We start from the raw sequence: 229,767 nt of genomic DNA, 5'->3' as shown, positions 1-229,767 counted from the left end.
GCCAGTGAAGACGTGCCCTAATTTTTAGGTTGGTGCTGCTTATGAAGAGACCACTATGAAGAATTATTTCCAGAAAAGGAACTCACAAGGCAGCAAGACTGCAGAGCAGGCTGAGCTGGAGAAATCAAAGATAGTGATTGCTGGACCCAAGCCCAGGCCCATATCCCACAGAGGAGGAAGGGAGCAGGAGGGAGGAATCCCTGTCACTAAAGAAGGTTTTGGTGAGCTCACTTCTGAGTTTGGATCCCTAAAATCCTCCATAGATACCAAAGTGGATGTAATCAAGGCTGATCAGAGTGAAATGGGGGGAGGAAACAGGTCTGGGGGAAGAGAGTGGAGACCAAGTCTCACTTGTGGAACAGAATTCAAATCCTACAAAAGAAAGAGATCAACAAAGCAGAGAAGGTGGAAGACATGGAGAACTGTGAGTGGAGAAATAATCTAAGGATCAGGGGTCTCCCTGAAGGAGTACAGAAAGGGTATCTAGTGTAATTTCTAAAGCAGGCTCTAAGTACCATCTTAGACCCAAGAGAAGACAGAGATCAAGACAGACAGAGCTCAGAATCCTGTATGTCCCCCAACCCTTAAATCCCAATAGACTGAGGCATGATTTTGTGACTTTGCTATTTTGTGCAAAAAGAGCAAACTTTAAGAAGAGCCAGAGAGCTATCAGTAGTGATGCTAGGGAAATAAAGTACTACCACTCATTACTAAAAAAAAAAAAAAAAAAAAGATTGCAAGCTGAAGCTCACATAAGACAGAGATGGGCTTTCCCTTTTCAGCTCCTCTTCACCCACAAGGAACAAACACAAAATATAAAAGAGAAAGGATTAGGTCCCTTGAAAGATTAACACTAATAGAAGGCAGTTCAGACTCCTATGACGATACAGGCATTGAATTAGCAAGCCAAAGTAAAGATTGGCAATCAGTCAAACCTAGAAGAAAGTGATCACCAAAAACCTGCAACAGTTAAGTCAAGAAAAAGATTCACAAGGACATGGGCATCTCTTTATGATTCTCAAAAAGATGAATCTGAGGAAGAGGAAGGAAAGTAATAAAAGAATGAAAAACAGAGTGGCCACTTTATTTATTAACTATTCTGAAGCACTCTGCAAGGGTATTATTTAAATACAGGAACATAATAGATCCCAGATACTTGGCAAGAAACACAAATTGTGGTTGTGCCAAAACCCGTTAAGGACTCATCCTGCTGTGTATCAGGCCTTATTAAATCAAGATGCAAAAAAAATTATGTTTCAAACCTAGCAAACAGTGTGGAAAAATTACCACCTACGTATATTAACAGGGACCAGACTGGATTTGTATTAAACAGGTAACTAGCTGATAATGTTCACAGAATTTTAGACCTGATCATCTGTACAGACTCTACCAATGAATCTCATCTATTTTAATCACTAGATGCAGAAAAAGCTTTTGACAGAGTAAACTGGCAGTTCTTCAAAGATACTCTATATACCATTGGTTTAGGCCCTAAATTTCAAAATTGGATTCCCATCTTATATTCCAACCCCTATGCTATTATAAGAGTAAATGTATATCTATTAGAGAAATTTCTCCTTTTCACATGCACATGTCAAGGATGCCCATTATCACCTCTTTTCTTCCCTGGGGTAATGGAGTCATTTGCCCAATTGATCAGAGATTATCCTAATATAAATGGGAAACAGGAAACACAAATGACCCTTATATTCAGATGTTATCATGGCATTTGTTGTTAATCTAGTTCAGACACTACTAGAACTGCAAGAGTAAATCTTACAATTTGTCTGTGTCAGGATTTAAAATAAACTATGACAAGTCAGAACTTCTGGGTGTAGGTTTGGGGTCTGACCTACAGAAACATATAAAAGTTAAATACAAATATAAATGTGTAACTACTTCAGTAAAAGACCAGGGAATACACATTTTTAAAAGATGGCAAGACTTCTATAATATTAATTATATGCCTTTGATTATGAAAATCAAAACTGATCTGGAAAATTGGTCAAAATATGAAATGTCGTGGTTAGGCAAAACTGCAGCAGTTAAATAAATATCTTATCTCAATTTAACTTCTTTTTCCAAACCCTCCCAGTGTTAGTCCCAGGAAGTCTCTTAGATCAATGGCAATCCATGATAAACAAATTCCTTTTGGGGAAATAAGAAGCCCAGGATTAAGCAATCTATTTTACAAATGCCAGGGCAAAAGGGAGTATTAGCTTTACCAAACATTAATCACTATTATCAAGCTAGTCTGATCAGAGACCTAATGTAGTAGATAACACCAACCCTAATAAGCATTGGGCAGAGACAGAACAAGCTCATTGTGGTATAATCAAACACCACATGATCCCCTGGCTAAGGAAATCCTATAGGGTAAAAATCAATATATAACCACCCTTCTATGAAAGCAACAATAGAAACTTGGGATAGTTTATGTAGAAAACTAAGCCGAAACCCATCACCTCTAATTCCCATTGTAGATAATATAGACTTTAACCCCAATAAAAAAAGCCTAGAAAGTTCTGACTTTTGGAAAGATATAGATATATCAAAATTTGGCCAACTGTTTAGAGACAATACATTTGGACACTTCAATCACTTGATGAAATACAACAATTCGCAAAAGACACCAAAATTCCAGTACTGTATTTCAATATCTACAACTGAGACATTTTTCAATCCACCCGCACAAAAAGGCAAACCCAAGTAGAAAACTGACAACTTAAAAACCAACTCACTACATCAATGAAACACAAAGGCTTACTTTCTATTTAATTCAAAATAATCTCTGTTATTAGATAAAATAATGATGTTCATGAAAAGACGGAAAGTTGACATAGGCATAGGGCAGGTCTACACTAGCGGGGGGGATTGATCTAAGATATGCAACTTCAGCTACATGAATAGCATAGCTGAAGTCGAAGTACCTTAGATCGAATTACTTACCGTCCTCACAGCGCGGGATCGACGTCCGTGGCTCCCTCCCCATGTCGACTCCGCTACCGCCGTTCGCGTTGGTGGAGTTCCGGAGTCGACAGGAGCACGTTCGCCGATCGATATATCGCATCTAGATGAGACGCGATATATCGATCCCCGAGAAATCGATTGCTACCCGCCGATCCGGCCGGTAGTGAAGTCGTACCCAAAGACACCAAAAACTGAGGAATGGGATAACATATGGTGCAATGGTCCAAATACCTCAGTAAACACAAAGAATTTTAACATTTTTCTTTTATCAGTCAATGGTACCCAGCTCCCCTTAATATTAAATAATTACTTATGATATAAGGATGGCAACTGTTGGAGAGAATATAATTAAATGAGAGGATTACTCCATATTTATGGTTGACGTGCCCCAAAATTAAGACATTTTTGAAAGCTGTTACAGACTCCATAAGGAAGATAATAGAGTGTCAGCTGTCCAATAAACCCTTAATATTTTTATGAAATTGTCCTGAAAAGTCTATGTTTAATAAAAGCCATAAAGAATTGACCACTTATCGCCTAGCTGAGACACACAGGACCTGTCCACACTGCCCTGCAGCTCAGACTAAGGAGGTATGAATAGCAGCACACACTAAAGTGCTGCGCTGTAACTCCCCTGTGTGGATGCTGTGAAGAGGACTACATTAGTGCAAAACCAGGCCCTTTAAGTTTGAGCCTGCAGTGTCCACAATGCCCTAGTCCAGGGATCTCAAACTCAAATCACCACGAGGGCCGCGTGAGGACTAGTACATTGGCCCAAGGGCTGCATCACTGACACCTTTTAATACAAAGATACAAAAGCCTCCCCCCTGCTCTACCCCTTCCATGAGGCCTTGCTCCACCACTTCCCACCCCTTCCCCATCCCCATTCCAACCCCTTCCCCAAAATCCCTGCCTCACCTCCGCCCCTATTCTAACCCCTTTCCCAAATTCCCGCCCCAGCCCCGCCTCTTCTCCACCACCTCCCCTGAGCGTTCTGCATCCCCACTCCTCCCCCTCCCTCCTGGACAGTCCTAAGCGCTGCCAAACAGCTGTTTGGTGGCGGGAAGTGCTGGGAGGTAGGCAGAGGAGTGGGGACACAGTGCGCTCAGGAGGGCGGAAGGGGGGGTGAGGGGAGCTATGGCAGGCCGCATGCGGCCCTCAGGCTGCATCTTTGAGACCCCTGCCCTAGTCCAAACTGTGGGGCAGTGTGGACATGCCCCTAGGATCTGATTTTTCAGAATATTTAGCATGTACAGCACTTCAAAGCACAGCTCCCCTTGACCTCAGCTGCAGTGACGAGTGCTCAGCACTTCTACAAATCAGACCCAAGGGTCTCAGGTGCAGCACCCAGAAGATGAGAAATAGTTAGTGACCACCTGTGCTGAGTGACTTGCCCAGCATCACACAGGAACTCTGGTAGAAGTAGGGATAGAATCCAACTCTACAGGGACGTATGCAACTGCCTTCCCCAGGAGACTGTCCTTTCTCTTCCTGCGATCTTAATTTAGGCAACCTTAATTCTGGCAATTTCTAAATTTTGCATGCTTGATTTTGCCATCTCAATAATGTTCTTTTCATGTAGTGTGGTGTTTGCTTTTTTAAGCACCAAGACAATTACACAACCAAACAGAAATTCCTCATGTGGCATGATGTTGACACCCACATGGTTCAGCAGCAGGTTTGGAGCCATTAGATCCACAGAACAGACTTCTGACACTTGAGCTACAGAATAACTGCTCGCCATAGTAGCTTGTCATCCTCTATGTAGATCAATACTAAAGTGGGATGAGATACACAGTTTGCGAGTGTTTCACAGCTACACCTCTACCCCGATATAACGCTGTCCTCGGGAGCCAAAAATCCCTACCGCGTTATAGGTGAAACCCCGTTATATCAGGGTAGCAGTGGCAGGGCTCCAGCGGTGATTTAAAGAGGTCCAGGCTCTGGCCGCTGTGGGGCACCCGGGCCCTTTAAATCACTGGCTGAGCCAGCTCTGGGGTTACCGCGCTGTATGCGAATCCGTGGTATATCGGGTCTCATTATATCGGAGTAGAGGTGTATTTGCTGACAGCAGGGGAATGGTGAGACTCAGGAATCTTGGGTTCTATTCCCGGCTCCAGATAGGAGTGTGCACCAATATGCACAGACTTTTCTGCCTGTCCCCCTCCCCACCCCCTGCAAGCTTGAACCCTTCAACCTGTCCCTGTTCCAGTCCCATCTCTTCCTATTCCTCACTCCTTGCCTCAGTCCCATTCTCCTTGCCTACCCAGTCACAGCCTCAACTCCTTAGAGGCATATCTCAGTCATCAATGTGGTTTGCTGCAGAACTAAAAGAGAACTCAAAACATAATGTCACCTCTGCGTTTAAGAAAACAATATATCTCTAATCCCCAAATAAAACTTTTCACTTGAATAAACAGTTTACTATAGCAGACTTAGAACTATTAGCCTATAAATATTTACATTTAATAATTGGGCCACACCATTTGCAGCGCATACACTCAACTTAATTCTTTTCTCCTGTTTTTGTTTTTTAAAACTTTTCAAATACTTCCTTGTGTTCTGAAATAGATTTTCATTTTCTTCCCATTTTAGTGTGTCAAATCTGCTAACAGCTTGAAATGTGCATGCATCTCTGTTTGTTTATTGTGTGTGTCTTCTAGATTAATAAATACATAGCCTTACTGCAACAGCTTTGCACATACACACAGACTAATGTATTATTGTAATACATATATCTGATGCAATATATTGTATTTTCCTAATAAAATAAGTTTTTAATATATTTGAATGATACAAAAGTAGGGTGAAAAATCAGGGGAAAAAATTAATAATACTTTTTGTAAAACCCAGGACATTTTTGGTAAAAATCTGTTTAAACTGAAAACAAAGGGGATTAGAGATGATATGTATTTAATCAAACAAATGTCCTAAAATCTGCAGACAATACTGCTATCAACCAAAGCAACATGAATAAATTTCAGAATTTATTATTTTTCTGCTCATACTAAAACTGTACTTACTAGATGCCCATGATAGCATTCTCCACCAATACACTGGCTTGAAACACACAATCTCCTGGTTCTCTTAACCTTCACTCAGGTTCATCGCATTTACACCAAAAGAAGCATATTAATTTTACACCAAAACAAACAATCCTTATAATCATCTTTCATTATGCAAAATTGCCACTGAGCCTTCCCTCACTGTCTCTTCTAGCTCCTATACAAAAAACATCTATGGTTTTAATTTTAGCCTCTTTAGAGAATATTAATTCTTGGTTAAAGGTTCCTATAATCTAATATAATTAGATTATGAGAAAAGAAGATTCCATGTCTTCTTAGAAGCAAATTCTGAAACAATACAAAATCCATGATTTGCCACTCAATAAATAGTTCAGACTTAGATGACTCATTATTGAAATTGGTTCTGAGACTACAAAAGAGGCTTAAAGCAAACATGTATTCACTATTACATCTGTGAATACATTCGATGGGGGAGGGACAGCTCAGTGGTTTGAGTATTGGCCTGCTAAATGGGGGGTGTGGTGAGTTCAATCCTTGAGGGGGCCACTTAGGGATCTGGGGCAAAATCAGAACTTGGTCCTGCTAGTGAAGGCAGGGGGCTGGACTCGATGACCTTTCAAGGTCCCTTCCAGTTCTAGGAGATTGGTATATCTCCATATTTTAGGGGGGGAAGGATAGCTCAGTGGCTTGAGCATTGGCCTGCTAAACCCAGGGCCATTTGGGGCAAAAATCTGTCTGGGGATTGGTCCTGCTTTGAACAGGGAGTTGGACTAGATGACCTCCTGAGGGCCCTTCCAACCCTGATACTCTATGCTTACATGCTAACTTTCCTAAAATAGGAGAGACCTTTATTTATAGTTGGCAGAATATATACAATTTTTTATTGGAACCTAAAGGTGAATAGCTCTGTATCTGTAAGCAATGCTTTTTGTTTTTAATAGTAAAAGTGATGGTCACAGACTTATATTATTATTAATAATATTATTATTATATTAACAACCATGCTAGCACATAGATGGTTATATATGCAGTTTACCCAAAATGCATGAATTGTAACAAATACATATTCCTTTAAAAAAATGTAAAATGGAAAGGTGCTCTAGGGAAAACACGTTTGCAGTTCTTCAACATTGTACACTATAGAACTGGTTATTTAGGCTTATAAATATTTTTGCTATTTTCTCAGAAAAGACAAAAGCACAACATGGTTCTAGAATGATCATTTATCTCCCTACCATGTGGAAACGATGCACAAATCCTTCAGGTATTCTTAAACCGCATCTGTCATAGCTTCTTGGTGCAAAATATATTCATTTTACAATCCTGGAAGTGGCCCAAACCCGGCTGTCTTTGCTCACCCAGTGATAATCCCACTGACATTACTTTTGAGTAAAAAGTGCCTGTGCAGTACCTATGCACTATTTAAGTCCCAGTGAAGCTCTCAAAATAGGTAAGTAAGATGTTTCTTACAGCTATTGGGACAAAGGAGTGCATACTAACAGTAGCATGAGAAATTCGGTCTCCCAAAGTTCCTTTATTTCAGAGTATTTTCCTTTCAGCACAAAGTATTGTGGCCCAGGATCATTCTTTTTTATACATCTTGGGTACTCCCACCCAGTTAAAAAAAAAAAGACTAAACAGGAGCCTCTCCCTCAAATTCAGAGTGAGCTGGGTGTTTACCAAATCCTATTGCGTAACATTTTCCTTTATCCAATCACAAAAACAAACGCTATGTTCCAGGATGTCAGAATAAGTTCTATTCCTAACATGATATGGGGCTTCTTGACAGACCTCACCTCATGTCAGTTGCATAGATGGTGGTGGAGCTGCCTCAAAGTTTACCACCAAGCTTGGTTGCTGAGAGCCTGCACTGTGCTGGTTATATATGCTGTATGATGGTGAAAACTATTCCATACTTCCAGACCCACTGCAGTGGTAAAGTTGCTAGCATGCGTAGAGCCATACCACCTCGTTCTAACAAGTCTTCCATGCCACCAGACGTAGTGCTGATAATTCAGTAAGTAGGATTCTTCTCTCCACACGTTGATATGGAACTAATGCACTAGTCCGATATTAAGGGGCATTGTGCTTTTACAGGGCTGAGATGTAAAACAGAGGACCTGACTGCTTGCTGTCATCAAGGATCCCAAGGTAGTTTTTGTAAAAGTAGGTTTGTTAACAGTGTTTTATGTAAAACTTGAGAAATGACATTCTGCCTCCTGCAATTTCAGTTGGATACAGGATTCCTCTGCATCCTGTTCTAAACTGTTGTTTAGTGTTGCTATGCTCTGGTAAACAGCTGCTGTTTTCCACCCCAGAGAAAGATGCACTTCTGCCTAGCTGGTAAAGTGCTAGGCTCTGGGGATGAGTGAGGTACAGCTGTTTCTGGCTTTCAATCAACAGAGAGCTTGAGGACTGCAGCAAAGAATGAGGAAACATTCAGCTGTTCTTTACTCCTGTGCAGTTATTTTAAGAAAAGAACTTCTGTTTTTATGTTTAAATGCAGATTCTCCAACCTTCTCTGTACATTGAATTAATAATTTCCTGATGGACTATTCTATGATGCTCTCATTTTGGTACCATAATTCTTTATAACCATTAATGAATTTATTTTCACAACACCCCTGGGAAGGGAGGTAGGGTTATGATCCCCATGTTAAACATGGGGAACTGACTCACAGAGATTAAAGCCAAAATTGTCGAACAGTTTTGAGTGCCCAATTTGAGCAGCTGAGGGCTTCATTTTTCAGAGTATTTAACATTTTATAGCACTTCAGATGTGCAAAGCCCAGCTCCGCTTGACTTCAATTGCAGTTATGAGAGCTCAGCAATTCTGTAAATCAGACCCCAGGGTTAGGTGCCCAGAAAATGAAAAACACACACTGACCATCTGTGAGGAGTTTGGTTTAAATGATTTTTATTGCATGCTCTGCAGCAGAGGCAACGATGGAATTCATTTCTCCAAGGCAGCATTCAACTGCCTCAGTCAAAAGACCCTCCTTTCTCTTCCTATCCATGGATGGGTCTTACCATTGCTGCGGGAGGCAGAGGCTGGAGCCCTCCCCCATGGTCCATCCACTCCCCTACCAACAGTGAAGACCACCTGTAGACTGCCTCTACTTGCTTGCCTCCACCCAGCCACCCTTGGAGTGCAGCAGCAGCAGACTGTAATTGCAAGCACATGTGAGAGCATATGTTCCCCCCCCCTTGGACTTTCCTTATCTGCTCCCCTCAGTTTGCAGTGGGCTGCCACCACTCACTGCCCACTAGTCCCCCCCAGCCCCTTGTGGCTTGTTCCCTTTGCTACTTGTCCTGCTCAGTCCCACACTTTGCTACTTGCTGCCTGTCCTGCACTACCCATCCTGCCCAGGTAGGGTGACCAGATGTCCCGATTTTATAGGGACAGTCCCGATTTTTGGGTCTTTTTCTTATATAGGCTCCTATTACCCTCCACCACTGTCCCAATTTTTCACATTTTCTGTCTGGTTACCCTATGCCCAGGCCCCTTTCATTGCTTGAAACCTGCCCAGCCCCCTCCCACTTCGTGTTTGTTACCTGCCTCCCTTATACCCATCAACCCCCCTGTTGTTTGTTTGCTTGCCTCTCCTGCCCCACCCAGTCCTCCTCACTTCACTGGTCCCCACACCGCCCAGGGCCACCTTGCAGTTTTTCTGTGCCCCACATGCCCCATATACCTGTGCTTTCCCAGCACTTGCGACTGCATCTCACCATTTTCTTTTACCCCCTGCTTACTGCACCACCTCACACCTACTGCTGACCCTCATCCAGTGCAGCTGGAAGAGCTAGTGACCTCACATCCTTCCCTAATGTTATTACTCCCCTCATGCTATAGTTTGCACTCTCCTCCTCCACACATAGCTTAGTGGGGAGGAGGGATTAACCTCCATTTTTCCCTGCTCCCACCCTTCCCTTTCTTATTTCTATCCCCACACCTGTCCGGTGACTCTTCTCATCCTCTGCCCTCAATGGTGGACCCCTGACTTGGCCACACAAAAGGCTTCAGCTGCAGGAGCTTTGCCTATGAGGGAACTGAAGGAGGAGGAGGATGCTGGCCACCATTGTTGCCCAGCCTTTATTCTCGCCCCCATCCATCCCAGTGGCAACCACCACCAACAGCACTGCCAATACCATCAGTGCCTCCTCCGGGGCCGTGGCAGCAGGCACAGGCTGGGACCTTGTTGCCAAACCTCCTGACACCACCAAGGGAGCCCCACTGATCGGCAGAAAGGGCCAGGGGAAGAAAAAAGCTAAGACCTGCCCAAAAGTCATCTTCTGCAGCAGCTGTTACTACTGCCATGGCCCCAGCATGGGCCACCACTCCCCCTCCCCTGCCATCCTTCCACCAGCTCTGGGGGCGCTCGCTTCTCAGCGCCCACAGTGTTCACCCAGGGGGCCATGGCTCCTCCACCCACCTCTGCCTCCTGGCAAGGCTCCTTCCCCCACCCCGACCAGAGGGCTCGGTGTCTGTCTGTAAGGGGGCTGTTCTCTCCTTACTGAAACTTGGTGGGTTTTTTGGTTAGTCCTCTCCCGAGAAAGGGGAAGGGCTAAAAAGAAATCAGGATCCCGAGACTGACAGTCCCCCAGGCCAATGGGGAGATGGTAATGCTCCAAATCTGCCAGATTGACAGGGCAGGCAGGCCAGTGAGGGCATCAAGAGCCCAAGGCCCATCCTCCATGTGAACTTGAGCAGGGCAGACCAGCTGTGCTGAAGGGAAGCTGGGGCTGAGCTACAGTGGGGAGCTGCGGGGCCAGAGCCTGCATGGCAGATGTGGCCGTGCCACACGTAACCCCGAGGCCGGGATGGCAGATTCCCACTGTGCCACAAGTAACCCTGAGGCCAGGATGGCAGATTCCCACTGTGCCACAATTAACCCCAAGGCCGGGATGGCAGATTCCCACTGTGCCACATGTAACACTGGGACCAGGATGGTGGATGCCTGCTGTGCCATGAGTAACACTGGAGCCAAGCATGGCAAGTGGCTGGGAAAAGTGAGGTGTGATCCTGGCAGTGAGGACCTGGCATACAGAGACATTACCAGACAATAGGGCCTTGAAGGCCAGACTTAGGGGGGAACACGACTCAGATGGAAGGGTCGATATTGGGGAGAACAGTTCCACCACCTAGAGCCTACATTTTTTAAAACTAAAAATACAAAAAGTTCATCTTGTCTAAACATATTGCCCCCACCCTCACCCCATTGGTCAGCAGTAGAGATGAGATCTTTAGATCCACCGCACGGTTCTGTACCAGTTGAGCTAACAGAGTAACTGGTAGCAAAAGGTTGCTGTTATCTTCCACGTAGACCTGCCAATCCAGGAGGATGAAAGCACATTTTGTTAGGAGGCATCACACCTAGCAGCAGAAAACAAAGGAATGTTGAAACTCAGGAACAATGGGTTCAATTTCAGATTCTGAAGGAAGTGCGCTCCAGTGCAGTGCATCTCAACAAGTAGGCTGAAAGGCAATTGGACACAGGGCATTTAAAATTTTATTATAGTCTGAAGTAAGGAAAATCTTGCTCTCTCTCTCTCCCCCCCCACACACACACCCCTTCCTGCAAAGAGAAGTATTCTCTGTCAGTCTCTCAACACACACACACACAATTTTTGTAGGCTTTTATTGTGAACTAAATGCATTTTTCCTCTTATTTTTATAATAAAGGTGAGGGGGATCACACATTTTTTTTTATTTTTCTGCCTTCCCTGTCCCTTCCCCTCCCTCTCCTTCCAGTTTCTGCCCCAACCCCATTTTCTTTTCCCTGCTCATGATCGCTCCCTCCGCAGTTCCTGCCCTCCCGTTCCCACTGGTTCTATCTTTTCCTTCCCCACTCATGTCTGCTGCCCACTCTGCTCCTGGCCCTAACCCACCCCCGGCTCCTGCTCCTGTCCCCTACCACGTTGCTTCTCATCCTTCTGCATACAAGTGAAGCTGCCTTCTCCTTCTCCTCCAGGAGTCAGCAGGGGGAAGCATGAATTTGAGCACACAGGAAAGCCAGTCTCCCTACTCTCAGTGCCTGTGCCCCTCCCTGCAGCAGCGGCTGCATGCCAGGAGGAGCAACTGTAGGAAAAGTCCTGCGCAAGCCCTGCAGCCCCAGGCTGGGACGCACTCAATGCAGAAAGAACTTTTGAAGAATTTAGCTGCCAAACTCTAATGAGCAAGTTGGAGATTTTTCAGAGGCTTATAAATTGGTCAGACTGGGTGAATTTTCACAGTCATGGCAAAAGGCACATCTCTGACAGTAGAGCAACCACACTGCCAAATGTCAAGTTCCTACTCCAAAGCATGGAAGCATCAAGTTTCTCAAAGTTTATAAGAATTTTTAACATGAGCAAAATCAATGTATTCTCCCCTAACCTTGTTCTTGGAAATAGCGGAACCATTTTTAGCTAAAACTTCCCCTCCCAAAAATAACCCTGAAGCAGACCTCAGGCTTTGAAAATTTCAGCCCAAGTGGTGTAAGTTTGGCAAACTTATACACAGCTGAAAACGGGGTCTTACAATGGACATGGAATCTTACCTATAAGTAAGGTTTCTGCTGGGGAGTATTAATTTCATTTTTCTGGTTTTATTTTTAGAAATGTTTGAGTTTTATGTAGATGTCCAAAACCTGGTGTGGTTTGGGGCTTTCTCTGTGTATATACTGTAATGAATAATACCTATGATATACATTAGTCATTATGGTAGTATATACAGTAATGAGTAGCTCTTTATAATGTTCCCTAGTGCACTTTAATGTAGTACTGTTTCAAAGAGGACTACATCAAAGCTCACTAGGGAATCTTTAGTGCACACCAGCAGGGTCTACACAGACCAATTAATGCATAACACATTAGTATGCTTTAGAAATCACACACCCATCATCCCCCTTACTGTTTCAGGCATACAAGTTACAATGTCTGGTGTGTTTGAGGGATAAACACAGATTTCATTGTTATTTATTCATTTTATTTTATATTGGGAGAGGTGTCGTTTTTGAGTTTACTGGTTAAACCCTAACTATAGGCTATATATAATATGTTTAACATGATGGGGTCCTTTTTAAACATCAGCTCAGCAATGCCCCCAACATGAACCAACTTTGCATACATGGGCCTCAAAATACAAGCCATGGAGATGTTAATAATTTCCAAACATTTACTTAAGATGCCATAAACTTATGTATTTTATAGTTAATCATCTGATGTTCTTAATAGGTTGATTGATAGTGGATGTAGATAGGCTCCTTCATAGTTTGCTTTTGGGACATGACTGCAGTCTCTGTATTATACCGCGATAGGTTTGGCAGATATGTGATTATAGGTAATGGCTAGTGAATTTAGGACTCGCGCTGGGAAGAGGATAAGAGAGACAATGAACCACACTTTATAGGTGTTTGTCACATTGCTTAAAGCACTATTGGAAAGTGCTCAGATATTATGATTAGGGTGGCATTACAATCTATGTAGAATAAAACTAGATGATGTTTAAACGAGCCTCCCTTCCAATAAAAAAATGCTGGGTTTTTTCGTTTCACTCTTTGTGACTTTATAGGCACAACTAAGCTTATGTGCGTTTCGTTTGTGCCCCAGAGGATGTAAAACACCCTGGATTTTAGCGGCCGAGCCTGTTAGGGACTAGCTCCCACTTACTGCTTGTGTTGCTATTCCCCAGGAGCGGAGTTATTACTTGGGCTATATGCTGAGAGCGTGTATTTTAAAAATATTCAGTGATGCTGGGGGAATGGGTAGGGAAGTCAAACGACGCTGTGCGGGAAACCCATTGTTTATTAAAGTGAACTCAAACTAGAGGGGCTTCTGGAAGCTGGACAGTAATCGCCAAGGGGAGGTTTATGCTCAGTGACCCTTGTGGGAAAGATGGGGCGGGAGGGAGTCGTTGGTTATTGTGCTCGAGTCCAGAACAATTTGCTGGGCGATTCTGCAGGAGAACAAGCTCCTGGAGAAAAAGCCCCGCTAGGGTCCATGACGGAGCAATCGGCGGGCGGAGCAGGAAGGCGAGTGTGCCCGGCCGCCTGGAGCTGGCTGGGTTTGACAAAGGGAAGCGCAGGAAGGAAGCCCGCTCGCCCGCCCCGGCAGAAGGCTGAGCCACAAACCAGGGGCGTTTTCACGCCGCTTTCTCACTGATCGGTTTCACCGACCCCGGCCTTGCCCAGGCAGCGGTGGAAAGCACCGGCAGGGCAGGGCGGGCGGACACCGGGCAGCCGGCAGCTTTCCCCGTGTCCGCTCTCCTGGTGCCGGAAGGAGGGGTCCCGGCGGCGCCTGGCTGCGCTGCAGCTCCGTGCAGCCTGCATCTCACAAGGGACCAACACACGGTCCCAGCAAACGCCGCGGCTTGGCGCGCCTGCGACCCAAACCGGCCATATGAGTCCGCCTTTTGCGAGCAGGGGAAGTGTCGCAGCGGGCCCTAGAGTCTGACTCCTGTTCCCATTGAAGCCGCAGAGACACCAGGACCGGACCCTTAACGGGTAACGGAGGATGCTGGGGCGGGGGAGGGGAGGCTCGGACTCTGGATTTGTCCGCGAAGGAGAGTCCCAGAGCCCCGTCCGCCCGCACCCCCATCGGGAACATCTACATCGGGGCGGGGCAATTAACCAGCCCCGCCCCGCCCCCCAGCTCGGTGTAGACACACCCCGAGTCAGGAGAGAAAAAAAATGCAGCAGCAGGTTAAGTATCGTATTAAAGGAAACGTCCCCGGCAGCGCCGGGTGCCTCACAGGCTGTCGGCCACCCACTGGGGGATGTAACTAGCTGCTGCTCATCCCCGCCCCCCGCCGCGGAGCTGGCAGAGAGGGAACCCCACGCGTGGGCGCCCTCCCAGCAGGCCTGGTCTGTGCGGGGAATCGGGGCTGCCGGCGGCTGGGGCCGTTTACAGCGGTCACCGGGCTGAGTTCGGAGTGAGTCCCAGTCCCGCGGCCACGGGGCTTGGCCCCCGCGGCTGTGCCTGCCCGGCGGCGCTCCGCTCCCTGCTCACAAAGCGCCCCGCCGAGGAGGGGGGACCGGAGGCCGCCAGCGCTCAGCTGCAAACCCGCGGGCCCGCTCGTGGGCGGCTCGGGCTGGGGGAGCGACCCGCCGGCGGCCGGCTCTCCTGGGCAGCCCGCGGTGCCATGCGGCTGGCGGCGGCGGGGGATTGTTCTGGGCAGGCTCCGCCCCGGTCCTGCCCCGCTGCCCCCGCGGGGCCGGGCCCAGCGCAGAGCTGCCTCCAGCGCCGCGGCTCCCCCGGGACACGCCCGCCCCGCGCGGCTCGCAGCTGTGCCAAGGAGGCGCCTCCCTCCCGGCTCCAAACTCCTGAGACCCGCGGAGCCAGGGATCGTCCTTGCAAATGACATTCTTACTGGAGGCTTTTGGCCAACCGCTCACTTCCCGAGATGCCCTGCGGGCGGTGGTGGTGTAATCTGCTAAATTTTCGTTGTCTCCGACTTTTCTGGTGAAAGCACAAGGCTGATAACAGTTACCCCCCGTCCTGGACCTCGAAGCGGCTCTGCGCTCCAGCCAACAGAGGGTGATTTACATCAACTAGTCAGTCTCTAGACGATTCCCGGGGAATCTACAGCTGAGCCAAAGTGAGCAAATGCTCCCAACCCTTCCCCGCACCTCCCTCTCCCATTCCCAGTGTATCTCCCTCCCTGCCCGCAGCACGCACCTGTATGTAGCAGGAGCAGAGCTCCCCTATCTTGGTGTCGGAGTTTGAGGCAGAGTAACACCGCCTATTGCACTGTTGAGTGCAAGGAATGACATGCAGTCAAGGGATTTGCCTGACATCAACACCTAATTACAATAATTTAGAGGTGTGTGAATGACAGCAAGCTCCATTTTTGGTTGCATTGCAATTAAGGGGAGATAATTATGCCCTGCGCAGTACAATGTATTAATATTTATGGCGTGGCGAAGACCTGGAGGCTTCTTTCAATGGGAGGACGGAGCATGCCAGAGGTTTTCAGCGCAATGTTATGTGGGACGGGAAAGTTTGCAGTACGCATAAAGCAGAAAGATCGCGGCTGGGTTTGATACAGTTGAGGGAATCCAGATCAACCAGCTGGGGTGGGAAAGGGTTATAGAGAGAGCGAGCCAGATGTCTGAATTTTTCTTTATAAACATTTTATCCCTCATCAACCACCTCCCTCACCACAAGCCGGGCTCCCCTTTATTTGTCTTTTCCTCTCGGATCACTGGGGGTTTCCACGCCTCGTTAATAGATTGAAGTCTAAATGGGTAGAATTAATGTCTAAACGCCATTAATTTACTTTAACTACACACATGCGCGCTTGCCGAGCGTTTGTGTCCAGCTGTTCCCTAGGCACACGATATGTTAGGAAGTGGTTATTCACCTCAAGGAGGGAGGAGGCCACGAAGTGACTTGTGCTTCCAATTTTATACCTTCCAAATTCTCTTTTCTGTTTTGCGTTCCCATTCTGGCCAGAATCTCCAATCAGCTGCTCACCCATGCATGGGCGGTCAGCTGCCAACGCCTTTTAAAGGCAATTTACTAACCATTTGCAAAGCCTGCCCAACGCTGATCTAAATAACACACAGAGGGAGAAACCTGGCGCTGTGGGAAGCTGGAATTTCACAACAACTTGGAGCACTTTTTTCAAGAAGAGAGGAGAAAGCTAAAAGAACAAAATCAAACCACGTAAATCCCAACTCCCTCCGCGAAAAACAATCCCAAATCATTACAAATCCCGCTTTGACGCAACGCCTTGAAACGCAAATCTCCCCCCGCAGCTGCTGCCGCTACATGGGCTGGTTTTTACTGCTGCCCCGCGTGTCCCTTCCCACGCTCAGAGCAGCAGCAGCAGCGCCTGGTGCTGATCAATTCTGATGTAATAAAATAAACCAGTGAGTCCTCTGGGACCCTCGGAACGCGGCTCCCATGGCAACAGGGACTATATAACCTGTGTCTAGCTGCTGCAGGCTTTAGCTGGAGCTGCTGCGATCCATCGGTCTCCAGGGAGCTGTGATCTCCGCACACCAAGCACAGGGAGAAGCCATCCAGCACCGCGTTGTTATACCAGAGAGATCTAGGGCCGGATTAACCAAAACCCATAAAGGAATCACTCAGGAAGGAACCTAGCTAATACAGAAGCTCATTGGTAAATTATCCCAGGCTCTGAAAGGTTGAAGGGCACTATACACCACTTGTCTCTTGAGTTAGTGCTTAAATACAGGACTTGATCTCCTGGCTCTTTCTAGATATACACACTAGTAAAAGCAGTGGCCCTGCATAGATTTATTTTATATTATTGGAATATAAAAATATCATACTCTAGATGGATATTTATAGGCATATACACAGAGGCAACCTTAGCTAAACTCTTTATGGCAGGGACTATGGCTTTCTGTGTGTTTTGACAACACCCGCTGACATATTCAGTGTCCTGAAAAGCACTTCCACTTGCATTTGTATAAGTATATTATATATATTTAGATACCTGAAAAATATATTTATATAAACATAATAAGATATATCATTACTTCATAAAGTAATCTCATACAGTCATTTTGATGTATAGTATTTATGTGATCATAGAGCAAGGTACATATGTCCTCTAAGGCAGCTTCTGATTATTGAAATAGGGAATTTTAGTGGGTTTTTTTCCCTTGGCCTTCCACTCACTTGGTATGTAATCTTTATGCAGTCATTTAACTCTCTGTGTCTCAATTTACCCAGCTCTAAAATGGGTAAAACCATATTTATTTATCTACAGTGCTAACAAAGATGCTGTGAGACTTGATTAATTTATGTTTGCAATAGGCTCTGTAAGTACAAAGTGTTATTATTTATTGTAAGCAGAGAAAAAAATCTGTAACCACAATGTGAAATGCAATATACATTTTATTTTTGTGAGTTAGGGATGACTAATAAGGTGTAGAGAGAAGTAAAGTTATGAGTGGGCTGTGCTTTATCATTTATAATGAATGAAAATCAAAAGTGTGTTACGCTGTCCACTTATTCTCTTCCTATAGTCTGGCTCCTTTTCTTTGCCTTATCATTTATTTCATTAGTTAATGTGGTCCAGTTAAGAATAAAAACAACATGCAGAACAGTTTAACTTTGGACTGGAAGGAGAATATCTATGCTGAGTAAATGTGCAAACACATTGTATTGTTAGTAGAAATGGCTATGCCATTGGAATGGTTTGTACCAATGGAATGATTTATTAATGGAGTTTGTATGACATTTCCCTGCACAGCCTGCAGGCTGTCATCAAGACATCTTTGTAATATCATCAGTGCTGCATGGGAAACACAGGATCCTGAAATAAGAACTCAGCAGAAAACGGAGGACCTCCCTTGGAAATATTTGATTTAAAATGGATTAATACTGAGACAATTCCTGCTCCCCTTACATATATGGGGTGAATTTCACCTCCTATAGAGGGCTAGCAAGAGGCCTATGGACCACTTAAGCCTTAATTTGAGAATTTAAGTGGGGCTTAAGTGACACATATGCCTTGTGCTGGTCCCTCTACACAGAGATTGGGTGAATTTCACCCATGACTAATCCTATTGACTTCAAAGGGGCTACTTGCCTGAGTAAATAGTCTGAGGCTACGTCTACACTACCCGCCGTACCGGCGGGTAGCGATCGATTTTTCAGGGATCGATATATCGCGTCTCATCTAGACGCGATATATCGATCCCCGAACGCGCTTATATCGATTCCGGAACTCCACCACCGCGAACGGCGGTGGCGGCGTCGATATGGAGAGCCCCGGAGATCGATCCCGCGCCGTGAGGACGGGTAAGTTATCGATATAAGATACTTCGACTTCAGCTACGTTATTCACGTAGCTGAAGTTGCATATCTTATATCGATTTTTCCCCTTAGTGTAGACCAGCCCTGATACTTAAGGGAGATCTTAAATAGGTGTTTTTAAAATTTGCAGTTTACTGTTTAGGCTTTAAACTGCTTTGATTCTATTCCTCAGAAAGTAAAATATTGAATCTCTCCATAATCTGAAGTAACTATCTTTATGCAGAGGTTCTATTTCTTGGGTAATGGTTAAGCATAAATACTTTATGCAGTTGAGGGCCCACTTAAAGGTGAAATATGGCACAATCTGGTATAGAAGAAATCTGAGAGACCTATAGACAAAGTATATGATTTTGTTGAAAGTTCTCTTAGAAGTGGAGATAGCTGTATACTGAATTATTTAATCAGCGTGATGTTTGAAATTTATTGGAATACATAACAAAATAAAACTCAGGAAGAGAAATATTAACTCTTTGTAACCCTCTTCCTCTTTCTTTTTTTTGAATGTTGTTTTAAAGAAAATCTCTAACCGTCGCTCTTTTCTTTGCACTTCATGCTGCTTCTAATGATTTGGGGCCTAATCCAAGTTCCATTAAAGTAATAGAAAGTCTCACATTGATATCAGTAGAAGTTAGATCAGGCCTTTGATGTCTGTTATCTTCTTGTAAATTCAATATTTTGGTCTCAAGCAGGATCATCAGATGTTGATTTTTGTTATTATTATCACTTCATTGCAATATCATTCTGTTACTCTGACCCAGCTTTTTGGATCAAATATGCTATGTAAGGGCCAGGTGCTGCCACCTTATTCACGTTGAGTAGTAACTTGCTCTGTGAATTTACAGGCCTACTCACTGAGTAAGATATTCCTCAATGTGAGTAAGAGTGGCAGAAGTGGACCATCAAAAATATAAAGTAATGATATAATATCCTGTTAGTATTACATCCCATAAATGTGAGCTATCCCTTAGGGATGGAGTCAACAGCTTTGCCACCATTGTAAAAGGCAGGCATGATGTGTGGAACTGCAAATAAAAATACTTTCTCCTTCAAGGGAAACATCTTTCATTGTCTATGGATAGTAGAAGGTATTTTTTTAAGGCAACTGGACAAGAAGGTAAATTAACCTCCAGACTTTATCTGATGAATGCTGCGTTCATATGAATCCTGTTTGGTCTTTATCTGTCAAGCAGAGATTGACTTCAATTGCATATAAATATAAAGATTTATTGGCCTGAGAAGTAAATATTGACCAAGGTAAAGCCAAGGTCACTGTTTACCTAAAGGGATAATAAGTCTTCATAGTCACCTAAATATGAAGTCAGTGAGCCAGATTTTGCTCTCTCTTCAGTATAAATGCAAAGTAACAGCAGTGAGGTGAATAGATTTACACTGGTAAGTACAGAATTTGTCCCATATAATGTATGTATCAATAGTATCACCATTGTGGACATAAGCTTCCAAAATGTAACTGATTTTGCTTAGAAACTAAACTTCTAAAGCAGAGATAAAACTAGAGGGTTAGAAAATTATTGCCTGAAAGCGAAGAATAGTTTCACTGCATACTGCTGCTGTCGTTGATGTTTTTTTCATTTACAACCTGATTGGTACATGTTGCTCCAGACTTTAATACTATAAACTACTAAGGATATTAAAACAGAAACTTACTGATTGGAAATATCTATATTCAAAGGTTTATGAGCCTGGATTGTTTTTCTTCCATGTAGTACAACGTAATTGCAAGCACCTTAGTCAGAATGCTTGGACTGTGTCTGATAGACATTCATTTATTTGTGTGGTTTATGTAAAACAGCTCTAACAGTATCATTCATTGAATCTGATAGCTTTCATTTCTATAGTGCCTCTTTAAATAATCTTGACACTATAAAGGCTAAGTGTTCATGTCTTTATAAAAATTAGATGTGAATCCATATGGCTGTTGTATTTTATTGGTCCTTATAGATTTAGCTGCCTACCTTATTTCATAAGGTGTTATTGGGGCCTTTAACTTATCAGAGAATGCCCAGAAATACCGGTCTCTTGGACTACTCTTCAATATTCTCCTATATTCTGTTCTCTACATGACTGAGAAGAATATAGCTTTTATAAACCTCTCCGGATGCTTCATGAATTTTGTCAGAATTGGTATAAATGCCTTTCTCCTTTGTTATCTCCTTAATAGATTTTTTTCCTGGGCTCCCTATCTCAGTTGTCTGGTGGAAATGCTGCTTTCTCTGTTCTCAGGAACAAAGAAATGGCTCCTGTTTAACTTAATCAAATACTCTGGTCTCTTTCTGATAGAAAGAATAGTGGCCAATTTACCTCTACCACTATTAAGTCCCCAACAGTTTTCCTGTGTGTGGGTTTCTATATGTTCCTTCAGTGAAACCTTTATTTTTTTCCCAGGCTATTTCTGTCTGCCACATTCTCTTTAAGACGGCTGACACAAAAAAGTATCTGACCATTCATGTATTTTTGTTGAAGACCATGGTGTTGTTTCATTAAATTATTTCCTGTCATTCATTTGCAATTAAATGATTTTTACTCACTGCACATACCAGGGCTTCTGTAGGGGAAAATTATTAGTGCTCTTACAGCCAAACCCTGCAGGCTTTATTGAGCCCCTTCTGCAGCCAGAATTCTCAGTGCCATTAATGAAAGAGCAAAGTATTACTGACTTTAAGAGGAGTTTTGCCTGAGTAAGAAATGACTGTCTCCTGGATCATATTTCACAATCGGACTTTCATATGGTTTCTGCTAACATTAGGTTTCCATCCTCAAATTTTAGCTACATTTTCCATCCATCACACAAAGTAATTGACCCTAGAATATGAACTTATGCTGGATGAAACAGTAAAACTAGCATTCAGTCTCTTTTTCTCACTTTACTCATGTAACAGGACCCATTGAGTCAATGGGATCACTCTCAGGAGAGAATGGCAAGCAGGATATGTCTTGGAGCAGCTACCCCACGCTGTACACAAACAGAATAGCTGTGTCTTGCTGTCTCTATTAAAATGATGTGGCTAAGACTGAAATCCAAATTACAAAAGAAAACTAACTTTAAAAAATAAGTTTCTGATTTTATTTAAATAAAAATCTGACCTTTTAAACTCTAGCCCTTCACTGATAAGTGTGGTTAGGGGCTGGCTTTTGCATACAGGCAAATTAGACAGTTGTCTGGGATAGCAAAATATCAAGGGTAGTAAATGTTAAGTGGCTGGCTATTGTGTGAGTCTGCATCTGTGGGAGACAACTGAACATTTTCAAATTTTCTCAGGCTAGCAAATGAACTGGGGAGCAAGCATGTTCCGCTGTAATAAAACAGATGAAAGTAAAAAATGCTGCAGCGGATGGAACAGTACTGGAGAGATAGGTGACCACTGCAAAAACATTTCCAGGCATATTTGTTAAAACATTTAAATGAATTTGTTTTTACTCTGTCTGTGTCCCTTTTGTGTTTACTATCTGCAGGTATTCTAGCAAGTTAGTTTTTTGTCAGGGACATTCACTGAAACAGCTAATTTTAATTGGCTGTAGGAGAACATTCACAGCATGTGTATTTGGAATTGACAGTTGTGAGTATTTGCACCTTAACTCTGATTCTAAGACTTCAGTTCTGGGCACAGAAACATACCATGGGACTGATGGGTCCAATCAAAACAGCTCAAATTTCAAATATTCATAGTGCACTTTTTGTGAACAAACTACAGAACAAGAGTTACTTGCAGAAAATTATTTAGCTAGTACTGTAATTCTGAACAACGAATAAATCACAATCTTCTCAAGTCTATTCGCAGGCAATTTACAAATAAAAAAGAGGTGAATTTTGTTAATTATTTGCCCTCTCTGTTGTAACGAAAGGCATGGCTACAGTGACAATTGTTAGCTGGAGGTCCTGCAAAGGCTTCCTTTTGAGTTTCACTTTAACCATGGATTACTCACAGGGGCAACGTTCATCAAATGTAAGTAAGACTCTATAGAATTGCAATGTTGATCACACTGATGTGACTATGTATGTAATACCTCTATTTACTGTGTCATTATGGTTAAATACTTTTGGTGAACTAAACAGTGTGGGTGAAGCGTCAATGAAAATCTTAGCTGTGCCAATGCCAATGAGTTGCCCTCAACGTACTCAGTACTTGGTGGAATTGTGGTTGACTCTGAAGCTGTTTGTGGTTGGGCTCTGAAGCAGATGTTTTACATTTTATTTTTGAGTTTTGAAAATTCCTTTTCAATAGTAATTCAACTGTATGAATGGTGAGGGGAAAGTATCTTATTGACATAAGTGGGAGTTTAGGTGCACTAGGGATGCAGATCTAAGTCTCTAAAGATTAAATATAATCATACTATACATTTAGTGGTGGCATACAGCTACACAATCACTGTTGTGTTATGAAGAGAGGAGAAACCCTAGACGATACTGGCTGGTTCAGAAGAACATTAGGTATACTTTTAACGGGAGAGGGAAATGACAGATGATTTGAGAAAGGGAGTCAGTAACTTTCTCCTGAGTGGCTACCTTTCTGGAATTTGGGGAAAGAGTTCATTCAAATGTAACTAGGAATAGAATAAATGTAATTTGTTTTTCTTCATGTCTGAGTAAATTACAAATTCTCATTGTTTGCTATAGAGAGATGGTGCCCTTTTAAAAGCACACTGCATGTGATGTATTTGTTGGCTCTTTCTTTCTTCCTGTCATCACTCAATTTGTAATCAAAATTTAAGCAACAATTCTCCCTTATTTTGTATCTTTGTCTGTGTTGCTTGCAAAATATAAAATACATTTTAAAAAAATTGTTAATGCCAAAATGCAACCCTGACTAAGCACTCCCAAAGGGAAATAATTAAACACTCCGTTATTTGCAGGTGAAACCTGATCATTTAAATCACTTCTTTATTTCCCTTATTGTGCCCCTATTTAGGATAAAAAATCTGAACGAATTAATTTAATCTGCATTGAAAAGTAATGATAAGTTATTGCTCGGGAGGTAATATTCACAACATTTACCAGTCAGAAATGCTATTCGTGGTTAGCCGGTAGCTGTTTGGCTTGAAGTAGTTTGTGGTGTTGATAAAGGATTGACTTTAAATGATACAGCAACAGCATGCTATTAATGGAATATCTGCTTCTACTCAATACAAACTTCTCTGTCAAATCTCAATCTGAGAGAGAAAAAAGTGAAATATTCACAGCTAGAAACACTCATAGGTTTTAGGCTAAAACTCAACGATTTCAGCAGTAGGGAACATCCTTCCTGTTTTTGCAATAAAGTACATGCCGAATACCGTTACTTTCATTATCTAAGCAAAAATATGAGCAGAGCTTCTGTGGCTAAAGAGGTCCAGCAAAGTGACTAGGCATTTTAGTACATCTCGTTATTTCAGTACACAACACAGGATACATCCCTTTGTTTCCCCTCTGTGAAACCATGTTCATGTAAATACAATAAATGCAGAGTTAATGGAAAAACACAGACAACCTCATATTCCTCATTTACACACAATGAATGTAGTAGTTTCCATAGATTTCTATAATAAAGTGCCTTCTTTTTATTAAAATCAAGTCGGTTCTAACACTTTGTTTGACCGTGTTATCAGTACAGGTGGGAGGATGATGCATATCACAATTTGCACAGCCCATGATAGTGCTTATGCGCCAAACCTTCCAAACTGCACAAAAATGAGTACTTGTAACATAGTTACAAATGTCCCAGTGCATGTGCAAGTCTGGCTTTGCACAAACCTATGTGCACATGCAAACCTGCTTTGTGAACACACATTGGACTATGGCAAACTCCTGTTATTCGTGCACATTTTTGTACATTTGGCCTACAATGTCAACAGCAATGTCAGCATAACACGGACCAGTTGTCATCACCTGTTGTTATCATAGGTCTTTCTTGGGCTCTTTTTCTCTTCTATCTTGTTTACAATGTCGAACAAATTAATTGTTAACATTCACTACTCCGGGACTGAATTATCCAATACCTGTCTAAAGTGAATTACATAAAGTGTGGAACTTGCATTATTTTTAGTACAAATGATTTGACCCAGGAGATTTGATCACATTAACCAGGTACCAGAATTGAAAAATATTTGAATATAAGTTCACTAATGTTGTAACTCCTATACTCCCAGGTCCCCATTTTTCCCCCCATACCCTTCATTTCAGCCATCTTCACTTGTTCTGATATGTCCAATCTTAAACTGGGGCAGAGACCATGTTGTTTGGTTTAATGCACATCTAAATATTTAAGAAGAGTAGAGAGCCTTATACGTAAAGCAACATGTTGGAAACAAATATAGATCTTTTAGATCTTATTTTCTCTTCAGAGTGTTAATTCCCCTTCATCTTATTTTGCTGATAACACATCTAAATAATGGAATCCTGAAAACTGATGGAGAATAACCACAACAACATTTGACATTTCCATAGCATCTGCTATCTGAGCCTCTCTGATGTTAATTACCACTCACAATAACCTTGCGAGGCAGGAATTATTATTTTCATTTTATGGATGGGGAAATCGAGGCACAAAGAGGGTAGATGATTTGCTCAGAATTGCACAAAGAGCCCTGACTCAGGAAAGCATCCCTATTCAGGATAGCACTTAAGCAGTATACTTTAGTTATATGCAAAAAAGAGCCCTTTTTTGGCAAAGACAGCAGAAAATTTATATAGCTTTGAGGTTGTATCGTGCTGCTACTGAGTAGCTGTCACCAGTTTTCCACAGGCCAAATGGAAAGGCATAATACTTTACAAACCATGTGAAGTTATCATCCCATCCCAGAAGAGTTCACAGCCTAATTCAGCAGAACAGTGACCTGACGCTGTCCTCAACTGTGCTGAAGATGAACCAAACAGCTGTGAAATTATAATGCCGTTTAGCTACTCTAACTTGGGCTAGATTTAAATCAGTGACCTCAAAGGGAAGGGCTCTGTATCCTTCTACCACATCCCTATGCAGTATAGTTCCACTGGCAGAATGTTTTAATCCAGACAACCTCCTGGACCGTTGCAGGGGCTGTGTGCCTGTGGATATGCTATCAGACTTGAGGTCTTGTCTAGTCATCAGGCCCTTCCAGACTGAAAACCATTCACACATTACATGTCTTAATTCCAAGGGGAATGCTAACTCCTTCCCTTTTTCAGTTGGGATTCCTGGAAGGATCATCCCAAACCACCAGCCTGGCCTTTAATTATTTTTCTTTATTAGGAACTGCACTGGAAAGCCATTTCTGCCTGAACACGTTCAGGGCAGCAGGTGTGGGAGGCAGACACTTGGTCTCCAAGGGAGTTACCTGAAGCATAAGGTAAACTACTTAAGCCACATTTGGGACCCATTTTTCAATTACTATATTCACAGCCTTAGACCTGACCTACACCCTGGGAGACAGAAGCTTGTTTAATTGGTTGTTGTTGACATTCCTTCAGGGATGTCAGAAGAAGTAGCTCAGAGAGAGAATATTATATGTTAGTCCAGCTTTGTGCATGGATCTGACTGACACTTTCCTTATTCCTTCTTATGTACCATTACTACTCTGTCTTACAATGTGTTTTACGGTCTACTGTATTTCCCTTGCCTTAATAAATACAAAGAGAAATGAGGGATGGTAGGAAGATCTCATAAAAATAGTGGTTCAATCACCCTGGTAAGGATATCAGATTTTTTTAAAAGAAAGAAATGCTGTTGCTGCAGCAGCCAATGTCACAGCATTTTAATTATGATTCTAATATATTTGTAGCACAAAACCTGGCAATTTTAATGACAAAGTACTGTGATTGCACAAAGCATTTTTAGAACTAATAAATCTCTACAGAATACTTGCATGAAACATATTAAGATTCAATTCCTGCATTCACTAGTAAAATCAAATAGCATGTGGTGGAGATGGTTATTTGAAAAATGCAGTCAGTGTAAATTGATTTTGTATTATCAGGAATAATATTGAGAGTGACTCTCCAGTACCTTAACACTTCAGCTGTTACACTGCCAGCTGCACTTTATGCCTGTAGTTGTGGGAGATTTATGGAGCATTTTAATTTTCACTCATAGTGGTGTTAACCAGTGGAGAGGTACTTAGTGTACTTGACATTAATCCCAAATTCATGCACTAACAGTAGCAAAAATAAGGTGCTAATAAAAGCCAGAAGTCAACCTTGGCTCAGTTAAAATATTTGTGTCAATATTAACCATGTACTTTCTTATATTGGGGTGCCCATCACCATCGTGGCATCTGAGCACCACCCCAAGAGCAAGAGGGACAACAACAATGAACTTTCTCTCTCTTTCTTCCTTCCCTCCCTCCCAGCAAGAGGCAGGCTTAGGGTTTTGCTTTTCGGGTTATTGCTGAGTATATGAGAGTAAGGAAGGGTGATATTACAAGAAAGCTTGGCTGAAGGGGCAGTGTGCGTACTGAGTTCTGAATGCTGTGACGTTACCAGTCCTGTGTCATTAACCCACAGAGGTAAGACAATGCATTTCCTATCATTAAAATTAGACAGCTCTGTCCATACAGGACATCCAGTGTCTGAATTGTTTTGTACGTCTGCTTTGACTGTAAGCGCCTCGCACCAAGGGCTCAATTTCCTCCGATTTGTATAGGGCTGAGCTGACAGAGCTGAACTATTAATAATAATGATATTAATATTTAATCAGCATAAAAATAGGGCAGGGGACTAAGATAGACACCATGAAGAGCAACATGGTCAAGTAATAAATATCTGTCCGGGGGGGGGAATAAAACCAAAACCACATATATTGGGCAAACTGAGCCAAAAAGCTAAATGGGATGTGAGCATGAGCAGAGGGCTGTTGGCACTATTTCTAGGTGTCAAGATCAGCAACTCCACCCCAGGGTTAATCAGAGACTAGCATTCACTAATGCAGCGTGAGCAAAGAGGAAATTAAGGAACACTACTTATCCAAATAGCAGCGGGGTTAATTTCATTATTCAGTTTCTTAATGAGGCAATGTTCCTTGAGTGTAGTGCATTGGTGAACCAGAAGGGGTCAGCTGCTTCATATGGAAATAGAAGGGTATAGAGAAGGGCCTTTAAGGAAGAGAACTTCTATAGAGCTTGTTCTATGTTGAGTCACCTGAGACCAGATCCACAAAGGGATTTATGCACCTAACTGCCACTTTAGGCACCTAAATGCAAAATTAAGATCCCCCAAAATCCTGCTCAGCTGCTGACTAAACCTGTCGGTGGCTAAATTCCCTAGGCACCTCTGTTTCCATGGATAAAGTCCCCCAGGCACCTAAAAATCTGCCAATGAGCATGCGGCCTTACCCTGGCCTTAACTTGGTGGTGGTGGGGATTGAAGGTTGGGGGTGGAGTGCTTGGTGGATAGTACTTGAACTGCATTCTGCCGCATTCTGACTCCACTCCAACACTGCGGTGGGTCAGTCTCAATCTCTCCTGTTGAAGCCGTTCTACTCTGTATCAGTTCTTCATTTAAATAAATATTTACATGAATAAATATTCACTGGGACAGGGGAAGACTGAGAGTGATGCCCTAAGTGAGTGGTCAAACCACTCATGTGGGAGACTCAAGTTCAATTCCCTGTTCTAATGACTATTTGGAATCCTGAATGTGGGGAAGCAGATCCCTCTGGCCTGGGTATAAGTATCTAATTCCAACAGGTGTGTGTGGAACTTAGCCCACACTCCTATCCTGGGCATTTTCTATTGGCTAGCTGAAGTGGCTCCTCACTCAGCTTGCTGGCCTTTGTGGATCCCATTCTTGGGTGCTAACTTTCCCAGTGTATTGTATAGAGCACCTGGGTGGCTAATTCAGGGCTATAGATTGCACTAGGTAGCAGGGCGTGCAAACATTAGGCATTGCAACACAGGGTATGTCTATACTATCAGCTGGATCGGCGGGTAGCATTCGATGTATCACGTCTAGACGCGATAAATCGATCCCCGAATCGACGCCCATACTCCACCTCGGCAGGAGGAGTATGCAGAGTCAACGGGGGCGCCGTGGCGATTGACTCGCTGCCGTGAGGACGGCCAGGTAAGTCGAACTAAGATACTTCAACTTCAGCTACACGAATAGCGTACTGAAGTTAAAAGAACAGGAGTACTTGTGGCACCTTAGAGACTAACAAATTTATTTGAGCATAAGCTTTTTTTTTTTAGCTGAAGTTGCATATCTTAGTTCAACGCCCCCCCCCCAACCCCCGCTAGTGTAGCCCAGGCCACAGAGTCTAATTCCCCTTTTTTGATCTAGCCCCTGGGATTCTTGATCCTCATGTATCTATGAGGCACCCCTTTGCCAATGCTGGTAAGTTGGGAAAACTAGATATTAAGCTTTGGGATATTACCAACATGTGCTGCAACAATGAACGAACTGGCATCATTGATATGTGCAGTCAGGGCCGGCTCCAGGGGTTTTGCCGCCCCAAGCAGCCAAAAAAAAAAAAGCGATCACGATCTGCGGCAATTCAGTCAGAGGTCCTTCGCGCCGACTGGGAGTGAGGGATCCTCCACTGAATTGCCGCCGAATAGCTGGACATGCCGCCCCTCTCTGAAGTGGCCGCCCCAAGCCACTTCAAGTGGCCGCACCTTGCTAAGCTGGTGCCTGGAACCGGCCCTGTGTGCAGATAAACCCCAAATCTATTAATTAGAGGTCTTGGGCAGGCATATGAGTGGTATCTGCTTCAAAGGCTGAGTTTACAGCGGAGTAGCTAGGTCTGTTTCTCCAGTGTCTTGTATCACAGTCATTTACACCTGTGCAAGTGGGGTGTAAAATGCTACTGTGTCAGAATGGCTGCCGTTCTACACCCACAAAGTGCCAGGCAGTGGAGAACCAGGCCCAGCATTTTACCAACCTGCATCTCCCTGGAGAGAGACTTGACAGGGCCCCACCAATTCTGAAGTCTTGTTTGAGTATGATCTAAGGATTGTAGTTTGAAATTTTAAATGAAATAATCACCCCTAAGTTTATAAACATTTCTTGGTGTCTTAAATGAAAAAGTTAGGGTCTGGTCTATCTTGTTTCCACAGGCAATTTATTTAGCCATCTGAGACCGTGCAAGTATGGAGTGTAATGGGGCTTTAGAGCAGTCTCTAGATTCGATAGCTAAAACAAGGCTGTCTGAACTGAAGGAGATTTTATTGTCTCCTTTTTTTTATCCTGCTGTCTTTCTCAGATCTGTCCTATGCATATCTGCATTCGCCCATGAACAAATAGTGCTGAGGGGCCAGTCATCAGAAGCCAGGGCAATTTGGCCTTGGTTCACAGAGAAGCAATAAAAAAAATCAAACAATTGGTAATCATCATGGTAAGTAGTAAGGCCTATAATAAACATACATATTTGATAAATTTCATCTCAGCCTCCATTGAAGTTCTCAGAGACAACACATGTGAACTCCCACTCCATTTGATCAAAAGCATTTTTGGTAGCCAGTGAGCAAAAGAAAGAGTTTTCGAGAACCACTTGCTAATTACACAAGATTAATCAATCATCTGAAACTGATAAAAGACTTTACCCCTGTAATGAAACACATCTGCCTGGGCCTTGACTAATTTATGACTGTTTGCAGATCGTTACGATGTTGAACCAAGTTTTGGGAGTGAGATTTGGTAAGTGAAATTGGCCCATTTACAAACAAAGCTCAGCTCTTTTTAGCTTGGGGCCAACATGTTATTTTTTTGCGTCATTGTCAGATGGCACCTGACGGGTGCCTCCAAATGCCCTAACATTTGCAGTAGATGACAGGAGAGCAAAAGAGATAATTTCACTAAAATATGCAGTGAGCCAGTCAGGGTCTAAAGGCTTCATAATACAGTTTGGCTAGTCACTCCCTTTGCTTATTGCTGAACTACAACCCTACTTCAACAAAGCAGCAAAAGCAGGTGACAATTCAGGCAGCTTAAATAAACACTAAAAGAAGCAGTTCTTCTGTTCCATCCCCTTGTTGCAAAACTATTTGTAACCTGATTTGGGGGCCTTTCCAATTTCCCTGATTTGTAGTGACTCTAGACACTTTGTAGTTTATCTGCCCCTCTGCTATGCCACCCCATGAAACCAGATGCTGCTAGGAGAGGCCCAGCAGGAAAAGATTAATAAGATCATTATTTGGCATGTAGCCAGGATACCTTGCAGTTGGGATATCTTACCTCCTAGCATTCAGAATAGTCTCATTTCGTTGGCACTAGCCCAGGTTTAGTACAGCTTTAAGTAGGCAACAGCAAAACTTTGCTTCAGTTCTTCTTTTACACAAAATCCTAGAGAAAGAAGAAGAAAAAGGAAAACCACACTGAGCTAGTGTGAAAGCAGGTACAAACAAGAAATTAACTTAATGTGTGATTTCAGAAAGAATGGACTGATTTGATTTAGGCATAGTTCCATCTTGACTGAAGCTTTTGGAGATCAAGCAATAAAAAAAAATTCTCTGATTCTATCTGAATATTAAAGCTCGCATACACCTTTCATGAGTGCAAGGATTTGCTTGAGTCCTGGCCAATGCCCTCCATGCCATCCCACTGTAGTATGAGGTAAACCAGTCCTGTTCTTCCACCTGAGGATGGCTGTATTTCACTGATGGCATGTGCATGGGAGTGCAAATGGCCTGACTCTGAGAAATGCTAAGCACCTCTGAGTATCAGTTCCAAAGAACCTTGGGATCAGAGGCACTATAACCAAGTAAATTAGCATTATAAGCATAGTCAGTAGATTTTCCCAATCATGTGAAAATGGAAAGCTCATTTAATGACATTCCAATTTTAGCTCCAGATAATGAAACCGACTATACATTTCTTAATGTGGCTGTGTGTGAGCAGTATGTTATTAATTAATAGTACTTGTTAACAGTATCTTTAATTTGTTGTGCATTTTTATCCGGGGGCCCTTTCCATGTATGCCGTTGTCAGTGATATTTAGGGACTAGTGGAGCCATCTAGTGGTAATGTCCTACACTGCTATGTGGGATAACCAGATTGAGCCTGGTTCTCTTACGCCCCACATAGGTAGGGGTTGGGAGTGCCACACAGAAAGCATGTCCAGCCATGGGAAGCTGGCATTACTCAATAGCTGCAGACCAATTTAAGGATCAGCCTTCATAGGCTCACACAGCAGATTTTAAGGTGGCCATCCTGCAGCAAAAAAACTTCAGGACCAGACTTCAAAGAGAAACTGCTGAGCTTCAGTTCATCTGCAAATTTGACACCATCAGCTCAGGATTAAACAAAGACTATGAATGGCTTGCCAACTACAGAACCAGTTTCTCCTCTCTTGGTTTTCACACCTCAACTGCTAGAAGAGGGCCTCATCCTCCCTGATTGAACTAACCTCGTTATCTCTAGCTTGCTTCTTGCTTGCATATATATACCTGCCCCTGGAAATTTCCACTACTTGCATCCGACGAAGTGGGTATTCACCCACGAAAGCTCATGCTGCAAAACGTCTGTTAGTCTATAAGGTGCCACCGGATTCTTTGCTGCCTTTACAGCAACATAGTGAGGCGAGGCAAATGATGGGGGTGCTAATGGAAGAAGGGGTCCTCAGGGACCGATAGCTCAGTGGTTTGAGCATTGGCCTGCTAAACCCAGAGTTGTGAGTTCAATCCTTCAGGGGCCCATTTAGGGAACTGGGGTAAAAATCTGTCTGAGGATTGGTCCTGCTTTGAGCAGGGGAGGGTTGGACTAGATGACCTTGTGAGATCCCTTCCAACCCTGATATTCTATGATTCACTCCAACTGTACTAGGGATGGTTGTCACTCACTACCAAATGACAGTTCCATTTAGGAGGTGTCAGCCAATGCTGATGTCTCTAGGATGGCTGCTCTCAGCCCTCTCTCTATTTCTTCAGCTATCAGTCAGCTGAAGAGACTCCAGTACCCACATAAGAAGATTGGAGGAGATATCCCTGATGTCATTCCCCTGTATCCCTGATGTCAGGAAAGAAGAGGTCAGCGTCTCAGACTCTGCCTCTGGGCAGGGGGCTGAGGCTGAATGGTCCTGTAACAATTCTGCCAGGGGTGCTCCTCCCAACCCCTCCCCCACCCCACCCCACCTCTTCCCCACCCTGTTCCACCCTCTCCTCAGGTTTGCAGCCATGCTCCATAGATATGAGGGCTGGCTGGTCTGTAGAGCTCTGACCAGCTCCACATCTATGGAGCAGCAGAGCCAGGTTTTGACTAATAGTTTGTATATCGAACTAAGCACTTTGGGATCCATAAGGATGACCAGTGCTATATAAAATGTCATTATCACTAGTGATGGTAGAAAAAATAGGGAGAGTAATGAAAAATACTCAAAATTCCTCAAACGTGTGGTTTTCTGGGCAGGGGGTAATTCAAAACGTTGACCAAAAAAAATCAAAATTTCAATATTTTGATCAGCCCTAAGTACAGTATCACTATCTGAAAGTTGTAATATGTTTAAATGGCCTCTGAAGATTGCCTTTAAGGAATCTAGAAACTGAAATGGAGCAAGAATTGTGAGACAGGAGTAGCCAACTGTTCATTAGGTAATAACAATGTACTTGATAGGGAGATAGCTCTTTAATGATTTTGTCCAGTTAAACCTCAGCAGAGGTACTTCTGCCCTGCACTGCTTATTTACCACATCAACAATCTGGATATTTAAATGCTAATGAATGTTTTTTTCTGTTGATTCTGTAATAAAAACAAAGTGCTAAGTATGTTGCTGAATCATTTCTGATAATCAGTCATTTATATTAGGCAGATAAGAATGTGACCACCAGAGACAGAGAACAGGAGGAATGCCTCACAGCTAGAAATATACACTCATTAGCAGGTTCTCAGCATGGAAATTGCAGAAAAGATCTCTGACAATCCAGGTGGTTGAATGGAGCAGAAAGCTGGATGGGACATACCTGAGTATGGTTGCACAGCTCAACCTGCACGATTCTCAAGCGTGCCCACAAAGATCTCCAACCATCCAAAAGAGAGAGAAGATCCTTATTAGAGACTGTATGCTAAGAAGAATGTATAAGCAAGGTCTGAATGAGCTCTCCCTGGACATCTAGTGATGAACGAGGGGCGAAGACTACAGGAACCAACCTTCTTTGCATAGACTTGCCCACTCTGCCTAGGTGCACAGCATGATGGAGCTGCTTTGCCCAAATTATCACTTTTGGCTGGTGTTGGATTGAAAGTCACTTTGCTATTGGGTACAGTGGTAATAAAGCATCATCCTTGTTTTATGAATAAAAGTCAGCCGAACTGTGCTTGGCATGCCCTGAGTGAGGGTTTCACACTCTACAGAACTGCACTCACTAAGCAGAGGGTAGGTGTGCCAAAGCTCAGTGGAGATGGGGGTGGGGAAATAGGTGTTTGTGCCTGGTGGTGTGGGCTCTGCCCAAGGGGTCCTGCAGGAATCACTTTTTTGGTCCTATGCTATTTAAGAAAGAAAACATAAAATCTCATTATTTATAAATGTTCCAGATGACACAAAGACTGAAAGCGTAGTAACTAATGAAGCGAACTTGTCATTGATACAGAGTGATCTGGATCACTTGGTAATCTGGGCACACTTGAACAATCTGAGTTTCAATATGGCCAAATGTAAGGTCATCCATCTAGGAACAAAGAACATAGGACATAGTTACAAGCTGGGGGATGCTATCCTAGGAAACAGTGACTTTGAAAAAGAGTTGGGGGTCATGGTAGATAATCAACTGAACATGAGCGCTCAGTGCGATGCTGTTGCTAAAGGGGCATGAATATATGAAAAGGGAAGTAGGGAGGTTATACTAACTCAATTTTTGGCACTGGTGCCAAAGAAATCTATATAACACTTTCAAAAGATGAGCCTGAGCGTTTAAATTCGTTACTCTGCTAGACAGCAAAAATCATGGACTGAACAGAGACATTGGATTTATGGCTTATTACAACAATCTGAACCCACTAACCCCCTCTTTTTGTCCTATGACTGCAGAGCTGTTAATGGGTTACTCTATCTCATAGGTGCCGAGTTTCTAATCTCCCAGGGGTGCTCCCCTCCGGCTCCTCCCAGGACCTGCCCCCACCTCTTTCCCACCTCTTCTCATCCCCGCCCCGCCTCTTCTCCGCCCTGTTCCACCCCCTCCCCCAAGCGTGCTGTGCCCTCGCTCCTCCCCGCTCCTCTCCAGCACCTCCAGATGCCGCGAAACAGTTGATCCATGGTAGGCGGTAGGTGCTGGGAGGGAGGGGGAGGTGCTCATTGGTGGGGCCTATGCTCTATCTTGAATGGTCCCTTACAATATGTGCTAACTACAAACGCTAAACAATCTGTTCCACCTTGTATTTTGCTGTGACGCTTGGAGTCACTTTCCCAGACTGGAGGAAGAGCTCCATGTGGCTTGAAAACTTCTCTCTCTCTCTCTCACCAACAGAAGTTGTTCCAATAAAATATATCACCTCACCCATGTTCTCTCTCTAATATCCTGGGACCGACATGGCTCCAACTAAGCAGCAAAACTGTGTCCAGTTCTGGTGTCCTCACTTTAGAAGGACATTGAAAATTTGGGGGTTCCAGAATAGAACCATGAGGATGATAAAGGACTGGAAAAACATGCCTTCTAAGGAGACTCAAAGAGCTCAATCTATTTAGTTTATCAAAGGGAAGGTTAGGGAGTGACTTGTTCACAATCTGTAAGTACCTACCTGGAGAACAGAAATTTCATACTAGAGGGCTCTTCAATCTACCAGACAAAGTTACCTACAAGTTGCTTACTTTACCTCCCAATTGTCAGTAAAGCAAAAACACGCTGCTTCACAGCAAGCGTTACATCACTGATGTAGCTACAATTGCACTTTTACAAACAGATGGGGAAAAAATGCATCATCCTCAAATCAAATTAAGCTTGACATATTAGCCAAAAGCAGATTTAACACATATATATGGAGTCATTTGCAGGAGGGTTTTTTACCTTTTGTTTTTAGCTGAGAAATTGTATTTAGAAGTTTCTCAAAATTTGAAGAAATATAAAACTTTCTTCATATTCTTGGATGATAATCACTGTTAGATGCTGGATACATTCCAGATTTTCTTGATGCAAGAGACCCATGTCAGGGTTGCCACACCTTGTTTAACCTTAAAGCTAATAATCTCGCTGGTGAAAACCTATTGTTTGACTTGTAGACCTTTGTCTGTGCAGAAGTACAGGACAAAGTTAGAAAATGTTCTTTTACCATTTTGAAAAGAATTGTACATAATGTACAGAATAATGCTATATTTAACTTCTGTTTAGTCTGGAAATATATTGTGACAAAGAATAAACCACTGCATCTTGGTCTGTGAATAGACCAAGATGCAGTGGTTAATTTTTCCCCCAGCCAGAACTATGTCAGTTAAGGGTGGGATTTTTTAAAATCAGTATAGTTATACTGGTACAATTTCTATATCAGTATTAATACTGGTATAGCTGTAAAGAAATAAGCTATACCAGTATAAGCACAGTTATCCCAGTATAACACTGGGGAGTTGTATTGCTTTAGCTATCCCAACATTGCTAAACAATACTAGTGTGTGTGCAGACAAGGCTTTTGGAGGTTATGCAGTGATGATGTTCTGAAGATATTAACTCAATGTTGCAAATATTTTTAGGAGCTAATTGCATTAAGAAAAAATAGTTTAAAAGGCTGGGAATTAGTAGGATGTGGGAACAGGAATGGATGAGAGTTGGATAAGGGAAAATCTGAGGTTAAAAAATAAGCTGAAAGTTCTTCCTGAGCAACTTAAAATGCCAAGGGGCATCGAAAAGTACAACAAACAGGTGCCTGTTTTACAGCAGTATTAACCGAATGAGTCCTTTTCTCAACAAAATTACATTTGAACTCCTTTGGAACCACTTTGGGCTCTCAAATAGTACTTTGTGTTACCAAAGTTTATAATTTAAGTTATTTATTTTATATGGAGCCAGCCAACCTCAGTAGAACATTAAGTGTTTTTTTTTAAATTTTTTTAAATGAATGTTTCAAGGAAGATAGACAACCCCACCAGTGTAATTAGCACGACATTTTTAAAGTTTGAAGTATCAGCATTAAAACCTGCTGTCTGGCATTGGAATGAAGGAAAGATCTTGACAGGAAAATGGCAGACAAAAGAGCAGTGGAAAATATCATGGAGATATGCTAACATTCATAAAGAAGTCTGTTGAACATTCCTCGAAGCCATAGCTTTCTGATCACACATTGCCTGAGCAATCAGAGGTCTTCAGGAGGCCAGACACTGAGGTGATGGAAAATACAAGAATAATGGTGTGAGAACATGGCTGATTCTCTATGTCAAACAGAACAGGTGTCAGTCACTGCCCAAAGGGAAATTTATATGTGATTCTTGAACGCCAGTAATGAAAAAGAATAATATTTAGTGCTTAAATACAGCTTTTCATCTTCATAGTCTTTTACAAACATTAGGCTTGATTCAGCCCTGTGTTATACTAGCTTCCACTAACAAAACAAAGATGAGGGGCTTGGCCCCTTACAAGATACCCATAACCCTCCCTCCGCTGGGAAGCTTACAAAGTTGTCATTGCTGGCTAGGGATAGACATAGGGCATGCACTGATTCAACATATCTCTCAGACAACTTGTGCTGGCAGGACTCCCTGTGGTGCCTTGATATAAATTTATAGCCGCCCTCCCCCAGCAGAACGCCTTAGGGAGGGTGGAGATGCACACACTGTGCGTTTTCCCTTGTAGATAAATCCCTCCTGAGCTCAGCAACCCCCCTGAGTACACACATGGGCATGCACACAGACAATTTGCACCTGTCTGCTAAAAAAGTAGAATGTTGATATAACAAAGGCCCTATTTTTTTTTCGTGAAGGTCAGTCACTATTTTAAAATGATACAGCCCGTGATCAAATTCAATCAACAATTCACCAAAAGCCTGGTGGCCTCTTCACTGATTCTAGCAAGGTACCTAGCTTTATCTTAATGAACTCATGATTTCATTTGAGATGGCAATATGGGTGTAATCCCTATCACTCTAACGAACGCTAACATGAACATGACTTCATTCACTTTATCCTATCTGTATTGCTCTCAAGATCTCTCCTTCATCCCAGTGCCAAATAGCAGGTTGCTGCCTGATCAAGTGGACTGTATGAAATATTCACCCAGTTTCTGGAACATGTTTCACAATTCATATTCTGAAGCCTTTGTCAGATTGGTAGATGCCTTTTTGCTTTTAGAAGCTCAGGGTCAAACCCTGCAAACTGTTATCTTCATGTAGAAGCAGTTCATGGGCTAATATAGCTAAGTAAAGGTCCAATCCTTATTCATTGGAGTTGTCCTTATTCATGTTGTAAGGGTTATAGAATCAGGCCCTTACTTAGCTATATTAGTAAATGAGCCGCTGCTTCTAAACAAAGACAATAAGTAAGATTTTAACTTTCATTTACTCTAGAATTTGGCCATGCTACAGGAAAAGAAAAGAAACATTTAAGGATGAAAAATGACAATGGAATATAAAATCCCTAAATTGCAAAACTCCATTATTTGTACAGGTTTCCTAGTCATTAGTGCACATTTGTAAGGTTCTAACTGTGTTGGTTCAGAATAGGTCAATTTAGATCAGAAATAATAATTGGAGACTGTGGACTATGTATCTGTAATTCTGTTTTCTGGTACTGACATTTTAAATGCTAGAAGTCTGCCTGCCTGTCTGCTGTGAGAAGACTGAAGATAGAGGATCCTATACCAGGAGAGAGACAGTTTTCTGCCATGGAGATTTTCTATATTTTTCTTTCCTTGTTGTTTTCCTGTACAGAAGGAAAGTGCACATTTTGCTCTTTGTGTATAGAAAATATAAAGAAAACTGGCAACCAGGATGAGATTGTAAAAAAAACATAACAAAGAAAAGAACAAATATAAGAGAGAAAACAGAGCATGTCTCTCTTCCATCTTGAATTCTCACAACCCTAGCAGACAGACATGATGCTACTTACATTTAAAGGCTCAGTACACAGAATCATAGCTACACCACAGAGAAAATAAGTCTCTGTGCAGTGCAAAGAAGGTGGTTCTGGAAGTGAAAATCCAAGAGCACCAACTTATATCTCCCATAACACTGTGTCTAAGGTTTTATCTGCATTTTTATTAATCATCACTAATACAGAACATAATGTCACAAACTGACAAACTGTAGCATGATACTGATTCTCAAACTGTGATTCAAAAACCTTTGCACTTTAGTATAGAAATTAGCTTGGAGAACTAATATATTGCGCTGATGGAGCTGAATTAAGAGGCTTTTGCTCATGTTCATTAAATCTTTTGCTTCAGCAACCTGAAACCTAGTTTGCTGCTTGTGCTCATAGGAACTGGGAAAGATTTAATAATGTCAGTCTGTTGCAGAGTTGATGACTGGTTTCAGCTACAGACTTTCAGCTCCAGAGGATATAAGGAAACTATACTAGCCAGCAAAGTGACTATGGGTCAAAGAGGCAGCAGTATGTTGCTTTGCTAAAAATATTTTAATTCCTAGATTTTTCACCTTTTCTGAACTCTCCCCTTAGAATGTCAGTGCAAGTGCCAATTCTGCAGTGGCATGTTATGGTCTTAATTTTCCTCTTAGTCAGAGGTGGATGCCATGCCATTTTGTTGACTTTGGGGGAAAGGGAGTACTTTTCTCTCCTCTGGAACAGTTTAATCTCAGGTGTATTATAAAGTTCAAAAAAATGTTTCAATTGTGCATTTGATGACAAGTTACATGCTTGGCTTCTCATATAGGTCACATCAGCTTACTCAAAATATGCTCAACATACTCCACCAGAATATTCTGCCCTTTGGACTAAGCATGCTCAGCCGTCTGTGGCTTTATCATCAGTAATGCTAGGTGTGGCTAAGCTCATCAGCTGGTCATGTACTTTACAATATAGTTACTCTTTTCTTGACAAAATCCTTTACCCAATCTAATTTGTTAATATTACCTAATATTCCTCCATCACATGATCTTCCCAAGAAGATTTTGGTTACTTTCACAGGTGAAAGGTGACACATGCAAGTCACCCATCATATTGACATTTGAGTTCCATTCCTATTGCATTGTTTGTTGATTATTGTTCAGACTGAGGTAAGCCGTTTAAAGAATTTTAGGGGCATGTTAGTACTTTACCCATGTGAAATTATTTTAAACATAACTTTGCGAATATGCTGTAACCGTGCCACAGTGGGTCACAACTGAGGATGCCAAATTCAGGATGAACTGCAGAGAAATAGGGGAAACACAACCCAAAACTAGTGGTTATTCTTTCATAAGATATACCAAACCAGCCACAAAAGTAAATTCCTGTTTGACCACACTGGCTAACAAGAAGTTATAAAAGCACTTTCCTTGGGCATTTCAGGTCTTATATCACCACCAAAAACACTGGATTCAGAGATGAGTCATTCTTTACAATCAGTCTCATCAAATGAAAAGTTATTCTGATCCCAAAGGACTGGCCACACACCCAGGTCACTATATACCTTAGATCTTACCTAAAAATCACACTGGTGCCAATCTTTTAGTATCTAAAATCTAAGGGTTTATTCATAAAAAGAAAGAAAGAGAGGCGAGAGTTAAAATTGATTAAAGGAATCAAATACATACAGTAATTGCAAAATTCTTGGTTCAGGCTTGTAGCAGTGATGGACTAAACTGCTGGCTTAATAAGTCTCTGGTTACTTCCAAATCATTGGAAGGACCTCAGTCCCTTGGTTAGAATGCTTCCATTAGTATAAGTTCACAGCCCAGAGATTTGAGCAGGACAGAGGTAAAAGGGAAGGGTTTCCAGGGCCATTTATATCCTCTGCCATGTGGAGGGAAACCTATTATTTCAAACAAAAACCTCAGCACAGGAAGTGGAGAATCACAGGTGACCAGATAATGTTTGGGCAAGTCACATGTTCATGCCCAATTTCGCTCAGTCATTGCAGAAAGCCATTACCTATATTCCAGACAGCACGTTTATAGGACAGTCCACTCAGTGTAGATAGGCATCTCCCATGGTCCATTGTGAATTAAGTGTCCTTTTGATGGGACACTCAATTTGAATAGTCCCTCCAAGATGTGCTGGCTAACTACCTCGTGGGCGTTACCCCAGGAGCAAACATTTGAAATCCAGGTATAGAACCAATATTCATAATGTCAAATACAAAAATGCTACATGCATACACTAGCATAGTCATAACCAGCAAATCATAACCTTTTCATAGATATTTTACATGCCACATTTTGTACAAGATTCGTTGCAGATATATAATAGTGGTTGCAACAATGATCTATATAATCATACTTTAATCAGATAATGTCACATATGTGTAGCATGAAACTAAGCTTTAGTCTGCCAGTTTAATTTTTACATTATTATAAATGTATGCATATAAAAGTCAATCTTAAGCTGAATGTTCCTCCATAGCAGTAAGCTGGGAGGTGCTCAGGGAGGTACATCTTTGGATATTATTTTTACACAGTCAACATCTCATTAGAAAATAGATTTAAATAGCTTTTCTGAATCACATGCCAAAGAACTCAAAATGCAAAGCATTTGGAAGCCTTTATTGATGATTGCAGATATCGTCTCAGAATATTTTAAATCAAATCCTTACCTTGAGCTGCAGTTTCAGGAAATCTGTTTCGCCCTAAAATCTTGTAACAATTGTTGAACTTGCTACACCATTGTCTTTGTGTTTTTAGACACACTTCTGCATTAGACTGGAAAATAAACATGTACTGCCATTTGAAGCAGTACAGAACATTTGGGATGGGGAATGTAGTTATGAAAATTAGCCATCTTAAAAATAAGTGTACTTAGCTGGTATGCTCTCACTCTATTCATTCTCCATTGTACACTGTAGAAAGCTGGGCTACAGCAAGAAAGATGATGCAAAAATCAGTGAGTAGCTCAATACAACAGGGACAGTAATATGCTTTTAATTATATAAATTGAAAGACAAGTGGAGAAAAGCATGTTAAAAATGGTCATATCCCTGAGAAGAGTAAAGACATGAAACAGCAATGAATTTGGAAGAAAGGACACTAGACTAAACATCAAATGGAGACCTCAAGGTGGGAACCATACAGAAAAAGAGGAAGCAATGGAAAAATGTGCTAAATAAATTCTGTGATGGAAACAGCTGGATTATATTCTCTTGGGACTGAGAAAAAGAGAAACAGAATGGAGAGATCATCTTCATCTGTCAGTGCTCATAATGATGACAGATATAACATCCAAGCATTCTCATCATTCTGTAGTACTTCATCTCGTTCCATAACAAAGGTATCTCTGTAGTCACTTTTAATCTATTGAAAGACTAGCCTCCTTTTACAGTTACTCGCTGCATTTTTATTTGTTGTCCATTGTTAGTTTATGTTTCTATCTTTTAATGTTCTTTGTCAGCTTGCTTAGGAAGAGGAGTCAGCCTGATCTAGAAAAAAAAAAAGCCTTGCTGTAAACTAGGTGGCCTTTGTGAAAAGTTTGGTGGTTTCTAGCCCCTTTACAGTCATGAAGTTTTCATGCAGTTCAAGAATCTATTCAGTGGGTCTCCTGTTTAGCAGTATTCTTCACTCAGCAGAAATCCTGCATGAGAACAGTAGCCTGTGATTTAGATCTATTTAACAGATGATTCTGAAACTTTTCATTCTCATTCTCCAGTCACAGAAGTCTATTTGGGGTTGTGTTTGTTCTCTTAATGTCTAATATATAATATTTTATTTTTGTTTTCTTTTCATATTGCACTTGGCTGCTTGATAAATGCTGTTCTTACAGAGTCCACTACCCCTCCAGTTCATTGAGGCTGAGGGAGCTGGGCTTATTTAGCCTGCAGAAGAGAAGAGTGAGGGGGGATTTGATAGCAGCCTTCAACTATCTGAAGGGGGGTTCCAAAGAGGATGGAGCTAGGCTGTTCTCAGTGGTGGCAGATGACAGAACAAGGCGCAATGGTCTCAAGTTGCAGTCGGGGAGGTCGAGGTTGGATATTAGGAAAAATGATTTCACTAGGAGGATAGTGAAGCACAGGAATGGGTTACATAGGGAGGTGGTAGAATCTTCATCCTTAGAGGTTTTTAAGGCCCGTCTTGACAAAGCCCTGGCTGGGATGATTTAGTTGGGGTTGGTCCTGCTTTGAGCAAGGGGTTAGACTAGATGACCTCCTGAGGTCTCTTCCAACCCTAATTTTCTATGTTTCTATGATTATTCTGGTTTGTCTCTCTCTTCTTTTACTGATTGCAGCTACCAACATAAATATTCCAGTTGTACTGTAGGAATCAGCTCACCAACTTTCAATTATGTACTCATCAGAAATAACAACAATTAGTAATATACATTATTTGTGATAATATCTCTATGCATCTTCTCTGCAGTGTTTCAAAAGATTTCAGGATGAACCACCTAAACACGTGAAATGCCCTGTCCCTATGGAGGGAATGAGAGAGGAGGGAGGAATATGTGAGTACCAGAACACACATCTGAGAAGCTGAACTGAATTGTATTGCTATAAGAAACAATCACAGTCACTTCTCCTGGTGGTTCCTTCCTTTCCCTGTGCAGGGCTCTCCTTTATGCACAGAGGATTTACCAATCTCTATTTGCACTTTAACCCCCTTTGAACTGGGTTTCTCTGACCAGCCAACAGTTTACTCAATAAAAGAGGAACATCTCCCAGTCATGCTGAGGGGCCCAGTCTCCCAGCCCAGGAGCTGAGGGGCCCATCTCCCAGTCATGCTGAGGGGCCCAGTCAGCCCCTCACACTCTGACCAGCCCCTGCCTCTAAATCCCTCCATTTTCTTCTGAGGTTAGCTTTCCTGCCTCCACCTAATCTTGGCTTTTCTGGAGTGCCACTGCTGGCCTTTCAGACAGGAGCCGCACTGAACAGCTCCCGCAATGGTCCAGTCTGGAAGTCAACTCCCATCTGAACTTCCTCCCCTTTGGACAAACTAGACAATTGAACAATGCATTAAATATGCCTCTGGGATATGAATCTCACTCGGTACTACACCAGTACTGAAATATTGCGGTTACAGTGCTGGCTGAGTCCCCGCTAGTGGACAGACACCAGCCTGTTGTATTGGGTTCAGCCTTTGTATCCCATGCACTGCTTTGCCAGCTGGGGCTGAGCAGTGACCAGACACCCATATTTTCAACTCTTATGATTTTTGGATGAGTGACAGGATCTCAGCTGGAGCTGGAGCCCCTCTTGCAATGACATGAGAAGCCCCAACTCAACCCTCTCACAAATTTGAGCACGGCCTGGGGAGAAAACCCCCTCTGACTGGCTGCCTTCTCCACTTGCCCACCTCCTGGCACTGAGCAACCAATCAGAGCTGCTACAGGAAGAGTTCTCTCCCCCATCCCCTCAGAATCTCCCAGCCATTCTCACAGGAGGGGATCAGGAGGTTAAAGAGTCCAGCAGCTTAGGGAGGCTTCACTCTTGTCTCCCTTCCTGTGAGCAACTAGACAGCTCCTCTGCAACACCCTGGCTGAGAAACAGGAGGGAACGTCTAGAGTGCTCTCCCCACCATGGAAGGTGGAGAGGGACCCCACTGTAGGCCCCCCCAGGCCTGGGGGTGTGAAGAACCCCAGGAGGAGCAGAGGTGAGGTAGAGCGATAAACTTGGGGGGAGGCAGAATTGATGCAGGAGCTGGGGGACAGGATTGATTAGGATATTGTGGGGAGCAGAATTAATTGCTGGGCAAAGGATGGGAAGATGAGGGAGTGACAGCTGCTGCAGCAGGAGCCAAAAATACCTCTCCCGATCAATGTTGGAGTGTGGGTAGCACTAATTGTCACACACACCGGGGGTGGGCAGGGGGAATCCAGCAATCCTAAAACAGACCAAACGCACAATATAGGTTTTTTTAAATCTCAAGATTTTTTCAGGCCAATCCTACCATTTTTGGGGATGTGGCTCATGATTTTTGATCTCTTGAGGTTGGCAATACTGAGACACAGGCCTGGTCTACACTACGCGTTTAAACCGATTTTAGGAGCGTTAAACCAATTTAACGGCGCACCCGTCCACACTACGAGGCCCTTTATATCGATATAAAGGGCTCTTTAAACCGGTTTCTGTACTCCTCCCCGACGAGAGGAGTAGCGCTGAAATCGGTATTACCATATTGGATTAGGGTTAGTGTGGCCGCAAAACAACAGTATTGGCCTCCGGGCGGTATCCCACAGTGCACCACTGTGACCGCTCTGGACAGCAATCTGAACTCGGATGCAGTGGCCAGGTAGACAGGAAAAGCCCCGCGAACTTTTGAATTTAATTTCCTGTTTGCCCAGCGTGGAGCTCCGATCAGCACGGGTGGCGATGCAGTCCCAAATCCAAAAAGACCTCCAGCATGGACCGTATGGATGTGATCGCTGTATGGGCAGACAAATCTGTTCTATCAGAGCTCTGTTACAGAAGACAAAATGCCAAAGCATTTAAAAAAAATCTCCAGACAGAGGCCACAGCAGGGACTCAGCACACTGCTGCGTGACAAGCGTAACGGAAAGCCAAAGAATCAAATGGACGCTCATGGAGGGAGGGAGGGGGGACTGAGGACTCAAGCTATCCCACAGTTCTTGCAGTCTCCGAAAAGCATTTGCATTCTTGGCTGAGCTCCCAATGCCTGTAGGGTCAAACACATTGTCCGGGGTGGTTCAGGGCATAGCTTGTCAATTTACCCCCCGCCACCTACCCCAGAAGGAAAAGGGAAAAAAATCGTCTCTTGACTTTTTTAAATGTCACCCTATGTCTACTGAATGCTGCTGGTAGATGCAATGCTGTGGCAGTGAACTGCAGCATCCTCTCCCCCCCTCCCTGGTGGCAGATGGTACAATATGACTGCTATCCATCGTCATCATCAGCCTGTGAGTGCTCCTGGCTGGCCTCAGGTGAGGTCAGCCGGGGGTGCCTGGTGGCAGACGGTACAGTGCAGTAGGACTGGTATCCGTCCTCGTCATCAGCCCGTGAGTGCTCCTGGCTGGCCTGAGGTGAGGTTGGCCGGGGGCGCCTGGGTAAAAATCGGAATGACTCCCGGTCATTCCCAGTAGATGGTACAGAATGGCTGGTAACCGTCTTCATCATAGCAACTGGGGGCTGAGCTCCATCAGCCCCCACCCTTCATGTGTAAAGAAAAGATTCTGTACTGCCTGGACTATCATAGCAGTGGGATGCTGGGCTCCTCTCCCCCACACTGCTTAATGTCCTGCCTGGACTATCATAGCAGCTGGAGACTGCCTTCCCCTTATTTTATCTCACTAACAAGTCACTTTTTCTTATTCCTGCATTCTTTATTACTTCATCACACAAATGGGGAGACACTGCAACGGTAGCCCAGGAAGGCTGGGGGAGGAGGGAAGCAACAGGTGGGGTTGTTGCAGGGGCACCCCCTGTGAATGGCATACAGCTCATCATTTCTGTGGGATCTGACACGGAGCGGCTGTGCTCTCTGGTTCTCTGATACACTGGTTCTCTAGTACACTTGCCCCATATTCTAGGCAGGACTGATTCTATTTTTAGATACCATAAAGGAGGGATTGACTCGGGGAGTCATTCCCATTTTTGTCTTTGCGCCCCCGGCCGACCTCAGCCAGGGGCACCCATGACAGCAGCAGACGGTACAGAATGCAAAAGCAAATGAATGCTGCTGTGTAGCGCTTCTGTATCGCCTCTGTCAGCAGCATCCAGTACACATACGGTGACAGTGACAAAAGGCAAAACAGGCTCCATGGTTGCCATGCTATGGCATCTGCCAGGGCAATCCAGGGAAAAAGGGCGCGAAATGATTGTCTGCCATTGATTTCCCAGAGGAAGGAATGACTGACGACATTTACCCAGAACCACCCGCGACAATGATTTTTGCCCCATCAGGCACTGGGATCTCAACCCAGAATTCCAAGGGGCGGGGGAGACTGCGGGAACTATGGGATAGCTACGGAATAGCTACCCACAGTGCAACGCTCCAGAAATCGATGCTAGCCTCGGACCGTGGACGCACACCGCCGAATTAATGTGCTTAGTGTGGCCGCATGCACTCGACTTTATACAATCTGTTTTACTAAACCGGTTTATGTAAAATTGGAATAATCCTGTAGTGTAGACGTACCCACAGTCTCTTGTTCTGACCCCTTCTTGGAATGCAGGACCCCGCGGTCAGGCTGCCCTAGGTTCCAAGACCAGTGCTGAACTCCCAAGTCTCCCCAGTAGACTATGCAAGCTCCCTTAGATCACCACCCTCATGGGCACTTCAATTTACAGTTTAACTCTTTGGGGACCATGTGACAGTTAAAGGAAGAAACACCAAGTTCCTTTGCAAAGGAACATGAAATTCAGTGTTGCTAAATTCAAAGTGTTACACATTGGAAAACATAATCCCAACTATACATACAAAATGATGGGGTTGAAATTAGCTGTTACCACTCAAGAAGAGATCTTGGAGTTATCGTGGATAGCTCTCTGAAAACATCTGCTCAGTATGCAGCAGCAGTCAAAAAAGCTAACAGAATGTTAGGAACTATTAGAAAAGGGACAGACAGTAAGACAGAAAATATCATAGTGCCACTGTAAATCCAAGGCGTGCCCACACCTTGAATACTACATGCCCCATCTCAAAAAAGATATATTAGAATTGCAAAAAGTACAGAGGAAGGCAACAGAAATTATTAGGGGTATGGAACAGTTTCCATAAGAGGAGAAATTTAAAAGACTGTGACTTTTAAGGTAAGACAAGAGAAGACCAAGGGGGGATATGATAGAGGTCTATAAAATCATGAATGGTATGGAGAAAGTGCATAGGGAAGAGTTATTTTCCACTTCACGCAACACAAGAACCAGGGTTCAGCCAATGAAATTAATAGGCAGCAGGTTTAAACAAACACAATAAATTTCTTCTTCACACAACACACAGTCACCCTGTGGAACTGGTTGCCAGGGGACGTTGTGAAGGCCAAAAGCATAACGGAGTTGAAAATAGAATTAGATATGTTCATGGAGGATAGATCATCCATGGCTGTTAGCAACCACATCCTCTGGGTGTCCCTAAACTTCTGACTGCCAGATGGGGGCTAGGACTGGACAACAGGGGATGGATCATGGTAAATTTCCCTATTCTGTTCATTCCCGCTGAAACACCTGGCACTGGCCACTACTGGAAGACAGGATAGTGGGCTAGATCAACCATTGGTCTGACCCAGTATTGCCATACTCACATTCTTATGTTCAAGAAACAGAGAAGCTCCTTTGCAATGGACCTTACTAAACACACACACTTTACTCATAGAAAGCAGAAGAGATTTACAGATCTATGGAAAACAACAAGCAGGTGAATATAATTCTCTCCTTCAGATCCGTCACCACTCTTTGGAATCCTTTGGGGTTTGGTCAATGTTCTTGAGGGGGGACAGGTCCATTCTGGCCTCCATCCTTCTGCTCAGTCTTCTGGCTCTAGCAATGGTCTACTACCCTGTGACAGAGTGCTGGGCGCTAACAGGTGACTCTGCACTCTGATACCAAATAGTTCCCCCAGGAGAAGGCTGACTGGGGTAACTGAAGTTAATTATCTAATCAGCTGAGGGTGGGGGGGACTGGCTGAGCTAACGAGCCAATTAGCCCATCAGCTCAAGACTGATAAGGACACAGGAAGGAAGTCAAGGAGAAAGGAACATGGCTAGCTGAGCCCAGTCTGACAGTGATCTCAGAAAAGGGAGACCTCTGGTCCTCTCAGGCCATGGGGAAGGGGCTGAAAGCACAGAGAGCAATCTAGGTGTAGGTGGAAGGAACATAAGTAAATAGCACGGTGTGGATACCCAGCCAGCAGAGCTGCCGTGGTTTCTGTGGTTCTAAAAGGCAGGAGCAGAGCATATCCTGCTACACCCCCTCTTGCTACACAGCTAGTTCCTTTTAAAAGCAAGGTCTGATGACACCTCTTCCTGCTTCTCTTCTCACACTGGGATTGTCCGTTCTCCCTGCCTGTGAGTGGGGTTGCTGGCTGAGGGTCATTCAGAGTCACTGGCTCAGCTGTCTGTCTTCTGTCATAAAATGGAAGTTTTAATCAGCACTGAAAGTCATAGTCACACATAGAGTTCATGAAATCAAATGGAATTCATAAGCTTAAGGACAGATCGCCCACACTGTCACAATCACTTTGTTCTTTCACAGCCCTACAAAGACAAGGCCCCTGGCTCCAAGCGCTTGCACGCTGACTATACAGAATAGACAGGAAGAAAGGGGGGAGAGGGTGCAACAAAAAAGCAGCTGGTCTTGTGTATGGTGGCATCTTGTTAGTTCCGTGTTGTTAAGTCTCGGTGTTACTAGGTAAGGGGGTAAATTCCTTGCTTCTTCCTTTTTGTTTGATTTGTATCATTAACGCCTCTCTGCCTGCACTCCCCTTTGCTAATGCCCAGGTGCACTTTCTGTCAGACTCCACTACAGGCTCATTTTGTCAGAGGCAAACCTGATGAGCCAAGACCAGAGACAACCCCCTGTAACCACTTTAAAGAGAAGCAGCCCATTTACTCTTCCCCCCACCTTCAGCAATCCTGCAGTACCATCTACGTAGCATCTGGAAGCAACATGTAATTGGGAAGGAAAGTCTCCGCCATTTGTAGGTCCATCTCTACAAGGAAACGTTGGTGAGTGTGATGGTCACCAGCAGCTACAGCCTTTATTCTACCGATGCTTCCGCTCAGCAATAAGCCAAGAACTAATGGGGAAAAGATGGTGAGATAGAGATGGAGGGAGGCTGAGACCGAGACTTTAAGGCCAGAAGGGAACACCAGATTATGTAGTCCAGTGGTTTTCAAAAAAAAATTTTTGGTGACCTAGTTGAAGAAAATTGTTGATGCCTGTGACCCAACAGAGCTGGGGATGAGGGATTTGGTGTGTGGGAGAGGCTCTGGGCTGGGACAGGGGGTTGGGGTAAGGGAGGGGGTCAGGGCTCTGGGCTGCAGGTGCAGGATCTGGGGTAGAGCCAGGGATGAGGGGTTTGGGGTGCAGGAAGGGGCTCTGAGTTTGGGGGGGGCTCAGGGCTGGGGCAGGGGATTGGGGCACGGTCTTACCTTGGGTGGCTCCCAGTCAGTGGTTCAGCAGGGGTGCAGAGGCAGGCTTCCTGCCTGTCATGGCACTGTGGACCACGCTGCACCCCGGAAGCGGCCAGCAGCAGGTCCAGCTTCTAGACAGAGGTGCACAAGCAGCTCCGCGTGGCTTTCACCCACAGGCACCGCCCTCCCAGCTCCCATTGGCTGGTTACCAGGCTGGTTACCAGAGCTGCTGCTGGCCACTTCTAGGGTGCAGCGCAGTGTCAGAACACGTAGGGACTAGCCTACCTTAGCAGGGCAGCACCACTGACGGGACTTTTAATGGCCCAGTCGGCAGTGCTGACCAGAGCCACTGTGACCCAGTACTGGGTCGCTACCCGCAGTTTGAAAACCACTAACGTAGTCTGACAGCCTGTATATCACAGGCCATCGATACCACCCAGCACCCGCACACCAAACCCCCTAACCAAAACTGAGGGAGGAGAAAGAGAGAGAGAAGTTGCCTAATACTCTGAGCAACTCTAAAGCAAACAAGCCCTTATGGAATTAAGGAATGTGTACAGGATCTGGGGTTTGGTTTGATGTTGTTATGATGAGTCTGTTTATTTGAAGCAATGACTGTGCTCTGCACTTTAATAAGGCCAGCAAGGAAAGTGCAGCTGCATTTTGTCCATGTACTGTCTACTGGGACATAAAATAATTCAAGCATTGGAGGTCCGCTCCATTCCTCACTCTGCACTTGCACTGCTTCATATGCACATATCATCCTGTGCATCAGACAGTCTTCAGCTCCTCTTGTTGCCCCTCATTGCAGGAGGTTGTCTATTAGCCATTAACACAAGAGCTCATTAAAAAAGATTGTGTGGCTCATCAAGCGTTCTGCACAGTACCTTAGGGATGTTGTATTTGCAATAAATTGCTTCATTTCTTAGTAATGTTTCATGCATACCTTAATTTACAGAAAACATTGTGAGAAACTGGTTTTGCATATGTTCACCTTTGCCTTCACCAACCCTGTAGTACAAAGAAATGCTTCAATTTACACTGTTCAGCTGGTCACTAAAATTACTGTATCATATGCAGTCATAATTAATTCCAGTACGCTTGTTTCTAAGGAAGACATCCGACCATTTTCATGGCATACACTGGCTATTTTTGTGATAATATATCAATTCTGCCAAGAAAATGTAACTATTACCCCAGAAAGTAGTCAGTTGAAAGGAGAATAAACTATGACAGGCAATATGTAAAATGGAAACTAGGAGGGTTAAGAGGAGATATGAAGTGCAAATAGCCAAAGATACAGAAACAACAAAACAATAATTACTTAAGTACATAAGAAGCAGGAAGCCTGCAAGAGAATCAGTGGGCCTCTGGGCTCATGGGGTGCAAGGGGGCAATTAAGGAGAATAAGGACATTGCAAAGGAGCTAAATGAGATCTTTTGCATCAGTCTCCTGCACCGAGGATGTTGAGGAGATAGTTAACCTCAACCTAAAGATGAGGGACTGTCAGAGACTAAAGTGTCAAAGAAAAAGTATTGGAAAAAATTAAAAAGCAACATGTCACCCAGACCGGATGATATAACCATTCAAGAATTTTGAAAGAACGTAACGCTTTGGGTTGGCTGAAGCAGCGTTGAGGCTGATGGGTGTGGCCACTCCCCTTCATTTTAAATAGTCATGCAAGATGGTTAAGAAGCCCTGCACCTAAAACAAAGGCATATATGAGTAGGCCCAGGAATCTGAACCATGTGAGCACATTGTTCTGGGTAAGGGTGCATGCGTACAAAAAAGAGAAGCAGGAGACAGCACAGACAGAGAGCTACACAGCTTGGACACATACGATGTGTAACCCTGGGAGAAGCCTCATGAGAGGGCTTTTGAGTCTGGTGCTTGCTAAAGAGGCTTGGGCTTGAAGCAAATAAAGTAGCTCCTGTTGTTTGGTTCCTCCTGTGTTTGGAGAAACAAGACTTTGTACATTCCTTGTAAATAAACAAGATTGTTACAAAGAAAATACCTGACTGTATCATCAATCTCCCTCATAACTGAAACAACCCACAATACGTTGAATTTGGCTAACTGATGAGGTTAAAGGGATAACGGTAAGAATGAAGTGACTGAGCCACCATTTAATTAAAATCCTGTTTATAATGGAGGGGGAACAAATCTTGAACCTGTCTTTTAAACAGGCAGGAGTGGCAATTTTGGGAAATGTAGACCAGTAAACCTAACGTCAGTATCAGGTAAACTGGCTGAAATAATAGAATGACAAAAACCCTACAGGAATATGATATGACAGGGACAAACACCTTTCTGTAAAGGAAAACCATTCTTGTCTAATCTTCCAAAATTCATTGAGCATGTCAGCAAAATAATAGTAAAAGGGAACTAGCTGAGATAATTTATCTGGATTTTCAAAACGCCTTTCACAAGGTTCCTCACAAGAGGCTAATAAGAATACTAAGTAACTATGGAGTGTGGTGTAAAATAATGTCTTGGATTAGAAACTGGCTAAGAGATAGAAAGCAAAAACTAGGAATAAGTGGCCAACTTTCATCACGGCAAAATGTTACCATGAGGTGTCCAAAGAATCTGTATCTGGACTAGTGTTTAACATATCAATTAATTGATCTGCAAAAGGGAGTGGACAGCACGGTGTCAAAACTGGTAGGTGACACAAAAGATTTTAAACTAGTCAAGTTGAGAGAAGACTGTGAAGCACTTCAGAGAGACCTAATAAAGCCAGGTGAATGATACAGATTAAATTAAATGTTGACAAATGCAAGGTAATGCCCATTGAAAGGATTAATTTGAACTGCTCACACATTGCACGGGTCTAAATTAACTGTAGCTACTCATGAAAAGTCCTAGGCTACGTCTACACTACCCGCCGTATCGGCGGGTAGCGATCGATTTTTCAGGGATCAATATATCGCGTCTCATCTAGACGCGATATATCGATCCCCGAACGCGCTTATATCAATTCCGGAACTCCACCACCGCGAACGGCGGTGGCGTCGTCGATATGGAGAGCCCCGGAGATCGATCCCGCGCCGTGAGGACGGGTAAGTTATCGATATAAGATACTTCGACTTCAGCTACGTTATTCACGTAGCTGAAGTTGCGTATCTTATATCGATTTTTCCCCTTAGTGTAGACCAGCCCTTAGATACTGTGGACGGCTCAACTAAAACTTCTGCTTAACGTAAAGTGGTGAGCAAAAAGCAAACAAAATGATGAGCTATATAAAGCAGAGAGAGAAAATAATATATAAATCAACAAAACACCCTCAAAGTCAGCTCTGATTGCCCTATCTCAAAAAAAAAGATACAGCAGAATTAGAAGTGGATTAGAGATGAACAATTTGAAGCATGCATCTGGTATAGTAATTCCTATGTAGTTATATTCTATTGCCTGACCTACTTTATCCAGGAAGGTGGGCCATGTGCATTCAGTCCTCATCCTCAGCTTGTTCAGGGATCATAAGAGTCATGTGCACTAATAGTTAGAGCCTCTCTTAAAACCTCATGTAGTAATTATTACCTGGATTGATAAGTGATCCTGCTAGGGATTCCATGTCCTATTTGGGCATCAGCTGTAGAGAGTTAGCTCTTCCACCAACCTCTCTAATCTTTCACCTCCATTTGCAACTCATTCTTCCTGGGAGCCATTATGTAATGGGGAAATATTTCTCTACTGTGAGTTTCCTTGTCATTCACTACAGAAGCTCTCTCAGCATCAGTGGCTGTGAACTTTCCTCACCCATGCACTCCATCATGCTTTCTGGTGGTCTAATTTATTTGTGTAAGTGGGGAAACCCCATGTCTATTTCCCCACCTCTCACCTCTTTGGCCATTGCAGAAGGATGGAGACTTCTTTCCATATGGGGCATTAGAAACCAACCCTACTGTATCAGCATTAACTGTCAAGGTGTCTCCCTGGCAGCCACAGTTTCTCATTGTGACTCTGCTTTCCCATGGGGCTGGTATACTATCCCATACTTGCAGAAGTGGTTCAGCAGCTCCTATTGATTTTCAAGTCCCTCCCACCCCAGCGATCTTCCTCAGAAAGGGAAGCCTTCTGCTTGCTCCTCTTATTAGGTGCAGGGACATATTCAGACTTCTGATGAGTGGTCGAGTCACCTAGGAATTCTCTCCCCTGCGGCCTACTGGTATTCAGATAGGGGCTAGATCCAGCTCTCCTACTCTCTGCAGCAAAGCCTTGATGGCAGAGATGAGAACTTTTTCAACTGTTTGAGAAACAGCTACTGCCCAAGTTTCTTGTCCATGGTAGTTATAATCATAGAAACATAGAACTGGAAGGGACCATGAGAGGTCATCTAGTCCAGTCCCCTGCACTCAAGGCAGGACTACTTATTATCTAGACCACCTCTGACAGGTGTTTGTCCAACTTGCTCTTAAAAATCCCCAATGATGGAGATTCCACAACCTCCCTAGGCAATTTATTCCAGTGTTTAACCATTCTGACAGTTAGGAAGTTTTTCCTAATGTCCAACCTAAACCACCTTTGCTACAATTTAAGCCCATTGCTTCTTGTCCTATCCTCAGAGGTTAAGAACAATTTTTCTCCATCCTCCTTGTAACAACCTTTTATGTATTTGAAAACTGTTATCATGTCCCCTCTCAGTCTTCTCTTCTTTAGACTAAACAACCCCAATTTTTTCAATCTTCTCTCATAGGTCATGTTTTCTACACCTTTAATCATTTTTGTTGCTCTTCTTTGGACGTTCTCCAGTTTGTCCACATCTTTCCTGAAATGTGACACCCAGAACTGGACACAATACTACAGTTGAGGCCAAATCAGCATGGAGTAGAGCAGAAGAATTACTTCTTGTGTCTTGCTTACAATACTCTTGCTAATACATCCCAGAACGATGTTTGCTTTTTTTGCAACAGCATTACACTGTTGACTCATATTTAGCTTCTGATCCACTATGACCCCCAGATCCCTTTCCGCAGTACTCCTTCCTAGGCAGTCATTTCCCATTTTGTATGTGTGCAACCTATTTGTTCCTTCCTAAGTGTAGTACTTTGCATTTGTCCTTATTCAATTTCATCCTATTTACTTCAGACCATTTCTCCAGTTTGTCCAGATCATTTTGAATTTTAATCCTATCCTCCAAAGCACTTGCAACCTCTCCCAGCTTGGTATCATCTGCAAACTTTATAAGTGTACTCTCTATGTCATTATCTAAATCACTGATGAAGATATTGAACAGAACCAGATCCAGAACCGATCCCTGCAGGATCCCACGCGTTATGCCCTTCCAGCATGACTGTGAACCACTGATAACTATTCTCTGGGAACAGTTTTCCAACCAGTTATGCACTCACCTTATAGTAGCTCCATCTAGGTTGTATTTCCCTAGTTTGTTTATGAGAAGGTCATGCGAGACAGTATCAAAAGCCTTACTAAAGTCAAGATATACCACATCTACCGCTCCCCCCACATCCACAAGTCTTGTTACTCTGTCAAAGAAAGCTATCAGGTTGGTTTGACATGATTTGTTCTTGACAAATCCATGCTGACTGTTATTTATCACCTTATTATCTTCTAGGTGTTTTCAAATAGATTGCTTAATTATTTGCTCCATTATCTTTCTGGGTACGGATGTTCAGCTGACTGGTCTGTAATTACCCGGGTTGTCCTTATTTCCCTTTGTACGGATGGGCACTATATTTGTCCTTTTCCAGTCTTCTGGAATGTCTCCCATCTTCCATGACTTTTCAAAGATAATTGCTAATGGCTCAGATAGTCTGGCATAGAACTACTTTGCATTATGGTGGGTTCAGGCTCCATCGCCTCTGGCATTGGAGCCTGCGCAGTAGCATTTTTCAGCTGAGGAGGAGGAAGAAAATCTAGCTCTTGCATTTCCAGGGAGTGTAATATAGCCAGACCTGTGGGATTCATGGAGAGACATGGTGGTCATTGTGCATACCGGTGTTAAAGGGCCACCTGCAATGTTACTGCTGTGCTTTTGGGGACAAAGATGAATTTACAATAAAGAGCCTTTGTGTCATGTCATAAAATTAAATCAAATTTTTCAATTGTCTGATGGTTTCTTCCTTCACCTAGCTGAATCTGAAGTAGTAAAACAGACCATTCTGAAACACCAGAATTTACACCAGGCTTAAAATGTTTACTTGCTACATATCTCCTCGCCCAGGCATGATGGTTTTAAATTCTATCAGAGCATTGTTAAAATGCCTTGCCTTGGCCATGTAACTATTTCAGAAATTCAGATGTGTTGCATTTTTGTAACTTTTGCAATGTGCACAAACCTACAAAGCCTTCATAATGTGTGTATTCCTACTAAAACAGTGGGGCTGCTCAGCTGGATAAGGGTTTGCAGGATCAGGTCTATTCAGTAATGTTATGGGTCATTTACAGGGTTGCACAGTGTCTAATATAGTACATCTGATAGTTATCTTTTATGTACTTTAATGCATCTACCACCATCATACTGAAGTACTGTACTATCCAGGTTACATTTGCATGCAACAGATTGTGTTGAAGTTAAATTAGTCTGTTTATAAATAAAATAATTTTACTTCTGTATGTCCCTCAAGTCACTGTCTACTGATTTCGACATCCATCCTGTGAAAATGGGACACTACTGCTAGTGTTTTTCACATTGAGATCGTCAGATTGCTTGGAGGTAGGTGCAAGGATCACAGCTTTCCCAGAAGGTGTGTAAACACTACTCAGATCTAAGAGCCCTATTCCCCGTCTCCCCCCACCCCCAGGATACAAAATAATTTTCACTGCAGTCATTGGGAGTTACTTGTATCCTGCAGGAGAAGGGGAATGTTGGGGGTAAGGGGTAATCTAATTTAGATTTTGAGTTGCTGCTATAGCTCTGTGTGCTCCTCTTTAGAGTGGTAATATGCATCTCTGTTTAATTTCACATGGAAGGAATTTAGTTTATCACAAATCCAAACTATAGCCAAGAGGAGGAAAGAATCTCATTTTCTTCGTGCATGGGCAGTGAACAAGTACCAATAAAACCAGAATGTAAATTATGCACAGGAACTCAAACTGTTTATAAAGCAGTTTCAAAGGCAGTTTAAAAAAATAAACAATGAAGGGTGACTAGATGAGAAGAAAATCCTTGACCTTTGTCACCTTTTAAATCAGTTTCTAATCTCCTAACAAGAGGTAATTAAGTTCACATTAGTTCAAATTGTTATTGGGGCATTCTAACCTTTATTCCTAATGATACCCAGATTTACAAAACACCCCATTCGGTGGCACACACTTGCATTACCAATGTATAGGACTTTTTAAAACTTTTCGGGTAGTTGGCAGGGTGGGTTGTTTGTTTCTTTTATCAGAAGTAGAGAGGGCGTGAGTCTGCTCTCATTGAAGTCAATGGCAAAACTCCCATTGGAGGTTGCTGCAGGGTCATGCCCTAAATAAATTATATTGGTAGGCAGATAAATAAATATAGCAAAAAAAAAATCCCTCCACCACTGCACCAAATGAAAGTTCGGTTTTATGGCCCTGTTGTCATAACATGCCTATAAATCATGTGTGAGGCTGTAAGTGTGAGGAAAGAACATTTTTGCAAACCGTGGAGAAAATGAACAATTTTGATGGCCTTTTAACTAACAGAATTGCCACCTGAAAACAGATTAACAGTCAGCTGTGCATTGATCAGTTCAGTAAATAGCAATAATGCTTAGTACTCATATGGCAGTTTTCATCTTCAAAGCACTAATGAATCCTCACACAAAACCCATGGGAAATGCTTAGGAGTAAATCCTCTTCTGTATGCCAAGCCAAGTACATGAGGTTGCTGTGTGGGGACAGTGTGGGTGGGGAGGGTTAAGGGAATCCTATAGTAGCCCCCATATGTACTCCCCTCTAGGGCAGGAATGGGTGTTGGAGCCCTGAAGTTAGGATGGGGCAGGACCTGTGGCTCCTTAACTCCATCACCTCTTATACAGAAATACAGAAGGAGCCCTCATTGGAGCAGAGTTCCTCAGCACAAGGGGGCTGAAAGGACAAGGATTAGCCATTGCTGTGGATGTATTTATAGAATAGTTGAAGGAAACCTTTAATTTCCCCAAAAATAATAATAAAAATATTCACTCCTAATAATTCCCACATTAGCTTGAGCTAAGGAACAAGTGCCCAGCTTAATTTAAGTGTTTTGGTATTTTATTTGCTTGTGTCACCAAAATTTTTTTTTTTAAATCCCAATGCTTTTGTTCTAACTAAAACCAAAGTTCTCATTAACCTCCCGTCAAAGTCAGTGACAAAACTCTGAGAGAGCTCTTGGGTCCCTTTAGCAATAAAAGGGAAGCTTTCATTCTTTATGACAGACCAACAATCTTTCAAATTTTTGCCAAATATTTTTAAATTTCAGACTGAGATTGTGTGCTTTTATATGCACGTGCATTTTAAATCAGATGTGAGTTTTAAGGCCAATATAAACCTGAAAAACATGTTTGGGATTCCTACCAACAGCTCACCTCCTGTGGTACAATGCTACTCTAATTATCGGTTACAGCCTCTTATTAAAGAATGGTAAAATAATAATCCACAACATGGATGTCTGATGAAATTGCAGTAACCAGAAGAATGCAGCTCTCTGCTGGTGTGAGCTGGTGCTAGACCCCGAGATGGGTTTGTAGCCTTGTTCGGTTTTGCTGTATTATTTTGCATACAGTATTGGTCGCACCCAATTTAACAGGAAAAACACTTGATGAAAATAAAGTACTGTTACTACAGTAACCCTGCGCAGATGTGCAGCAGATCTCAGATTCACCAATCCCAAAGGTATGGGCCCTAACAGTGAAAATCTGGGAAGGAGAGCAAGCTACAAATGTATGAGAGTTAATCTGTGCGAAGAAGGAATGCACCAGGCTCAGGGAAGTTAAATTTATAGAACTAGAGGAATACAGAACCTTTGTTTTGAAAACATCACTCCTGGCTGTTGGCTGTGTCGCCATACTAAGTCCTTTAGCACTCTCATTCTCTCTCTCACAAGTGTGCACACACAGCTCTATCAGGCAAGAAATGGCTGTAATGCTTTTCCTCTTTGCATTCACAAGCTTCTCATCCCCACAATATCCTTAACTCATGATGGTGAGAGGAGAGCTGGTTTTCATGGTCCTGATTCTCTGCCCAGTTATACTAGTGCGTCGTCACTGAAGTCAGTGGAATTGTGTGCAAGGTGAATCAGGCCACGTATCTCCATTTCCTGTGCCCTTTGTACCATCAGCCAGCAACTTCACTTCATTCAGGAAATAAAGCTGTGTTTGTGAGGTTATCCTAACTTCCTATGCCCAGCAATGTTTATAAAGGGGGAAGGGGCAGAGTAACACCCACTAAAGTCTTAGGAATTCGATCACAATCTAAATGCATGATAGCCTGCACAGGTGAGTAACGTCTGATATACAAACATGGAGATGATGCTGGATAGGGGCCAGAACCAGGAAAACATATGAACCAAAGCATGAGGTTGCTGCATAATGAAGCATAACTGGGACTGAGTGTATATGGAACACATAGAGTTAAAGCGTATGCTCGACTGAGCAGCACCGGTATTTCTTCTGTCCTTATGTTTGGCTTTTTGTTATCTCCCATTTTTGGTTTGTGGCTGGTCTTTGCTTCTCCCTCTGTTTTCATGCACATACGCTAGGCTCTTGGTATGATCTAGTACAGTGGTTCTCAACCTTTTTTTCCTTTGTGGGCCCCTAAAAAAATTTCAAATGGAGGGGCAGACTCCTTTGGAAATCTCAGACAGTCTGCAGACCCCCAGACGTCCATGGATCACAGGTTGAAAATCACTGATCTATGGTAACTACAACCTTTCGTGGACCCCTTAGACATAGTCTCCAAATCCCCAAGAGTCTACAGACCACAGGTTGAGAACCACTGATCTATCACACAGCTTAGGATATGCTCATGGTGGAAGTGTTTGCTTCTGATTACTGAATAAAAAGGTTTTGGGGAAAATGAACAATCCCTCTTGAGATACAACAACAATATCAAATTGTCCCCGCTAACTCCTCGCTGATGCAAGATGCCAGGCACTGTTAATTCCCATTGAAGGCAGTGTCAGCTGAGGACCGTCCGCACTTCACTGAGCCAGTCAGATATTCCCAGGAGCAGGCCTTTGGTGTCAGAGAACAGTAATTGACTAATACATTTAACTCATGGGAAAGGAGATGCTTGTGATATGCAGCACAGTATAATGGTAGTTTTCTGCTGTAAGCATATAAGGCAATAATTTTAGCCACCAAAACATGCTTTGCTAATGTACAGTTCCTAATTTGATTTTTTTCTGCAGTACATATAACTACAGTACAGTAGTGATAGTATAATTAGTATTCACACTAACTCAAATTATAGGGTTGATTGCAGAATGTGGTTTCTTCTAGTAACACCAGTAAAAACACTTCAGTATTAGAAAAAAAGATGACACCATGACATTTAATACAGCCGTGAGAAAGGGATTGTTGTCACTGGAATTAGTTCTGGATATTTTTCTCTTTCTTTTAAGAAAATTCCTTCAAATTGTGTAAGAAAGAATTGAGAAAAATGCACAGAATCCATAAGTATTTAGTGCAACTAAAACTCTAAAAGAATAATCTTCCTTTCCTAATCAGAATTTTAGTTATATTACTCAGGATTTCAATCCATAATTCTTTACAGACATCTGTGAATTAGGATTCCTGCAATGGAGTGAAGTATTATAACCACATTTTTACAGATGAGGCATAGAGTAATGGACTTACCCAAGGTCACAGATGAAATCTATGGCAGAGCAAGGAACAGAACCTAGAGTTCCTGATTTACATGCTGGTGCTTTAACCAGGCCATCCTCTCTTCCTTCCACTCTGCCTCTCCCAATGGTCAGGTCCGTTGGTTTAACAAAACAGGATATTGGCTTCCAAGCAGCCACAGAAGACAATATACGGTCAGACATACTTTCAGACAGATATGCAACCATCTCATCTTCGTTTTGGACAGCAATTCACTGAATCATAGTCAACTGCTTCTATGTGCTAGAATCCCATTTACTATTCCATGGTGCTCAGAGCTCCAGTTGGCCAACTTGATCCACAAATCTAGTAAACCAATTGCAAATAGATGCTGAGGATTTAAACCCAGTTTTTTTCTGTCACTACTGTAACACGTCTTACTCCAGAAAAAATAGAGAAATGGTCCTTGAATCTCCCAGTGGCCTGTTAGATTCAGGGCTCTGCAGCTAAACACCTGAAAAAATAGGACTTAATTTCTCCCAGAACAGAAGATAGTAACATAGAACCATAGGGTTAGAGAGGACCGCAAGGGTCAACTAGTATAACCCCCTGCCAAGATGCAGGATTTGTTGTGTCTAAACCATCCAAGACAGATGGCTGTCCATCCTCCTTTTGAAAACCTCCAGTGAAGGAGTTTCCACAACCTCCTCAGGCAGTTTGTTCCACTGTCCTACTCTTCTTACAGTTAGGAAGCTTTCCTGAGATTAATCTAAATCTGCTGTGCCATAGAATCATAGAATCATATGGTTGGAAGGGACCACAAAGGTCATCTAGTCTAACCCCCTGCCAAGATGGATGGTTTAGACACAACTCCTCCTACAAGACAGATGGCTATCCAGACTCCTTTTGAAAACCTCCAGTGAAGAAGTGTCCACAATCTCCTGAGGCAGTCTGTTTCATTGTCCTACAGTCCTTACAGGTAAGAACTTTTTTCTAAGATTTAATTGAAATCTGCCATGCTATAATTTGAACCCATTGCGTCTTCTCCTGCCCTCTGTGGCAAAAGAGAACAACTTTTCTCCATCTTTTTTATGGCAGCCTGTGATGGGGTGGCTGCCCCTCGCTGGCAGAAAAGGAGTTAAAAGCAGCCCTAGGGAGGCTGCACCAGAGGCAGCCAATTACAAAGGAGCTGAGAATAGAAGCTAATCATGGCCCGGCAGGCTCATCTAAAAAGGGCTGCAGGGCAGAGCAGAGTTCAGTAGCTGACGGGAGCTTGATGGGGGAAGACCAGACTCCTAATAGGAGGAAGGAGTCCATGCACCTGGGATATTTCAGTGCTGCAAGTGGGGACCAGGGGAACTAGACAGCTACTGGTGGGCTGCTAGGGCCAGCAGGTTGAGGCCCTGATGTAAGGACAGAAAAGGGTGCTGGAGCCACATGGGAAGTGGCCCTGGGACAAAGGACTGTAATTACCACTGAGGGAGTGGCTGGATGGAGATTGCAGGTCCCCCAGAAGGGGAGAACATAGAGTCCAGCACAGCTAGAGGGGAGTGTCATTGAAGAAGATGCTTCAGTCCTGGAAGTGACATAGGTCTTGGAACGAAAATGACGTTGGCGAGGCACCACCAGAGGAGGGCATCCTGGCGAACAGAGTTAACTCTCATGACCGCCAGAAGGAGGTGCCAGAGTGATGAGTTCCACACCATCACACAATTTTTCAAGTGTCTGAAGACCACTGTCATGTCCCCCACTCACTCTCCTCTTTTCCAAACTAAACATAACAAGTTCCTTCAGTCTTTGCTCATATGGCTGCATTCCATCCCTTTGATCATCTTTGTCACTTGCCTCTGGATCCTTTCCAGTTTCTCTGCATCCTTTCTATATATTGGTGACCAAAATTGGACACAGTACTCCAGGTGAGGCCTAACCAGAGTAGTACTATCACTTCCTGTGATTTGCATGCTATGCCTCCGTAATGCAATCTAAAATTGCATTTGCTTTTTTAGCAACAGCATTGCATTGCTGACTCATGTTGAAGTTGTGATCCACCACAACTTCCAGATCATTCTCAGCAGTGCGGCTGCTAAGCCAGTTTCCCCCCCATTCTGTATTTGTGCATTTGGTTTTCTTCCCTAAATGTAGCACCTTATAATTGTCTTGGTTGAATTTTGCTTTGTCTATAGCCCAGTTCTCCAATTTATCAAGATCCCTCTGATTTTAGCTCCATCCTCTAAAGTGCTGGCAACATCTCCCCTAGCTTTGTGTCATCTGCAGACTTGATCAGTATGATCTTTATTCCTACATCCTGGTCATTAATAAAGATATGAAACAACACCAGATCCAGAACAGATCCCTGTGGAAGTCTGAGACCTCTCTCTAATCTGACATCATTCCATTAATAGTTACTCTTTGTTTGCGGTTGTTTAACCAATTATGCATCCACTTCATGGTAGTTCTGCGGAGCCCACATTTCTCCAGCTTATCAGAATGTTATGTGCGACTATGTCACAAATCTTGCTGAAGTGCAGGTATATTATGTCCAACGCATTCCCCCTACCCACCAAATAAATTACCCTATCAAAGAAGGAAATCAAGCGGGTTTGTCATGATTTGTTCTTGGTAAATCCATGCTGGCTGCTAGTGATCACCCCTTCATCCTCCAGGTAGTCACAAATTGAATGTTTTATACATTGCTCTAGTACCTTCCCAGGTATCAAAGTCAGGCTGACTAGTCTATAGTTCCCAGGCTCCTCCTAGCCCCTTTTTAAAGATGGACACTACATTAGCCCATCTCCAGTCTTCCAGGATCTCTCCTGTCCTCCATGAGTTTGTAAATATTATTGCCAGTGGCTCTGAGATCTATTCAGCTAATTCCTTCAGTACCCATGAATAGCATTAGACCCCGGTGATTTGAATTCATTAAAATTAGTTGGAAGATCTCTGATGTGTTCTTTACTTATCCCGATCTGCATCCCTTCCCCTTTGTCGTCTATGGTAACTTCGCTAGTCCTCTGGTCACATTTTTTCTGAGAAGACTGAAGCAAAGTAGGCATTGAACAGCTCTGTCTTCCTATCATCTTCTGTTACCAGCTCACCTTCACCATTGAGCAGCGGGACCCACACCATTCTTGATCTTTTTTGCCTGACATATTTGAAGAACCCCATCTTGTTGTCTCGAACATTTCTTGCCTACTGTAACTCATTCATTGCCTTGGCTTTCCTGATTTTGTCCCTAAACGCTCATGATATTCCCATGTATGCTTCCTTGGTGACATGCCCCTTCTTCCATTTCCTGTATGTATCCCTTTTGGTTTTTAGATAGTTAAAAAGCAGCTTGTGCAGCCACATTGCCCTCCTATAGCTCCTATCTTTCCTCTGTGTCAGAATAGCTTGATTTTGAGCCTCTGTTACTACATCTTTTAAGAACTACCAGCTCCCTTCAACTCCTGTTCTTCCTAATTGGTCTTTCCATTGGACCTTGTCTACTATTTCTCTGAGATAGTTGAAATCTGCCTTGAATCATGTGTGTGAGAGTAGAGTTTATCTGTGTAAACTCCCCTTTGCAGATCCTATTGATCCCAGAGTGGCTAGATGAAAAAGGTAGTTTTTGTGGACCAGCCAATCCTGCTGCTAAAAGGATTAAAGTTCTGAACACCCCTGCACTGTTTCAAGGCCTTAGCCTGTGCTGAGTCACATGACAACTCCAGAAGCAGTGCTTCCAGTAAACAGAAGCCTGCTCAAGTGGAAAGGTGAGCGCCAGTCTGGGTTCTTTGTACCAGACCATCCTGCAAGGCTCTCCTGTGGTAAAGCCAGGATTGTGGGAGCCTGAGGGAAGCCTGCCAGGATTCAATTGCAGCCCCTAGAAGGAGAGCTGTGAAGAATCTTCAACTAAGAGCCACAAGGACTTGAACTGCGAAGCCCTGATAGTAGGGCAAAGAATTACTTGAGCCCAAAGAAAGGCTAAAGGAGCTGTGAGTTTAAAGGAATGTAAGTACTTGTACCTGGAAGGGTAAAAGGGACAACTTGTGTTTATTTTGTGTTATGGGTTAATAAACCAGTCTCCACAAGTTGGAATTATATTTGAAATATGTAGGTGCATGAGATTTCAGAGGGAGATATAGAAGCACTGCTCCAGAGGTAAACTGAGGCAGCAGCTGACCCTTGCACAATCGGCCTGTTCATCAAGCCAACTTCCATGAGTTTGTGTGCGACATGATGCCATTAAATCAGTACAAAAACAGGATTTCTACAGTGAATTAAAATGCAAACAACTAGATTTTATTACATGGAACTGAGACAAAAGATACCACTTGACAGTTGCCACAGTAGTGGCTATAAACATTAACACAGGTATAGATATTATTTAAACCAAGAGAGAGAGGGCTGAAGTGCTGTAAAACATAGCTATTGAAGCACTGCAAAAAATAGTAGTCATTGAGCTAGTGAATTTGAAAATGCAAATAAGTCACAGTGCTGTTTAAGACCTAAATCCTGCCCTGTGCAGCATCAGTGTCCATGGGGAGTCCTCCAGCCACAGGAGGAGGGGTTGCAACCCTGTGAAGGAGCCTGTTCAACTGCAGGCAACCAGCACAAGATTCTACATCATCTCCACTCCCCTGACTGCAGCAACGTGGCAGGATCTGGCAGGATCCTTGGATTATTACAACAACAGTTAGAGGCCAAATGATTTTATTTGCCTAGGATAAAATGTATAATTGTCTTAAATAATAATTCCCCAATATTGGGCCAGCTTCTGCCAGGCACCAAGCACCCTCCTTTCACACTGTTTTGTCCACACAGGTGGAGTTCATCCCTTTGGACAATCTGGTCTACTGTGAGAAATAGAAAAAGATTTAGAGGTCGGGGTATGATATGGTGTTTACTTTCCGTTACGGAAGACAGATATTTTGGTTGATAACGAAGGAACCCACCTGGTATGGTCTATGAATATCTCAGTATCAGAATTCATGAAGCCTCTCAGCTTCCAATTCAATTAGGGCTAGATACTGCAAGGTGCTGTGCACCCTCTACTCCCTCTGAAAAACGTGGAAGCTGATAGCACTCACACCTCGCAGCAGGGACTCAGCCCTTTGTAGAATTAGTCCTTTAGTCAAGATAACCCATCAATATTTTTGTAAACTGCTGAAAATGATGCTGACAAGAATAAAAGAAAATAGAAATTTAGAATTTGGCCAAGGTACCCACTCTAAATCATTTCCAATTACATTGAAGCATTGCTCCTGTTATACACAGTTAATAGAGGAGACTATTCCTGTTTTATAAACTTACATTTTTTTACAAAAGTAGAAAAATTAATTTGACACATTTTATTGTATGTCAAAAGTGTTCTCTTTAATGTGGGGTTTTCAAACATCTCTCCCTACACTGAGTAGTTCAACGCTCCATTGCAGAAACAAAATTTTTATTATTCTTTGAAAGAAAATGCTACATACTAGAGGGAGAAAAATGGTCAGTAGTTCAAAGGGAATGACAAATGACTATGCCAGGTAAGCTAGTGACAACTCAGGACTACATCCTGTCCTGTGCTGCACTGGTACCCAAGAGGGATAAGAGGAAGTTAAGAGTCTTATTACATCATGTAAGAGGGAAAAATCTCGCCATAGTGCTCCAGCAAGCCAACAGCTAATATCTGCAACATACCTGTGTGGGCGTGATCTATGGATGAGGGACTCTCTTTAGGCTCCCGACCTGTTTAGACCCAATTCTGCAGAGTGCCAATTGTCTCCTGACAAATGCTGAGCAACCTCAAGTTCCATTCAAGTGACTGGGAGTAAAGTGCCCTCAATTCACTGAAGATGCTCAGTACTTTGCAGGCATTGTTCTGAGGGCCCATTATATGAGCTGTTGAGTACTTCCTGCCAGATGCTGCGTACTTACAACCAGAGTTGACTGTGCTCTGAATCTGACTGGACCTTACAGGATCTGGCCCCTATGCACATACAGAAAGCTCAGTTTGGGTGCTCACACTCTGTTCCTGATCAGAGGGGCAGAGAAGTGTGCTGCCCCTTCCCATCATGAGAAATCTTGCCTTGAGCAGCAGGACTCCTGCAGAGGATGCACTGGCCAGGATTCCTGGTCCACCATACTGCACCAGCCAAGGTAGGATTTGGTCCTCATATCACTGTCAGACCCTGACAGCTTGTCTATTTTATACCTACTTTGGCCCCTATAGACCAAAATCGTACCTAATAAGTCAGTCTCTTGTTTTCCATCAAGGAGGGGTTGGAAATGTTTCAGAGGAAAACTGATTGCATAATAACAAAAGTGTTAGGATTCTCTCAGACCTGGGGAGCTCTAACCTATATATAAAGGTACAAACAGGGAAATAGTTACAATACTGGGAAAGCCAAAGCCTGGGCCCCGGTCAGATAACCACTAGCTTTCCATGAGGAAATAAAGAATAAGGACTGATTCGACAAAGAGTTTCTCCATCACAAATCCTTGCTCTCACATGGAGTTTTAGTGAAACATGAGGTAATAACTAGTTGTAGGATCAGGCAGAACAAAATCAGAAAAGGAGGAGCAAAACTTCAGAAACTAATTATATACAGAACAAAATATCACTTGCTGGAGACACTGAGCTCCTTCAACTTCCATTGAGTGCAGTGGGAGTTGAAGAGGGCTCCCAAGTACATCCAGGCAGTGCTCAGCACTCTGCAGCATGAGTGACTTTTGAGAAACATGAATTCCTGACATTTGAGAATCCTTGTTCTCAATGTGAGCTTGCACAAACACTACAGCACAAAAAAAAATCAAGGTTATTTCTTCAAACTGACAAAGGATTAATAATGGTGATTAATAGTTCAGAGAATAGGAGAAAGATAAATATTTCAGAATTCAGCAAGAGTTTCTGGCTATACTGTACTGTATTTTCATGCTCATCAGAAAAGCACATATGAGAAATAGACTATTTTAACAGAAAAATCCAAGCATTTATAAAACTGGTTGATAATTTTCCACTCTTTCCAGAAGTGCATCAGAATATCCAGGAGAATAATACCTGAAAAAGAAACATTTTGTCTGTGTATTAGACAAGGGAATATATATGATGCTAAATATTTAAATTATATTAATATCTAGTGTATTTATTAGAAAATTGCTAGACTCAAACTCTGGTTATAGCTCAAGAAGATCTGTAATTATCCACCTGTAATCCTTTAAGAGACTGTTTCTGTACTACCATGCATTTTGTGCTGTCATTTACCCCTGAGCAAAATGACTGTAAAATGCCAGCATTCAGACCTATAGGACCAGATTTTCAGAACTGCTCAGTATTCAACTAGAGTCAGATTTTCAAAAAGAGCTCAGCTCCCAATTAGGCACTTACAGGGAGTGGCCAGTTTTCAGGAGAGTTCAGCATCCAACAGCACTCTTCTCAATGGGAGCTGCTGGGTGCTGAGCTCATGAGAAACTCTGACCCTTAATGCAAAGCATGAGTTTCCACAGAATGTCTGTCACAGCGTAATGGTTTGCGGCTGCCAGAGAAATGCAAGTGTACATGTCAAAAACTAATGCAAAGGCAAACAGTTGATTAATGTACAATGTTAGTAACAGTGATCTTGTAACAATGTTTTATGGCAATGATCTTATTTCTGTAATACCAAATGACTGATGGAGATTACATTATTCAAGAGATTTTTATTAGAGTAGAAATTCACTGTGACTTTACTGACCTACTGCATTCTGACTGGCTTTGAGAACAGACCAGTTGTGTCCCTCAAGTAATCAGAGGCCAGCATTTGTTTATTGTTATTTTTTTAAGTAAACTGCCCTTTTCTGAATAAGCTTGCTGCTGACTGGTTGAAGGCTTTTTGGTTTTGCTTTTTTAACTGAACTATACCATTTACCTAAAGGTTCACTGGTGAAAATTCACAAAATCCTTCCAACCCTGCAGATCTCAAGCATATTACACTGTAGTTCATGGTTTGATATAGATGCTAGAATTTTGTCTGCACTTGGATTTCCTATAAATACGCTTAGTTTAAACTTCATAGAAGTTAATTTTAAAATCCGGGTTCATTTTTATGTACACCTGGAACTGATGTAAATCCACACATGCCCCAGTGTGTGTGCAAGTCAGTGCTTATGCCCATACACAGCTATGTATGCAAAATCTCACCCATGTGCATCAGGATATTTCCATGTCTAAGTCAGATGTGCACTTTTATGTTCACTTGTTTGTAAATTAAGCCGTAATTTTATGACCTACAAAAACTGTAAACTACAAAGGATCATTGACTTGGTAAATCATTCATGGAATTTTAAAAAACCTATATCTGTGGGGTGAAATCTCCTAAAGACACCTAAAGTAATTATTCATTCTGTTAACCTATGGGGTCCAGGGGAGAATTTTATCCTTTATTTACCCACAAATAAAGTCCTAACAAAGGCTTTTGAAAGTCCATTGCATACTGATGTCTTTATGCTGGAATAGTTTGTTTCTATTCCAATGTGGCAAGATAAGACCAAGAAAAATGACATTAAATTTTTCCAATGCTTTGCTTAGAAACAACCATGGTCAAAGTCTCTCTCCCTTGAGAAATTTCTGGAGAATTTCCTTTGTCAGTGTGATTCTTTGAAGACTTTGCATTGAGGAATTTACAACAGTCAAGTTGCTCCCTTTTTTACAAGCCAATAAAGCTTACAAAAACTCCATCCTGCGTTCTTGATGTTACATGAATATCAGACTTAAGAGAGGTGGATGAAGTTTCAAAATCAACACACAGACAAGGAAAGGAATGAGGAATAGAAATAGCTGTACATACCTCAATACTTCCAAATCATATTATCCGAGAACAACAAATAAGGTTTGAATACAGACATTATCAATTTATGCCCAATAGGCTAGCTGTATTTATTCTTAATTCTAAAAGTTATTAAGAGTGGAGGCATGCACCCTAGTTGTATAAGCAAAATCACTCCAGTGCTATACCAGAAAGAACCTTCAATCTACATAGTACTGAAGTCTTGCACTGCTAGCTGTCTAGGTTTTTATACCATACCCATCAGCATAATATCTGAGACTTGTATTACTTGTATTATTGTGTATGTTCCTAAGAAAACACAGTAATACTGTATGTCTAAAGAGCCGTACAGAGCCATTGCTGCACATCTCTGAACACTGAAAGCCTTAACTACAAGGAGATAGGAGTAAGGTTTGTTATAACTGAAATGTGTTCAATGAGAAATTCCAAATGCTAGCACAGAGGGGGTTAATAATGCATGGAATTTGTCTTTGCTTCATTCTCCTCACTGATTTTCTATAGAATTTAAAACTTTATATAGTTGTTTGTAAATCTATTATTAGCTTTTGTGAAAATAACTTTCCAAATGCAAAGTAATGCAGTTGTCTTCCTGAATCTGCAGACAGCCTGAAAAAGCAGCTTTATAGGACAAATCCAGCCCTGACCTCTGAAGCAGCAGAAGTGCCCCCGGCAGTGGAACCAACATGGTTCTACTGCACAAAGAGGCAGGAGGAGGAGCTTAAAGGGCACATTTTCTTCATTACACCAATGGCATGTTTCTTTGCTTCCCCTAACAAAAAAAGTAGTTTGTAGCAAAAGGAAACATGAAGTACAGCCAAAAAATGTAAACAAATGTTTTTTTTATTCTGTATAGTTACTCTTCATAGCTTGAAAATGTCTTGATGATTCTTTACCCTTTTGACAGTCACTGAGTTTTCCCTTGCAGAAGCAAACAGGATTCCATTTCTGTGCAACTTCTAATTTGCAGCAACTATTAGCCAGTGCTTAACTTGTGCCAGAGCTTTCCAGGACTGAGCCCTGGCACCTCTAGACTTGGCAGCTCATAGCCCCAGCACCTTTGGGCTTGCCGTGTCAGTTATGAAAGTTAAAAAAAAAATTGCTTGAGTCCTGGCATCTAATTGCTTGAACCCCATCACCTCTTTCACTACAAATTAAGCACTGCTATTAGCTAACAAATGCTGTTTACTATAGTTAAAATTGATGACGCTGATGCAAAGAACCAGTACAGGGAGTGCAACAGTACAACATCCCCGTGAGTGTATTGCTGAAGTGAAGAACTGGTAAATGGATATCTAGAATTCAGGAGGAGATTTCCCTCCTTATTATAAGTTAAGGTTGGTGACGTTTTGAGTGCCAACTATTTAACAGTAATTCTGTATTCATCAAGAGCAAAACTCGCCTTGGTGCAGACAGCTAGTGCATGGTCCTTTATATAACACTTGAACCTCCTCATGAGGCTTAGGGAAGGAGCAGCTGTGGTTGGAGCAACAGATCAGGAGGCTCTCTCCATCCTGGTACTCTGAAGGAAGTTTCAGTGAAGCCTCGGAACAAGTTAGCTCAGAGAACGGTGTTGGGGAAGCCAAGGGGAAGTCAGAGGAGGCACCAAAAGATACATTACCTGTATTCCATGTATGGGGCAGAAACTGCTACTGCTGCTTACTGATTGGCATGGCATCCAGAAGGGTGGTGTTGCAGCCCCAGAGCCTGCCTGGTGGATGTGGGAGTTAATTCTATTCCCCAACTCCCACTTAGTTCCCTGCAAAAGGGCAATCTTGGGCTTTGTTTAGGAAGAGGTAAATTTGAACCTGAGAAGCAATTTTAAAAAGATGATAATAAAGCGTTCAGAAAGACAAGAAAGTATCTGTCTAATTTTGTGTTCATCCAACTACTCTTTCGGGCTGATAACCAAAGATGATCATTAATTTTAAAAGAGCATTCACACAGACCTTAAATTATATTTCAAATCTCTCATTTTGTGCTTTGAAGACAATCTAACAATGTAACAACTATGAATTGCTAGGACTTCAATTTCCTCACCTTACTATTTCCTCTGGGTAACAGTTGTTAATAGTGTTGATGTACTCTTGAAGAAGTGAACCCGGCTCTGCTTTTATCTCTTGAACTTTTTTAAGTCCACCACTTGTTACAAAGAGACGTCGTGCTTTGCTATCATGCGGCAGCACCTACAAAAAATGAAGTACATAATGAGTGTTAAACTTCCCTTTAAAAGAGCCTTCTACATTGGTAAGCTTTAATATTAAAAAAAAAATCAGAGAACATACACAGAGAATAAGATAAAACAGAATTGCAAGCAATATTCAGAGACGTAGCACCTCCTGTAATAAAGGTTTTATTTTAACTTGTTGGTTAACTAGGAACAATTAAATCTTGAGCCACCTTCACTAGGCTGCAACATAATTTGACCTGTTAATTTAATATACATCGCTGTAAATCATAAAAATGCTTATGACAGCTTTATGCAATTAATATTTTAATTGTTTCTACAAAACAACATGCCTGCGAAGTTTAAACAAACAGAAAACTAACATGGAATGATAATTGCACCTGTCCCATTACCACTGACTTAGTTAAGTCTTTTATATTGATTCACTCAGTTTATTTGTACAGTAGATTTTCCTATCATTCTTATGATCTAATATGGATTGTTACTATCAACTCAAGTTCCTGGATATTAAAAACCATGGATCAAATCCCACAGTCCATCTGTGTAGCCATGGATGGTCCCTACAGATAGCAAAAATGCACTGTTTGCTGCACAAAGGAGATGGAAAGCAGAAGTGGTAAGTCAAGGGATTTGGCAGCCCCCCGAATCATGCTGATATGCAGCTCTCTCCAGAGGAGGAGGAGGGTTGTGGGCAGGCAAAGAAGAATGGCAGTAGTTGGCCAGTGGATCTACTAGGCCAGAATGGTATGTCGAGTGAAACAATGAGCTGTCAGCTACATCTACATCACAAAAATAGCCAAGATTGATTAAACATGGTTGTACCCAACCCTATAGGTTAAACCCTACATGGGCAAAAGCACTTTATAACTTGATCTGGCCCCATTCATATTAGCTGGGCAAACCAAGTTTTAAATTTGGTTGTGTTTCAGTTGTTAACTAGCACCTTGGAAAAAAAGAGCAACTATGCTAAAAGAGTGGGGAAAGGAAATGAGACACGTTCCCCATCAGGCAGATGAGCTAACAATTTAAACAGACAAACTTCATTTCTCTAGTTCCTTTTGTACCATATAAAACACCCCCAGAAGGATTAAACAACAGAGTCTCCTGGCCCTCAGGTAGAGAGGGCAAAGGGAGGAAGCAAGGAGCTTGACCCCATTATCACTTCATGCAAGGGCCAGAAACAATTACAATCCTTTCACTGTGGAACTGCTGCATCCAGGGGCACAAACTACCTAAAAGAGGATAACAAGGGGGTAAGCCACATCCCTTCCTCCCTCCATACTGGCTCGCAAAGCTGGCTGCAGGGAGCAGGATGCACCCTCCCCTTGAGTAAGAGAGATCTTAGGGAGGGACTGTGTCTCTCAGAGAGGCACAGTCCCTCCCTCAACCCCCACTGAGACAGTGTGGTGATGCACAGACCTGTACTTAGGGCATTGCTCAAATGGCCATAGCTTCCCCACAGTGAAGTGCACTTTAGACAATAAAACTTTTACTTGGCTACAAGTGAGCTGATGGAAGCAATCTCCCTAATGTCCAAGGACAGAGAATTTCAGAGTTATGGTGCAAGAGAAACACTTTTACTGTAAAGAACGTCATATAAATGTATACATTATACATAAACCATCCAAACATAGTTTATTTAATGCAATGGGTGAGGAGAAGCATAAAGAACCAACATGTCATTCAATATAAACTGTGTTCGTCCAAGCCATTTACAACATAAGAAACAGCAAGAATCCATACAATGGGCAGCTAGCTACCAAGAGCTCCCTTTATTACTCACTGTGGTCAGCAGAGCTGGTTGGGAATTTTCTGACAAAATATTTTTTCATCAGAAAATGCTTATTTGTTGAAACCATTCATGGAGAAGAGTCAGTTTCAACAATTTTTTTCAACTTGAAAAACTATGTTTCAAAATTGTCAAAACGTTTTAACTTTTTTTTAAATGAAAAAAATCCATTTTTCCAGGTTAAAACTGCTTTTCCTTTTGAAATGTTAGTTATAGTAAGAAAGAAAAAAAAAGAAAGAGAGAGTTACTCACCTTGTGCAGTAACTGAAGTTCTTTGAGATGTGTGTCCCTGTGGGTGCTCCACTTCAAGTGCTGGTATGTCCGAGCACCATAGATTGGAGATTTTCAGTAGCAGAGTTCGGTCGGGACACATGTGCACAGTAGCTGTCTCACTGCACTGTTGGAGTCTCATCTAGTGCGCACACAGCCTGACCCCTTTAGTTCCTTCTCTACTATAGAGTCCTTGTATCGAACTCCAAAGTAGAGGAGAGGAGGGTGGGTAGTGAAGCACCCACAGGGACACACATCTCGAAGAACCTCTGTTACTGCACTAGGTGAGTAACCCTCTCTTCTTCTTTGAGTGCTGTCCTTGTGGGTGCTCCACTTCAAGTGAATATAGAACAGTGTCCACTATGGTTGGGGGGACTTTGGAGTTACATGCATAGTGGAGGAGAGGACTGTTAGGCCCAGCATGGCATCAGCTCGTGAGTCCTGTGTAATTGTTTACTTGTTAATGAATGTATGTTCTGAGGCCCATGTAGCAGCTCTGCAGATCTCTGAGATATGTGACGGGTTGGACCCCCTTTTTGGGGTGTCACTGGATGTGCTGAGGTCCCACCTAGCCCACCTGTCCCGACAGCCTGGGCTCCCCCTATTCTGTGCTGTTGTGACAGGTCCTCAAGCTCCTTTCCAGCACACACACAAGTAGGGACACACCCAACTCTAAAATCACACCCCCAGAGTCTGCAATCAGCTCTGTGTGAGAGGACTCAGCTAAGGGATTGCCCAGCACTCCTGTGCACACACCCTCTGGTGTGTAAACCCAAAATTATATTGTATTGCGCTTTATAGAGCTCTATATAGCAAAAGCTCATGGAAATTGCCCCCTCCTTCATTGTGGCGGAAGATATACACAGTTCTTTGCCATCTCCCCCGCCCCCATAGTTATGATTTGCACAAACTGGGTTTTAGAAAACAAAACCAGTTTATTAACTACAAAGGATGAATTTTAAGTGATTATAAGGGATAGCAAACAGAAAAAGCAGATCACTGAGCAAAATAAACAAACACACATCCTAAGCTTAATTCACTAAAGAAACTGGTTACAAATAGTAATTTCTCACCCTAAATGTTGTTTTAGGCTATAAGTGAGCTGATGAAAGCAATCTCCCTAATGTCCAAGGACAGAGAATTTCAGAGTTATGGTGCAAGAGATACACTTTTACTGCAAAGAACTTCATGCAGAGTTTCTGCAGCTTCGAGTTTCAGGTATTTCTCTTCATAGGCTAGACCCCTGTTTCAGCCTGGGTCCCAGTCCTTTCTCCCCAGATCAGTCTTAGGTGTTTACAGAAGTCATCCTGGATGAGGATTCAGTGAAGAACCAGCGACGACCTTGATTAACTCACTCTCCAGCCTTAAACAGGATTTACATATGGTGTGAATCTTTTGTTTCCTTGTTTGTGCCTCCCCCCCTTCAGTGGAAAAATACCAGCTCAAGATGGTGTCCTGTACCAGGTGACATGATCACATGACCTTGCAGTGTCAAAGCAACCATGAGACAAGGTTTATTTTTAATATCCACAGGAAGGAACTCCAGGAAGATGGGAAGTCAGCATCTTCAAAGACCCATTGTCTTTCCTAATGGCCCATTCAGGCTGATTGCATTCTGTCTGGTGGGTGTTCCCCAAGTACACACACAGTTGTAATTGTTACATAGTCAATATTCCTAACTTCAGATACATAAATGATACATGCATACAAATTGGATAATCAGATTTAGTAAATTTTCCAATGATATTTCACAAGACCCATCTTGCATCAAATAAATCTTAGTTATGCCATATTCATATCATAAGCATGTTTCTATAAAGAATATGGGGTGTAATGTCCCAGTACATTGTTCAGAAATGGTATAGATGCTGCCATGGAACACATAGAAAGGCACCTGATCCCCATTGGTGGCTCAGTCTTATCTGTTTGATAACATAATTGGATGCAGCTCGAGATCCACTTAGATAGTCTCTGAGAGGATATAGCGGAGCCCTTGGATTGTTCTGTTGTTGAGATGAAGAGTCTTGGGACTTTGCAGAAAGATTTTGTTCTATTCAAGTAAAAGGTTTTTGCTGGTCGAACATCTAGAGTGTGTAACATGGCCTCCTGTGTGTTTCTGTGCAGTTTGGGGTACAATGTGGGTAGATGAATAGGTTGGGTGATATGGAAAGTTGAAGCTATTTTGGGGAGGAACTTTGGGTGAGGTTGCAATATGATCTTGTCTTTAAAGAAGACAGTCTATGGTGGATTAGCCATTAATGCAACAATCTCACTCACTCATCTGGTGGAGGTGATAGCCACCAAGAATGTCACCTTCATCAAGAAGTGTTGCAAGGAACAAGTGGCCAGCTGCTCAAAGGATGGTCTAGTAAGGCCTTTGAGAACTAGGTTTAGGTCCCAAGTGGTGTGGGGTGGTATACGTCTGGGTAGAGATTCTGTATGCCAGTGAGAAACTGCTTGGTGGTCAGGTGTGCAAATACTGAGAATCCATAGATTTTATGATGAAAAGTGGTGATCACTGTGAGATGTGCTTTACTAGAACTTGTGGACAGTCCTGAGTTCTTCAGTTCTAAGAGAAATTCTAGTACTAGCGACAGTGGTGTAGTATTGTTTGTTCTGACGCCATGCGGAGAATCTTTTCAATTGATGCAGGTATGTGCTGCATGTGGATATACATCTGCTGTTCAATAACATGTTTGACTTGTTCCAAACAGGCTAATTCGTGCTGCTGGAACCATGAAGGGGCCATGCTTTCAGATGGAGTTTCTCTAGGTTCAGATGGAGGATCTGACCATTGGCTTGAGAGAGAAGATTTGGTCTCAGTGGGAGAGTTCATGGGGCGCAAACAGTCATGTGCATCAGGTAAGGATAGCAGGTCTGCCTGGGCCATGCTAGGGCTATCAATATGATTTTGGCATTGTTGTCCTGTATCTTATGTAGGACCCAGGGGATTGGGGGACTGGCAGGAGTGCATATTGGAGTGCTGTGTCCCATGTGAGGAGGAAAGCATCCCCTACAGATCGAGGTCCTAATCCCGCTCTCGAACAGACTAGCAGACATTTGTGATTCTGAGATGTAGCAAATAGGTCAATGGTGGGTAACCCCCATCGTTGGAATATATGTTGTAAGTAGAGCCCTGCATGGATACAAATTTATATCCACGGATTCAGATATCCACGGATATAAATCGGTATCCATGGAACTTCAGGGACCTCCCAGGAACCGCAGTGGTGGAAAGAAGAGAATGTTGGGCCGCCATTCCTAGGAGCCAGCACTCCATGCAGGCAGCTTCTCCAGTGCAGCTGTACCATCCACAGGCCTGCCCCCGTCCCTTCCACACAGCTGTCTGCTTCTCCTGTCTGAGGGTGTGCGCACTGCTTGAACACAAGAGCGTGACCAGGGACAGCTGCCAGTGAGCCTGCCCGCCCCAGTGGGCAAGGCTGTGGGCAGTACAGCCATGCCAGAGGAGCTGTTGGCGTTGGATGCTGGCTCCTGGGAGCAGCGGCCCCACATTCTGCTCCTTTTGCTGCTATGGTTCCCGGGAGAGCCCTGCAGTTCTGCGGATGCTGATTTAGATCCACAAATATCCGCATGGATATAAATTTGTATCCACATAGGGCTCTAGTTGTAAGACTGAGGGATTCATTTCCCATCTGTGTTCCTGTGAGAACCATCTGCTTAGAGTGTCCGCTGTGGTATTTTGACATCCAGGGAGGTAGGAGGCTGAGATGTCAATGTGGTGATGAATACACCAGTTCCAGAGTTTTATGACTTAAGTACATAGGGAGTGGGATCGTGCACCCCCTTGTCGGTTGATGTAGAACATGCATGCAATATTGTCTGTCATCACCCATACCGTCTCATTCCTTATGAGCGGAAGGAAATGGAGGCAAGCATTCCGTCCCGCTATTAGTTCCAGTATGCTGATATGGAGATGTGTTTCCACTGGTGACTACCTGCCGTGGATTGTATGATGATCCAGGTGTGCATCCCAACCTATCAAGGAGGCATCTGTTGTGATCATAATTGAGGGTGGTTCCTGATAAAAGGGAATCCCTGAGCAGAGATTTTCCTGTTTTGTCCAACACTGAAGGGATTCTAGTACTCTAGGAGGTGGTGTTACGATCTTGTTCAAACTGTGTTTGATGGGTTTGTATACGGAACTCAGCCAACCTTGTAGGCAGCACATGTGTAGTCTCACATGTTTTACCATGAATGTGGTGGCTGCATGTGTCCTAGCAGTTGCAGACAGGTTTTTGCTGTGATTCGTGGACTGATGAAAACTGTCTCTATGAGCTTTTTTATCATCAGAAATCTGGTTTGCGGTAGAGATGCTCTGGCTTGAACCGAATCGAGGTGTGCTCCAATGAAGTCTAGTTGTTGTGTGGGTAATCAGTGCTAACTTTTGTATGTTCAGTTGCAGCCCAAGTGTTTGGAAGAGGGTAGTAGTTGGTTGGGTGATTTCTGTCATTGCTATCCAATTGGGGTCTTTCAGGAAGTAGTCATCTAGATACGGGAAAAACACGATTCCCTGCTTGCACAGGTGCGCAGCGACAACCGCAAGGGTTTTGGAGAAGACCCTTGGTGCAGTGGACAGTCTGAATGGAAGCACTATGTACTGGTAGTGCTCATGTCCTAATAATGTGAATCGGAGGAATTGCCTGTGAGCTGGGTGAATGGTAATGTGGAAATACGTCTTGTAGGTCAAGGGCTGAAAACCAGTCCCACTGTTCCAGCGCTGGGATCACAGTGCCTAATGTGACCATTTTGAATTTCTGGGAGCGGACAAACGTTATGTTTTTGTAGATCCAATATGGGTCGCCATCCTCCATTTTTCTTCTGGGTCAGAAATAATGGGAATAGAAGCCCTTCCCTTTGTTTTGCACACGTATTAGCTCCACAGCACCTAGTTGCAGTAGGTGATGTAGTTCCTGCCTTAAGAGGTGCTTGTGAGAAGGGTCCCTGAAGAGGGACGGGGAAGGAGGTAGGGTAGGTGGGCAAAAAATAAAGTGGATGGCATAAGCTGATCGTATGATCTCTAGAACCAGTGGTCCTTGTTGCGAATTCCCATGTTTGATAAAGGTCTCAATATATGGCCAAATGAGCAAAGTGGCGCTGTCTTGAGTGGGAGGTCATTCAGACCCTTGACCAACAGTTCAAAATTGTTGCTTAGTAGATGACGGATGTGACACCGCTGATTGGGGTTAAGATGGTTGATGTCTTTGTGGTTGGTGTCTTTGTGGTTGGTTTCTCTGCCTGTTGGTGTTTTAAGGTCTGGTATTCTGGCAACTACATCGTGTGTCTTTAGAATGATGGTAAGATTGGTAAGGCTTTCTTTTAGCTAGTGATGTGTAAATGCCCAGCGTGCGGAGTGTTGCACCAGGAGGGCGACCCTACATTGCAAAGTGGACGAGGTGTATACCTTCCTTCCTAGGAGGTCCAGCCTTTTGTAGTCCTTATCATGAGGTGTGGATTTAAAATGTTTAGATCGATGGTTTGCCACCTCGACAACCAGTGAGTTTGGTGTTGGATAAGAAAAGAGGAAGTCCATGCCTTTGGCCAGCACATAATATTTTCTATCGGCCTTTTTGCATGTAGATGGAATGGCGGCTGGTTGCTGCCACACCGTTTCAGCAGGTTCCAGAATGGCGTTGTTTATTGGTAGTACAATTTTTGAGAAGGACGAGGTTTGCAAAATTTGGAGCAATTTATACTGATTTTCTTGGACTTCTTCCAAAGGTGTGTCCTGGCTCAGTGCAATTCTCAAAGAGTTCTTGAAACTGTTTAAAATCATCTGCCATTGTAGGTGGAGGTGACATAATGGCCTCGTGAGGAGAGGAAGAATTGTTAGGTGGTGACATGTTTTCCTAACCTGTTTCTTCTTCGAGCTTCTCTGTTATATCCTCTGGGACTATGGATGTCATCGCCACTGGGGACAATGGAGGAGACCTAAGTTCACCTCTGGGTGGTGATGAGGTTTTGGCACAGTGGGCTCTATATGCTGCCCACAGGTCCCATGTTGGCCACTGCATGAGAAACGTCATGGGAGGACACATCCATGGTTGTCCATACCATGGGTGCGTGGGCTGTTTATGATGATTTTTCGCCCTCAGACTTTTCCTCCAAGTGGTCTGTGTTGAGGAGGCGAGGAGTGTTGTGGGGAGAAGACCCCCTCATCCTGTTCCTCATTCTCGCTGTCGCTTGGTACCGATGATGTCATGGGAGAAGTGGGTGCATAATGATGCTTCTTGGAGGAGATCCGTCAGTGCCAAGAAGTGGTGATTGGGGCACCAAAGATATCTATATATCGCTCTGCGTTAGGAATTGCTGTGGAACCGATGGAGGCGGTGCCAAGGATTTTGTAGGAGCTGAATGGTGTGCAGCTGTCTTGTGGCTTGTCTTTGTCGGTGCCAGTGGACCCATCATGGCGATATCAGTCAGGGCCGATGGAGGCATCAGTGCCGAGGTCATTGTCAGTGCTGGAGGTGGCAGCAGGCTTGGTGCCATAGCCACTTCCCGTACCAATGTGGTCAGTGCCATGGCGGAGGCATGGCTATGCCTATATCTCGATGCCATTACTACTTTGGGCATGGGTGGCGGCTGACTTGCTGGCTTAGGGAGGCTGTGCACACACACCCAAGCTCTGGGTGGGTGGTGCACGGCCCCTCACCAGCATGGGGCAGGCAGCCCTTTCTCCCCCTCCACCCTGGGGACCTCCCCACTGCAGTCTGCTTGGCAGCCCCAGCCACCCCAAGGCCCAACCACAGCCACCCTAGCCCTCGTCCCAGCTCCAGCATGCTTCCCGGAAGAGGAGCAGCCAGCCTGCCTGGGGCCAACGGAGAAGGGCAAGCAGGAGGGGGCATTCCAGGTGGACTGTGGGTGGGCCGCACTGGGCTGTTTGGGGAGGCATAGCCTCTCTCAGCCTACAATATGCACCACCCATGGCTTTGGGCTCAACGGTACGGCCTGTGCTGGAGGTGCCGGGTGAGTCATAGGCACTGACTTGAGAGGCGGTCAGCACTGAAGGTAATGACCTCACAGGGGAACATTTCTTTTTGTGTGGTCTCCTCTGGGGAGAGGTCGACTCTCACTTCCTCTTTTCTTTAGAGGACAGAGCTGTGCTCTTCCTTGGTTGGTCAGAGAGCCCTTAGCGACATGTTTTGGGAGGTCTATTTTTGGGCTCACCTGCAGCAATTTCTCCATTAGGATCATCTTGAGGCAGAGGTCCCAGTCGCGCTGGGCTCTTGCCTTCAAGTTGTTACAATGAACGCACTTTTGGGGTATGTGCGATTCACTGCGACATCTCACACAGACAGAGTGTTTGTCAGATATCGGCATCGCTTCCCAGCAGGAGCCGCATCTTTTAAAGCCTGGGGAACCAGGCATGTTCCAGAGAGTGCTCCGAAAGGAACATGGAATGGCACAATAAACTTTTCTTTTTAAACAAACTACTAGCTAAGCTAACAATGAATTAGAACTAACTTATCTAAGGTATCTAGCTAATATTTTTCTTTTTTCTCTATATACAGAGGAAGAAGCTGACACACTGCCCCAAGTTCCATCTTCAGCCGAGGACAGTTGAGAAGGAACTGAAGGGGTCAGGTCGTGCGCACGCTAGATGAGACTCCAACAGTGCAGCGAGACAGCTACTGCACACGCGCATCCCATACAAACACTGCTATAGAAAATCTCTGATCAACAGCACCAGGATGCACCAACACCTGAAGTGGAGCACCAATAGGGACAGCACTCGAAGAAGAATATAAAAATTTCAAATGGTCAAAATCAAAATGTAATGTTTCAAATGAGCTGAACCAAGAATTTTTTCAGATTTTCAGTTCACAAACATTTTTGAGATTGACTTTTCATCCCAATGTTGAATGGGGGAAACTTTTCAATACCTCAAAATTTTTTGCAGAATAGGAAAATAGTTTCCTGGCCAGCTCCAGAGGTCAACACACAAGCACCATGGCACTGGTATTTTGAACAAATGTGCAATCCTTACTGATTTAGCCGGATGTATAAACAGCAGCATTTCCAAGCCTGTGGAATGTAGTACTAGATAATATCAGAGAATTTTATTTGGGCATTTCCAGCAAAGAACACCAGAGCAGGACAATCTGGCAGTCTCTACTAAAGGATTATGTAGTATTGTATTTGAAAGAAGAAAGGGCTATAGTGGAGTGGGATTCCCTAACAGCTGGTCACCACGGCAGAAACTCAAAATACCTAAAATCCATGACAGTTATTCACAGTTTAAATAAAATATTTTAATTACATTAATTTTTACCTCTATATTTTGCTTAAATCTGTTACTTAAATAACTGACATAATTGCACATTTTAAAGAGTTTGGAAGAAGATTTAGGATTTTTCCACCTAGTCCAGGACTGGAGTCAAAAGATAAAACACAGAACTGGAGAAGCTTTTACTTTTAAAACAATTTTTCTAATAATTGATTTAATTCGCCCCTGTGCAGAGAGCTTGCACTAGACCTAAAACATGGCTTCAGTGGGACTTAAGCGATGCACTGACCTAGTTGGGTTCTCTGCATAAGGGCTAATTTTCTACTTTGGCAGAGGAGGAAGACAGTGTCTTGCTTATGAGTAAGGCTAAGATTTTCTGACCGTTATTTTTAGTAGTCACAGACAGGTCACCAGCAACAAACAAAAATTCACAAACCCATGACTTTTACTAAAAATAACCGTACAAGCCGCAGCAGAGGTGCACAGCCCCAGCTGCAGCCCTCACCGCAGGGCAGAGGCGCACAGCCCCCGCAGCGGCCACTGGTGGAAGCCACAGGGCTATGCGGGGAGCATAGCCCTGGCTCCAGCCCCAGCCACAGCTCCAGCCATGGCTTCAGCTGGTGATAGATAATATATTTGATTGGACCAACATCCATTAGTGAAAGAGACAGAGCTCTGTGTAGTTCAAAAGCTTGTCTCTTTCTCCAAGAGAAGGTGGTAGTAAAAGATATTACCACACCCACCCCCCTTGTCTCTCTAATATCCTGGGACCAACAAAGCTACAACAACACTGCAAACATGCTGTTTAGGTAACAGATGGTTAATCTATCATTCACCAAGAAGAGCCTTTTCTTACCTTACTGAACTGCCCAACTACGTGTTTCAGAATATTGGGAGGTGCATCATGCAGCAAGGGTTCAAGTGCTGGCAGATATGTGCATTTCTGCAAGATGTTCTTTAAGGCCTTTTTAGTCTATTGAAATGCAAAACAAAATGTCTATAGTAAGACATCAATGAAACAACAATGTGAATTTATGTCCACATTCCTGGTGTTTGAAGTCTGATCAATTTGCTTTTTTGGTCAGAATTATTTCAAAAGGGCAATTTTCTGAATCAAAACTACACAATCCATCAATTAATTTAATAAAGAATCAATTTTCAGCTCATCTTATCAAGCTGCAAAACAAATCTTCAGTGCATCGTATTCCTATTAAGTTATCTAGTCAAAGTCATGGCAATTTTCCTCTGAGTGCAATCGGAAAGGGAGCAGGCCCCCTAAATATAAATTAAAGTACTGTAATACAATAAAAAAGTTAAATTAAAAACATGTTTTTAAAAGATTGTATTTGAGTAGTAGTTTATTAGGAGACCCTGCCAGTCTGGAGCTGCACCTTACACTGCCACCTCTGCAAAGGGAAGTGAGTGTGCATCAGTGTTTGGGTCCTAAACCAGAGAAAGTAATGACCCAATTGTGTAGGACTGCAGGTTCAGAGAACGTTGGCTTTTTCTTTTTTGTGTGTGTGTGTGTGTGTGTGTGTGTGTGTGTGTGTGTGTGTGTGTGACCATTGGCCTTAAAACTCTGAAAATGGCTATATAAAAGTGGGGTCTTACTCAACAAATTTGGGGCTGATCATTCTCTAGTTGCCTTCAAAATGGAATGACATGATATGATAAGAAATATATCATATATTATACGATCACATCATTTCCTGTAATGTCACACAAAAATCTATTTCAACAAAAGGCTAATAGGCAGACAGTAACTTGCCCCATTTTAAATGTGTAATGATAACCCTAAATATGGACTATCCTTTACCCAAGAGTGTTTTTTTAAGCCAGCAAAAAACACATTTCATACTGACAGCACTTATAAAATTGTAAGAAAGGCTTATGTGTACAAAAAATAAAAATACACCATTAGACATCACTCACTGACTGGTGGCATGATAATATTGAATAACAATTAACACACTAATTTTGAAGGACTTAAATCTGATGATTAACAGCAATGCATAGTATTTCAGACACTGTACCTACTTTTACTTGAAGATCTTCTGAGCTTTCTGTTTCCATATACAGGGAAAGCAGCAGTGGTAACACATTTGTTACAGCAACAGCACGTGCATGCTCTGGAGTATGTCTTCCAATCTGTCCCAAGGCCCAAGCAGCCGCTGCCTTAATATGATCTTCTCGTTCCTCTGACAAGCAGATAGACAGCTGTGGCACCCCCTGTAGTATTCATTAAAAACACAAACATTCTGAATCTAGGGCAGGACTAGACACTGGAACAGATTATTAGAAAAAGCTTGTTTCTTCTATTTCTATTTTTCTGGCTTGAATACATTGTAGATGAACATAGGATGGAGCTGTCATTTTTCAAGTCAACTATGTGGCCAGAAAGAATTAAAAAAAAATAATCTATACAAGTCTAACTGGAGAGAGAATATTAAATATGCCAGTTTCTCTGAGTTTGAGGGCAGTTTTAGCGAACACGTCAGCTACTCCAAAGGTTTCAAAGAGCAGATGCCACAATTCAGGCAGCTGAAAGCAACACCACCATTTTTGACAGATATTGATATCCCAAGGTCGTTAGTATTTCTTTATTCACTTTATACTTTTTTTATGAATAGGAATCTTTCATATTATAATTTTTTCCTTTTTCATTGGACACAATTAATCTAAGAATGACTAATATGTTATTACATAGGGAGATGCTGACCCATACTCACATGAGCTGGGACCTTCGTCAGTTAGATTGCTCCCTTAGTCATGCCTAGTTTATAATTAGAATTCTGTATTTTTATAATGCATAGTATTTATTCAACTATCCACTGGCCTTAACACACATCAAAATGTTGTGTTAGATACAATTATATTTAACAAATATTAAACCCTCTTATTGCGTATTGCATGTACGGTAATTCACCTCCCCTCTATATTACTATCAAACATATTCATTTAAAACTGAAAAATCTACAAAACATCAAACTTATTAAATGCAAAATATCATATGCATAGCTGAATCAAACTATATAATGCATTTCAGGGACCAAGATTGTGTGTAAGCATGATGATTGTTTTTGTAAATTTATTATAGTAGTAGCAATGCAGTTATAGTGGTTTAGTAAATTATATGCCATCACAAATTATTGTTTCAAAAAGGATTATAACGTGGCCACAAATATTTGTTTTAACAGGAAACAGGCTATAGAAAGTCACACCTTTTCTTTTCTTTGTGTGTGCAAATGCAACTCAGCATAATTTTACATTTCAACAGACGCTTTTTCTAGTAAACCAATCCATACCAACACAGCAAAAAAGCAGCAACTCATTAAGGACCTTACTTTTCCAGACTGTCCCATCATTTTGAACTTTGAGTAATATTACAGAAGATGCACTCATATCACTAGGTATGTCATCTTGTATCAAAACTATACATGTTGTTAAAAATTGTAATATGGTTAAGTTGTTTATTTAATAAAGGCACACATAAATTATAATTCTTATACTGGATAATTTAACCTAAAAATTATATACAACTGCCTAGTCGCATTATTGAAAAAAAGGGATGTGTTTTATCAGCAGTTTAAGTGCACTGTTACTGCCAAGTGTGAAATGTAATACTGGTGTAGTTTTACTCTTTCCTTAATAGTTATCTGTAAGTACATGACTGAAAACCAGGGCCCTGATCCTACACTTCCTTATACATGTACTTAACTTTAAGCGCTTGAGTAATTTCACTGATTTCAATGGAGCTACTCAAGTGCTGAAAGTTAAACATGTGATTAAGTGTTTGCAGGATCAGAACCTAAGGGACATACAAAACAGAAAAATATGCTGGTACTTCTTCTATGATGTGCGTTACTAAACAAATCAGTAAATCACTCCACCAAATCATCTGTGGGACTATATTCTTCTACGTCATCTACTCAGAAACTCACTGTAATGGCTGTAGGAAGACAATGAAGCAGGAGCTAACCTTGGAGATGATCACTGCCATTGCCAGGTTCTCAGAATGAGCTGCTACGTAGCCAAGCATCATGATGCCAGGCAGCCTGACATTTCCTTTGCAGTTGCCAATACAATCAATCACAGCAGCAACTCCTCCTGCATTGACTATAAGTTGTGAAAGCTGTAAGAAGATAGAGAAATTAGATACTGTAGCGTATCTATCACCATAAAGCACTATACTCAGATGATCCTTAACTATTTCACTCCTGTTTTTTAAAAAGTGTAACTCTATTGTTGACAATCAAATAACACTGGAGTAAAACTGGAGTAATGGAGTGATGAATCAGATTCATTCTTTGGACTTATGAGTGCTCATAATGTAGCAAAACATTTATATTGTGATGAACCTCTCTATTTTCCATTAACTTTACTGCAAGGTAAGCTGGACATTGAATGCTATGGACTTGCCTAATCCAAAAATCTATTTAGTAAGTATTTGCTGATTAATTACGCAGACGAAAATTCAACATGCTAATGACTTGTAGAAATATACATATTGAGCCAGATGCTCATTTACACTAAGGCCCAATTACACCACTCTGAGTGTGTGAAGGGTCCTTAAAGCAAGTGCATGTGTAATTTGTTCTAAGCAGCCTTGGTACAAAGAATAATCAGGACTGGGGTCTTTAATGCCTACTAAACTGTGGCTTATATTTTTCCAAGTGATGTCACCTCTAACATCACTTAGACAGCAGCATTTGAGTGGTTTAGGACATCACCAACATTTAGAGATTATATTAATTTCATATTATGATGGAGGATTTTTCCCACCTATACTGATGGGTATTTTCAGTTTTATCTAAAATTCCCAAAGCATTTTAGGAACAGGACCATTTTATTAATGCAACAGCTTGGTTAGAAGATATTTAACTTTTAAAGCAGTCACTTTAAAAATGTAAATACTCTTTACATGGCTGTTGACTGCAATCACTTAGGGTCAAATCTTGTATCTGTGCACAGCCCCAAAAAACAGAAGGGAAATCCAAGAGACAGGGGAAGGAATCCTCCCCCTCAGGCTGTAGAACAGCTGCAAAGCCATTCCATGACTACTACTGCAGCCTCCAGACCTACCAGCCCCACGCCTCCATCCACTGTCCCCTCAAATATGCATAGGGAAGTCCAGTAGAGATGTGCTCCAAAGCACAGAGGGGGTGTGGACCACTGCACGAGCTCTCCAAATCCTGCTGCTGTACAAGCTCCCTTGTGTTTGCAGAAGGAGGCCAAGGGGACAATTTCCAGAATGTTCATTTAACTGATATAGCTGACTAGTTTAGAAAAATCCTGGGGCCAGAGTCAGCGCTAGTGTAGCACAAATTCCTTCAGTTGATTTACAGCAGGGATGATTTTGGTCCAATAGCTATCAGTCTAAAGTCAAGTTTGTGGATTAGAACTTTCCAGTGTCAATGAGAGTCATTAGGCTTCTATCTAAAGCCTGGTTAGGGCACAAGTATTGCAAATATTCACAGACCATCGTTGCCAACTCTTGTGATTTTATCTTGAGTCTTATGATATTTAGTCTTTAGCTTCAAGCCTCCACTTCCTGTAGTTCAGCAGCCCAGCTTTCATTTCTTTTTAAAAGCAAGTTTTTATGGCTGTGGAAAAAAACCTGAAAATGTGACTCAAGCATCACCTAAAGGCTCAACAACCAGAAGGAAGAGAAAAAAATCCCAGCATTTTAAAATATCTCATGATGTTTAAGCCAATCTCATGATTGGAGGGATAAGGGGGTATCTTGACTCAGAATTTTTTAATGTTTGTGGCTGGCAATATTATTAGTGCACTCCCCATTCCCTGCACTGACACCTACTGGTAAGGAAAAGCTAATTATATATATTATTCCTAGTTTCCTAATTCAATTCATATTCAGTCCACATCTCAGAACACCAACAAAAACATTTCCATATTTTTCTGGTGGAAATTACATAGAGCCTTTTGCCCTCTCTTTTTAAAAGCAAATGACCGAATAATACGGCATTGTATTTAAAATGTAAAATCTAATGATGCGACCTTGTATTTGCATTTTCAAGGTGTTACCTCAGGCGTGTGCTTTGCTATCTCTCTAATTAAAGTTGCAGCATTTTTCTTGACATATTCATCTGAGTCCTTCAGGCATGTGAGTACAACTGGGAAAATTTCTGCTTCAACCCCCATTTCTGCAAGATCCACAGAATGCTTTGCTATTTGGCTGAGAGCTGAAAGCACCTGACGCTGGTAAACAGAAATTGTTTTATAAATTATTATTATACAAACACCCCACAACACACAGAGTGTCATCATACACACAATCTGCTCCATCAAAAAACAAAGCAGCACAGAGCAAACAACCACAGCTATTATATAATTAATTGAGTCAATTCATATGCCAGTCTAATAGCTGAGAGTATTTATTAGTATCTAATAAAAGTTTCTCCTTAGATTTACCTCTTAAAATATGCTATATAACAGAAACACAAATACAATAAGTCACAATTTAACACTATATCTTAAAAGAAAATATAGAAACCTATAGTAATTGTTTTTGCTTGCAAAGCATAAGATTGAGCCCACAGATCTTATATTTAAAATATTCCACTTAAGTGTTTAGCTATATTCTTTTTAATAATGATAATTTATTATTTATTTATAGCTGTAAGAATAAGACAGTAAAACTGTACACAGGAATGGAACTATATTTTCCATAAACTAAACTATAAATATGACAACTTAAGAGCTATTGAAACAAATATTCAATGTATTCCAAAAACAAATACATTATTGTATTTAAATTTTAAACTAAAATGTTTTTATAACACAACTGGAAATGTGCAACTCTGCTTGCCTGTAGCTGTGTTGTACACATAATACCTATTAAATCCATCTAACAGGTTTTAAAGTTTAGGGCTTGGATTTTACATTTAACACCAAATTTGTTTCTTAGATGTTACTATGTTAATCTCTCTGTGCACTGCTGGCCTAGAACACAAACACTATTCACTTGAAAGACTAGTTTCACTGTTCCTTGTTGAAGAGCTATTGAACACACAAAAATAATCAGAACTCTTTATCACCAACTGTGTAGTTATGCTTTTTTGTTAGACATTTCAATAAGAGCTTGCTAAATAAACATGGATATCAATGTCCTCAGTTTAGTAACAAATAATGCCTGGTGTAATTTAGAAAAAAATTTTAAAGTACCTTCAGTTTGGCATCAGGGTTCAGGATCATCTGAGCTAAGTGAGCAATAGCCCCCGCATCCACTACTGTCTGGGCTAACTCTGGAGAATGCTTTGAAATATCACTGAGGGCTGAGGCAGCAATCCTTTTCAAAGCAATTTCTGGCTCCTGGATACAGAGTACTAAAAGAGGAACAGCTCCTGCATCCACCACAGCTTGTGACAGTTCTGTAGGTCCAAGAAAAGTAATTAAGTGAGTATGGGTGACTGACCCTTGTGCAAGCCATTTTTCACCCTGACAGATAGAGCAAAGAAAAAAAGGGAGGGTGTACTTCACTGTCTCGACATCTGCATTTCAAATCAGCCCTCCTGGTTTCATAAACCATGTGGACCAATCCACAACTGAAAAGAATACAGGTCAATAGATGGACCCCCATTTACATGCACACATTTGAGGTAGATTAAGCTGAAATGGTTTGTTATTCTGTGTTTAAAAAAAAAAAAAAAAAGAGTAAGCAGATGTCAGCTGTTTAAGCCCTGGCTATTCTGCACTGATCAATAGGCAAGCATTTTATGCATGGCTAACAACAGAGAAAGCTACCAAAATTTTACCAACCACCCTAATTAGACAACATTTTGTCCATTTAAATTATAAGCAGATATTAATATGGATCATGTGCGAAATACAGCAATACTATTTTTAAAAAAAAACTATATTTTACACTGTTCATTGGGGGAAAAAATGCACCTTGTTTTGTAACACAACCCAACTAGGAGTTGCCACCGTCCATTTAAAAGACATTTTGATGGCACTAAAATATAAATTCTACCACATATATTTAGCTAAAGGAGATGTATGGTCATTGTGAGATTATGCATTTGGGTTTAGCACAACATCCTTAGCTAACTTCATCCTAATTTTAAAAAAACACATAAGTAGCTGACTTATTCAAGAACTGCAGTATTAGAAATTCATTAGCTCTTTCTCTATATTTGGCATTAATCACAGTACTGAAATAAGAAATTATTAGATAACGAGGTGCAAAAACTACATGATAGCCATTTTAAGATGTTGAGGAATGAATACAAAACACATTAGTTTCAAATAACCTGTTAGCGTCTTAAATAAGGTTTTGCTACGTTCTATCCTTGTTATGCACATCTATTCTTATCTTTAACATTTAACTTGGCTTACAGTACCATGGCAACATATGGCTATTGTATTTCAAGGACCTAGCTTAGCTTTTCATTTACATTCCATCAATCAAGGCTTTCCATATTAAGAAACATGTGTGTGTATATATATATATATATATATATATACACACACACTATCTTTCATTAAGTATGTATAGTTATGCAGTCATTATGTTGCTTGTATTTTGTTAGTACCCAAATCATCTTTATGACTATAGGTGTTTTTTGAATTAGTAGACCACAGATGCCCATCCTGACATGCACTGAACACACAAGTTTTTACACTATACTTAGGATTTTCCATGGTTAAAATAATTGTTTTTATGAAGCAATATTTATATTATACATACAGGAATTTTTAAAAGATTATTACAATTAATCTTCCAGGGTTCACTTTCAAAAAATTTTATTTTATTGAAACTTAGGGGTTTGAATATATACGCAAGGCATATGAGTCTAATACATGCTCACACAGCAGATCTCTCTCTCTAGAAGGTAAAGAGATACATATATATATATAAGCCCAGAATTTCAACAAAACCCTGTGTTAGAGTGTGCATCTATGATTCACTACTTAAAAACTAAATTTAGTAAAGAAGGTTATTTGAGCACAAAGATATTGAATGCACATGACAAACTGTTGCATTTTATGTATTTTTAATGAAAAATGTGCAAAGTAATCCCTGCTTCCCACCAAAAATATGTTTTGGTATTGTATACTAATTGATATAGACACATGATTTACTTCTAATCAAAAGGTCAGTTAAAGAAAGAGAATAACCAGAAAAATAAAAACAGATAGTCCAGCTGAGCAGCCTACTAATGTAACAGCCTCTTTAGAGGCAACTTCAAAGACACCATCTCAATTGCCTGAAAACTGCCAAGGAGATGATGCCAAGGAAATCACATCAAGGAGATAGGTGATGATGCTGGAAAAATATATTTTGTGGCTTACTGTCAGGATATTGTCATCACCTTTCATAAAGAGAGAGGAGAAAGAGGAGAAGTTGTATAATGTCTTAAGGTCACTGCTAAGCCCTAACACTTTTTTTTTTAATTAACGATCCACAAAATTTAAAAAGGAACACAAACTAAGTGTGATTTAGTATAAGTCTTTTCTGAAGGTCTAGGAGTCTGATGACATTTAAATACTTATTTAAACATGACCAATATGAACCATGAGTATCTGCTCTTCTGATATTTGTAAGATGTATCTGTTTGCAAAGGGTAGGGGGCAGGTGGGCTGGCAGAAGAGCGAGCAGCTTGAGATAGGGCTGCAGGGAAACACATATCATTCCCATCCCCCCCCACTAGTGCCTAGCATAGCCCAAGACAGAAATGTAACATGGCCTGGGGCATAACACTGATGGGAAAATCTCCATATAAAGGGTGCCTTCTTGGCATGGCTTTGTTGAAGCTATGCTGCCACAGAGTAGGGTCAGAGATAGAGAGCCAATGATGAATTCAGTGTCCCTGGCTTATCTCTGATTCCCCAAGATTCATAAGCTTTGTGTGCGGTCCCTGTGGCCTGTTCTTTAGGGGGGATGGGACAAATTCTTCCCCCAACAGAAAAATTGCAGAGAAATCTCTGTAATGTTCACCTTGTGGAGATTTTAATTCCTTTAGCCCTCTCCTATAAGCTTTCCTATAGCATGAGGGAAGGGGATCAGGCCCCATATTTGCTCAGGTCAGCGTTTAAGGAGATACGCAAGATTCCAACTGTTCATTTCCCCTCTGCCCCCAATCTTGCTACCTATTCTCACAGCCATACCCCACCTCATCATTTCCCTTGCTCTCCGTGTCCACAATCCCAAATGCACTTCCCATATGAGGTCTGTGTTCTCTCTTCTCCAATAGTGGCCAAATGATTTTTTCCATCCATACATTCTTTGAGTCGATGCAGCCCAATTTGAGCCCTGCCAACATGCAGCAAGAAAGAGCAGTGGTCAAAGAAACACTCATCATCTGTTTTCAGAAACCTTCTCATTTGTTTCTGTTTATTTGCAAAGTGCACGTGTAAAACCAAATTTATTTTTTCTCAAAAAGTGATTTAATATAGCTTCACTTTCTATGGTGATTTTGATTCACACTATACCCTCCAAGACACTTTAGAGAGTTAAATTATACAATTGCAAAGTTTCTCTCTCTCTCTCTCATGCACCCGCGCACACAGAGGGAGAGAAAGGGTGGAAAAACAGATAAGGAAAGGGAGAAAAAATATTTTTTCAGATGAAGTTTGAAAGCAAATGGAGAGACCAAGAAAGATAGTGAAGTTGATCCGGATGGAAGGAGATGCAATAAAAGCATCTTCATCACAAAAAGTGTAAAGATTATGTGGAGAGTCTGAGAGGAGGCCAGTGCCTAACCAACAGAGGGAGGAGAAGCAGAGAGTTGAGAGGTTCCTGAGGCAGTCTGGAGCTGGTCCTTGAAAGATTTTAGAAAACAAGAAGGGTAGTTTTGAAATGGAACCTGAAATGGGGAACCAGGGGAATTGTCTGGTCACATGGATGATGTGGCAGTTCTTCTCTGTCCACAAGAGAAAACAGTGTATTTTTCACCCCATGCATCTGATGAAGTGGGTTATAGCCCACAAAAGCTTATGTCCAAACAAATTTGTTAGTTTCTAAGGTGCCACAAGGACTTCTTGTTGTTTCAACCAAAATGGTAAAGGCTACACTGAAGACACAAAAGGAGCTTTCATCAGCAGAAAGTTGGAGGTCATTAAATACATGGAGGAGAGTGGCTTCTAAGTGGCTGGAGTGAAAACTAGTTTGAATCATTCAAAGTTATGCTGTGTAAGAGAGTGGGAAAAATGAGAGACAAATACTTTCTCAGTTAGGTGCTTGAGTGTAAGTAGCTAGTGTTCTTATTTTCACCTTCCTGACCACTTGCATTATGCAGTGGTTATTTGTAGAACACAGGTTTTAGATTTTGTGCTGATAAAGCAAATGGAAACAAAATTATTTTCATGCATCTCTCAAATGCAAGGTTTTTTGCTTTTTAAAAACCTCACTTAATATGGCATATGAGCAAAATTTCAAGGAATGTTTCACAGATTCCGCAATACTCAATGGTGTTTCAAAAAAGAACTAGGTAAGTTCATGGAGACAGGGAGGCAAAACCATGCTCTGAAGTGTCCCTAGCCTCTGTTTGCCAGATGCTGGGAATGACTGACAGGGGGTGGATCACTTGATGATTGCCTGTGCTGTTCATTCCCTCTGAAGCACCTGACATTGCCCACTATCGAAAGACAGGATACCAGACTAGATGGACCATTGGTCTGACCCAGTATGGCAGTTCTTATTTAGACACTCTGTATGTCCTCAAAAACAAGTGATGGAAATGGTAAAGAAGAGCCAAGACGACATCATTCAGCTCTGCATCTGGGTTGGGTTAGTGCCTGGGGTTCCTCTTCAAGGGTCAAGCTAGGAAAGTCTAAGTTTAGATATGTGAGCACCAAATTTTGGGAGCTATTCTTGAGAGATTCTGGCATCAACTGGCATAAATCTTGCAAAGTCAGCTAATCGTATGACATTTCTGCCTTCTTGAATGGTGGAAATTTTTGCAAGATCACTATTGCCAGGAATTTTTTGACATCTTGACCCAAAAACTCCCAAGAATCCCACAATAGCATTTTTAGAGACTTTTTCGGAGAAGAACTGCCTTCTAAGCGTTTATGGGCTTTTTGCTGGTGATTGGCAGTTGATGTATTCAATGAGAGAGCATAGTAATTCCTACACCATAACATAATTAACTAGGTCTAATCCATTATCTTGTCTCAACAGTAGCCAACACCTGATACTTCAGAGGAAAATGTAAAAACCCTGTCATGCCACTCGTTGGGCAACAATATAACTATGGAAGCAACATTTCTTACTAACCTCAGCTAATGATCAATTTATGTCCTAGAGCACATGGCTTGGTCAGTCTTCCAATTTCAACCTAACTGAGACTGTTATTCTTATTAACAGCATAAACTTCTGTTAGATTCACCCATCCAATGCCAGCAGGGATGCATTTCACAATTGTGCGGAAACAAATGATGCAAATCATTTGTTAGCTTAAACAACTATGCATCGTCTCCATTGTACAGAAGGCCCCCCATAAAGAGACTTGGTTCACCCAACCTTTAGGAAATTAGCCTGAAGGGCAGTTGGGACAAGTCAATATTCACACACACATACACATGCGAACATGCACATACTCTTATTTTGCTCATCTTCTTAGGAAGTAACCTCTTCAGGACAAGACCTATCTGTTGTATAGGGCCTAGTGCAATGGGTTCAAATCCTGATCAGCACCTCTAGATGTTACTGTAATAATGAACAGAAACCTCCTCTTGGTGTTGCAAGACACTCTCTAGGGAATTCACACTCTTCCATTCTCTTAAGGGGTCTCATGAAGAATTGCCATTAGTCTATTCAGGATTCCATAGCTTAACTCTGTCATGCATTTCACCATCTCAACAAGTCAAAGCAGCCAGACACCTTTTCAACATGGTTTCTAGTTCCAAACTGAAAACTGGGGTAGTTGATCTCTGAATAAGCAATGCATGCAATGAACATGTACATGTTGTTATGTAGCAACTCTTAAGGCTCTGCAGATCCTGGATGGAACTCTTAAATCACATACACAAACAACAAACAAAACTTTTTTAAGCGGCCAGGACAGTGGCTTGCTTCCCCTGGCAAGGTTCTTTAGGCCAGATGCAGTCAGCAACTTGGATCCAAGATCTCAACTCAGAGAGAGAGATTCTATGGCTTTAACCTCATAGCTTCATATGACATGACAGATTTCCCCTCTCTCCTTTATGGTCTCTCCTGTCAAACAGCATAAGGGACTCAATCCAACTTCCTTCGAAATCAGTGTGTAACCCACTAGTGAGTACAAACAACAAGGAGTCCTTGTGGCACCATAAATGTCTCTAAGGTGCCACAAGGACTCCTCGTTGTTTTTGCTGATACAGACTAACACAGCTACCTCTCTGAAACCTGCCACTAGTGAATGTGTCACAGGTCCTTCCTCTGTGCCACTCTGCAAAGGATAGGAGTTGTTATGTTACACAGCTACAGAGCCTTGGCTCTTGATGTTTGGTGGCCCCTGTATGACCTGTAGCAGCTCTGGGTTCAATCTTTCTCGAATGTTGACCAAGATGGCAGCTATCACAAATGCAAAACTCCCATTTACCTCAGGGGGAGTTGGACTGGGCCCTGTGTCCTTTGTCACCTCTAGAACATTGTATCCCACCCAAATCAGTCAGTTGAAGCTGGCACAGGATTGACACAATACTCAGACATCTTCATGAAGAACTGAGATAAGTATTCCAACTATTGTTCTCTCTATGAAGCCATGAGATGATAGTGCTAAGCCACCAACCAGGCCTTATTTCTATTAATTTATAAACTAAAATCATAGCCACCAAATTTTGTGCAACAACTAGGATCCAAGTCCTAGACTCAGAGAGAGGGGGATTCCAGGGCTTTAGCTTCATGGTATGAAAGAGTCCCCTTCATGTGTAACATTTTATGTACATTTTAATGAACTAATTTGCATATAACAATAACATTAGTATTAAATAAATTGTATGAATGTATTGCTGATGAGAGGAATTTGCTTGATGGCTCTGATGAAGGCTCACACACTGCCAACACGCATCAACCCTGAACAGGGTGCAGGAGTGAGGAGAACAACTTCCCTTAGGGAAAACAGGGGTATTTCAGTCTCCATGATTCATCCAGTTGTTCATCTCTCTCTCTCTCAAGTCTGCCAATTCATGCAAAGCATAGCTTATGATGCAGGTGCTGGAACTGATATCTGTCAAACTTCTCTCATACAGGGGCCACCAAACATCCATTTGATGGGAATTTTTAATCCCTACTGAATTGGACTGGATTCAAACTGGTGACAAATAGGTGCAAAGCTCTCTCTCATACCAATGCCCTGAGACATGCTAGTGTTACACCTTCAAGAATGTGGCTTGTTTTCATATAATCATAGAAATGTAGGGCTGGAAAGTTCCTTGAGAGGTCATCAAGTATAGCCCCCTGTGCTGAGGCAGGACCAAGTAAACCTAGACTATCCTTGACAGGTGTTTGTCCAACCTGTTCTTAAAAGCCTCCAGTGATGGGGATTCCACAACGCCCCTGGGAAGCCTATTCCAAAACTTAACTACCTTTATCATTAGAAAGTTTTTCCCTAATATCGAACCTAAATCTCCCTGAAATTAAGCCCATTACTTCTTGTCCTGCCTTCAGTGGACATGGAGAACAACTGATAACCTCCTCTTTGTAACAGCCCTTAACGTATCTCTTATCAGGTCCTCCCCTCTTGTCTTCTTTTCTCAAGAATAAACATGCCTAGTTATTTTAATCTTTCCTCATAGGGCAGGTTTACTAAACTTGCCAGCATTTTTGTTGCACTCCTCTGGACTGTTTCCAATTTATCCACATCTTTCCTAAAGCATGGAGCCCAGAATTGCAGACAGTGCTACAGCTGAGGTCTCACCAGTGCAGAGTGGAATGGGACAATCACCTCCCATGTCTTATATACGACGTTCTTGATAAAATACCCGAGAATTACATTAGACTTTTTCGCACCTGCATCACATTGTTGACTCATATTCAATTTGTGATTCACTATAACCCCCCAGATCCTTTTCATCAGAACTATCACCTAGCCAATTATCTAAGTGGACCTGATGGGACAAGATCACACATTCACTGAAGCGGTCTGAAATTGGGGCCAATTACTCAGACAATACTTGAAATCACCTGAAAAAGAACTGCAATTCTAGGACTTACAAGTTTGGGGGTGATGTTGGGAATCAGAACCAGCAGAAACTATTTCCTATTAATTACACTTGAATCTTTTTATATGTGTGCTTAGGAAATTAAAGTATTTTCTTTCCCACCTTTCTTCCCATATTTCTTTCTCCAGCTTGTGGACCATGCCTGACCCTTTGTAATGAGACAGTTACACCTATGGCTCAAATAATCTCACCACGTGGTATCATAATGTTCAAAGTAGCAGCGTTGGACTGGAGGAGCTGGCATAGTGATTCACTAAAAGAAAACGGGATGGGAAGAGGGCTGGACAGGAACGAAAAGTCAGATTTTGTAAAAAGTTTAGCTGCTCAATCAAGAAGAGGTAGGAGCTTGGTCTACATGGATAGAAGTTCTGGAAAGATGACTTTATTAAGTCAAGTGCTGACCTTTTGGGAGCTTACACAAGCAAAGTCTCCTACTCTCTGGACATATAAAAGACGGTTACTCACCGTAGTAACTGTTGTTCTTCGAGATGTGTTGCTCCTATCCATTCCAGTCAGGTGTGCGCGCCGCGCGTGCACGGCTCTTCGGAAGATTTTTACCCTAGCAACTCCGGCGGGCCGGCTGGGCGCCCCCTGGAGTGGCGCCGCTATAGCGCAGGATATATACCCCAGCCGGCCCGTCCGCTCCTCAGTTCCTTCTTGCCGGCTACTCCGACAGTGGGGAAGGAGGGCGGGTCTGGAATGGATAGGAGCAACACATCTCGAAGAACAACAGTTACTACGGTGAGTAACCGTCTTTTCTTCTTCGAGTGATTGCTCCTATGCATTCCAGTCAGGTGATTCCCAAGCCTTACGTAGGCGGTGGGGTCGGAGTTAGATGTTGCAGAACGCAACCGCTAAGCCAGAGGCTGCAACAGCTCTGGACTCCCGGACCAATGAGGCAAAGGTGTGGACCGAGGACCAGGTAGGTGTACAACACATCCCCCGAAAGGGAATGCGAGCCAGGAAGGCAGCTGAGAAGCGTGAGCCCTGGCGGAATGTGCAGCAAGGTGGCTCTATGGCACATGGGCCGAAACAGAAGAGGTGCAGATGCACAACGTCATTGAAGATGAAATCCTCTAGGAGGAGACAGGTATGCCCTTCGTCCGGTATGCCGGTACGATGAAGGTTGTGGGGGCGTTACGAGAGGGATCTGTCCGCTAGATATAGATTGCGGACGCCCTGCAGATGTCGAAGGAGGGCAACCGTTGCTCTCCTTGCACAGAGAGTGGCTTCGGAAATAAGACCGGAAGGAAGATATCCTGGTGGATATAAAAGGCTGACACCTCCTTGGGGAGGCAGGTCGGACGTGGTAATAACTGCCCTTGTCCTTGAGGAACACAGTATCCCTTGGGCCTATTGTGAGAGTCTGAAGCTCGGAGACTCGTGTGGCCGCAGGAAAGACTACAGGAAACTGCCTTGCAGGACAGTTATATCAATGAGCATGTTGACATTGGCTCGAATAGGGCAGTCATAAAACTGGGTAGAACCAGATTGAAGAGCCAGGTTTATGGCGGGGCCCCACTTGGGGGGGGGGGTGCATAAACGCTCCAAGCCCTGAGGAACCAGATGGAACGGAGCGGGATCTCGGCGGGAGAAACCTTGCGCGTTTCGGAGCAGCATGAGAAACGCTTCCACTCGGCCAGATACTTTAATCGAATGGATGATTTTCTACCACCCCGGAGAATCCCGTAGAACCGAGGCCGAACAACGTAACTCGGATCGGTTTAGCCACGCAGGAGTCCTGCTGTGAGGTGCAGGGATTACAAGACCGGGTGGTGAAGGTTGTCGTGATTCCGTGTTATGGGGTCTGTGCCAAGAGGGTTGCTACCGAGAGGTGTAGCAACATGGTGTGCCAGTGCTGCCCAGGTTACACTGGAGCGAACCCGATCAGGGGCGCTCTGTCCCTGCGGAGTTTGAGCAGGACCTTGTGAACCAGCAGGGACAGTGGACAGCGTACGGCAGATGGCTGATCCATGGCCTCAGGAAAATCCTCCAAGACCGAGCCTGGGGAGAGGCCTTGGAACGAGGAGAATTTCTCTCCCTCTTTCCGTTCTCGCGAATCTTCGAATGAGCCACTCATCTAGACACGGAGAACGTGTATCAGACGGTGGCGAAGAAAGGCGGCGATTACAGCCATGCACCTTGAATACCCCTGGGCTGTATAGAGGCCAACCGGGAGGGCCGTATACTGGGAATAACGATGGTAGGCCCCAAACCGAGGGTACCTTCTGTGTGGAAGAGAAATGGCAACGTGAAAAACACGCGCCCTTCATATCGAGCGAGCACTACTGGTACCAACAGGGAGAATGGCGCCGAGACCTAGATCGGTGACGGGACCGAGAACATCTGTGGAACCGCGACCCTGAACGGTGCTGCTGTGCGGTGCCGAGGTAGGGTGGTCTGATCAAGGCAGGCTTGCCCATCGACTATGTAACCCCCACCGGCGGTGCCGGGGGTTGAAGCAGCGGAGATGCTGTCGTTGCAATCAGCCCCCTCGCCGTGGACACTGTCTCCGGCGTGGAGGGAATAGTGAGCTCGACCATAGCTGGCACCCCGGATGCAGCTTCATAGTGAGCTCGACCACGGTCCATACCGGGGAGTGTTCCAGCACCGGACTCGACGGCTTTTGCCTGGCCGGAGTTAATGGTGCGGGCATTGTCGGTGCCGTGGTAGACATCGGTGCCGGGCGATCCGACGGAGCATAGCGCTCGGCTGCGGAGCAGGCGGCTTGGACGCAGCTTCAGGGCGAGCTCGACCACGGTCCGTACCGGGGAGCTTTCCGGCACCGGACTTGACGGCTCTTGCCTGGCCGGAGTTAATGGTGCGGACATTGACGGTGCCGCGGTAGACATCGGTGCCGGGCGGTCCCACTGAACATAGCGCTCGGCTGCGGAGCAGGCGGCTCGGACGCAGCTTCCTAGCGAGCTCGACCATGGTCCGTACCGGGGAGCTTACCAGCACCGGACTCGACGGCTCTTGCCTGGCCGGAGCTAACGGTGTGGATACTGTCGGTGCAGTGGCAGACATCGGTGCCGGGCGATCCGACTGAACATCGCGCTCAACTGCGGAGCAGGCGGCTCGGACGCAGCTTCCTAGCGAGCTCGACCACGGTGCGTACCGGGGAGCTTTCCGGCACCTGACTTGACGGCTCTTGCCTGGCCGGAGTTAACGGTGCGGATATTGTCGGTGCCGCGGCCGACATCGGTTCCGGGCGATCCGACGGAGCATAGCGCTTGGCTGCGGAGCAGGCGGCTCGGACGCAGCTTCATAGCGAGCTCGACCACGGTCCATACCGGGAAGCTTTCCAGCACCGGACTCGACGGCTCTTGCCTGGCCGGAGTGAAAGGTGCGGATATTGTCGGTGCCATGGCAGACATCGGTGCCGGGCAATCCGACGGAGCATAGCGCTCAGCTGCGGAGCAGGCGGCTCGGACGCAGCTTCAGAGCGAGCTCGACCACGGTCCGTACCGGGGAGCTTTCCAGCACCGGACTCGACGGCTCTTGCCTGGCCGGAGTGAAAGGTGCGGATATTGTCGGTGCCGCGGCAGACATCGGTGCCGGGCGATCCGACTGAGCATAGCGCTCGGCTGCGGAGCAGGCGGCTCGGACGCAGCTTCCGGGCGAGCTCGACCACGGTGCGTACCGGGGAGCTTTCCGGCACCTGACTTGACGGCTCTTGCCTGGCCGGAGTTAACGGTGCGGATATTGTCGGTGCCGCGGCCGACATCGGTTCCGGGCGATCCGACGGAGCATAGCGCTTGGCTGCGGAGCAGGCGGCTCGGACGCAGCTTCATAGCGAGCTCGACCACGGTCCATACCGGGAAGCTTTCCAGCACCGGACTCGACGGCTCTTGCCTGGCCGGAGTGAAAGGTGCGGATATTGTCGGTGCCATGGCAGACATCGGTGCCGGGCAATCCGACGGAGCATAGCGCTCAGCTGCGGAGCAGGCGGCTCGGACGCAGCTTCAGAGCGAGCTCGACCACGGTCCGTACCGGGGAGCTTTCCAGCACCGGACTCGACGGCTCTTGCCTGGCCGGAGTGAAAGGTGCGGATATTGTCGGTGCCGCGGCAGACATCGGTGCCGGGCGATCCGACTGAGCATAGCGCTCGGCTGCGGAGCAGGCGGCTCGGACGCAGCTTCCGGGCGAGCTCGACCACGGTGCGTACCAGGGAGCATTCCAGCACCGGACTCGACGGCTCTTGCCTGGCCGGAGTAACTCTTCATCCTCCAGGAGAGAGGTCCATGCCGAGGGTACGTCGGAGTCAGCGACGGTGGTGCCAGGAGGCCTTGGCAGCACCGGCGGTCCGGTGCCGAGGGAGCGCGCCGTGAAAACTAACTAGCACTCGGCGCCGAGAGCGGAGGAGCAAGAGCTGCCTCCCTCAGGAGCTGTTTAAAACGAAAGCCCAGCTCCCCTTTGTTCACTGATTAAGGGCCTCACAAATGCGGCACTTATCTGTGAGGTAAGATCCCTCGAGGCACTTAGGAGAAGATCTCTTGTCGGCAGCGGCTTGTGGCCGGCCGAGCATTAGAAAACCCTGTGGACCGGGCATCAGACCCGGCCCCGGGTGAGGGGAAGGGGATAAACCCCAACCCCTGTAAAATAAATACACTATACTATTCTACAAACAAACAGAGTTAACTACAACTATAAACAGAACGAGAGAAAACTACGAGTAGCTAGGGAAGTGGAGGTCAGCTGAGCTGTGCTCCACTGTTCCAACGGCCGTCACGGGCGGAAAGAAGGAACTGAGGAGCGGACGGGCCGGCTGGGGTATATATCCTGCGCTATAGCGGCGCCACTCCAGGGGGCGCCCAGCCGGCCCGCCGGAGTTGCTAGGGTAAAAATCTTCCGAAGAGCCGTGCATGCGCGGCGCGCACACCTGACTGGAATGCATAGGAGCAATCACTCGAAGAAGAAGCAAGATCTCCCACAATCTATAATTAAGTGCCCATCCACATAAAACAAAAGACAACATTCAAATTCATACTAAATACAATGTTTTAGAATATAAAATCATTTCAACAGCTACAATTATTCCAGGGTCAACACACTAAGCTCTTTCATCCAAATAAACACCAGCTATTTCCCCCCCAAATACAAGTGGTCAGGGGAGTTTGACCTCAGAACCCTTAACTCCACAGCACAACCCTCTACCACTTGAACTAAATGAACAGCTGGTAGAAGTAAGCTATTACCCTGGATCAGCCCTTAAATAGGAACATGATATACACATTACAAGTAGCATTACACAACTATATGTGAAAGAGTAGTGGACTGTTGGGTACCAGATTCCTGGGATCTGTTCCTGGCTCTGGGAGACGAGTGTGGTCTAGAGGTTAAGAACAATGATTACAAACAGCATAGTCAAGCCAATAGATTTGGCACGTTTGTTCTGAAAGGCAGTGCAGCCAAGCAGATGAGATTTGGTTCTGTGATGTTGGGTGACATCAGTTCTATTCCGAGTTTTCCCAGAAGTGATGTTGCACAACCTCTCAGTTATGCTATTTGTTAAATTAAGGGAATGAATGCTGGAGGAGTTAGGAGTCCTTGTTCAGTAATAAGGGCTGTGAAGTGCACAGAAATATTAAAACCACTCAGTAAAAGACATGAAGTCAGAATCTGTGGTTTGCTGGCCCCCACCACAATGCATCTCCTCCTAAGTCAAAGGGCATTTTATGGGAGAATGCCTCTCTCTCATGTTGTCAGGCATTAAGGGCTGCCAAATATGCAGGTGTTACACAAGATCTGAACTTGATGGATTGGTAAAACAGAGTAGAATTCAGTTCCAAATGCAAGATTTAATGTCGGGGGGAATCATTTTCTGAGTTATAAATTACAATAAATCAACATATCACAACGTATAATCACTTTTAAACAAACAATATTATGGTGTAACAAAGCACACACAAAACCTATTACCTGCATTATGTCTGGCAATATACCCAAGTGCCCAGGCTGCAGCTTCCTTTACTCCAGGGTCAAAATCTTCCAAGCAAATCACAAGTGTATCCAGTGCTCCACAATCAACTATCGCTTGAGCTAGCTGAGGAGAATGTTTACCAACCGCTCTTAACACAAATGCAGCTGCTTTTTTGTAGAAACGCTACACAAATTGGAAACAAAACATACATTTTTACTAATATCATTACTTCAAAAATCAAAAAGATCAGAACAAATACTAAAAGAAGTATTTTATTATTACTATTGATTAATTCCTATTGCAGTAGCACATAAGTACCCAAATTAAGGATGAGGGCTCCATTGTACAAGACACTGGACAAACAATTAACACATACAGACCCTGCCCTAGTCAGCTCACAATCTAAGATGCTGACAGTATGCAATAGGTAAACACATAGACAAAATGGGAGGGTTGAGGAGGTGTGACTAAAAGATAACAGGAAAGATCATTCATTTATGCAAATATATGTCTCACAAGAGCTAGACAAATACAATAATTCTGACCTGTTGGATCCAACCGTGTATGATATGCACCAATCTGCCCTCAGCGCAGGGCAAGCTCCAGGACAGATTCTGTCTATGGCATTTATATGGCCTCCACTATTGTAGAATGTATTTATCCTCACAAGCCCAATAATATTACTTCCATCTTACAGATGGGGAACACACAGACTAATGACCAGATTTTCAAAAGTATTTAGGCACCTAATGATGCAGATAGATGCCTAATAAGATTTTCAAAAGCTCTTAAGTGAGTTGGGTGCCTAAGTTTCAATGAAGTCAATGAGAATTAGTCACCTAGCCTGCTTTATGTGCTGTTATAAATCCCACTGGCTGCCTATGTGCATCATTAAGTACCTACATACCATTAAAACGCTGGCCCTAAATGACCTGCTCAATGTCTCTCAAGTCCCAAGCTAGTATCCTAAACACTGGATCACCCTTCCTCTCTAACTGTCTTAGGACAGCATAGCATGCTCCCCATTGTGCACCTGGCCATCTCTCTTCCCTACCCCCTTTGGGTTCCTTGTGCCCCTGTGCAAGGCCGGCTTTAGGCCTATTCCACCAATTCCCCTGAATCGGGCCCCACACCCAGTGAGAATCCCTTCCCTGCCTAGAGGTGCCTTTTTCATTTTTACTCACCTGGCGGCACTTCGGGTCTTCAGCGGCAGGTCATTCAGTGCCACTGAAGACCTGGAGTGAGTGAAGGACCCGCCGCCGAAGTGCCGCCGAAGACTCAGAGCATTGCCCGGTGAGTACAAGCCCCACGTGTTTTTGTACGTGTTTTTTTTTTTTTGTCATCCCTGCCGGGGTCCCGTCGAAACTGTTCGAATCGGGCCCCGCACTTCCTAAAGCCGGCCCTGCCCCTGTGGGCACTAGAAGGGAGCAGTCCTTGTGCTTTCTCTGAGCAAATACGCAGATTGTGCCTTGGCTTTGTGTGGCGACTGCACAGGTGACTGTGAAGCATCCATGGGCCAACACCTCCTACATGCCTATTGTGAGGGGGTTGATGGACCCTCACTAAGACTAAAGGAGCAAGACCAAGCCAAGAGGGCCCCGCTCCTCAGCAGCTGCAGAATATGCTCCAAATGGAGGACCTGCTTAAAATGGGACTCTGGCAATCAAGCTGTGGAAAGAGTGAAGGAAAGGCTGTCTGCAAGAAGGAAGCCAGTATGGAGAAGGACCTGGACCGTGGGTAAGGCCTTACTGGGCAGCCAGAGGCCTGACCACTTTTTCTTTCCCCTTCTGTCTGACAAGGGGGAAATCGTTGGACATCGCAATTTGGAAACCCCAGCTGACTACCTGAATCACTGAGACTGCTTGAACAACCTTCTGTGAGGAGGGAACCAGAGGGCTGTGACTATGCCCCAAACTGAAGAGAGCACTGGGAAGGTAGGAAGTGGCCCAAGGGTGGCTGATCTGGAGTATCAGTTAGTGGGGATGGAAGCATCCCCGCCCGCATCCTCCCTTTGGATCCAGGATCCAGTCGAGAAGGAGGGCCCAGCTCTCCCTACCCTTCCCTCTACCCCATCCCAACTGAGGGTAACCCAGAGAAGGACAGACTGTAACTTGGCTATCATGCCCCCAGACTGCCTGACAAGGCCCCCTCCCTCAAGACATTGGAAATTGATGAGCTGTGGCCTACCTACTAGGCAATTTCCTAACTGAACCGTGCTACACCTCTAAAAATGGGCCAGGCAAAATCTAGTCTTCGTGTAGTTAATGTACAAATTGACAGAGGTTAGCCTAAGGGCTGATCCCAATGAAGTTAAAATGGCAGAACTCCCCAGGACTTCAGTGGCAGAAGGACCTGGTTCTAAAATAGAAAAATAGGTTGCCTTTAATGTAAAAGACATTTTGAATAAGAATAATAACCCTAAAAAAAATGTCTCTCTGCCCAAAGCATAATTTAATAGGAATAATATATCCATGATAGGGCAGATCCTCAGCTGATGTAAACTGGCATAGCTCCACTGAAGTCAATGGAGCTATGCCAATTTACACCAGCTGAGAATCTGCCCCAATATACACCCTCCTATGTGTGCATGTGCATTATTCCTTTTATACTGTGGGAAAGGCTCTTTTTAGGGTTTATTCTTATTCACAATATGTTGTTCTTGAAATAAAACACATTCACAAAAACATTTAGAATGTGCTATAAAACCTTTTTTATTTTCACTCAGTGTATATGAGAAAACACTGATCAGATGCTTGATCCTGTAAGTCCTGCACATGTACAAGTCAATGAAAGTTCCACTATGGAGTGCTCACAGGATCTGATCCTTTTTGATACTGATGCATAAAATGAATGGAATAGGAATGCATAGGGAATTGCCCATAGGAACTAACAAATTACTTGCATGTCTTGCTAAACTCTGTATGAACTGGATAATTAGTTTCCTTCACTTGCCCTCAGTCACTAAAGCACGGTAGGCCTTCTGTGACCTCACACTAATCTTGCTGATGCCCCAAGTGATTCTGAATCACAGCTGTCTCCTGGATGCATTGACAGTATAGACACTAAAATGGAAAAGATAAGTCAAGGCATCTATGCTAACTTTGTATAGTTTCTCCTATCAAATAAATGGCGTAACATCAAACAAACAACAAAGACCATAATTTTCTCTCTTTAAAATTGTTAAATAACCAAATTGTTTATAACTTTATCTAAGTCCTACTTTGTTCCATACTATATACATATTTTAGAATGAATGGGTGATTCCCTTCAATAATAATATGGAATTTTTATTATGACTGTAGAAGTATTAATCACATATGCAACAATGAAAATATTATTTCATTAGTGATTACTTCTGAATTCTCAAAAGATGAAAAACTATGTAATTTCATTTCAGTGATAAGCATTGATATTTGAATTCTTCTAAATCTAAAACAACAAAACTACAATCTAAATTCAGTTAAATAAATTGGAATTGTAGCCATATTATAACTCTCAAATTTCTATATTTTCCAATCACTAGGAACCACGTTTGAAAACATTGCTGTTAACCTAAGTTAGGATCCTAAAATTGGAATCCATCCAAAAACTGTAGGAAAAGTGGGGGACAGCCTGTGAGATATATTTGTGCTATATCATATCACATTTTATTTGACAAACAAGCAGATTAAATCCTTTTAATGTGTTGTACTGTGTCTGTGCCAATAATTAGATTTTATATTCCTCATGCTATACAAGTTTCCAAATGTTCAAGTTTGGAGATGTTAACTACAGGATAACTGCAGTTCAATTTATGTGCATTTTATAAGCATTTAGAATTAAAGACAAGTTCTAACCAATTATCTGTACAGCATTTCTAATTATTTGAAGAAAAAAAAAACAGCCTTCTACAAATCCTTTCATTAACACTTAAGAAAAATAAAGCTCCCATGAATATATTACAGATAATACAGAATAAGAATTTTTAAATGTCTCATTGAGTTACAATTCTGACTACAGTATATTTTGACTTACCAGGAGACGAATGCACATGCTGTATGTAACTTCAGTACATGTATTACTGCACTGAGAGTCAAGACAGTTCATTAAGTTTTTTTTTAATTGGCAGTTAAATTGTTTAAGAAAATAAAAATTCCTTACATTCTGTTCAGCCAATGAATATACAAGCTGTGGAAGAATGTCTCCCTTAACAACCGCCTCTGCCAGGTCATCGTTATAATTGGCAAGTCTCCCAAGAGCCAAAGCAGCAGTCTGTTGAATAGTTGGGACCACATCCAACAGAAGAGGCCTCAGCAAAGACATTACACCTGAGTTGCATTAGGAAGAAGCAGAAGAAAGAGGCAATACTATAAGCAAAGATTTATCTAAACAGACTTTTTTTTCATAAAAACAAATTAAATAGACTCTTACAAGTAGCAGAAACTTGTGATAAATTCACAAATGTTCCACTGAAAATTAATCAAATATTTGCCTGTTCCTGCTAATGTCTATAACATTCCCACCTGCTTTCCAGGAAGTAAAGATGTGTCTGCAACACGTGGGTGGGCGATGTATTATATCTAAGTCCTGATTTGCCCCTCCTCTCCTCCCAGCATTTGAATTAATGTTTGTAAAGTTCTCGGATACTTATTTATCACCACAACATCCCTGTGTAGTAGGGAAGTATTGTTATCCCTGTTATTCATATGAAGAAGCAAGTCTCATTCCCAATCCAGCACAATAATCACAAAACCATCTTTCCACTCCTCTCCTGATAGACCATCTGGCATAAACCAATATACATAAGCAGGTGAGTATTTTGGGGCAAATCTTGAGAAAACAAGCACACTCTTTTTATTTCAGCTTTGCTCTACATGAAGTCATCCTGGCCCCCCAACAGGCCAGGACATCTGGACAGAGGCTATAGTTCCTATAGCAGATTATGGGAAGAGTAGCAGGTCTGCTTTGCCAGACACAGATTTTTTCACCCACAACATTTATAGATCTACCAGCTATGCCCTTGTCCCTCTTATGGCTAGTCTACATTCTCTTCCTCCACAGTGAGCTGCAAAGACCCGCTGGGCATACGGGAATGTGGAATCTTCTTTTGCAACATCTCTGCTGATTTTACTCCCTTGTAGTCCCCACAATCAGTTTTTAAAGTGCTTCTGGGACTTAGGCCTGGTCTACACTAGGACTTTAAATCGAATTTAGCAGAGTTAATTCGAACTAACCGCTCAACCGTCCACACCAGGAAGCCATTTAATTTGAACTAGAGGGCTCTTTAGTTCGAATTCGGTACTCCACCCCGACAGGTGGAGTAACGCTAAATTCGACATGGCTAGCTCGAATTAGGCTAGGTGTGGATGCAAATCGAACTTAGTAGCTCCGGGAGCTATCCCACAGTGCACCACTCTGTTGACGCTCTGGACAGCAGTCGGAGCTTGGATTCTCTGACCAGCCACACAGGAAATGACCCGGGAAAATTTGAATTCCTTTTCCTGTCTGGGCACTTTGAATCTGACGTCCTGGCTGGACATCGGGAGGAGCTCCGCAGCACCTGCAACGATGCAGAGCTCTCCAGCAGAGGAGTCTGGCCAATCCAAGAATAGAAAGAGGTCCCCAGCATGGACAGACCGGGAAGTCCTGGATCTGATCGGTGTGTGGGGTGAGGAGTCTGTGCTGTCGGAGCTGCGCTCCAACAAGCGGAATGCAAAGACCTTCGAGAAGGTCTCCAAAGCAATGATAGAGAAAGGATACAGCCGGGATGCAATGCAGTGCCGCGTGAAAATCAAGGACCTGAGACAAGGCTACCAAAAAGTCAGAGCGGCAAACTGACGCTCCGGAGCCCAGCCCCAGACATGCCGCTTCTACGAGGCACTGCATGCCATTCTAGGTGGGTCTGCCACCACTGCCCCACCAGTGACCGTGGACTCAGTGGATGGCATAGTGAACCTGGACAGTTCCTCCTCGATGTTCGCCGATGTGGAAGATGAGGAAGGGTCTGTGGAGGACGGCGCAGGCGACAGCGAACACAATACCGCTTTCCCTGACAGCCAGGATCTCTTCATCACCCTCACAGAGATCCCCTACCAACCCTCCACGGCCATTAACCCGGACTCTGAATCAGGGGAAGGATCAGGCGGTAAGTGCTATAAACATGTAAACATTTATTTTTTATAAAACAGGTATAAAAAAATAGAAACACTATATATAAAATTTTCAATGAAAAACTATATGAAAAGTAGGTCCACACATATAGGGATTGAACAATAATCCTCCAGGGACAATTCACGAAAGGTCTCATTTAGGTCCTCGAAAAGCCTCCGCAGGAGGTTCCTGGGGAGAGGTGCCTTGTTGGGTGCTCCGTGGAAGCACACTCTTCCGCGCCAGGACATCCTTATGTAGATGGGAATCATCGCCTCCACAAGCATGGCCGCATATGGTCCTGGTCTCTGCAGGGCTTCCCTTAGCATCCGCTCTTTGTGACTCCGAGGGACCCGCATCAGGGTGATCTCGTTCATGAAATGCTGCATCTAATTAGGGCAATTAGTGTATTGTTACTGTTGTGAATGGTTGACTTTTACTTTGCATAACAATGACCCTCGCTTAACAGCCACGTGTTGTAGGCCACATAGGAAAAGCATACATTGATCTTTCCCGTGCACTGGCGGGAGTGGCTGGAAAAGGGTCAGAGTATATGATTTCCAGATTGCCTTTAGCGGGAGGGCACAGCTATCCATTAACTGATAAGCAGAATGTACTGTAAGGCTTACCAGGACTGTCTGCTAGACGGATTCAGCTGTCTCTCCCCACTTGTCCGCTCTCCTGTGCAATGCCGCAGCCAATGAGAGCGTATTCCGAAATCTCGAACTTGTCCTGAGATCTCGTGAGACTTGTTGCCCTGTATGGTCTTGTTCAGAGAAACTGACTAGACTGTGTTCACTGTTCGCAAACATGTATCTGTTCAAGGAAATCAGTTACTTTTCCCATCACACAGCTTCGGCTCTTTCCCGGACTGCCCCGGCATCCCCCTCGCAGAGGCTGGCGCAGATTAGGCGGCGAAAGAAAAAGACTAGGGACGAGATGTTCGCGGAACTGATGGCCTGCTCCAGAGCCGAGGCGGCAGAGCAGAGACAGTGGAGGGAGACCCTATGTCAACAGCATTGCACACACATCGAACGGGAGGATAGGTGGCGGCAGGAAGACCAGCAGGCGACTCAAACGCTGCTTGGGCTAATGAGGGAGCAAACGGACACGCTCCGGCGCCTTGTTGATGTTCTGCAGGACCACAGGCAGGAGGACAGAGCCCCCCTGCAGTGTATCTGCAACCGCCCTCCCCCGCCAAGAAGTCCTGCCCCCCCCTCACCCAAAAGTACAAGACGGAGGGGCGGTAGGGACCGTGAGAACTGTCACTGCACCACTGCATAGCGCTAATGTACCACACACCTCTCACGCTATAAATTTGTAGAAGTGCTTCCCTTACAGGCTCACCCAGTCCCAAATCCAAGTTTCATCCCCCCACTGTATATTAGATTATTAAAAGCTGTTTGCTGTTATTCACTGTTTCGGTCACGTCTTTCGTGTCAGAGGATTTTTTTGTGTATGGGGGGGGGAGGGGATTTATAATTGCACGGTATAGCCTACATTACCAGGGTACAGACTTGGGGGCATGATCAACTGCAGGGCACACACACACTGCAGTCAGTAGGCACCAGAGTCACTCTGTGTGGTGTATGCTGCCCCGGGTCATTCTGTGATGTGTATGCTTGTCCAGGGTCCTAGCGCCTGCCACCCCCTTAATGTTAAGGCACGCTGCCCTTACCATGCACTTCCACCGTAGCAACGAGCCTCTCCGCTGCCCTGAGCCCCAACAAGAGCCCTCATCCACGGACAGATACTCACCCTTCCCCCACACCCCTCACCCCTTCCTACGCCCAAACCCGCAGCCCACTGCCATCATCCAAACCCCTATCCAAAGAAGGCACCACTCGCCCCTTCCTGCAAACCCACCCCTTCCTGCAATCCCTCCCCTTCATGCACAACCACTTGCAACCGTCCCCCACCCCAGAGACCTATGTAGGAGCAGGAGGATGTCATTCCTCTATGGAACAAGCGGTCTGTACATCAGTGCACACCGTGCCCAGCACAGTATGCGTCCATGTTTCAACACCTGAACAGAAATGCAAAGTAAAACAAAGATTTATTAATAATGAGTGTAACAATTAATTTGCTTTAAAACGTGCTTTGGAAGTGGGGGAAACTTGGAGAACGGGGTATGTAACCGCAGATCGAAATCGACACATACAGACACAGGCCCAGGGTCAGTTTCTCTTGAAAGCAAGTGGAGAGTCATAGGTTACCCTGCTCTCCGAGGAAACTTGCTTTCAAAGCCTCCCGGATACACAGCGCTTCCCACTGGGATATTCTCTCGGCACGGGTGTCTGGCTGAGCGTAAACTGCAGCCAGGCGATTTGCCTCAACCTCCCATCCGGACAAAAAGGTCTCGCCCTTGCTCTCACAGAGATTGGGTAGCACACAGCAAGCAGCAATAACTACGGGGATATTCTTTTCGCTGATGTCCGAGCGAGTCAGTAAGCTCCGCCATCTCCCCTTGAGACGTCCGAAAGCACACTCCACCACCATTCTGCACTTGCTCAGCCGGTAGTTGAAGAGTTCCTTCTCTCTGTCCCAGGCGCCTGTATAGGGCTTCATGAGCCAGGGCATTAGCGGGTAGGCTGGGTCCCCGAGGATCACTGTAGGCATCTGCACATCCCCAACCGTTATTTTGTGGTCCGGGAAGAAAGTACCTGCCTGGAGGCGTTTAAACAGACCAGAGTTCCTGAACACACGCGCGTCATGAACCTTGCCCGCCCACCCAACGAAGATGTTGGTAAAACGTCCCCTATGGTCTACCAGTGCTTGCAGCACCATTGAAAAGTAGCCCTTTCGGTTAATGTACTCGCTGGCCTGGTGGGCTGGTGCCAGGATAGGGATGTGAGTCCCATCTATAGCCCCACCGCAGTTTGGGAATCCCATCGCAGCGAAGCCATCTATGATGTCCTGGACGTTTCCGACAGTCACTACCTTTGAGAGAAGTTGCTCAACGATTGCGTGGGCTACTTCAATCACAGCAACCCCCACGGTAGATTTGCCCACGCCAAAGTGGTTCGCTACTGACCGGTAGCTGTCTGGCGTTGCAAGTTTCCAGAGGGCTATGGCCACTCGCTTCTGCACACTCAGGGCTGCTCGCATCCGGGTGTCCTGGCGCTTCAGGGCAGGGGACAGCAAGTCACAGAGTTCAAGGAAAGTGCCCTTACACATCCTGAAGTTTCGCAGCCACTGTGATTCATCCCAGACCTGCAGCACTATGCGGTCCCACCAGTCCGTGCTTGTTTCCCGGGCCCAGAATCGCCGTTCCACACCATGAACTTGACCCATTGCCACCATGATCTCCACGGCGCGGCGTACCCTGCTTTGTGAGAGGTCTGCGCCACTCTGTGAATTCCTGTCCTCACCGCGCTGCCGGAGCCTCCTCGCCTGATTTCTCAGCAGCTGACTGTGGAAGAGGTGGACGATAAGGTGCGAGGAGTTGACAACGGCCATAAGTGCAGCGATGATCGCAGCGGGCTCCATGCTCGCAGTGCTGTGGCGTCCGAGCTGTAACCGACCAGAGAAGGGCGCGAACAGATTTCCCGCCGGAGCTTTCAGGGAGGGAGGGCGTGATTGACGGTTCAATGACAACAGTTACCCAAAAGCACCCTCGACACATTTTTCCCCCAGGAGGCATTGGGAGCTCTACCCAGCATTCCAATGGGCAGCGGGGACTGCGGGAACTGTGGGATAGCTTCCCACAGTGCACTGCTTCCAAAGTTGACGCCAGCCCCGTTACTGTGGACTCAGAAATTCGAATTAGTGTATTTACTGTGGATACACAAATTCGACTTCATAAGGTCGAATCCACAAATTCGACTTAAGTAGATTCGAAATAGTCTTGTAGTGTAGACAAGGCCTTGGATGCCCATAGGGCACTCCAGGATTTGGTTCTCTCTTAGAAACACAGTTTAGAGATAATTAGCATCCTCCAGTCTCACTTTTGAAAATTCTAAGAGCAAACAAAAATTAAAATACTCATAGGACATCACAATAGTATTAATCATTTTTTCAAATATAAAACTATAAACAGAAACCTTTACAATTGGAAGCAGTTTCAACTCTGATTTTAAAAAAACAACAAATATGCTACCAAGGAAATGCAAATATGCACAAGAAATTCCATCTTGGGCTTCTGGTGATGAAATATTAGGATGTTCCTCTTGATTTATGCTGCCACCACAACCTATTGATGGAATTACACCAGATTACATTACATACATTATAGCGACTAATTTGGGGAGCAAGAGCTGTAATATATTGCTCTCCAGATAGAAGAGTTATTGATATTTCATTATTATTATTGTAATAATTATTTATTATGTATTTATGGTAGTGCCCACAACATGCTAGCCAAACACAAAAAAAGAAAACTCCCTAACCTAAGAAGCTTACATCATGGATGTACCCTGCTGAATTGAGAGTTTGGGTACATTGTTCCTCACATAATTAAACTATGCAGAGAGATAAAACAATTTAATCAAGAGCAGTTTTGAAACACATTTTATTTTTGACATAAAATACCCTATAAAGCAGAGCCAAATCTAATATAACCTAAAGAACAAACACAAAACAAAAGTTAGGAGATACGTGCATGTCTGCATAAAGAACACAATTTGTAGAGGAGGGAAGGTTACTTATTATACTAACTGTGGCTCTTTGAAAGTGTTGCCTCCATATGCTAAGACCTGGTGGATGCGCTACCTCAGCTGTAAAGCAGTGGTTGCAATGGGCACAAGAGCCCTGCATCACAGCCTCGAATGTTCAGAGCTATGGTAATTATACTCCATCTGTCTCTGTTTTTTCAACTACACCAGTTTGCCTCAGCTGATCTAGCCCACTGTCTGGAGTGACAAATGGAACAGAGGGGGTTCTCCCAAGGGGTCAGTGAGACCATCAACTTTGCCAGCACCAGGTTAAGGGCCCATGATGGAACAAGTTATTTTTATGAGTCTTGTGATGATGAGTGACTGAAAAAATTTAGAACTGTCCACTGACAAATTATACATTGGCGTTTCAGACAGACTCACCTGAATAGAAGACAAGGAGAGGATGAGAGACCAAGTACAAGAAATAATCCAGAATAGATTATGGGGATACATAATGTGGAGATGAATTATTACCAACTTTGTGCCAAGTTACTTAGCCCATCACCAATGAAAGACTTGCACATAGGGGCTCTGTAGGAGGCAAAATTAGGCTTGGCATCAGTGAAGTTCTGGCACAGAACACTGCTGAGGTTCTCATTGCCAATGAGGCAATTGGTTCTCATTGCCAATGAGGCCAAAGGGTTTTAGGCACTACAGCCACAGATCTCAATCTGTCTGGTACTAATTTCTTTGTGCCTGTGTCATCTGATTTGGCTGGTTTGAAGCTGAAAGTGGCAGATTCTGTCCAATCACAGGAGTAGATCCATGGCCAGGCTTGTAAATTGTCCTCAGTGAGGGAGGCACAGGGCCTTGCCTGCCTAATTGTGCATACTCAAGGTGGAAAGGCCCTACATACAAAGCAACAAATCAGGAAATAAGCTTCCCCCAAACAGAACAGCCAGACAAGAATGCTGGTCCTCCTCTGGGAACATGAAAGAATACAAAATACACCACTTGATTCCACCCTCATTATTTAGTTCTCAGAGACCTGATCGGTCATGACCAAAATACCTAAGGGCCTAAGTCCATTATAAAATTTAATGTACACAGCTACCTGATACTTACGAGCTAGCTGACTAAATTAACAACACAGTGGGGGAGGGATAGCTCAGTGGTTTGAGCATTGGCCTACTAAACCTAAGGCTGTAAATTCAGCCCTTGAGGGGGCCATTTAGGGATTTAGTTGGGGATTGGTCCTGCTTTGATCAGGGGGTTAGAGTAGATGACCTCCTGAGGTCCCTTCCAACCCTGATATTCTAGTCTATGAAATGAAGAGCTTTCTGATCACAAGAAAAAAACACTGCTTCTGGCCAGGAGAGAATAAGCCTACATCTGTAGCTGGCTGTGAAAAGAAAGTAACGGAACCATCTAGGCCCACACAGACCCTTTAAAAATCTCATCTCAGAACACCAAGTGCTGCGAGAGGAAGCTTGTGCAACCCCAGTGGGCACTACTTCCCAGAAAATTCCTAAAGCCCTGTGCTACAAATCAGAATATGCAGAGGCCCTCCTCAATGAGGGAAAGCCAAAATTAAACTCTAAATACATGCTCAGCATTATGAAGGCACTTTTAATGGTAACTTTGCAATCTTCTAGTTATTTATCGTTGGACCAAAGAAAGGCAAAACTGGGCTCTATATAAATATTTCTTTGGTCATGGAGGTACATTTGGGGCATATTCTGCTCAAGCCAATGAGACTAAGAGGTGGTCTTTAGAGGCTCGACAGTGATCAAGGGCCTGATCCTCCCATACACCTTCCGATATGATATCAATGGGAGTTCATGCAACACTTTGCAGGAGACACTTATTATCCCAGAGGATTGGCCACTAAATTATTATCCACCCACGCTCTGAGATGAAAGGAGTTTATCATTATTAATAAATTATTTATACATCACTTTGAAATATGCTAGGTACTTTACAGAGTATATAAAAAGATAAGACCTGGTGCCAACTCCAAAAATCTTGTTATCAATTTTCATAATCTCATCCTTTGATAAACCATCAACCTCCCCCCTTCATGAGATGTTACTGCTTTTGCAGCCAATAATTTCTTATCTTTCCTTTTAAAATGACAGGTTGCATGCTCAATCCCCCATTCCTGACACAATACAAAATGCCCACTGAAGATCCGGTTGAGCACAGAGCGATCAGGCACTCTCTGCATCTCCATACCACATAGAATTCAGTAGACAAGAACAGTGCTACTTTTACACTGACTATGATGGGATTTCTGCTTTTAATGTATGTTAAATTTGTGCCACTCAACTTTCCTTGTCAGAGCAGGAAGCACAGGTCCCCCTTTTTAAGGTCATTTTATAAAATGCTCTAAGTTGCCAACAGAGCAGAAGGAAATAAACATTCTACATTTTTTTTTCCAAGCCTTATCCAAACCTGCATTTCTATGAACATCTGTGGGTGGGCTTGAGAGTCAACAAACCTTTTTAACATTTTGAGTGGCTCAAACTTTGAATGCAACAGAGACTGAAGCCGTCTAGATCTGAGGGGTCCAAGTGCCAGATCCACACTAGATGACATTTTTGGCCTGCATGACCTATCTAGATTCTGCAAAATTTAAGCTTTCATTTCTCAGAAATATACTTCTAGCTGATGGGGGAACTCTCCTGCTGGCTAATAATTTCATTTGAGTATTAAAGCTGAATTACAAGGTATGTCTACACTTTGAGGTGGGGGTATGATTCCCAGCTCAAGGAGACCTATTCATGCAGCTCTCACTGAGGTAGCACACTAAAAAGAGAATATAGCTACAACAGTGTCAGCGGCAGGATGGGCTAGCCATCCCAAGTACAGGCACAGGGTCTTGGATGGACACGTACTGGGGGTGGCTAGCCTGTTCCAGTGCTCACACTACCACAGCTACAATCTATTTTTAGTCTGCTAGCTCAATGAGACTAGCACTTGTATGTCTCCTTGAGATGGGAATCACACCCCCACTTCGAAGTGTAGATATACCCCTAGTGACACCACTTTGAATGTTAGCATTAAATATTTCACTGATGATCATTTGAGCTGATGCGATAGGGAGGGGATTTAGTGTGAAGACCGTTGACTGCAGCGGGGAGGAAATATGCAATGGGAAGAAAGGAGAAGGATGGGAAAGGTTGAGAAACAGAGTAGTAATAGTGGTGATCATAGAGGAGAACATATTTTCCCAGAGTGATACCTCAATGAGACAAAAGGTATTGAACAAAAGTTTTGTTGTTGTTCGAACTAAAAGCAGCCATATTCTATTCTTGATCTTCGTGTAAACCTTGTAATGCCATCAGTGGGAGATTCACTAAGGACGGTATATAGTTCTAAAGCTATACTATACCCACAGGCTATGGTTAAAAGAAAAAGCTGGACCCTTCCACACAATGAGTTTGATTCTCCGGGTCTAGATCCTATCAGTGATCTTAGCCCCCTCTTAAAAATCCAATCCTCAAAAAAAAGTCCTCCCACATCCCATGATTTCTTATTTACTGTGTGCCAGAGCATTTCTCTGACTAGCACTTGTGAAATAGTTTTATACTTTCCATATATATGATTCAACTTGCTTACTTAGAGGTTGTAAATTCTCCTCTGAAGTGCAAGTTTTAACCTCAATCTTGGCTGTAAGAAGAGCAAAGGCATCCACCTCCCTTTCCACAGCTTTTGCTGATGACAGCTCTGTCTGCAAAGGGCAGATGAGCCTGCCACAAAGGGAGACTTTCCTTTTGGGGGGTTGGCTCAACCCTGTTCCCACTGAAGTCGATGGGAGTTTTTCCAATGACTTCAATGGGAGCAGTAACAGGTCCTTGGAGACCAATTCTGCAACCGTTATTCACTCAAGCAATCCTTACTCATGCAAGCAACCCCACTAAAATCAAAAGATCCATTGTACATGCTCCTTCCCTTAACATGCCAGTACTTAGCAGCAACGACGACTCCAACAGTCTCCTGATTTCCCCCCTTCCAACAGCTCCTGTTTCCCTTGGCATCCACATCTACAGCAAAGTCCACACCCTCTATCTCCCAAAAATGTTCCAACCAGCACTCCATGGGAATTTATAGAATTTGAATCAAAATACTTGTAACATTAACTTTAAAAAGCAAAGCAGAAAATTAGAACAGCAGTACAACATTTAGAGCAAGTTGTCACCACCACTCCTGCCCCTCCTCATCCAGGTTTGTACACCAGATACATACTTTCACACAAGCCAGTTTCCATTCCCTCCCTTCCCACATTGAAACCAATAGCTACCAAAAGGGGAAGGGAAAAAATCATTTAAAAAAAAAGTTTAGCTACAATATCCGAGCAACTGGGATCGGACATTGCTCCAGTAATCACCCCAGCACAGCAGAGAGAAGTAGAAAGAGACCATGTACTGGAGTTATAGTATCAGTTCTGCTGCAGTTTTAGCTAGGTCCTGTCCAACAAACAACAAAACAAAGATTTGTGCTTATCTGCTAAGGGAACCTATCATAAGATTTAAAATGTTTTATATAACATAAGATACTACACAGTTTTACAAGTCTGTGCCTTTAAGAGAAGAAAGGCTACTAATTCTACCCCAACACAACTCACATTGCCCATGTTTGTTAATCCCAGTACATCCACCACTGCTTTTCTGCACGCTCTCCCTTTTTGTTACGCCATCTACGACATTACTACTGCCCACTTAGGAACTATCCCACAGCATGCTCAGCAGGCCTTGATGATTACACAATCTATTTACCTCTTCAAAGCAAGTGCATCGGGTAATTTTTAGCACAAACGTTGCTAACAGGGATGTTAATCAACAATGCTCATCACATTCGAGTCAAAATGCAAAACTTTCTTCTTCACCTTTACTTTCCTTCTAAGCAACACATAGCACACAACAGATACTAGTCTTCTTTCTTCTGGAAGGTACTCAGATACCATGATGATGGGCTCAACATAAGAACCTGAATAGAACAGAAGCAAAACCAAATCCTTCTCAGAGAAGATTCAATCTATTTCAAATTGCTCTAGTTTGACTCCCTGGGATGGGGAAGGTTCTTTCCTAGATGATTACTGAGGGAACAAGTATAAAAGGCCCATATCACCTTTTCCTGACTTAGCTCCAAAACAGAACTCAGCCATGGAAAGGAAGTAGCCTGAAGAACATTACCTCCTTGCCCCACAAATACAGATGACCAGATATGGAAAGGAAGCCATCTTATAGGGGACTGCCGTCACTACACCCAAGTATGTGGAACTGAACAAGAAAAATTTACTGGATAGAGATGAGCCATAATATTTCAGCACACAGCCAAATAAGCATAGGGAGCTCTTTGTTTCACCACTACCACCCATTTAGGGGATAGCTGAACTAATTCCTATGGAGAAACAGAAGGAGCAGACTGAGAACTGGGAGTAGCAGTGCCCTACTATAGAGCTTTGATGCGGGGGTTGCTTTTTGGTCTTGCTGTAGAGAAGTCTCTTGTTACAGAGGCAGGAAAACTTTATTGACGAATTCCCTAATTTTGTTTGCATGCAACAATGTAGAAAGTAAAGAATAACAACAAAGTACAGTGAAACCCCGATATAACGCGATGTTTGGAGTCCAAAAAATTCCATCACGATAAATCCGGGGTCGCGGTATAGCAGGGTTTCAAGCCGGTCAGTTTAAGTCAGTGGTCCCCAACACGGTGCATTGATGTGCGCCGCCTAGTGCCTAGCAAGGGAGAGGAGCCACGGCCCCCCGCCTGCCGGGGACGGAGAACTCCGAGGCTGCGGGCACCGGTGCTCTCTGTCCCTGGCAGGTGTGGGGCCGCGGCTTCTTTCTGGCCTGCCAGAGACAGAGAGCACCGGCACCTGCAGCCCCAGAGAAGCCAGAGAGAAGCCGTGGCCCTGCATCTGCCGGGGACAGAGAGCACTGGCGCCCGCAGCCTTGAAGTTCTCTGTCCCTGGCAGGCGTGGGGCTGCAGCTTCTCTCCCCTGCCATGGTGCTGGGAACCACTGGTATTATGCCTTAAAAGGGAGCCAACCTATGATCACGTTATATGTGATTTCGCGTTATGGCGGGGCACGTTATTGCGAGGTTTGACTGTACGCTACTTATACCAACAGACTAGATTTGTCTTTGAAGAGATCCTATTAGCTATTCAGAGATGGAGTAAAAAAGAGCAGTATCCAAATATTCTCCCTTACATAACCTCCCAGTGACTGACCTTGGACAGGGAATGATTCCCCTTTCTATTCACAGTTTCTAATTCATCATTTTTGTTTCAAAGAAACCTTACAGCCTTTATAAGCTGGATCACTTTTAACTCACACATTTCAAGTAGTGGTTTGTGCAAAAGCCTGATTTGTCTCACTTCAGCAGACAAGTGTTGGCTGCTGCCTAGCTTTATCAGGGAAAAACGTTCAGGGTAGCTACAGGTTCCAGGTTTTTCTTTCCAAGACCTTGTAGCCAAACAAAGAGTAATCTGCCACAGACAGCAGCCTTTGTTTGGTTCCTTCTACTGCTTGGGGGAGAACACCTGAAACTAAAAAAGAAAAAAATAATGTAACTGGATACAAAGAGAAGATTCTTCTGTGTCACCCATTATGCTTTGAAATCCCTCAGTCTGCACCTGATAATCACCTTATTTTCATTCAAAGCCCTCCTTAAAAACAGACTTCTTCCACAAAAACTTTTAAAAACCCTCTACACCACTTTGTGACCCACCAGTGTATTTTGTATCTGAATTGTTCTGTCCATCTAGTGTAGACGATCAGCTCTTTGGAGCAGCAGCTAGATTGTACTCTGTGTTTTGTACAGTGCCCAGCGCATGTGGAGGACATTCAGTAAGGTAATCATGATAATATTCAAGCAATTGTCATGTAACCTTGAGTTTTCAGGAATCTTGATTCCCAAATCCAGACCCAAGACCAATTAAAAGAGGAAACCTTAGGGAGTCTGGAGAAAGTGGAAATAGAATAGTATCCTAGATTATCTAAAATCCTCCCCCCTAGAAACAGTGTAGCAGCAAGACTTTTAACTAGAGGTGGTTAGAAGTTTCCCTGAAGCTTAATGAGAAAGGGATCCTTCACCCCCTTGTTTCAAGACATTCCCTCTCAGAGAACCCCTTAAATAGCAATCCTCAGCCACACATTCATTTCTGTGAGAGAGCATTCCTACCACCACCAATCCTCTGCTTGAGTATAGCTAGGATTCTCCAGATATTAATGGGGATACCGAATATGTTTCAATAACTGATGTTTTGGATAACTGGGCAATTTTCAATGTAATTAACAGATGATGGAGAACATGACAAACACTCACTTTGTCAGCAGAGGATCCAGAAGCAGCCAGGAGTAGCAAACCACTTCCTTTTAAGACCTTCCCAGCTATTTCATAGGCCTCTTCCATATGGGCTGGAGGCAGAAGGGATCCAGAAGAATTGGCTCTCCTAAAATGCCCTTCTTGTGGCTAATCAGCAACCTCCAGCGGGATCTCCCACCCAAATCCCATACAGGCTTCCTCCACATAGGCATGGAGCAACAAAAATCAAGGAAGCCAAAAGGAGTTGCTCCCTTTTACTGGCCACTTCAGAAGCCAACCAGCAGCTGCCAACAGGATCTCTACCACCCTACACTACCTGTGGGCTTCATCCACAGAGGCTGGACACAAAAGAGACAGAGGATCCAGGAGCAACAAATCCCTTTCAAAGCCTACTTTCTGAGCCCTGGTGATGATTCCTCTTTCCCCCTCATGATATCTCTGGTATTTGCATTAACACATTTCCTTCTTTCCTTCAATGGACAGCTCCAAATCACAAAACCCCAAGAAAGCAACTTCCCTACTTTATTTTCCCACCATGACTCCAGTGATTATCTCTTGGCTTTGATCTCCATTCTCCCCTTCACATGCTTCTTGCCCAGCTTTTACCATATCAGTTATTCCCCTTCCCCACTCACTTCTCTTCTCACAAACTCCTAGTCACCTCAACAGCATTCTTTACCTTCTGTCGTTCCACTGAAGTTGGTCAATTGGAGTTGAGGAAATTCAGCACCTCATAGGATTGGGCTCATACATCTAGATCCTATAACTGGATCCATATGAGCACAGGAGTGTGTCCGTGCAGAATCAATTGCAGGATCCAGCTCTTAGAATGTAGATTCCCTGGAGGAGGTTACATGTCTTATTCTATGCATCTGATCCTCAAGCCCTTACTATTGCGAATTCAGTGGCATCAACACGATGTTTGCAAAGCACTTTGTAAGTTTATGCAATAAAGAAGAGTAGATTTTTTTACATTTTGTTAAATGTGGGGCAAAACCCTGAAGTCCTTAGTCAGAGCCTGATCCTGTAGGCCCTACTCAGGCAATGCTCCCAGTTGAGTCAGAGTTTTTCCTTAATAAGGTCTAAGGGTCAGACTTTTAAAGACATTGGTAGGTGCCTGGTAGGATTTTCAAAAGTCCCTATCTGTACCTTTTGCCACCTAAATACCTTTAAAAATCTGGCCCTAAGTACTAAATCATCCATCCAAATGTGTCCTAGAAGAGGAGGAAACTGTGAAAATACAGGCTAGTCCATGCACATGTGGAGCAAAATGAACCTGAGCACCATCTCCTCAAAGTAAAAGCATGCTGAAGCACCTCTGCAAATTTGGGACTGCAAGTTTTGAAAGGTTGTGGACCTCAGGGTAGAGCTGGAGCCAGCAGTGCATATTCTGCATTACATTATCCCATCTCCTAAACAGAATGTACCATGTCAGATTAAAATTTCTGGCAGAAAATTTCAGTAGATCCCACTCCATGTCCTACTCTTTAACAGCTCCACTTACTCCACTCCAATATCCTACCTGTCTCAGCTTTCAAGAATCTCCATTTTCACTAGCACCCATTTGCTACATCATTCCACAGGATCATGGTTTTGGTCTTTCGGAAGCTTAACTATTATTAATAATTATTATTAATAAGTGTTGTCATTATGCTTATCATCCTTGTACCTGAGCCTCACAGACAGACATGGATCTACCCTTACAACATTGTTTTGAGGTAGAAGTAGTAGTATTATTCCTATTTTACATGAACTAAAGTACACGGGAAGCTTGAATGGTTTACTCAAAGCCACATAGGAAGCTCATAGCAGACCTGAGAGAGAGTCAAGATCTCCTGAGTTCCAGTCCACTATCTTAACAACAAGGTCATCCTCCTTTCTATGCACTCTATGTCCACACTACCCTTTTATGGCCATGCACTCAGCCCTCTCTAGAAAAACCACCCTACAAATAGAGAGCTGGAAATGTTTCATATTTATACTACAATAGTGCCTAGAAGCCTCAACTGACATCAAGCTCCTCCCCCTCCCCCCACAATCACACTCAGCACTGTACAAACAGATAAGACACAGCCCCTGTCCTGAAGAGCTTACACTCTGAATAAACATGACAGAGGCACAAAGAGGTAAAGTGACTTGCACAGGTCACCCACCAGGTCACCAGCAGGTCTCCCAATTCCTTATCCGGTTCTCTAGCCACTGGACTACACTGCCTCTCAAATTCCATTTTTCAAATTCTCAAATTCCATCCTCAGTTTTCTACCCAACTCCTAGCCACCCCATTCAGAAGGGCATGATCCAGCCATGGGAAAGAATGGCAAGAGTTGTTCCTTAGTCTGTTGGCTTTGAGGCCATTTCAATCAGAGAAATAAAACTGATTCTTAATTCCAACTGGATGTCTAACTTCATAATTTAAAGCAACAATCCTCATCAGTGCAAGCTCCACTGAAAGAAAACGTATAACTTAAATTCTCACTCAAGCTGAAGGTAAGAGTACAGAACTGGTTTCCAGAAACTAAGAAACCGCTAAACTCACAGAACCTGATTCCACTGTACTTATTCTTATTAAATAGCAAATTGCCCAGCAAGTAATCCCATTCATTCCAGTGGCACTACTTGCAGAATATTCTACTTCTAAGGATGAATGAAGATGGCAGAATTAGACTCACAGTGAATAAGATTTTCACTAATAGAAATGGGCCTGTGCCAAAAGTTCAGACTTGATTCTAAACTATCCCAAAGTTCAAGGCAGGTGGAAGTTTTGATCACACAGGGAGGAGGGGTTGATTCAAGTCCATCTTTAATTATAGTTGAAAATATGCCATTTCTAATACTTTAAATTATTGTTTTTCTTTTAATAATTAATTCTGATACCAACATTCACAGGCTGTGCCTGCCAACAGAACAGATTTATTTTTAAAAGAAATGTGTAAAACTACTAACATCAAAATAGATTTCTTCCATAAATCCCAGCCCACTAGAATGAAATTTGTTAAGTGAATTGTTTTTTTAGTGTCTCAGTTACACATTTACCAGTTGACGCAGGTTTTCTGGGGGAGGATTTTCCCCCCTTCCAGATATGTGCATTAATTATGAATTAAGAGGCCCAATTCTTCAACATTTACTCATCTTTGAGTAACGAGTAGCACTTACTCATGTGAGTAGACTCATTCACAAAAACATCCAAGGCAGGAACAATGGCCAGCAAGAAAGCACACATACAGGAAGGAGCTCTAGGGGAGGAAATCTCTGAGAAGGTTCTCTCACAATGATCTCTCATTGTCCCATGCGGGGAATAGCTTCACCATGGAAGAAGCCATAGAGTAGGCTCCAAACTTGCACACACTGCACCAAATGTGAGTATCAGAGGAAAGCCAGAGCCACCTGCATCAAGCATTATCTGCAATGGCCCCTAGCTCCCAGGTCAGTTGTAGCTACAGGATTGGGGGCAGGGGCTCTGCAAACAGAATAATGCAGCCTGGGGCTATATTATCTTTATGAGGATTCGCCACAAAGTCCAGGAGGTGTGTGTGTATTTGGAGTGGGAAGATGTGTATCCTCCCTTCAGCCCTCCCTGGGAATGCATAGGCTGCAGCTGACAGCAAACTTCCCAGTGCGGATAGACAGAGGGGCTCAAGCTAGTGTGCTAAAAATAGGATGGTGCCACTTGGGCTCTCAAGCCCACCTGACCCCATACATCTGATCTTGGGTGACTAGCCAGAGTCTCCACCAGAGCCACAACATCCACACTGCTATTATTAACGCACTAGGCTGAGCCCTGCTATCACGAGTCTGTCCACCCAGGCTGAGAGGTTCACTCCAAGTTGCAGCATAGACAGATCCCCAGTCTCCACTAGCACGGAGCCCAGACCATGCCGAAAGGCCTCCATGGGGTCTGAAAGGGGAAAATGGTGCTTCTAAGGGAGTTGAACAGTGTTTAATTTATGCCAGTGCTCAGCCCTGGCACCTCCTAGGTTTGGTGTGTCAGTAATGAAAGTAAACGAATTGATTGAGTCCCAACACCTCTTTCATTACAAAGTAAGCACTGACACTGACCCTGTTTTGGTGCAAAAGGTGGTGGAGATCTGTGTGAGCAGATCTAGGAGTGCAATCTGAGCCATTATATTTTAAATTCAATTACACTATTAGTATTATTATCTATCTACTACCACAATACAGTTGCCACTGATATTGCATATGTTGTTACTCACTATTGGTTCACATGCCTCCTCAAGTGGCATCTATTATGATACTAGATAAGTGGTGCTTAAAGTGTAATCAATTTTTTTAAAAACAACATCTCCAGCTTGGATGCTTTTGATCAAGGACACTGTTTAACAAATAGCAAGAGCCCTCTCAAATTCTATTTCATTTCTGAAATGACATTAGGAATCTTCATGTATTTATTGCTAAGGATTTCTACACGGACTGATGTAAAGTAAGTTATTTAAAGGCCCAATGCTGCTCAAATTTAATTCAATGGCAAAATTGCCATTTATTTCACTGGGAGCAGGATCAGGCCTGACAGTCCTTTAAATGCACAATAGGGGCCCTCTCCTGTAAGGCGATAAGCACCCTCAACTCCTGTTACAGTCAATGGAAATTTAGGCAGTAAGCATCTTTCAGGATCAAGTGCTATATCTTCTTAAAACAGATCTCTGCTTAATAAATAATGAGCTTTCGTTATAAGGATAAGCAAAGAGACAACCTGTAAGTGTATATAGAATGGTTTCATTCTTATGTAATAAAGGACACCCCTCCACCCCGTTGTTTCATTAGAAACAGTTTTATATAGCAAGACCACCATAAAAGACAGGACAGTTGTCTGGTAGACAATAATGCCTCAAAATATGGTTCTTGGTTCTTTTCTTTTTTAAGCAATTAACCACATTCAGTTTTAGAAATTGTACATTTGACACATCTGCTGAAGCATTTCGATACCAACATCTGCTGTTACAATCACATGATTATGAATTGGTTTTCAAGGAGGGATTCAGGTTTCATTTTTAATGTCTGTGAACGTCAAAAGTTAAAAAATTATACAAAAACTATCATTGCAAATATTTTTCTTATCTAAAAATTTGAGAGAAAATTTAAAAAACTTATGAAACAGGAGTAACAGGACTAAACTGAAACGTGTCTGGCAGAAAATATTGTGCATTGCTGTTCCAATACACCAGTAGGCTGGGGCCTGATTCTGCATTCTTTGTCCATCCAAAACGCAGTAGGAATTCTGGCTGCCCAACAAATACAGTATCAGGTCCCTCATAGGTTCCGTGGCCAGAAAAGACCATTGTGATCATCTAGTCTGATGTCCTGTATAACACAGGCCATAGGACTTCCTCAAAATAATTCCTAGAACACATATTTTAGAAAAACAGACCTGGAATACTGAACTGGAATATCCCAGTCCTGGGCCTCTTTTGAACAGAAACTGTCAACAGGCTGAATCATGCCACTTTGCTTGATGGTTTTATGATGCACACAAGTGGAAACTAGGATAAAACTATCAAACTCAGCCCCTAGTCCTGCTTCCACTGATGTCAGTGGATGCAGTATCGAGCCCTTGTTCTCACTTGTAAGCTAGTACAGACTCTCTCAAATGCGGCCACTGTGGTCAAATGCGGCCACCAGGGGCTTTTCTTGCAGCCACAGCCTCCTGGGTGGTGACTTGAGGGGCAAAGCAATGGCCCCTACTCCAGGGTCTGCAGCAGGGGTTAGACCCTGCCACCTTCTGGAGCCACAAACACTGTAGGAGCAGGCAACCAGTGTGAGTTCCCCACTTTCCTGGGGGGCAGTGGGGCTTGGGCTTTGGCTTCAGCCCTGAGGTGATAGGCAGCAGGCTCTGTCCCCCAGCCACAGGGCTTCAGGCTCTGGCCACGGGCTCACCCTCCTCACTTTGCCACTGGCACCCGCTGCCTCCAGCCCCCACCCGTGCAGCGGGACCCAAGCCTCCAGCCCTGGACTCACACACCCCCATCGCCCTGACCCTGCTGCCTCCTCCATCCTCCCATCCAGTCTCCCATCACCCCTGGCCCTCCTGCCTCCTTACCCACCTCCCCATCCAGGGTTTAATTTGTCCCCCAGCTTGCCAAGGATGAGTAAGTCTGCTGTGCAAAGTGATATTAACAAATATACAAATATCACTTTTCACAATAGCAGACATACTAGCTATCAAGTCTAAAAAAAAATCAACCAAAAAAAGCAAAACATGCAAAGCATCTTATTTGTGTTTCTATTCTATTTAGGTCCAGTAAGGAATAGGGACAACTGTACATTATTTTTATTATTGAGTCTGCAAAAAAAACCCTACATAAATAAATTACAATGATTTGGACATGTGTATGTGCATATTTATTTGTTTTTCATAAAGTTAATTAAGTATTTTAAGAAAAAATGTCATGGCAGCCACCAGCAAGAGTTGGTGGCCGCTCTTTGAGGCCACCAAAAAATTTGTTGTGAGAACCCCTGAGCTAGTCTACTATTTGACCTCAGGGCATTGGGGTGAAATGCTAGTTAGTGCATTAAACACATTTCCTATTTTTAAAATTAGTTATTGTTCATCTAAACCACATCATTGTTTTCATTTTACTTAAGTTCAAAAAGGCGATTTTTATATTTTATTTTTCTAATTGTTAGGTAGTTGTAGAGACATTGCACTTCTTCCTTCAGGTTTGTAAAGTGATCAGAATTTCAACTAACCAAATAGCTTTATACTAAGTTAATCAACCACAAATGTTTTTAAAAAATAATAATGTAAAGTAGAACTGTGCTTGGAGGTTAGGGGTGTTTTGTTTGGTTGGTGGGTTTGATTTGGTTGATTAGTTGGGTTTTTTTATTCACTCTCTGTAAACAATAACTTTCTTTAGTCATTTTTTTTAAATAGCAAATATAAGGCCTGATCCTGACTTGAATCGTTTGCAGAACTGTTTCCAAAAGAAATGCAATTTGTTAAAATATTCGGCCCCATCCCAAATCCCTTAATCACGAGTAGTTCATACTCAAGCAAACAATCCTGTTTCACAAACGAGGACAAATTGCATCAGTAAGGACACCAAGATCAGGTTGTGTATACTCTGGTTTTGTGGAAGACAAAATCAAGAAGTATGGACAGGCATATAATACTATAAGGCTTACTTAATGGGTGTTCCATTCATGGATCATTTGCACAATCAAGCTCAACATTTCTTTAACAAGAACTTACGGATAGTGACATGGTTTGGTTCAAAATTTATTAATAGAGTTGTACATGTTTTCTTTGTGCCTATCGCATTTCAGGAAAACTACCAGTTTAACAGACTTGGAAAACAAGTATTTAAAACAAAATGCTTACAGTATTCTAATTAGTTTATCAATACCATAAAATAAGTAAAATTGGGTTGTACTGTTCATCAGTTCACATGCCTGACAATTCTTATTTTGGTTTATTAAATTCCATAACAACAATAAGTCTGAATTTCTAGGTGGTTGCAGAACACATCAGATGGCTGAAAGCATTCAACAATTTATAAACAACTATCACAATATATACATACTTACCTTTTGAGTAGGATTTTGCTTTACAATATTACAACTAGCCTCATTTAAAAGTCCATTTATTAATGATTCCTCATGCTTCCAAATACAATTTTATTTACAAAATAAAAAATGTTCATTTATACTGCCAAATTTTCCTTTAAATACAAATAAATTGGAATTTGTAGGAGAGTGTATCAAAGGTATCCATAGTCTTAAAAAAATTAGAAATAAAATTGCGGTCAAGCAAGAAAATGTGTGTGTGCGCAATCCGAGGGTATTGTTAAACTTCCAAATTTCACCCAGGAAGATACGACAGGGTGCCCAAACAGGATTGCAAAGAGAACTATACAGTACCTACATACTGACTAGTTGAAAGCCTAAGCAACAGGTAAAACAAAACAGAAAGTCTTGAGGCGTCTCTAGAAGAATTCCACAGATAAATGCTGAATATTAAAAAATTGCAGATATTTTATTTTCTCATTCAGCACACTGTGCCTAAAATACTTTTAGCTTTTGTGAACAGGAACCATTTATATTTTAGAGTCTTTCTGTAAAGCTGTAAAGAGTTTTTCTCTTCACCTCCATCAGTGAGATCAATATTTCTACTCCAGCATTGTCAGACACCATTATAATGGCAAAGTAAAATGCTGTCCTTCTACCATCCATAGTTCAAACACCCAAATTAGATAGTAGCAGACTGTAAACCCTAGTATTTGTTCTTTAAATGTAACACCTGCGTTATTTTTCTCCTTCATAAAACTGCAGTGGGGGGGGAGTAAAAAAGGTTAACTACTGACTCGTTCCTGGGTGGGGGGATATGATCCTCCCTTCCTCTCTTTTGCTGGCATAGCGACTGTGAAACGAATCGTGCAACTACATCGCTTGGCGTTCCTTTGCTGTGAACATGTCAGTTCGATAAGCAAATGCAGACGGGACTTAAGGTGCAAATACTTTCAGGACAGGCTAGTAACAGTCACCCTGGGCATGCGTTGCGGTCTGGTGCCCGCACACCAGGGCTGCGGCCCCGATCGGCGGAAGAAGGGAAGCGCTTTACCTGCATTCTGGAGCGTCTCGATATTCTGTGGCCTAGTAGCAAGTTCAGCAACCGTTTGAACAAACTGCGTTCGGGCTTTTTGATACTGCTCGAAAACTGCAAGTGGGAGAGGGGGGCAGAGTTAGCACTGGGAAGCGATCCCGGGCCGGGCCGAGCCGAGCCGAGCCGGGCCAGTCCCTCCCGCGCCGCCCGCCCGCCCGCGGCTGGAGCCAGGGGCTCGCTGCGCCTGGCCCCCAGGGTGGCAATTCCGATCGGTAAATACCTTGTAAGACCTGCCTCTGGCTCATGGCTCCGGGTGGTGGGGAGTCAATGAGAGGGGCGGGGGGGGGCACCTGGCGCTCTCTACGTGGGCTACCGGCGCGGCGCGCGGATCCCCTCACGCGGACTCCCGGGCCGGGCCGAACAGGGCCGCGCCGCGCCGCAGTGTGTATCTTCTCCTAGGTAACCAAACGGAAGCCGGGCGCCGGCGGGGGGGGGGGAGGGGCAGGGAGCCGCCCCCGCCGGATTGTGACATCAGGTGGCTGACCCCGCAGCCGAGCGCGCGGAGCTGCTCCCCCCGGGGCACGTCGCGCACGCGGGCGGGGGCAGCCCCGGCCCTGGACACAGAGCGTGCGGGTGTTGGGGTGCTCAGACCTGCTACGCAGAGCCGCTGGGGGCTGGTAGCAGCGTAGCTACATAGTGGGGAAAGTGCAATGAACCTGCTGGCTGCTTAGTCTGTTACGAGCTACGGACGGTATTTACACTGCGCTGTGCAGAAAGTTAAACAAGTGCGTAAGTGCAGGATCCGGCTGTCCTAGCGGACATATTACAGAGCCACATAAAATGTATGGCATGTCTTTATACCATATAGAATGACATATACACCATCTCATGCCTTTTATCACATTGTTATATCATGCTTTTATTTATGTCATTGCCTTTTCTCTCCCTAGAAGAAAAGCTATCTCCCCATTACCTGTTTGCCTTGGTGTGTTTTGTGGAACATACACATTAATTAACATAAGAAGGCCATACTAAGTCAGCTCAATGGTCCATCAAGCCCAGTATACTGTCTTTTGACAGTGGCCAGTCCCAGATGCTTCAGAGCAAATAAACAGAACAGGGAACTTAATCCAGTGATTGATTCCAGGATCCTCTGGTTCCGGCTTCTAGCAGTCAGAGGTTTTGGGACACCCAGAGCATGGGGTTGTGTCCCTGACCATCTTAGCTAATAGCCATTGATGGATCTATCCTTCATGAGCCTATTTAATTCTATTTTGAACCTTTATATTTTTGGCCTTCACAATATCCCCTGGCAAGAGTTCCACGGGTTGACTGTCTTGTGTGAAAAAGCACTTTATGTTTGTTTTAAACCGGCTGCCTATTGATTTCATTGGGTGACCCCGATACTTGTGTTATATGAAGGGATAAAGAACACTTCCCTATTCACTTTATCCACACCATACATGATTTTATAGACCTCTGTCATATCTCGCTCAGTTGTCTCTTTTCTAAAATGAACTGTCCCAGTCTTTTTAATCTCTCCTCACATGGAGCTGTTCCATACCCCTAATTATTTTTGTTGCCCTTCCCTGTACTTTTTTTCAATTCTTATATATCTTTTTTTAGATTGGGAAACCAGAATTGCATGCAGTATTCAAGGTGTGGTCATACCATGGATTTATATAGTGGCATAATTATATTTATTGTTTTATTATTTATCCCTTTCCTAATGGTATCTAATTCTCTGTTAGCTTTTTTGACTGCTACTGCACATTGAGCAGATGTTTTCAGGGAACTTATCCATGATGACTCCAAGATCTCTTTCTTGATTGTTAACAGCTAATTTAGACCCCTCCATTTTTGCATGTATAATTGGGATTATGCTTTCCAATGTGCATTACTGTGCATTTATCAACACTGAATTTCATCTGCCATTTTCTTGCCCAGGCACTCAGTTTTTGTGAGATCCCTTTATACCTCTTTGCAGTCAGCTTTGGGCTTAACTAACCTATCTTGAGTAATTGTGTATGGCCTGCAAACTTTTCCACTTCACTGTTTACTCCCTTTCCCAGATCATTTATGAATATGTTGAAAAGCACAGGTCCCAGTACAGATCCTTGGGGGACCTCACTATTTACTTCCCTTTACTGTGAAAACTGACCATTTTTTATTCCTTCCCTTTGTTTCCTATCTTTTAACCAGTTATTGATCAGTGAGAGGACCTTCCTTCTTATCCCATGACTGCCTACTCTGCTTAAGAACTTTTGGTGAAGGATCTTGTCAAAGTCTTTCTGAAAGTCCAAGTGCACTATATCCACTGGATCACACTTGTCCACATGTTTGTTGACACCCTCAAAGAATTCTAAGATTGGTGAGGCATGATTTCCCTTTACAAAAGCAATGTGACTCTTCCCCAATAAATCATGTTCATTTAGGTGTCTGATAATTCTGTTCTTTACAATAGTTTCAACCAGTTTACCTGGTACTGGCCTGTAATGACCAGGACACCTTTTTTTAAAATTGGTGTCACATTATAGTTATCCACCAGTCATCTGGTACATAGGCTGATTTAAGATAAATTACATACCACAGTTAGTAGTTCTGCAATTTAATATTTGAGTTCCTTCAGAACACCTGGGTGAATACTATCTGATCCTGGTGATTTATTACTGTTTATTTTATCGGTTTGTTCCAAAATCTCCTCGAACAACACCTCAATCTGGGACAATTCCACAGATATGCCACCTAAAATGTATATATATAAAATCACCTATATTTCAACTATATATTTAAGAGGCAAGTTTTAGGTTATATATATATATATATATATATATATATATATATATATATATATATATATATTCAGAGAGAGTCATTCTAAATCGTAGTATATGTAAAATAATACAGACATTTCTGTCTTACTTACACACACACACACACACACACACTCCGATTTTAAGAGGCGCTTAAGACCCTAAGCGTCATTTGAAATTTACTATGTTCACGACCTATAAGGAAAACATCTCCACTGTTTCTGCTTGTGCTAGGCTCCAGAGAAGAATGATTTCATGAAGTTATGAGATTTTAAGTGCTTCTGTGAAAGCCACCGCAAACAGCCACAGCAATCCTTCCTCCCTCGAGGGAAAGCCTTTAAATGCTGCTTTAAAATTAATCTCAAATGAAGGAATCTCTCACTCCCTCAACTGAGTGAGATTTAGCAGATCTACTTCTGAGTTTTAATTTAAAACCCTGTTTGCTTTCATTACTTCTGGGTTTTCCCTCAGCTTTATTAATTGGAGGGGATGAAAACGTAATGTGTTTAGTGAAAATCAATATCTCACAAGAACTCAAATGGCATTTTAACAAAGCCCAGCTGGGTCTCCTGCAACTGTTTAAGGTCTTCACAAAAAAAGATTTAAGCATCGGAAACAATTTGTCTTTGCCCCTCCTTTCTCTGTAACTGGATTAAAGCATTAATCCAGTTTTAAAACATTTACTTTTTAAAAAGGAAATCGGCAGCCTGTGCGTTTGCACACTGCTGTCCGCCAAGCAGCCGGGAATTGAAGCCATAGCCCCAAGCCGGGGGAGAGAAGTCCCCTTGGACAAGCAGGGAGGAACTGAACTGAGCTGTTCGAGGCGCCAGGCGGGCGCAGCTACCCACCCCCACGCATCGCCTCCCCCCAGAGTTCGAGGCTTTCTGGAGCCCTGGTAAAGCGGCGGAGTTTGGGGAGGACGGAAAGGCGGGGGCGGCTCTGCAGTAGGCAGCGTATAGACCTGGCTCTTGTTGCAAACAAGAGCTGCACCCCACGGGCCCGATCCTGCGGACGTTCCCTGGAGACTCTCCCCTGCCTAAGGTCTATAGCTCTGGGTACCCTCGGGGATTTCCGCGGCACTGCGCGCAGCAGCAAGCACCGCACTACGCGGGGGCAGTGAATGTTTCAAGGCTCGGTCTCTCCTCCTCTCACTTCGCTGCCGGAGCAATGTCTGTATTACGAGGAGCGTCCTATCTGGTGGTGATTCCCTATGGAGACAAACAAACTGCCGGCAGCGCCTACTGAATCCTCAGCTCAGCGGCAACCTGGGCCCCGGGGTGGTGTGGCCGGGGGGTGACTTCGGCATGTCGACGCTGCTGCTTCTGCCGAGGACTCTGCTGCAGGCAGCGACCCAGCCGGTACGCGGCTGCTGCTAGTTTGGGTGACCTCGCTAATCCCACGTTGGGGTTGGCAGGAGACCTGCTGCCAACCACTTGGCTGGAAAAGCAGCCGCTGCTCCATTGAGTGTCTTGTATAGAAAATAAATCTCCATCGTGGCGACTCTTGGCTGACTGCTCAGCAAGGAACAACTTCGGGTGGCTTCCAAGTGCTGCTGCTGGGGAAACGCCTTTTCTGTTTGTTGGGAAAGCGGGGGGATGATTATCGTTATAGTGAAACCGCTTGTTGTGTGTGTCACCCGCTGGCGGAGGGGGAAAGCCGGGGATTTTTTATTTTTGTTTTTTTTTTTGCATCCCTAAACTTGTACTTCAAAGTTCAAACAGATCAGCCCTAGTCATAACGCTCGCCCTTTACGGGCACCGGGACTCCCCCGCCCCGCGCTCTCGGGCACGTCACTGGAAACATAGGGCATTTGCTCCATTTGCGCAGGCTAAGCAGCGCCGACCAACCCTCAGGGGCGGGGGAAGGAGCCGGAGCCTCTCCACGGCACCGAGCCCTTTTCGTCAACTTGCGGGTGCTCGGCAGCACGCGCAGCTTGTCCCCGCGCGCCGCGGGCAGGCAGCTCCTCGCCCCAGATCGGCTCCCCCAGCCCCGGCACAGGAAGGAACGGAGCGTGAGCAGCCGCCCCTGAGCTCAGCCGACAGGCGCACACCGCGCGGCTTGCTCCGGAGCCGTTTCTCCCCTCCCCTCGTCGCCAGATCGATGAGCTAGACAGGGCCCTTCGCCCTCAGGCCACAGCGCCCGCGGGCACTTTGTTCTGTTTCCTTTACAAGGAGCGCAGTGAGATTAAAATCACCCAAATCCCCGCAGCAGCAGCAGCGCGCAGCTGGCTTATGAGACGGGGGCAAGTGTCGACGCTGAGCCGGCAATGGGACTGCGCCGCGCATAGCGCATGTGCAGCCGAGAAATAAATTTTGTTTTTTGACTCGCTTCCTTATGACAATGCGATATGTGTACACAGCGCACACACAGCTGTCTGGGCACACGTACACACGTACCCAGACTTGAGGGCTGATGTCTTAATTAATAAAGAATAATCGATTGTAATTTCGAATAAAAGCTATTGCCTTTTTCAGGAGCAAATTAAGTAAGGGTGGCACCCACGTGGCTTCTGCCTTTCAAAAATGGGGTTATGAGAAAATTCCATTTCTTCCCCTCTACTGTATTCGTCTGGAGAAAGTTCGTTCCAAGCATAAAGTTGTCAGTGTGAGAGCTTAATGCGGTGCATATTGTAGGCGATAGACTTGTCTCTCTGATAGCTTTTGTTAATTTCTAATGCAGTATCCAGCACTAAAACCAATAAGAAAGGTTGTATTTGTTCGTGACAACGGAGTAATGTACAGATGCCAGTGGGATGTAAACAACAACTTTCTGTCTTCATCAGATATGCTGCTTATCTTTGCGTTTTACAACATTCATATTTTTTTTCAAAAAAGACTCCTTACCTGAGGAGGTTGTGAAGGCTAGGACTACAACAGCGTTTGAAAGAGAACTGGATAAATTCATGGAGGTTAAGTCCCTTAATGGATATTAGCCAGGATGGGTACAGAATGGTGTCCCTAGCTTCTGTTTGTCAGAAGGTGGAGATGGCTGGCAGGAGAGAGATCACTTGATCATTGCCTATTTGGGTTCACTCCCTCTGGGGCACCTGGCATTGGCGACTGTCAGTAGACAAGATACTGGGCTAGATGGACCTTTGGTCTGACCCAGTACCACCGTTCTTATGTTCTTATGACTCCAGATATTAAATTATTAGATAACCTAGTCACTGCATTGGACTCTTAGGGTATTAAAACTCCAGTACTAGAAGGATACGGTGTTTGTGAATTACTATCTTTAATGAGCTCCCTGCCAAGTATCATAATTACTTTACAAATTTAGAGTCTGGCTTTATAATTGATCTTGCAGAACTAAGATTATATTTATAAATAAATATAACCCCAGAGGTCATCATTATAGCATCTAAAGTAAACAGTAGAGTTGAAATGTGAAATTAAGATTGACAGAGTTTGAACATACCGAGGTTGCACACCCTGCTCCAGATTCCTTTGATGGTGATTCTAAATAAGTTGAATATCTGTGAACAAAACTTCTTACTTATATAGTATTTAACCCAAATATTGGCCAAGTTACTCTATGTCCGATGTATTTCAAATTCTAACGGATAGTATAAAGCTATATAGCTCAAAATGTAAAACAAAATCTCATAATGATTTTGGAAACTGTTTCTGTTTATTTGTTTGTTTGTTATTCTTTAAAGCTTTAAATGTAACAACTACAATGAAAAATATTACTTATGACACGAACGTGTTATCTGATAAGTAATAAGAAAGGTTTTTAAATACCTTGCAGTTGAAAGAAGTTATTCTTTCCGCCTCATATAAAAGTTTAGCAAAGTTTACCCAGGTTTTAAGAAAGTTATATTACGTTAATAAATAATCCGTGAAATCTGTTCAGTTGCAAATAAAATGGACTGAAACTAACAGCATTATCCACCACAATCAACTGTTTCAATGTATATTTAGTTCAAAACCTTCTACTTAAAAAAAACTGGCTGTATGTTTCGCTCCAAAAACAAATAGGACTCGTCAAATGAGACTGTCAAAGAGGTCATTTGCAACAGAAAATATTTTGGGAAATTGTCACCACGTGCATTTGACAAAGGCAGCAGCTGTTCAACACATTTCTGTCATTCTAATTTCGGGTTCTTAACTTAGATTACAAAAATAAACAAACACTAATGATTTACGTTCAACGTTTTTTAAAGAAGTAAAGATGTTAATTACAGATATAATTGATTTGGCTGGCTAAACAAGTCAAGTGTTCAGAGATATTAAGAAGTCAAAATTATAATATTAAACATATCCATATATTCCTGCTTTATTTCGTTCCTGTACGTTGTGATGGTTTACTTACACAGATAGTAATAAACTATGAAAAATCGTATAGAAACTCAGTCTACAGAGACATCATTGATTCTTGCAAAAGTGCTCAAGACAGAAAGTCATTTATGGAAATGACGTGGTTGTCAAACCTAATTGCGTGGCTTGTGAGTGCTTATAATGGAAAACCTGTAGCCTTAGGCATGTTAACTGATAGCTGATGCATTACTGGTTTCAAGTTTAAAATAAAACAAGAAACCCAACCATTATTCAAGTGAATCGCGCTAATTCACATTAATATGGATGGTCTTTAATCTTGTCCCTTGATTCATTAGAAGATGCAGTTCTCATGAGAAAATGAGATAATATTCACTTCAACTCAGTGCACAGCACAGCTGTTGTTGGCCTGTGCTTTTTGAAACACTGAAGAAAAAAACTTTTCACAGGCTTTACTTTCTTATTTGTGTCAGTGAGGATGCATTGCAACAGGTTGTTCAGTTCCCTGTATGAGATCAGGTAAGTATTTCTTATGTACTCTTATCGCTTAAATTGTGTTTATAATTACATTGTGCGAAGTTTGGAGGTAACTTTTTTTTCCCAGAAGGAGTCTAAAATCATCACAGATATATGGTTCATTTAAATGGCATAATTGCTTTGGACTATATAGGTAATTTACAAAGAATCAAGACTGCTTGAAATCGAGTTACATTTAGTTGATGGGTTTATGTATTGTATTGTCCTGGATTTGCATTATCATCTGAATGCAACAGTCTTAAGGATTCCTGTTTACGACTTCAAGCCAACCCGTTAATGCTTTCAGTGTCTGAGAAGGATTTAAAAGTTGATGGCAGAACTTGCAGCTCCTAAATCACATTTTCAATGTTCCTTAGAATTATGTAAAGTTACAATAATATAGCAGAACTCCTGCTACTCTTTAGTCTTGTGTAGTATTTATTTGCTTGCATTATACTTACAACTTATCTTGGCAACCAGACTTGCTTAATTTTGTTAATAACTGCTTTGAGTATTCAAGTATCAGAGAGGTAGCCGTGTTAATCTGGTTCTGTAAAAGCAGCAAAGAATCCTGTGGCACCTTATAGACTAACAGACGTTTTGCAGCATGAGCTTTCGTGGGTGAATGCCACGAAATCGCTTGCATCCGACGAAGTGGGCATTCACCCACGAAAGCTCATGCTGCAAAACGTCTGTTAGTCTATAAGGTGCCACAGGATTCTTTGCTGCTTTGAGTATTCAGATAGGTCCGCAAAATGACTTTTTAGTTGCCTAGTGTCGCCATCACTTAGCAGGTCTGAGGCTTTAGTGGAAAGAGTGATGCAGAGAGCTTACTGGATTTCCTCTGTGGCTTAGAGGTTAACGCTGTTAACTTCAGCTGATAACTTTTCCCCAGCGAAGTGAATTATTATTGGTATTTAGGGTGTCCGGAAAACTAAATGCTTTCTTAGAGAAGAATATATTGGTCTTGGGGATCATGGCATAGTGTTTCCTATATTAAAATGTAGTCAACGAGTCATTTTAGTTCATTAATTACTTTAACATGGGCTTGGCCCCCGAGTTAATTTTACAAAGACTCAATAAGAGAAGTACAATTAAAACCATATAATATTTCATTTTTCCCTAAATGTTGAGCTATACCTAAATAGAATAACTTTGTAGGTCCTCGTCTCAGATTTTTGTCGATATGTTTAATTTACAATATCTTTTAAAATACATATATTTTTTTAAATAATTTTGTTGACTGATGCCAGAAACCTAAAGAAATGTCAAACACGTTAGAAATTAGTCATTCCTGTCTCATGACTTGAAAAAGCAACATTGGCATTTTAACAGAGATTTGTAAATGGTATTGAATCGTGTACATTTGCTTTGTGGAAGTTAGTACTCGGTCACAGTACAAATTCAGAGAAAGGATAAGAATAACGACGTAACAAAATAAATATAACTAAATTAAAAGGAAGGTAAAACAATACAAGTCAGTTTACATAAATGAAACCAGCAAATATAACCTCGTAGTCCTGAATACTTTATTCAGACAGAGGCAGACACGTGTGTGTAGTTACATCACTGGTTTCCTGTAGAACCTTCAGAGCTTGAGCAGACACCGAGAAGAAGAACGCGTTGTGTTCCAAAACTGAAAGAATCCTTAAATCACTTTAAGGATCTGAAACCAATTAGGTCTTTGTGTGTGTGTGTCTATTAATATGTGTGAGTGTGTATTTTGAGTTACGGCTGAAGACTGTTCCTGTCTATCTAGATAGAGACGCAGAACATGCACAGAGAGAGCTGAGATATACCCGCACGTTGGTAATGTAAAACAATGCTCCCAGACAATGCGAAGTAAACAGAGTCTGTGCTAATAAGGCACAGAGGTTGGCACGCCAATCTTGAAATCTTGACCGCGAAGATCAGCTTTGTGTGTTACCTAGCGAAGACACAAAAGCACACACTCGTTATTCCTTCAATTGCTGCGAGTAAGGGTGGGAGCAAATAAATGCCGCGCCGACAGGATACGATACCCCGGTCTGCGAGAGAAAAAGGAGGTGTAACAAGAGGCACCGGCAGCAGAGCGGGCTGGAAATCGCTGTCGTGTGGTTGCTATTAGCAACAAATCAGCTGAACAGCTTGCGAGCTCTAAGCACCTAGCAGGGAGGTGGCAAGGAAAGCGCCGGGAATAGAGAGGCCACGGCTTGTGGGGCTCACTGGAGTCACCTAGAGAGCACGGAGAACCCCGCGAGGCAGCTGCCAAGGGAGGGGAGGAAGGTGCTCCCACGACAGGCCCCGTGTCACTGGGTGCACACACCTCCAAGAAAGGAAAAGCCAATCCACTTACAGAAGGACAAGATGGCAGATCCTAGCGGGTACGCTATATACACCCCCTCCCTGCATAAGTGGACCTTCCTGCATGGAGATCAGTCAACGCAAAGGAGATACGATTTCAGTGCTTACAATGTGAGGTTATCTATCCGCCCTTCAGGGCACAGAAGGCAAAGTTATATACACCCCGCCCCGAGGATAAAGAGAGAAGTTATATACACCCCTCTCTACCCATGCCAGGAGGGTGAGGTATTATACACTCCTCTCCGAGCATGGAAGGCGGGTTGCATACACGCCTCTCCATTTGTAGAGGATAACTTGTACACACCTTTCAGAGCACAGAGTGGGAGGTTATCTATTCCCCTTCCAGTGCCCGTAGGGGATGACATACTTAAGCCTGTTAGAATCGGGTTATAGACACCCTTCTCCGTACGTATGTGATTAGGTTATATGCAGCCCTCTTCATACTCGTTTGTCATCGCATTTCCGTGTCCTTCCAACCACCTCTCCTCCCCCACACACTCAGGGTGACCCACTGCGAAAATGCAACTCTGTATTTCCGCGCCCGGCGATTGAGGCCCCAAGGCTCAGCCACAAACTGGGTCTCCTGGGAATTTCCCAAACTGCCACCTATGTGCACTCAAAACCCCTAATGACTTAATTCCAGCACGAGCTGCGGCCTCACTAGCACCAAAAACACCCCTTGCTAGAAAGCAGACGTCCTCCTCACGCAGTCGCATGTACAGTCTAAGAGCAGCAGAAATAATGTTCCCAATATAATTATTTTATTTTAAGAAGAAATACATCTGAGCCGAGGGAGTTGTTTTATGATTGCTTGCTGAGGCTACACGAGAGGCAGAGATTGTATTGCATAGGTTTCACCAGGCGCCCTGATGACATTTTTCTCTGATAATTCGAACATCTCCACCTGAAAGCAAGTCCTACGGTCTGTCAGTCTCTGGGGCCTCCACTGCAGCAGCAGCTTCAGAGATTGTGTATTCTCTTTTCTAGTCGATCAAAAGTGCCTGGGCAGAGAAGGTTCCTGGCGATCATTTTCACCGATTCAGAATTGAAGAGTTAAAAATGTCAGTGCTGAGGGAAATGTCAATGATCGTTATTCTCAGCAAAGGTCAGAACAAGACAGAAAGAGCATTTCCAACTAATCTGGGATTTGAGTCACTCTGTAGTTTCACCACTGTCGCTGGGAAATAGCACCAGAGGAAACTTTTTAGGGGGTAGTTTTTTATTTTCTTGTATTATTAGCTGTGCGATTTTAAATGCTTCTGTATCATAAAGGAGATTTCACTGAGCTTCTTTGTGTGAAATAGTCGCTACAGGGGAAGCCACACTGCAGTGGAAAATGTAAATAGCATCGAGATGGTCAGAGGGGAAAACAATTTGCATTTTTTTACAGCGATCAAAAATACAGCCCTTTGTCTCCGTATCTGAGGTGCGATATTCAGCAACGTGCCATTAAAATACAAGCACCAAATGGCATCTACAGTCACCTTCGTTTATTCGGGGGGAGGCCTGGATTTCTTCAAATGGCCCCTGCCTTACCTTTGGTCTGCTGGAGCTTTGTTTCCTATTTTTGCTGCTGGATGCAGGCAGAATTTGGAGGGACCTCTCTGGAAGCCAAATATTTCGCGTTTGAAGCAAGTCCCATGGAGAACTGAGACTGCTGGAGCTGCGGGGGTTGCTCTAAACCAGCCAATGAGCATTGCCCCACCCCCCATTCACGTTGTGGTCAGGAGTTCACTTCCCCTCAAAACAGGATCCTCTTTAGGGCTCTCAGTAGCATCGTAAGGAAACACGTGTGAGTGTGTGTGGGGACTTCGTGATTCACAAACTCTGGGACTTGCGTGTCAGTGGCTCACGGCTTCTCAAGGGACATTCTTCCTTATTACACGGATCAGTGCGCTCTGGTTATTAAATAAGCCCGTCTGTCTGTGACTTGGTTGCATTGCACTCGTGTCCCGGCTTGGAGTTATGTGTGTGTGTGTGGACGGCGATCGGTGCCTGAGGGATTCGTGTCCTCCACACAGTGTCACCACAGGAGCGGAGCAGCTTTTTCTTCTTTCCCTTCTCCAGCAATGCCCAGAGAAATGTGGGGTTCCTTGATCTGCATAGCCTTGGTTGGAAAGAATGCTTCTTTCGCAGAATGAGCAGGGACCTGCAGCTGGGAATGGCTCTCCTTCTGGAAGTGGTTATAGTTGGCCAACAGTGTTTATTTGCTAACGGTGGCCGCTGGGAATGATTGCTTGTATGGCAAATATCGCTGCTTTGGCAATGGCTGTTCATTTGCCCAGCATCGCTACTGCAATGGGTGCTTGCTTTGGGCACGGTTACCGGGGAGAAAGATGGCAACTGGCAATGGTTGAGTCTTTGTTAAGGGGTGAATTTGGCTGTGGCTGTTCGTTGGACAAAGGATTACAGGGGGCGGTGGTTGCTACGTGGCGACCGCTCATGATCGCAACTGGCAATGATGATTTTCAAGCTACTTGTAAAAAGGGTGGGTGCTTTTCTCTTGCTCTCGTTTCCCCGTTAGCTCTCCGGCTTGCGATGGCTGAGCAAGGAGCATGTGTCTTTCTGTGGCCTGGCGGCTGATCAGAAGAAACGTCAGGGCTCCCCGCAGCGTCTCCGCTTCCCGATTGCTCCGTCGCTCTCTGCCTTGTGCGCGGCCTGAAAATTCCCATTTGAATTTGGCGGTAGAGAAGTGGGAAGTTCACCCGGCGAGCGGAGCTGCGCAGGCGCAAGATGGCCTCTTCCCCGGGCATGAGCCGCCGCAGCGAGGAGCCTTGTACGCTTCAGTGGCGGCATTGAGCAAACCCGCAGCGGACGGAGTGGGTGGGGGGAATTTGCAGATGCACGTATTTTCTTTGACGCTCACTGCTCCAGATGAAGAAGCCATGGGGGTTATTTTAACATAACCGCGCGTTAACGCGGGGAAATAATACCCCCCAGTAAGGGCAGGGCTGCTTTTCACCTCCCAAAAAGCACAACACAATTCATTTTCGGCGCTTTACACCGTTGGTTTCGCTTCCTCCAAATTCGAGAAGGAAAATATGTGCCAGTCAGTCACCACATGGAGGTACGGGCATCAGTTTCAGTGCGATGTGCCGCTGAGATAGAGAGAACTAAAATTAACATCTGTAGCGAGGCACACAGGAACTGAAAGGAGAACGTCGTATCCCTAATTCGGTATCCAGGCTCAAGCACCAAAATCGCCTCCGTGGCTCTCTTCATGGTTTCAAGACATTTGCATGCTGCAGCCCAGCTTCAAAGCGACAGCACAGAATGCAAGTTTTCTTTCGTCTCTTCGAGAAACGAGACCCAAATGTATTCGTGGGTCCTTTTTTAGCCACGCGTTTGACATTTTTAAATGCATACAATTAATCGGTGCGTTAAATAAAGATAGGTGTACAAATCCAGTAAGCACTGAGATGACACCCGGGACTCTGGAAGGTGTTAGGGTTTGATCTTTTGTCTTTCTGTGACTCTTCTGGTTGATTGCAGAAAAGGGAATGCAAGAAGCAAATCTGGACAACTACGATATCAGAATTTGAATTCATACGGCACTAAAACAGCTGTCCCGTTGGGGTTTCCTTACATGCTAACGATTTTAAGATCGGAACACTTAATGTCTTCAGCCCCTTAGATACGCCTATACATAATTGCAAAGGCATTCCTTGTACAGGACCTATTAAGAAAAGGCGAAGAAAAAGAAACTGTCTATAAAGTACTAAAATAAAGGAAATCCGTTTCAAGTACCCAGAGTAGAAGCAAGGACATTAAAATTAACAGCGGAAACAGGAAACACTTATCTACGTAAACATTGTCTCAGAATTTGACAATATCAAAATTAGGAGGGCAGAAGGTGCTTGCACGGAGGAAAACTATCAGAGTCCTGCCCAGGTAACTCACAGTGTAGGTTGCCTTTGCTTTTCTCTGTCTAGCTAGAAAACGGGAGCTCGTTGTACATGTGCATCTAGAAGCACCCGATCTTTGTGAATCTGTTTGGTGGTAAAGGTCGGAACTGCAAGAGCTCACTTGTGATGTTTTGAAAGGTAATAACCAGCAATATATTAGGAGAGGCTACGTACCATAGATTCAGGGCTAGGGTCAATATGAAGGATCGCTTGCAAGTCATAGAGCTGCAACAAACAAGAGTGTTACCGCTTCCCCCCCAGTATTAATCCGTGAGAGCCTTGCAACGAGTCGTTGTGGCTTCTCACTGGAAATTCCTAACGAAACAAGTCGATTCTTTGGCAGCAGTGAGGGTGGGGAACGGAGTGACATGCTTGATAGTGTTGGAGAATGAAAGGAAGAAATTTACCTGCACTTTACATACGTGTTTATCTAACGCTTAAATTTTCTCTGCCTTTGAATTTGAAACATCAGAGTCTCAATGCCCCCATTCATTTCCAAAGAATTGAAGAAAAGCTTCTTTGAACCGAGTTATCTAAAAAGATGCCTTTTTTCTCAGGCACCTTGGCATGTGAATGAAAGAAGCTTCTTGCTCTCCTGTCTAATTACGTGACGCTAAAGGCTCCTTGGAGTTCACCTTGGAACTGCAATAGCTACACGCTGATACTGGCCTATGAAAGACAATGAAATGGGTTGTTTTAAGCACTACTTCGTAACTCGGGACACAATTCTGCTTGTGGAAAAAAAGTTCTGAAGTACTTTTCAAAAGAGGGGATCGAGTGGGCCATTAAATTCGCATGCACCATTCTGGGTGGACACAAGTTATGCGTGGAGCAGTTGGCAGCTGAACCGGAACTGAATTTTGGAGCAACGAGCAATGAAAAACGTAGTATTCCTATGCATACAAAATAAACCTGCCTTAAACTTTATCCATGTATAGGATGGATTTGATTGATGAACATGTTTTTACAGAAAATGCAATTGGACATCGCACACTTTGGCTTATTTTCCCGATAAAAATAATCTTTAAGATGAATCCGAGTATGAGGAATTTCTTGTATTGTCACATTAAATGTCCATTTCATCTTCACGGGCTATAAAGAATCATTTAAAGACTTACCCATTTTTCCCCTGACAACAGTGCATTTTACTTGCTAAGACAATCTTGTGAAACCAGGAGAATGACTGAACTGCTTTGATGTAAACCTCAGGATGCTATCTTATTTTTTTTCCAAATAAATTTAGCAATATATGTGCATCACAGTAACAAAACAGCACGTAGCAAAACATTTTCTAGGGAAGAACAGACGTACTACAGCTCCGTTAGATCGTTAGGCGTATCATTTTTAGAAGGACTGGATGAAGTGAAGTCCAGTGTATTATAGAAATTTTATAAGTTCTGAAGGGAACTATCCAACTCACATTTCATTGTGCTTATTCTTCACGGAAAGGTTGGATGTACCAATATCAACTCAGTTTTTATTGCGACATTTATAATTATTGAACTGGTTCCAAAATAAAGAAGCTTAGTTTGATTTATGTGCAATCCAGTGTTTTGGGCTCAATGCTGGCCTTTGTTGTGAATTCATTCATACTTTATATAGGACAGGGAGCCGGGCCAAAACAATTCTCCGTGCGATTGAACCATCTTTACTTTTAAAAAAATATTTTGTTCCATTGAAGTTTTTAAAAAGTAATCTAGAGATGGAGAGAGACAAATCTCTACTCCCCATAGCCCCACCATTCCTACAGTGTGGGTAGGACGGATATGAAGAAAAATAAATCTCCTTTGTCAACATTTGAGAATTAACCACTTAGTCCCATTCAGGTGAAATAAAGAACTCTGCTTGTTTACTATGCATGCATCTGAAATAAATCAGCACTCTTAAGATGATTGTGTTATTTTCATTCTATGGTGACCTGTTCTATTTACCGAAACCTGTCATACACACACAGAGTATTTCAGTAACAGCACTCTATTTGTCTTTGATATCACATGATTAACAAAGCTTATTTACTATTTATTCAATGAAGTATCCCTTTTATTTATTTCTTTGATCAACTATAAATGAAAGATATTCCTGTATATAAAACTGAACGTTTTAACTGCTGAAATGGAACTGTACATGTTTACTACAGGAAAGAATATCAACTCTCGTTTAACAAGACATTATACATCAATAATCCCTATGGAGGATTTGCAGTCACCTGATCTATAAAAACAAGCAGGACAAGTAACAGCAATTTATATGCAAAAGTAATGATTTAATGACTATAAGCAAGACAAAGCAATAGAATTGTGCTTCTGTTGCAGACTGGAGACAATGAAATGTTTAACTACAATTTTCCCGTACAAACATGAAACAATATCCATATAGAATAAACACCCTCACAAATGTATAAATGGTGGGTGATGAACACACACGAAGTTCGACCAAAGCAAAGCACAAACTGAAAAGTGTTCCGGGCTATTCATATTTTGAGTTGAAAGTGTTCCTTCTAGTTAAAAAATAAGACCTTTGGAAGCCTCTGATAAAATGCTCCTATTGGCAGAACATTAAAGAGGAGGCGTTCTCCACAGTTTATTGGAAATATTAAAGTACCTGTTAAATTTTAATGAAGTTAGTACTGTACCATATACATATATATTAAAACAAATGTAGATAAAATGCCTTCATCCAGCAACTTGCTGGTTCCTTAAAATTTATACCACATATTTTATGGCTTCTGTAATGATTCCATGTGCTTTTTAAAAACACAATTCCATCACACCAAATAATAAAACTAACCTAACAGGTAAATCACTTCCATATTCCTTAATTTTTCTTCACTGCACCATTTAAACTATTAGTAGCGTTGGGTAAAAGTAAAAATATATCACTTGAAACAAGATAAAGCCCATAAAATCCTATTAAGATTGCCAATTGCTTTCAGGTTATCAGAGATTTGTGATAGCTCTCAAAGACGGAAGCTTTCACACACACACAACGTGTTCTCTGCAATATCAGCAAAATTCGAACAGGTGGCATCTGCAAGGGTCGAACCAGTTTGGAAATTTAACAACCATATCATGAGTGCATGAAACACAATATTTTCTTTATAGTATTTATAAATATATCATACAATACTGTTTCCTGTTATGTCATATACCAATATGGCATTGTACAACAAGCATAATGCCATCTGATTCTTACAAAAGCGAATCATTTAAACAAAGTCAGTAAATAAAACGGTAATACCCGCTTTTAGGCATACAAATTGTAAAACTGAAGTTTACTTTCATTTTGATCGGTTCTGCGCAGCAACAGAAAAGTAAGGATGCAACATAAGAATCAAAATGGCTAATACGCAAGAAATAGTTATTCACAGTGACATGGCTACATATATGCATTATTCTATGCATATTCTTTCCGTTTTGTTGAATTTCAAGATGAAAAAGCAGTTGCTTTCTACGGGTTCACAAAACAGCATCATAACAATAACAATTGAAGAGAATGTAATGTAGGAGTTAGTCTGGATTAACAAACTACATCCCAAGGTTTATATCCACTTCCGGAGCTTCCCATGTCTAAATGATGGGGACAGAAATCACTCCACTTCTTTCCTAACACATCATGGTACACGTCGGTTTGCTTCCCAGTCCTTTGAAAATAATCCTTTACAGAACAATCTTTCGTTGTAATTAACGTCCGTATAAACAGTCACCTAGTCCATCTTTCATAGCCAAGTTCGGTGTCACTACAAAAGAAAGCGATTTGGACGATAGTCACATGTATTAGCATCTATAAAGCTGTAATGGCATGAAGAGATCTGTATAAATCAGGGTTTTCGGCAGTCTCATGGAGGTGTCAGCCCGACGAAGTTGCCGAAGAGCCATTTATTGATGTTTTCCGCACTCTGTTGGTAAAGGAGGATTGGTGGTTACTGGTAGGGCTGCTGCTGGTTCCATTCATAGTACTAGAGATATGAGGAAATTGAGGATGGGGAGACTGCACTGGAGTGCTGGGGCTGGGCAAACAAGATGAAGTAGAGGGGATGCCTCCTGCTGGGCTGCTAGCTTTGTCACTCCCAGAGTCACTTTCTAATTCTCCGCTATTATTTAAGCCCTCTCTCTGGTGGCTGATCTTCATTCTTTTGCAAGTCGGTCGAACTCGATACTTCAGAGGAAGAGGTCCATTCTGCAAAACAAAGAGAAGGCACTATAAGCGCACTCTCTGCACCAGTAAAGATTACAGAGTGAGAAGAGGAACGGCAGGTATTTACCCTTCTCCAAGTGTAAATATAGGCAATATCCATTAGTGTATAGTAGTCCTTCAAAGGTTCCTCTTCATACATCACATCGATCTATTTTTAAGACATTAACCCTTCAATTAATAAGTATCAGAATAAAATAACTTAAAGCATAATATATTTTTCTTCCAGGGAAAAAAGTGATCTGAAAGCAATATTATCCAAGGGACTTCAAAACCTTTTACTCCAAAACTGCCTGGCGGAGGAGAACTTTTGATACGTACTATTTATCTGGCATATATGAAAAGAGCATTTAATTTTTTTAAAAAGTCTATGCAGAATAATTTCCTCAGTATTTAGAGGGCAAAAATAAATTTGAAAAGAATTACAGAATAAACACAAATGCTTCTGTGGGATTTTAAAGTATTTTCTTATTTCTTACAAAATATTACATTATACATTTTAATTATGGTTAGTTATTATTTTGTGGTTCTGAGTTAAACAACTAATCAGAAACCCACTTTAAAATAAAATAAACAAACAACAATACAGCTAAACAGCTCTGGAAGGTTTAAAATAAAAGGACTGTTAAACAAAACAAAATAAAAAAAATATCCAGGTACCTGAAAAGTATTAGGTATGTCCATTTTACTTCGGAGAAACTTTCTTAGATGCATCACTGTCATTGCTGCTGGGCAGCGTAAATATCTTTTGTCATTCACCTAACAGTATATTTGGAAAAAGTCAGTCCATGTACTGAGAACAAACAGCAAATTTTTAACTGTTTAATTTAGGATGACACAGTATAACTGAGTAAAAGCATACAAACTTTATAAAATGACCAACTACAGTTTTAAGATTTCTATTGTGAATTCCTTATGAAGAAAATTGGAAATAGGCACTAAATACTAAAAAAAATTGTAGAGCAAAATCAAATACTATATAAGTAATTGTATATGTAAGGGTGCTAAAACAGATTAAAAATATTATTAGTAGAGATGTTTCAAGTGATTATATTTTAAAAATTCAAATTGTCTTTCTTCTAATAAATTACATTTAAAAAATAAGAGCAAACTACTTCAGTTTCCATTTTTAAAGTATTAACACAGCTTCTATTTTGTCTACCAAAGCAATTTCTTTCTATCTATAGCAGTAAGAAGTTGCAAACCTCTGTTTAATATCTTTTTATGGGGGTTGTTTCTTCTGGCAGATAGGTGTAATTATTTATTTAGCTCACCCACCAAACTGTCCAAAAAGTAATTTTTTGTCTGTCTAGGCTTTTGTCTCGAGTAAAGCTAGATTATTTACCTCATCCTTTGATTTCTCTCTCTCTTTATTTCCTTTCCGTTCCAATCTGGAGAAAACAATGAAATAATTACAAATAATAATAATAATAGATAGAGCTGTTAATATTGATAAACAAAATATTGCCCACAGAACTTGCCTATTCTGGTCAAAGAATTCAATGGATAAGCTTATTATCTCGTCATCCGTTATAATTCTTTTGTCTTCGTCTGCAACTTCTCCCCTGTCTTCATTAGAGCCATTGGCAGCTGGACAGAAATTTCCACAATAGTTTATATATTTAAATTAAAATCAGACAGAATGACAATTCTCAGTAACAGGGGAAAACCTCAATACTAAGATAATGTATTAGTATTAAGTAGCCATTATTATATCTTTAATCAGAAACCTGAATCCAGGGTGTCTTAAATGTATTTATGGTTAAATAACTTGTAAATGAAAGAGGAAATATTAAGATGTTTTAGCTAAAGTATAAGGTCCAGTCTATGTAATTGTTACCACAGGTTTAATAAACTAGAAAGTTTTACCATCAGCTGATGGATGAGCTGCATAAAAATCTCTTCTTCTTTTCATTTCATCTGGATGGGAAAGCATATATGTTTCATTTAGTTTACTCTGTACTATAGGTAAAAAGGCAGCATAGTAGTTATGTATTGTTATTTGATTTAGCTACTTACTTTTGAAAAGGCCTGGTACTAGTTTGTACACAATATCTTGGAGAGTTTTATCTGACCTAAAACAACAACAACCCCAAAATACAAATAAGCAAATGCAACAATATTTGAATAAAAGTTACAGCTCTTCATTTACAATCAATCCCTTAGCAATGAGGGATCGTCTACAAAAATAAAAGGCTCAGCTATATTAAAATTAACCCACAAGACTTTACAAACAAATTGACGTTATTAAAATAAATGTTAACTCTTTTGCAATTTATCTGACTGAAAATATTCTCTGTCCACTAGCAATCTATCTCGTACAGTATTCGCTCAGTCTGAAAGAAGGCCTTTTAAAAACCTGTAACCACCAACCAAAAAGAGGAGATAAACACCACAAAGGAGCAATGAAGGATCCTGCTAAAGGACGAGGACTTTTTTTTGAAGTTTAACTTTTCCTTTTGAGTTTCATAAATATTTTTGATGTTTCTGAAGAACACTGCAGAATGTCTATGTGAAATGGAACATGGAGATACAAAATATGGGATTGTGATAAATAAGGAGAGGGAAAAGGACATTGTTCAAGCGGTTAGTGTATTCCAAAAAATACAAAAACATTGTGTCTCGCATCCAGTCAAGTCTTCGATTTCAGTCCGTGACAAGACTCCAAAGACAGCACATAGGCAAACGTTAGCATGTAAATTGACAACTCCTCTCAGATTTAAATTGTAGATGAAGAGATAACATCAAAATATTCACAGCTAGACCCCTTTTATAAAGTAAAATTACACTTTTCTCCTACCTTATATTCAAAAGCGGTCTGGTTTTGTGAACTTGGACATCACATATAGGACAATACTTGCTTGTCTCCAAGTAACGTACGATACACGTCTTACAGACTATAAGTAAAAACACGTAAGGCTTTTAGTAATATTATTAGGTAATACTCAGATATGGACAGGGGTGCAATTTTTACACTATGCAAGCTAATAAATGGTCCACTGTTAGAAATGCGCTGCTTAAGCTAAACAAGTTCTCTGATTAGCTGCAATTAACGTGAAACTGAGACGCTCAGTGTGTACATAGATATACACACCACGTTAACAAAGACTAAGGCTTTTGTCAAACGAAATGTGAACAAATCATCTTTCGCACAAATCTGCATATTGGATGTTCTAGCTAATAGCTCCGTTTTCGAAGCAGCACAGGGACAATGAGAAGAGCCTTACTGTACTTACAGGAGTGTAGACACTCTATGATGGTTGTTGCATCAATGAAGTACCCGCCACAGAGCACACACATGAGATGGGGGTTTAGCTCGGTTATTTTGATTCTGGTTGTTCGGTGCATTTTTGCTTAAGAAAAGGCGGCTCTGAAAGACACACACAGAGGACCATTGACTAGGGGACGAGCTCAGTGTCCCAGGGACAGAGAGCCCGCGTTTCCCCACCCACGCTGAAGTTGCATCCCCAAATCGCAGGGAAATATGGAAGGAGACTGGAGGGGGAGAAGTGGCCAGACAGGGAATTGCGGGCGGGCGCGATGCCCGGGTGACACAGCCCAGGGAAATGTCCCGGCCAGAGGTGCCTGTAGCCCCGCGTTGGGGGCCGGGGTCCAAGCCCTCTGCCAGCTCCGGGAGGGCGAGCCCGCTGCACAGCACCTACCCGCTCCCCCGCGGGTGCTGCGGTTACTCGCTGGCCCGGATCCCCTCGGCACGGCTGGAGCCCGCAGCCCGGGGTGCGGAGGGAGCCGGGTCCCCTCTCCGTGGGGCGGGCCGGGCACAGGGTTGCAGGGGAGCCACACAAAGGGGAACCGGCGCCTCCCGCTGCGCCCGCCCTGGCATTTCCGGAGGGCCGGGGGTGGGAGACACGCACCTCGGAGCTGCTCCGGCCGGCCCCGGGGGCTGCCCGCTGCCCACCCGGCCGGGGCTGGGGTCCGGGCGGCGGCCGCTCCCCCCTCGCGCCGCGCTCGGTGCAGGCTCGGGACTGCTCAGCTATCCGAGGGGGTTGCTATAGCAACTTACACTTACACTTGGCATCCTGCCACCGCTGGGAACACACGAGAGCCAGGCGGGGGGGAGCCGAGGGGAGGATGCGGGCCGGGGGAAGCCGGGCCGGGGAGGGGGCGCGGCCCGGCCAGGCTGCGGGTGTCTGCGAAGCGGCGCCGGGCAGAGCTTGGGCCTGGAGGAACCTGGGCTGGGGCTGGGGTGCCGCTGGGGGAGGTGGTGTCCGGCGCGGAGGGGGCTGGTGGGACCGGGCTCGGCAGAGCTGCCGCACGATCCCGCAGGGTGCAAAGGGAGCGGAGGGCTGGGGCTGGGGGTGGGGGCTGAAAGCGGAGCTGGTGGTGGGAGGGGTCTCGGGCGGCCAGAGAGCTGCGCCGAGCCGGTGTTGGGGTCTTAGACTAGTGGAGGCAAATGCAAGAGGCTCCTCCCGAGTCTCGGCCATTTCGGATCCTCTCAGGGGCCTCTATCCACGTCGACTCGGTGCAAGGAGCTTGTCTGAGATCGTTCCTCTTCCCCTCTGCTCCCTCCCTCTCCCAGCCCAGCCGAACCGCATTCCCAGGCAGATCCCCCTAGCTCGCCAGCTGTAGACTTCGCCCCAGCTCCCTGCAATCGCATTACCGAGATGTTTATTTAACTGGGTCTCGTTTTAACGCTTTTTGGGGTCTAAAATGAAATTCTCCCGCGGCTCGGACAGGAACGGTGCAAAGTTTTGCTAAGGTGGAAAGAGATTTGCAATAAGGGGGTGAGGTGTCCGTGTGGGAGGAAGCCGGTGTGCAAATCTCAGACTGTTTGAACAAATCACCTTTTGAGCAATAAAAGCTACTTTAAACAGTGCGGGAGTGACAATATGCAAAGGACCACGTGACCAGACCATTCCTAACGCTAAATCAACACCTTGTCAACGCTGTGCAGCGACAGGAGTGAAAAACAAATGTCATTTTCCCAGCCCGCAGCCTACAACCCCCCATCGGCTGCAACAACACTAACAAAAATCATATATAGGAAAGAATAAGAGGGAAAAGAGTAAACTCCAAGGAGAAAAAAAAAGCCGCCAGCTGCGCCAATTGCACAGTAAATTATTTACTGTCAACTAGAACCTGAAGAGCGTGACATAACAATGCATGCCAGTCACCTCCCCATTCCAGTGCTCCCACTCCACGGACCAAGTTTCCTGATCTCACCCTTTCTGGGACACAGCAGAAGCTACCCTCGACTGAAATGCCTGAGTTTATGAAACTCGCTGTTGGATACTGCTCGAGATTCTCCCCAGATCCTCGCAAGCTTCGATACCAACCAGTGAAACCCAACGATACCAGCCAGGTTCCGAAACGCTCTGAATGCCAGTCAAACTGGCCAGGTGAGGGATACAACATTTCTGAGAAAGTGTCCACAGCGCCCACGAGCGACCTGAGCAAGAAAACTTCTCTTGCTGCTGCATGAGACTCTCTGAACAAGCAATATACAGTAGACAAACTCTCCAATATGAAATGATTGCGAGCCATGTGCAAAGGGCTATGGTGAGGTGATATCCCCAAGGCTGAGTGTGGCACCGCGCAGGGAGTCAAGACACAAATGTCACTGTATTCTGATTCCAAAGATCGCCTCAACAGTCTCCAACCTGCCACTCTTTTTTATTGATATCGACAGCATGTTTTTGTAGGAGAGGATAAATGCAAGGCGGCTTTACTTCAGTCTCTGAAGTATATTACTGCATTGCCATTGACCTGGGGTTTCTTACATTACTCAAATATGAATAGGCTGCTTTCATTGTTCTGTGTTTTATCTGTTAAACCCAACACCGTGTAAATCATACACATCTATATTGCTAAATAAACCGTGGCAGAGGTCACATAGGACGGTTGGTTTAGAATTCTTCCCAAGTCCTGATATACCAGGGCGGTTCCTTCCAAAGATATTAACACGTGTTTTATTTCATGCAAGCGCAGCCTCTTCCTAAATGGAGAATTTAATTCAACCGTGAACCTTGTTTAGTCGCAGCATCCCCTACCGCATATTATTTATAGTCTAAAGTTAACTCTTTTTCTGCTAGCACACTATGAGCTGTCTCTGAAATCTGTGATCTCCTACAGCAAACTGAATCAAACACCCAAATACTCACTACAAGTTACCTGGTACACACACACTTCTGTAGACGAGCGTGTCCAGTATACACACACACACACTATATTTTACTACAGCAAAACCTGACCATCATATTTTGGTTAGAGGAAAATCCTTTCAGGTTTTTCTACTGGTATTAACGTTAAGAATCCATAGACTCACCACAGCCAACACAAACTGTCCCTTAACATGAATATATATATAGCTACACACACAACCAAAAAAAACCCCACTAAATGTAACAATACGTGATAGTAAAACTTGCTAGCGGTAAACAGTGACAGTCAACTGACTGTTTAGAGGCCTTACATGGGTTATGTCAAAATGAAGAAAAACAGAAGCACGTTCTTGTGGTTATAATCAGGTAGACTATGAAAAAAATCTGAGTGCAATAAACCATCCAATTCGGTTTTCCAGGTGTGTAACAAAGTATATCTAAAATATAGGTAACTTCATTCAGACGGTTTTGCGTACTTTGCACCTATATCCTCTGGAAGAACTGTCTGTTCAGCAATAACAAGCCTGTCACCTAAAGCCTTATTATCTTTAGGAATAAGAGCCACTCTTACTATGAATACTATTATTGTCCCTTCACTAAAGAATGTCCACATATGTTTTAAAGGAACTGTACGGATAGTATTTCCCCAAAGAACGTCTTTGCACAGCATATTGTAGTAAAGAAAGAACTGAAGAATGGCAGCAGAGGGTAAAAATCCCCAGCCCTTAAAATCAGGCTCATAAATTTAACTACTTGAAGTACCCAGTCAGTCTACCTAAATAAACTAACGTGAATTTGTAGGTATCGCCATGATCTGGTATAGATCAATAGTTTGTATCTGGTAAATTGCAACGAAGGTCTGCCTTAGTTTACGGGATGTATTGTAAATAGCGCCTCTAAGCATTTTTAGTGGATTACATTTCCAGAAACTCTCTAGTCTTTAAGAGTCCTGTAAAATAAAGAAACACTGTCTACTATGAACTATGCAGAAAACTATTGAATGCTATACTTGGCGTTGGGTATACATGTCTACATTTCCCTAAACTTTATGGAGAGCGGGGTACGACGCTTAGTTTTTAGATTCTGGAAAATGACGATTTTCCTTTTATATAAATTGATTTTTTTCTGCTTCTCTTTTCTTGTTTACTTCCAAATATTAACAATAAAGGGCTAGGAAAGCGCCAAGTTGTGTATTGTCAAGGCCACACACAATTACATAAACATATACAATCAACTTTCTAGTGCCATCCATAAACATCACGACGAGTAAATCCACGGCACCTTGAAGACTTTACCGAGACGTTCATGTTAATTTACCCTTCCCGGGCTTAGAAGGAAAATACAAGTTAAAGAAAAAAAAGCCATTCAAAAAAACCCCACTATGTCCTGCAGTCACACCATCTTCGCTATGGTAAATCTGCACACCCAATTTTCAAGGATCACAGTTAAAGTGATTTCTTCACAAAAAGTTATTTTTCAACTTTGGTCTCCCCTGTCCCCCCCTCAACAGGTACAAGCCCAGAAACTTTAGCATTTTAAGCACAAATGCAAACGGAGGCATTGGAAACAACTGGGAACCGCCATCTTACAAGCCATCAAATTTCACAGAAGTGTTTGTCCAACTTAAGTTAATAACATTTTCTTCGCGGTCCCCCCCGGTCTAACAACCCCCCCAGCGGGATCACTACCCCCCAGTGGCCCTATCTCTATAAAATGGGTGCAGTATCTCACACTTTAAACCCCCCCAAGCATATTTCTTTCGGAGAGGACTGAAATCACTTGACCTAGGCAGCTCCAGATTTCATGAACCGTCCCGGTTTAATCAAAATCTGCCTTTAAACAAAGGGCGCTGAGGCCGGGCTGGAAACAGGGACTGGAAATATAAATATTCTCCTAGGGGGCCATGTGCACAGAAACATTTTAGGGGGCAGCTGGGGAAAGAAAGGAACTAAAATTTGCAAATGTGGGTGCGTAACGAAAGTGAGTGCACAGGCTGCTGCTGCTGCTGTGTGAGTCTATGTGTGTGTGTGTGTGTGTGGTTGGAGCAGCCTGTCAGCGCTTTTCGCATACGGAGAGCTTGGGGGACACCTAGGCTCCCCTTTGCAGCCCCCAAACCGGCCTAAACCCGCCGCCACCCCCTTCCGCCCCCCGTCCTTGGCAAGGAGACACCTCGCTTTATACATACCCGGAAAAAGGAGCCGGTGGGTGATGATCGGAGCGGCCAAAAAAGACAATGAAAGTTAAAAGTCGTTCAGCAGAAAATGAATGTGAGCCAAGCGGCCATCTTGAAATGAACTGCAGACGCTGTCAATTGCAATAAGCTTATTGCTGCTGCTGCTGCTGCTGCTGCTCTCAGCTCATGTTAGTTACAAAACAACCGGGTTTTCTCCTCTCCTCCACCGACCCTTCTCACTCCCTCTGTCTCTCTCCCTCTGAGTCTGGTTTTTGGGTGGCTGAGGAGCTGGGAGTTTAAAATCTTTCTAATCCGGATGGGTTCTGTCTCCACCAGCCCATTGTCTCCCCCTCGGCCCCTGCTCTGTCTCTTGGTCTCCTTTTTATTATTATTATTTCATAGTTGTTGGTGGGGAAACAGGGAAGGGAGGGCGGAGGAGGGAAAAATGCAACGCTGAAGGCACACAGTGGAAACTGACACCGTCCCCAAAATGGCTCAGAGTTCGCCCGCCCCGCCAGCATCACGTGGGGCTCCTCATTCCTTAAGGGTGGCCTGGGAATTAGTGTCGGTGTAGTCGGAGCCCGTCAGCCTCCCCATGACCCAATCCCACAACTCAGCCGCCTCCTCCCCCTCCTCGCAGGCCACCCCCTCCCCCTTCCACTCCACACACACTCTGCCTGTTCCTCCTCCCCCCGCTACCCTGCACGCACACAGACCCTGCCTATTCCTCCTTTTCCCCGCTGCACACACGCTGCCCCGGCCCCCCCTCTACTCACATTCCCCACTTCTCCGCTTCCCTCCGCACTATACACTTCGCCTTTTCCTTCTCTCCCTCCACACCCCTTCGAGCCCTATTCTTCTCCCCCGCTGGCTGCAGGCACTGCGAGCCCGGCTACCCCTCCTTCCATTCACACACGGTCCATGCCTCCTCTCGACACTCACCGCCTCCGTCCTTCTCCTGGCCCCACATCCACACACACCAGCTGCCTCCGCCTCTGCCCACCTTTCCTGCCCCATCTCTGCCCAGCTGTGGGCTGTAGACACCCAGAGCTGCCTCTTCCCCACGCTCCGCTCGCCCCTCCTGCCCACCTCCAGTCCCACCGCCGCGCTCACCACGCGGGCTCTCCTCGCTCCTCCACACACACGCTGCCCATTCTTCCCCCTCCACTTCACACATCCCCTCCAGCCCTTGCCCGCACTCTGTGCGACCGCCCGGGATTTCCCCCGCTGAGCACACGCACCCCCCATCCCTCGACACATAACACTTGCCCCCCTCGATGCACACACACAATTTCCTGCCTTCTGCCCGGACTCTGCACATCGTGCTCCTGTCCCTCTTCCATCTGCAAACAGTCCCACGGCTGCCTTTCCACGCCGCTATTCACACACGCCTGCGTCCTGCTTCTTCCACATCCACATGCCACCATCAGCCTCCGCTCCCCTATTCCACCTTCCTTCCCTCTACACTCAGCACGGCTCCCCCTCCTACCACCTTCCCGGGCCGCCTTTCCCCCACATTCCTACCCCTTCCTCGCTCTCTTCTATACATACCCCTCGGTCTCCGTTTTCATCCATACCTTTGTTCCCTCCACCCCCAGCGAACCCCGGAGCCCGTCACTGCCTCCTCCACACGCCCTGACACCTCCTGCCCCGCCCTCCCGCCACATGCACCCTGTCCCCAGCTCATCCTGCGCGCACGCCTGGCTCCCTCCTACCCCCCGGGCATATTCCTTCTTCCTCTCCCACCCTGACTCGGCCCCTCCTATGGCTCCCCCAGGCACGGCGCTGCTTGCTGGGGCTGCGCCCATCTCCTGTTCCCCCGCTGGACACACCCCGTGTGTGGACGGGAGGCGCCCTCGTGTTGGACACGGTCCACGACAGCGTCAAACTATCAAGGCTAAAGCTCCGCTCTCCGCCCGTTCCGGGGGCTTGCTCGCCAGAGGGGCTGCGCTAGAGAATGTGGCTCCCTGAGGGAAGGGCTCATATCAGGGAGTATTGACCGACGGGGGAAGGGAGTAGGCAAGGTCAGTCCCATCTTAACCTCCCCTCCTAGGACGTCCCAGGATCGCTGCAGAGCAATAGACCCCCGTGCCTGGCTCCGGAGCTTTAATGAAGGAGAGGCAGCGCTGTACCCAACAGCTGCAGTCCTCACCTGAGCGCCTCAGCGTTTTGCCCGAGTCAGGACTGCAGGAGCCAACCCCGCTTTTGCATTTAAAGCGGTGCTTATTCTCTTCAACAATTGAGTCCCCCCCCCCGCCTGTCGATCAAAGACAGCGGCTGCGAGGAAGAGGATCAGGGGGAGAAGAGTTATGTATCAACGCTGATTTCATACACAGGGTATAATTTCTGGAAGGACAAGCTTCCAGATAATACGGCAGAAGGGGTGTGTGTGTGTGTGAAGAGGTTGTGGAGATAACGCAGGTCCCATTTCAGTTCCAACCCTACATCCGTACTGAAACAACAGGAGGGACTTCTCAGCAAGAGCAGAGCTTGACCCATTGCCTGCCTCTGTGGAGCGGTGCTTGCTCTGAGTTTTTAATGAGTAAATCCGGGGCAAGATCAACGACTGGCAGTTTTGCCTCCCACTGTAAAGTTTGAGTTAATTTTAATCTCACCCAAGGTGCAACATCACTCGGAGTGAAGGATACAGCAATAGACGGACAACGGCATTACAATCTAACAAATCATATCGCTAGAACCTTAACAGTATCGCACTGCACTAGTTTTTGCCTTTTGAACGATAATACCTGTTCCTCCAAGGAAATGTCATTTTAAACGGAGCGGCTGTTTCCTCCCCTTGGGAACTTTTCATCCACAAAAATGGAGAGAAGAAATTAATCCATTTTATTATAACGTGTGGAAAAATAATATTTCAGAAGAAAGCACAAAGTAAAATAAAGTGAATATTTTAAAGACAAAACAATTATCTACCCATCTAATGTACGACCAGTTGTGATAAGAAAACAGGATTTTAACAAAGAACATACATTTGACTGCACAGAAAGAGTAGTTACACTTACTAGAATACAGAATTTCAGATTCAATAGCTGATACATAAGTAATAAGGTCTAAGTTTGTGACTACATGATATTTTAAAAAGAAGAAAATTGATTCAGCATGTTCCCGACGAAGAAACTGTTAGGAGCCAGTGCACTTTTCTTCCTCTTGAACCCAGTGGATTGTCAATTTCCTTCGATCACATCTGAGATGCTCTTTCTAGGCTTTTTGCTGCATCTTTTAGTTTTCCAACTAAATCCTAAAAGATGGAGTACTTCATTTTAGAATATGTTTTGCAACAAACTGGCTACTAATAGAGACAAATATACATGATTTTTAGCTACTCAAAATGGGAATAGCAGCACTTGCCTCAGAGGACTTTTATATTTGATACAAATTGAAATGTCAATTAAAGCAATAACTTTTACTATGCTTCAATGCTTAAAGTATTCCACATATATTTGCAAAAGGTAACCTTTCACATGGATCCGTTACTAAAATATTAAAGTGCATTTTCAAAATGAAGATTGTATCAGCAGTGTATTCACAGTTAACATTAAGAGATACTTATCACAATAGCCATAGGCAGATTTCAAATATTTTGAAAATATTTAATGTCAACTTTTATGCCAACACAATCCAGCAATCAAAAGCATGTCAAATTTAATCAACTCAGCAAAACCTAAACCTAACCAAAATATCTCTTTGTAGGTAAAACAAAGTTTTTGGGAAACATTTCACTTGAGTTTTAAATTTGTAATTGGAATATCTTTGCATCCCCCTACCTCCACCAGTCTCACAGTTTTTCCCTAATATTTTTCAATATAACAGCCCTCCAACTACTTAATTACATGCTTAATTGCTAAGTAGAGATCAATGTATATTTCAATTAATTACTTCCTCTTTAGGTGCAATTAGCACAGATTAAAACTCTTCAGTTTATACACATTAATCAATCATGCAGTGGTTATCCAAATACCATACCATTTTCTCCTTTATATTTTCTCTGTATCACAGGAGATTAAAGTTGTAGAAAACTGATGATTTCCTTTCAGATTAGCATTACATTAAGAAATGTTTTCCATCGGTTTCTAAAGCCATACCAACAAAAGAGTAATTCCCAGGTAATTAACTTCGTGTAGCTGGCAGCTTCACATCAGAAGTACAGATATTAAATGAAATATTTTTTGTATGTTTTTACAAAAGGCATTCTTCCCAACCCCATATATTTTTTGAACTGTTTACAAACTTTGCAGTTGATTGACACCCGATCAAAATTCACAGCGCTGGAGTCAAATACAGAAACAGTGATGATATAAGAAAATACCTGTAACTGTTCCATAGTGCAACTAAAACTAACGTCAGGGTGTGATCTTGAGTCGCTGTTCTGAAGGAAAAGAATAACACCTGTTTAATTAAAATGTGTCCTGAGCCTCGAGTTGCCTTTTATCTACTTATGCTAGGAAAAGTGATATACAGTACCTCCACATTTAAGGTCACCAAATAGGCAGGTCGATAAGTTTTATGAAGTTGGCTGGTCTAAAGTGATGATAAAACACAAACACACACAAAATCAGACATTACCACAGAGAAGGAAATCAAATCAAAGTTTCCTAATGTGGTAAGATTACCTTGATTTGATATTCCAGGCGCCAAGAAACATCGGTTATGTGCAGAGGACACCTGCCTATACTGAAAGATACAATGGTTATGTGTATCCTACCCTAAAAGTAAAGGTCAGTTCTTCAAGGCTTTTGGTAAACAAACGCTAACAAGTTTTTACGATTTTCTCAAATGATTGTTCAAAAGTTCACAACTTTATTTAAAGAAGAGAGTGTTAAATGGGAAAAGGAAAGTTCATATTTTGTTTAAATTTGTGTTCAAAAGTATTAAATACAATTGAACGATTTGTTACTTTAATCATTTAAATAGCTCATTATAATTCCCCCCAAAATATATTTGTTTTTTTTTGTTTGCTTGTTTAAATAGTATCTATAACCGAAAAAAATGATTTCTGTTGACAGAATAACCTACCTTCCCAATATGAGTTCCAACGTATCTTTGTTTTTCTGAAAAAAGGAAAACATGTATTTGCCAACATGTTGAATGAATAATTATAAAAGGGAAATATAGTTTAAAATTGGCTTAAAACCTGATATTCGGTGCAAAATTGCTCTATTCTCTCTCTATCAAATTTACAGTCTTCTAGACATGTGCTAGAGAGAGAAAAACAGAAGTGTATTAGTCTTTGAATAGAAATTAGCAGTATAATTTAAAGTAACAGCCACTAGAAAAATAGAGTGGCTTCAAAATACCTTATAGCAGATTTGTCGGCTTTGTGTTTTCCAGCCTCCAGTATACAAGTTGCAGCTGCTGCATGACAATGTTTTAATACTGTTGGGTCAATATGTTTCAAGACTGGGTGATCTAAAATAAATGAATGACTGATGATATACTTGTTCCTGAAGCCTGAAAACAGCTTAAACCAGGGCGTCTCTTTCTTTTTAAAATGAACTGTTCTAAGAAGTTACAAAGTAAAATGTTTCATAATTTAGAGGGTGGCAGGAAACTAAATATGTAGGCAAGTTATTAAACCAAATACAGCACAAAACGCAGGTATTTTCATATTGTAAAAATCATTGCTAATACGTTAGTTTCAGTAATAAGTGGGTACATGCATCTCCCCTCAACCGATTAAAAATCTTACGTATCATAGGGAAACCCTTAACTTCCCATCACCCCACCTGCAAGCATTTCTCAGAGCTTTATCACCAGAGACATGGAATTAGAATCTGACCTCGACTACACCAGTGTAAATTACTCCGGATTTACACCGGTATAACCGAAATCAGAATCCGGCTCATAAAATTTAAAAACATAAATACAAAGGTTTCACAGATTTTCTGAGTAAATTAGCTCTTTTTCTGCTAATCGTCCCTTCCATCCATCCCCCACCCCTATTTTATTCAGTTAATTTATGGAATTAAATTCAATGATCCAATTAAGAATAATGTAAATTATAAACTAATTGCACAGATTTGCTGGGATTGCCATAGGAAGAAACATCCCACAGGGAAAAACAAAACAAAACAAACAACTTTTGTTCGCGACCCAGGAGGACTCACGGACACAAATAGGCGGATGCCTTCGTTTTAATTGCTATATACATCACACAATTAAACACTCAAGCACTCTCGTTTAGAGTAAATATTTCTCCGAATAACAATTTACTTCGGAACTGTCTGCAGATTAAATTTTACCAAAAGACCGATTAACCCCTCCCCCAAGTAAATTATAATTTTGTTCAATAATTACAGTTTTAGCTACAATCACCCCCACAGCGATTTGCATTTTCCAATAGACATTTTGGACTATATTGCAGTCACTAGCCGAATAATTAAAACAAATCCTGTTGTTCCACCCTACTGCTGTGCGAAGCTGCATGTCAAATGTCAACACACGATTACTTTGCATGTGCAATTACTGACCAGGCAACAGATTTTTATAACCCAAACTGCACTGAAAATAAATGGAGCTGGGAATTAAAAATACTTATAAGGGACATCAACTAAAGACTGGGACTGCAGCTGCCAAAACCAAACTGGACCCACTGCCACATACAAATTTGACCCATGCCATCTTCATTTTAACCTCTCCCGTTGGCAAATATACGTAGCTTAACCCCCCTATAGAGCTGTTTCGAATAACCAGCCAGGACAAGAAGTGATAGTTACCCAACTGTCCAAAACATCCAAGCTCCTTTCATTTAACTGGAGCTTGCAATCTCTTTTAGGCCACAAGCGAGAAATGCACAGTTATTTCTGCAGTGAAATAACAAACATGGGGGAAGAACACTACGTGGGAAAGCGATTACATTGGTGTTTGTCTTGCTTGGTGCAGGTGGCATAGTATGCGTTACAGTACAGGGATCTAGGGGTCTGGCTCTAGCTACAATTAGCTGCAAACACAAGTCACAATAATGCAGCAGAAGATAAAAATAGATCCATTTCCCTGTTTCTCTCCAGCGCCCAGAAAGACACTGCAGGCTCCTTTCCTCGCCTAGCTCTTACTCGAGAAGCAGCGCTTACCTAAAGCTACCTGGTCCGCCTGGGCGTTGAGCAGGCTCTGGAAAGCCGTCTGGAGCAGAACCGTGTAGGCGCTAGGAGAAAAGCAGCCAGAATCGGCTAGGATCTGCAAGCCGCTCTGCACATACTCCGACAGCTCCATTGTGAGCGCTGTGACCTTCGACACACGGCCCACGTGACACCAAGGCTCAGCTGATCTCTCAGCTCCGGAGGAGCTAGAGCGGCAGCGGCTGCTTCTTTCAGCACAGTCCCAGAAAGCGAGAGGAGCTGCTGCGGCTGTTGGAAGCTAGGCACCCTTTCTGCCGAGCTAGACACCACACATAAGTGCTTTTGTATTTAACCCCCTCCCCCGCTTTTCAATGTCCTCTATGTTTCCTTTACCAGGGTAGGAGCAAAGCCATTTTCTAACTAAAATAATAAAAATCTAATGGACATCCATTAATTTTACACACTTTTGGTGTTAACCCCCCCCCCTTTTTTTTTTGCAGTGTAAATACCACCACTGATTTATTTGTAGGGAACAGCCAAGGAAATTCCCCCCGTGCGCTGTAAACTGGCTTTACCCTGGCTCTGAACTTTCAATAACTTTCCAGCCCCAGGGAATGCATTTTTTCTCCTCTTTCTGCTATATATCTTACTCTGGTTTACATTATCATTTGTGAAATGTATTACATGTTATTTACATCAATGTGCAGCTTCCAGACCTTTGTATGCCTCTTTCCTGTAGGAATGGCACAAATACATTGCTGAATAACTCTACTGGTATATTGTAGATGGACACTATGGAGAGAGGTCATTAGAATTGTCTATAACAATAATGATTATTTATGTATTATTATATAATATATTTTAAAAGCTGGAATGGTAGATGTATATTTTATATTTTGACCTGATACTTTCTCCAGTGCTGTGGAAATCTGAATCTGTTTTAGTATTTGTTCTTCCATTATGCAATACAGTAACAGGCCCTGATCTTGCAAGCACTTATTCACATGCTTAACTTTACATACTATTAGTCCCATGAGTATTTGTAGGATTGTGGCCTTAATGTTTCTTTTGTACATACAGACATTTTGTAATATGTATACCTATAAAATGAAAAAAAAATGATATCAGTGTAATGTTATGGTTGAGAGTTTCCATACACAAAAGTCAGAGAACTTTCGACCTAGACTCACAAGGTTTTCCATTTAAATCAGTGGAGGTTAGGAGACTAAATACCTTTGTGGATTTAAGCCTTAATGCTATGATTCCCACGGTAAATATAACTCAGCTCTTTTTCATATATGTAGAATTTTCTATTAATATCTATGTTTAAATATATGAACTATACAATGTTGCTGTGGAAACACTATCCATGAATTTTGTGAGTAATTCATGTGTTTAAAATCTCATCTGTAACATTCTATTAATGTACTATTTGTATGTCTTTAAAAAAAATACAAAAACAGAGTTTTGTGCATTTACTTGAGTTAGATCCAAATGATCACACATTGATACAAATATACTGTTTGCTTGAATGTGTAATTATTAAAATATGTATTTCAATGAGCATATTCTGATATATTCACATAGTTTGTGTTTATCTGGATTATTGCACTGTGGGCTCAGCCCTGCTCCTGTCTGAAGTCAGCTGCAAATCTTCCAATGACTTGGCCCTTGAAACAATAAGGAAAATGAGGTATTGCAGCACAACTATTTTAACTCATTAATACTTTTATTTCTTAATATTTTTTCAAATTTACTAAAGCATAATTTTTCAAATTAAATTGGTTTAGAGTAATATGAGTGTGAAAAAAGTGCAGCCTAAAAAATTCATAAACATGACAAACTTTTATCTGAAACTTGCTGGATGGAATTTTACCAAGCTTTCCCAGTAAGTCATATTTGGGTTAATGAACTGCCAGGAGAAATGCCAACCAAAATGGTAAATTTTGCTAAATTATACGCAACCAAAATAGGGGCTTAGAAGCAAAATGCTTCTTTAACTACAACTATATTATCACTATAGCACCAATATAATATGCATTCTCACATATGGAAAACACTGGTGTAGATAAATGCCACCTGAGAAATAGTATTATTTTGATTGATGACCCTGTAAGTAATATATTCCTGAGATACAAGGTGTTGACATAATATGTTATATAAGCACTTTATGTTTTGTTTACCTGTTATTTAAATGCTATGTTTTAAGATTAACAGTCTATAATAAATAATAAAGCCGTTTGATGGCATGTATTTGTGAGTCAGCTAAGGACCAAATCATGTGATTGACTCTCCTTTGACATCCTCAGTGTAAAAGGCCTTATCATGATAATATACAAATTCTGTTGCATAAAAATAAAATGACAATCCTTGAATACAAATTAAAACAATTTAAAACATTTTAAGACATGATACTTGTCCTGCATACTTGAATGTTCTTAGCCATTCCATGTATAATCTAGCACTCCTTACTCAAGCAAAACTCCCACTAAAGTCAAGGAGAATTTTTCTTAAAAGGACACCCATCAATTTAAAATCTAGGTAATTTTAAAATATGATGTAAAAGTATACACCTTCTCCTGAGTGTCCCTGTCTATTTTTGTGATTTTAAAATCACGTTTTCCTATTTTTAAAAAGATTTCTCTCTCCCCTGTTGCTATGTTAAAGACCTACACAGATGACAGGGGAAACAGTGAAACTGTCATCTATACACATTGTGCTGCCAAATGCATAAAGTAAAAAAAAAATAGAAAGAAAAATATTTTTCTCTAATTTCTTTCAGCTTTACTCATCCTAGTTGTTATTTGTAAGCATAACAGGTAAAGTATACATATATTTAATATTCAATATCATTAAAATCAACACAATTATTACATAAATTGAGACTTCCATTTTGCTCATCTTCTGAAGTATGTTGCTATCACTTTTTGTTTGCAGGTTGATGACAGGGCTTTCAGCAGATTGGACAGATTGGGAAGCAGCAGTGAAAAGACAGTTTTCATTCAGAGTTATGAGCACCATTTATAGTTATCAAGGTAATTAAACAGTAGCATATTATCTTTAAAAACATTTACAATTTTCATATCTGTGTCTAGTGATAGCTGGATAGGTAAATATCTAAAGGGCCTGATCCTGCAGTTAAAGTCAATGAGAGTTTTTCCTGAGTAAAAGGTTTTATAGGTTTAGAATTACTGTATTTTTCCTTTCAAGAAGACAGTCTCATTGTGTAGACTTACTTAAGTAAATTCTTTATTGTTACTCTAACATACATTTTTATGTTTCTTACTTTAAAAAAGAAAAATAAATGGGCTAAGAGTCTGTATATCACTGTTCACATTGGCACAGTCTATAATGTAAATGGGTAAGAAGAACAACATTTAGTTCCCATTTTTCTTGTACTATGTATGGGCTGTCTTGTCAAGCTATTGTATAAACAGAGTTTGTGTACTTAGGGCCCAGTCACCTTCCTAATTAGGGGTGGGGGTAGCACCCAGTGACTGCAGGATCAGGCACTTAAAATATAATGTATTGTATACATACCATACTAGGCTTCAAGATAATGCATTAATACTATTAGAAAATAAAAATTAGAAATCTGCTATGCATTTTGAAGCAATATTTCTGTTTTGACACATTGGCTGCAAAGTGAAAGTTACCAGAGTTATGATCTTTGAAGCCTGGGCAGACAGGGATCTTGGTCAGTTTCCTTTTGCAATAGTGAAAGACCACAGAAAAAAAGGGGAGAGAAAATAAGGCTATCTGTGCAGCTGTGTTATATAATAATAGTATATAGTGACTGTTTTACCCACACATGAAAGAGGCTATATAAAATGGAGGAGAGAGGAGATAACATAAAATGGAGGCTAGGACAGAAATATGAACATATAGTTACAGAGGAAAAGAGATCACAACTATAAAATAAAGGATAACTACTGAAAGAAAGATTTTGAAATACACATAAATAGCACAAAAGCCTATTACAGAAATTCATACTCCAGAGTTTTCTTTAAATTTACAACATTTTGGAAACTAAATTATAATTAACAATGTATTTCCTTAAATGCCTGAAATTCATGAAAAGATTATACATTAGTTTAGTTTATCTTCATTGCAAAAATCATATTTTTAATTTAATCTGCCCCAACATCTCAGTCTTTTGTCTTTTCAGATAGGAGGTCAAGTTGATTCACAAATTTGTCAGGTTAATACAAGTGTTATTTTGTTGCTCTTGCATAGTGTGTGTGTGTGTGTATATATATATATACTAAAAACTCTAATGATTGTATTTTCCAAAAGAAAACTAAACTGAATATTAAAAATGGTACAAAGTAAATACATTAAGATTAGAACAATAATTAATCAGTCATACTAACTGCCACAACCCATTGTCTATTTTTTCAGTTATAAAGAATTCATTACAACTAACATGGCAATAATATTCAAAACTGAATGATAAATCATTTAGCATGCCTAGAATAGATATTCATGAAGTGTACGAAGTTGGACCAAAATCATAGGCTCTAGATTTGCATCTTGTCTTCTACATAGTCTTCTCCAGTGGAAAAGAAGATGGTGATAACCTAGGAAGATATCCTGCCATCGATATTATGCAAAACCATTAGTGACATCAATGAGTTTGATCCAGAGACTGACTGAATGGAATTTTGCCAGGGTAAGGAGTAAAGGATAGTGCTCACTGATTATGTAACACTGAGTTGATTCAGCATGTACAAATAATTCTGATTTCAAAATACAGCTTAGGATCCTGCCCTTTTCTTTTAGGTAAGTAATGAGTTTTCCTTTCATAAAACATAGTTTATTGGAAAAAATGCTTGAAACAGATTATAAGAGAAAAAAAAACAGTAAGGAATAATTAAATAGTAACCATGAAACATAACTTTCATTTGGTACATACTTAAAGAGAAACCCATGACAAATGTAGGCCCTGTTTTGCTTTCTTAGATCAATCACTGTTGTAATAACGATGATTGCAATGATAGACTAAAAGAACACACACAAAAATGGCCCAGAAACATTTCTCCCATCTTCATTAGCAGAAAACAAAATACTGCCCTGAACCAAACCATGACCCATATTGTGCTGTTGATAAGGCTCTTGTAGGTATTTCTTTCATTAGGTATAAGTGTAGAACTAGTCATAATATATTTTCTAAAAATAATTTTGCAGCTTTTCTGGCAATTTTTGGATAAGTTTTGAATTCTTGATCCAATACAATATATTGTCTGGTTGTAGAAAGGGCCTCTCCAACAAAACATGCCTAAAAGTGGCCCAGAGATAGTGCTGATCTATAATGTAACAAATCAGTTTTTAAGTGAAATATATCAAAAATATTAAGGATGTATTGTATACTTTCTGTAACCTCTGATGAAAACTATTGTAGTTTAGTTTATTTCTAATCATGTATTCAAAATTCCTTAGTCCAGTTTTACAGTGAAAACTAATGTTTCCAATTTTGTAATCTTTCTGGATTAAGTGGGATTGGTGTTAAAAACAAAAATGAAAAAGAAGCATTATCTATTTGCTATTAATTGACTTCATTTTGACTTAGTCACAAATTACTTCTATTTGTCAAGGAATAAAGTTAATCTAGATCTGTTTTTCCACTTTCCCTTCGCACATGGGAACAGTCCCATATGCCCAGAAAACAAAAATCTTTATGAAGGTCTATATTCTGCATATCTGAATTGTCCACTTTTAAAAAGTTAACATCTTAGTCATTTGAATTTTTTTCTTTTAATAAATATTCAGAGGCAGAAGTAGTCTGGGAAATTGCACTCTTTCAAAGAATCAAAGCCAGTTCTGAATTATAACAATACAAGCAAGTGTTTTAAAGCATAAAGGTTCTACATTTTCCCCTCATTTTACTTAAAAATGTCAAATCCATTGAAACCAAATTTCACTATAAAATTGATTGGAGGCTGAGACCTCATATCTCTGTGCCACTGTTTGACATACTTTGTATACTCTTATGCCTGAGCTCCTATAAAAGGGGTTATTAATTTAAATAATGTAAGACTTACGTAGATGTTTTAGCAGGCACCATTATAATATATAGTATAATATAATACATCTCATATAATAGTAGTTCTGCCTTTTTGTAAGTTTCAGCATCATTTTTAAGTCTTGCTAATAAAATGAATTACAATTTATTGTATTCTCAGCCTCCCACTTTCTCACAAACACAAACAAAGTAGGCTATGTAGACATTTGATATTCCTTCAAGATAAAATTCTAGCATATGTGACCAGATTTATGGAGATTTATAAATGAGGCCTATATAAAGGGTGCAAATCTTTAGCAGTGAAGAGAGAAGCACAAAAAGTAAAGCCTGCTGCTTCAGCAGAAATGCTGATTTTGTTTTATGTAAATTTTAGTCCTATATTGCAAATAAACAGCATTTGAAATACTGACAAAGTATGATACAAAATAAATCTTTCTGGGTTTTCATATTTTTATTCTGTATTTATGGACAACATACATCTAATTGCGGTAGACTTTAATGTGAACATTTTGCTACCATTCAAATCACAACGCTGAAATGATTTATAGACATCTATAAGTTGTGTATATAATTTATGCTTCCCAAGAAGGGTTCAAACACAGACATGCATTCAGTACAGTGAGAAATTTGTCCTCCACATTTACATTTCCATATGCTTTAGTTTTACTGAAAAGAATCTCATTTTGCTAGTATTTTTGGAGAGCAAACCAAATACATTTTAAGACTTGTCAATGTTTTAAATCAGTCTTACTTTACCTGTTTATATCTCCTTGTTGCAAAGATCATAGCTTCACTGTTGGAAGCCTATGCAGAGAATAATATGTTCAGTGATTATTATTGTCACCATGCATTCACAGTCTGTCACATAATACGAGGCAGCATATAGAAGAGCAAAAAAGGAGTAATTTTTGTAAGATGGCATTCAGCAAATGTGAGTTATAAAATAGATAAACCTCAAAAGAAATTAAGGCAACATGTTTTTAGATAGCACTTTGTCTCCAAGTGCTTAATATCAGGCCACTAAAATCTGATTTAGCATGGGGCCAAATTGATAAAATAATTTTATGTTTATGTAACAAACAGAAATGTTTTTCTTAGTTCTGTATCTAGTTAGCTTCTTATCAAGGAAGAGAGATACTCAAAATATAAACAGTTATCTATAATCTGACATTTACAGAGATTTTTCTATGGTAGTTTTACTTCTATTCACATGAAAGATTCAGCAGTTGCAAGCAGCAAAAGTATTTTTATAAGAGCCACAAAAATAGTGTGTGGTCTGTAACAATGATAGGAAAGTAAACAATGTAGCGGGTGCTAGAATGAAACTATATTGTATTTTTGTAGAATTAAAAGTGTTGAAATTGTGGGGGAGGGAGGGTTAATTGAAAATGTTTGTTTGACAGATGGCCCAAAATGGTGCTTAGATACCAAAATGATAGGCACTTTAGAAACAGCTAAGGTAGATAAATAAAATTCTGTGGGCCTCATACTGCAACATTTCCTGTTACAGTTAGTGGGGAATACCTGAGCAATTTTTAGAAAATGTAAGTATTTCAGATTATTTAAATCAGTGCAGCTTCCTTGAATTACTGGAGTTACACTGATTTACAACAGTTGAAACACTCATCCATATAGTTTATCTCAAAAGGGGTATCAGCTACCATAAAACATAACTTGCATATCCCAAAGCAAATACAGTTTGAATAGCGTATTGATGTTTTCTAGAAATACCTTCATTAACCTGAGCAATGTGTTCAAAATTAGGCGAATTTATGTATGGTGTCAAATTATTTTGGTTTGATCATATCAGCAATTACATATTGCACTGATCACTTTTAATCATCTATAAAGCTATAATAATGTATGAAAGTTAATGTTGATAAGGAGTACTGACAACTTGGGAGCTCTATTTTGCTCCTATTGACTTCAGTGGGGGAAGCATCAGGACCTTGCATTGAAACAATTCTATACATCAAACAATTCACAGATTGTGTGAAGGAAATGTGTTAGATTTCTTACAGTTACATCACATATTTCAATTCCAATGCCTAGCATTTCTGACATAACTAGTGCGCTCATACAGTCAGATCCTGCAGACACTTAAGCAATTAAATCCAAGTCTATTCATGTGCTGAAAATGATGCCTGTGTTTAAGTGTTTGCAGGATCAGAATCATAATTCTTAGATTAAAATACTACCCTATATAAACCAATATTTTCAGAGGGATATAGTCTAACAATTTATAGCATCCTAATCTATTCTTAATTTTTTTGGCTCAATTCATAAATGAAGAAAGATGCCAATTAATATAATTTTGAGCAGTAATCAGTAGGTATGTGGATTATCTCATTTTATGGCTACACATACTGGATCTGATCCTGCAACAATTATAAAAATAATCCTTAGACAAGTAGTACCATTGAAATCAATGGAATTTTGCCAGGGTAAGGAGTAAAGGATAGTGCCCACGGATTTTGTAACACCGAGTTTATTCAGCATGTACAAATAATTCTGATTTCACAATACAGTTTAGGATCCTGCCATTATTAGATGACATTTACACGATGGCCAACATGGGAAAGCAGAGAAGGATCTTTATGCTGATCCTTATTGTAATAATTTAGCAATGCCACATAAAAATACCAGTATTCATGTACTCTCTGTTTCATGCAAGATTTATTTGTTTGTGAGAGAAAATACAATGGTTGGTTGGTGAATTAGATCAATAAGCAGTGGGGTAGTGATAGGGGAAGGTTCTTTTACTCTTGGGGATTTTGGCATCCTAGCACCACATTTGAATCAATAGGAATCATCAGATACCCTAATCTTGCTTTACCAAATAGCATTAGGCCTGGGGTGATGGGAAAAATGGAAGGAAAGTCTGGGAAATTGCTGTTTTTGTATGTTATTATACACTGTAGAATATGATGGTGTGGATACCTATGTGGATGTTACCTGTATATGAGCTTAACTGTATGTATACTAATTATAATGTTCTCATAAAATTGGTATTAACACTTACTACAGAAAATATATGTTACATATAAGGCTTGATCCTGAAGTCCTTGTTCAGCCAACACTTCCATTGCATTTCAAAGAGAATGTTGCCTGAGAAGGGACTTCAAGATTTGGTCCATATTGTTGAAAATCTTTTTGCAGATTTGTCAGTATTCTGTGAAAACAAATACTAACAAGAGCCACAAAGCAAAAGAATGTTATTATGCCAAAAACATAAATGTTAGGATCCTATCTTGCAGTTTCTTACATTAATTAATATAAAGCAGGGGTCGGCAACCTTTCAGAAGTGGTGTGCTGAGTCTTCATTTATTCACTCTAATTTAAGGTTTTGCTTGCCAGTCATACATTTTAACGTTTTTAGAAGGTCTCTTTCTATAAGTCTATAATATATAACTAAACTATTGTTGTATATAAAGTAAATAAGGTTTTTAAAATGTTTAAGATGCTTCATTTAAAATTAAATTAAAATGCAGAGCCCCTCAGACCGGTGGCCAGGACCTGGGCAGTGTGAGTGCCACTGAAAATCAGCTCGCGTGCTGCCCTCGGCACCCGTGCCATAGGTTGCCTACCCCGATATAAAGCAATGTGGATGTAGTAGAGATGATGATAAAAAAGTAGAGCTAGATTTACAAAAGAATCCCAAGAATCCAAGGATATGAAGGAATTTGGGGATCCTATAGTTTGGATATGAAGTGACTTTGAAGCGTGGGAGTGTATTTTTGTTTTATTTTATTTTGTTTTGTTTTATTGTACAGCTTGCTGATGATTTTTTAAAAATTAGTTCATCATTGAGACATAAGGCCTAAATCTGCATTGCTTGCACATCCCAAATTTCTACTAATTCCAGAGGCAGTTTTAGGTGAACATACATTGCAAGATCAGGATTTAGGGAGCTGAGAAGTGCGGTTCTTCTAAAATAATACTGTCTTTTTCAACAATATGTTTTTTTTTTTGCTATAATTTTATTTAGTACACGATCAAAATATACTTCTTTCAGTATTTGTCAATGCGCACATGTGAAGAGTTTGAAATAATAAACAGTATTTTTATGCATATGGTATAATCAACAATTTTAAATGCTATACTCTGAAAGTGTAATTTATCTAGTTATACATGAATATAAGTATTGAAAGTATACCCTGAAAAGGTATAGTTTATCTTATACATGAAGAATTTTCTTATTTTAAAAATCATCTATCAGTTCTTTGTTTAAATGGGGAAATCATGTATTAGAAGCACCTTTTCTCTTGACAAAAGCTTTAATATCTTATGCCCTTTGTCCAAAATAAATATTAGATACTCCTTAATTCCAATATTTTCACACATATCACAGCATTGCAATGTCTTAAGCATATAGTAGCTGTATAAGATCAAGATATGTGTTCATTGACAGAGTAATTGACCTTCTCAGTCAGAACTCCTGTTCTCAATACCTACATGTAATGCACATCCATAGAGCCAAATCCTGAGGTTATTACGCAGTTTTTACTCAGGCAGGCTTCCATTGAAGTCAATGAGAGGTTGCCTGAGTGAAAACTGAGCAACAGGGTCAAGCTCTGACCCATAGCCTTTTGGCTGTCAATCCCCGGGTCCCTTAGTTTGCCTGGCTACTACCCACTCGCTACTGAGTTGGACCTTTGCCCTAGAATATAGGTGCCAGGCAATAACAGCTCATGTCGTCAGCCTGTACAACAATGCAAATGTGATTTCTTCAGCAGAAAGTTCAGTAAAACTGGGCACTTATTCAATTTTTTTGACATGTATGTTGTTAGAAAAGGAGGTACTGGAACGAGGGAGGAAAGAAAACCATGCAATTACTGGTGCTTGATGGTTCCAAAAAGACAAATAGCTCTGGAGCAAGTGCCTTGGAAACCCATGGAGGCCAGCTGAGAGGTGTCAAAAATGTGCGGAACATGAGCAAACAGCAGAGCAGACAATGTCACCAAGGGGCTAACGGAACCACAAAGGAGTGAATTGAGCAGCATTCCAGAAATGCACTGTGCTTTGCCCTAAGAAGTGGGCAACACATGCCAAAGAGGCATACCCCTGAGTGGTCAGAACCAGGGTGTGTGGATGATGCCCTTTCATGTGGGGCAAAGGAAAACAAAAGATTCCCATGGTCTTGTGCCTGGGAAATGCCCATAGTCATGCTGAAAATAGTCGAATCAGAAAAGAGATGATTGTCTGTCACTAGTCTCAGTCAGCCTGTGAATTGAAGTAGATCACTTGAAACTTCATGACCCTGCATGTGTAAATGCCTAATTGCAAAGTGTAGGCAGGTAGAAGGAAGAAGATTATGATCCCTTTTGCAGGGCCTGTCAAACTAATGCCCATAGGCCATACTTATCCCTTGACCTTGTTAAATGTGGCCCACGTGCTGGAGGGAGTACAAGCAACTTTTCTGACACATTCCCTTCACGTGTGCTTTTACTTCACTATGCTGATGTTGATAGTTTTCAAGAACATGGGCGTAAAAGTGACTTCCTCACGTGTGCTTTAAAGCTAACAGAGCTACAGCAAGTAAAAAGCACACGGAGATGGAAAAGGAGCATCAGAATTAAAAATATTTTCCACTGCTTGTGCTCTGTGTTCGTGTATTCAGTGAAAACACATGGGAAGCAGAATAGGAAAGCAAGAGCAGAAATAAAAAAAGAAAGAGAGGACAGGAACAGGAAGAAAACGAGAAAGAGACACAGCCAGAGAGGAGCAAGGAGGAAGGGGAACAAAAGAATGCTGCTTCAGGAGACAAAGAAAAAGGAGAGTCTGAGTGCTAGAGGGAGACATATTGAATGAAAAATGAGAAAAACTAAGATAGACAAGTAAGAGAAAGCAGGAAAGGGAGAGGACAGGAACAGAAAGGCAGTAGAAAGCTATACACAGAGCACGACAGCAGAAAAGGGTAAAACATCACAGGTGTGCATGGTTTTATTTTAGCTTTTAGTGGTGTGTTTTGTGTGTGTGTTTTGTTTTTTACAAAGCTAGGACACTGGTGTTTTGGACATTCTCTATTGCTGTTCCTCCCTTCTTTGGTCTCTAGCTACTGATTCTTTGTTTCTGCTGCTGCCTTCTGTCTCAGTCTATCTTCTGTCGTTCCCCGCCCCCCTTTTCCTTCTCTGTCTCTTTCTTTCAGTGACACTGAATGGGGATGTAGTCCATTGGTATGTGAAGAGGGCCAAAATTTTCTCCCACCTGCAAGTAAGGATGTTGTTATTCTTTTAGTATTTTCTCTGAGAAGGCGCAGTTGAGACAGCTTGAAGCCATCAGTGTAGATCTGAATTAGCATATGGGGTCAGTCTGACTTTTGCTCCATGTTTAGGCAGGGGATATGGACAAAGCCTTGATTTGAAGGAGCTTTACAAGGAATCAATGCTGAGAAATTTTGAACTTTAGTTGATGAAACCCAAGAGAAAGTGCTGAGGAAAAAAAAAAAAGAACACGATAAAGATAAACCTCTGTTAGCCTTACCTCTTAATTTCCCTGAATGTTTCGCCTTCTGTGTATGCACCATTTAGACTGCAACCTTTTCCTGGCAAGGACTGCTATTTTTGTGCATTATATAGCTCTAAGCATGTTGTTGATGCTAAACAAATAACAAAATTATTATTTATATATTTTATTATTAAAATGAATTTTCTCCCAGATAGAAGGTCCTTGGCTTTGAACCCCAGAGTAATGACAAAGCAGAAAAGGGGCAGTGATGGGGCTGATGATCCATAGGCTGCACTGATTCTGGGAGTTTCTCCACCCTGTGATATGGGGCTGCTAGTGCCAAAGAAGTTATTCTGGTCCTTAGGCTGGAGTAGCAGTTGTAGAACCACATCACAACCTAGGAGGCAGATTTATTTTCCTGCTCCCAAGCACCTAGGCCAGTTATTCAGAGGGGATAGGAAGAGGATTTGAGCCATAGTAACAACTTTCTGCTAGAAAAATTTCATCAGGATTCTGGGCATATGGATAAAAACAAACACATAGAGTTTATGTACAGTTTATGAGATTAACAGATTTGATTATGTAGCTGTTTCAGTCTATATTGTCATAAAATGACAGTACTTTACACAAATGAGGCAGAATTCAGAATATATTGTAATGGATCCAAGAGAACTGTTCCTTTATAATACAGTTTAAGAACTAGATGGCTCACCAATATAGCTGAATACCTGATTGACTCTAAAAGGCTCCTTTTATCAGGCAGATAATATGAATCTTCAAATGTAAAGACTTACAAAGTACCTATTTACCTAATCCATTATGTATTATAGTCTGTTAGACAAATGTTATGAACCAAATTCTCTGCTGGTATAAATGGTTCAGCTCCTGTGGAGTTGTGCCAATTTGTGCCAGCAAAGAATTTGCCTCCATCTCTTTATGTTATGTATATTTTACAGATTAGTTACTTCAATTAACCAATCAATCAAATTGTATTGCTTATGCTGACCATTTTTGCAAATAAACAAGTTACATAGAATTGAAACAGAGTTAAGATAAAATAGTTAACTTAAAACATCAGTAAATGAAGAAAAAAACAGTACCCCAGAATTTAATTAATGCTGAGTTAATGTCTATACAGCTCATTGAAGGTAAAAAGTGTTATATAAGTGCTAAGCAATATCCATGTTATTATGGGAAGCTGGCTTCAACCTTACCTGTGAAGAGATGATGCTTCTATAATTGTTTTGTAAATATATGTTTTTATGTGGTAGACAGATGAATAAATAATATCTAATGCTGCATCAGTCATTCAGACAAAATTCCCTTTGACATCACTGGGAGATTTGCCTAAAGGCCGCAGGATTGGGCTAATAACAATAATGACAACCAATATTTAGGCAACATGAAGGTTATGACAATATTAACCAAAGGAAGGGAATGGAAGGTTAAAACTGAAACTCTCAACTGCCCCCATCTGTAATTTATCCTGTTATGAGTAGTTACTGCAGTGTCAAAACAAGGCAAGTCCAGGGCTACATTTCAGCCCTTGTTTTGAATTCTCTTACTTTTAAACATCATATCACAACATTAATATTATTTAAGCCTCGCATTTTGTTTTGGGGCATTAATATTACACCAGTACAGAGGTTTCCTATTTGATGGATTACAAAATGTGTTGGGTTTGGTCAGTATTTTATCACTGGTTATGAGAATAATCTCTTTGATTTGCCTCACATAGCTATTAAATAGCTACAGAAAGATTGATTATGGTACTATAAAGTACTTCATCATTAATAATTGTAAGAGCCAGAGTATAAACAGATTTCATGACTGTGTGCGTTCTTTATTAGAATATCTGAAAAAAGATCTGTGCATCAGTTTGCTGTGGAAATTTCTGGCAAAACTGATTTGTTTGGCTTTCCAGTGCTTCAGATAGCAACGTGCTGTTATCCTACCAGCACTGCAGTAATGAGGGCTTAAGTCACAGTCAAATTAGTAGTAAGAGACAAACACTCAATAAAACAAAATACTGTAACGACTGAAAGAATCCCAGTTTCACATCAGTGAGAACGTGATTAATCCTATCATGTGTGCTAAATAATTTAAATATTGAGCATGTAGGCCAAACTCCTACTGAAGTCAGTGAGAGTGTTCCTGAATATGTAATGCAGGATTGGGCCCATTGCCGGTAACTTATAGCTGCTATATAGGTTTGCCTCTAGGAGTGCAGGCAGTGTCTGCACTTGGACTGCCAAATCAGATTGTGTATGTGATCTATGTTCATTCTGCATGCTTGCTAGAATAATTTATTATGATACTGTACTTCCAAAGAATACATTCACTTCCAGACTCTCTATAGTAATACCATATGGTTGGTGCAAATAAACATTCCAAGCCAGTGCATTTTTCATCTTGAAAAAAAAATGGCAATCCCAAAGCAGTTTTGTATTTATTCAGTACTGACTGTCATTCCATTTGACACCAGGTACAGAATTAATATATTTTAAAATAGTAATTACTCTCTAGGCCTTTGCATTGATTCCCATTTACTCTTACTCTTCATTTATTTTGTTGACCAGTACCGTCAAAATGAGAGGATAACCTGCTCATAGTATGAATTCTCAAGGATTATTGCACTATTCTGTATAAAACTTCATTGTTTATTTTTTCATATTTTGGATGAAATGTGCCTGTCTTTATCTGAAGCAGAATCTGTTTATAGAACTCAGGTTGTTCTTGATGTTATCTTCCTGATACAAAAATATATTGCTGCTGATGCACAAGCTTAACTAACAAAATAAATATTCAGTGTATGTCAATCTTTTGTGCACTATTAGAAATGTATTACTTTGTATGGCTGCAACATTTTGATTGACAGGTCATTTATTAATACTGCTTCTATAGAAAAAGCAAATGCAGCACCCTAAGGGTCTCAGGCAAAATGACCATCAAAGTCATGGGAATTTGGGCTGTGTAAAGACTGCAGGATTGTGCCTACAATGGGCCAGAATATGCTCTCAGTTGCACTCCTGCAGCCCCCATTGACTTTTGACTCCAGTGAGGTGGCACCTGTTTAAATGACAAAAGATTTAGCCTCCATCTTTCTTTTTGATAGGGTGTTAATCTTCACTACTTAGATGATGGGATATAGCACAAGACTCAATACTTTTATTTTTATTTAGTATAGCTTTTGATTGAAGTAATATCCTACATCTGATACAAATCAGTTAACACCCCACATTTTTAAGATACATTCATTCAAATTAAGCATTCATACTGGATAATCTTGTGCATATTCATGCTTTCTGAAATCATTTTCTAGATAGATGGACTAATTACTTAGAAAAAGTTGTATCTATGTGACAATGATTTTTATTCAAACTAGCTTTGTTTGTTATTTCCATTTATAAGGAGTGGGAAAAGTTGGATATTTTACTTGACGACTGTTATAAAATGAGAAGCAAGACCTGCTCTCACTCCCAGTGGTGTAAGTGGAGGTTCACCACTGACTTCAGTGGGAGCAGGAGTAGGTAATAGTAGTGAATTATGATGTCACACATAAAAACACCAATGTGTACATAGTTTTAAAATAAAGGAACACCTACATTTTTGTATTTTATTGTAGTCTATGGATAACTGGCCAATGCATATACAAAGTCTGTCTTTAGTTAAGAGAGGTTATTATGGTGTCCAGTTATAAAATTATTTTATATAAATGTTAGGGATGTCAATCGCAGTTAACTCAAGTGAATAACTCAAAACAAATTAATTACAAGTAACCATAGTTTTAATCACACTGTTAAACAACAGTAGAATACCAGTTGAAATTATTATAAATATTTTTGGATGATTTTCTGCATTTGCAAATATATTGATTTCAATTACAACACAGAATACAAAGTGTACAGTGCTCACTTTATATTATTTTTATTGCAAATATTTGCACTGTAAAAAAGATAAACAAAATAAATATTTTTCAGTTCACCTCATACAAGTACTGTAGTGCAATATCTTTATCATGAAAGTGCAATTTACAAATGTAGATTTTTTTTGTTACATAACTGCACTAAAAAAAATAGTGTAAAACTTTAGAGCTTACAAGTCCACTCAGTCCTACTTCTTGTTCAGGTAGTTGCTAAGACAAAAAAGTTTGTTTACATTTATGGGAGATAATGCTGCCCGCTTCTTATTTACAATGTCACCTGAAAGTGAGAACAGGCATTCACATGGCACTTCTGTAGCCGGCGTTACAAGGTATTTATGTGCCAGATATGCTAAACATTCGTATGCCCCTTCATGCTTTGGCCACTGTTCCAAAGGACATGTTTACATGCTGATGATGGGTTCTGCTCCATACCTATCCAAAGCAGTGTGGAATGTAGAAAACACCCACAAATATTTAAATAAATGGTATTCTATTATTGTTTAACAGTGCGATTAAAAATGTGATTGATCGCGATTATTTTTTTAACTTTGTGATTAATTTTTTAAATAATTTGACAGCCCTAATAAACTTTACTACATTATCTGCAGAATATCAGAGGGGTAGCCATGTTAATCTGGATCTGTAAAAGCAGCAAAGAGTCCTGTGGCACCTTATAGACTAACAGACGTATTGGAGCATGAGCTTTCGTGGGTGAATACCCACTTCATCGGATGCATGTGCAGAATGTAATGGTGAGGTTATTTGCAATGATGGAATAATTAGAATTGATATTAGATTTCTAAACAAATATATAAATGTGTGAAAAATGCGGAATTATTACCTGAAAATAGAGTTTCTTGATGCATTGTTCATATTCTTCTTAATTTTATCTTGGATTAAAGAAGATTGTTTTGTTTTGTAAGCTACTGGTCCAATTTGTTAAATTGTGATGTAGGTTTGCTTCTATTTGAGGTCAGTATTGTGTAGTTTATAGGAAAACTAAATAATCTCTGTTGCCACAACTGGAAGTTACTACTATAAAACGGTAATATTATGCACAGTATATAAAAGCATTCTCTACCCAAAAATGTTATTGTGAGGTTACACACACATTTTTATTAGAAATTGCAGTTTTTACTCTCTCATAAATCTCTCAAAACATTCAACTTTTGGGCTGAAACTTGCTGTGGTTGATCTGGCCCCTGACACAATAGCCCCTGCAATCAGTGGAAACTGACCCTTGTGCCATGTGATGGTATAATCTTTTCTGACCCTGACCAATGTCATGTGACTTGAGTAAAGAAATAAAGATTAGTTTCTCACAATACTCCTGCGTGTCATACCTTTATTACAATCCCAAAGGTGATTTTTTAAAAAAGAGTCAAATCAGTTTACCTGTTTTGGAGTTAGCTGAGCATGATAAAATATAGCTTTTAAAATACTATTAAATTTAAATCCTACTCTCCTTACTCACATGAACTCAATGGGACTCTTCAGAAGTGTCGTGCAAACAGGACTTGGCTCTGTCTGGTTGCCCTTGAAATCATGATGATGATGATTGATTTCCAGTGATCTGCTGTACATCATTTATCTACTGTCCCTTCTGCTGCTGAGATTTTGTTTAAAAGTCCTTTTTAATAGTGTTGCTTAATAATGATTCTTCTCTTCTTCCTAATTGTAAGACATATAAACGAATGACAAGTACTGAGCATCATTTCTCTACATAGCATTCAAAGAAATAGATAATTATATATGTTTGCTGATTGTCTGAATCCCAGAAAAGGGTTTTCTTACATGTGTTTTCTGTACATGACCACACAAACCTATAGTGTTATATAAATACTGAATAATAGAAAAAAATAAAATTATACTAGTGTTCTTGTATGAGAGTCCAATAAATAATAAACCATTTCCGATTCAAGATAGAAGACTTCTTCCTGATACACGTGGATGGAGACATTCATGTTTTCCCCACCTTAAATATTCCTTTCATGTAAGGCTCCTTTCATTGTGAAAGAGCACTGGGTTTCCCAACAGCTAATGGATAGATTTATGGAACTGACAATCCAGTTATTCTTGAAGAACTGGATAGATGTCTCAGAATGGATAAATACGTTATAAGTTGGATTGCGACTGGCCCTTATACAACTGCACTGGTATGATAGCATGCAAGGTCCAGTTTCAGTTACAGAACCTGTGCCTGGGGGAGCCCAAGGATTGTTCTTTCTATGTGTTTCTGGGAGATGGGCATCACCTCACATGGCGCAAGGAGAAGGCAGGGTCATGGCTATGTGTCCACTTTTGTACTACCCCAGGATGAGCAGGCTGTGCCATCTTAAAGGATGATGCAGTCTGCCCACTATACCCACTCATTTGTCTGCTTGGAGAGGGATTATGTCTCCATTAGATTCCCCTCGTATGGTGTTCCATCTCCAGCAAGGGCAAGTGCATCCAAAGTTCATTGTTTAGTGGCATATTGTTAAATATTTTTTTATATTATTAATTAAACATTGTATTCTTTCCTTGTTCCTGATCCTGCAGTCATTTCTCAGGCAAAACTTCCATTGCCATCAATGGAACTGAGAACTGCAGGATCAGGTCTTATCTTTTATTTCAGTTTAATACATTATTTCAACTGAATTTTAGAAGATCTGTGTTACAACAAAATGTAAAGACAATAACTGAAATGGTTTAGTACTTCAAAATGTTGTTTTGTTTCAGCTGGGTGCAATAAGACAACGAAGGCCCAGAATCTTCAAACAGCAGATATAATTGATTTATGAAACCTTGTCAATCTTGCTCCCATTTAACTCAATGGCAAAATTCCCATTATCTTCAACAGCAGCAGGATTGGATCCAGAATTAAACCATTGCTGGCAGCAAAGAAATCCAATAGTTCTTAACAGTTATTTCTGGTACACGGTCATTTGTGCCCTCTTCTTTGTGTGATACAATTGCATTTAAGATTGATGTGCAGTAGTAAAATTAAAGCAGCACAGAGTATGAGAAAAATGTGCAAATAATATTTTAAACATAAATTTCACTTTTGAAACTTGAATCTTTTATTAAAAGGCTATGAGATTATCTGTCGTAACTTTGGGAGATGTCGTGTTTTTAAAATCGTTGCTTTAGTGTTGCTGTGACCTTACATTAGAATAAACTTATTTTGCTATAATAGGCTGCAGCCTGACTTTACTCACACTGAAATCCATGGGCTTTCTTTCTTTCTTTCTTTCTTTCTTTCTGCCTGCCTGCCTGCCTGCCTGCCTGCCTTTGAGCTATATGGGAGGTATATCTGGTCTTTATTTAGGGGTATCTGATAGACTGTGATGTATTTTTGTTTCATATTATTATATTTATAACAATAGCTTGGTATTTTATTACTGTAATAATAATATATGTATCCAGTAACATTAATATGTAATTGTTATGTTTTATGTATAGCAGAGGTTCCTAAAAGAGCCCTTCCAGTGACCCTCAGAGAGCTAGACTGCTGGTTCTGAGCCCTTGATGCACCTCAGCCAGGACATCTGTACAAGAGAGGAGCTGCCAGTAGAGGAGACTGTGTTATCAAATGAGCTGTGCTGAAAAAAAGCTTCTTCCTTCCCCTTCCAAGAACAGCCACACTGCAGGCTCAAGCCACCAGCCTCCCCATCACATGCCAGAGGCAAGGGAGTCAAAATAAAGGCCTTGTCCCCAGGCCAGAGAGGTACTTTGAGGATGGGAGAGGGAGAAAATAACCAGGGGATTGGTGAACAACAGGACTAGACAGGAGTAAGAGAAAAATCAGTCACTGGAGCAAAGGAGCTGCCTAGAAGTCTGGCAGGCGGAAGCAGTGTGGGGCTGGGTGGGAGGAAGGAGCGTGATGTCTGAGGGAAGTAAGGAGACTGGTAACAGAGGAGAGGAAGTGTCCAGATGGGAGAAGGAGCACAGAGTTGGGAGGACCCAAGGGAGGTAGGTGTGTGGGACCTGGGGAGAGAGCTGGAAAGTGGGATTGGAGTGGAGATGGAGGAAAGAACTAGTGTTTGGGAAGAGAGACACTAGGCTGGAGGGGTCAAGCTAATTTAAGAGGACAACAAGCATATTGTGTGTGTGTAGTTTTGCATGTTGTGCAGTCACAAATTGGAGCATGATTTGGCAGGGAGGTGGTCCAGAAGATGATTGCTCTAAGGAGTGTTTTATGCTATGAACCAGTATGCATTGCTGCTGCTTTGGACCTGCTGCTCCTGCTCTTGTTGAAATCAATGGGAGTTTTGCAGTTGACTTCTTGGGAACAGGATCCAGGCCTTCTATGTTTACAAGAGACTCAAAAGTAGCAAAAAGTACATTTGGTTCATTTGTAGTTTTTTATTAGTAAAGTAAAAAGTCTGTGAAATTCAGACCTTTTAATGTCCCTTCAGTTTAAATAGTTTTTAGAGGTAATTATTTTAAGAACAATTTCACAAGATGTTACCTGAGGCAAATCATATAACATTAAAACAAAGAGTCTGTCAAATTCCAAGTCTGTCGGAAGTTTTTAAAATTTTTAGCCTTCTGGAATTCCTGTGGGTCATGATTTATTCTTGATATATGCCAGAAGGAAATATAAGGCACTGAAATATATACAGAAATAAATGTAATTAAATTGAAATAATAATTGTAATTATTTGAAAGGAAGCACAATTTGATATTGATTTTAAATGTCATGTAAGTCATAACCAGATTAACATGATTCAAAAAAATCTGAACTTTGTAATAGAACAAGGCATCTCTAAGTATTTTTAAATTACGAAATTTTGCATTCACCTAAAGCTTAGAATAGGAAGATGTGATAAAAATAAACAAGTAACAAAGACTAGAAGTTAGTGATTCATAGACTATATCTTCAAATAATGAACAAAAGTATAGTTACTAATCACTGAAGAACAGCTGCACTAGTTATTTGATCATTTCTTAAAAAATAAAATATAGATGAAAACTTCAAGATTTAAAAAAAGACGTTTAAAAAGTTATCAGTATATGCTAGTTATTTTAAGTCTCCTAGATGGTTTTATGGTTAGATACCTACAGTTTGCTCATATGAATGAATTATGTTCTTTTCTTTGCTGCTCTGTCTGGTAAATAGAAGTCTTGTTGTCAAATGTAGGGGCAGATTTTGTTCAACTTACGTATGTAGGTAGTCTCTTAACTTTAAAAAGTTGGAATTTTTGTGTAAGACAAACAGGATTTGGCTAGGGATTTCTGTGCTCTTTGTTAGGGCTTCGTCCTGCAAACATATCCTTTTATGTATTTATACCTGCTCCTGTATTTTTCACTCCATGCATCTGATGAAGTGGGTTCTAGCCCACGAAAGCTTAGGCCCAAATAAATTTGTTAGTCTCTAAGATGCCACAAGGACGCCTCATTGTTTTTACATATGTGAGTAGCTTTATTCAGATGACTAGCATCATGAAGCTCAATTGGACTACCCATCTGAGTGAAGTTACTCAAGTGCATAAGTATTTGCAAGATTGCATCCTTAAGATGTCAGAAGACTTGTGTGTGACTCATACATCTATGCAAAGACAGTACAAATTTGAACTGAAAAGAAAATGTACTAAAGTGACTGTTTGTGATAGTTTAATCGATTATGTAACTATAAATGTATATACATTCTGAAACACATTTTATTTACATGTACCTTGTAATGATTGTGTGTAGCTGCTAAATTTTATGTTTAAAAAAAGGAATTAAGTATTCATTCTAAAAATCTTTACAAATAGTAGTTACTGTGCATACTTGCAGCCAACCCAATTTTTAGTTGCACAAGCATAGTTCAGAATGGTAATCAATTTCCTCACTTGTATAACATCAAAATGAACAAAACATATTTTGCAAATGTCAAGTAAAGAAAATTCTCCTGTGCTGAGTCCTGCTGTGCCAGCTTTAGTTAAAAATGGGATTTATAATGGAAATGCTGACACAATCCTCTATCTAGACTATTACACTCAGATTTAATGAACACCAGTCTATGATCTTCATATTATTAATGTCAGTCACTTTACATTTAAGGCAAAAATTCTGGTTCCTTATTTATGCACATAATCCCATTCAAGTCAATAGAACTACCCACATGAGCAGGGTGAGCAGGACTTGACACAAAGTACAATGGTGGTTGTGATGAGTCTCCTTCCACTAAATGCACTATAAAGCTCTTGAATCTAGGACTCAATCCTGCAATGTTTACTCACCTGAATTCATCTTATTTAGGCAAATAGTCCCATTGACTTCTCTCAGAGGAATAGGATTGCAGGATCAGGCCCTTAGATTGATTTTCCCTCCTAAATTTATATTATATTACATGGGAATGAAAGGCTCAGTCTTGTAACCCTCCCTGACATGAGTACTTACACCAGTGAAAATTACTGAGTCAGGTTTCCAGGGCTGGGCTCCAAAACCTCTGTAAATGTAACTGAAATTATTGATAACAAATAAATGCTAAAATGATCAGTTCCTTTATACATCCCTCTTCCATTGTTTTTCACTTAGGACAAATAATAAGCATTATTGAAATACACTTAAAATGCGGTGATATGTGTTTTATAATTAAGGGCCTACTTAGATTATGATATTGCAGAAATTGCAGATTCTGCAACATTAGGCTTAGTTCCACCTCAGTTTTGGCAGCAGGAGCCCTGGGATATGCACGGCTAACAGTGGGAGCCCCAGCCACTCTGGGGATGAGAGCGGGAGCCCCTACTGTCAGTCCTGGGTGGCCGCTGTCAGCCCTGGACCCCCGCTATCAGCTCAAAGCAGCTGTCAGCAGGAGCCCCCACCCTCAGCCCCAGGCAGCTGACAGCGGGAAACCCTGCTCTCAGCCCTGGGCAGCCGACAGTGGAAGCCCCCTGCTCTCCTAATACAATATCATGGAAAAGTAATAATGGACTTTATTAGCTCAAATAATAAGGTCCATTATTACTTTTCTGCAATTTTCCATGGCTTGTCCGCAACTCAGCCGCAATTTTTTGACAATCATCCCGCAGTTCAAGTAGGGCCTTATTTATAATATGGTACAGTTGAAGTCCCTGGGTGTTTTGTATTACTGAATAGTTTTATGCAAGGATATCTGTATATAAGTGTAATCTCACATTCATTCTCAGCAAAATTCAGCTAAATTCATGATATATTAAGCCACAACTGGAGGAAGAGGAAATGAGCAATTTTCCAATTTATGTAATTTAAGAGAAATATGGGTTAGGGAGCGGGTTAATGGCTATTGGCTGTATTAGATAAATACACATCTATCTACTAGACAGTGAAACACTGTTAAAGGTGGAAGAAGCCTCAAAACTTCAATGTGTCTGTGATTCTCTATGGCCATGTAGGACACAAGTGCTGGGTGTATTTTTGTTGAATAGGACCCTTAGATTTATAGAAGATCACAAATATTACTATTTTCTGTATTGGTTTTATAATAATAGGTTGTTCCATCTTATATTGTTTGGCTTGAGATTTTAACGAATTTAACCAAATCATGTATTTAAAACATATAGAACAAATTCAGAAAATAAAAGCTGTTTTAGGGTTGCTTGCTTATCTTTTTGGGAATGGAATGTTTTGAATTGTACAATTGAATGGATTATTTTAATTGGGGAAAAAAAAAGATTAAAGATTTCCAGGTGCATAAACAGACACACATCTTCTCTGTAAGCAGGTTAGCAAATTATTTGTATATATTGCAAAGAAAGCAAAATAAAATCTGTGAAAATCTGGAAATGCTGAATACATAAAGAAACCAATTGTTAAAACGATGTAAATGTTATTACAGTATTTTAAATGCCAGTTAACTGTGTAATGGCAAAAGTAGCAGGGCTATAACATTTAAGCCATACGTGGTCATATGTTTTTCATGTTTTGTATTTCCAGTGAGGTAAAGTTTCTCTTGGACACTGATTGGAAGGTATGTAGTGTAGCAACCTGCAATGTGAGAAAAAACACAGTTAATTACAGTCATTTTTAGTTAACGTCAGGGAATGTGGATAAAAGAAGCAATTTTGGATTATGTTCTTTTGAAAGATTTGTGTTAAACATAAGTATCCCAGAGTGTGATACTGAGGAGCCTACACAATGACCGTGGCTATCTATGCCCTTTGTATTTTTTTTTATAAAACATTTTTGCTTTACTGAAGTTGAATTTCAGGTACGTAAACTAAGCACTCAGTTATATAATTCAAATAGGAACTCAGGAAATTTAGAATCGACTTCATATAATGACAGAAAGGGAGAGGGAGACTAAGGGGCCCCTCCTGCAGCTATAGGGAGCTCCTGTGCAGTTGAGCAGGTGTGGTTCTCCTGCACAAGGGAGGAAGCTGGCTGGATGCCAAGGGTCACACGGGGATGTACATCTCCTGCCTGTCATAGAGCTGATTGTGCAGGGTCTCTGCATCACAGCATGTAGGAGGAGAGTGGGGAGGCTGGGCTTGAGCCGTGTCAGGGATCTGCTGCTCTGTGGATCCTGCCATTCTCCACCCCATAGGCGGGCTGTGCTAAGGGCTGCAGAATGCACTCTGCAGCCCTGGAGTTGCTTGGATGGGAAGATCCCTTTCCATTAGGCTTTGTACATTTCAGTGCGTGTTGTGACTACTTGAGCTAGGTGCTGATGTCTGGATTTTAGCCCAAATGTATTAAGCAGCAGAGAACTGATATTTCCTATTCTTAAACATTAAAGAATCTTAATAACCTTCTTTATTTTCGTATGCATTAATTCTTCTTGGCTTACTGACATGAGTAGGCCTGTTGAAATCAGTCGAACGAATTGTGTGTGCAAAGTGAGAAGGATTTAGATCATTGTTACCTCTGTAATAGATTATAACAGGGACTAATAATGATAGTTAATAATTAATAACATTCCTCTGAAGTCCCCCATGGGAAAGTCAACAGAGATGAGAAGAAAGGACTATGGGTCATTATATAAAACACCCTTACCTTGGCTTGTTTGCCTGTGGACCTGCTCAGCTTCACTTAATGTCCAAGTGCTTTTAGGACTCTTAATATCTTGTACATTACATTCAGATTTTTAGACATTAGTAATATAACCCTCTTTCACCTTTTGTAATTATTTTAGCATATGATGCTACAAAATAGCACCAGCTAATTTCAAAGGGATTATGATGAAACCTAAACATCACTCCAGTTCCCTTCCTATAGACATATTTTTATATTAAAGTCTAAGGCTCCAGGGTGTTCTGCAGGAGATTATCCAAAAAACGATAGCTCTTCTGTAGGAGCCATCAAAGCCTCAGCTGCAATTTGTAGTCACTAACGAGGTCCTCACATCTCTTATACTGTTATTGGCTTATTGAGTAGCCTGGAAAGTAGTGAAGTATTGATTGCAACTATTTAGGGATGAAAAAGGAAATCTATCCTCTGTCTAAGGAATTTACAGTTCTTTCCCCCTTTTTAAAGTCATTTGCCTTTTGTTGTATTTATCTTATTATCCCCTTACTATTACATGCAGCAGGCTGATGTGTCCATCTTATGGCATCAGCAAGGTGGACAAATTGGTGCCTCACTCAGCTGGCATTGTAGAGAGGACAGACCTAGATGGACAAATAAAAGAAGAAGAAAAAGATTAGAAAAGTCTAGTTGCTTCCAAATAATTTTGTATATAACATTCTAGAAAGCAAAACTAGATTCCTTTGTATCTATATTTTTGTTAATTTGCTATGCACAAAAAATCATCCTGAATGTCTTTGCAAAGCAGATTTTGAATTCTGAAGATGGACTTAATTACACTGCAGTCTTTTCTTCTCCCACCCCAGTCCATACCCGCCTGCTTTCCTGGTTCTATTCACAGAACAGCTGCCGAAAAAGTCAATTAACTGTATCTAAATATCCATATAAACTGCTAATCCAACCATAGAACTACATTATGCCAAAGGGACAGGAGGACACATCTGGGAGAATTTTTAGCATGTTGGTCCATTAGGGAGATATTTTAAAAGTCATTTTCAAAAAGAATAAAGAATGAAACAAGAAACAACAAACAGTTTCCCCCCAAATCCAGCAACCTACCTCTTGTTGTCCTTTTCCCTAGAAGTCCCTGTGCAACTACATTGGCACATGCAGGTGGTTTTCTACATGGTTAGTTAGTTCTCTGCCTGGTACTTAAGCTGAAATCATTAACATGTGTCTTGTACATTACCTGAATGAAAGGCCAGTTCCCAGGTTATTATAGCCCATTTTTCCCTTTGCTCCTGCGCTTCCCTGTTTCGATTACAAATCCCCCTCCAGGCACAAAGCAAGCTGGACACCTAGGGTGCAGCTAAAGAGTTATTTGTTCGCTAGGTAGACATTAATGAATGACTGCAGTGCTGCCCTGAGCCTGGGGTTCCCCACTATTAAAAGTTTAATAGAAAGATCTGAGAAGCCAGGGGCCAAGAGAAGGGAGAAGGGGAGGCTGGACTGTGAGTAAATCAATAGGTACCTTGTCTGTTCTTTTGCTTTAGCGGAGACTCCACCATCCAAGAGGGCAGCAGTAACTGGGGCATTAAGAGAAGCTAATTCCCTCTGTATTCTCCCCTTTTGCCATCAATCCCACCAGAGGCTTCTAAAGCTGCAAAAATGGTACCTTTCCACTGGAAAAAAATCCAAGGAAGCAAGAATATGGTACTGCTGAAAATTGATCTTAATATTATACTTCCTCTAATTTTCAAATTCACTTTCCCTTTGCTCTTTTTCTCTTGGTTCTCTTTCTGTTCTTTTTTCCCTTGTGTCTTTATTTTCTTCTTTTCTTTTGTTGTCTGCACCCTTCTCTTTCTCTTTTCCTCTTTCTCCAGGACCAGTCACTAAAGACAGATAGATAGTGTGATGGGATCCCCAGGTTGCAGCTTGGAACTGTGGGACTGCTGTGCCCCCCTTAACTCTCTCCAGCCTGGGCTGTCTCTCACAATGCCTTGCTAGTGACCAGCAGCAAACCCCTCCAGGCACTGTTATCACTCAACACAACAGCATGTGGAGACCCACACCCAGATAGATTGCATGAATGCGCCCAGAGCCACTCATGAATCACACTAGGAAAGGCGTTAGAGCCAAATCCCCTCCAGCTCCTAGCACTGTACCCCAGGAATATACCATCTTGCACTGCTCAAGATGAGTAGTGCTAATTTATTAATTGGTTCACAATTTCATCAATGGAAAGTGGATATACACCAGACTTTGGAGAACCTGAGCAGATTTGCCACATACTTCATACAAACTCAGATAGATTTTAAGTGATATTAAGTGATAGGCAAAAAGTCAGAGTTAGTTACCAAAAGAAATAAAAGATAAGCATGCTGTCTAAACTCTCAACCCTATTAGACTGGGCAGCAACTAGATTAAGCAGTTTTTCTCGCGCCACTGGATATTGCAGATTTGTCCCTTAAATCTAGGCCAGTCTCCTCTGTTGGAGTCTTCAGTCTTCTCCTCTGTCTTTGTTGCTTGTAGCATTGGTGGAGTCAGGAGAAAAGGGCCCACATGTGGCCACTGTCACAGTTGCCAACTTTTACGCGGTAAATAAGCACCCCGACTTTCACAATAAGCCAAAAATCAAGATAATCCCATTTCAAAACAGAGTCAAAACAAGTCAATCCCTAAGAACCCCAACACTCTATGTGACCAGATCCCCCTGGCGTGCAGTCTGGGACTGTGGTGGCCCCGTTGTGCACCCCTGACTCTCTCCCCAACTTACCCCTGCTTGCCCCCCCTTGCCCCAGCTTGCTGGGAGCCAATCAAAAAAAGAAGCAACAAGCTACAACAAGCTTGAGGCTAGAGTCTAGCATCCACATACAATGTCCAACCCAGTGAAGTTGGTGCATGAGGATCATTGCTTCAATCCTTGGCGTCAGCGAGGATGCCGGTGTTAGTGCGGTGATCTTGACACTTGACGCGAAGGCATCAAGACATCATTGGCATCACCATAATTCAGGAGGCATTGTTGGTGATACCTCTCCAAACCCTTGAGATGCTGTTAATAGGTCACTCTCACTCAATATTGAGAAGACTAAAGTGCTCTATCAACCTGCTTCAGGCCTTGCACATGACCCACCACAAATCACCATTGAGGGTCAGACTTTGGAGACAGTTGTGCACTTTTGCTACCTCAGTAGCCAACTTTCTCAAAATGCAAAAATCGACAGTGAGATCCAGCACAGGATCCAGTGTGCAAGTGCTTTCTTTGGGAAATTTCTCTGATGCATTTTCATGGACCGTGACCAATGGCAGGATACCAAGATCCAGATGTATAAGACAATTGTTGTTCCTACACTCCTCTATGGAGGCGATATACATATACCGATAGAGAAATGACTTTCAGCAGATCATAAACTTTCCCCTGATACCTTACAAGGCATACTTTATATGCAAGATCACAATCATATGTAAATGAGGAATATGGGGGGTTACAGGGTGCTCCCCCAAGGTACCGAATGTCACAGATAGATACATCCAATTTTAAGACCCAGAAATGTATTTTTCATTCAGTATCTCTTTATTTGCTCCAAGACAGAAGCAGGAAATCACTTCTTTAGTCTTGTTACCTCACTGCCTAAATATCTGTGCCTGTAGATCTAACTTAGAATGTCTCCACAAATCCCTACATATGTTAAGTCATCATAAAGCAGGATTCATTTTAATTCCAAGAATCATAAGAAGATAAAGTTGTTTTTTGTCCTCCTTTTAGTGGTTTTAAATATAAATGTCTTCTGTTGTTACTCTGTACCCACCTCCCGTTTTTGTCCCCTATCCTTCCTACCACTAAGAAGACCATCAATCTCACTTTTATATATAGATATGCTTTGGGCCTCCACTTCCATAGCATCTGTACCTCTCAGAAACATGAGAAGATGTTTGGATGCTATCTTCACATTGGTTTTATTCTGATGTTTTCATTCATTGGATTGGCAAAATGTATTTTCACCTCAGGTTCCTTGGCTTAAAGGGCCTATACTGACTTAATTAATTCAAATATATAGGTCTGGATCACAGTTGCCAACTTTCACATGGTAAATAAGCACCCCGACTTTCACAATAAGCCAAAAATCAAGATAATCCCATTTCAAAACAAAGCCAAAACAAGCCAAACCCTAAGAAATCCAACACTCTACGTGACTAGATCCCCCTGGCGTGCAGTCTGGGACTGTGGTGGGCCTGCTGTGCACCCCTGGCTCTCTCCTTCCCCTTGCCCCTGTTTGCCGGGAGCTGATAAAAAAAAACAAAACAAAAAAAACGCTACCAGCCAAACAAGCCCAAAGCCAAAAACTAGCCAACAAGCAACTCACAAGCCAATTAACACAAAACCAAGCCCAACTTCTGTTTTATTTTCCTGCGGGTTTGGCATGTCTGGTCTGGATCCCCTTTCCTAGTCTAATTGACCTTTGGTGCTTGACTCCTTTCCCACATCACAAAGCAGAAGCAGGAATAGGCTCTTGCTTTTGTCTGGGCACTCTAAATACCTTTTAAAGAATCCTTTTGGAGAAGAAATTACACTTCCTGAGTCACAGCATTTCTGCACTAACCATGGGAAACAATATTTTCTTGCAGGTTCAGGCTATCAGATTTCATGCTGTCCTGGAGTTCACCACGATCCCTCCAGTGTTACAAGTGACAACTGAGGTAGACAGTGATGGAAAAGAGCTTCTTAGCACTGCTTCTCAGGGAGAGAGGATTCAGGCGGAATGATTCCAGGGCTAACCCCAGGTAGTTCAAGATTCTTTTCATGATGGAAGCTTGGATTACATGAAAGTTTGGGCCCCCAGTTTTGACAGCTGAACTCCATTATCAAAGAACTGTAGGCAACCCAGAAGGGCTAAAATATATGGAGTCCATAGTGTGCTTCTTTAGACTCTGTGTGTCAGATTATACAGAGACCTCCTTCAAAAACGCCTTTGATATGCAACGCAGGAACCACATAACGGTGTAAATGTGCCCATAAAGAAGCATTAACACCTGAATTTGATGTTAGTCTCCTCTCTTATATTGCCTGATTAAGCAAAGGCCTCAGGAAAGGGCCCATCATGTTAATTAGACTTGCCATCTTAAATTCCTTGAGATTGTTGGTTGGATTACCAAAATTTTTGAGCTATCAGAAAACACCCTTAAATAGATTTAAGACACTAGTTGGAAATGTCTGTAGTGAATAGGGCTATCTGCTTCTTCACCTAATGCACTTAGCCACGTTGCTTAATTTTGACATAAAGATAGATCTAAAATTGATTAATATGACCACCTGTCAAGGAAGTACTGGAGCTGAAGTAGATGCTTTTGGGAATTAGTTTATTAAGGATTTGGGACTCTATCTATAGACTCTTCAATCCACTGAATCTTTTAGAATTTTTGGCAATGCTGAAATTAGTGGGGATATTGTTTCTTGGACTACTAAGATTCAAATTTTGGGACACTTTGGATGAAGACCTGTCCTAAAACATGGTAAACGTAGAAAAAAAACTGAGTAGGACTCTTAAAATACGTAGGATTGATTAGCATCTATAACATTATATAACTGGACTCTTATGATTTGGCATGCATGATGTAAGTAATGTACAACCAAAATGGGAGATCACGCAGCATTTGCGTCAGGCAGTCCATATTGAAGGATGTCACTTATAATGAGGGGAAATAGAGAGGAATGGTAGGGATGCTTATTTAACCACCCAACATATCCTGGCTCAACCAGACAGAAACCAACCAGCAACCCAATTTTAGAGGCTTTCCAGAAGGTAGATGTAGACGCTCATCCTGGACTAAATGCCAGGCAATCAACCTTTTAGGAAAAAGTGATTTTTCTCTTAATATTTTTAATTCACTTTGAGCAGAGTGACAGGTACAATAAGGGAACAAATCCACTTATTTTCTTCAAATTGAGAGAGTTTAAAAGATTTATATGTTTGAATCTGCTTTAGAATTTGTCCTCCCAGCATTACCAATTTAAGAAAATCCTACTGTAAACTGTGATCTACTCCTAATTAGACTTCAGTACATGCTTAGGTGCTGTCTTGAATAAGCCTACTTTCCTGGATGCAGCCAATTTTTGGATATTGAACCTCAGAATGCTGGACCACCGGCAACCTTAGAAAAGCTTTGCTGCCTCTGGGAGCGTAGAATCTAGGAATTTGTCTGTCTCCCTCTGTGTTCCATAAAACACTCAGTCAGTAGTGGCTGCACTAAAGTTGAGTAGCATCAGACTCATTTATCTCAACAATTTTTCAGTATTAATTATATTTCAAGAGCTATTCAAGCTCCAGTAAGAAACTTAGTGATAATAGCAGTGTTGCAAATTTAGGATTTGTTGCAAACCACAGGAGATTCCCTTTTTAACTCCTTCTGAGTATATAAAATTCTTTGGTTTTATGGCAGTTTCTACTTACACATTGAGGCCCCTAATAGGAAAAAAAAGAAAAAGAAATAGAAAGAAACAATGTTCCAGCCAAAAGGATAACAGATTTCAGCTTTATGATCTTTCTTTATTGAGCTCTGTGGTGAGGTGTAGAAACAAAGACAGTAAGACATTTTCTTGGAAATAAGGGAATCTAGCAAAATAATTCTGGTACATTTGTCTTCAATACTACTTATAAACCTGAAGCCAAATTTATCTCAGGACTGTCAAAAAGAATAGTCATTTGGAACTCTGAGTGTTTGCGCAGGGGTGAGGGGAAGGTGAGGTGGGGGCACAGAGGGGGGAAGCAGCAATTGGAGTCTCAAAAAATAAAGCTTCCAAATATTAAACAGAAAAGAATAACGTCTCCACTTTGCCTCTCATAGTTCTGAAGCAATTTGTAGATCAAGAAGTGATAAAAGTAGATGCAGTTCTACAAAACTGCAAAGACAAGGATTACCCTTTCTAAGGACTGTCAAACACAATTGTGTGTGAGACATGTGGAAGCTACATCAGTGTAGCCATCACTGGCATGATACATACTTTTTGTACTAGTGACAATTTTTACTCTTCACTTTTTTAAAATGCTTTTCTAAATTTGAGGAATTTCTTTTAGTGCTTGTGAAAGGTGCTAAACGGACAGTTCTAAAGACTGAAGTGCTCACATTATCCACAGGACAGGTACATTACAAGGAGTGGCAATGCAAACTCCCTTTACTTTCTTACTATTGTGCCTCAGATGAGATCACGCCTAAGTAAGCGGATAGTTCTCTCTCATTCAGTCCTTGGCCCCTCAGCTGAGATTGCTGCCCAGGCTGTGAATTATGGCCAGTAGTGGTGGTTGTTCTGTGATGTTGACGCATCTATTAGGAAAGAACTGGGCTGAGACGACCAACTCAGTTCACATACTCTCTGTCATTGAATGGCTGTCACATGGTATCGACTGAGCCTTGTGATCCAGAACCATGCAGCTTCCCCCATTTTCCCTCCCTATAAATGATGACTCTCTGAAACATTCTGAACAAGGTTGACTACTGATGTTACTAAATACCCTGCAATTAGCAATAGCTAATAAAGACCCAACATGTATTAAATTATTTTCAAAATTCATGGCTAACCAATGTTTATTTAAAATAATACAGATAAAAATACAGACTTTGGATGCCATTCACAAATACATTTTACTAGGGGAATAAAAACCTTTTTCTCAGTCAGAAAACCAGTTTGCTCTTTAATCCTCCTCAGTTTTTAATCCCTCTTTTGGAACCACAGTTTTCTATGGTTTGTTGTTGGGAGCTCTGTAAAAATAAAAGTTGGCTCATGGGATTCCCAGAGGGAAATCAGCCTTTGATTATTTTTTTACATAGAAACATAGTAATTGCCATATTGAATTAGACCAGTGGCCCATCTAGTTCAGTATTCTAGCACTAAAGATATGTCTATACTACCCGCTCAGATCAGCAGGCAGCGATCGATCCAACGAGGGGGTCGATTTATCGTATCTAGTCTAGATGCAATAAATCGACCCCTGAGTGCTCTCCCGTCGACTCCTATATTCCACTGTCTTCAGTGAAGACACTGCGGTGAGTAGATCTAAGTACGTCGGCTTCAGCTACGTTATTCATGTAGCTGAAGTTGTGTAACTTAAATCGATCTCCCCTATTCCCCCCTTCTCCCCCCCAGTGTAGACCAGGCCTGAGAGTGGCCAGCATCAGATATTTCATGGTTAGGTGCAAGAAACTCTGTAGCATTAAGCTGTATCTCCGAGCTTCAACTCCAGAATAATCAATTAATATGTTTTGGAAGACATGGATGTGGATGTTTCCACATTTGCAATGTCTAGAAGGCTGTTTAGCTGGGCTCTAGAATGGATGGCACCCTGAAAGTAGCTAGCTTTCAGAAAATGATGTATAGAATGATAAATTACCCTTTTAGGTCTGTATACATCTAAAGCAAATTGCAGAAAGGACGCTTCCCAAGAAAAAGTGTGTGAAATCGTACACTGAGGAACAGAGTATATTACAGTAATAGTAACTGCACTTATTAGCATCTTTAGCCAAAATTCTCAAAGCCCTTTGAAAAAGTGCCTCTTTTGCAAATGAGGATTCTGCGACACAGAAGTTAAGTGATTTGCCCAAGCTCACACAGTGGGTGATGGCAGTACAGAGCATAGAACCAGATACCATTCCATGACTCCAGTGCTAAACACACAAAAATTACAGGATATCACAAACATTTTGAGAGCTGACCATTCCTGGGAATGCAAACTCATGGCCTAATCCAACTCTCATCAGGTAAAGGGAGAGACTCCCATTAATTTAAATAGGAGTTGCACTGGGCGCCTCAGGTCTCGTTCTGGCTCCTAGATAGCCAGAAACTGGGAGCATTGGAGGTGCACAAACTCTGCAGGGAGGTGAGTTATTACCTAATATCCCTGCATGGTGACCCTTCAGACTAGCTGACTAGCTCTAGCTTTACTTGGACAGAGACAGGTTTGCCCTCAGGCAAAGCCTTAAAGGGGTGAGTGAAGATAAGGAAAAACTTCAAGAGTGGTTTAGAGGTGTAGATCTTACACTAGGAAGGTGTAGATGTGGATTTATCCCAGGATATCTGCTGTCGATTTGGTTAATAATGTAATATGTAAAATAAGGAAGTGGTAGCTTTCCCTTTCACTGGTGTTTCTGACCACTACATTGAAACAAAAATGTTGTACATCTAATAAAATCCTGCCTTTTCGAGAATCCCGTCAATTAAATCACACTAGTAAAAGCTCTAATGAAGCACATTTGGAATGCTAGTCAGAATAACTTTTGGATGTGTATGCATAATGGATGAATCAGTAACGGAAGTAAAAATCTATGGTTAACTCACTGGGATATGTGACTTTATTTCCCAGCAAAAGAATGTTCCCTTAAAGGGGGAGCTTGGAAATAACTCAACTCTTACAGATTTCGTACAAAAAGAAACCCTATAATACCCTCCCTTTTTCCCTACCAAGTAATTGCATGTGACTGGATTTAACAGCCAAAGCTTGTGTTTATTTAAATTCTGCATGCCTTATTTTATAGAAAACTGAAATAGAACATTGCCTGATGATGGTGTCAGAGACTTATCAGCTTTTCTGGGCAGCTCTTTTCTACAGGAGTCTCTGTGGCGCAATCGGTTAGCGCGTTCGGCTGTTAACCGAAAGGTTGGTGGTTCGAGCCCACCCAGGGACGCGGTTGCGTTTTGCCTCACCCCAAGAGCCGCCTTTTTGTACAGGTGAAGGGGGCTCCGATCGAGCCCGCGGCGCAGCAGCCGCCCGCCCCTGTGTTCCAGAGCGGGGCGCTCCCCCGGCCGGCGAGGCAGAGCCCTGGGCTTCAGCAGGCGCCCTAGCGGCAGAGACGATTATTTCCCGTCCCGCACCATCCCTGGGGAACCCCGGCCCCGATCCCCCCCCACCTTCTGCCGGGCAAAGACCCCCCGCCCCTCCTTGCTGCGGAGCAGCACCCGCCCTGCCGCGCTCCCCCGGGGGGGGACCCCTCCCTACCCCGCTTCCCCCCAATCTCCGCCTCCTCCCTGCAGGGCCCCCGCTGATCCCCACCTCCCTGCAGGGCCCCCGCTCTCCTGCTTCCCCTCCCGGCTCCGCCGCTGCCCATCTGCCCCGCTTTCCCCACCACCATCCCCGGGGCTCGCCCGATCCCCCCGGCTCCACTTCAGCTGCTTTTCCCTGAGCCCCGAGCGTCCAGCGCCTCAAATTCCCTGCAACAAACTCTGCCCCGGAGCCGGGGGAGGGGGCGGGGGCAGTGTATTGACCTCGCCAGTCCGGTCTGAAAGAGGACAAGAAAATCCTCTGTAAATGTCTGATACAGATAGTAGCGGATAAAGAACTGATCATGAGTCATTAGGACCGGGGGCTTCAGGAAACGTTACATTTAAGCCAGTCTTGTGGCTGGCCTGTTACAGCCGAGTAATGTACGCTGGAGCCGAAGCTCTAAGGGGAAAAAATCCAGTTGCAAAAGGGATTATGATTTATTACCAAAGTTAATATGCTCAGCTACGGATCTGGAAGTTCTACGAAGGCAGCAGCAACATTTTACAGTATTTAAACTACGTGCTTAAATAACCAGCGGGGAGGGGGGGCAAGAAGCGAAGATGCCAAGGAAACATCTTATATAAGAGGGTCGATAGGAAAGTCGAGCCAAATTCACTTTCAGCTGCAAATGTCTCCGCAGGAGCGTTTGAAATCGGTCTGGACAGTCCCCCAGCAGCAGTTGTAGGTTTGTTAAACTCCCCTAGAATACGTTTGAATCCCCTCTACGCGTTTTATACCGGAGCTGCAGCTATTTTCAGGCCCGTTTTCTTCCCTCCTTGAGCACCAGCTCATCAGCCTTCAACTGGCCGTGTAAAGTGTTTTGCATAAATGAATGTTAAAAGCAATTACGTTCGACGCTTCACCTAAACGTATCAATTAGGAGTTGGCACCTTTGCCATATTTTAGCCCGTGACCTGATTCAAAGAAGTTTTTCACTGGGTGCAAATACGGCTGTTTTCGAGATCAGCTTCTGCAAAGTCTGGTATGATCTACTTACAATTTATAGACAACAGAATTCATATTAAAAATTGCCTACTTCCACGATAAAGTTGTACTTCAAAGATCTTTCTTTTCAGTGTGTCTGTTTTAAATAAAAACATGCAGTTTTCTCAAAAGTCATGTCGTGAAATAGATAGACTTGCAACTCTCCAGTGGTGACAAGATATGGCCCTGGCTAGCTGGATTAGCTGTTGACAAAACTGTATTTTAAAAAAATTGAAAAATCAGTTAAAAAGGAATGCAGTCAAAAACTTTAAAATATCTCTACAGCAATTTGCTGGCATTGTTTTCTCTCGTTTAAGTCTTTTAAATTTCAGCAAACCATTTTGAAAAATTGGCACCCGCAGGTCATGTGCAGACAAACAGTATAAACATGTTTCACTACAGTACCAAGCAATTATAGCTGACAATGTTTTATTTATAAATAATTCCTACCCAATAGTGGTATTATTATTTTAATAATCATTTGAATAAATGTTATTCTTCTTGTTGTTGCACATTATTTCCAGAAAAGCATCAAGCCCTGTGGCATTACATTAACTGCATTTGGCAAAAGCCGGGTATGTGAATAGAGATTTAAACATATGCTGTTTGGATTTGTACGTTATTTTCGTATGCTATTTAGGCATAAAAGGTTTACACACAATCACAACTCTTGAAATGTGAATGTGTGCAGCTATGGCAGCATTTATAGAAAGGCAGAGTGGTAGCAATAACTTAGGAGTTAAGGTTTTACCTTAACTCCTAAGTTAAGACCTACAAAACTAACAAGGGGAAGGAAAATGAAACCATAACACGTCTTGTTTTCTAGAGTAAGTCATAGAATACCTTTGATATATGTGTATTGTTATTTACCTCATGGACTGCAAATCCTGCCCCAGTTAATACATTGTGTTGAGTAAATATGTATATAGAAAATTTTTTGAAACATATTTAGCCAGTATATCATATTTGTCCTTATGTATATGTGGATTATACACAGAAAAAAGATATTTCAAATGCCTTTGATTTGTACAACTAGACATGTAGGCAATACTTAGTAAAACTAATTTTATAAAGGTAGCTACAAAGCGTGTGCATTCAAATTTATGCACTGCTTCCGTTCACAAAAGCACCCCAACCCCTCTCCCACCAGCTAATTAAAATCAAGGGTGTGTTGGGGGGGAGGGGAGAGAAATCTGGAAAATGTTTTTTTGGGAGGGAGTAGAACCCATGTAAGAGCGAGGCGAAATATATTTATTGATCAGTGAAGCTTCCCCTTATCAAGCATGAAAAGAGCTCATTTTAATTTGCTGATGAACACAAATAAAATATGTTTCCTAAATGAATTAATTTTATTCAAATTCAGTTGTGAAGAAATACTGTGATATATATATACCTAGTAGTAATGTTTGATAATTTTTATAAGAAAGACTTGATACAAGCGAAGTGACCTTATCCATAACAAAAATAAATGTATTTAAATTCCAGCATCACCTTATGTATCTGTCTGCTCTGATACTTTACTGAAATGGTTGAAGGTTTGAAATGAACTGTTGAAATGTTGAAAAGAAATGAGAATTACACAACACTGAAGGCAAGAGAATCTCTCAACTGTCTATTATATTCTTACACAATTTTTGCAATAATAGACACTAATCTAATCTGTTTTATCTATCCCTGCGCACACACTTGATGATCGGGAGACTTTAATGAAGACACACTGATGGCTCAGACGGGACAGCAGAAAGCAAAGTTCAGTGGACAACTGGTCGGTTTGTATTGATTCTGCTTTACGTTGATCTCTCATCCTGCCCACCTTCAGTTTTTCCTTCGGTAACTTGTCAGGGCCAGCCTATAAATCCTTCTTTCCCCACCCGCTGATCTCTGCCGTAACCGCCCCCCCACACACACACAACACCCCTTCCATGTTGTCTGCTGCCCCCCATACTCTCTCCCCCCCGCATTCCTGTCTATTCACGGCATTTGCAGAAGTGACCCAACCGCAGTTTGTCTGGCTTCCGCGTTAATCGCTTGAGTGACTCGGGGCGCAGAGCTGCGCAGGGCTGGTTGTTACACGCCCCGATCGCTTTTCGCTGGCTCGCTGCGGTGTTTGCCGCGCGAGTGTACGCGGCGGGCGCGGCTCCCCCCCGGCCGGGGCACAGCACTGGGTTGGCGCTGTAATCAACCCTGTCACGGGCAGCCAAATCCTGAGCTTGCGCCCGACTCATTCCCGGCTCGGCCAAACTGCGATTGCCCCGGGGGGACACCCGAGGCCACTCGGACAACGCCGCGGGAGGGGCCTAAGGCGGGCAGGACACGCGGCCCGGCTCCCCTCGCTCGCCGAGCCCCGTTCGGGGCGGTGCGGGCTGTGCAGGCCTCGCCCCGCCGGGCCCCCGGAACCCTCCTGCCGCACGGCCCCAGCAGCATCCTGCTCCGCCGCCCCCTCCCCCGGCAGCGGGCTCCCGCTGGGGCGGCGCTGCCATTGGCCGAGCCTCCCTGCAGCTGCTCCGTAGCTGGCGTGGAGGGGAGCCAGGGGCTTTCGGCAGGGAACCCGGGTGCCGAGGAGGGGGGCGGTGTGCTACAGAGCAGCCCTGGCCCCGTCCTCGCCCCCTCCGGCCCCGCGGAGCACCCACAGAGGGGCGCCCACGCGGCGCCAGGGACGGGAGCTCACGCTACAGATGCGGCAGTGCCCGCCCCCCCCCCCCCGGGTCTGCTGCGAAAGGGGGAGACATGCACTGGGAGCACCCCCCCGCCCCGCACTCATGGATCTGCAGGAGGCAGTCCAGACCTGGGGATTGGGCCTAAGATTTGGACCACAAAGACAGCCGCTGACAATCATATTCAATGGATATTAAACGTGATTTCTCTGAAATAATCAGAATATTGCGGTGTGCTTAATGTATCATTAAATCTGAACTACTGTACCCTTCATCGTGTGGGTCCACTAAATGGCTGTGTGTATCTTACCTATGCTACATACGGTGTTTAAAACAACATTAGATTATACCTCTGATCAAAATAGCACAATAAAAGGTATATCAATTTATAACCTAAAAAGTATATTTTAAGTAACTCTTTTGAACTTTTGCCAATATCTAATTATTTGAGAGGCAGATTAGATGTGGAATAAAATATTCATAGATTGAACAAAGAAGAAGATCTGAAAGGTTTGAATCATGAAAAACAAGAGCTCCCTGAAAGGGTGCAGAAAACAGCCATCTTGAATATTTTAATCTCTGGCAAGTGTTTCTTTGGAACAAAATGGATGTTGGAGGGAAACAGCATAGTTAACTTTACTGTATCCGTCTATTTCTAACACCATCCCTCTCACAGAATCCAGCTGGCATGAGGCAGTGAAACTAGATGGAATGCCACAGCTTATTATCTATATAAAATCGTAATAAATAATCATAATAATATGAATAGTATGGTCTGGAAATTAGTATCTCTAATTTTTTCACATGCTTTATATTGATTTGTTTGCATCAGTACATACAAGTCACATGCAGTACCACAAAAAACATTGTTAGGACGCATTCAGTATAAACAAGCAACTGCTATATGTTTACCAAGAACACAGTTGTAAAAATTTTTCACTTTTAATATAACAACATGATGTTGCTTTTATGAGGCCTGATCCAACTCTCACTGAAGTCAAAGAAAGGATTCCTATTTATTTAATTGGAAATTGGTCAGGTCCTCGGTTAGAGGTTTGTGTGGGTATTCATGATATGAACCATTATGTTTAGGAATTCATCAGTTGGCCATTAAAAAAAATCACTCTGGGCTAAAATTAAGCATAGAAGGTCCTCAAGATTTTTTTTCCTTTTTACCAAAATTCAAAGGTAGCTATTCAAGTTATTTTTTAAACTGCAGGGGAGAAAAGTAAAATATGTACAGCTTAATGCTTTTAGGTGCTTTATTTTTTCCCCTTGTAACTGAAAAGTAGCTTCTTTTTTTAAACTAAGATTTTGAAGGCTGTTAATCTCAACTGTGGATTCAGGCCTTTGCATATTTAAAGGAATAAATTATTTAAAACAACCAACATTGGGGATAAGCAGGAACCAAGGGGGTCTTGGTGGGGACAGAGATAAGTCAGAAGTTAAGACACTACAGAGGGCTCACAGGGGCTTGTTCCATGTGAATTTTTTTTTCTTCATTTTGCTGGTTACTGTTTACTTACCTTGGACCTACTCCCTCTGTGGATAGGCTTGCCAGGAACAATGTAGAGAAATATGCTAACGGGAGCTAAAAGAGGGAGTGCTAGACTAGACAGCTGAAGCGTGTTGTCTACAGATTAGAAAATAGGACTGGGAGTAAGGATTGCTGGATTTTGTTCTGATTTTGCCACTGACTAATTGTAATCTTGAGCAAACCACACAGACCAAAATTTGCAAACTTGGTTGCCTAAAGCTAAGCTCCTAACTAAGTGATCTGATTTTTTTCAAAGATTTTCAAAAGCTGCACTCATTCTAAAAATCAGATTGCTTATGTTAAGTGCCTAAGTATGGATTTAGTTGTATACGTTTAGGCACACAGATGTGAAAATTTTTACCTTCACCTCTTTGTGCCTTATTTCCCCCCATCTGTAAAATGGAAATCGAAATATTTCTCAACTCTTTCAAAGGAGTGTTGTGAGACTTCATTAATCTTCTGAGAGCCTGTGGGTGAAAGGCTCTATAAAATCAAGCAACGTGCTCATGACTTTATAAAACATAAGCAAGCAGAAACCACGGGAGAAAAATAATTTTGGAAAATACAGGGAGCAAAATTGATAAAATACAAGTGATAAGTACTTAGATGCAAAAACTGAAAATGTGTGTTATAAGAAAACAAACGCACAAGCTAGAATAGATAACCTGGAAAAGCAAACACTGATTTCTTGGTGCAAAATGTCTTAAAGGACATCTCTCATTCTAAAAACATAAACACTGTTTTGTTAAAGGCAAACAAATTGTTGTATTGTAATCTAGAAAATATGAAGAACTTAATTAGACTGAATAATGTTGGGAGTTGTGGGATTGTTGTTGGGCCCAGAGGGGAAAGTCACCACTGGATTTGTAGGAAGGTTAAGCTCCTGCATTGAAATGTCGCTGAGAATCCGATTTATGTGGGAAAGGTATTTAGGATTCCAGGGAGGAAGCAGAGTGCAGAGAAGGACTAAGGAAGTATTTTTCTTATACTTTGTTTGTCAGACCTGAAGGACAGAGACACAATGATCAAAGCAGCCAAGGAAAAACATGATTTTTTTTATGATGATTGTAAGGGCAAATGTTGCGTGAAAGAAATATATAAACAGGAGAAGAAAAACAGAATAATGTTATTTGTCTATATAACAATAATGATTTTGTACATTTGAAAAAACGTATTTACCCTATTCCCATTTTTGTGTGGCATGATCAATTTTTTTTTCTCCCTGTTATATGCTATACTGCCTCACTGTCATCATAAACTTTGATAAAAAAAAAAAAAAGCCTGAGAGCTAGATTGTGCCTAGCCATGCATGGTTGCACAAGGGAGAGAAACAAAGGTGCAGGAATTCTTCCACCTACATACCCTGCACAGGGGCCAGGCACAGTCTGCAAATCCACAAAGATCTGAGGCTCTAGTGGTAAATATTGAACAGCACATTTGAATTATGTAGATAGGGTAGCTTCCTCGTTTTGCTTTTTTGCTGGGTCATTTCCACTTTGGGTTCAGCAGACAAGGACCCTCTATTAAGTATTTCATAGAGCTGGGCATATAATTGGTAACAATTTATTCAATAGACTGAAGGCTTGTATATATACAGTTTTTGTACCAATTTAACTATATTGATTTGGAAAACAATATAGTTACACTGATGCAACTCCCTAGTGTGGATGTAGTTATACCACTATAAAGGTGTTTCTAAACTGATACTGATATAAAACCTGTATGTACTATCGTCAGTTAGCCACCTTTTCTGCCCACAAATTATCTGCAAACACTTTATTTTTTCATATTTGTTATTCAAATTATTTGCCAAATTATTTCTCAGAATATTTCTCTGTCTACTATAGATTGCTTGGGAACAGTTAATTGTTAAATAGTTAAAGTAGTCATTATTCAAATTTCAGGCTGTGTTGGCTAGTTTTAATTGGACACACAGTTCACATGGTACCATTTCTGTTCCCTGATTGGATGAGCTGAATATTCTGAGATGCAGGTGTGAATGCTCACATTTACAACTCCAAAAATGTACTTTCCACAGATTTGCTCTATGATTCATGTGAAAGGTGCTGTTTCTGTGAATATTGCTACTGGTAAGTAGCTGCTAGTATATTGTGGGAAAATAAACACAGAGTCTAGCACAATGGGGCTTAACTTGGTTGTGGTCTTTAGGTGCTACCACAATATAAATGTTAAATAAAAATAATAATCAGAGGCTGAAATAAAGTTGGTGCAAATTCAGTATTATATTCAAGCCAACATTATCAGAAAATGTTTTGTTGTATTCACCTGGCTCCAGTATTCAGCATTCATTGGTGGGGTCTGGTATTTGCAAGCCCTAAACTAAAAAGGAAAACTGTTCTTTTCCCCCTTCATTTTCCGTAATCTCCTTTGAGTCTCATGTGGAAGAGTTTGGATCTTCCCCAGAGGTCAGTGCCACAGATTGAGAAACACCGCTCTAGCCTATCCTTGCACTCCTCTAGCATGAATGCCTCAAACCCCTCCTGTATTAGCTTGTTCCATTATGTAATTTCCTTCTCTATTTTCATATATATATAACCTAGATCTTTCCCTTTTTAATTTCAAGACCTAGTGCCTTCTCTACTACTGTCGCCACTGCAAGTCTCAGATAAATTGGTTGGAAATATAATAATTCGGAATTTATTGCAGAAAGAAGATAAGACTAGCTGCGGTAAAGATTTATTATTAGACAATGAATAGGTCAGTTTTCAAGATTTAAAGGAATTGTACAAATTACCCGTTGGCCAGTTGTTGTTTTTTTAATTTCCAACTAGAGGCAGTGCTGAAAGAACCATTGTGGCCTATTAGCTTGCCTTTGGAAATATTTTTAGTGGAAGAATTTATAAGAGATATGGAAGATTCATTTGGCTAGTAGATGTTAATAACATTTTTAATGATTTCAGCAGCCTCAAATGAGACTACTGGGGGCTGGGCTGGGCTGGACTGGAACTTGCTGGTGTTGTTAGAGGGTCTAGCACAGTGATTCTCCACCAGGGGTACATGTACCCCTGTGGGTACACAGAGGTCTTCCGGGGGTACATCAGCGCATCTAGATATTTGCCTAGTTTTACAACAGACTACATGAAAAGCTCTAATAAAGTCAGTACAAACTAAAATTTCATACAGAGAATGACCTTTTTATATTATTTTAAATACTATCCATTGAAATGTAAGTACAGTATTTATATTCCAATTGATTTATTTTATAATTACACCTCTACCCCGATATAACGCTGTCCTCAGGAGCCAAAATATCTTACTGCGTTATAGATGAAACTGCGTTATATCGAACTTGCTCTGATCCGCCGGAGTGTGCAGCCCCGCCCCCCTGGAGCACTGCTTTACCGCGTTATATCCGAATTCATGTTATATCAGGTCGCATTATATCGGGGTAGAGGTGTATATGGTAAAAATGAGAAAATAAGCAATTTTTCAGTAATAGTGTGGCTGTGACACTTTTGTATTTTTATGTCTGATTTTGTAAGCAAGTAGTTTTTAAGTGGGATGAAACTTGGAGGTACACAAGACAAATCAGACTCCTGAATGGGTACAGTAGTCTGGAAAGGTTAAGAGCCACTGCTCCACAGGGTACCATATGCAACATCAGTATTCTGCTCTCCAAGCTTTTGTGGACTTCCTTTTGACATCAGTGGGAGATCTACAAATGTGGGGAAAGCAGAATACTGAAGCCGAGTACTAAAGTGAGGATATTAAGCCATGTCTACATTAGGAAAGTAGACAAAAATTCCACTGGCGCACTGGTAGAAACTATAGCATAGACAAGGCTCCTGCAGCCAGATCCATTTTTACCATTCTTTATTATACTTACTTTTGGGAGGTGTAAGACCCAGTGTAGAAATGTCCTGAGAAAATAATTTTTTCTTTGAACATTATGAAATGCAAAATCGAATCAAATGCACACATACAAAATGGGGAATAACTGGCTAGGCAGTAAAGGATCTGGGAGTATGGTGGATCACAAATTGAACATCAGCCAACAGTGTAATGCAGTTGAAAAAAGGCTAGTATCATTCTGCGGGTATTAAAACAGTGTCATATGTAAGACACTTTTCTACTCTGCGTTGGTGAGGCCTCACCTGGAGTACTGTGTACAGGTTTAAGTGCCACACTTTAAGAAAGATGTGGACAAACTGGAGAGAGGCTGGAGGAGAATAACAAAAATCATAAAATGTTTAGAAAAGCTGACCTATGAGGAAAGGTTAAAAAAACTGAGCATGTTCAGTCCTGAGAAAAGAAGACTAAGAGGGGACCTGATAAATCTTCAGATATGTTAAGGGCTGTTACGTGTTCCAAAAAGTAATGGGCTTAATCTGCAGCAAGGGAGATTTAGGTTAGATGTTAGGAAAATCTTTCTACTTACAAGGATAGTTAAATACTGGAATAGATTACCGAGGGAGGTTGTGGAAACCCAGTCACAGCAGGTATTTAAGAACAGGTTAGACAAACACCTGTCAGGGATGGCCTAGGTATACTTGGTTCTTCCTTGGTGCTGAGGGATGGAGTAGATGACCTCTGGACATCCCTTCCAGCCCTGTATTTCTATGATTCTGTGATTATTGCCTATGGTTTGAATCCTTCTTGTCTTACTCTCACTGTCTTTACTAGGAAATGTAAAATGAGCAGGATTTGGCCATATAATTGCTAATTCAAAGTCAGCAACCATCAAAGGAAAAGGGCATTCACAGTGGCATACTCAGTTTCTGTAATGATAAGCCTGTCTCTAAGTGGCACTAAGGTGGATCATCTCTAGGATGTGGTATTGTACGTAATAGTTTAAAATGGTCTTTAGATTGTAAACTCTTTGGGGCAGAGACCGTATGACCATATTTGTCTGTAATGTGCCTTGACACTTTTGGCAGTATATAAATAATAATACTAATTAATTACTACACTTGATCTGAGCTCAAAGACCGCAATAAATACAGGGGAGCAAGTATAGCAGTAAAGGTTCTGGGGCTGTCTAGGCATCCCCTAGGATCTGGGTCAGTAGGTAAGCACTGAAAGGCATAAAGCCCACTTTAGCTGTGCAGCCATTCAGAGATGTCAGAAGTGAAACCTGTCAAATCCTGAGCCTTTAAAACCATTTGCTGATGAGCCTGAAAAGAGTGAAAATATTTAGCTCCTGTGGTACTGGTCTAACAAATGTCACATTCGTTTTATACAGTCTATAGTCTCCGTTTAACCATTTCAATAGCAAAACAGACAACACCTTTCCCTGCCCCGGCTGCTTAGCCTTTTCCCCAGCTGCTTTTCAGTACATTTTTTTACAGTTTTTCTGGCTTAGGTCAGGTGATTCAGGCATCCCCTGCTGTTCCTGCCCGTTTTCACAGCCTGTGAATTAGCTCTTCTGGAGGCAGCATTTCCTGTCAGTGACTGACAAGAGGTGTTGTATCTGACAAGATGCATTTTCTCTCTCTTTCCCTCTCTTTCTTCTGTCTTGTCATTGCCTCCTCATCTCTCTGTGTCTCTCCTTTGCTTCTAGTCTCCTTAATCCTCTTCGGTTTTCTCTCACTTCTCCTTTTCTTTTTTCTTGTATTCTTTCTCCACTTCACTTTCTCTCTATTATCTTTCTTGTCCTCCTCTGCATTCTTTCAATCCCAGCAGGGCTCACGCATACAAATTGACCCCCTCCCAGCCAGTAATGTGATCGAAACTCTTTGTGGCTCCTACTATCTCTATGGTAACTATCGGGGGGGTCTCCATAGTGGTGTTAAACCCAGTGCACTGGCCCACATACTGTTGTTCTTGCTAACATTACATACTGACCACATGGGCCTGGTTGCTCATTTAAAAACTACCTTTTTAAAATAAAACATTGAAATCAATTTACTTTAAATAATTTAACTCCCCCCCCCCCCCCAAGCTAAAACCATGTGCCTGTGTGCAAATAGTTTTTTGGGTTCTAAAGTGTCTGAAAGATGTCATTGTCTTCAGAGCAGCATTTCTGGGCAGCCCTTTTTTATCACTGTATTTATTATTATTGTTGATTGCTGGCTGTTGCAGTCAGGGATAGAGCTATACTAGAAAAATTAGTATCCACATTGCAGCAGCAGCTGGTAATTGTGAAACTGATGTGCTAAGCCACTAATGCAGACTGGTATCAGAGCAGGTTTTTGTTACACAGACTCAGACATCTTAAATGATATCTATGCTTGCTCTTACACCATTGCTACCAGTGTGCAGCTTTACCTTTCCTAACAGTTGCTGCAATACATGTCCTAAATTTTAGACAAAGCCTATGTTACTATACATCCACTTACTACCATCAGGTTTGGAGCTGTGCAAAGATGGAGCAATTGTAGAATCTGGTTGCAGCATAGAGCTGAGGGAAGCACCCAAATAATTGTGATATGGCCATAAGGGAAATAAAGAGCCACTATGGGGCCAAGTGTGCATTCCTCATGCATGCAAAGCTCCCAATGAAGCAATGAAAACTTGTGAGACACACAGAATCCAAGACCATGTCCATTACACTGAATAGATTTTTAAAAAGGGGATAAAAGTAACCAGCTTTAGAAAATGTAAAGAAGCTAGATTAGCAGTAGAAAAAGAACTGGATCCAAAGATTTTGCGAATATTATTATTTGCATAATATTTGTAAATAGTAAGACATGGTTCCTGTTCAGGAATGTAGGTCCAAATATTGATCCATATGAGGTTCATGAGATTCTTTATAAACTGCTGTGTTTTCGTACCCAAAACAAATGCCCTGGGGCTGTTTATTCTACAGAAAATAACATTAGTAGCACCTGTTCAATATTTATGAACATGAATAATTAAAATGTGTTGGGAATTTTGGCAAAAATTACCTGAAATTTCAACTTAAAAGCTATTGGGTTTTCCCTCATACCTCTGTATATTTTCTGGGACTTTTTTTAAAATATTACTCAGCCTTACTTATACTAAGACACAGTATATTTATTAGGTAATTAAACTTTCCTGGCTTTGTTGCTACTGGAAAAAATATTAGAAATCCCACAAGACCCTGTATTGCCCTGTGGGGTCCTGAAAACCACATCACTGTTGTTCAGAACTTTGTTGCTGACATTGGAAACACTACTTTTACCAGAAAGAACGAGGAGTACCTGTGGCACCTTAGAGACAGGGATAAACATCTGAATTCTTCAAGAAATTATTCGGTTTTCCAACTAGTTCTATGTATATGCCATCCTCAAAGATGTATTCATGGAAATGTCCACTGAACTGAACACATTCATTTGATTGTGAACGTTACACCTAGCTACATGTGCATAAGTCAAGTACATTAATCGAATGTTTCTGTGACTACAGTCAGTAATGAAATGGTTAACACTGTGGGCATTTAAGTGGTCATAATTAACAGTCCATTAAGATGAATGGAGAAAGTTCTCACATAGCACTGCTATTGTTTCAGTCTGTCTGTTTACAGACCCCGCACAACAACAGCGTGTGGCTTGACATTGTCCTGGTTTTTGCAACCAGAGGAAGTAGAAAACTCATTCAAAGAAGCTTGGATTCTAGAAAATGCAGCAAAATCTGGAGGAAATCCATCAGTTTTGAACATTTCTTGCTCCAGGGATTTCTGTTGTCCCAGTTGACAGGGATATGAGAAGTAGCAAATCCACATTTTTTTTGATTAGCTGGTTACTTAAATAACACTCATCATCCATCAAATATTAGATACAAATCCATCCAAAATAAAGACCCAACTATCCTGCATCACTTCACACTTCATAATGACTCACATATGCAATAAAATTTGCTTCCAGCAAATAAAGGTGTAGGTGGAAAGCAACTCCACAAACCTGTAAGCATGCTTCCTGATTTCTTGATGGAATTGCTTTTTTGCTTATTTGGCTTATACTTTTCTGCAAGTGTATAAATGTTTCATTCTTTCTGTGTTTCATATTCTTGTATAATATATCATGAGTCCCAGTACTGCCAACCTCAAGCATGCAAAAATCATGTGTTGGACCACAAAACATCATAAGATTGGCTTTAAAAGCATGAGATATTTATAAAATGATATATTTTGGGTTATTTATATTTGTCTTCTGGCTTCTGAATGTTTAGTGTTCACTTGCTTCATATTGTCAAGCTTTCTCTGCAGCCATGAGGGCTGAAAACTTACTTTTTTCAAAAATGGAAGCTGAGATTCTCATGCAATTTTTTAATTCCAGGAGCTGGGGCTTTAAGAAAAACAACAAATATCAGGAGACTCATGATAAAATTCTGAGAGTTGGCCATGCTGCATTAGTGCTGGTGGCTGTTCTCTAAACAGGTCCAGAGAGGTTGAGGCCCCAAGCATGAGGACCTGTATCCCAGCCGCCTACTGTCAAGTCTAGCAGCACAAATCACTGAGCAAAATACTTTTAGGTGTCTCATCTCACCACAGCAAGGCGTCAGTCAGCTCTTTAGTACATAAGACACATTTTATTTTCAGTGAAGCCCTTTAATTTATAGGCTCTGATTTTTAAAAGGTTTCCATTTTACAGGTGCATTTTTTTCCTCACAGATAATTCATTTGCATTTGTAATTCATAGTTCTTGTATATCTAACTACCTGACTCCACTCAGAAATCAGGTAATTAGAAAGCTTGACATCAGCAGCACTTGGATGTGTATCTCTTTATCTACACTGCAGTCATCATTTTGGTATCTGAGTTCCCGAAAATATGAATGAAATACAAAATGTGAGTGAAAATAATGGCTCTCAGCATGTTTTAATTCATTCATTTGAATATAAATAAATGAAAATATTAGCAAATAATTTTTTATCTTGGACTCAGGTATGATTGTCAAAAGAACATTTTAAATAATACATTTATAGAATTTACCTTTATCCTTTCTGAAATAAAGGCTAGTAAAATATGGATTTGCATACTTTCATGTGTTAGAGTTTTTCCTGTAATTTTAACCTTAGTTTTGAAATTCCTGATTTTTTTAATGGTAGTTGTTTTTTTATTTATTTATTGTTAATTACAATGTTTTTATCAGGACTTTTGCCCTTAAGCTACTGATACAAATTATTTTATTTTATTTCACTTTAGACACATTTTTGTCTGGGTTCAATTTAAAACTTGCTATAGTGCCTTGTGCTTGGCTGAGGCACTCTCTAACCATTTGAAACAACATTAAAAGCACAGTGACATGCCAGAGTGATCCCCTGAAGCCGTTTTATAGGAATCCCTGTTTATTTCATTTTGATGGCAAGTCAGATTTCATGAAGTGGGAAGGTAAAAATGGTGTTAATTTCATAGATGACCTTTTTAAATCAAATTAATTTAAATCCTTCCAGTAACTCAGTTCCCAGTTTTGTCTTCCAAATGCAAAAATTTAATATCTACAAATCTAAGCCCTTTCAGTTCATAGGCACAATGGGAGAGAGAACTTTATACTAACTGCATCTGATGTAACTGTTACTCAAATTTATAATGAATTTATTTATGTAACTGTTAAAAAAATTGCAACCTCTACTTCTCTCCACAAAGAGAAATTCCCACATGTCCTTTTTTCTTGAGCAGTTTTAGGTATCACGCAGGGATAAAAATCTGAAAAGGTCCCAAAGATACCTGAGTGGGTTTCAGAAGCTTCATAATGACCCATCAGTGAAGAACTGGGCTGACTGAGAAATAATAACCAGCATTTTTTTGGTTTTTTTGTTGCTGTTTTTTTAAATTGGAAACCTAGGCTAGACACAATGTTCTAAAATACACTGTTAATTTCATTGTACTGTCCATGGACGTCAGCCTAAAAACACTGAATACTGAACAAAATGCTTACTAATAAGTGGCTCAATTGAAATCACTGTAACAAGCAATTTGAGTAAGCGGAGCTGGTTGAGAAATTAAAAACATTTTTGTGAAAATTTCAAACTGCAGATTATTTCAATATGTTCAGTTTCAAAATAGACCCACTTTTTGTTTCACATTTTTTTCCATTTTTTAAATCTCATATTTTATTTTCAAAACACAACTTTTTCTGTGTTGAAATTGACAATTTTTAAATTTTTAAATATGCCACCATAGGAGTAAGCTGATCATTTACAATTGGCAATAGAAAAGGAAACCCAAAAATTGAAACAGAATAGGAAATGAAAACTGATAAACAAGAATGAAAAGGATAAAAGCATTGTATTGAAAAGTGGGAAATTTCAAGAAAATTTAAATGGTTTTATGAACATTTCTGTTTCAAAAAAGGGCCAGACTTTTTTGGGGAAGTGGGGGAGGGGAGAATCTAATTTAAAAACATCTTCTCTCTTGTAGTAATTGCTTGCAAAATTGGTCCCTGTGGCTGAAATTCTACAAATACTCTGTGATGGCGTGTATTCCCTACATGTCATATTAATATGGACTTGAGAGGCCAATTGACCAGCGTGCTTACACCTGGAGAGTGCGCCAGGCCTGATTAGAGATAAAGCCCGGCTAGGAGGTTAGCTGGCTTGCCCCTCTCCTCCCACCCTCACCCATCCCAGAGGGCAATTGGAGGAAGAAAACTTATGGGGAGAGGAGGTGGAGTGTTTCTTCTCTGGAAGAAGGCTAAGAAGGATGTAGAAGAGATGAGGTAAGAGGTGAAGCTCTACACCTGAACCCTGAGTGAGGGGAGGAGTGTGCCAGCCTCTGGGCTTTGATTGAGGCACAGAAACCTGTGGCTAGACAGGACATTATAGAGCAGTAGAGGTATGCCTGCAATAAGGTAGGTGGCTGCCAGCTGGGCCGAAGGTTTGGTTTTGTATAAATTTCTGTTAGACTTTAGTAAAGGAATTTGTGATCCTGGTAGAGGCAGGGCTCTGTTAAGAGGTTTGGCTGGAGTAGGCCAAAGAACAGTGGGGGAAACTGAGGCAAAGGTGCTGCAATACCACAGTGAGACAGAAGGAGGCATGCTGGGTTGACAACTTTGATATATATTGACATGCTTAACTTACTCATGTTTGTAGTCCCATTGATTTCACTGGGACTACTCATCTGTGTAAAGTTAAGCACATGTGGAAGTATCAGCAGGATCAGGGCTTATGTTTGTAAAATTGAAGTTGTGGTAGCAACAAATGTTTATGGGGACAAATGGCAAGTGCCCTAGCTGTCTAATTAAAAAACTAAAGTAAGGACCTAATCCTGTTTCTATGGAGTTGGCCATTGACTTCAGAGGAAGCATAATCAGATACAAAAGCTATACATTTTAGTGTTAAATTACTTTGTTTTAATAATAACATATATCTGCTATTTATATAATAACTTCTATCCAGAGAGCTCAGTGGGTCTTGTAACTGTTAACTAATTTAGCTTCAGAAATCGCTTGTCAGGCAGGTATCATCTTCATTTTGCAGATGGGGAAACTGAGGCCCAGAACTTAAATGCTTTGCCCAAACCTGTGTCAAGTCATGACTGAAGTGATCAATGATGGTTGTCAACCAGGATCCAGGAAACTTTTGCTGGTGGTCCATGGAAAATTGGCTGGCTCTCAGCCAGTCAACAATGGGAGCATTTGGGTACAGAGCATTTTTGTCAATCTGGCCACTTAACTACCAAAGGTACTGAGGGACTTTTGAATATCTAGCCCTGAAAATGTAGAGTTGAGGTGAACTGTTGCAGGACCACAAAGTATTCAGTTTCCTTCTTTAGATCTGGTAGCTCAAGCGAAACACCAGTCTCTTATGGGAGGTAGATGAGGGAGGCGGGAACATGTGAGGAAGCTTGCTTGTCACTGCCAGTGCTGTATTTGATCTGAGCATTTCAGGGCTGTCAGTTTCAGTGATACACAATCTCTGAGCACTGGCCTCTTGCCAGGAATCTGAGGGCTGAATGTCATTTGCATACACATTTAATTTTGTACTAAAAAGAAATGTACGCAACAATCATATTTCATGCCTACTTTCATCTCCTATTCCCCATGAACCCGAGGCTTAGGAATGGAAGAGCCTTGCTGAGGGACCAATGCTTTTCACTAACTTCTAGTTCTACTCACCTCTGGCTTTAGTGCCACCCTGTAAATGTTTCTTTCCTCTCCCTTTCTGTATTTAACAACGATAAATACTTTTTGCCCTTCACAAGACCTGATCAATGCATAGCAAGGGACGAGGAGTTATCTGGTATCAGGGTAGCTTATTCAACTTATTATATTTGCTGCTTAAAAATGAAAACACTAAATTCCCTTATTACGGGGGCTGTGGGGCTTGCAGAGGCCTGCCATGACCAGAGCAACCCTTTAAGTGATGATATTTCGGAGTTGAGGTGAGTTTGAGTGACTTCATCCAAAGATATGACAGAATCAGGCATATAAGAGATGTCTACAGATGAGAGTAGAGCAACAGCCAAAGACAAGAGAGCACCACCCTAGAAGGACATCTTGAGGAACAGCTCTCTTTTGGGGGATCCAGTTCATTGGACTGGTAGGAATGTTGTGGGTTATGTTGGTGGAAAAGCCTGATATTTTAAATACCCACTAATTACTTTTAATCTTCTAATGTGTGGGTTAAAAGGGATATTTGGAGTCAGACTCCAGTACTTTGCTTAGACGTTTACAATTAGACAATGAGGATTTCACCAATTTCCTTGGGCAGCTATTCCACAGATTTGTAAGGGCTTGATCCAAAATTCTGGTAAAACTCCTATTGACTACAGTGAGCCTTGGATCAGGTTTGTAAAATAAAACATTATGGGTTGGGGTTATTTTAGGGCTGTTGATTAATCGCAGTTAACTCACGCGATTAACAAAAAAACTTAATCACCATTAAAAAAATTTATAGAGGTTAATCACACCATTAAACAATAGAATCCCAATTGAAATTTATTAACTATTTTTGTTTTTTTTCTACATTTTCAAATATATCAATTTCAATTACAATACAGAATACAAAGTCTACAGCGTTCACTTTATTTTTATTACAAATATTTGCACTGTAAAAATGAAAAACAAAAGAAATACAGGTCTGTCGCATCTTATGCACATTTAACATGCACGATTTCAGCTTTACGCGGTTGGCAAAAACAAAAAACAAAAAAAAAGAGAAAAATAACAATTTTAATACTGTACCTGTAGTGTGGGCGATTCTGCCCGCCATTACACTCAATGTAATTTTGACTATACGCGATTTTCGCTTTATGCGCTGACTGTCCTACTTCTTGTTTAGCCAATCACTAAGAGAAACAAGTTTGTTTACGGGAGATAATGCTGATTACTTCTTAATTATAATGTCACCTGAGAGTGAGAACAGGCATTCACATGACACTGTTGTAGCCAGCATTGCAAGATATTTACGTACCAGATATGCTAAACAAGAGGTTGGCAACCTTCGGCACGCAGCCCATCAGGGTAATCTGCTGGTGGGCCATGAGACATTTTGTTTACATTGACTGTCCGCAGGCATGGCCCCCTGCATCTCCCAGTAGCGGCGATTCGCCGTTCCTGGCCAATGGGAGCTGCAGGAAGCAGCAGCCAGCACATCCCTGCGGCCTGCGCCACTTCCTGCAGTTTCCATTGGCCGGGAAAGGCAAATCGCGGCCACTGGGAGATGCAGGGGGCTGTGCCTGCGGATGGTCAACATAAACAAAATGTCTTGTGGCCCACCAGTGGATTACCCTGATGGGCCGCGTGCCAAAGCTTGCCAACCCCTGTACTAAACATGTTTATGCCCCTTCGTGCTTCGGCCACAATGCCAGAGGACAGGCTTCCATGCTGATTAGACTCGTTAAAAAATAATGCATTAATTAAATTTGTGCTTGAACTCCTTGGGGGAAAATTGTATTTCTCCGGCTCTGTTTTACCTGCATTCTGCCATATATTTCATGTTATAGTAGTCTCAGATGATGACTCAGAACATGTTGTTTGTTTTAAGAACACTTTTACTGTAGATTTGACAAAACGCAAAGAAGGTACCAATGTGAGATTTCTAAAGATACCTACAGCACTCAACCCAAGATTTAAGAATCTGAAGTGCCTTCCAAAATTTGAGAGGGACGAGGTGTGGAGCATGCTTTCAGAAGTCTTAAAAGAGCAACACTCCGATGTAGAAACTACAGAACCCAAACCACCAAAAAAGAAAATCAACCTTCTGCTGGTGCATCTGACTCAGAGGATGAAAATGAACATGTGTTGGTCCGTAGTGCTTTGGATTTTTATCGAGCAGAACCCATCATCAGTATGGACGCATGTCCTCTGGAATGGTGGTTGAAGCATGAAGGGACATATGAATCTTTAGTACATCTGGCATGTAAATATCTTGTGACACCAGCTACACCAGTGCCACGTGAATGCCTGTTCTCACTTTCAGGTGATATTGTAGACCAGAAGTGGGCAGCATTATCTCCTGCAAATGTAAACAAACTTTTGTCTGAGCAACTGACTAAAGAAGAAATAGGACTGAGTGGACTTGTAGGCTCAAAAGTTTTTCATTGTTTTTTTTTGAATGCAGTTATTTTTTGTACATAATTCTACATTTGTATGTTCAACTTTCATGTTAAAGAGATTGCACTAGAGTACTAGTATTAGGTGAATTGAAAAATACTGTTTCTTTTGTTTTTTACAGTGCAAATATTTGTAATCAGAAATAAATATAAAGTGAGCACTATACACTTTGCATTCGGTGTTGGAACTGAAATCTATATATTTGAAAATGTAGAAAACATCCAGAAATATTTAAATAAATGGTATTCTATTATTGTTTAACAGTGCGATTAATCACAATTTTTTTAATCGCTTGACAGCCCTAGTTTTGTTTACATTCAGCCTACATTTTTCTTTCCTGAACTTTCCCATTATTTATATTTGCACCCCCTTGTAGCATACTAGAGATTAACAATTCCTCTCCCTCCTTACGACTCAGTTATGTCCAGCCCTACACAGGTACTCAAAGTCAGGGGGAAGTGTATAAACCCTCACCACCCCAATGTCTGTGTAGGACTCAGCCTCTTCAAGCCAGAGGGATTTTTATATATAATGTGACACACAGAGTTTTAGATCTGATTCATATGAGGATTGTGTTGCTGTTTTCTGTATGCTATTGGATATTGTATGTACTATAAACATCAAGGGGCCAAGTATAATTGTTGACTTTATGGATTTGGTCCATCCATTAATTAAAATGCTTTAAGAGACTGGTGGCTTATTTTTAAATCTTTACAGTAGGTAATAATAATGAACAATAATGAACCAGAAGTTGTTTCACCGAGTTTCCTCATTTGGAGTGTTTGTTTACATAGTATTTCTGTAAAGAATCTGCCCTTGATGTAAAGATTGTTTGAAATTGTTTTTTCTGGCATGTGTGAGCTGAATTGAAGGGTTTTTTCAGCGTGTACTGTCTATAATTCCCCATATATTTGAAGCAAGGGGTCTGTCTGTACGGGCTATGGTTTAAGTGGGATTTCAGTATTTCCTTTGAAGGACTGGAGACTGCTATTTGGAAGCTGAGGAGACTGTGGAATTGAGAAAAGTGCATTGTCTGTCTAGGGTGGAGATGGAATTGGGAAAGGAACTAAGAATAAGACCAGTTGACATTGTGTTGTGGATTTTCCTTTTTTCCTTTCCCTCTTGTGATTTATAAAATACGAGCTTCAAATTGTAAACCCCCAAAAGAACACAGGACTTGCCACATGAGATTTGACGAATGGTTCTTTTAGCATGATATCTTCTCTCCAGCAGCAGCTTGAGAGGGAGCTGTAACTGTCACCCCCCCACACACACCACCTTCCGTATGGCAATTATACAATGATGTGCTTAAAGGAGAGGCTTTGTCCTGTTCTCTACAGGTAATTGGCTTAGGTCCTGAACCATGATATCACATAGGTTTTATCTGAGCTAGTGTAACTGTGGCCAAAATTTTATTATGCATACACATCAATCCTTTCTGGAGTACTTCCAATCTCCGGTAATATCTTGTGGCAATGAGTTCCTAGGGTTGAGCACACAATTAGCTCACAATGCAGGGCTGTGCTGTCAGCTTCATACATATAATTTCTAATGATCAGGCTGGTGAGAGCTGGCTGATGCAAAAACATACATAATGGCTATACAAACTCTAGTATCCTTTCTTAAAAACCACTAGGAGGCTGCCAGGTACATTAGCGAATAATGGATATTGCTGAGTGTGTTTGTCATCTCATTTCGAGAGGTTACTTTTCTCCTCCAGTTTTATCTAATGACTGACAAGTTCTCAGACACTTATGTTTGGAGCTGGTATTGGAAATCTTGCTCTGGTAATTATTGCTAGAGGCAGGACTGCATGGATGATGCTTTTGTCTCTAGGCCAACCTGAAACTCCATAAGTGCCGCTTTTCCTGGAATTACAGACAAGTGATGACCAGAATGAAACGGATACCTCCAGGTGTTGTTTATGATGTTGGATTTCTGAAGCTATTATTGTGCCAGCACATGTTGTTGTGTGCCAGACCTGAACATCTTATAGTTAACTTTGTTATTGGCTCCAGATCTGTGATGTCTTTGAATATTCTACATTTTAAAAAAGTCCATTTAAAGGGCTATATTGTTCTTAGTGGCTGTGAAAAATATATCCTGGTGCATGACAGAGGGTTGCTACATTGGGTTGCCTATACCTGTCACAGTAGTGAGTGGAGGGGCGGCTCCAGGCCCCAGCACGCCAAGCGCGTGCTTGGGGCGGCACACCGCGGGGGGCGCTCTGCCGGTTGCCGGGAGGGCGGCAGGCGGCTCCAGTGGACCTCCGCAGGCACGTCTGCGGGAGGTCCACCAGAGCCGCGGGACCAGCGACTGGCAGGGCGCCTCCTGCGGCGTGCCGCCGTGCTTGGGGCGGCGAAATGGCTAGAGCCGCCCCTGAGTGAGTGAATCACTACCTGCTTTCAAAACCCTATGTTCATATGATGCTTTTGCATTTTATTGGGCCTACATTGTTGTTTTATAGACTGATAGAGTGCTTGTGAACTCTTTGTTTAGATGAAATGATGGCATGAACCAATAATGCCTGCAAAGGCCAGTCCATCGTATGGGATTTATTAGGGCTACTATAGCATCTGTAGCACGACTGTGGGACACACCAAATATGTTCTGTGCTTGATTACCCCTGTTCTTGTAGTTCATGTAGATTCTTCCCAGGCTGGCATATTGCATAGCCATCTGCAGCTGTAAGGGACCTGTTCTGTAGTTCTGGCTGTCTTCCAAAGCACAACAAAGTTTCTGACCACAGCTCGCCAGCGTCTCAACAAAACTTTCATTGCAGACAGAAATGGAGATAAGGACTGTGTATTTCCCTGCTGTTGATATACTATTTATTAGGGCTGTCAATTAATCGCAGTTAATTCACACGATTAACTCACAATAATCGCAGTTAAAAAAAATTAATCGCAATTAATCACAATGTTAAACAATAACATTCCAATTTAAATTTGTTAAATATTTTTGTGTTTTTCTAAATTTTCAAATATATCAATTTCAATTACAACACAGAATACAAAGTGTACAGTGCTCACTTTATGTTATTTTTATTACAAATATTTGCACTGTAAAAATGAAAAACAAAAGAAATAGTATTTTTCAATTCACCTCATCCCAGTACTGTATGAAATCTCTTTATCATGAAAGTGCAACTTACAAATGTAGGGTTTTTTGTTTCAAACTGCACTCAAAACCAAAACAATGTAAAACTTTAGAGCCCACAAGTCCACTCAGTCCTACTTCTTGTTCAGCCAATCACTAAGAGAAACAAGTTTGTTTACATTTACGGGAGATAATGCTGCCCACTTATTAATTATAATGTCACCTGCGAGTGAGAGCTGGCATTCTTTGTAGCTGGTGTCACAAGATATTTACATGCCAGATGTGCTAAACATTCATATACCTCTTCATGCTTCGGCCATCATTCCAGAGGACATGCTTTCATGCTGATGATGCTCATTAAAAAAAATGTGTTAATTAAATTTGTGACTGAACTCCTTGGGGGAGAATTGTATGTCTCCTGCTCTGTTTTACCTGCATTCTGCCATATATTTCATGTTATAGCAGTCTCAGATGATGACCCAGCACGTGTTCTTTGTTTTAAGAACACTTTCACTGCAAATTTGGCAAAATGCAAAGAAGGTACCAATATGAAATTTCTAAAGATAGCTACAGCACTCAACCCAAGATTTAAGAATCTGAGGTGTCTTCCAAAATCTGAGAGGGATGAGGTGTGGAGCATGCTTTCATAAGTCTTAAAAGAGCAACACGCCAATGCAGAAACTACAGAACCCAAACAACCAAAAAAGAAAATCAACTTTCTGCTGGTGGCATCTGACTTAGATGATGAAAATGAACATGTGTCAATCCGTACTGCTTTGGATCGTTATCTAGCAGAGCCCGTCATCAGCAAGGACGCATATCCTCTGGAATGGTGATTGAAGCATGAAGGGACATATGAATCTTTAGCGCATCTGGCATGTAAATATCTTGTGATGTCAGCTTGTTTGTCTGAGCGATTGGCTGAACAAGAAGTAAGACTGAGTGGACTTGTAGGCTCTAAAGTTTTACATTGTTTTATTTTTGAATGACTTTTTTTTGTATATAATTCTACATTTGTAAGTTTAACTTTTATGAGAAAGAGATTGCACTATAGTACTTGTATTAGGTGAATTGAAAAATACTGTTTCTTTTGTTTTTTACAGTGCAAATATTTGTAATCAGAAATAAATATAAATTGAGCACTGTACACTTTGTATTCTGTGTTGAAATTGAAATCAATATATTTGAAAATTTAGAAAACATCCAAAATATTTAAATAAATGGTATTGTTGTTGTTTAACAGCATGATTAATTGTGCAATTAATTGCGATTAACTTTTTTAATCGCTTGACAGCTACTGTTTACTGTACCTGTAGTGTAATAAGGCACATTTTAAAAAAATACTACTATTCTGTTTCTGGAAGCCCATCTTTTTCTCTTTTCTGTGAATAGCATAGCATATCTGATTGCGGAAGCGTCAAAGGAGCACTAAATGGTGCCTGGTGAATGAGAGTAACTTCAGCCCAACTTTCCTCTCTTCTTGGACACAGGGGAAGGGCTTTAAGAGTGGCTGTTTAAGAGTGACAGGGAAAGGACAGGCCTTTGGGGAAAGTTGGGCTCTACACCTAGGAGGCATAAGATAGGACTGGGTTGAATGAACCCCAGTGTGGAGATTTAGTAAGTATAAACAAGTAAAATAACTTTATTTAAACACTAACCCTGGAGGAAAGAGCCTTCCTGACTGTTTTCTTCCAGCTGATCTATTCTGCTGGCTAACAGCAATAATTTGTACTGTAAAATCTGTTTCTGCATTCTTCCTGGAACGGTGTGGTAGGGAGAGGTAAGTGAGGAGCTTTGAGCTTTGTGGAGTAGCTGGCTTATGTAACTTTCAGGCTTGCAGAGTAGAACTGCTTATGAAAGAAAGACAATTGGAAGAGATGGCAATTGTGAACATAGCACCCGCTATGAGAGATTTAGTGAGGGGGTTATTTTGATCTGTTCCTGAAACTCTAGTTTTGGAACTTTTCAAGAAATTGGCGCCACACCATTTACTAACTGTGAGATTGGCATGCTGTCCTGTAGTGGCAGTGCTCAACGACTGGCTTTACCTTGAAATGCTGTGACTCAGTTTAAGCCTACTAATAGGTTCTGGAGGAAGATTAGAGCTACGATTTAACCATTCTGTACACCTATGGCGGATGCATGCCCCACTTTGGAAAACTAAATTTTTAAAAGATGAAAAGAAATGCTGTCCATTGGCCAGGTGGTTGCATAGAACAAATACTAGTGAATGTTTTAAAAACTTATGCTGTGGGAAGCTCCTGTTTTGGAACCTCACAATAAGTGGCCCAAGTCTCTAGGGGTATGTCTACACTGTAATTAAACACCTGTGGCTGGCCCGTGTCAGCTGACTCGGGCTTGCAGGGCTCAGGCTTGTTTAATAGGACTGTTTAATTGTGGTGCCCAAACCTGAACATCTACAATTAAACAGCTCCGTAGCCCGAGCCCCATGAGCCTGAGTCAGCTGACAGGCCAGCCACGAGTGTTTAATTGCAGTGTAGACATACTCTAGGGGGCTACATGACTGATGGAAGTTGTATGCTGCTTGTGTGATGAATGCCAATTAAATCACAGGCACGATGCCCCAGGGAAGTGGCTCTGACTGGTGGCTGCCTGCATACAAGAGTCCAGTGTGACTTCAGTTAATGTGATTTCAATGGATGTGTCTTTTAAATGTTCCCTGCTGCCTTGCTGATCTCTGAGTGAATCCAAACTGTGCGGTTTCCTCACTCATGGATGCTTCCGCCAGCAGGCAATCTGAGCCCAGAACTGAATTGCTAGTATCACTGACCTCCCCTCCCCTGCATTTTGTTTAATGAGTACATTAAAAGTACATTTTAAACAGTCTCCTAGTTAAGATAAAACTAACAGATGAATTAGATGCATTTCTGTAGCTGTCCAATATGGCCTGTGTGCAACATATATGCACCAAAAGAAAAGATAAAGCAGAATCTCTTAACTGCTGCTGTTGCAACAAATTTTAGAACAAGAAGTGAACAGAACCTGTTTTAATGTGCTGGAATGTTTGGATAGTTCTTAAAAACTTAATTTCTGTTTTCCGGCTGAGACTGGAAATGATGAAATACTTCAAGAAAGGCTCTTTCTGGGAGATTTCCAGCCAGCTAGGAGCACTAGCGAGCTCATGAAAAAACACTCTTGTGAGATTTCCAGCTCTGTTCTGCAATATCAGGAGGTTCAGATTGTTTGGATAAGCATCCGAGATTCTGAACCAAACATGAACTCTCAATTTCCTGAGGTTTGCTCATAACTAATGGAAATACTTGTTCTCTCTCTCTCTCATTCTATCTCTCGTTCTCTCAATCTGTGTGTCTTTGTGTGTGTTCCATCTAGCAGTAAAATCCTACTTATGATAAATAATTCTCCAACACATCAATGGATGGATTCAAGAAAATTCATATGTTCCAGGACCTGCTCAAACTGAGATTTTAGTTTGCGAGTAATACTGAAAGTTCAAAAGTTAAAAATACAGCTTGCTTGTTTAATTCTTGTCATGGAATACTTTTTTCCTAAAAAGCTTCAGCAGTTACTAAGTCAAATTTTGAAGAATGCCTGTGTAATGGATCTGAGTGAATAATTTATTTAGTGAATTTAGCCATGGAATTAATGGATTTCATTAATGGAGAATCCATAATCAGATCACAAGATTCACAAATTGATTAAGTAATCAGATTTATTTAATTTTTAAAAAATTACTGTATGCATTGACTGCAAATATTTGGCATTTGTGTTGTGTGGGTTAGTTGTGGTTGGTCAGAGGAGGAGAAGTTGTAGTAAATATAAATGGAAGAACACACAAGCTCTTCACAAATATTAACAAATTCTTACACATATGAACTTAGGATTTGGTATCTGCAAACAAATGTTTTGGCATTACTTGCTCAGGCTCTACTCAGTGAGACTGAGTTTTGCTTGGTATTTAAATCAATGAGCTTTTCTCTGCAGATTTGATGACCAGTTTTTTCTTGTTCATTTCCACTGGTGATAAATTGATGTCACAGCTGGTCTCACTTGTACTGGGAGCTGCAGAAGCAATTTTACCTATTGTTAGTGCATAACAGGGAATTCAGTTCTCATAGCCTTGATGATTTTCAAGCAGACACTATTTTTGATTGCTGAGATGATCATGTAACCTTTTAAAATTGGCAATTTACAGTAAAACCTTAAGCCTACCCTATTTTGCAAACACTTCTAGTTGCTGAGGGTAAAATTCATTTCACCCACATAAAACAGAGTAATGGGGCTTTATGTGGGTGAAGTGCAAGGAGATGAAATTTCTCTCCAGTTTAGGCCAAGGTGAAGGGCTACAGGACAGGCTTTTCTACCTTATAGGCTTTACATACATTATATGTCCCCATTACCATAGTATTCAAGCACCTCACAATCGTTACATATTTATCCTCACAACCCACCTGTGAGGTAGGCAAATACTATTATCCTTGTTTTATGGATGGAGAACCAAGGCACAGAGAGGTTAAATGAGTAGCCCAAGGTCACATAGGAAAACTGGGTAACAGAAGGGACTTCAACCTACATCTCCCAAGTAACAAGCTGGCTCTCTAATCACTTGAGCCATCCTTATTCTTGGGGGTGACCTACTGTTATTTGCCAATTGTAAAAGTTTCCCTGTTCCTCTCAGCCACCAGTCTCCCTGAACCACCACCCTCTTTATTGCCTAATGCGGGGCCTGCATACAGATTCCCTTTGTGGTGTGCAGGGGTGCCAAAGTTCCCCTGCACAGCTGCTCTACTGGCAAATCCCCAAACTGGGAATTAAGTGGCGTGAGGCTTTGTGGCTGGTGCTCCACACCAGCATGAGCTTCTCCTGCTTTTTACAAGCAGGGTGAATGTTTGTCCCAACCCCAGAATATGTCTCAAAGCCAATACAAAAATTGCCTCAGTAGCATATCTCAAACAATGGCAAATACCAGATGCTTCAGAGGAAGTTGTTAAAACCTAATATTGGACAATTCTGGAATAACCTTCTCACGAGGGAAGTTTCTTCTTAAGCCAGTCACCAGCTGCCTGGGGTTATGTCCTGAGCATGAGGGTTTATAATATCCCTTACTAATTTTTATCCTAGATAGTCAAGTCAATGGGAGGTTTGCCTGAGTAAGGAGTGGAAAACTGTGGATACTACCCACCGGATCGGGGGTAGTGTTCAATGTATCGGGGATCGATTTATCACATCTCGTCTACCGCTAATCGACGCCCGTACTTCACCTCGGCAGGAGGAGTAAGTGGAGTCAATGGGGGAGCCGCAGTGGTTGACTTGCCGCTGTGAGGACGGCCAGGTAAGTCAAACTAAGATACTTTGACTTCAGCTACACGAATAGCGTAGCTGAAGTTGCGTATCTTATTTCGAAACCCCACCACCACCAGTGTAGCCCAGGCCTGTGTCTTCCTATTTTACCAACACTTTTGTTGTGCTTTCCATATCAGTCCATAAAACTTCCATTGGCCTAACAAAGTAGAAACATTTACGGGTCTCATCACGAGTAACTAATATCTTAATGTAGGTGAAAGGAGCAGTTAATTAGCTCTGCTCTTTTCAGCATGGAACATTAGAATTTAATGAGAATTAATAATTTCATAAGTTATGGAAATATTGCCGTGAGCTAAACATGATCTAATACAGTATTACAAATAGGTATTTAAAATGAATGCAGTGACATTTTCACATTGTTGGATGATCTATAATAAGTTGTACCTACAGGTACAGTGTATACTTAGGTCATATTACATAGTAAATTACTGTTTTAAGATATTCTGTTCTCAAGGTCCTCACTGCTTAAGAATAAAAATGCTGATACAAACTTCAATACAGCTTTGTAAATGTGACTATATAAAACATTTTCATCTGAAAAAAAAATAAGGTTGAAGAGCTACAGATCATCTGGAAGCACCATTTAGGGACAACAATGTCTTTACAATGTGCTAAAGTGTCTTCTTGAGTCAGATCTATGGGACTGCTCATGTGAGCAAAGCAAACAGGGTAACTATTTTGATTATAAGATACCTTCTAATGACCATAGAAAATATTTATGGAGTAAATATATCTGGGGCTATTTTAGACTGATCTCAGGTAACATAGCTGGCATGTACAAATGTTTAATTTAAATTGGCTTTTTGGTCCAGCACTTTCATGTACATGCTTAGCTATTGCTGCTTTGTCTGAACTATTGTTCATTGTGTACACGGGCATTGTTTATAACTTCTAAAAGAAAAAAGACTAGATCCTGGCCTGGTGTAAGATGGCCTATATCCACTGACTTAAATGCAGCTATACTGATTTTCACCATCTGAGCATCTGGAGGTATTAGGGAGAGCGGGAGGGGAGGAAGGAGGGCTGGGGCGGGGACAGGAGTGATGGATGGTCTTACTACAATATATTTTGTGATTATTATTTATCTCAAATACTTTGGTTTTTTTAAAAACTATGGCAAATATTTGTTAATTAAATTTGACTTTTAATAAAAATGTCCTGCTGGAGAGGAGGTCGGTATAGGGATTGTTTTCTTGAATGCAGTCTGGATTTATGTGCTGGACAAACTCAATATTAAATGGAAGAAGCCAAAAATGTGGGTTTGGATTCTCCACCTCTTTACTCTGATGTAACTCTCTTTACTTCAAAAGAGTTAAAATGGCATAATATCAGCATAACAGAGTGGAGAATCAGGCTAATTTAGTATCTAATCTTACTCTTGAAAGAATTATAGCCTAGATTATATATGTCAGATTGAGTAAGGGCCTGAGTAGCACTTTCCTGCCACTGGGTCTAGTCTGCAGTACCCTATCATTAGAGCAATGTGTGTGATGAAATCTGAATTCCTCTTGCTGCAGCAATATCTAGCCAAAGGACAGAGACCAAACTATTACGTTTTTCTCAGTAGAACAATCATTTTAATTTTAAAATGCAAAATGATAAAACAAACTCTTATTTTCTCCATCATGCAAGCAAACAATAATAATAAAAAACCTTCATCCTAAAATTCTAACCCACCACTCATATCACAGATTTGCTGGTATGAGAGAGTGAACAACTCAGAAAAATACCGTTCTGGAGTATGTATTAGATCATGTTTCCTTTAAAATCGTAAAGATTACTATCGCCCACCCAGTATGACAGGTTTTATGATAAATCTAACTAGAGTTGGTTAATACATCCAGAAATTTTCATCAAAGAGTGGGAAGGGAGAAAGAATACCCAGAAAATAAAATGCTCAATGAAGATGTTTGTTGTAAATTCAAAATTCTGAAAACTTCAACCAGCTTTGTAGCTTGATGAAAAATTGTCAGGAAAAAGGTAGTTTTTTGTTGTTGTTGAAAATCCAGTAGGTGGTTACATTAATTGAAAACTAGTATTTTGGAAAAATTCAACCATCTATAAATACAACTAAACCATATTCTGCTGCCATTTTTATTGTACAGTTTCACAGTGAAAAAAAACCAAGATTGAAATTCATGTTTCATTATTTTCCAGCATCTTACCCAATTGGTAAACATTTTGGGAAGTAACTTAAATGGTGTCTGAGTCAATAATTATAGAATTGATTTTCATCACAAATTATTGATTCTCAGCACTTTTTGAAAAGGCATTGGTATTACATTACATAAATGCATTTCCTATTGATTGGAATGATGCTGTTAAACTTAACTAGAGTTAATCTTCTACTAGAGTTTTTAAGTTTTTGTCAATTGGCTGGGAAGATTAATTCAGGTCTGAAACCTAGTTCACAAGATATCAACCAAGCAACTTGATTTCTTTTCCCCTCAATCATATTTTTATTTATTATATCAGCACCAGTAATATGATCCTCACTTTGAAGGCCACATCTAAACCCTACTGCTGCTTCTTCCTACATAAAATCTGGTCTACACTACAATTTTAGGCTGAATTTAGCAGCGTTACCTTGATTTAACCCTGCACCCATCCACACAATTAAGCCCTTTTTTTTTACTTAAAGGGCTCTTAAAATTGATTTCTTTACTCCACCTCTGATGAGGTGATTAGCACTGAAATTGGCCTTGCCGAGTCGAATTTGGGGTAGTGTGGATGCAATTCGACAGTATTGGCCTCCGGGAGCTATCCCAGAGTGCTCCATTGTGACCGCTCTGAACAGCGCTCTCAACTCAGATGCACTGGCCAGGTAGACAGGAAAAGTCCCGCGAACTTTTGAATTTCATTTCCTGTTTGGCCAGCGTTGTGAGCTGATCAGCACAGGTGACCGTGCAGAGCTCATCAGCAGAGGTTACCATGGAGTCCCAGAATCGCAAAAGAGCTCCAACATGGACCGAACAGGAGGTACAGGATCTGATCGCTGTATGGGGAGACAAATCTGTGCTAGCTGAACTCCGTTCCAGTAAACAAAATGCCAAAACATTTGAAAGTCTCCAAGGGCATGAATGACAGAGGCTAGAACAGGGACTCACGGCAGTGCCGCGTAAAAATTAAGGAGCTCAGGCAAGCCTATCAAAAAAACAGAGGCAAACGGCTGCGCCAGGTCACAGCCCCAAACATGCCAGTTCTATGATGAGCTGCTTGCCATTCTAGGGAGTGCAGCCACCAGTACCCTAACCCTGTGCTTTGACTCCATCAGTGGAGTGGGACGCAACATGGGAGCGGGTTTTGGGGATGAGGAAGATGATGAGGAGGAGGTTGAAGATTGCTCACAGCAAGGAAGCAGAGAAACCGGTTTCCCCAACAGCCAGGCTCTGTTTCTCACCCTGGACCTGGAGCCAGTAACCCCCAAACCCACCCAAGCCAGGCTCCCAGACCCTGTAGGCAGAGAAGAGACCTCTGGTGAGTGTACATTTGTAAATATTATACATGGTTTAAAAGCAAGCGTGTTTAATGA

General features: G+C 41.9%; 3 protein-coding genes, 2 long non-coding RNA genes and 1 other non-coding gene across 11 annotated transcripts; 3 read left to right on the top strand and 3 right to left on the bottom strand.

The window, feature by feature from the left end:
• The first annotated feature begins 16,873 nt into the window (after window positions 1-16,873).
• LOC123365077 lies at window positions 16,874-33,857 on the top strand. Its single transcript, XR_006577415.1, has 4 exons — window positions 16,874-17,103; window positions 25,991-26,087; window positions 27,087-27,242; window positions 33,472-33,857. It is a non-coding gene; the product is annotated as an uncharacterized LOC123365077 (long non-coding RNA).
• A 30,888-nt stretch (window positions 33,858-64,745) lies between these two features.
• SPAG6 (sperm associated antigen 6) lies at window positions 64,746-129,920 on the bottom strand. Its single transcript, XM_045007598.1, has 11 exons — window positions 129,737-129,920; window positions 129,475-129,570; window positions 106,988-107,154; window positions 102,847-103,030; window positions 88,942-89,147; window positions 87,802-87,975; window positions 85,736-85,888; window positions 83,794-83,985; window positions 82,613-82,729; window positions 71,305-71,450; window positions 64,746-67,502 (listed from the first exon to the last, which is right to left on the bottom strand). The coding sequence occupies exons 1-11, from the start codon at window positions 129,759-129,761 to the stop codon at window positions 67,436-67,438; spliced, it is 1,527 nt and encodes a 508-aa protein (XP_044863533.1). The 5' UTR covers window positions 129,762-129,920; the 3' UTR covers window positions 64,746-67,435.
• A 15,632-nt stretch (window positions 129,921-145,552) lies between these two features.
• On the bottom strand, window positions 145,553-156,291 carry BMI1 (BMI1 proto-oncogene, polycomb ring finger). Of its 3 annotated transcripts, none has more exons than XM_045004880.1 (10): window positions 155,806-156,291; window positions 150,738-150,871; window positions 150,302-150,398; window positions 149,521-149,576; window positions 149,371-149,421; window positions 148,983-149,091; window positions 148,847-148,892; window positions 148,162-148,260; window positions 147,572-147,652; window positions 145,553-147,486 (listed from the first exon to the last, which is right to left on the bottom strand). In XM_045004880.1, exons 2-10 carry the CDS (start codon window positions 150,847-150,849, stop codon window positions 147,157-147,159), a joined length of 981 nt encoding a protein of 326 aa, XP_044860815.1. In that variant the 5' UTR covers window positions 150,850-150,871; window positions 155,806-156,291; the 3' UTR covers window positions 145,553-147,156. The 3 variants fall into 3 exon arrangements, with proteins under 3 accessions (XP_044860815.1, XP_044860817.1, XP_044860816.1); XM_045004882.1 differs by lacking the exon at window positions 155,806-156,291 and adding an exon at window positions 152,796-152,816; XM_045004881.1 differs by lacking the exon at window positions 155,806-156,291 and adding an exon at window positions 151,374-151,485.
• Window positions 156,292-158,379: 2,088 nt separating this feature from the next.
• Window positions 158,380-163,892, bottom strand: COMMD3 (COMM domain containing 3). The gene is made up of 8 exons (XM_045004883.1): window positions 162,879-163,892; window positions 161,106-161,217; window positions 160,943-161,006; window positions 160,825-160,859; window positions 160,422-160,482; window positions 160,273-160,329; window positions 160,118-160,177; window positions 158,380-159,049 (listed from the first exon to the last, which is right to left on the bottom strand). The coding sequence occupies exons 1-8, from the start codon at window positions 163,015-163,017 to the stop codon at window positions 158,990-158,992; spliced, it is 588 nt and encodes a 195-aa protein (XP_044860818.1). The 5' UTR covers window positions 163,018-163,892; the 3' UTR covers window positions 158,380-158,989.
• Window positions 163,132-187,942, top strand: LOC123363656. 4 transcript variants are annotated; one of them, XR_006576848.1, is made up of 6 exons: window positions 163,132-163,260; window positions 164,487-164,556; window positions 165,646-165,682; window positions 165,801-165,898; window positions 167,412-167,535; window positions 182,702-187,942. It is a non-coding gene; the product is annotated as an uncharacterized LOC123363656 (long non-coding RNA). The 4 variants fall into 4 exon arrangements; XR_006576846.1 differs by having other exon boundaries at window positions 163,182-163,260; window positions 164,451-164,556; XR_006576847.1 differs by lacking the exon at window positions 163,132-163,260 and having other exon boundaries at window positions 164,186-164,556; window positions 182,705-187,942.
• A 9,829-nt stretch (window positions 187,943-197,771) lies between these two features.
• TRNAN-GUU lies at window positions 197,772-197,845 on the top strand. Its single transcript has one exon. It is a non-coding gene; the product is annotated as a tRNA-Asn (tRNA).
• The last annotated feature ends 31,922 nt before the right edge of the window (window positions 197,846-229,767 follow it).

This window comes from Mauremys mutica, chromosome 2 (assembly GCF_020497125.1).
Source record: "Mauremys mutica isolate MM-2020 ecotype Southern chromosome 2, ASM2049712v1, whole genome shotgun sequence".
NCBI lineage: Eukaryota > Metazoa > Chordata > Testudines > Geoemydidae > Mauremys > Mauremys mutica.
The sequence above is the reverse complement of the archived record's forward strand: the minus strand, read 5'-3'. Positions and strand labels throughout refer to the sequence as shown.

What these genes read in the sequence shown, in the direction of transcription:
- SPAG6 (XM_045007598.1), bottom strand. Translation starts at nt 129,761, where the DNA reads ATGAGCCAGAGGCAGGTCTTACAAG. An exon ending in TATTGCCAGACATAATGCAG is followed by an intron (nt 89,148 to 102,846) that starts GTAATAGGTTTT and finishes TTGGACCTACAG; the next exon opens with AACTGTCACAAGCTGTGGTG. An exon ending in TACCCAGAGGAAATAGTAAG is followed by an intron (nt 67,503 to 71,304) that starts GTGAGGAAATTG and finishes TTTCTTTTTCAG; the next exon opens with GTATTATTCTCCTGGATATT.
- BMI1 (XM_045004880.1), bottom strand. Translation starts at nt 150,849, where the DNA reads ATGCACCGAACAACCAGAATCAAAATAACCGAGCTAAACCCCCATCTC. An exon ending in AGTACCAGGCCTTTTCAAAA is followed by an intron (nt 149,422 to 149,520) that starts GTAAGTAGCTAA and finishes TTTCCCATCCAG; the next exon opens with ATGAAATGAAAAGAAGAAGA. An exon ending in ATATTTACACTTGGAGAAGG is followed by an intron (nt 147,487 to 147,571) that starts GTAAATACCTGC and finishes TTTGTTTTGCAG; the next exon opens with AATGGACCTCTTCCTCTGAA.
- COMMD3 (XM_045004883.1), bottom strand. Translation starts at nt 163,017, where the DNA reads ATGGAGCTGTCGGAGTATGTGCAGAGCGGCTTGCAGATCCTAGCCGAT. An exon ending in GCCTGGAATATCAAATCAAG is followed by an intron (nt 160,330 to 160,421) that starts GTAATCTTACCA and finishes TCATCACTTTAG; the next exon opens with ACCAGCCAACTTCATAAAAC. An exon ending in TGGTGACCTTAAATGTGGAG is followed by an intron (nt 160,178 to 160,272) that starts GTACTGTATATC and finishes CTTTTCCTTCAG; the next exon opens with AACAGCGACTCAAGATCACA.